General features: G+C 44.5%; 2 protein-coding genes across 2 annotated transcripts; both read left to right on the forward strand.

The window, feature by feature from the left end:
* The first annotated feature begins 20,249 nt into the window (after positions 1–20,249).
* Cyfip (Cytoplasmic FMR1-interacting protein Sra-1) lies at positions 20,250–74,905 on the forward strand. The gene is made up of 27 exons (XM_075887273.1): positions 20,250–20,350; positions 20,950–21,246; positions 22,701–22,778; positions 22,859–22,960; positions 24,840–25,021; positions 25,776–26,001; positions 26,865–26,969; positions 28,998–29,201; positions 32,190–32,363; positions 32,870–32,965; positions 33,383–33,522; positions 33,979–34,126; positions 44,443–44,596; positions 48,508–48,590; positions 49,765–49,838; positions 50,720–50,893; positions 51,516–51,744; positions 54,968–55,167; positions 56,861–56,951; positions 58,274–58,417; positions 59,061–59,151; positions 59,508–59,638; positions 61,296–61,368; positions 63,702–63,796; positions 66,606–66,844; positions 71,338–71,485; positions 74,300–74,905. The coding sequence occupies exons 2-27, from the start codon at positions 21,040–21,042 to the stop codon at positions 74,510–74,512; spliced, it is 3,801 nt and encodes a 1,266-aa protein (XP_075743388.1). The 5' UTR covers positions 20,250–20,350; positions 20,950–21,039; the 3' UTR covers positions 74,513–74,905.
* A 12,777-nt stretch (positions 74,906–87,682) lies between these two features.
* On the forward strand, positions 87,683–198,185 carry LOC119170470 (uncharacterized). The gene is made up of 26 exons (XM_037421645.2): positions 87,683–88,060; positions 88,225–88,311; positions 96,459–96,571; positions 97,446–99,603; positions 122,054–122,142; positions 125,721–125,805; positions 126,981–127,275; positions 134,246–134,594; positions 135,562–135,696; positions 135,772–135,916; positions 138,751–138,866; positions 142,183–142,329; positions 145,693–145,867; positions 148,509–148,646; positions 149,123–149,298; positions 160,776–161,033; positions 164,735–164,859; positions 166,172–166,278; positions 171,175–171,334; positions 175,653–176,067; positions 179,511–179,681; positions 187,049–187,229; positions 188,414–188,499; positions 188,875–188,985; positions 189,076–189,189; positions 197,284–198,185. The coding sequence occupies exons 1-26, from the start codon at positions 88,021–88,023 to the stop codon at positions 197,770–197,772; spliced, it is 6,465 nt and encodes a 2,154-aa protein (XP_037277542.2). The 5' UTR covers positions 87,683–88,020; the 3' UTR covers positions 197,773–198,185.
* The last annotated feature ends 5,370 nt before the right edge of the window (positions 198,186–203,555 follow it).

Raw genomic sequence — 203,555 nt, forward strand, 5'->3', positions numbered from 1 at the left:
CACTAAGTAACAGCATTTATGCTGTGCGTGATGAAGTTCTTGTGATGATAGTCGATACTAAAAATAAAAAATTCATGACCCCTTCTCCATCTGACAATGATGATGACAAATTTTGTGCACAGGCAAAGAAAGCTTCTGTGAACTGCCCAGAAGGGACTTTGCTGATGGTCGGGGTACATATTCCAGGGTTCCACTGGCTCTTGCCATCCGCTCTGCTCTCCGGGACGAGCCTAACTTGGCCTTCGAGGGCCGAGCTGGACAGTAGTTTCTCCCATTGCTCACTGGCGGTGCTCATGTCGTGGTGTTCGAGGTCTTGTAGTGTGCACTCCCACGTAAAGTGGCACCGACTTGGTGTGGCCCCGCGCCATGGGCATTCATTCCTGTAAGATGTGGCGTGCATGCAATGTAGTGTGTGTAGGTTTTTGAAGCTTCCGGTTTAAAGTTTCAGCCAGGCAGTGGCAGCCTCGGTCGTAAACCTCCCTGTAAAGCTTTACTTCATGCGACCCCCCCCCCCTTTAAAATGAGCGGCGTGTTTGGCCCCTGTATACACGTATGGCTCCCGCGAAAGATACACACACGATTACTAAAGCCTGCGGTATCGCGTTACTCCAACGCAATCTCGAAAAAGGTCAATGCCTTGTCGAGCAGCGCGCAGAGGTCGAAGACCTAACTCAATTCGCCGTTTAGCACTTCGATAACTGTCGCGCAGTCTGGGCGGTTTTCCGCGAGCTTGAGGGATGCGACACGCAATCCTCGGCCCAGTCTGCTCGCTCGCTACCGGCTTTAAAGAAACGTGGGGCGAAGTCGCGTTTAAGGAAAAGGCGTTTACGCAACTGCACGCGAGGCGGCTTCGCCAAGTCTCCTCTATGACTCGAGACACTTGAGTCGCGCGTTTTTTTCTCTTCAATTTTTTTTCCTTTCTTTCTGTCTTTCAATCTCACTCCCTTGCGTGTCTCAACGTAACGGCGGCGTAGGTTTCCCATTAGTCCTAAAGGCCGTGAATAAAAGAAAAAGCGTGGGAGGACCTGAAGTAACGGGGCAGTGATGTTTGCGTGCGCAATAATACACACTGCACATTCGTCTAGTTTAAGTGCCCAGATACACTGAATAAAGTGAACGGGTGAACAATGACCACTGTACCTCAGTCATTAGATGATACGACGCGATATCTGAAGGTTATATAGGTTCGCTCCCAACCAGCGGCAATGTGTGGTAACAGGCAAGTTGGTAACGGGCAAGTTTTGGGCAACTTGCCCAGTTGGTAACGATTCGTAGCTAGTCGAGGGACACAAGGCGAGCAGCGCTCGTCTTGTATCTTTACTTTACTCTGACTTCGTTTTTGGCGCTGTTTACCTCGACCAGCGGCAATGTGTTCGTTCACCTAATTTCATTCACATTCGCACCATTGTTACCACGTTACACTTACGAGACTACAAATAATGCGCCTGCTTTTTTTTTTTTTGCTTCGTTGTCTGTTAGTTTCATTATGTTGTGGCTTATGAAGGCGAGTATTTGATCAACTCCTCTGTTGTGAGGAAGGAACAGTAACTTCGTCCTTGTTTTGGTCAAGATCTGGGGATGTACTTACGCACGGATCATTTTGGCTGTGTAGCCTACTACATGTGCGACTTGCATAAAATTGGGACTGCTAAAGCACGCAACTAGCCTGGAGGGCTGGGGCACCCTTTCCCCATCTTCCTCCCTATCTTTGACGTCTCTAACCTAACAGTGCAGGTACAGCCCATGGAAAGTATTGCGATAGAAAAGCCTGAAAGACCACCTCATCAAGTCTTCGTAAAGCTCAGAGGGTTTGCACAATTTTCTATTCCACTGCTATCAACGCAAGCGCGAAGACCTCTCCGAGCAATTTACTCCGAAGCAAAAAAAAAAAAAAAAAAGAGCCACAGACCACACCATTAACCCTGTCTGCCCTCTTTCTCTATTTCTTCCCGTTTCTGCCTCTTCTTGTTGTTCAAACGTACCCCCTTACGCACGAACGCAAGCTGCGACACAATTTCACCGCAGTTTCACTCGATACGTTATTTTCCTAAGCGTCCTCGTTGTCGGCACTTTGCATCCAAAACGCAGTCGCGCCGCTTTCCCTTGCAGTGCGTGTTCATTCTCAGCGGCGTGCGCGTTGTTCCAGAGGTCAAACGGGCTAATACGGTGCCCGCGAGCTTCCCCGCATTGAAGCGGTATAACAAAATTATCAGATGGCACGTACATACGCACGCGTAGGAACGATCCCAGAATCGTGCATTTCTATGTGCCTGCAAGCGTTTTGTGCCAGGGAATGAACGAACAAGCTGAGAGTATCGCTCGAAGAACGGCGTCTCGCTTTTTTTTTTTTGTCTTTTTGTGAAGCCGCAATAAACGGTCGGTTTTGGCTCCATTAAGAGCAAAAGTACACGCTGGGAAAGAAAGAATAAACGCCTACGGCGATGCGACGCGAATTCTTGAGTTTTGTACATACTATCTTGTGCGTTCCACAGATGTCGCGGTTCATTCAGACCATTCCCCAAAACTGCGCGAAAGAAAGAAAGAAAAAGAAAGAAAAAGAAGGAAAGAAAGAAAGAAAAAGAAAGAAAGAAAGAAAGAAAGAAAAAAAGAAAGAAAGAAAGAAAGAAAGAAAGAAAGAAAGAAAGAAAGAAAGAAAGAAAGAAAGAAAGAAAGAAAGAAAGAAAGAAAGAAAGCGATGTGCGTGTATATGGATGGTCAGAGGTGACGGAATAAACAGAATGTCATGACATGGCGCGTAGATATATCTTTTATATACGCAATGCCGCACTAGGAGTGCCCCCTGAGGCCAGCACGCGTTTCATGGGTATTATAAACGCAAAGCGTCAACGAGAGGAATGAGCAAGGCAGTGTGACGTGACATTGACCTACATAGCCGTGAAAATGTGAACAGAGACTGAACGCAGTCACTTTCCAGCGCGCCTTTATCCTGTACAAGCTCTCCTCTAAAATGCTGGCAGTCTGAATGAGACCTGTGCCATGCTTTCGTGCGTGCGCGCGTGTGCGTGCGTGTGTGTGTGTGTGTGTGTGTGTGTGTGTGTGTGTGTGTGTGTGTGTGTGTGTGTGTGTGTGTGTGTGTGTGTGTGTGTGTGTGTGTGTGTGTGTGTGTGTGTGTGTGTGTGTGTGTGTGTGTGTTAAGGGGAGTGCACATTCTGCCTAGAGCAACAGATATTCTGGAAAATAAAATCAATGGCGCAATTTTTTGTCTCATAACGGTGTGGCGAGAAGTATATGCCCCGGGCTAATTTGGCTGCCGTCACAGGGTGCAAATCTGACCTATATAACAACGAGATCAGTACTGTCGTACCAACTACGACGAACAGAAATTAAAGATTCCATGTACGTCGAACTCTTGATAATGCAGCCACGTGCCGAGATGGCCCATGTACTTTGAGAATGCGATGAGGAGGGCTGACCAGCCGCCGTCCTCAGTGAGGCTCCCGAAGACCAGGAGTAGCCCGTGGCCAGGGCCGTCGCCGAAGACGACGGAAGATGTTCCTCGAACGGTGGATCTCTGGTAGCCTAGCCCCGGCCATAGTAATGTAATCATCAGCCTGACTATATACGCCCACTGCTGGACAATGCCCTCTCCCGTGTTTTGCTAGTCAACTCGATACTGTGTTTGCTGCTGCCACTTTATACCCGCAAACTTCTTAATCTCATCTTCCCACCCAACTTACTGTCTCCCCTTACCCGGTTGCCTTCTCTGGGAATCCAGTCAGTTACTTTTAATGACCAGCGATTATTATATACGTGCTACGTGCCCGGACTATGCCCATTTCTTCTTCTTCTTCTTGATTTCTACTATGATATCCTTAACCCCCGTTTGTTTTCTGATCCACTCTGCTCCATTCTTTTCTCTTAAGGTTACCCCTACCATTCTCCTTTCTATCACTCGCTACGTCATCCTCAATTTAAGCTCGATCCTCTTAGTAAGCCTCCAAGTTTCTGCTTCGTAGGTAAGTAACGGCAAGATCCAGCTGTTATTAAAGGCGAAACATTTCTTAGCGAACTTCGGTGACTTTGAGCGCATCTATCTATCTATCTATCTATCTATCTATCTATCTATCTATCTATCTATCTATCTATCTATCTATCTATCTATGTATCTATCTATCTATCTATCTATCTATCTATTTATCTATCTATCTATCTATCCATCTATCTATCTATCTATCCGCTTACGTTTGGGTGCTCTCGTGATCACCCCCCTAACTTGGCGTGAACAGAAATTACTATGGGAGAGTAAGATGGTTTGACGAATATAACGCGCTGGTCAAGACATAAATAACGTCATAATCCCGTCGCGTACACTTGCCGCCAGACTGTGGCACATACCCACAGGCGGCTATGTGCCGCTGGTATGCCGGTATGTGCTACTGGTGATGGACACTTAAAGTGTTTGTATCTTACACCATGGTATCTACCCAGGAACGACGAGAACACACATGGGCAATTTTAACGAGCAAGCGTTAATAAATACCCGACATCGGCAACGTCGACCGGACGAATGCAAAGAATAAATGTCAGGGTCCCAGCTGGAACCAAAACCCAAGCATTCTGCGTCGCAATGAAGCATTTTACCACAGAGCTACGCCAGGTCTCGGAACTACTTCTCAAATAGACGCCAATCTTCGTGAAACGTCAACAGTGGTTGCAGTGCTGCCTACCCAATTTTATAAACATTACATGTTCACTCCTTTGATACAGCCGTCACATCGCGTTAACGTCAATTGTAATTCGTTGTCATGCGCTGAAGTTGATTTATGTATCAGTGTACAGGGTCAGCATGCTCGTGAGCATCAGTGCTTCATATCAGCTTCTGGTGTTGCTAATACGCATGTTCCAGTTGGCATTGTTGCGTAGGTTCAAACAATTGGTTATATAAACATCTGCAACTCTTCAACTTATGTCTGTGCGTGCAACATTTCTACGTATATTTAGCGCTATTTCATCACGTGTCGCTCAATAAAAAATTTCAACACGGTCACCTTCCCTCCGCATGCTTCACATAACGTCGATTGTGAGGTACGTGGGATCTGCCGAATTTTTTTACCTTCCTCTCGAGGGTTATTGGCAGATTACCATTCATGATTTGAGGGTTTGCCGTCGTACACAAGCAATTTACAAAGGTAATTTATAACAAAATTAAGACAACATTAGAATTCAATCAACCGAAGGATCAAGCTGTATTTTGAGCAGGCTATTCAACAATTGACCACATTCATACTATCAATCAGGTGATAAAGAAATGCTAAGAAATGCACCCAACTACTATACATAGCCTTCATAGATTACGAGAAGGCATTTTATTCAGTATAAATATCATCAGTCATGCAGACGCCGTAGAATCAGGACGTCGACGAAGCTTATATAAACATCCTGGAAGAAATCAACAGAGGATCAACCGCCATCATAGTGCTTCATAAAGAAAGCGACAGAATACAGAAGGGTGCAAGACAAGGTAATACAATCTCCCCAATGCCATTTACCACGTGCTTACAAGAGGTTTTCAGAAACCTAGAATGGGAAGAGTTAGGCATAGGAGTTAACGGAGAGTACCTTATTAATCTGCGCTTCACCGATGGCATTGCTGAATAACTCAGACAACGAATTGCAATTGATGATTACTGAATTATCATAAGGAGAACAACAAGGTAGGTCTCAAAATTATTCTGCAGAAAACAAGAGTAACGTAAAACAACTATGCAAGAGAACAGCGCTTCGAGATAGATAGCAGTGCACTTGAAGTTGTAAAATATCATATATATTTAGGACAGTTCTGGTAACCGTGGAGCCAAACCATGTGATTGAAGTAACTGTAGTCGGTTACAGGCTAAGAATAAATGTAAGCCCCGCCCATAGCGGTCACAGTCCCCTTCAGGCAGAATTGGCATATATGTCTTACCAAATTGCAGTCGCCTACTTACGTGACGTCATACAGATTTCAGTCATATCACGCCTCATGTTTCTTTCGTTAACACTGAAAAATTTTCACTTCTCTGCAAATTTCATTAAAAATTTATAATTCACTACTCTGCAAGACGTTTAGCTCTAACAAGGACAGATGAACTTTTAATTTATGATGTGCATAGTACTTGCATTAGCAGCAAAATTGTGGTTAAGATTAGAACGTAAATTGCTTATGATTGCTCTGTTGCACAGATGAATGACATGTGTGCTTCAGTACTGGGGGTGGTTCGTGTATTTTTTCTTAGGTTGTAGCCGACTATAGAGAAATAAGAATGGGGTGGAGCACATTCGGCATAGTAACTACCATTGGCCAAAAAAAGTTTACTCAACTCAGCGCATGTTAATATTTATGCGCCTTTCAAAGTATTTCAATAAGGTAACTAAGTGACATTTAATTAATTGTGAATGGTGTTTTGCATAACATCGTTTTTGCTGACTATCTGCTTTTACATGACAGCTGCTGGTGTACCTGACTTGGGATATATAAGTTGCTATGGTTCCTGTTATAATACTTTTCTGTCAGATGAGGGGAGCTGAGGCGTTTGTCAGACATTTCAGCATTTACCCGCGGCTTCCTGTTTTATAAAAAAAAATCAATAATAGTAAGAATGAAAATAAAAAAGAACGAAAACTTCCTCTCAATCACATATTGCAATCCCCTTCCATCGTAATGAGGTAGCCACGGTGTTGCGTATCAAACCTGAGCACCAGTGTTCAACATCGAAACGTCATAGACACTAATAAGCTACCGCAGTGGATGACGAAATTATAAATGAAATTGATATTTTTTGGGGGGCATTCATAATTGCGGATAAGTATGCAGAAAATAAGCATCATGCGCGACGCAGATTTTGTCTCTCTCATCTCTCCGAGACGTTCTTTCCCTGAACGAAGTGCGTTAATAACAAGGCCGCGTCCAAATGGCCGATGATCACGTGCTCTTTACTGCTTCCGGTTTCATATACATAAAACACGGCTCGCGGCACATAAGGGCACCTTTTTTCTTGTTTTTTCTTTCTTTTCTCTCTTTTTGTCTGTCTAATTAGGTTTGCGCTGGCAGCGCGGGATGTGGTGGCGTCGGTGGGGCCGCCGTGCCAATTACTGCCGATTAGGTCGTCTGATTCTTCAGCGACCTCTATAGTGTAGGCAGCGTGTTGACATTAAGCGTCGCTCCGTATATAGTAACTCATGTGTGCGCCGTCCATATCCGCGTTATATAAAATATATAAGCACGCGCACCTGAACAACAATTATACCATGCCTCTATGATTAAAAGATGTCTTGCTGGGTCTTGTAGTTGCCGTGTTTTCCTTAACGAAGCTAGCAAGTGCCAGCAAAAATGCACTACACACGCAGCCAGAAGAACCGCTAACCAACTCAATTTTCAGAAAACCCATACTTACTTGGTATTGGTCGTATATTGGTCCTCCGCACGTTTGCTATAGACGTGCTGTTGTTATAGTGCTTGCTATAGCAGTGCTTGTTGTATACCGTTGCCGTAGAGGTTGTCCTAAAGAGCAAAACGATGTTTTCGTGTATTAGTAAAGCGCAATTTCACAATTCTGAAAACGCCCCTCTTACAGCTACTATAGACGCTTGGTAAGCCAGAAAACGCGTAAAAACAAAATACGGGTGGAGACGCCACCTTCAAACACCGTGACGTCATAGATTTTGAAAGCGTCTATACTGGGTCCTACGTGGCGTCTATAGTCGGTAAAAATAAGGTACATTGTCATTTGTGGGTTCCATGTACCCTAGATTACGAAGTTTCAGAAAATTTCATCAAGGCACGGTCGTGAAGATATGGAAAAAAAAAAGCATTTTGAAATTTTTGACGTCACGTGTAGATATTTCGGCGCGAAATTTAAATATGAAGCTTCAACCTTGATTTTCTCAGCGAATAATTACCTTTTAATAGGGAAACATGGCATTAGAGCTCTCAGAGTGCAGATTGTCAATCTAAACCAAGTCATTATTTGTCTTTAGTGTCCCCTCAAGTGGCAGTATGTTGAAAAAAAAAAAAAACCTTGTAAACTTAACACATACTGGCAGAGACAGAGAGAGTATGTTGCAATAGCAGCGAATTTGGCCGTCTTGTTCGTAACCACTGGACTCTGTGGGAAGGTGAATGAGATTAGATTTCAAAAAAGAAATAAAATAATAAGCAAAAATGTAAACAAATGTGACATGTGCGAGTGAACCTGATAATGATATTTACAAATTAAGATTCCACGTAAGTTAGACTTGTCTATTGGCAATAGGTGATCATCGATGTTTTCCTGAATGCGTCCTATTCATGACAGGTTATTATATAATAACCCTTAAACCCGTCGCCGTATTGAAGGGCCGGACATCGAACCTAACACGCTGCGTAACACTAACGAATGGTGGCAAATCATGTTCATTTGTCAGTGAAACAATTCGTCCGTGGAGGTACGCGGGGCATTCAAGTGATATGTATTCGCCTGTTTCTGTACGCCGCCATCGTTATCACCTTAAGAGATTAATGGTAGGTCCTTTGCAGAACAATTGAGTCTTCGTTCTTGCCACATTCAGTCGAAGATGATGACACAGGTGGCGAGGTAATGCTCGAGAAAGTTTCACTCTCAATTGTGGGTTATAAAAACACATGTAAGTTATCTTGGAAAAACGCCAGATTCTAGAGGATTTCTTTTTTTTTTTGATAGGCTTTTTTTTTTCGGAAGGTTCGAATCGTCAAATTTGGTCAAATGCATTGGTGTGCATGCACAGGGTTCATTTCAGAGGGAGGGGGGTGAAGGTTCGTCATAGCATCCCCCCTCCGTATTATGCCGATGTATTGGGCTGATTTCGTGCCCTCCCGCCTCTAAGGTGACAGGGGGGGGGGGGGGGGTGTCTGCTCCTCCCTGTGCGTACGCCTATGGTAAAACGTATTCTACCGATATGCATGTGTCCATTTCGGGCAGCTTCATCCCCTTTTTCGTTTCGCGAAACACCAGGATGGTCAGGTGTCCACTGGAACGTGATGCAGTGGCCAGCAATTTTAGCCTTGTGGTGAAGATAAGTAATATCGGATGTAAGGGAAGCTTGAAGGCCTTATGCATATGTTTGGAGGCCTTATGCATAATTACAGAAGAAATAGGAAGTGAAAATGGGCAAAAAAAGCTGACTGCAGCCGGTGCGATACAAGCCGACAAATTCCGTATATGCAGACATACATGCGTGCTAAACCATTGCTTCTCAGTTTGTTACATGTGCGATAAAAGCTATACATACATATAAAATGTCCTCAGAATTTTCTGTTGTGAACGTTTCTCGGGCGATGACTTGTATCCAAAAGGTTCTGGGGAAAAAATGCTTTCAGTATAATCTTGCGAAGGCCGTTATGAGGACGCAATAAGGACATGGCATATACCTTGAGGACATTTCTACCATGTAATGAATACTTCAGGGCATAGGCGTAGAGTACGGGGTGACTGCGGGACCCCTCCGAGCTGCTTGGTGTATAGGGTCACGCTTCATGGAGAGCAGAGCCCCCCGGGCGCTGGCCCAGGTTATTCTTTTTGGAGCTTAGCATAGGCTCTCATCCGTTGCCAACGGACTGTTGGCCATCCTGTCTGGCAGCTATACCAGACGGAACTTTTTAAGCCCTCTCCTTCCCCTTTCAAGCTTTTAAGGTTCGGATCACGGGCAAGTGACAAGCAGGGAGTCTGGCGCCGTGGTCGCATTGAAAATAAATTCGGAGGACGGCTGAAATTTTGGCATTTGCACGCGTCTCTTGTGTGTACGAGATGTACGCATGAAAAAAAAAATCAGTTCTTTCTTTATGCCACAGACGTTTGTTTACTGTCTTTTTAATGCTTTCGATAAGGCGCTCTCCCGCTCACTATATATATATATATATATATATATATATATATATATATATATATATATATATATATATATATATATATATATATATATATATATATATATATATATATATGGACGTCTAGCGACCCAAATACAAACGTCCACATCTTTTCCGACAAATGTCTTCTGGAATATAGAAAAATCAGGTAATCAACGATATGACACCAAATTAACGAAGTTTCACAGCACCTGTCGGTAAGTAACTGAAATCACCTTTCATACCCGTGCTCTCTCTCTCTCTCTCTCATACACACACGCACACTCTTTTTCCTCCTTTTAAAAGCTGTATACAAAATACACTCATAACGTCTCAAGCTTCGTACGTATGGGCTGTATAGAGGTCGTTATGTGCTCAAAGCACTATGCCTTATGGCATGTATACCTTATAAATGCCGATGACGTACGCTGTACTCGTTGCTTTGAGTATCATGCGCGCGCGCTCGCTAGCCATGATGATTAAAAACTAGGCCGTCCGATTGGCCGCGCTTCATCTTTTCTCCCCCAGTTTCGGGATACAAGGCGGAGGAGCAATTAGTCGCGCCTACGCATTATGTATATTTTTTTTATTCTTTCGCGTACGTACGCACACCTCCAGCGACGTCTAGAATATATACGAGCCACCCACCACGTAGGTCGTATTCATTGCTGTTTACGATTGTTTCTGTCTTTATCAGGTTTTCGTTCCTTCACGGTCTGAGCGCGTGAGGTCGCGATTGCACCTTCTTCTTCTTCTTCTTCTTCTTCTTCTTCTTCTTCTTCTTCTTCTTCTTCTTCTTCTTCTTCTTCTTCTTCTTCTTCTTCTTCTTCTTCTTCTTCTTCTTCTTCTTCTTCTTCTTCTTCTTCTTCTTCTTCTTCTTCTTGTGGTCGTCGTCGTCGTCGTCGTCGTTCTTGTTGTTGTTGTTGTTGTTGTCGTCGTCGTCGTCGTCCTCGTCGTCGTCGTCGTCGTCGTCGTCGTCGTTGTTGTTGTTGTTGTTGTTGTTGTTGTTGTTGTTGTTGTTGTTGTTGTTGACGCACGTTCACCGGGCTTACGCTAACGCAATTATATACATCGGCGCGTTACCTCAGCAGTCCTTCGAATCATTATATTCTTTAGATCTTTTTTGGGGATCTCAAAATAATCAACGGGCAACGAAAACAACAAAATGAACCTGTACTATATCTACGAATTGCGCGTATGTGTACATGAGAGGATCGAACGTGGGGTCTTGTTGCTTCTAAAAAGAAAAGAAAAACACAGCTCAGTGAAACTATTCTTTTTCATTTTTTGATGGCACTGCCGGAGGCCTGAATTCGCGTTCACCGCGTTAAATCGGGATAGCCGCACCGCAGTCTGTGAGCGTACAGCGCGCGCGTACGAGTGAGGAAAAAAAATGCGCGGGAAATCGGTCATGCGAAAAGGAATCCACCAACCGACCGTGTCCGATGGTCAACGCCCAGACTTTCGAAGAGGAGAGTGAGATGAGGTGAAACCTCAGAGAAAGAAAGAAAGAAAGAAAGAAAGAAAGAAAGAAAGAAAGAAAGAAAGAAAGAAAGAAAGAAAGAAAGAAAGAAAGAAAGAAAGAAAGAAAGAAAGAAAGAAAGAAAGAAAGAAAGAAAGAAAGAAAGAAAGAAAGAAAGAATGCGGCAGGTTGAGGCGACACCCGCTCGGAGAAAACGGGTATAGATTTCTTTCAATTTTTTTTTTCCCCAGTGAGACTCGATCTCTAGAGCGTACATGCGTGGCTTTTTTCTTCGATCCATATCCATCCATCCACCCACCCACCCATCCATCGAAGTGGAAGGAAAGCGGCGCGCGCCTCTGTACAAAGTGCAATGCCTTTGCACACATGGCGCGGTCGTGTGTGTATAGACGACCTGCTCCGCATGCCACGCGTGGCTAAGTTTCTCTAGCGCTCGGCTTCTGTGGCCCCGCGAAGTCGCCGATTGGCGATATACAGAAATGTACGAGGCCTTGTATTCATGTTCATATTGCCCGTCCGGTGATAAAGCTGTGCAGTGAACGCCGAGAAGCAAAGCGTCTGAAGAAAGAGGTTTTCTCTTTGTTCACTCTCATTCTAATTATTTTGCATGTAGACGTAATACCTTTTTCCAACAAGAGTGTGGTGTGGCAGCTTGGGCTAGTTGGTATGGCATGACGATAGTTATAGCGCGAGAACAAAACGACGACACAGAGACAAGTCTTTCGTGTCCTTCTTGTCTCTGTGTCGTCTTGTTCTCGCGCTATAACTATCGTCAAGAGTGTGGTGTCGCATTTACTACTGTTAAAGACTCATAAGGTGCACGAAACGTACCAATAATCTTTCAGACCAATAATGATCATATTAGACACGCCTGTGTGTGTGTGTGTGTGTGTGTGTGTGTGTGTGTGTGTGTGTGTGTGTGTGTGTGTGTGTGTGTGTGTGTGTGTGTGTGTGTGTGTGTGTGTGTGTGTGTGTGTGTGTGTGTGTGTGTGTGTGTGTGTGTGTGTGTGTGTGTGTGTGTGTGTGTGTGTGTGTGTGTGTGTGTGTGTGTGTGTGTGTGTGTGTGTGTGTGTGTGCACGCGCTCTGGATGGAATCGAATCGGTTTTATCGCCCGTTCGCGCTTTAGACGAAATCGCAGGAAAGTCACGTGGTTTAAACTTGCGTTGTCTTCGTTTCTCAGCCTTGCGTCTCTTCCCCGCCTATATGCGAATGGAAGAGAGAGAGCGCTATAGTTTATGCGGTTGTTGCTTGAACTTGAAATAGGACTGTTAAATCTTTTCCTCAAATAGAAGCTTACTTTTTTTTAAGCCAGAGTCTAAGAATTCTGTTTGGACCGCAAGGACTACGGCTCATATTAATATAACCAAGGGCCAGCATATATATATGTGGGTCGCTTTTCTTTATTTTCTTTTTTTTTTCAGATAAAACGCTGCTGGCACGACTTACGACATGCTGTTGGCGGAATCTTAATATGACCATGTCGACGACCAGTGAAGCTGCAAGGAGCACATAACGGAAGTTTAGATGCGACCAGTGCGTATTAGCCTGGGTATGGCACTTTGAAACTGTCGCCGGCACACTCAGCGTGTGGTTAGAGTGTACTAGAAGTGTTGAGTGGCGTGACCACGCCTCGCCGCCTGATCCCTTCCGCGTTGCCCGAAGTGGCGGCGCTGCAGTCGAATAGTACTGAAATAGCCGCGCGCAGGAACTGCTATGCACTTCGGCTTTTCCGGCATGTTTTTTCGGTGCAGATTTTCTCCTGCCTGCCCATCATTCATGTCTAGCACATGATGGCATAGCCTTTGAAGTACGATACGCCAATCTACTGAATTTGAGCTCCCTAAAAGCCCTTGTGAGAGATCGAAATTAATTCAAAAAGGGTGTGTCTTATACCGATTTCTTCTGTCTTAACTCTTGCTTCGTTGGTAGGTGTCTACAATGGTCAGAATAACTGAGCCCATTTATTGGAAGTAAGCTGCGCTCAGAAAGCCGTGAGATTAAAAAACAAATACCATGTCAAATGCACGCAGAAGCAGGAAAGAGGGGAGAGGAAGGGAATATGAGCCCCCTACACCACGAAATGTTTTCGTAATTTAACTTCTCAGGGTATACTAAAATATTTACACAAATTCACAGCGACCACCTATTGTCAAAGTTAGTCGTTATGCTGCAACCTTCTCCCCCCCCCCCCCCAAAAAAAAAATCTGGGTAGCCTTGCGCCGAAGGTTTACAGTTGGCGAAGCTGAATATAGCGTGTCGCTGTACAAATGCACACTGTAAATTTCACCTTTTCGACAATATGACGTTTTAAAGCTAGTTCAAGTCTAACGTAGTTGGACGAGAAATGCACCGCCTAAAAATGGTAGCAGGGTATTGCATGGTGACATGTTGCGGCCAGGACGGCCGCCCTCATGCGCAGGGAATTAGTGGGTGAAAAGATAACTTGCCGTGAGCAGGAACCGAACATGCGACTTTCTAATAACGCGTTCGATGCTGAGCTACCATGGCGGCTATCCCCCCAGCCAATTTATCGGGTTTATATGTGAATCTAAACGTGGGAGTGTCAGGCAGCGCCACCTGTAGCCATGACGGCGAGTGTGGCACACTCTTTATGAGCCTGTTTGGCGTCACGTAGCACGTGAACCTTTTACGAGATGACGAGATGACAGCTGACCAATAGTCCCTCGTATACAACCTAACGGCACCAAGTCTAACGGCGTTAAAAACGGCGTTATTCGAAGGTCGCAGGCTCGGTTCCTGCTCATGGCAAGTTATCTTTTCATCCGCTTTTTCTATTCACATTTACATTAAATTTGGGTCTAATAACTCCCCTCATACATTCATTGGCATTATTGTCTGTTAGATCTCATTATTATTGTCAAAACATGGAAAAACGTGTGTGTGTGTGTGTGTGTGTGTGTGTGTGTGTGTGTGTGTGTGTGTGTGTGTGTGTGTGTGTGTGTGTGTGAGTGTGTGTGTGTGTGCTTACTGGTTACATATACAAGTTAAATTTCTCAAAACTAGACGCACCACTGCCTGCCTATGCACTCTTGACACTTAATAACAGAACTACGCTTATTATACAAAACATCGTCAAATTTGCTGACTTGCAATAGCGTTGCACCAATAGAATATTTGGAAAGCAGCAAAATTTAAGCTGTCGATACAAAATGAGAACTGGCTACAGTGAACTTAAGCAAATTAACAGACAGGACATATAAACAATTGGCACTTTTATTGTTTGTGTGTTTTAATATGTTTATTATGTAATAAACCTTTCAGAAAGCAATATTTATTAGCCTCCGCAAAACTGGCATGATAAAACTGAGTAGTCACTCATATAAATGTTGTGACAACGTTTCTTACTCTCGGTTTTCTCGTGATACAATCGAGCGCATGTAGACTCATATGAGGAAAACTGTGCTATATCGTAGAGACTGCCGACAAAATGATCGTATGATTTAATCGTGGTTTCGATACTTCTACTCTCTTTGTATAGCTCGCCAGAAGCCACTTATGACGTAGCGCAGCTCAAAGCGGTGCTTGAGTGAGAAGCAAGGATCCCTGCAAATTCCGTCGGACGTTTTTTTTTTTTGTGTGTGTGTGTGTGTGTGGGTCGGCATGTTTTTGAAACAGTGAATGTCTCGACGCAATTTTGGCGTGCCCGTATTTTCACTCGTGCACCGTGGCGCCTAGCAAGTGTTCATACACTAATAAAGGCCTCGGAAACGCATTAAACGCGCTAAAAACGAGAAATTAAGCGCGTTCGCTGACTACGGCGCACGCGCTCCCATTGTAGACGCTCGTGAGATCTTCAGTTATAGTGCCTAGAAAATAATATATTTCTAGACACTGTACTTCAGTACCATGGGGGGACTACAGCGCCACCTCTACTGTCACCCCCGTTAGAATTAGCCGAGATGCAGCGCAGCCACCTGGTTCATTTCACTGCCCTCGTCTAGTACACAGCGTGGTCAAGGCTAGCTGCAGTATCTCAAGACAACGCCTCAGGAATCCCCGCCAACTTCCTCTGAAATAACGCAGCCAACACTCGTACCGGTCCATCTCCCCCTGTCACACAAGTCCCGTTAATTAGGGAGGCGATCCCGGGCTAATTACAAGGGCCGAAGTATTGGCCCCCCGAACCGCACCACGAAAGCGTGGACAATTTAGAAGTGGTCCTTTTTGGCGCGCCAGCGGACGCCGGTTGTGGCCCAAAGAACAAGTCAGAGCCGAGAGTTGATAAACAAAACGAATAATATATTCTCAAAAATGGCAGATCGAAAACAATACACAAGAATGCACACTCCACAATAGTTACATACAATACGTCACCAATCAAACAACGTACTACACAGTACAATCAGCGACACTCAAAACAACAGACACAGACAACGATACGCTCTACAATGCAGTCGCATGCATTGAACAACCAAGACACTTAAAGACTAAACAGATAGAAAACCTATCCAGTCCAAAGTTCTTGGAACAAAAGTCTGGATGATACTCTTCCGAGAATCACTCACTTAAAGTCCACCGGTGCTGTCGTTCCGCGCCCTCGAAGTTTCTCTTCCAGGAAACCTCGCGTCTTCAATTGGCCACTCTCCAAGCTTCAAACTTCTTCGCCCGAACACGTCGGCTTCACACACGCAGCTGTCGCCACGCGTCTTCGCTCGATAGCGGTAAACACACTCTCTTGCCTGTAGCTCGAGCCTTCACCCCTCAGGTGGAAATCCTCTTCTTCTCCTGCTTTGTCCCTACGGACAAAACCTTCGCCGACTACATGGCGGAATCCCTACGCACTCTGGCGCTAACTTCCGTCTTCTCCTTCGAAGTTTCTCTTCCAGGAAACTTCACTTCTCCTGCCTTGTCCCTACGGACAAAACCTTCGCCGACTACACGGCGGGGTACCCTACGCGCTCTTGCGCTAACTTCCGTCTTCTCCTGATCTCTCATCTCCGCTGCTCAGTTAAATACCTTCCGCGCGACCTTCCAGAAGGTTCTCGTCCTTTCGTCGGCGCGATACGCAGCGAAGGCTGGGGAGAGGCGCGACACTGTACGAGGGCCGTCCCCGACCGATGACTCAACCCGGCAGAACACGCCCCTTTCCTTCTAGAACTTTCCAGTGCTTGCCCGGCCGCCACTGTGGGGTGAGGAGGTTCATCGGCGAAGCCACGCTTCCGAGGGGAGAGCGTCGCGTGCCCGGGGAGCCTTTAGATGTTTGTTTTCTTCTTTTTTTTCCGTTGGCCTCGCGGCGTCACTCCGGCGCGTTATCGCAAGAATTTGGCGGCGCGCCCATTTTGAGCGCTCGTTCTGTGACACCCCCCCCCCTTTTTTTTTCTTCTTGTTCTAGGATAAATATATTTAAAATACCACTAGCGCCACCACCTCCGAAAATACTCTGTCAAGGCTATAATAGGCTAGCTTGTACTCAAAGCTTTGTGTACTAATCTCTTTCCACGTGCTTTTATGAACATTTAAGTATATCTAATACGCATGAATAAAAGACCAATTGAAGTTTGTGCTCGTTCTGTCAACAATGTGTCCTGTGCACTGTGATATCTGTCATTTTCGTAATCTTCAACCATAAGCGCATCGACAAGACTTGTACCCCAACGCGCAGCACAGTATGGCTGCATTTCAGGGACTAAGCTTTTTATAACGGCACCCGTTCGTCACTCGTAACCGTTGTAGTATGTAACAAGTATAACATTTTGACCTCTAAGGTGGTGCCGGTGAGAGATTTCTTCTGTGCGTTGTTGAACAATAAAAAAATAATGCTCAATGTACAGGGGCGGTGCCAGGATGTTTTTACTGGGGGGGCAACCACGAAAAGTGAGTTCCTCCGGGGGGGCAAGCTAGCTCTGCTCCTACTAGGTTTTCAATATATGCTTCCGAGCACTTGGGTGGGCATAGGGGGGGCAGGCGAGAATTTTGGGGGGGCTCCAGCCCACCCTTGCCCCCCCCCCTGGCGCCGCCGCTGTCAATGTACATGCCAATGGCTGCTAAAGGGGAATGAAAGACAGGAGCATCCGGCTTTTAGTTAATGCGCACGCTGCGATCCCCATTAGCAGCCATTGGCATGTACGTTGAGCAATATCTGACAAGAAAGGGTTGCTACGTTATACTCGCTGGGTGTAACCTCCTTAGTTTTAGAAAGGTTTAGCGAGCGTTGTGCCGTAGTGCCATGAATACAGTGAACTAGTATATACCATGAACTCGAGGTAATTAAAAGTGGGAAGTAGACCCGAAGCGCAAGCCGTAAGAAAGTGTACGTGTGCCACCTCTCGTTTAGTCCTTGGAATGTCCGCTGGATGGTTGTGCTTCTATATGCGAAACATGTGGTGAAAAGATGCGAGATGGTTGTACTTAGAGTGTTGAATAGATGGACGAACGGATACACAGACAGATGCATGGATGGATGCATGAACGGACGCAGGGGCGGATGCATCCATGGGCGAACGCAGGGACTTACGCACGAACAGACGCACGCACGGACGGACGGACGCATGAACGGTCACACAGATGGACGCATGGACGGACGGAAGCATGAACGAATGGTCGGACGAATGCTTCGCGCGAGCAAACCACAAAAAAAAAAAAAAGCGCGGCGACCCAATTTTTGGTCGCCAGTAACCTGTGCGGATGAGGTAAGTTGCAGCGCCACAGGGCGCATAGCGGCAGGCGCCAATACCTGAAAGGGCGTGCCGGTGCTTCACTCGCTGGTCATTCAGTAAAATACAGTAGACAGTGCAAGCTGTCCAGTAGCACATCAAATGTGTTTCAAGCACTGCGCTGGTGTATACATTTTCTATGAAATAACTCCGCATTATAAAAACGGCGTGGCATGTATAATAATTTGGGCATTACAAGGTTAGATTAGTCTAAAATATCTGGCAGAGACTGCTGCGCCGCGCGAGCCATCCCCACACAGAAACGGCTGCTGCGCTGCACGGAAGTGACGTGTTGCATTTTCCGGTTAGGCGCTTTGTTTGAATAGTCGGGAGTGTCTAGCGGTACGTCTAGACATAACAATAAAAGCCGTTAAAATTACGTCCAAACGAAAAAGTGAACAAAAATATTATTTAGGTTTCGCGTGACAACAATACAAAACAGGCTTGTTTGTCACCTCAAACCGATCGGCAGCTGTGGCGTAGTTGGTTTAACCAACACATAAACTGGTGAGGTCGGTGGTTCAAATCCCATTGCAGTTATCAATACTACTTTTATTTTTTTTTTGTTCACGCATGTATTGTTTTAACATTTGCGCCTCCTCATTAGCCCAACTTGCTGCTGGTGGTGGTCCCGTCCACAGGCCCTTTAATATTGGATCTTCGATGACGCTTGCAGGATTGACTATATTTATTATGATAAAGTGTTTTGCGAATTAGTGCTCTTAATCGGCGAGACGCAAAAAGCCACAAAAAACTCGGATGCAGCTGGCTGCATTGGTTTCTTCAGCACAGGTGTCAGGAATGTTGATTTCCACGGTTTATCAAAGTCTTGATGACAGAAAGGTGTACCGCAACGTAGTCTTGGGCAACTTTTTTTATGTCGCTCAGTGTACCATCACCTGACGAGGTAACCGGCAGGCCGCTTTCTTTAAAAATACTGACGTGTCACCGCAATGTTCTCGGCGATCAGCACTTGATAAACAATGCCCAAGGGCAAGTGCCGACGGCTTTAGCCCATCTACTTGTCTGCGTTGCTCAAAAACACGCGCGGCCTGTGACAGCACGGGAGCATTCACGTAGCAACGAATGAGAACGGCCGTACGTGTTCGCACTTGACAAAACAGACGGCAATGCAGTAGCTCTGGCCTTCGGAGATCACAGGCTTCGTAAGAACATTACAATAAAGTTTTTTCCATCCATCGTATGAACACTTCGCCGACGCACTGGGGTTTCATGCATGTGCGTCCGGTCAGTCACACGTGAACCGTGCGAAAGCATTTATTTCATCGTCGACCTTGTCCTTCGCGACAAGCAAAACTCGGCAGCAAGAACACTTTCACCTTTGACAACACCACGCTTGGCATTGCAATCTAGAAAATGCAGTACGTCCGACGACTGTAATCCGCACATCATACTGAGAAACTTTATGGCGCACACACTCAGATGAAGCTGCGGCGCGGTGGATGGCCGCGCTAGCTCCAACCACCAGGTTCAACTAAGCATTTAGCAATCACATGAAGCAGCGACGATATGGTGGCTAGAATTGCTCGACCAGCACTGCGCGCAACTAATGTAGCCTACGAGTATTTTTCTAACTACTGACGCGATGTACGCTGGCTTAGGTCGCAGCTGGCCTGTGAAATACATATGATATGCAATGATTGAAAAAATAACGCGAGATTCTTAGCCTTCTGTTTATCGCAGCGACGACACTCCAGTCCTCCTTGGGAGTGGCCTAGGCCATGGCCAAGATTTCATCGGAGTTTTCACCATCAACACATCGCAGGCGGCTACTATCTCGCAGTGTTTACCTTTAGCTGCAGCGCCCGTGGCGCCCCCTGTATTCAAAATACTTGTAATTTGTATTTAAATAACAAACCTGAACTAATCGTTAAACACCTTTTTAATAAAAGTTTTGTAGGTTAAACGCAATAAGCACGAATAATTTAGACATTTAATTAGCTTTAGGTAATAATTTTTTTAAGTGACGTCACTTCTTTGCGGTGCAGAAGCCAGTTTTGTGTGGGGATAGCTGCTGCACCGCACAGTGCAGAAGACGCTGCCAAAATATTTCAATGCTGAAAACTATTAGATGAATTAATGTGGGTTGAAATAGCTTGCAAGATTCAATGACACATAATTAGCACAATTAAAAGGTTTCGTGTTGTTTAACCATAGTTGCTTGATGTTTCTTACTACGCGTGAAGTGCTTTGATGCTATCAGATGGCGCTCCTTGTAAAAGCATCAAAATGGCTGCCTTTTTGGCTGTTGGGGAGTGCCGAAAGTTACTGGGACGGTAGTTCAAGGCTGGCGTTTTTCCCTCGCTGAGGTTTGTAGCGGCTTCCGAATCATATTCAGAGCAAACTGTTTTCGGGTTACACACATGTCTTGCTTCCGCGAGCCTTCGCTAAGCGATCTTTAATTAAAAATGACATAGTGGGGCAAGGGAACTCCGGAAACAAGTAGTAACCCCATGTTTCTTCAGCATGTTTCGATCCCGATATGATGAAATTTGTTCTATGTCAGGTAATAAAACAGTACTCAAGTGTAAACATGTCTGCTAAGCGTGGTGATAAGAACCATAAGGCGCCCAAACAAAGTTTGCGTCCACTCTGCGTGTTGCGTGGCCGCCCGTACCCGTGTGGTTTGTCCGTAGTGATCGCGCGAGTGTGATTCGGAAGCTGACTAACGCGTCTTGTATCATCTTCCGGCTGGCTGGAAAGAGATATGTATACGTAAAAGCGATAGCGCTAAGCCCCTCCCATCTGAAGTGCGATGGCCACGCTATCGCACTTGAGACGTAGCGCGATGTGTGTCCAGCTCCAGAATATTCTACCGTCGAGTGCGACATTTCCCAGTGTTTAGAGAAGCTTGGAAAATACGTCGAAAGCGAATTCACTCGCTTGGCGCCGTGCAACTATGTCGCAGGACGCGGGACAACCCGGCGTCGGCAGCGGTGAAGAGTCGGCCGAGCAGAGGACCGAAACTGCTGCTGCCACCGACGCAACAGGCAGGAGCATGGCAGCGGAGGTGACGCTAGCCGACGCCTTGTCCAACGTCGATGTGTTGGACGAGTTGCCGCTACCGGATCAACAGCCCTGCATCGAAGCCCTGCCCTGCAGCATAGTGTATCACGCCAACTTCGACACGAACTTTGAGGACCGAAATGCATTTGTCACAGGAGTCGCCAAGTACATTGAAGAAGCCACCGTCCATGCCGAGCTTGTAAGCTCTTACTCTATTAATATGCTCGAACACAATCTGTCAATATATCATTGTGTTGATAGGATCTAGCAATGTATTTGTAATTGTGAGCATTATGTTCACCAGGGTCCCAGCGCAGTAATTGGATTTGTCTGCAACATTGCTAAATATGTATGCCAAAGTATTCAATGTCATGTGTGCACCGAGGTATCTGTACGAAGTGTATTGTCCTAACTCGGTTGGCTGGACAGCTAGCTTTCTTTCCAATTGCTTTAAATATGTCTACTGAAAGTCTTCTAGCTCTTCTATTGCTCATGTCTCATCTTGTGTGCTGCATGTCACTTAAAACATTGTCTTTACAGACCTCAGTTAACTTGCCATCCTGTTTGGATAAATACTTAACAACAACTTATGTTCTCTCACAATCTGAATTTTTCATGACTTCAGCATGAAAAGCAAAAATTTTAAATGCTGCTTTTCTCTTTCACTGTGTCATTTTGGAACACTCCCGCAGGAGATATTCATGTATTGTTGTCTGATTTCTTGTGTCTTGTGTTCACGGGATATGCGATGTTTTTTTCCACTCTTGGAATGCAGTTTGCAGGAACGCACTGCATATAAATATGCCAGCTTTTATGGTTGTGTCAGCTGCAATTATTCATCTTAATTTCCTCTTGGGGCACTACTTATTTTTGTTTACTGGAAACTTGTTTTCACCACACATCTTGTATTGTCACAGTCAAGAAATATGTGCAACTTCGCAGAAGTTCAAGAAGTTGTTGTGCCTAATTTAGTTCTGCCTACCTTATAAAATGTCATTTCCATCTCTCTACAGGAACACTAATATTAGAACATCATCATGTTCATGCCTTACACAATTAGAAAGCACATACCCAGCCTCTTGAAAAAAATATTTTTGATGTAAAATATAAAGAAAAGATACTGAAAGAAGTAGATCAACCACGCAATCACACGCTGACACGAAGAGCAAGTTAACAACCCAAATTCCCAACTTATTTTTTTAACACCTTATTTATGTTATTCACAGCTTGCCGCAAATGGCTTCAAGACATATGCAAATTGCTTTAGATTGTTTCTGTGGTGTATTTTATGTCATTATTGTGTTTTACCCACCTTGGTAACTTGGTACTTATGGTATGGGCAGTTAAGCATGTGGGCACAGAAACAGTGGTGTGCTTTGATTTGGGTGCTTGTTAAAGAAATCATGGGGTGGTCATAATTATTCAACCCCTCCTCTGCAGCGTTTCCCATCTTCATGGTAAAGTTTCCCGGTCATAAAATTTTAGAAGTTACCTTTTGGTGTTTGATGCACACTGTTAACGTGTACAATTGCATGCGCTGCACTGAAAGTTGATCTGGCTGGCTCTTATGTTTTTTATATGTGCACTTTTTATGTATTACTTTTTTTGTAACACCTCAGCGTAACATAACAAGTCACTCTTGATATGTTGCAGAATGAAATGCTTGAGCAAGGACAAGAGCATGCGGTCATGCTTTATACGTGGAGGTGTTGCTCACGTGCCATTCCACAGGTAAAACCTTTTATCTTTATCTTATTTTTTATTGCTTTGTTGTTTGCATAACTCTAACTATGTTGCATTTTTCTCTTTAGCCCAAGTCAAATGAGCAACCAAATAGGGTAGAGATCTATGAAAAAACGGTTGAAGTACTCGCACCCGAGGTGAACAAGCTGCTCAACTTCATGTACTTTCAGGTATGACATCAAAAGCGGTTTACTTGCATCACATGTGTTGTCTGTGAATTTTCTTTCAATCCCACTGAACAAAATGGCATCAAATTGCATTTTCATAGGCTTGTTCACTTAAGAAAGTGAAGCTTACAACGCAAGGACATTTAGGAAGGACGAGGCAATAATTTCATTCTTCACTATTCTTTACTACAATCTTTAGAGTGTTTCTATGTACAAGCTGTACCTTGGTAAACTAAAGGATGTCACAGTGTTATATTGGGAGAGGAGGCAGGAGGGACAACTTAAGGTTGTTCCTCCTGCCATTTATTTGCAGTTTCTGCTTCCTTTTTTTTTTTTTTTTGATAGCTCTAAACAGAATATTTCTTAAATGTGAGTATATCACTGATGCTTGGGTTGCCAGATTTTTAACTTCAGAAAGACCTTTTTGTAAAGCTAATTGGTTCATATGAATGAATGAGTAGTATACTGCACTAACACAACGAAAAAAAAAAGCAAAAGAAGAAGGGGAGGATCATTTATATTGCATATATATTGGCTTGTTATTCTGAACTAGTAAACAGTTAAAAGTTGGCTCTCATTTCTGTCTTTTTCTGCTTCCTTCCTTCATGCTTGTGCAGTATGCTACCTGTTCAATTTTACCACTGGTTTTGGTTGTCTGAACCAGTGCTGGCTATTTTGATGCTTTTCACGGTCTCCTAATGCTTATCAATGCACATATTGTTTACAAATCTAAGCTATTGTTGTGTTGCCTGACCAAAGGTTCTTGTTCATTCACATTCTTTAAAATGGGACCTTGCAGTGGTTTTTCAGCATGGTCAGGGAAGGCTGCAAATTGGTAATCCAGGCTCCTGAGAGCATGCAAGCGAAATATAGTGCAGCACGTGGCTTGGAATTTCCAATTAATTGCCAAAGTCAATTATAAATTGTACCTTCTTTTCTCGATGAATGATGCCATAAACCAATTCATAGCTACCGTGCGAATGGCACCACGTCGCCGAACATGCACTTGCGATCACACTTAAAGCAAGCGGCACGTTCAAAGAAAAAAAAAGTGCTCAAGGTCCTGACACACGCTAACGAATAAATGTCTTCTGGCCACCTTGTCATGCCCCCACCTCCTCTCATGAAGCTTTTAACATGCTTGCTGATACGAAAAAAAAGAGGAAGTGCCTGACGCATGCAACAGATCACTGTAGCTCTGTTTGTACCTGACAGATTCTGAAATGTCTTGGGCAATAAGTTCTTTATTTGAATTAAGCCATTTGATGATTTCTCGGAAAAGTGTGTTGCAGGGCCCTTGTAAAATTTGTCACAGAAGGGTACTTTTGTATACCTTCTCACTGTGACTGCTTTCAAAGTCAAATTCCACAAGGGTGAAAGGCTGAATGTGTCATATGTGACAGTTTAAATTTGATCCCCTGCATCCTATGCAAGAACTATATATCAGTTTTGACATTCTGGAGTGAAGTGTCAATAGTGCGTAACTGAGCAATCGAATTGTTGATTAGTTGATCACCAAAAAGAATATTGCTTGTATATCACTTAATCATTTATTAGTGTGAATATACTTTTCTAACCAAAAATAAAAATGAAGTTATTTTTCTAGAAGTAAAATAGTGATTCAGCTTTTATGGGTTCACATATTCTTTTTTCTTTTCTAATTATCAATGCTTGGATTTTGTGAACCTTCTCAGTTGGTGTCTAAGCCCACATTCACTCATCTGTTAGCATTCTACAAAAGCTTATGTCTAGTATTCTATTGGCATAGGCATAGTGCTCAGTTATTGCTTCAATGTACTTCTTTGGATGCCGCATTATGGGCCACCCTGCTTAGCTTGAGAGAATGGTTAGCAGTGATTGCAGCATCTAACTGCACTTTCAGAGGAGGGCAATCGACCGGTTCACAGCTGAGGTTAGGAGGTTGTGCCATGCTGAAAAACGGAAAGACTTCGTGTCAGAAGCCTATCTCTTAACCCTTGGCAAGTTCATCAATATGTTTGCTGTGCTGGACGAGCTGAAGAACATGAAATCAAGCGTGAAGAACGACTATGCAACTTACAGGAGGTACGTTTCTTATTATTAGGTGTTTTAAATATGTAAATTGTATAGTATTGCATTTGTGATGGGCGTGTGTAGTCTTAGATGCATGTAAATCCGCCCTGTGGTGCCTTGCAAAGGTACAGGTGGAAATACTGTTATATCTGTTACAATGAGAATCCTGAGTGCCTCACTCTCATTCTTAAATTTTAAATGTCACGCAATCGAATTTTGGCCTTGGCTGGTAAAAATTAAATGCTTGAGGCCCAAGTACTTAAACTTAGCTGCATGTTAAAGAGCCTCAGGTAGTCCAAACTTCCAGTGCCCGCCACTATGGCATCTCATAATCGTATTGTAGTTTTGAGATGCTAAACCCCAGAAATTATTATTATTAGATTGTGAAAGATGATGAAAGTAATGAAATCCCCTTTCACGGATAAAATATATCTTATCGTTGTTATCACATAAAGGTTAGAAATGCATGTTGCACTGTCTTTACTGGCAAAACGCATCAAGTTCTGAGTAGGTACTCTCGAAGTAGGCATGGAGATTAAACTTATATTTAAGTATTTTTGTTTTTGTTTCCTTACAGTAGTAATTTGCAATTGTATGAACATCTTATGGGTTTAATGGTGTACAGGTTAGGTATCGTATCGATCTTATGTCTCAGTTTCTTGCCTATTGTTCTTTTCAAGTCCTCTTGGTTAGACACGAGATTCTGCTCAGTCCAATCATGGAAGCTTCCATTCTATATATTAAGTTTATTTAATATTTGTTCCAGGGCAGCCCAGTTCCTGAAAGTAATGGCTGACTCTCAAGCACTTCAGGAGTCGCAGAACCTGTCCATGTTCCTGGCGACGCAGAACAAAATACGGGATACGCTCAAGGAGACTCTGGAGAAAATTGTTGGCTATGATGACCTCTTAGCAGACATTGTCAACATCTGTGTCCAAATGTACGAGACCAAAATGTACATGCTGCCTGCAGAAAAGCACATGCTGGTTAAAGTGAGTACACCACACAATGGTCATTGAAGTTTTAAAGTAAGGACTGACACTCTAAAGCTTCCGTTTATGAAAAGTTTACATTCACAATTTAGTCTCCCCCTGTTTAGCCACGATATGTGAGATTAATTGCGTTTTTTTTTAAATAAAGCAGTCTAACATAAAAAACATGTGTGATTCTATCTGTAAATCCTGTTCCTTGCCAAAAAGTCGATTACATTTTGTTATGAAGCGCAAGAATTTGCTAGGCACCAAGTCTGAGCAGTACAGGCAGTGGAAGGTCATTGCAGTATTTTGATAGCCCAGAAACAGGCCCATTGTGGTGGGGTTATTGTTAAGCTGCAGTAGTGGCCATCTTATTTTCCACATTTGTAGGTCGCTTTACTGCGTGTGAATGCGAGCCGGTACGTATCTGTAGTTGGGCGCCTCATGTGCAAGATTCACCTTGAAACGATTGCTCGACCAGCACTGCGCGCAACTAATGTAGCCTACGAGTATTTTTCTAACTACTGACGCGATGTGCGCTGGCTTAGGTCGCAGCTGGCCTGTGAAATACATATGATATGCAATGATTGAAAAAATAACGCGAGATTCTTAGCCTTTTGTTTATCGCAGCCGTATCAAGAGACTGCGTGATGTTAGCTTTTTGACATGTCTCTTGCTGTTCAAAAGGATCATGTAGCTTGACGAAACACTTTATTGATATTTCTACTTCTTGTGCTTCCTTATGATATGTGTGATATGAAGAAAACACAGGTTTTTTTTGTTGTTGTTGGCAAAATTATTTTGTGCATTTTGTTGTCAGTGGCCGTTTCGAAAAAGCTGCTTGCTGACTGTTTATGGCTTCCTGATTTCCCTGTTCTTAGGTGATGGGATTTGGTCTCTTTCTAATGGATGGAGAGGTGTGCAACATCAACAAACAAGACCAGAAGAAGCGGATTAACATCAGCAAGATTGACAAGATATTCAAGGTCAGATTGTTTTCTGTTGCCTACGCACATTCTATTGGGCCTGCCCAGACCGTGCAACCCAACACGCTAGATGTATTCCGTAAGAAGCTCTGTAAAGGATGGATCTGAGTACCGTAGTGTTGTCATTCTTCCTGGTAAATTCAAGTGACCAGGTTGATCTGGTTCAAATACGTTACTGCTTTAACTAAATCCACTGGTGTTGACGAAACTTAAGTTGAAACAGTCAGACTTCTCTTGTTTATGTCAGTAGTTTCAGCTTGTGGTCAAAAGAAAGTGAGATGCATAGCTCAATACAGGAATTTTATCGTCCGCATAGTCAGCATGTATTGACTTAATCTCAGTGCAATGCAAACGACTTTAATCGATCACTTTAGTGAACGTGCTATGATGTTGAATGGATCGTTCGACGTGCAGCATATGAGAACCAACGTTAAAAGTGTTACTTTTCTCTTTTTTTTTTTTCAAAAATGAATGCAGCCAAAATTTAATTACGCACATATTTGCAGCCTATGATTTCATTCTTTTTATGTCAAAATGGAACGTAGCTACCTTTAGAATCATGAAGTATATGATTACATGCTAGTTACAATTAATTACTGAAACTCACACAAAACAACATACACATTAGTACTTTCCTTTTTTTCTTGGAGTGCAATACCCAGTGCCTTAGAATTATGGTATGTGAATTTGGCAAATTTGAAGACAGTGTGTCGTAATTCATGTCTGAAGAGGTTAATCTAAAAAGAATGAAAATTATTGTAGCAGTGTTTCATAACTTGATAAATGGGACACTTAGTAGCTGTATTATGGATAGCTATTTTATTCTTTTTTATTTTTTTTCCTCTCTTTTTTTATGTGTGTTAACTTTTCCACCTGCCAGCGCACATTTATTTATTTATTTACAATACTGCTAGCCCTTGCGGGCTGTAGCAGGGGTGGGAGGTGAACAGGTGAACAATACACAAACAATGTTAGGCAAAAAACAAGTCCAGCCGTCGTTGAAAATCCTGGAGGATCTACATCCTGTAAGTACCTCGGGAGGAAGCGCATTCCAGTCAACAATAGATCGCACCAGAAACGAAAACTTAAATACATCCACCCGCGGTACATAAGCTTGGACAGAAAATGAGTGATTGGTACGAGCCGACACTCGTCCTGGGGGGCGCAGGTATACACTGGGATCCAGCTTGTAGTTCTTATGATACAGGTCATAAATAAATTTTAAGCGAGCTATTTTTCTACGTGTAGCTAACGATTTACCCTTTGATGGAACATTAGTCTATGTTTTTTATTTGGCAGCAAACTTTCTTCGCTCTGTGAAATGTTTTTGCATCAGGAAACATACTAACAATAAATAAATTCCCTTACCAAAATTATTGACATGCTGGCTGAAGCTGTTATGCGAGATGAGACACAAGGAGTTGCGTATTGGTATGATTTTGTTCACTGTGCCATACTCATTTATAGAAGGCTATTTTTATGCTCACATGTTTTTGAACTTGTTCAAGATATAGAGGCATGACAGGAAAAAAGACAGTTATGCGGCAACAAACATGCTTTTTTTGCTGTGTTCTGTAAACAAGAATTGCAGTTCCTGTCAGATGATAATGTCAAAGCCCTTTGCTGTATGATTGAAAAAGTACTGCAGTGCTCTATTGCAGTTGCCTCTCTATGAATTTGATTATTAGCGCATTGTTCTTGTCGTTTCTTTTTTCTTTCTGATCATTGCAATTACTGTAATAGGCATACTTCAGATCTGTATGTTAATACTAGAAGTCGCTATGGTGTTCCGCACCAAATTTCAAAAATGCCTATGAGACTTGCATAAGTCAATATGGAGGTCGCGTTACCCTGTTGTAGCTAAATCTTGAATCTTGAAATTGAAGCTAAAAGGTTGAGCTTTTTGCTGCTTCTCTCTTTATCTTTAAGGGGCAGATTAGGTGAACGCAGCTGAACAAATAATTGTAAGTCTTGTACTTCGATTCTGTTCCGCAAACAGTGGTACTCTGTTCATGCCCCTCTATGTAGGCTCTGGAGATGGTGCCACTGTTTGGAGACATGCAGATAGCACCATTCCACTACATTAAGTGCAGTCCACACTACGAGGCATCCCGTTGGCCATTGGCCAGTTCAAGCAGTCCCAGCCCTCAGTCTGACCTCCTGCAGCACCTGCCAGCCATACGTGACGATTACGAACGCTACATCAGCGAACTCGCACGTCACAGCAATGAGGTAGCCTTCTTCTCTACCTTCACTCGGTGCAGTGCTCTTTCTTGCACTGCATCGCTTTATTGAAACTAAAACGTTTGCGTTTGCTGAAGACGAGATATGAGTCTGAATCTAATATCCTTGATGTTGTGAGCAGTGTGAGAGGGGGGGGGGGGGGACAGCGAATTCGTGTTTCATCAATGATTACTTGTAACCTACCTACATAAATGTGATCTATTCATTTGCAAAAGATGCCTTTCCACCATTTAGTATTACAGTTGACGACTGATAATTCGGACTCCACGAGGAATGCAAATAAGTCCGAATTATCGAAAGTCCGAAAAAACGAATGCGTCGAAAAAAAAAAAAAAACTTTTATTGACACTTCAGTCTACCGGTGGCCGAAAAAAGTCGTTGATGCTTTGCTGCATGCACTTCCGCTTACGGGCACGCAAGTCCGCCTGTATCTCCGCCAGTGTGATACGATCGCTGTACAACGACGAAAGAACAGCGAGGGCTCGAGACAGGTCCGCACGCGACGGCTCCAGAGCACACGGCGCGTCATCATCGTCAGAGTCAGAACTGCTGTCTGATGGTTGCAGAACCTGCTCAATTATGTCGTCGTCATTCAATTCGGCACACGACGACACTGCACTGTCGACGTTTGCAAAGTCTTCAAACGTAACAGTGTCGGGAATCGGCACACCGCAGCTTCGCAGGTCGTCGATAACGTCCACACCTGAGCTCGATGCGCTGGGCGGCAGGTCCGGCTCTTCAGTTGCATTGTCGGGTTCTTCAGCTGCAGTGTCGGCGATGTCGGGCTCACTACGCAACGTAAATTCTGCGTGCCGGAAACAGTTGCTGATCGTGCCTGCCGACACTGCCTTCCAGGCATCGGCAAGCATGTTCACGGCTGACATCAAATCAACATTGTATTTTATCTGGTTCTCTAAGCAGAGCAACACGCGCTGCAGCAAGCGTGAATGATACAGCACCTTCAAATTCTCGATAATACCTTGGTCCATAGGTTGCAGAATACTGGTCGTATTCGGCGGCAGGTATTCTAGCTCGATGGCTTTCAGACAGCTGATCAGCGCATGGGCAGAGCAGTTATCTACAAACAAAAGGACCTTGCGCTTTAGCAATTCAAACTTTCGGTCCAATTTTCCGACATACTCTGCGAACAGCTTCTGCGTGACCCACGCCTTCGTATTGGGTTCGTACCAGACAGGCAGATTTTTTTTCCCCTTAAAACATCGAGTGTTTTTCGATTTCCCGATTACCAGCAGCGGGAGTTTTTCCGTGCCAGAAGCGTTGTAGCCGACAACGACAGTGACTCGTTCCTTGCTGAGTTTACCTCTGTGGCAAGGTTCTCCAGAACGGGCGAGTGTCTTCTCCGGTAGTAGCTTATAGAAAAGCCCGGTTTCATCAAGGTTCAAGGTGTCGTCAGCCGAGTAGCGCCGAAGCAGCTCCACCAACTTTCCACCGCGGTAGTTCGCTAGCGACCAGTGTGCTATCCACGGCACCGCTCTCACCGCACATTTTTTTGAAAGCGAAGTCGTACCGCTTTTCAAAGTTCCGGAGCCAGCCATCGCTGAACTTAAATCCATCAATGCCAAGGCGAAGTGCCAATGTCTCAGCCTTTTGCTTCAAGAGGTGGCCGGAAACGGGAACCCGTTGAGCGACGGTAGCGTTAAGCCAAATGCTCAACGCTTCTTCGAACTGCGGATGAACACCTTGGCGCACCCCCTTTTGTTCACTTCCGGATGATGTCTCCGTCGCGCCTAAAAACTTGTCCTTATTCTTCATGTAGTCCGATATGGTTTTCTTCGAAATGTTGAACTCTCGAGCAACTTCGACTTGCGGACGACCACTGAGCACTTGCTGAATGATGGCTGCTTTCTTTGCCATGGTTAGCGTTGTATATCTGCGGCGTTTCGTCGGCGCGGCCTTCGGCGCTGGCTGTGAGGGCACCGTTGGTGCAATTTAACTTCAGATCTTGTGAGACAGCTGGACGTAAAATAAAGCAAGTCTCAAAATAAGTATGAACGCGCGCAGAATTCAGCAAAACACTGTACCGTGCACACATGTGACAGAATGGCGGCGATAGCCGCACAGCGAGGGTATACAGGAACCGGAATGTGGGATGATCGCGATCTCGATACGATCCCCCACAGTTAAGCCGTGCCTCCAAGATCGGCATTTTTAAGTACAAATCTCTGAGGCATAAAGTTGCGATCGAAATAAAGCCTCATAGATTACCAATTATGTAGCTTTCATTTTGATCTCTGAGGCCATACTTTGTATGGTTTGAGTGCCGGAGGAGAAAATGGCTGCTGATTCGGCATGCGCGACAGTCGGGCAGGGTCCGAATTATCGAATGTAGATCTGGCAGCTGTCCGAAATATCGGTCGTCTTTACACATTACTTCTATTGGACCATCGGCAGTGCCACGCGACTGTCCGAATTACCGAGCATGTCCGAATTATCGGTGTCCGATTTATCAGTCGGCGACTGTACAAACCCTTTTGTGCTCACCAACCGGTCTCTATGACATTTAAAAGGCGAGGGCTCCCTCTCATATTGTGCATGACAGTATATAACTGTGTAGTACTGTCCACATTTCGTGGAAGGCTCAATACAGGAAAAAACTGTTATTAATGCACGTCCATACCCTATAAGACACTTTGGCCATGAGACAGTGATTATAAGTATAAAAAATGCAAGCATTATGTAGAATAGTGGCATTAGGGTGGATTAAGCCTGCCTTCATGCCAAGTGGTTGGTTGGCTTTGTTGTTGATAGTGTTCTTAGAAGGAAACTCAAAATATAAATAGTAAAAAAGAACTTTGTGTTCAGAAGTGATTTCTTTCGATGTCGCTGAGATATAACATCTTTATGTTTTTTTCTTTCCCCACATTATTTAATAATATTGTCAAGGTCTAGAGACAAGCATAGTGCTCTCGTTTTTTTTTTTATTATTTTAGACAATTTGAATATTACATATTTTAGGTCACAACAACAGTGAAAGAAACACCACGAACTGACGCAGAGAACAAGGAACTGAACGACCTTGCCCTTAGGGGCCTCCAGCTCCTGTCTGACTGGACAACTCACGTCACAGAACTCTACTCATGGAAGTTGATGCATCCTACTGACCCACATCAGAACAAGGAATGTCCGCAGGTTAGTATTTCTGTTCTTGCTGCATTTGAAGGCCAGCTAAGAAGTACCAAGATGTTTGGTCTTCTGCTATTGAAGTTTCGTGTTGTATTGCTTAGGAGCTTATAACTTTTCAACCCTTTCTCTTTAATCATTGATCAACTTGTGTGTAAAGCTCATCAGCCATCAGTGTCTCAGTAAATGAGCTTGCATCATGATGCTGTGAACGAGTTAATGGAAAAGAACGGCTATTTGGGCTAGTACTTGGGTGCTTGAGTTGTCCCTCTTAGCCTTTTGTTCCTCGCCTTCAGTATGCTTTTCTTCCAGCACTTCCGTGCATGTGCTGCAACCCCTATTAACATGGAGTGAATGGACTTGCTGATTGAATATGCTAGTGTCCTATCACTAACCACTGTTAAGTGCTCACAACAATCAACTTATTTTTCTTGTGTCTTAGTGTTTCCTGTACTTTTGTATGATGTGAATATTAAGCATTCTATACTCACCACTTTTTTTTTTTATGGCCACAGGAGGCTGAAGAGTACGAGCGAGCCACACGCTACAACTATACTGACGAAGAAAAGTTTGGCTTGATCGAAGTGATAGCCATGGTAAAAGGCCTGCAGGTATACCCCGAGACATTTACCTCTTACTGTTGATGTTAAGTGCATGCCTTTGTGTACTGAAGTAACCAGTAGTGCACAGAGCTGCTTATGGGATTTCTTTACATTTGTATTGACATTTTCTTTTGAAGTGCATGAAATTGTAAGTTGCGTTTGTAAGAGAGATCACTGGGCTTAATTTCTACACATCAGTAGTTAAAAGGGCAGTTTTCCTATCGGGTTATTGTAGCTACATTGTTGAATGTGCTGTACTGGGCTAGGTTATTATTCCTATCCTCTTTGATACAATTGGATCAAGTTCTTTTGCCCCAGTTCATATGTTTCCATCCGGACATTCTTCCTTGGACTGGAATTTGTTATACACCTGAACATATGCATGCGGATGCGCTTCACTTACCACTACTCGTTCTTGGCCACCAGGTTCTCATGAGTCGAATGGAAACGGTGTTCACAGATGCCGTCCGGCGACACGTGTATTATGAACTGCAGGGATTTGTGCAGCACACTTTGCGAGAACCACTGCGGAAGGCTGTGAAAAACAAGCGAGACCTCGTCCGCAGGTGTGATAGCATTCAGAGTTTCGTTCTCATATTGCTTTGCACATTAAAGTTAAATTTGCTGTTGTATGGTGTTACGAGATCTAAATAGCAAATTCAAACTTTGCTGCTGCTTTCTTAAATGGCATCTAGTTAATGCAGCAAAGTCGAATGCAAAATGAAACTGCAATGTTTCAGATTTGGTGTCTTATAACGCTTCTTGCCATGTTTCTTCTTTTATCTCATGTCAAAACTACACTTCAAGAAGTTGATTATACAGAGTAATTTTAATTCATAAACAAGACACAGGTATTAATGAAGTCTAGGCTTATGCGACTACTCCAACGCTTTGATTATTCAATATTCAGAGCATTCGAATAAAGGCATGACATTTATCAGAAGATTTGTGTTTGCTACATGGGTGTATTGCTGAGAGAGCCCGCATTACGGTTGCATAAATACGATCTTTTCATTGGGCAGCATCATCATGTCTGTCCGAGAGACGTGTGCTGACTGGAAGCGTGGGACAGAACCTAACGAGGACCCAGCTCTCAGGGGGAAGAAGGACCCTGACAATGGATTTGACATTTCTGCACCGCGGAGAAACGTTGGCCCTTCCAGCACGCAGGTCCGCTCACTTCCTTACTTCCCAACATTCACATTGATTATGCTAATACTGTTGAACCCCTTTATAAAGGACACTAATGTAATCTGCACCGCGGAGAAACGTTGGCCCTTCCAGCACGCAGGTCCGCTCACTTCCTTACTTCCCAACATTCACATTGATTATGCTAATACTGTTGAACCCCTTTATAAAGGACACTAATGTAACATACAACTGGTTGTAAGAGACACCGCTGTGCCCTACGTCAAAATAGGCATTGATCGGAAAATGAGGGTGTGGTACCCTCCTTATAAGAGACACCTTATAAAAGGGAAACGAACTACTCCCAAGTGCTTGTATCTTGTAAGGGGCTGTAGTTGTATAAAATGTCATATTAATGCACTGAGAAGTACAATAATTTGCTAGAGAACATAAAGGGACACTAAAGGCAATTATTAACTCGACGTTGATTGTTGAAATAGCGGTCCAGAAACCTCGTAGTGTTACTTTTGTGCTAAAGAAAGGCCTATTTTGAAATAAAATCATGTTTTAGTGATCCGCATTGAGTTGGCGCTCTTCAAATTACCCGCCTCAAGAAGCGGACCGACCAGACCGACTCACGTCACTGTTGCCGTGCACAACGTTGTCCGGCTTTACTGTGCTAGTAGCAGCAGACTGAAAGCAGTGGGAGCCACAGCAGCAATAACGGCCATGGATCAATTTCCCACCATTGGCTCCGAGATTGGAGGCGTTTTTTGGTTCAACTGTGCCCCGCTAGATGGCACCACCTGTCCAGTGTAACTACATGAAAATTGAATTTTTGAACCACTCACGTCATTCTCCATAGCATCGTCTGGCGGTTCTTTTTTCCATAGATCAAACGGAAATGAAAAAGCAGCATTTTATTGCATCTCTTTATGCATGGAAAATTCTTTATTTAGTGCAGCTAGATCAATTACTAGTGATTAATTGTAGGCGGTCTGTCTGATGTCATAGGGATCTTTTTGAGAATGTCCTACTGCTGTGCATGTGTTCTTGTACATTTACCATAATTTCTAGGTAAGTAGGGCACTGTTTTTGATAACATTGTCGTTTTAGATGTTGTCATACATTGAGCTTTCACTCTGATGTGAATTTTTATTTGACTTTAGTGTCCCTTTAAGTCAGTCAATGTTTTGCTGGAGATATCTTAAAGGTAAAACGGCACTTTGGTGTTCATGCTGAATATACATATGTTGTAAGCTTACTGAAGCCTTAAAGGCTTGAGGGATGTTGGTGTGTTCCCTTTTTGCCCTTGTGATCTGCGGCTTCAAATTTTGTAGAGTATTCAAAATATATTTTCAAACAGAATTTAGAATAAACATCAGAAGGGGCAGTGGGCTATTTGCCTGTTATCTCTAGTTAAATGCTGTCTTGCTTGCATTCTTATGTTGTGCACACGCCCATCCACTTCTATAAACACGTTACTCTTCAAATTGCTAATACTTATAAGTATCTTGCCACCCTTGAAAATGATGTTTTTTACTTTTTCAAAGAAAAGGGAACTTCAATTTTTAATATTTTAAACATCTACGGATGTTCAGAATTGTGCTTTAGAAAAAATGATGTCTGTATGTAGTTTTGTTCAAGAGCTGTGTTGGTATTTGGCACAGAGTTTCCTATATACTATCCACAAAAGGGAACTCTGGCGCTGCTGTCTATGGGAGCTGCAACGTGTGGCACTTCAGCGAGTATATATACAGTAGAGGGAACTCTGGCACTAGTGTCTATGGGAGTTGCTACACACCGCACTTGAGTGAGCATATGTACATTAGAGGGAATTCTGGCACTAGTGTCTATGGGAGTTGCTACGCACCGCACTTGAGTGAGCATATATACACAAGAGGGAACTTTGGCGCTAGTGTCTATGGGAGCTGCAACGTACGAACTCTGGCACTAGTGTCTGTGGGAGTTGCTACGCACCGCACTTCAGTGAGCATATATACAGTAGAGGGAACTCTGGCGCTAGTGTCTAAGGGAGCTGCAACATACGGCACTTCAGCGAGCATATACAGTCGCTGACCGTTTATTCGGACTCGACGGAAACCGCCGAAAAAGTCCGATTAATTCTAAGACGGTTTGCTTGGAAATGGAAAATTCCCAAGCCACTTCAGACTGAGGTCGGCCGCCTTCTACCTGGCGACCAATCTCCGCTTTCTTCGCCATGGTGAGCATCTTGTAGCTCCCACGTTGACCACGTTTCTTAATTCCCGACGGCGCAGCAACGAGGAACGTCGGAGCCATTTCAGCACGCCATGGAACACGCAAGAGAGCGACAACACAGAGAACAAGACGAATCAGGCCTAGCCGCAGAAGCAGCTGACTGACACATGCCAAACGCCACAGCGAACAGACTCCATAGGTGGCTTGGCTTGGCTGCTCGACTGGCTAAAATAAAAAAATGTGTTGCCCCACATAGCCTTCGAGATCGGCAATGGCGATTTCTGCGTGCATTTTGGCACTGGCCTGACGTCCATCCATAGCTAGTGCAGCATATCAGTGCTGGCAACCAAGCAAACGTATTCAGGCCTAGCCGCAGAAGCAGCTGACTGACACATGCCAAACGCCACAGCGAACAGACTCCATAGGTGGCTTGGCTTGGCTGCTCGACTGGCTAAAATAAAAAAATGTGTTGCCCCACATAGCCCTCGAGATCGGCAATGGCGATTTCTGCGTGCATTTTGGCACTGGCCTGACGTCCATCCATAGCTAGTGCAGCATATCAGTGCTGGCAACCAAGCAAACGTATTCAGGCCTAGCCGCAGAAGCAGCTGACTGACACATGCCAAACGCCACAGCGAACAGACTCCATAGGTGGCTTGGCTTGGCTGCTCGACTGGCTAAAATAAAAAAATGTGTTGCCCCACATAGCCTTCGAGATCGGCAATGGCGATTTCTGCGTGCATTTTGGCACTGGCCTGACGTCCATCCATAGCTAGTGCAGCATATCAGTGCTGGCAACCAAGCAAACGTATTGTTAACGTCGCTGTCAGCGTGTAATGGCGTACGGCAACGTATCCGGTCAGTCAAACAGAGTCCGAATAATCGAATGGCGCACAGTGGGGCATCTGAATTTTCAATCGTGAGTTTACATTAGAATCAATGGGGTAAGTGGAGGTGCCATGAAGATGTCCGAATAAACGGGCATGTCCGAATTTTCGGCGTCCGAATAAATGGTCGGCGACTGTATACAGTAGAGGGAACTCTGGCGCTAGTGTCTATGAGAGTTGCTACGCACGGCACTTGAGTGAGCATATATACACTAGAGGGAACTCTGGCGCTGGTGTCTATGGGAGCATCAACGCACAGCACTTCAGTGAGCATATATACAGTAGAGGGAACTCTGGCGCTAGTGTCTATGGTAGCTACAACGCACAGCACTTCAGTGAGCATATATACACTTGAGGGAACACTGGCGCTAGTGTCTATGGGAGCTGCAATGCACGGCACTTTAGCGAGCATGGGAATGATGGGTAGTACGCGAATTTGTCTAATCTTCATACTTTCGGCCCCGTTTGGCATCAAGTGGCTTGGAGCTGCTGAAACGACATTCAGCTAAAGTTCTGCAGTTGCACATCACCGCCTTAAGCATTAAGGCTCAATTCGAATGTGGCCATGAAGTTCACAACTGTGTGTTCTTTAATTCGAAACAAAAGCAAAACACGACAATAAACAAAGCCACAAGTGAGTTCAAAGTCTGCAACCATGAAGACTTGGCAAATCTGTGTATGACCCATCATTCCCATGGTTGCTGAATGATCACTGCGCCAGACTTCCCTCTAGTTAATTTTATGTTTCTTACAACTACCGGTGGACCTCCATGAAACAAAAACTGATAGGTCTTGTGAAAACAAGACCTACATTTTCATTAGTAAAACAAACTTATCTTCACGCTCAAGTTTGCGGGAGACATTTAGATTAGTTGGAAGGAAATATGCTATAGCTAATAATATTTAGCAATGGTAATTACGACCAATTTTTATTCTGAATCGCGCTAATTTCCTTGTGGGGATGCTGCACCGATGTTTCGCACGAAGCTATCTCTTCATCACTTCAGTGTCCCATGTTGTTGTCATACAGAATATAACAAGATATGGCCAAGGGGGGTTCTGAGTGAAAAAAAGGCCCAAATGCAACGTGTGAAAAGTTGGTTCGCCTGCAACCGAGTCAAAGCTGTGGGCACTGCACAGTACAAGCGCAATGGAGGTATTGAAAACTGGGCACGTTGGTAGCGATTCATTGTAAGAGGTAAACAGCATAAAAACGAAGACAGAGAAATAGAAAGATACAAGACGAGCTTGTGTCTTTCTTTCTATTTCTCTGTCTTCGTTTTTTACGCTGTTTACCTCTACACACTTGGCAGCAGCGGCGGCAGTCTTGGAACGTCGCTTATACCTACCTTTCTACTGATCGCAGATACTATCGTCGACACGCACGTGAAGCTTGTCTTGGTGGCAACATCTTTCGCTCTTTTCCGGAAGGGCGGCGTCGGTCACAATCGTCTGTGACGTCACTTCAGGGAGCGACTGTGCCGCCAGGGCTCACAAGTATTTCAAGAGGATCATCGGCCGACGTCCTTCACTTGGCAGCAGCGGCGGCAGTCTTGGAACGTCGCTTATACCTACCTTTCTACTGATCGCAGATACTATCGTCGACACGCACGTGAAGCTTGTCTTGGTGGCAACATCTTTCGCTCTTTTCCGGAAGGGCGGCGTCGGTCACAATCGTCTGTGACGTCACTTCAGGGAGCGACTGTGCCGCCAGGGCTCACAAGTATTTCAAGAGGATCATCGGCCGACGTCCTTCACTTGGCAGCAGCGGCGGCAGTCTTGGAACGTCGCTTATACCTACCTTTCTACTGATCGCAGGTCTGAAATTCTTTTGTAATTTTTTTTTTTTTTTTTTTTTTTTTTTTTTTTTTTTTTTTACTGTCGCTGCTGCTGCCATCCAAGTGTATTGTACTGTCTTTTGCCATGACCTTATCCCGCTCAGAGGTGTACAAACTTGTGAAGGATTTAAGACATGACCTGACTGAGATGCGTCAGTCGCTCGAGAGGGAGCTGCGGAAGGAGCATCGTGAGATCAAAACTTCCCTTGATTTCATGAATAATGCTTTTGAGGATATGGCAAACCAGCTGAAAAAAATTGAAACTGAAAATGCCGAATTGAAGGCAGCCAACAGCTCCCTCACGGATGAATGCGCGCTTCTAAGAAACAAAGTGACTGAGAATGAACTTAGGATCACTCAACTAGAACAGTACTCTAGAAATAGGAACATTGAGATTAAGGGTGTTCCCATGACACAAAACGAAAACCTGAAAAGCGTACTTGCAGCTATTGGAAATTCAGTAAATGAACCTGTTTCCGAAAGTGACATTGAGGCTTGCCACCGTGTACCAACACGGGACGCTTCACGACAAAATATTGTAGTGCAGTTTCATAGCCGCTCAAAACGAAATGCCTTGCTTGAAAAAACACGACAGAAACGTTTGACCACGGCCGACATCGGACACCAGGAACGCCATCCTATCTTCATAAACGAGCACCTGTGTCCCGCATTGAAAGTGCTTCTCGGAAAAACAATTTGCAAGAAAAATGACAAAAACTGGCGTTTCTGCTGGACGAAAGAGGGCAAAATCTTTGCAAGGAAAAATGAGTCGTCACGTGTCCTACGCGTCACGAAGCTCAGCGACCTTGATAAGATAGAGTAAGTCGAGTACGTACATACCGTTTCCGATATGAAATATGGAAAACCGAGTTTTGTCGGTCTCGGAAATTTGCAGGTTGTCACAAAACAAATATTCATTTTCTGCACTGCATATTAACACACAGTCTGCTAGAAATAAAGAGGAAGAAATACAATGTTTGTTATCGCGCATGGATTTTCAGTTCGAGATCGTGATGTTTACCGAGACATGGTATCGCGATGCTACAGAAGTGATCAAAATTCCAGGATATACTTCTTTCTTCGTAAACCGCAGCTTTAAAAAAGGAGGCGGGGTCATGATGTTAGTGAAAAATGGCATGAATTGTGTTATTGTGGAAGAATTTTCAAGAGCCACTGCTGATTTTGAGGTTCTCACTGTCAAAAATGGTGCTAAAGTGTACAGCGTTATGTACCGTCCACCTCATGCGAGTGTGTCAAATTTCTTCACATTTTTAGATAGTTACCTTAGTTATTTTAATGATGATGCCAGCACTGTCATTCTAGGAGGTGACATAAACATAGACTGCTTGCAACAATCAACAAGTCATGATGAACTTTCTAGGATCTTGGACGCGAACAGTTATATTAATGCAATCAGTCTACCTACACGAATACAACCAACTTCTTCGACACTACTAGACGTCTTTATTACAAATATTTCACCCGAGCATCTTAGTTCTGGCGTCATCAGTTCTTCTGTGAGCGACCACCTACCCATTTATCTACTATCGGCGCAAACAAAACCCTCCACTGCGTCACGACACCCGTCCACTAAATCTTACAGACAGATAAACTCTTTCACGCTGAATAACTTTCGCTCTCATTTACGTGTAACAGATTGGGGCAAAGTATTAGAAGTTGATGAACCCGAGACAGCGTACAATGAGTTCATAAATGTTTTTAAGGCAGCGTATGAACAATGTTTTCCACGTAAATTAGCGAAACGAGCTCGGAAAGCCCGTAAGCCATGGGTCACCGGGGAACACCTCAAGAGCATGAAAGAAAAAGACAAACTGTATCAGATCTTTATGAAAACAAGAGCTTTAACAGATTTACACGCTTTTAAGCGCTTCAGGAACCAACTGAACAAACAGCTCCGAGAAGCGAAACAAATTTACTTAAGCAATCTTTTCACCCCAGAAGTCCTTAAAAAGCCACACCTTATGTGGAAACGATTGAACACTGTGCTACACGGTGACCCCCAAGAACAATCCACTTTATCAATTAATAGTAACGGCGAAGAATTAACGAATGCACGCTTGGCGAATTCCTTCAACGACTTTTTCACATCACTTGTGAATAGTAAGCACGATCCGAATTGCATTCAATATTTAACAGCACCGATACAGAAAAGCGCATTCTTGTGTCCGACTACTGTGCATGAAATTATAACATCTGTTTTGTCACTAAAAAACAGTATGTGTACGGATGTTCATGACTTCCAAATCAGACCTATAAAATTTGTAATCGATATTATCGCACCAATTCTGGAACATGTTATTAACCTCATGTTTTCTGTTGGCACATTTCCCAAACAACTACAGATGTCAAAGGTAACTGTAATATTCAAGGGTGGTGACATCAATAATTTCTCCAATTACAGGCCAATTTCAATTATTCCAGTCTTTTCTAAATGCATTGAGAAATTGATATATAAACGCATGTCCAGTTTTTCAACGAAGCATAGCATTATTACGCCTTGCCAGTTTGGCTTCCGGAAGGGATGCTCCACTGAGATGGCTCTATTACGCCAAAAGGAGCTTATCTTACAATCTTTCGAAGATCATCTCTGTACACTAGGCATATTCATTGACTACTCAAAAGCATTTGACTCAATTAACCACGATTCCTTGTTTGAGAAACTGCAGCATTATGGCTTTAGAGGCACTTTCTTAAAACTTATAATTTCTTACTTTAAACATCGCCACCAGCAAGTCACTATTAATGGTTTTGTATCCGAATTCAAACCAATTAAGGCTGGTGTACCTCAGGGTAGCATTTTGGGCCCATTGCTCTTTAATTTATATGTGAATGATATAGTAAATATTTGTGCTAATACTAAATTTATCATTTACGCAGATGATACAAGTGTTTTTATTACAGGACGTGACCCTTCAAACCTCATTGAAAAAGGCAACGTCGTCCTAAATAAAATTCACACTTGGAGTATCGCCAACTCTTTGAACCTAAACGCGGCTAAAACGAAAGCTGTTATATTTCGGCCTCAAAACAAAACACTGGGCATCACAAACAGTCTAAAGTTAGGAACATCAACTATAGAATTATCACGCGTTGCTAAAAGCCTGGGAGTCATTTTTGAAGAGCATATGACGTGGACAGATCAAGTGAATGCCACCTTAAATAAACTTTCAAAAACTGTAGGTATATTGTCAAAGTTTCGTTACGTCCTGCCTCAAAACATAAAATTGTTAATTTATAAATCACTATTTTTGTCTAACTTATCTTATTGTCACTTAGTCTGGGGCACGACCACCAAAACCAACGTTCAGAAATTACACAAACTTCAAAAGAAAGCCATTCGTAACATCGTTAGTGCCGCATACGATGCCCACACGGAACCGATTTTCAAGGCTCTGCACTTATTCCCAGTACATGAGCTATATCACACAATTTTAAACAATCGCTATAAGTCGGCTATAAAAAATAACGACACATTTTTCACAGAATTGTCGGCGCTAACTCGCGCTGAACATGTGCGAATTTTGAGGACTCGTGAAGTCTGGAGATTACCAAGACCACGAACCAATTACGCAACACAGATGTTGAAATATCAGCTACCGCTACTACTTAACATATCCGAAAAACATAAGTAACACTTCCGCGTACTCAATTCGCATGTGTATGATGATAAAATGTACCTGTGAATCTCTCTCTCCCCCTTCATTTTGAACGAGTGCATCTCTGTATACTGTACCAGTGCCTTTTCTCGTATACCAGTGCCTTTTCTCTGTATACTGTACCAGTGCCTTTTCTCTTTATTGTGTACATTTTTCAGTTCCACTAGCTCGCTTATGTTGTTGCAATGAAGATAACTGTTATGTGCCCGTTTTTGCCTTTGTACGTCACGATTGTACGCCACTCTGTACGCCACGTTTGCCAAGCCCGGGGGTACGGACCCTGTCAAGCCTCATCTATGGCTTTTTGTCCGTACCCACCAAGCTCCACTGAATGTCTTTGAAGCTGAAATAAATCATGATTGATTGATTGATTGAGAGAAACATTAAAAAAAAAAAAAAAAAACAAAGGAGGTTTTTACAAAGACACACTGAACAAAGAGAAAGATGTGTATGCAGAGCTCTGTTTGGACAATATGTATATTTTGGGGAAATATGTCTGCTAGAAAACTCAAAGCGCGAATCAATGCTTCAATGGGATGCTTTGGCAGCGTGTCCCTAAAGATGTTCATTGAGGCACTAGAATTTTTTCTATTTGGATTATAAGATTGTACTGGCAGTTGAAATAGTGGCACAATGGATATTTTGAAGCAGGTTGGTGTTGATACTGGCTACAGCAGCAGAGTAGCTTTTCTAGGCAGGAACCAAACTCGCTTGAAGGACGCCAGCCACCGGTCAATGGCTGACAAAAAACAAGCTTCAAAAAAAAAAAAAAAAACTAGGAGTGGCTAAATCACGTAACAGTCAACTCATGGCAATCAAGGAAGGTCCCAGATATGAGCCTGGTGGTTTTTAGTGTCCCGCAACGTTTCCAAACATGTTTTCCCACATGTATATATAACACATTTGGGAAATTTATTTCTTGTTTTTCTCAAAACTTAAATTTCAGTTGTTTTTTATTGCGTGAACGTTAAAGTCAGAACTTTTAAATACACCTGTATATTCAACAAAACTCCACATGCTTCTTTATGGAACAATAATCTGTGCAAAGAAAAAGGATATTTGAAATCCGCCTACAACATTTGATGTTATAAGGTTTCGACTGTAATGCAGCGATCTGAAACTACACACTTTTTTTCTTTTTTGGCTGTACTACACTTACTATTCATGACAGTGCAAAGATCCTATTTCGGTGCACACTTTTATTGCACAGCTACACTCCTGCCAAATGATTTTGGTTTTGTATCGCTGGATCAGTACTTATCTCTCTTGGCTTGATGGTCATATTTTGGGTAATTTCCGTAATTAAATTGTGATTAGTTGCTCAAGACATTCTTGAAGTGTGTTTTTAAACTGCCCCTTCTGAGACAAACACAAAACAATCAGTTAAGGATCAAAATAAAAGATTTCCAAGAAGTTGGCAGCATGCCTTAATTTGTGTTTGGCTTTGTAGAAAATTTCAAGGGGCCAGTATGCCTAATGCAGTTATTTGTCAATGGTAGATTATCTTCCATGTGTTTATCTAAAGTTCAGGCTAGTGAGCGTTTTCGCCTGAGAGTGAACATCTCATAAATGTGTCATCGGCCGTAATTTACTGGTCAAAACCGTAGTCCGTGGGGTCTGCAAGGGCCGTTGGACGTTTGGAAGCACACGCTGTTAAGTGACAAGTGTAAGGAGAAGCTGTGACACATGCCTTGAGCCTTTGGTTTCATTTAATATACATTGTCCATCATTTGCAGTTGTACATGGTGCGCACAATGCTGGAGTCTCTGATTGCCGACAAGAGTGGCGGCAAGCGGACCCTGCGCAAGGACATCGATGGTCCCTCCCTCATGGAGATCGACAGGTTCCACAAGGGATCTTTCTACTGGAACTACTTACTCAACTTTAGCCGTAAGTTCTTTGATAGCTTAAGGGGGGACACGGGTTTTAAAAGCCGAAAAATCGTCAAAAAGTTGATTTTTTGGAAATGGCAGTTTTGCTATTTCCATCCAATATTCTACCATTTCGCCAAGTTTTATGCAGTTTGAAACGATATCTTAGCCGTAATATCAATTTTAGCACCAGTGCCAGCTAAATATGAGCCAAGAATTTGGTAAATAAAGCGCCTTTTCCGTGACACGCGACGGCCGTCATATTTGTCCGACAGCCGCGAATCATATATCGTTTGAAAGCGCAGCCTCTCGTCTTGATTTTCGCGCCATTTTCGGCTCCGAGCGCGCGTTGGCTGTGAAGATATCCCGATTCAAAAAGAAGTCCCAACACGCGCAGTAATTGGCCAGTTACGGCACGTGACCCGCAGCGGGTCACGCCATTGGCCTGACAGGCATCGTCTGCATCACTCCGCGGCGACTGTGCGCACACCGTACGCGTCAACTGGTTTTCGCACGTGAGCAACGATGTCGACGCCGTCGCCGAAGTTCGCTACGAAGTACAAATTCGGAACAAAAAGGAAGAGGAAGACTCCGTACAACTTCCAGAAATGCGCTGCTGTGCCACCACCAGTTCCTGACCATGCGGAGAACGGCGTGCTTCCCGAGTCGAGCGGCGCCGATGCGGGCGTGTTAGGCCTAGTCCCCCAAAGCGCTCTTGACAACCGCCGCGGGTCTTCGTCGTCGTTTCGGCACGACACTGCAATGTTGCAGCCAGAAGATTTGCGGCGTATAGAGAGTGAAGCTCAAGAAAAACTTAATGTACTTGCTTCAACTCCTGCTACTGCCCGAAAATCTGACTTTTTGGATCGTGATGACGCTGCCACACAAGCTAGCAACGATCTCGCTACAAGTTTTTTCATCGCTAGTTACGACTCGATGAACGCGCTGCTGGCGTCTACCAGTTGCAAGTGTACAATTTGTGGTGGTAACCTCACGGTGCGAAAAGGTGAGCGGGATTTTGGCCTTGCTGTGAAGTTTGTTGCCGAATGTGCGATCTGCGGCGATAATGTGCAGGGATGGAGCTCGCCGCGCGTGAGCGGCAAAGCAAAGCTCAGGCCTTTTGTCATAAACATCCTTGCGGAGCGTGCAATGCAGAGCACCGGAAACGGGCAAACCGCAATGAACGACATTTTTGCGGCGATGAACATTTCGGAGAGAGGAATGCACAATAAAACATGGCAGGGACACTTGAAAACGAAACTCGTCCCCGCGGCAACCGATGGGGCAGAAAAGTTGATGGGGACATGTGCACAATTAGTGCGCGATTTGTACCGTGACCTAAATATAAACAGCCCGGACAACATCGCTATATCGTTCGATGGCACATGGATGACGCGCGGCCACTCGTCTCATATCGGCGTCGGCACCGTAATTGAGCTCTACACAGGATTTGTGCTCGATTATGTAGTGCTCAGCAATTTCTGTGCTGGGTGCGCACGGGCACCAAAAGAAGTTGACCCTGCCTACCAGGCTTGGAAGGAGGCACACGCATGCCAGAAAAACACGGACAAAAAAGCTGGGGAGATGGAGGTGGAAGCGGCACTGATCCTCTTCCAAAGATCGCTGCAGAAGCATAAGCTGCGGTACACGACCTTGTTGTCGGATGGTGACAGCCGCGCTTACCTTGCTCTTCAAGATGCGAAAGTCTATGGATACATACCCGTGGACAAGGAAGATTGTGTTAACCACATTCACAAGAGAATGGGCACAGCACTGCGAAATCTAGTTTCCAAGCAGAAGTCCTCTGGTACAGAGAGTCTCGGTGGGAAAGGAAAGCTGACTGGTGAGCTTATCACCAAGCTCAGCAGCTACTATGGCTGGGCCTTGAAATCGCACAAAGGTGATGTCAAGGCCATGCATAAAGCAGTCATGGCCACATACTACCACATCACCTCAAACGATGTCACTTCTAACCACACTCTCTGTCCAGAGGGCCCAGATTCATGGTGCCGCCAAAACGCAGCAAAGGCCAAAGGTGAGCCTGCTCCAAAACACCGCCACAATCTGCCACCCCATGTATGTGAGGCGCTTCTTCCAGTTTACAGACGTTTGTCTGATGAATCGCTTCTTCGGCGATGCCTAAGAGGGAAGACCCAAAATAACAACGAGTGTCTCCACTCAATTATTTGGGCACTGGCGCCGAAGGAGAAACATGCATCATTGTTTGCTGTGCAAGCTGCTGTGGCAGAGGCTGTAATGAAGTTCAATTCTGGGTATGAAAAAGCTTCTACAGCCATACTTCAAGAACTTCAGCTAAACCCTGGCCAACAGTTGACCAAGCGCATGAGTGAAAAAGATCGCCACCGTGCTGAAGCATGCGCACGCAAGCATGCTTCTGCAGAAAACTTGCAGCGTGTGCTACGAAAACAACACCGAAATGACTCTAAACAGACAGACTATGTTCCTGGAGGGTACTGATGCTAGGCCATTTGTGAACATTGTAAATAGTTTGTGATTTTCTGTATTAAATATGAGCCTATTTTGTTTTTTGACGTTTTCTCAGAATGTCATTTTCGATGTTTTTGAAACTTGCCAAAGCGATATCTTGGTCTTGAGGTCACATAGAGCCACAATTCTTGTGGTGGCATGTAGCTACATATGTCTCCTACACAAATGTAGGAACAGATTTTTCAATCTAGTCTTTCTAAATTTTTATTCTTGGTACTAATTTAATCGCTTGATAGAGATATCTGGAGATTAAACTTCAAATTGCTATAAAATTGGTAATACTTGTAATATTAAAAAAGTAATCCTACATTTGTGTTAATTACACTTCATAGTATCTAGCCATATGTCAATATTAATATTCTGGCCAATAATTGCCTTTCCATTGTTCTGATAAACAATATAGGATTAATTTTAATTATCTCTGCAACTGGCCAACCAATTTCAAAAGCAATTATATTTTTGAAATCAGCTTGAAAAACTCTGTCTGGGTTACAATTTTCATTGAATTTGGTCAAGAAATATAAAAAAAAAATTTAAAACCCTCTTCCCCCCTTAAGGCAGATAACAGTGATTTGTGATGTCACAATTGTAACCGTATCTTTAATATCTGATAACACTCACTAAAGTGCATAAATTGAGGCATTCTTGTGTTCACCTAGCTCGTGAGCTTAATTCTCTCTAGGGAATGGTTCATTTCTGGGAAATTGGCTGCTTGAGATAAAGAAAAGATTGGTTTGTCTGTGGAGTTGAGGATGAAAGCTGCATTAGTGCAACTGTAATTAAGATTAAAGTTTGGCGCAAGCAAAAATAGAACTGGTCGGAGAAAAAAAGTGGCAGGACTTATTGTACTGCAGTCCCAACGTTACGGAATTGTGCGAGCAGTTTATAAATGTCGCAATGTCGCAACAAGGTAGAAGACTATCTGTAATGAATCTGTGAATCACATATCATAGTTAATGAATATTTAATGTCCCAGTGTAGGGGCCTGTTATCACCATGCATCATTTGCTAACTGAGCAACTTGGGCAATCTGCGGAAGAGACTGAACCTTATAACTAGTGAGGCACAGTGAAAGGAGCCACATATGCAGCAGTGTCATAGCGACAGGATATCACTGCAGCCTACTTCATATAGCACTTGCTGCAGTATCTGTTAGTGTCTCTTGTAGTTTGCTGTACAAGTTCTACTGAGCTGTAAATTTTCTACAATACTTCCAGTTGCTGCCGTTGTTGTCGCATCACAGAAACTGGGAAGCATTGCCCTCTTACACTAGTCCTTTCCCCCCCCCCCCCCCCAAACAAACAAAGGAAAAGAGGGAGTGATAATACTTGTCAGCCCTGCACAGACCTCACAACTCAGATCCATGTAGAGATGGACACCTCTCCAAATTTTTTTACCCTTTCTTTTTGACCCTGTTTGCAGAGACATTACAAGAGTGTTGTGACCTGTCCCAGTTGTGGTACCGAGAATTTTACTTGGAAATGACAATGGGGAAAAGAATCCAGGTAATTTGCCATTGTAGTAGTTACTTATGTAGGGGTTGCACTAACAGCTATGGTGTTATCGTATATTTATTATGCATACTCTTGTTACGTGTAATTTAATCTATTTTGTCTCTATCTTTCTGTGACTCATTGATGCTGAGCTGCTTTTGAAGATTATGCCAGTAGAAACTCGCTATTTATAGCTAAGCACTTTCTTAGCTTTCCTTATTGCAGCATTTTTGTACAATTCAAAGCTGTATTTGCAAAATTCGGGGCTCAAGTAATCTTACATATCAAATAATTGTGGAATTAAGGCAAATTCAAACATAAGGCTTGATTTCACAGCACAACTTTGATTTGGTGTCTGCTGTATTTACGTGGGCTGGCTAGATGTGTAAGGTTGGATCAGCAGCCGAGCATTTTATGTCGGGCCACTTTACTGCTGATCCTATGAATGATGGAATCATTGGCGCTTAGCACTCAATGTATCTAATAATAATAATAATAATAATAATAATAATAATAATAATAATAATAATAATAATAATAATAATAATGTTTATTTTCAACATGTTGCATCTCAAAATGTTACATGTCAAGGGATGATATGGCTAAAGGCAGATTAACTGCCTGACAATGGCCCTACCACCCAAGCACTGTTCAACAGGGTTTCAAACATATATAAATTACTCAATTCAAGAAAGCGGAAGCACTAAGAGAAAAGAAAAACATGACACTATGCTATCAGGAACAGTTAATAATACACATAAAATAATTTAAACAAATGTACTATTTATTAATACAAATCTCGTATAGCACATAAGGCTTGAGGCCTTGCTCTTACTATGAGGGCACACAGGGCAAGAAATAAGATTATACGACAAGCTTAATCACAGATTCTGACATGGCTTCATTCACATAATTTAGAACTTGTGGATGTTGATTTAGAAAAGAAGGTCTCAGGTATTTAAGTTGATTAGTTTCGTATTTAGTTCTACAATGCGGAAGTTTGAAGTAGCCGTATCTTAAACTATATTGCTCTCGTGTATGTTGGATGTCTGTGGCTGTCATTGATGTTAGTTTAGATGCTTGGCTGTCTTCGACATGCAACCGTTTGCTGTATGCAAGACGTTATTGGATTTATAGTTATGTTGAAAAGCTAACCTCAAAGCGTTTCTCTATCGGCTGGTTTCAGTTCCCGATTGAAATGTCCCTTCCGTGGATCCTGACTGATCACATCCTGACCACTAAGAACCCTTCCATGATGGAGTGAGTGTCTTCACTTCTTGCTTCTCACGAAACTCCTGCTCGTGCCTTCTTTTATTTTTTCCCCTCTCATTCCTTTCTTTCTTTGCAAGCTCTTCTTTTTTTGATTGCATTTCACAGAAGTAAAATGCTGTTGTGGGTTATTACTGGCTCTCTATCACCGGTTCCTTGTTAACTGTTCGTTCGAGCTGCTTTTGCAAAAACATTTCCTCCTAGGATCTAGGACTTTGAATTTACGAGGTTTACTGTCAAGTGTGAAACTCTGAATGTTATGTCCAATACCCAGCTTTTTTTTTTATGATTGTGGCTGCACACACATTTGTCATTGTCACACCCAATATTTAGGAATGTGATTGTTGATTTGGTTACACTTCTACAGAACATACCTTTCTTTAATGTTTTATAAAAGGTGCATCATGATCAGCACTACTATGCAAACGACCTCATTTTATAAACCTCCTAGCAAGTGCTTCATCTAAACGCTTTTCTTCGTATGCTCTAAGTGATTTTCATCTGTATACAACTTTCAGGTATATGTATGTGTAGCACGTACGTGTGCAATTAGCTGCTATTACAAAACATTCCTGATGACACTGTAAATTTCACTAGTAACATGTTGTTCTTTTTTTTTTCCCTGTAGATTTTACAGGGGAGCTGTCCTATTCAATGATACAGTAATTGAAGCGAAAGCAATTCGGCTGGATGCACCCCTATTTATTTTCTTAGTGTGACGTCCTATTGCACTGGCATAAAAATTCTGTTAAGTGTTAATGTTGCCGTTCTTTCAGAAGCCGAGGAAGACATTATGTTGAGTGGTTTCTGTTTCAGATGATGTCATATAATTCGCCGCAGGTTCTTAAAATGGTGCTTTCTTTTTTCTTTAGATGCGTACTCTATCCTTTGGACTTGTACAACGACAGTGCATTCTACGCCCTCACCAAGTTCAAGAAGCAGTTTCTCTACGATGAGGTAGAGGCTGAGGTCAACCTGTGTTTCGACCAGTTTGCATACAAACTAAGCGACCAGATATTTGCCTACTACAAGCACCTGGCCGGCAGGTAAAAAAAACTTTACTTGCATGCCCTTTTTTTATATGCGATCTTTCAACTTGAAAAAAAAAAAAATATCACGAAACTTGCATCATTTGGAGAGCAATTGTATATTCATTTAGCTTCTGTAAAAAAATATTATGTGTGTTCGAAGTCTAGTTCAATATTGGGCTTACATTTAAGCTGCAAAATGCAATCTAAATAAAGGTTCATTACTGTTGCATAAAATGAATTACTGTTGTTAATGTAATATTGATCGTTGCTCATTGTGTTCAAGCAGGGTGACTTAAGCGCCTCTTCTCGTCAAACCTACGACAGTACGGATGTAAACACCTTGTGTGACTAAAATTAGTGTTTTTGTAATGTGGAGTGCTGCTGCAAAACGAGTTGTGTACATTCATTTATGTCACTTACTGGGTTGCACTTCATGTCTCTGACTCGTCTTCAGGGTAAATTTAAATGCTCAGCGAGACGAAAGCTTTGCATTTTATATTGCGTTGAGGGAACTTGTTCATCGAAAGCACTAAGCAGGTATGACATATTCGCTCACTTGAAGTTGTGGCGAATACAACTGGCGGTGGGCGATCTGAGCAGCCCAAGTCTCAGTTTTGCTACCTTTCTTTGACCACAGCATCCTGCTGGACAAGCGCTTCCGCGTGGAGTGTGCAAGCAACTCGACTGTGTTTGCCTACCCCGTGGCCAACCGGTACGAGACTCTGTTGCGGCAGCGACACGTCCAGCTGCTGGGCCGCTCGGTGGACCTGAACCGCCTGATTGCCCAGCGGTTGGGTGCTGCACTGCAACGAAGCCTCGAGCTTGCCGTGGCACGCTTTGAGGCGCAAGACATTACGGGCGTTGTGGTATGTTTACGTGCACTCCAGCTGCAGTTCACAAAGGCTCTTAGTAGTACTAGGGTGGCTAGAATGGGAAGGTGTGAAAAGCGGCCGCCGAAACCGGTCCCCGAAGTGTGCCGATGCCGCTTGGGGCGCTGCATGCACCGGCGCGAGTAGCTTTGCGGAGGATACAAACGAGACGGCACTCGCCACTCTTCACAAAAACTGCTCCCACGCTGTGTGGTGGTGACCCGTTTTCGGTAAAATCGGTTTGATCGAGCAACTGTAGGGCAGTACATGGCACCTAAGCCCTTTGAAGTCTCATCTCTGAAAACCATTATTGAAAAGTCCTACGAGCAAGATTTGACGCCAACTTTCGTGGACTTAAAGGCCAACTCCAGCGATTTTTCGACCATGTCAAGGGAATGGTGTTTCTATGTTCCTCAAATACTCTTGTCACGAGACCAATAGCTGAAATGCCCAGGAAATTTGCAAATTATTTTAATAAGCAGAAACGTACGAAACTAAAACCCGACCAGGCGCCCTTTCTGCGTATGATGTACTATTTGGTAAGAACCGGAGGCCGTATACTTGATACTTCGTCCTTTATTCTGCCATTGAGGACTTTCTATAAATCTATTTAAATATTGCAAGAAACGTCGCTACAATTAGCTGTCTTGCGCATTCTTTATGATTCCTATTTCTGTATTGTATCTTTTACGGTCATGTCTCTGTGTACCAGTGTATAGTTTTGGTCCTGATGATTTGACACTTTATTATAATATTATGTGTAATTAATTCCTTACGATTATTACCCAACTAGGGTGCTGTAGATATATTCAATTTCAAATAATCAAAATTGTCACATTAGATGCTTCACCCAGCTCATTCACGTTCCCAAATAGTATATCTCCCGGAATTTTGGTCACTGTACTTATTGATTTTTGCTTTTCATGTGCATGCCAAGTCATGATACGTATGTATTTTTTTGCTCTCTATTTGCAGATATTTGTTTCATAACTTCTGTATTTTACTTGGTGTCATCTATACTTGTAAAGTTTGTTTTATTGTACATGTGTGAATGTGTGTCGTGTAATGCTGTGTTGCCAACTTGTCACTGGGTTGGTACTTTGTCAATTCCTCGAGCTTTTAGCCCCATGCTTCTCCTACTGAAACAAAAGAAATGAAGTCTGTGAGCAAAACAACTATAGCTAATTTAGGTGAATTAAACTAGCAAATTTTGCACAAGATGCCGGACGTATAAGTAACCTAATGTGCACCGGAGAGTTGCATGTGATGGCTTAAAACGTCGTGGCACATGTTAAATCCATTTCTCATTTTCACAGAAAGCCGAAATAATATTTCACCGGCAACCCTCCCTGAAGAGATATGATAACTGACCTAAAAAAAAAGTTACAATAATCCTGGCAGCCTGCATCTGCTAGCGGACCATAATCGCAGGTAGTGCAGTGTAAAATATTGGCAGTGTAAATAATTTTTCCCCTTTAACCTACACAGGGCCCGCTAGAATTGCAACTGTTTATGGAAACGTGAGCCTTGCTTTTCCAGGTACTGCAAACTTAGCTCTGTGACCTGTACCATCAGCAGAAGCAAATTTTATTTTGGAAACAGAACTGATAAATAGCGCTACCATGTTGCAGGATTGACTTGCTGACAACTACAACTCGCACAATTTAAGCAGCAGCTATATTTATACATGCATAACGAGTGCATCAAATTATAATTGCCAAAGTAACATGCTATACCAATAACGGTGTTACTTATAACGCGTAACCACCAACACTGCAAACAAGGCGGGCGTTCTTGCACTCATCACGATTTTTACGAAGTACCAGATTTCTCACAGCGTAGCTTGCCACATAATATACAGGGGGACCATCCGCCGCTCAGCAGTGTACAATTCATGGGCGACAGATACTGCTAGTGCATCAAATAGAAGTCTTTCGTAGTCTTTCTCTTTTTATTCCATCTCATTTAGCATTTTTTCTACAGACACAGAGACTTCTCCACTAAGTGATCCACGTTGCCACCCTTGGGACTCTTCAAGAGGCTGAACTGAAGCATTAAGTTTTGCGGACAAGCATAATGCAGCGACGCTGAATCTACTCTTTTTTTTTTTTTTTTTTTCGTTGACATCTTCAGGCATTTCAGAGAAACCCAGCGCAATCACCGACTGACGAAGTACTTGTAAAGCAGCTACCATTTACGAAAAAAAAAAAATAGCAGCCCACCCGAGGAAAACTTTGAGAAGTGCGCCGCTCACTACCCGCGCCGCTGACATCAGCGCCGCTGACATCAGCGCCGCTAGCGGCATCGGCGCGCCGAAAGGCCTTCTCCGGCAAGCAAAAAGCGCCGCGCTCATCACACCTCCCAATTCTAGCCACCCTAGTAGTACTGCTGACCCTAAGGCCGTGTGATGGGATCTCGGCTGTGTCGGTCGCATATTGATAAAGGCAAGGTGCCACAGGCCTGTGTACTTATGTTCATGTGAACATTAAAGAATCCCAGGTAGTCAAAATTTCGGGAGCCCTCCATGGTGCCCCTCGTAATTATGTTGTGGTTTTGGGACGTTGAACCCCAACAATTATGTAATACAAGTGCCTCGATGTAGAGGCATGCTTTTGTTAAAACATTTATTGTAGACAAAAGTACAAAGCCAAAGATATCAGTGGGAGACGGGCTCTGGTTCTTGGTTAGCCCACCATAAACACACTTGATGACAGGCGTAAGTGTCGCCATTACACTACTTCACCAAGTGGTGTGTTGTATTCATGGCTGAAGCTTTTGTCTCTGGCACTGAAAGATGTCCAAGATGGTGGCTTTTCTAGCATTCGTTGCTGATTCTGAAGCTTGATTTGACAGCTTTTGTAGCTACCTGGAACAAAATGCTCTCACTGGGAATGCTGATTGTGTAATTTTGTATTCGTTCTGCTTTTTTTGCAGCAAAAGCTTTTTTAAATGTTCAAACTGCTGCATGTTCGACTTGAATTTATGTCTTATTTTCCCTGAAGTTTCTGTGGTGCAGACCCTCTGCTGCTTAATGAGCTTAACGTGCTTATTTTTAGGCATGGGACCACTGTCACTGATTAACAACAAAAATATCAGTCTGTCATATTGCAGTTCCTTCTTAGTTGTTGCTTCATTTACACATACTGAGTACTTTCAGTGATGCAGTGGAGACATTGCTCATACCGTGGGAAACAATACATGCCTTCACTTTGTCATGCAGGAGCTTGAAGGCCTGCTATCAGTGAATCGTATGACACACAAGCTGCTGAGCAAGTTTGTCACTCTGGATGACTTCGATGCCATGCTGAGAGAAGCAAATCACAACGTCCTGGCACCGTATGGCCGCGTGTGTCTACATGTCTTTTGGGAGCTGAACTACGACTTCCTGCCAAACTACTGTTACAATGCTGCTACAAACAGGTAGGTAGCTCTAGGGCCCACTCTTCTACAGAGGGGAGCCAGACTGAAAAGCTTTGCTATTCACGAGTTTCCCGGTGTAGGAGGCAGCCCAAATAAGTATAAAGTTGCATCACATCTGTAACCAGATTTAGTGCTACTTGCCAATGGGCACTGAGGTAGACATAATTTGTGAAGTTGTTTGTTTTCGCAAAAATTTAGATGCACTTTTTTTTCTGGAGATGAAGCAGGGGCGTGGTTGTGTGAGCCCCCACCGCGGTGGTCTAGTGGCTAAGGTACTCGGCTGCTGACCCACAGGTCACGGGATCGAATGTACGGCTGCTGCAGCTGCATTTCCGAGTAGAGACGAAAATGCTATAGGTCCATGTGCTCATATTTGGGTGCACGTTAAAGAACCCCAGGTGGTCAAAATTTTTGGAGCCCTCCACTACGGTGTCTCTCATAATCATATGGTGGTTTTGTGATGTTAAACCCCGCATATCAATCAATTCTGCAGATGGACATTCTGTGAAATAGCTGGCTCGCTTGCTGGTCTGCTTGATTTTGGTTGTGTTTTTCAGTATGCACTTGTCTGGCACACTTATTATCACCGCTATGACTACAAGCTTAGAGGTTTAGCTTTTTCATTTCTTATTTCTGTTAAGAAACAACTTTATCAGTAGCAGTTGTTTACAAGGCCTATCACACATGTTACTAATCAATGCTCTACATACGCTATTGCTTTTTAACAACGAAAAGAAAATGATACACTTAAAGCTTCTTAATCAACCCCATTTATTTGTGAAATAAGATAATTCAGACATGTTATCTGGTCCCGACAAGCATATGTATTGTTTAATGGCATTAAGCTCTCCTCAATTTGGTCATATGTGGCGACAAACTGGGTTGATTCAGACGATCCCTGCAGTGCGCCAAGCACATAGCACCGCAAGCACGTGATGAAAAAGAGGGAAAATGGCATTCCCAGACAACAAAATGGCCACCGGCCTTATGAAAGTCGGAGTCACCATTCAAAGTCTTACCACAATCACATTGTTTGTGACTGAGGCTTCAGTGACTGTGGCCAACTTGTTTAATTTTTGATTTTACTCGGCCAACACGAACTGCATGGGCTCTATGATAGCGTCAACAGCAAGTGGGGTCAAAGCTTCGACATGCAGCAGTTTTATTTTCTTTGCGTGCCTTCAGAATTGTGTAGTCTTTATCCATGATTGTGCATTGGAAAGCCCCGTTTGTTCATCAGAAGATGCAGTGCTCGCCTCTTATACTGTCATGGACGAACGATCACTTGCTCGCCATTTTTCTGGTGAAAAAGTTGGCGTCACATGCGCATGGTGGTGCTGACGGTGGCGGTACGTTATACAGGATGGGTTCAATAGACGTTTCGACTCAATGGTCACATTGTGAACAATGTTGTGAGCAACTGCCGCTTTTCAACTGCTTTGATATGAAACGAGTTCTGAATTTATGTATTCAAGAAAATAAAAATGTATTGATTTAACAGACGTTTGTTTATTATTTTTGTAAAACTTTCAATAATTTAGCCTTCTGTTTAATCTGTCACGTGAAATTTAAATGAACTAGCTTTTACTGCATATTGCCTTGTCTATTTGTGGTGTCAGAGCCGGCGTGTCAGAAAAGTGTGATAATTGTAATAACTTTTTTTTTGTAAAGCACTCATTTTTTTTTTTCGCAGGTTTGTCAAGGTGAAGGACATCACCCTGACGCAACCTGTGACTAGGGAAAAGATGCCCAGTGCCCAGCCTCACTACATCTATGGCACTAAGGTAAGACAAGTGCATCCGCACTTCACTAGCATGCGTTTTTGCGTTTGCATATGATTGTTTTACAAAAAAAAAAAAAAAAAGATTAAGGCACCTGCACTCTGCTGGTGCCCAGCTTAAAGGAAGTGCGGAGCTGGGAAGCTTCTTTGTTTCTCCTTATTTCTTTTCTCACTCTCCACTTTTCTCTCTTTCTTTTTAAATTTTCCTGTCTGTTTTTCTCGGGTTTTTTTTTTCTGTTCATTCTTGTCTTTCTTCATATTTTTTCCCTTTCTATTTCTGGCTTGCTTCCTCTTTCCTCCTATTTTTATGTGTGGTCTTGCCTGTGTTACGACAGCATATGACAGCCAGGGCCCCTCAGAGGCTCCACATTTATTATCGTTGAGGCTTTGAAGAACAAGAAGAAGCCTTCTCCTTGGGGCACTGGACACTTAAAAAGGGAATGGGGGGGGGGGGGGGGGACTGAACAAAACTAAGAGTAGAAGCTTGAGTCTGCCTCAGCCGATCATATACATTTTTTCGGTGTGTGCTCTGTGATGTGAGCTGTCCAAAGTGTTTGTAGACTGTCAGCTCTTACCTGGCCTCTGCCAAAAATGTTCTTTTTTTTTTTAACAGCTGGTGCCATTAACTTAATTAATAAAGGTGGTTAAACTCCTGTTTAGTAAAGCTTACACTTTAAAGCAGCTTGAGTGAAAAAAATGGATGCTCGAGTGAAAAAAATTATTTGCAGTTGTCTAACCGAATGAACTCAACCTGTAAAAAAAATATATATATTAATCATAAAAGCCTTCAATGTCAGAAACATAGAGAAATGCATCAGTACTCCATTGCTTACATTGTGTTGCCAGCATTACGCCAATCTAAAAATCTTCGAGAGCCTGGTGAGGCACATGAATTTTTTTAGAATAATTTTCTTGATGCAACGTGCCTGGCATGCCATTGTTCGCATTTACTTTTTCTCTGTATTCGCTTTGAGATAATGTGCCCATGCACAGGTGATAAAACTGTGCATAAATTATCTTTTTTGCTTAAATAAGTCATTTGGTTCAAAGTGGCCTGCACTGTCTCACACTCTTTTCTTGGGCCTCTTCTTGTGCTCTCCTTGGAGATAAATCCAAAGCCGACTATAGCTCGGCTGTCAGCCTTATTACATTTGCTCCACTTTTCGTGATAATTTTAAAGCGGGTGTACAGTAATGTACAGCGAACTCTCTAATTCACATCTTTTATTTTACATATTGAGACTCGGTGGATAGTATACCAGTGCTTGGAAGTTATCGTTGTGGTGTGTTTTAATACTGCGTCAACCCTGTGCATCTGCGAATGCAGGCGTTGAACTCTGCATACCAGCAAATCTACAGCTTGTACAGTGGCTTCGTGGGTGCGCCCCACTTTCGCGCTATCTGCCGGCTCCTGGGCTACCAGGGCATTGCCGTCGTCATGGAGGAACTGCTCAAAATTGTCAAGAGCCTGGTGAGTCATGCCGTTCTAGCAGAGTTGTCTCAAAGACAGATGAGGCTCTACTTATGCCTATGCATGTTTATTCATCAATGCCTTGACAAGGATTCACACGTCGCTTTAGAGTGGTGTTGACAGAAAGTAACACTTAGCACAATGAAACGCTCATTGTCTGCAAGGCTGTTCCATTTTAAGGATGTAACACATATCAGCGCCCTTCAAACGAACCACGTTCTCCTGCTTATCTCACAAGGAGGGGCATGTGAAATATCTTTAAATGTTGTGTCGCTGATTTCTTTCTGCAACCTTCATCGTCTGAACGCAAAATACGAGCGAAATTGTTTGCCTATTCATGTCGTCCACCTGAAGCACGCTAATATGGCGTGATGCCCTTAAAAAAGAAGAGCATACCGAACAACAGCTAGAGCTCAGCCCACTATGTGGGCATGCTCCTACTCTCGACTTTTACAAGATGGCACGGTCGATTGGTGCTAAAATGCTGAAGAGTCACCACTGACTTGCAATAATTATACATGTAGGTGGCTGTACATTACTGCTGCTTCTGCATGTATTATTTTGAGATTATGCCCAATTTTTTGGCTGTTAACTGCGTGCATCTAAATAGCTTGTGTTTGTTTCTTTCTTTTCTTTATTGCAGATTCAAGGTACCCTGCTGCAGTACACGAAAACCCTCCTAAAAGTAATGCCCAAGCACTGTAGGCTCCCACGCTACGACTATGGTTCCCCTGGCAAGTTTCAGCTTCGAGTTCTTTATTACTGATCAGCCGTATTCACAACATATGCGAAACTTCATAGCTTGATACCTGAATGGTTAAATGCAACTTTTTCCGGTGGAGGCGGAAATGTTGTAGGCCCGTGTGCTCAGATTTGGGTGCACGTTAAAGAACCCTAGGTGGTCGAAATTTCCAGAGCCCTCCACTACGGCGTCTCTCATAATAATATGGTGGTTTTGGGATGTTAAGCCCTACATATCAATCAATCAATCAATTAAATGCAACTTTTATAATAAGCCAAATGACCACTTTTTCGTGACCGCCTGCTGCATTCATAGCACTTGACTGTGCTCGCTCTATCTCACTCGTAGGTATCCTTGGCTACTACCACGCTCAACTGAACGACATTGTGCAGTACCCCGATGTCAAGACTGAAATGTTCCAAAGCTTTCGGGAGGTTGGCAATGCCATACTGTTCTGCCTTCTCATAGAACAAAGCTTGGTGAGCAGGCTATATCTGTTTTCTTTTATTTTTCACTTTCACTTTAATAGAGGCCAAATGCCCCATGTTATTTCATATCGCACCATACTATATGTGCAAAAACATTGCTCTCACTTGCAATGTTGTTGCCTTGGTGGGAAGCCTGTTTGCAAAAATTAATAACCATTTGTTAGAAATTTAGTCTTTGTAGTGTTTTGTATTGATAGAAAGAGTTTAGCTCATTGTACTCAATCTGAACAGGGCTTAAAATAACTAGTAACATGATGGGACCTAATCGACTTGCTTTTCACGAAATGGTATGCAAAATATGCGTTAGAGTCAAGGAAATGTTGTGACTGTGAAGCTTGAAGCTATGCAGTTCCAGTGCGGCGCAGCAGAGGATTGTATGTCTCATAAACTACCTATTCTGTAATTATCGGCACCTAATTCACCGCAAGAGGAAGAAAATGCTTTTTTTTTTTTCGAGGCCACGACGGCGTCCAAAGCGCACGAAAAATGTTGAAATTAAACCGAACTTCGCGCACACAGCATTCCCAGGCCATGTGGTCCGCCTGCGCCATGTTGGTTTTGTTTTGAAAGCGTGAATTTTTTCTTGTTTTCCGTCTTGCAAAATGGCGTCGGCGGTACTGTTGAGACATTATTGGTATTTTTCTACGAAGCAATGCGAAGTGCTGATTGGCTAGTGCAGCGTATTCATATCTTGTGGGAGAAGTCAGTTTCCCAGCAGCTGGGGCGGTCACTTTTTTTTGATGACGCACGCTCACCCCATTGTTGCTCTATGCTCCGTTCGCCTCGACCAATGTCGGCTGAGCCGCTCTTTGCCTTGCACTATCTTTTCTGTTGTTTTCTCTTCATTATTTCTTTTTGCACTAGTTATGTGTTTTTTGTGTCAGTTGTTGCACACGATGCTGGTAACAATGCCTAAGATGTGCGGAGGTCCTGTGCACGGAGGCACGCTATGTAACCAGGTTTGTGCGAGCATCGAGATTCGGCTATTCTGCTGCGAGGGCAGACTGCATAGACGCTTGCAGCAGCGGAACTGTGCTGTAAGCTGTCGTCAGTCAGGAATCCAACTCATGGAGTGTGGTTGGAGCCGCAAATACACAGAGTGTTTCCAAGATCGTCGAACTCTGTAGTACAAGCTCTGAAGCGGCGCTATTGAGCGTGACGCCGAGTGTTTCTGAGTTTGCCGGATTCGGCACTTCAATGCTTTATGTCGAAAAAATAAATTACGAACAATGCCAAAAGAAGATGAAAACGAGGTGACAGAAGAAATTAGTGCGTGAGACACTTCTACTTATTCTTCTGGCGTTTGAAGAAAACACAAGGGAAGAACTTTGTAGGCCCATTTTCTCGGAATAGATTTTTTTTTTATAGTTATCGCTGATGGTTCAGTAAATGCAGTGGCCCTGCTGCAATAGCTGTAACTCTGTTTTTAAGGATCTTCAATTAAGCTTTTCTACTGCAGCAAAAATACTGGTACTAGTTCTCAGATGCGGCTGTGAGTGGCTGGTATTGGGCCATTCCTAATCCAGATTTAAATTATGAACCTCATGGTTGTTTCTGAAACTTTGTTCCAAGTTTGAATGGCATGTTCAAAAAATATTTCTTATTTGAACGAAAATGTGGTAATTAACTTGCGTATTATCTTTTACAGTCACAGGAAGAAGTGTGTGACCTCCAGCATGCTGCACCATTCCAGAACATTCTACCACGACCTTACTGCAAAGGTTGGTGCAGTCTGGTTGTTCATTTGTTTGTTTGCACACTCACAGTGTGAATACAGTCGAACTCCGCTACAACGAACGCTGCTTCAACGAAATTTCTGCTACAACGAAAAATTCACGATTCCCCGTCAGCAGTCCATAAGAGTCAATGCATCAATATTGTGGCCACAACGAACTCTTTCTTCAGAGTGTCCCGCTTCAACAAAATTTTACGATGCAATTTTAGGCTCAGATACTTATTGCTATGCAGTAAACCCAATATTTAACATTTCGATGCATTTTCGAAACCTGAAAATGCGTCAGCAATGTCTAAAAGACGCGCTGGCACCACCAAAAACCGCTGCTATACTGCCGCTGTTCACCAAGCATGGGTGCTGCCATTGCTCGATAGCGATGACAATGAGACTGCCCTGCTTTTGCCACTGGTTGGTGTTTGAGCCTTTTGAGCCGCAGATAATCCGAAGCTGAACCTCAGTCACTCAGTTCATGGTTTCCTTCATGTAGCTGCTGGGTGGAAGGATGCCTTTTCCGATTCCGATGCTTATCATAATGTTCGCGCTTGGCCAGCGTGGTAACTAATCAGAGTGGCTGTTTGTCCGCATTATTAACAAAATCAGCTAGCTGCGAGTGATGGATGATAAGAATGGCATAGAATAATGCAAAAGCCGCCGCTCCACGATACCCTGCCTCCATCTCTGCGTTGTCGGATACTTTTGACGGTGGACAGCTGCTCGTGTTAACGTGTTAATTCAACTGTTTGGTTCGTTCACGAAGGTGATTGTAGGCGTGGGGTTGTTTCGGCCTGCTTTTCACCATGGCCTCGTTATGCATGGGTGAGAATCACGTTGTGACACTGCTGGGAAAGAATAGGAAGCAGCGGACATTTTTTTTAATTTTGAGAATAAATGTTTATTTGTTTTGCTAGCTCAGATCATTTACATTTTTTTCGATTTCACTACAACGAAATTTTCGCTTCAACAAAATTTTTTCTGCGCCCTGTCAGTTTTGTTGTAGCGAGGTTCGACTGTATGTATAAGTAAATATTAGGTTTGTGCGAATATAGAATTTTATGTCCGAAACGTTTTTAAGTTTTGGTTGAATAATTTGGATGGAATTCAAATAGTACATATATCACACGTTATTTTAAATTAAAATGGGCATGTTGGTCATGACCTATTTAACCTGCACAAATTCTTTTTTAATTGAAACTAGGCCTGTGCATATGTTATTCTTATTGCTTCAATGGAAACAACTTCGAATTGTTAAATTTTCTTTACAGGGGTCATATGTGGACTAATATACATCTATTGTTTCTGTTTCGAATACTTGGAAATTTTTGATAATTTCATTTCCACTCACAGCAAATTTGAATACTCTATTCAAATATTCGTTAAAATATTTGAAGTATTTGGACTTTTGCACAATCCTAGTAAATATCATTCTTTAGAAATTTTTTCAGCAATCTTAGCTTTGTAGCTTGGCAAGGAAGGATAATTTAAGGGGCCGGCTATGCAATAAGCAAGTAGGTCTCCATCGCCGTCATGTCTCAGATATGTATATATATGTATATATATGTATATATATCAAAAAGTCTCAAAGAAAAATTAATCTGAAGAAAAGTATTCCGAAGCACCCGACCGGGGATTCGAACCAGCGTCGCTCCACAACGTGCCGCCTTGGAGAACTATACCACGCACCATGTTTTCACTGGCATATTAAAGGCAAGCTATCTATATAACACCATTTACCGCTGGCAGTATGCAGACCTCAGAGGAGCTTGAGCCCATTTGCTATCGTGCAATGCTTCAACATTTTTTTTTTTTTTTTTCAAATTGAAAACTGCCCCTGAGACGCACACAAAAAGTGGCCTCTTTTTGTACCCTCCACTCGTGATGTGGAAAAGAAGGAAAAAAAAAAAAAAAGAATGCCAGGAGCACCTTGCGTCAGACGTTATTACCTGTCAGGAGACGCTGAGGGGCCACTCTACGTGCCGCGTTTGAAAAGAGAAAGAAATACCTAATACCCTCTGGTTTCGCACTGTTGACACTTGCAGTGCATAGCTCAAACACTAAGACGTGACAGCTGTGACAGTTATTATTTCACGTTTGTCTTGCGTACGCCTGGATGTTTTTGTCCAGCATCCATCTTTGAGCTTCAGCAGCGCGCTACAGGTAACAAGCTGCTTGTCGTTTTTTGTGTGACTTTCCATTTTTTTGCTATCGCAATCATTGCTTCGCCCTTGCGGCAAAGTGTGACCGTTTTCTTTTTCCTTTTAATGCTCCTGATGCACTCTGGTAGTTCACATTACTAATCTTAATACTTGCTGATTTTCACAGATGGAGAGAAACCGGAGACCAAGTTGAAGCGTCTTGAAGCCAAGTACGGTCCGCTGCAGGTGGTGCAGACTATCGAACGCCTTGGAACACCAAAGGTATGACTCCTGTTGTCAGTGATAACTGTTCTTCATGAGATCGTAGTTTACGATCAAGGGAATCACAGGTATGCACGAAGTTTCACACTAGCTGGGAAGGGGAGCAGGGGGATCGTGCTTTCGTGACCCACTCCCACTTCTTCCCCCTATTTTGGGGGCAAATCACACTCACGCACTGTGTGGTCTCGAAATGGAGAAAGAGCACCACGCTCTTGGAGTGAACAGAGATAGTAGGCACGGTCGGAACGAACCAAGCAACACGCATTTCTTTAACTGCTTTAAATCAACGATATCGTCAGCCGTATTATTGTAACATCAATTGGGGTCAACATGCTATAGCAGCCTTACACAATATTAAATAATTCTCCAAAACATAACAAACACAATAACACACCCAAGGCGGCATCGCCAATGCTTGACTTACCACGAGGGCCCCTGGCACGCAATCCATGGTGCCGCGCACCGGGGACCCACGCTAGAGACAACCGTTCGCGCTAGCCGGCACCCGCCAAAGAGGACCGCTCATATCTCGGGCGCCGCCACCCAGGCCTGCCGTCAGGCGTCGCTGCCGGCGCTACGCACTAACCATGATGATGGTGGTGGCGATAACAAACGCTCGCGGGCACCACGCCACCTTCCACTCGATAGTTGTGAACCCGCAATGCGGCCTATGCACAAGATGCGTGCCCTATGAAGCGCAAGCAACTTTACAGGGGTGTGTTAGCACCTCCAAAACACATACACGAACACACATTTGGACACGTAGGCACACATGCGCACACCCACATTTTCACACAAAGAGATCTCCTGTCACACACTGTGGGGTTCACTTTCAGTGATAGCTAGAGTTCAACTTTCATATTTTGCTGCAGCTACAACGCTATGCATGGCAACTGCAGCCAATTGAGTGTTTTCTGAAGCTGATATGTGACGAAGTTGGACACATAGTCAAACAGCTTAACAAAAAGCAACCAACAAATCTGTAGCTTGCCTATAATACCATTTGCGCATTTCATTGAGAACATCTTCAGGACTCTTTATGGTGGGTTGATCCGCAACTGCATAGCGTTGCCTACCGGTCAGAACTATTGTTGTTTTTTTCCTACCTCTAAGTTCATAAAAAAGCAAGGTTCTTACTTCTAATTCTAACGGCAGATAGCAGTTCAGATATACTAGTGAACGCCCACCAGTGAGTAGTCATGGATCAACCCTTAATATGGAGAATGTATTTTAAAACATCACCGTGAAGTTCGGGCAGCTGTGGAGGAATCAGTGCATTAGCCAGTGCCAGATTGTCTAAGACCAGATCGGTGGCCATATTCTATATTCTTAGGGAAGAATAGCGCTGCTCTGTACATGCTGAGGAGGTTCACCAGAGAGTTTCGAATGTGAGCTGCGTCAAGACCTTACAGGTGCTTGAAAGGATCTGTTTCTGGCAGAGCCATGAAAGAGGTTCTAGACCTCTGTCAAAGACTTTTGTGAGCCTTAATCTGATCAGTAAATTCTTCTTAGGTTGACCTGTGTGCCATACGTCTGTTTTGTGATGAAAAAAATTCACAAACCAGTTGTGTGCTTGAGCCGACGTTTCACTAGTGGACTTGCTTCTTCAAGACCAGAACTGAAGAAGACACTTGTCTGCTCGTCAAAACATCGACTCGAGCACACAATCCCCATTTCCTGATTATTTTCATCGCAAGCTTTTATCTTCTTCTTGCCATAGTTTTGTGGATCTGTTTTATTAAGTAGCGTAACTTTTTCCCAGTGTTAATCACATGTTCGCTCTATTGGTTTTCCGACTTCTGCATGTTTTTCTGGTCACGTTTCAAAACATGTTGGTTCTGCTGTACCCGATTTACTCGCATAGTCCTTGCACTCGCATGATTTTCCCACCCCCCACACCACTCAACAAAAATACGATTTCTTTTTTTTTTTTCTTGAGTAATTTTTGCACCCCCGAAAACTGCCGCAATAATGTCGTCTGCTCGGTCCAGCCACTGACTATGATAGCGTGCGTCATCTGGCGCCATCTCTTAAGCATCAAGCGTACTATTATTGCACAGAGAGTCAATCTAATCCAAGCCAAGCCAAAGAGGCAAGTGCGCGTTGTGGAATGTTTTGTATGTTGTGTCTGTAGTCTTGTCCTGTTATGGGGCGATACTGAAGCTACACGGCTGCTCTCAAGTTGAAAGTGATAGATCATGCACTAAACAATGGCAACAGGGCCGCGGGTAGGCCCTTTGGAGTCGACGAGTTTTGTGTTCGCTACTCGTGATGGCAGCTAAAAGCCACTAAGACGTGTTGGGCCTGCCGTGTGCCTAAAACTGGAATTGATAGTAAACTTTATTTCTTCAGAAGGAAACTGCAGACTATTCTCTTAAATAGCCATCAACCCAATACTGACGTCCTACGCTTACCTTTTGAGGGCTCCTGTTGACGAACGCTACCGCTATGGCCGCAACGCCCACAGGCTTTGCATATGGTATTCTGATTCTCGACTATTTGCTTGTACTTTTTTGTCTCAAATAAATTTTGCCTTGTGTGGAACCTGTGCATTTATTGTTGAGGTAAGTTTTAATTAGTACTTCTCAAATTTTGCTGTTAGTCGCTGGTGTGAGAATCCCAATTAGCAGCCACTTCGTTTTTTTTTTCACTCTGTACGTTTTCGTGGAAAGTTTTCCCTGCGTAATTCTTGCACCCCCCAACTTTGCATTGGTTTTTCAGCCCAAAAAAGTGTGAGGATTATGCGAATAAATACGGTATTCATATTCATTTTGAAAATGTAGTACGTATTGTGCTTTACCTTGTGCAGCAAGCCAGCATAGCTAAGGAGGGAGACCTCCTGACCAAGGAGCGCCTGTGCTGTGGCCTGTCAGTGTTCGAGGTCATCCTGACACGCATCAAGTCTTACCTGGACGACCCCTTGTGGGTGGGGCCTCCCCCATCCAATGGAGTGATGAATGTGGAGGAGTGCACCGAGTTCCACAGGCTGTGGAGTGCCCTGCAGTTTGTCTACTGCATTCCGGTCGGCGAGAACGAGTTCACTGTCGAGTTAGTCGTTTTCAAAGTATCTTTGGCAGCATTAATACATGCTGAAGCCAGTACAGGTGAAACTTGTTATTACGAACACTGATATAGCATATATGTGGATGGTCATGCTTAATTTCAGTGGCATTTTTTTTTTTCTTTCTATAATGTAGCTGAAAGGTTAAGAGGTGCTAAATACCAGTTGTAATGAAGAACTGTTTGGTTCACGTGAGGCTCAATTTCAAAAGGTAGCATAAAAAGAAAAATAAATATTGAAACACTTTTCACTACCGCTTTTTACTATGTGGCTGTGACTTCAACAGTTTGGTTAGACATTTTGTGAAATGAATTTTTTTAGGGGCGAAGCTCCTTATGGTGTGGCTTGTGCGTCCCACGTAGTACGTAACCACCAGTGGCACATACCCGAAATAGCGGTCCTTACAATGTCTGCTGGATGGGGGCACTTGTATATGATGAATACATGATGAAAAGATGTGAGATGGCTGTGCTTGGAGTTTTCTCTAGACATATGGACAAACGAACGGACTGACACATGCACGGACGGACGGGCAGAGGGGCGCACGGACGGATAGACAGACAGAGGGATGGCCGCAAAAATAGATGGACAGACAGACAGACGAATGAACAAACGGACGGATGCACCAAGGATCACACAGATAGGCGGACGCAAGAACGAATGAACAGACAGACTGACGAACGCTGCGCCCCACCAATCATCGTTCACTTCGTGGATATGCTGTGATTTTTTTTGTTGCAAGTTTGCCTTATTATGATTAGGCCTATTTAGTTTGAAATGTCACAAGGAGATAGGCTAAGATCAATTTGTCTATAGTGGGTTTCAGACCTAAAATGATGTTTTTCTTGCAAAAGATAGATTGGCGAATTATTAGAGCTCATTTTTATCTCTGGAGTTGCAACAAATATCGAACATCACAAACCAACTTGTCATCCTTATGCTAGTTCATTTTATTGAGTTTCGACTATAGTATGCAACAATAGTATTGACATTACCTGCAGGGTACAGGCAGACATGCAAAATCAAACTTTTGGGTTCATGTTGAGATGAGATAAAGGAGCCAATGTTGTGGCTAGAATGTGGTTCAACATCTATGATAGTTACGGTATGTTTATATTTTATTCATTCAGAATGAATGAAAGCTTACGAGAAGATGGCTACCTGTTTGATGTCCTTATGTTCTTTATTGAAAACAGGCTGCAGAAGGCAAAGGACAGAAATTTTGCCTAGCTGTTCGGGTAATTTCACATCGCAGATATGCAAAATACTGCAGTCAATTAGCTTCTACATGCGTATTAGTATTGCATAAAACATCCAATACATATATTCTGGTACAGTCGAAACCCGCAATAGTGAAATCCCAAGGGAACAAAATTCTCACCGCAACGAAATATTTTTGGAGCACTGGCGAACGCTTATAGGAGTCGATGCATTTCGTTACGACTACAAAAGATTTTCATACCGCAGTCTCTCATTAACGAAATCTTTGGAGCACGAGTGCACAAATAATCTACTCTCGCAACATTTACATTCGAAAACTGCTAAAATGCGTTCATGCTACAGTTAAATTGTGTAAAATTATCGCTAAGTGCACTTGATAAGCAGCCGCCATAACTGTTTACAAAAGAAACGTAAAGCTGGCGACAATGATGATGACGATGGCTTGCCGAAACACCTGCTCGTTATCGCGGACTACGTACATAGCCAAATTCACATTCTTCATGGAGTTTCGTTCGTTGGCTTGGCTCTGTGCTTGGCTTTGTCGGCTTTGTGCACACAAGGTCGCGTGTGTAGAGCCATTTGTGGAGAATTGGCTTGGTCGCTTGGTGCAACATGAACCATGTGTTGCAATTGCATCATCCGATTTCGTTGCCTGTGAAGATGCCGCCACCAACGAAAAAGCGGAAGCTCATCACGCTGGAAGATAAGGCTGCAATCATCAGCGAGGTGGAAAAGGGCAGGAAAAAAATGGACATCCCCGAAGAATTCGGCGTTGCTTGCAGCTCGTTCTCCACGATCTCAAGAACAAAACCTCCATTCTTGGTGCACTTGAAAACCGCACGAGCTCAAGAAACAAAACCGTGACGGCTGCAGCGTTTTTGGACGTAGACAAGGCGGTGTTCGCATGGTTTCGGGAACAGTGTGCCAACAAGGTGCCTTTATCTGGCAGGATCCTGCAACAGAAGGCGCTGGACCTCGCTTGTATGCTCGGCCACAACAACTTTAAGGAGAGTCCCGGCTGGCTGAGCCGTTTCAAAGCTCGCCACGACATCGTGGGCAAAGTCATCTCAGGGGAGGCAGCAGCCGTCAACTTGAAGACAATGTCGTTGTGGCTGTTAGCAACAAAGAACTTCTCGTCCGGTACAAGCCCTCGAACATGCCTTCTATAGCCCAGTACAAGCCCTCTATAATGCCGATGAAACGTAGCTGTTTTATGAAATGCTGCCATCCAAGATCTTGGACTTTAAGGCCAGAAGTACCACGGTGGCAAGCACAGCAAGCGGCGCGTGAGGATCTTCTTGTGCGCCAACATGGATGGCACAGATAAACAGCCACTGCTCATTATTGGCAGGAGCAGGAAGCCCCTCTTTTTCAAGGGGAATTGCAGGCTGCCAGTAAGCTATACCGCGAAGTTGAAGTCGTGGATGACGCGGGCTATTTTTAGCAGCTAGCTCCAGTCTTTCGATGCCGACATGCGGAAGGCAAACAGGTCAGTCTGCCTTCTTTTCGACAAGTGTAGCGCTCATCACGTGCAGCTCGAAAACATGCGCCTGGTGTTCTTTCCACCAAACTGCACTTTGGGGCTGCAGCCCCTCGATCAGGGTGTTATTCGCAGCGTGATGTGCGCTTACAGAGAGAGGCTGATTCAACGTTTGCTGCTAAATCTACAGATGAAGCGTCCCACTGACGTGGACATGTTCATGGCACTAGAGATGATCACCGCAGCATGGATTGCGACGAATCCAGTCGTGATAACGAATTGCTTCACACACGCCGGCCTTGTCACTCCACAGTCATCATGCACTGATCCAGCGGAGCCAGAATAAGGTTCGCCTGTAGGCGCACTTGATGACGGTACTGATAACAGCACAGTGCCGCCGTCACTGACCAGTGCATGGGGCGAACTTTGTGCCGTGGCAAACGAGATTCCCTATGGCCTCAGCCTCCATGAGTTCGTTTGCGTGGACAAAGGCGTCGTAGTGTACGAGGAAGTGACTGATGAAGCCATCGTCAGTAGCGTGTGCGAGGCGGCCGATCCCGATGAGCAACGACCGGAGCAGCCAGAGAAAACAACAAGCCCGCAGGATGTGCTGACTGCCTTCGACACAATTCACTCGTTTTTCGGCGAGCACGATGACGATGTGGCGATGAACCATTTCTTACAGTGAGTCGAGTGGTATGAAATTGATGCATGGTAAGGCCCGCCAAAGTAACCTTACTGACTTTTGGAAATAAAATGTGTTTTTCCTAAATTCCATGTCTTTTCTGCTGCATTCTTGAGCCAACGAAATTCCCGCAGGAGCAAAATTTGTGCTTCCCGGCCATTTAGTTATTGCGGTTTTCAACTGTACAAAGAAATAAAAACAATTGGAGACCCTTAAGTTACGGCTCTAAGAGTTGAACGTAATAGCTATATCCTGTTTCTAGTGCATTTTTCAACCGCTTATTGCATGCTTTTTATTGTATGATTTTACTTGGGAAGTTTAAATTGTGGATGACTACAACGTAATCAGTGAAGTTGAAAGTGGCTTGTGTCAGTGGAGCTTTCGCATATGGCTGCATTCTCTGTAAAGGCAGCATGCTTTAAACCACGGGCAATTATGCACATGAAATCTTTTTTGAACTTGTTATGCAACCGCTGCGTGGCCTAAAGGGAATACGCCCTGTAACGTGTGTGCCTTTTATAGTGGGTGGCCAGCTTTAAACCATGAAGTATTTACGATAATCAAACTTTCTGGCAACAAATCGAAATGTATGCTTGTACGATGCATTATTTCTGCGATATTACATGTTGTATTATGAAGCATGTATACAGGACACACGTGTTTGTGAAGCATGAAAGTTACCTTCACGCATATCCAAGCAGAGGAAGTTATTTTTACTGTATTTTCAATTGGACACGTGGCTGTGTGGTAGAATACCTGCTTGCCATGCAAACGAAGTGGGTTCAATCATCACTGAGGCTTGAAATTTTTTTACTACTTATATTATTTGCATCTTTCTAGATTTTTTAATCACGCACACAGATGATGATTTTCCACTGTCAACCAGCGCCAGCATCGGAATGTTTGTGGAACGAGCTCTCTTTAACACTACCATGTTAATATGTATTAAAAAAATGTTGACCCATTAGGTATGGCAGAATAGATATCATTTGGTACTGCACTATAGCTTGTACTATAATTACCGCATAGAGAAACGTAGTGTATTATGGTGGTCAATAAAGAGTGTGCGTGGGTGTTTTTTTCTTTTCCTGCAGGCAACTGTTTGGAGAAGGACTACACTGGGCTGGCTGTGCCATGATTGTGCTGTTGGGCCAACAGCGTCGCTTTGAGGCCCTCGATTTTTGCTATCACATTCTGCGCGTTCAGCGAGTCGATGGCAAGGACGAGCTGGTCAAGGGCATTGTAAGTCCCTGCTTTGGATTTCTCTGGGACGAAATCAAGAACTACATGTCTGCGACTATTTCAGGAATTTCAAAGTGAACAAGTCTGAACTTGTTCACAATATCAGTGTGCAAGAAAACGCAGGCAGAAAAAAAAATGTGTGGGATGCGGTAGTTTTGTAGATTTATTTCCTGTGTCTCGGCTTGCCTGCTCACTGCTACACGCTCCCTGATTAGGTAGTGGCAGCATAAGTTAGCAAACCAGCAATTTAACTCTATGGGGTTATGCTGCAGGATGCCACAATGTTTCCATCAAGTCAGCCCTTGGAATACCTTATTTGTCGAATCGTCTAGCTCACTCATACTCGGACTGGCGTTTGTGCAAATTTTACCCCTCCCCCGTCCCCCGATTATGTTCTGGCCAGCTGCTTGTGTTTGGGGGGGCAGAGATTGTCCGTCTTGGCTTGGTCATCACCTGATATTGTAAAGCTTTGGAGTAAGCATTAATACCCTTTCAGCCATATTTCTTCCGCCATTCATTCTTTGCACTCTTGAAGGTCTGTGCTCTTCTAGTGGGGACTTCACCTTCTGTTGCCACTATGCCTGCTGTTATCCACGGAGCCTGTCTAAAAACCCTTCTAGAAAAGTGCCATATACGGTAGAACCTCATTGATATGTTCCTGCTTAACACGATTTTGCAGCACCTACGCTTGCAAATCGCAAAAACTAAAAACACCAAAGAGCTATGTGCATTACATTCTGTTTACTACTGTTCCAGAAAATGCGATTATTCAGCAGCAACGTTGAGCACTGCGAGAAAATGCGGTCGTATGATACGTTCTGCAGCCATAAACTCTCATTCATGTGTGCAAAAAGGGCCCTCTCGCGTGCCTTGGAAGGGGCAAGTGGCGGACAGCCGCCGCGTAGCAACGGTGGCGGCTGCTGCACATTGTCTAATCTCCTCCCTTGGTGCTGCTTCGCTCACTTGACTGCTCCGCATCTTCTTCAAGTTACTCGATTGTCTCCTCCATGTCTTCTCCAAACAGCTCGTTCAGAGCTCTCTGTCAACAACACACTGACTCGAAGGCAAGTGCCAGCGCTGGCTGTCAAAATCTTCAAACGGCATTAAGAAAAAATGTCCTGGCACTTGGCACGACTTTGCTAAGCATAGAAAAGCCGTCATTCATAGCACGGTACATTGATGCACACTCCTTCCACACACTTTTGTTCAGGCACCATGTCTCCATTAACAGCGGGAGAACATTGTGAATCTGACAATGCGGCACAAAGAATGGATGTCGACTGTCACTCCTCAATACACCAAGACACATAACCATAGTAATGCTGCCTTTGTGCCCAGTGGATATGGCCGATAAGATGTCCTTAACTGCATATTTTTCTGCTGGAGTGCGTTCATTTTAGCCTCCATGAGTTTCAAGATGCTCCACTCATTGCATGGTGCACTTCCAGTCAGTGTTTGTTTTTCTCAGGCTGGATAATTGTGCCTACTATTGTTTTGTCAGAACCTACCGGAACAAACTTTTTCTGGAAGGTATCTGGAAGGTTTATTGCTTTCAGACATGCAGAGAGACTATGCATGCTGGCTGCCAACTTTGTGAGATTTCGACGGATTGCGAAGCGGGCACTTAGGGACTTTACCTTCGGTTGCCATTACCCCTGCCATTATCCTTCAAAGCCCGTCCCACCGTGCGAGAAGACAAAAAAACGCAAACGGGTCACGTGTGTGCGACATAGCACACGATAGTCGTGAGTCTGTGCTGTTCGCTATGTTCAAAACTGTGTTAGCCAGTGCTTTTTTAAGGGCGCTTCAAGAATTTTGGACTACAAAGAAGCTTGATGCTATACAAGGTTCTATCATTTCAGTTGTGAAGTTCTACTGACTTTCGCACTTAGCTGTTAAATACAGTGCTCGCGTGTTTACTAGGCATGTGCAATTATTCGAGCACTTTGAATATTCAGACGGATTTGACAGTGTTTGAATTCACTTGGACATGAATTTAAAATATTTAATATTTTGAAATATTTGAAATGTACAAATAAACATAGACATGTTGTTTCTGTAAAGGTAATTTCACAGCAATAGAGTGCTGTTGTACAGAGATTACACCAGTCTAGGGGAAATCTGCACTGCTGCGAAGCCTCATTTCAAGGTTAAGTGAACATTATTCTCACATTGATTCATCATATTTTGAGTTTGAAAGCTTGTTATACCAGCTAAGCTTCAAGTGTAGTAAACTTTAAAATGCAACATATTTCACATGTCACCACTTGTATTCTACTGGAACTTGAGTACTGCTACCGCTGTATACCTTCGTTAAACTGAGAGTCCAGGAAAGTATGTTTCATTTAACCGGAATTTCGTTCATCGAGAGATGAAGAGAGATGCAGAATACAAGTACTAAGCGAATCATAGCGGAGACAATTGTTCCACTTAAGCAGCAATGCTGTTAACAGATTCCCATTTGCTGAGAGTCAACTATATTCAAAGTTGCTTCCACTTTCTATTCAACCGAAAAGGCTGACATTTGCACATGCCTTGTTTCAATTTTCAAAAGATATCGTGCAGTTGGCTCGTGACAATTTTTCTTTTTAACATTTGATATGTACTATTCAAATTTGGTTTGAAATCATTTGATCAAACCACTACTCGCTTCGAATTCACTTCAAATCTCAGATTTACTATTCGCAGATGCCTAGTGTTAACCTTGGCAGATTGTTTTTTTGTGAAGGAAAAATTGCCGCACATCCTGTCAGTGCACTGGTAGCACTGAATTTCCTTCAAACGAATGCTTATCCCGCCACTTTTATGTTGCAGCCCCTGAAAAGGATGGTGGATCGTATCCGGCGTTTCCAAGTGCTCAACTCGCAGATATTTGCTGTGCTCAACAAATATCTGAAGACGAGCGATGCTGACAGCTTGCCTGTTGAGCATGTGCGCTGCTATCCACCACCTATTCATCAATCACTCGCAGCCTCAAGACCTCCGCCAGGCACCATTTATATGCGCGCTGACGCAGTCCTTAAGTAATGGTCTTACTTGTACCACCATTTTCATCCTACTAATTGTGCCGGGCTGGAGAATCTCGGAACCACGATAATCACCAGCGTTTGCTTGTTGTGAAGTCGCATGTGTGTGGTCCGAGAATAAGTATGAAATATCGAGTGTTGCACTCGGGCAAAACATGTGCATCAGCTGCAGTACTTTAATGACTGTCCAACTTCTCGTTGCAACTCGGCGGCATTCACGATCAATTCTGGTACTGTGCTCACATTTCACGGGAAGTTTTAAAATTCTCATAGTGCGAGACAGTTGTGTGTACACTAGCGTGGACAGGGAAAAACAGCGTGGCCCCAATGCTTGCATGTGTACCGTTGGTTGCGTGTGCGAGGTTTAGGAACCTGTGGCCAATGTTTAACTATCATGTAAATGCATAACGCTCTCCCAGTAATTGATAACGACTAGTTGTGTAAGCCTTTAGTGAGGAGAGGACTACATTCCAAATGTGATTAGATTCTTTCGTGATGGGCTTATCTCGTACCAACATGAGCACTTGCCTGTTACTAGGCCACATGGTAACATCATTGTTTACACTAGTGTGGTAATTTGTAGAATAACAGATCTCGGGGGGGGGGGGGGGGGGGTGTGCAAGAATATGGCATTGCACAGGTAGGTTTAGAAGGGTGTTTATAAAAAATGAAGTTACCTGAACCTTGTAGTAGCATTGTGAATGTCATATGGGCAAAGCATAGTGAGTCAACTTTTTGCGTTTCAGCTGCAATTTAATTGATAATTTTGGTTGCAATATTCGGTGGTTTTCGAGTATCGTTGCCCTTGTATCTCAGTTTGTACTGGGCATACTGCTGCTCATATTTCATTTTGAGGCTGCTGGTGTAATCGACAATAGCACTTTTGTATAACTTTTGTACACTTTACCCTCCTGCACAGTTTTACATCAAGCTTTTTTTAGGGAGAAGTGGGCTGCCATGTACATGTCTTGTGACAAGATGATGTAAAAGTGGGAAATACTACTGCAATTGTTCATGGCTTATGTGCCAAGGCTACATCTTAAGATGGAAGAGACCCTAAGGCTGTTCTGATGAATTTTTGTAAACCATTTGAGCTGGCACTGCATGTGTTTCAAATCTTCAACAGTGCTGTTTAAGCACCGTGGAGAGTGTAATTTACTATTAAGTTGTAAACATGCACATTGCCACAGATCACACTGGTGGACCCTGCATCAACTCCAGCCAGTCCTGCTTTAGGACATGTCATCCTCTTGCAACATTGCTTGTGCGACAGATATGATTGGCTTCTTGGCGTTTGTACCGGAGGAGAAAACATGAACTGCTGGGTTTGTGGTGTCAGCTGGCGGCAAAAATATCAATTAGCTAGGATTTCATGACCTGCCATGCACTGGCAGAAAATTATGTCAGGCAGAGCTTAGTTCTGAACCTTCACCACTCTGTAAAAAAGTCTAGAAAAAAAAAAGCGTTGCTTGGAAAGCGAGCACCCATAATTTGCTGTAACTTTCTTGATGCAAGGTACTTTGTGCTAAATATCACATGAATTACTTACTCTGATTGTCACCTAACCACTTGTAGAATATTGAAAAAAAAACTAAGTATAATGTACAAAAAAAACCCCTTCAAGATTGTCAACCAAACAGTGAGGTTCAGAATTAATATTGCTTTATGCATTCTGCAATTGTAGCTTCCATTGCTTCTTCGTTGATTTCAGTTGATTTCAGTTTGGTTTGCGACAGCACACCTTAATGTCTGCAAGTTCCACACTGCCCTTTGGCATGGCATCATCCATGTAGTTTTTTTCTATCTCATGCGTTACTTTGGGATTTCAACTTTCGTGTGCAAACACTACACTTTGTTTTTAAACCTATTTTTTTAAGTGCAGGTAATGGGCATAGAAGCATGCTATTTCTGTCAGCCATTAAGTAGAAAATATGGCCACACATATTGGTTTTAGGCTAAGCAGAATGGGCAGAAATGCATCCTTGCTAGTTTTTTAGGCTATTATGCAGAATTTGTCTTTGGGGGGGAGGAAGTTGCTTATAATCATTGCGAGTCACACACACCATGCAGCAAAGGCTACTTCAATGCAGCCGTTACAAGTTGTTTAAAAAAAGTGTTTTTTGTAAGCACATAGAGGTGACGCAGTGAAGCCAGTGCTGCTGCTACTGCCCTGTAAGTATATTTGATGAGCCATTTCATTTCTCATCTGTCAAAAAAGGGAGTGTAATAATCCACAATATTATCATTTCACTTTTGTGCTTCCATTCTGTGTAGAGCTACCTGTATGAACTAATATATATGTATTTTTTATTATCATCTCATTCTATGCTTCTATTTCAGTGTATCGGTTTTGTTTAAGTAATTTATTTTTGTAACATTGGATTGCGCGTGTGCAATGGAAAATAAGGATAATTTCTGTCTCGTATCATGCTGATGTTTTGTTCCTCAGTGTGTTGATTGGTGCTGTATTCAATATTTGTGCAGTGAATCGCAACCTTTATTTAGGGCATAATTTTCTGCAAGTATATTTATTTCTGGCCCCCTATGAAAATGCTTGAATGCAGGAATATTGAGGCTCGAGGTATTCTGGCCTCATTAAAATTTAAATTTGTATTCATTTATTGCCCCCTTTTGTACCACTGCACGAGATGCATTGGTGGGATGGATGCTGTGAAAACTTTCGTTTAGAACCGCTCACTGAAAGCCATCCAGTGACTTTATAGTGCCTTTTGGTTTTAGCAAGCTTGCAGTTGTATAGTGCAAAATTGCTGCTTTGTTTTTGTGTGTCATACAGAGTGCATAGTTTGTTGTCTCTGGGCCGCACTTTCACTATATACCTTGAAATTGTTTACCAGCAAGATTTTATGAGACTTCTCTTATTCGGCAACATATTCATGTATAATTTGTGTGTCTTTTCAATAAATTGAGCCTATTATGTGATTATGCAGCTGTTGCATTATAGTATTTTTCTTGTGTGTAAACGAGTCCAAACATGAAATATCTTCTGCTGCAATTTGTTCCTTTTAGCACCACGTGAGTGTGTGTATCCAAATGCTGAAATTGTTGTTTTCTTTTGCTGTTGTTTGTATTGGTGTCCATCCCAGGAAGAATTTTTCGATACAATTCACTATCTTAGGGCTTGGATTTCTTCATTCCTGATATTTATTCTCCGGAAAACCAGAATTTGATGCTGTCACAGAGGTGTTTGATTTCTCCTTTGTATGTTTGTTTTGAGACACTTCTCGCACAGTTTTCATTTTTTTTTAATGTTCTTTGAGTTTTTGCACTTTAGGTAGTAATGTATTTTGCTAATACAAGTTACCTTCTGGCATATTCTCAGTACACTCGGAGTGCAAGGCTTTCTTGAAGAGAATCAAATCAAGTGAGCGCTTCTTGAATCCCCATATATACCAGAACGCCATACCAGAATCCCCATATATGCCATATATCCCGCACCCAGGCTCCCGGAAAATACTTTCGCTCTCGGACACCATTTTGCTGTGGACTGCCAAGGCATGTATAAATTGTGGCGAGTTAACAAGGCAAGTGGTAACTCTGAGACTTTAAAATGTAAAAAAGCGCCTATTCATGCCGCTTACACATACTAGAAGTTGTTTGAACACCACTGCGCCGTCTTAAGATGCGAAAACAACCATGCGAGAGAAAGAGGTTACTCAGCACTGTCTGCGGAAATCACAGCACAACGTGGTAATTGTATCATTATGGTGTTTTAAGCATGCACAGATATCCATCTGCTACAAAAATAACTAGCTTCACTGCCAGTGGATAATTTCAACCAGCAGGAAAAACTACGAGCCCATTACAAGTGCAAAAGTAAGTACAGTTGCTGCACGCATTAAGGTACCAGCCTGTTTCTCAAGGTATTAGTGTTCTTCCTTCAATGTCTTGTCTTTCATTGTGATAGATTGGAGACTTTTCCTTTGTTATATTAAATTTTAAATGTAACGTTATGTAATTTTTCCAATAAGAATGCTGTTGTAGGAAGTGCAAGAATTGGAACAGTGCTTCAATGCAAATTTTGTTAATATCTAAAGCAACATAGAATAGTATCCTCAAGTTACAGCAGGTAGTTGAAGCACGTAGAGAGTAGGATGCATTCAGGCACATTACTTATAACCTTTTTCTGGGTTAGTCGTGAGCTTAGGTTATCTATGAGTGATGATTCATGATTAGCTTTGTCCGTTTTCAGTGCTTATGCATGTAGAGGGGACTTTGCCTTCTTTGTTAGGAGAGAAATTTTGCATAAACTGTAAGCTAAGACTAACAAAGCAGGCAAGCAAATAAGAACTTCTAGAAAGTCATTAAACATATAAACTATATGTTGCTGTAAAGATAGTGTTTCATGTTCAGTAGGGCAATTCGATAGTCCATCTTCAAAATCCTGCAAGCATCTTTTGGAAAAAGGACAAGTAACCCATGGCAGCGTGTGCAGTAGTTATGTGCATTGTATTGCCCATTGAGTTTCGTAGAAAACTGGTATATATTTGACTGCTTCTCTGTTGACATGGTATTTTTTTAATAGCATGCAAGGCCTGGGTCTTTGAAATGATCTGCCATGCAACGTTAAATAAAAACCCTGCTACTATGGCACAGTTTTTTTTTTTTTTTTTGCCTTCACTCACAATTACTCCCATATAGGGTTTGCGAATCTAAACGCTTGACTAACACGAAGTAGGTTAGAGGTATGCCTGTAGCCAGGTTTATTATTTTTTTTTTCAGGGTCGAGGTTAGGCATCCTCCCTGGCTACAGGCCTGTTTAGAGGAGAACATTGCGTCACGCAGCAAACGCAGCCTGCCTCAGCTTGCTCAGTGTCAGCCTGTCACTTGACGTTGAGGACGCAACGTATTGTTGGCTAGCGCAGCCTCCACGATTGGCTCCGACGACGTGCCAACCGGCGCCGATGACGCGCTGATCGCGGAGGCCACGGGTCGAGTCTGTATACTATATGTGCGTCTGTGCTGCCGGCTTGCCTGTAACCGTGACGTGCTATCACGTGTTGTGCCTACGTCAGTCGTGTTGTGCGACGCTGCTTTTCGACGTTTTGCTTCCTCTGTGATCGAGAAATACGCTTTCTACACCGTACAGTACAGCTCCGATGTAGGCATTTTAAGCAACAATTGGCCCTCGTGAGGTAGTGGCCGTGTTCGAACGCGCGGCGCCTCAAAACCACTAATTTTCTCGCGCGGCCGCGTGTTTTCGGCTCAGTATGATGCCGCGTTCGGTGCGGACACTACAACCGCGAAGGGCTGTGCGACCATTCGGGACCATGTTCGACGAAGATGAAGTTATCGTCATCACAGATGGTACGCATACATTTCCGATGAATGTTTTCTAGACCGTTGGCGTGGTGTGCAGTTTGTGTCCATTTAATGTAACGAGTTCAGCGGTTTCTCGTTTGAAGCGGTCTATTCATTGTTTAGTCGGTTAACACCATGCATGCGTTTTGGGAATCGTACGCATTATAATTTACGAAGTCGGGCGATCTTCGCGCAACTCCTTGTGCGCGAACACGCAGCTTAACACGTACGTGTGAATTATAGTTTCGTGTTCTCAATGCAGAAGAGATAGAGGTCAAATATGCAGCAGCACTGCACGTTTATTTTGATTCATGTTAACTGCGTCTCATGCATACGGCAGCTTTTCGCGTCTCATGCACGTGCGCGGCCGCGCTAGTCCGTGTCAGCGCGGCAGTGGTATATGAAGATTTGACATTATTAGTTATGCCGTTGTGGATTAGCTTATCCAATCAAATAGTTAATAATTGTAATAGCCGAGAAAATATATAATGCTTATTTATTAAACCAGTCGTTATTAATCGCATTACGCGAGAAACTAAAGTCACAAGAGTTAATTCCTAATGAAACCGCGTGTGCTTCCTTGTACTTGTGTGTCCTCGGCTCGGGAGGACAATACTGCAATTGTTCCTTTTGCTGCCATACAGATCCAGATAGACCTTGAACCGCAAAAGAGTGGCTACTTGGACTGGTTGGTATTGCATTTTGAAAGAAATTTGGTTTTCTTAGGTGGTGGTGATGGTGAAAACATATTTATTTATTTATTTACATGAAATTTTCTGCGGAGAAGCTCCGAGTAGTCGGACATACTTGGCTCGCGGTGGGGAGGCCCTTAGTCCAGGGCTCCGCTTGCAGCAGCCGCTCTGCGGGCCCGGTTGATCAGACTCAACTGATCTTCCAGGTTCTCGCTGGCCAGCAGCTCCTCCCATCGCTCCGCTGTTGGATTTTGTACTGGTTGTAAGGCTGTCATGGCCTGACACTCCCACGTGACGTGGTACAGAGTGGCTTTAGCTGAACACCATGGGCAGAGAGAAGAGTATGCCGAGGGGTGCATTTTACTCAGGATGTGCAAATTTGGAAACGTGCCGGTTTGAATTTGCCTCCAGCTGACCGATTCCTCTTTATTTAGTGTTCGGTGTGGTAGCGAATAAGCTTTCCTAAGTCCTCTGTAATGGTTTAGGATGGCCGAATAGTCGCAAGGGACCGGAACGAGTTCCTCAGGGGCGGAGTTGGAAGGTGCTCGGCTCGCATACCCTCGAGCTACCCTATCCGCTGCCTGATTCCCCTCCAGTCCCATGTGGCCCGGAGTCCATATAATCCGATGCCAAATTCTGAGTGGATGTGTAACGGAATGCTCGCCAGTGTCTGTAACGCTCATGATGACGCTGAGAGCGGGTTGGCTGATGCGCCCCTGTAGGTAGTTGCGGCAAGCTGCTTGAGAGTCCGTGAGAACTGTCAGCGACCTTCGTTGTCTGTAGCCGAGGGCGAGAGCGAGCGCGATGGCAGTTTCTTCAGCATCGGTGATGTTGCGACACCGCACGGAAGCGCTGGTACGTTCTGTGAGTGTGTGGTCCACGACTGTGGCTACAGCCTTATTGTTTGCATGGTCGTAGTTGGCGGCGTCAACATAGTACGTAGTGTTTTTGTGTGCATAAGTTCGCTCGAGGGCTTCCACTCTGGCTTCCCTCCGGCCCTGATGTAGTCGGGGATCCATATTGCGGGGGATGGGAGCGACCTTATAAGTGGCACGAAGTTGGTCCGGAATGGGCTTGCGACGAGCTGCGTCGTGAAACTGGCTGATGTAGCCGAGGCGTAGGAGCAGGTCACGGCCTGTAGGTGTTTGCTTGAGCCGTTGCAGTTGTGTGGCGAGTTGCGCTTCACAAAGTTCTTCAAAGGTGTTGTGTAGGCCCAATGCGAGGAGCTCGCTAGAAGGAGTACCCGGTGGTAGATTGAGTGCCGCTTTGTAGGCCTTGCGGAGCATTGCGTCTACTTGGCCCTGTTCGCTCTTGGTGAGGCGTTGGTAGGGCAAACTGTATGTCACCCTACTGACCACGAGGCTACGTATGAGTTTCAGGGTGTCCTCCTCGCGCATGCCATGGCGACGAGTGGCTACCCGAGATATCATTCGGGCCACTTGCAGTGTAGTGGTGCGGAGAAGGGAAAGTGTGTGATTCACATGGCGGTTCGATTGTACCCACATGCCTAATATTCGAATGGTGGATTTCTCTGGGATTTGTTTGCCAGCAAGGACAACCTGGAGGCGGGAGCCTTGGTTGTTCTGCGTCGATGGTGGGAGCTTGCGTCGATAAATTCGTAGAACCTCAGATTTTTCTGTTGCACAGGCCAGGCCTCGTGCCTGCGCGTATTGTTCGACGCATGTGGCTGCCTGCTGCAGGTTATATTCTTTTTCTCCAAGGGACCCCCGCGTGGCCCAGACGGTGATATCGTCCGCATACATTGCGTGATGGATGCCATCGATGCGGTGGAGTTCATGTGCCAGGCCAACCATAGCTACATTAAAGAGTAGCGGGGAAATCACTGAGCCCTGCGGGGTGCCCTTGTTCGGAACCTTGATAACATCTGATCGGTTGGAGCCGAGACCGACTGTGGCAGTGCGGTCCGACAAGAAGGCGTGAACATAACTGTGGACGCGCTGCCCACAATGAAGGGCCTCGAGGCCCTCAAGTATGGCCTGGTGGCTAACGTTATCAAATGCGCCTTTAATGTCTAAAGTCAAGATAATGTTTTCTCCTTGCTGGGGGGCGTTATCAATGACTTCTTTTAATTGTAGCAGTACATCTTGCGTTGAAAGATGTGCCCGGAACCCGTACATTGAGTGCGGGAAAAGGTCATTGTCTTCGAGGTAATCTTGCACGCGATTAGTGATGACGCGCTCGAAGAGTTTCCCAAGGCAGGAAGTGAGGGATATTGGTCGGAGGTTTTCGATCTGAAGTTTTTTGCCCGGCTTCGGTATCATTATGACCTCCGCGTGCTTCCATTCAGGAGGAAGCGTGCCACGTTGCCAATGATCATTGAAAAACGCCGTGATTTCTTGTACGGCGCTGTCGTTGAGGTTCCTGATAAGGGAGTACGTGATTCCGTCTGCCCCAGCAGCTGTGTTGCGATTGCTGCTGCGAATGGCTGCGTAAACTTCGTCCACCGTTATTGGTCGGTCGAGAGTGTCATTGGCACGTCCACGATACGCAGCTTGAGATGCGGGTGGGTAGAAATCGCCAAAGCATTTTCGCCGGACTTAATCCAGCAGCTCATCGTCAGTACCCTCAAAGGCGTGTATGAGGCGCATGACTGACTTATTCGTCTCATTTTTTGTGTGAGTGGGGTCCATCAAAGCGCGCAAAATGTGCCACGTGCGGGCCGTGCCCAATGAGCCTCGAAGAGAGTCGCTAAACTGGGCCCAATTGAGTCGCGCCAGTTGTGTAGCGTACTGCTCTGCCTGAGTGGTGAGTGTGGCGATCCTTAGCTTGAGGCGTCGGTTATGTTTTTGCGTCCTCCATCTGCGGATGAGGCTCCTTCTGGCTTCCCACAGATGTAGCAGATGGCCGTCCACTTCCGGCAGTGCAGGTGTTCCGTTAATGGTGGTGGTCCAACGCTCTCGAATTTCTTTAAGTTGGGCGCACCAGTCGGTGAGGCTTGTGAGGCTGTCGAGTGAATATTCGCTCTCACGACGAAAGGCGTCCCAGTTTGTGATGCGTGCTTCTCCAATAGACCGACGCACTGCGCTCGCTGTAACTTTTGTGCGGAGAATGAAGTGGTCGCTGCCCAAGGATTCCTGCAGGTTGTCCCAGTTATAGTTTGCACGGCCACGGGCGAAGGTGAGATCGGGGCAAGTGTCCCTGCACACATTGTTGCCGATCCGGGTAGGGAACGCGGGATCCGTAAGCAGTTCAAGCTGAAATTTTTCAGTGGCAGCCGCAAGCTGTTTGCCTTTGACATCCGAACGGTTGTAACCCCAGCGTTCGTCGAGAGCGTTGAAGTCGCCGAGCAGTAAAATTTCTTTTCCCTGGGCCAATCGGCAGGCACCTTGGACGAGGGCATGGAAATCAGTGGTTTTATGCTTTGGGGCGCTATATACGTTGACAATGATGATACTTCGCTTTTCTCCTTTCTTTTTTTGCCTGAGAACTAGCTCCACAATCACATGTTCTATGTTGGTGTCTGGGATATTGTCTAAGCCAACTGCGGTTAGCGCTTTGTCAATCAGGATGGCCGCTTTGCCCTTTGTTTGGCTATTATAGGACTCATAACCTGAAAATATGGGTGGCGTTCCGGGCTCCTGAAGCGCTATGACATCTGGCCGAGCAAGGTGTGTGTTAATGTACTGTTGGAGGAGGCTCCGCTTTCTGCGGAAGCCGCGGCAGTTCCATTGCCAGACTTCTAAATGTTCGCCAATGAGTGGGGCTGTGCTGCCCATGGTTAATTCGTTGAGTTGAAAGGCGTGGGTATCGGAATCTCGGCTTGCGACGCTGATGTAGGAGTGAGGGTGAGGGCGCTGGGTGTCAATGCGGGGGTAGCGAGGATTTCGGATGCATGTGATTCCAATCCTAGTCTATGGTAACCTTGATCTGTCGTGGCGTGCGAGCTACGAGTGGCCCTCTTCCTGCGTATGTTTTCGCCTGTTTCAGCAATTTGCGCCTCGAAGCGTGTCTCGAGAGAGTCGAGGCGTTCTCCGAACTGCGTGAATACGGCACTGAATTGTTGCGATAGCTGCTGCGCGAGCGTTGAGAACATTTCGCGTAACTCTTCGCGTGTGACTGTGGTGCCCGACGCAGCAGGAATTGATAGCGCCGTTTTAGGGGTCTTCTGTCTCTTGGGGGAGGTTGGGGTTTTTTTTTCGGGGGAGTCGGGCGGCGATCCAAGACGCGCCATTAGGGCATGAAGTTGAGAACTGTCCTTTGCTTGACGTGCCCTGACGGCCGTCAGCTCCTGTTTGAGTTTTATGTTTTCCGCGAGAAGGTGTTCGTATGCGGTGGACAGGGTATTGAGTGGAGCGATGGGAGAATCTACATTTGCTGACCAGCTCACCTTATTGTCGGCACCGGCTGATGGAGTGGGATTGGGCTTCTCATTATGCTTGCTGGAGGCGTGCTGGGACTGTTGACAGGTGGGTTGCTGCTGCTGCCCCTTGGTCATCTGGTTCTTCGGATGCTGTCGCTGCTGTGGCTGCTGCTGTTGGCCAGGTTCTACAGAAGGGAGGGGCGGGAAGGACTGTGACCTCGAGCGTGAGCGGGAGTGGCTGCATGAGGTCTCGTTTTCCTTGCTGAACCACCTACGTTTGGGAGTGGGTGGGTTACGATGGGGGTTGCGGCCCCTGGCTGGTGATGCTGGTTGAGGAGGTGGCCGTGGGCGCGGGGCCTTCAGTCTCTGAGAGCACTCTTTCGCGCCCGTTAAGTGGGCATCTCCACACAAGTGACATTTGGGAGCACAGGGGTGACCGTCAACGGGGTTGAGGATATCACACTGCCGACACACGGGAGTGTTTGGCGTGGGGCATACGTCTGAGCGGTGCCCTGGTTGTAAGCAGACTTGGCAGGCTTGTCGCGTCGGCTTGTACGGATGGCAGGCCACCTCCCCACCGTAATACAGTACATATCGGGGCAGAAGGGGGCCTTCAAAAGTGATCACGGCAGATTTGGTAGCACCAAGCATTCGTGCACTGTGCACTGTCACTCCCTGCGTGCGCACGCGGAGGTTGGCGGTGAGTTCTTCCGGAGTTGTGCCAGGGTCTATCCCATGAATAACTCCCCGCAAGGTGCCCTCAGGGGCCGCCACATAGGTATTGAATTCGTAGGTCTTCCTCTCAAGCGTGAGGGTGGTGATCCGACGAAGAATTTCGGCCGTCTCAACATGTGGCGTGCTGGCAATGATGATGTTCGATCCGGGGCGAGTACGTATAATGAAATGATCACCAGTACAATGTTGTCGAGAATTGCCCGCCAGTGCTACGGCTCGGGAGATTTGATGCGTAGTGAAGTTCCGAATGGCCAGGCCCTTTTTCGGGCGCATGATGATCTTTATGTCCGCGCGTGGAAGCGGCGGCAGCTTCCGTCGTAGCTGGCGCGGCTTCGTTACGGGTGGTGGTGTTCGCGCCGGTGCGACGCCGGCCGCGTCTGCCTGCGCAGCAGGAGCGCTCGCACCCGCAGCTGCCCCGGCGTTGACGTGGCTGGGCGGAGTGCTTGCAGGACCGGCCCGCTACATCAATTCCGCTCGAGCTTTGTCGAATTTTTTCTGGCGTTGACGCTGGCGACGGGAAATCGCCAGTTTCCAGTTGGCGTCGGTGTCGCTCGCCGGTCCCAGCGATGCAGACGATGTAGGATCGTGCACGGCAACTTCATCTTCGCTTGCCGAGGTGAGCTCGTCGAGGTCGAGAGATTCCGTGTTAACATGGGTGTCGTTGGGGCTGAATGAAGGTTGAACGCATCCGGTAGTAGTCACGTCAGCAGTTGGCGTAGTGCTAGCGTCCATATTGTTGTGGAAGGGGTCCCGCCGTTAGGCCTAGTCACCCGTACTCGCACAGGCGAGCTGGGTCGATGCTTAGGCCCAGCGCTCACATGGGTTCTTCTGGAGGCGATAGAGAAAAATGGAGATGCTCTACAGCCTCGGGAAGGGTGTGCGGTTCCCCGGACAGTTAAAACTTGATATCCGACACAGTGCCGGCGACGATATCGAAGTCTGGTTTTCTTAGTGCGCAGGGAGCGTTGAGAAAGAAGATAGAGCCGTGATATAGGACAGAGAGCACACTTACGACCAATTTTATTGCACGAATGGCGAGAATATATATACAGTCAAGAGGGCGAGGAGATCCCACACAGATGAAAATACAAGTGATAACGCATGCGCCAGACCACATTATTCTAATCTTAAAATGACAACTTAACTGAAAAGATGCTTGTATTCATTATACAACAGATTTATGGGCGGCGCACGGACGCACTCAGTTCCTGCTTTACGAATGAAAAAAAAAAAGCCTCATATATTTCACGTGCCCTCTGGTCCTTATATCTTGCCATTACTTGGCATTCATCAAAATTCAAGTGGCTGCCCACTGATCCGCCCATCCAGATTTGCAAGGCGATCGTTAGACAGCGCCCCGTCTGACCGATGTAGTGTCGACCACATGATAAATCAGATACGTACACAACGCCTATAATACATTCTACAAACATCTTAGCGTGCTTCCTATTGCACGTAACACTTAAAGATCCTTCGCTGTTAACTATCTTACAAAGAGAGCTCAGCTGCGGTAATTAAATGTTGTCTTCACGGCAAAAAATAAGCCGTCTCTTCTTTTCTCAAACGTTCCCTGCGCACTAAGAAAAGCAAATTTCTTTCAATAGAGCTTGAAACGTGTCGAATTAGTGGACTGCGATTGGCTCCATTTTGAAACAATCGCCACCAAAAGATCTGATCACGATCGAAAGTGCGATCCCCCAAGAACTCTGTGATCGGCACATTGCAAGCAGCGCACCCAGCGGTCGGTTTCACAACGCTCTTCACATCCACACTTGCTTGGCGCGAGCAGCGATCTCACGGGCATCTGCGTTTAGTTGGGCGTGCCGATACTACGTCATGGCAAGTAGTGGTCGTAAAACGCGAAACGGAACGTGTTCTTGCTGGCGGTGTGCCTGCTCTTGGCTTTAGCTGGTGTCAGCGCGCACTTACAGGCGCTAATTTTTGACATGTTCCTAGCTATCGAAATGATCTTTGCAATGTATGACGCAGTACCGCCGTGAGCAATGACAGTAGCATAAGAAGTGCCGTGTCCCAGTACCCCTCCGCCGTCTAGTCATTTATGAGATTTGGCCGCGCCGTTTCGAAGTTTAGTTCCACCGGCAAATAAGCATTGTAGACCTTTTGGCACAGATATGCGATAGTTCGTCATTTTGACCACTGTGTACACTCGTTTACCTTTTAACGATGTGATACTCGAGCGATCTGCCCGCAGTCGTTAGTAAATGTTTACTTAGAGCGCGGTTACTTCAGTCAGATTGTCGCGATTTGCTCGACTAGCGGGAATCGCTAAACACATTTTGGCGCCGATTCAGCAGGTTAACTTAATACTCCATTCGCCGTTAAAATGTCTTGGAACGCATGTCCGCACACGCTTAAGGAAGACTTGTTCATAGTTTAACATAACGGCGTTTGTTTAGCTCCTGAAGAGACAAGATCGCCACCATGGCCAACCGCGAGGAAGCAAGCTCCAGCAAAATGCCTGGTAACTAAACTGTCTTCGCATTCACTAGTGGGAGCCGCGTATGCGCTGTTTAACAAATGTGTTAGTATAAGTTATACCTGATCTTCACTGAGGCTACGCTCGCAGACGTTAGCCACGTGTCTTTATATCTTCACTGAAGCTTTCTTAATTGCGCTATGTTTCAGATGAAGAACCTGCTCCGGCGAAGGCCGACACAGTCGTTCTATGGATGAGCTCTGAGAACAGCGCAGTGCGGCGTGCCCCTCTTAGTCGTAAGCAACGTATATCGAACTGTCATCGAACTTGGTGACTTACCATTCTTTCTGTGCTCACACATGAAGTTCGCGGCATCGGTCTGCCAGATGCGGCTTTTCGTCGTCAGTAACGTTTGTCTGGCACGTTTGTTTTGTAGAGATGTATGGGACCTTTTAGTGCTTTTTTTTTCTTTGGCTCCTACATTCAACTGTCATTTGTGTCGCGCATAATCTGTATAATGTCACTGTCTCTCCTTGCAGCCAAGAAAAATATGAATGGATGTACTCTGCTGTTGCTTACCGAGCAAAAAGCCTTGTGTGCTTGCTGTGTGATGGTCAGCCATCTAGTTAAACTCGTAAGAATTCACTCTGATCGGGATATTATCGAAGCACGAGTATTATTACGTGCAAAATGGTCAAGTGTTGGTACCTGGTGAGCGACTGCACGATGGGCAGAGTAGCATAAAATGTTTAGCGTAACCAGTGTGAAGGGCCTGGTGTGATCTTTCGTGGGGATGGGACGGGAGGGACTTCATTATATGTAGCTATAAGCAAATTTTACATTGACCAACAGCAAGTCTGTTTCAGTTCAAATATTTTATTTATTCATTAATATATTTCCAACACAAAACGTTTGTGGGTTCCCCGGGCAAAAAAGCTGTTAAAAGCAGCTTGAGGAGACCTGGGGGACCGTATAGGCAGCAGTGAATGGATATTCGTAGAGAAAAAAAAAACGATATAACTTATACAACTTGTTATATTAACAACAAAGGTACGAAAGAAAAAGTAATAAAAAGATACAACATAATGCACTCATACCACGAAATGGATGTTACAAGAAAATGCACATTCACATTCAACACACCAATATAAAGGAAACTGAATAAGATAGGTACATGCAGGAAATGCGAACATTTGAAACATATAATAATGTTTGATAATGCAAGAAAAATGGTATGGCGACATACATGAGCTTATGCTGTGATGGCTGTGTGCTCATTTATTAGTAGTAGTCTTATTTGTTCTTTAAATTGATAGAGTGGAACATCAAAGTTTATTTTAAAGGCACATGGTTTATTAGAGGGGTATCTGATAACTGAGGACTGATCTCCCATAATTTGTACGTGTTCGTGGTATTGGTGTCTGCTTATGGCGTAGAGGATAACGTGCCGTTTCATGTGCAATGTCTAGCAAATTATGTTTATGTATGTGCATGAGGAGTTTACAGTCATATAAATTGCTTGCTTTAAGCAAATTATGCTTAATAAATAAGGGATTTGTTGGTAAGTCTTTTGGCTCACCAGAATAATTCTCATATAGCCTGAGCACTTTCTTTTGCATTGTTTCCAGTTTTTTTGTAATTAGAAGTTGTTGTGGTACCCCAGACAAGTGTGTAATATGATAACCGGGAGTAGAAATGCGCATAATACATCACATTTTTAGATGTAAAGGAATTAAGTCAGAAAGTTTGACAAACATCGACAGCTTTGCTTAGTTCTGAAGTGAGTTTATTGATGTGTGTATTCCAGGACATGCTTTCTTCAAACCATACACCTAAAAATTTGACATTTTAGCCACTCAGAAACAGTGTCCTGAAACGTTAGCGTAATCTGGATATCACATGGTTTATTAGGGTGCCTAAAGAGGACATAATTAGATTTCTTTATATTTAGGGCTAATTTATTTGCATGAAGCCATCCGTCCAGCTGAACAAGATATTCGTTTATCATTTTCTCTAACTGAATAAGTCTGGGCACTGAAAAAAAGACGTTGGTGTCGTCAGCGAACATTACTAACTTTGGGGAGTTTGGAACGTCAAATAGGTCTTTAACATACAATATAAATAACAAGGGTCCCAGGATCGACCCTTGGGACACTCTTTGTTTTATGGTGGTAGTAGGGGGGGGGGTAAAATTATCAATTTTGATACACTGTTTTCTACAGGAAAGGCAACTCATTAAAAGATTTTAGGCGACCCCACGAATGCCATAATCATTGAGCTTCAATAGAAAAATGTCGTGATTAATGCAATCAAATACAGGTCAATGATACAGGTAAATGCATTACTTAGATCAATAAAAAGATCTGCACTCTAAAGTTTTTTTTCAAACTCATGAAATATTTTATCCTTAACATGTAATAAGGCTAGCTCACTGGTTTTATTTTTCTGGAAGCCATACTGTGCGTCATTTATTATGTGTTGCTTATTTATGAAATTGACAGGATGCAAATTTATTACATTTTGAAATACCTTAGATAACACGGGTAGCACAGAAATTGGCCTGTAATTACATATATCATTAACAGCGCCACCCTTATATGCGGGGCATATGCGAGCAAGCTTTAGATCTGAGGGGAAGATGCCAGTTTCAGGCATTCTATTAATATGTGTTAATGGTAAAGATATAAGAGCCAATACATATTTAATGGTTAAGGCACATAATTCATCAATTCCTGCAGAAACGTTGGTTCTAATTTTAGCTACTAATTTTTCCACCTCTTGTTGTCTTGTCGTTCAGCAAGCTTGCGCGTTTATGTATGACATAACAGGCCTCATAACTGAGATTTGTTTGTAGTGCACCGACATTAGTAAAGTATTCATTCATTTTGGTGAGTGCTTCCAATTCTGTTTTAGTGTGGGCAAAAGCTGTAATGCTAATACGACGTTTAACTTTCGAGTTGTTAGATAAATTGTTTACTTTGTTCCACAGCTTTCTAGGTTCATTAAGTATACTAGAAAAAAGGGTTTGATAGTAGCAAGTCCTAGCTTGTTTCAAGTCGGCATTTAACTTATTACGGTATTTTTTAAATGCGCTAAGTAGAGCAGCGCCACGTGTGTGTACAAATGCGTGGTACATTCTGTTTTTATGTTTTATTGGTTTGTACAAACACCCATTAATCCAAGGCTTGCGAATTTTTTTTTTTCTACGGAATGGAACAAGTGGGAAATTTCGGTCATAGATCACCCTAAGTGTTTCATAAAAAAGATGGTATGCTTTATCGGGGTATTTTTCTGCGTAAACAAAGTTCCAGATTGTGGTTTCCAGCGCATGATAAAATTTGTTAAGCTGATGAGAGTTCATTTTACGATAATGTGGCTTTTCATCAGAGTCCTGCCTTACACTGTCAAGTGGCAAAAATGTGAAGATAGGCAGGTGATCGCTGACGTCGAGGGATAATGTACCGCTGGTACAATTATTACTGGGGGCGTTAGTGATACTAATATCGAGCAAAGTTGCGCTGTAGTCGGTAAGACGTGTAGGTTGTGTGGTGACATTGGAACAAGCATAGGAGTTTAGAATAGTTTTCAGCTGCTCGCAAGATCGCTTCCCACTGAGCATGTCGACATTTACATCGCCCATGATAAGGAATGGACAGTGCATCCAATGAAGTTCATGCAATAGCTTTTCTATAAAAGTGAAAAATTCAGACTTATACCCAGTGGGAGGTCGATAAACAGCCGCAACTATTACATTTTGTGCACACATTGTAAGACGCTCGATATGAGGTGTGATACAGGTGAAATTGTCGATAACATCGTAAGAGAGGGTATCTTTAACATACATACTGATGCCACCACCTCGATTTGAAGAACGAACAATGCCATTATGAACATAATTCGCGAACTGTGGTGGGCTATCTTTCAGAGTCAGCCAAGATTCCGTAATATACAAAACATAGAATTTGCTTTCACAATTATTCAGGAACAGGCCGATGTGATCTGTTTTATTTCTAATGCTACGAGCATTAATATGTTATGCAGTGAATTGTTTAGATAGCACTTTGAAGACGTGCAAAAGTTTATCTTAATCATAATATTGGCAATCTGAAGCACTGTCCATTTAGGAGTAATTATAAATCCTAAATTCTCAGGTAATTATTAATGCATCTATCTATACCTCTACGACAGCAGATTGCAAGTCTCTCTGATGTTTTCGATTTCTTCGCAAAGATTTTCCCTGCCTGCGTCCAAACGAATCGCCAGCCAAGTTTACGTTTCTTAGCCACAGCAGCACCAAGAAACTGTTACCTCCTCGACAGGTTAAGTTTTCATTGACAAAGATTGGAGCTGATGTCCTGAAACTGATTTTCTTAGCCGAGGGCTTTACTTTTCTGGCCTTCATGAGAACGGCATTTCGTTTGTCACGTCGCAAGATATGGCCATCCTTATGACAGGTGGTAATGTCAGATTCCGAGATTGGTTCCTGGATTGCGGCACATACTTTTTTCACAATGTCAAGTGGCTCTCCTTCATTTGGCACACCTTTAATTTCAAGGTTGTTGGCATGGGTATATTGTTCTAGCTCTTCCACTTTTGTTTGTAGCTGTCGATTTTCTGTCACAAGTTGCTCGTTTGCCTTCCGTGTTGCTAGTCCATCGCGCAAAGCCTTCAGTTCATGTGAGAGCAAATTGACATTGTCACAAGTCTCACTACAGTGATCGATACTCTGTTTGAAACCATGGAGCTCGGCCCGAATTTCTCTCTTAAAATCTTCAAACGCTTTGCTAATATCCTTTGTCATGTCAGAGAATACAGGCACAGTAGTTTGGCAACAGTGCAAAAATCAACTCTAATCGTTTTAACACAAGTGAAACAACGCACACCTGCGTGAAAAAGTATACAGTATCAGGTGATGTGAAGTTGTTGCGCACTGCCGACAAACTGGAAGATCACCTGGTGGGTGGTCCGTATATAAATGCAGGGTCTAGGAGCTGCGTGACATGTGCACGAGCAGTGTCCTTGCCTCCACCATCAGCAGCTGATGCAGCCGCTGACCGACGAATCCGATCGTTTTTTTGCTTCAAAATGCAGTTTCAAACGGGGGCACTGTACCATAAGGAAAAGTTGCTGTGCTGTAACACTTCATGTATGAGTGGCTTCTCACACCGAAGGATGACTGCCATCGACTGTGCTCAGGCTATTCTAATTAGTTTGCCGAACTATAGACTGTTATCATCATCCACCAATGCACTTTCCTGCACAGCGTTTCCGCCCTCTTAATGGTAGTACCTGTTGTGCTTCACGTGAACTAGAGGTCCTAATTGCGTGTGCTGAGGTTTGCATATTATGCTTGTTTATGTCAAAAAAGCCGATTCTACATTTTCCATGTCTCAGGGCAAGCAAACTATGCTCGATAAAACTTGCATTGGGTCTAGTTGGTACATAGCAAGCTATGCTCGAACGGGCTGTTAGCAGTAAGTGACTAGCCGCCATTATTTGGGCTACCTGCATAGCACGAAAACCAGCTTTACAATCATAAAAAGGGTCTATTACTGATGTAGCTGTGGTCTGACATCACTATAGATTGGTATCGTGCAAGTATATTCGCAACTAGCCAAATGTATCGTCATGAGTTAATCTGTTAGCATATGCCATTCAGACAATTAGTGTCTGAGACCATCTTTGCGAAATCACTGTCTAACGCAATCTTGAGTGCATGAGCTGTTTTAGCACCGACATTTTCGTACGGCAATAGAGGTACCTATTTAAGCAACAAAACATTGTTTTTATTGTTTCATAGCCATGTACAACGTTGATGATGTAATATATTTTTACCTGATCGAAAGGTTCCCAATCAAAACCTCAACTGAAGTACTTGGTCTTTGTTGCGAGAAAAGTTTCTAAATGATGCATCGTGATAACTCAATGCCTTTTGGATTCTTGCTGAACATGTCACGTGTTAAATTTTTCTTGCTTGGCCAGCCATATTTTGATGGGAGCAAGGTGGAAAAGTTACCTTGTTGAATTTTGTTTCCAAATTAATGAATACCTGTGTTGTCAGACCTAGTCCTCATATATTTCCTGTGGCGTTCCCTCTTGCTTAGTGTATAGTTTAATGTATATATGCATCTATAGTGCATATCTCTTAAGTGCATTTGCTGGAAGTGTCTCTCTAATTGTGTCGATAACTTTGCAGACTGTTTGTTGTCTGCAGGCCATGCATTTTATTAACTGTCGACTTCACTACGAGCCAAGCTCAATAATACAATATACATAAATCAGGGAAAAACTCACTTCATCCACAATATTCCAATTTTCGAAGTGGTTTGAACAAACTGAGTATGTCCATTGAAAACGAAGTGTCCACGGTTCAGTGGTCACAGCATTTGACAAAATTTAATGCGATAAATTTTCCTCCTTGCTTCCGTGATAATGTTATGGGGAAGTTTCATACACGTATAAATATGGCTGGCTGAGCAAGAAAAATTTAGTCCACAATATTTTCAGCAAATGAATGCCATTCAAAAGTTGTGTTTGTTGCATTCTTTGTGCACTGCCACAAACAACGGCACCACTTTTTGCAAGCATTCAAAAATCATACTTTCCATATTGTGCGAACATTGGTTCACAAGAATGGTTTATTCTTAGGTACTGTAAAAATAGTTCTGTACTGTTTTCTGTGGTGTTAAATAACATACCTTAGGGTGGCATAACAAACTTTGTAAGCATTAACTATAAATTCAATAAATTTTTTGAAGATGCTTTAGAAGTGTATTGAAAAAAGGAAAGTTTGAAAATATGTTGCAAAAAGCAGCAAGACACAGTCGCTCTCGGTCATAAAAATGAAATGCTCGAGTCAGTTTTTTATTAGTGGTCATGGTGAAAGGCAAGCATGAAGCTTGGAATTGAATTGTCTACTTACTAAGTAAACGCGCACACCTGTGTGAAAGTATGTGACGAAAAGAACTGAACTCATCCGTGCACTGGGCAGTGCGCAACATAAGTTCAGATGTGATCGTCACTTTCATGTTAGATTCATACAATGGCGATAAAAATCTCTCTCGATGCAAACAGCGGTGGTCTGTGTAATTTCACTCAGAAGAGTACAGTCAGCCACAAGTATCTATAGACCATGCAAACACATGGCTCAGGGCCTTTTTATGACATTTTCACTGTGCAGTAAGGGTGTTGGCAGAATTTTTTTTTTAGTACCGGAAAGGTAAAGGAAAGCACACAAGATGAGTGAGTTCCCTCAGGGAAGCTGAAAACTTGGGCACTCTGTTGTTAAAGCATCTTGTCATCTCACTTGCACCAGGGGGCCTCCTTGCACTTTTTAATCCTGAATGGTTTCGTGCTTTTCTACTTCTTCTAAATGTGCTCAAGGAAACTACAATATTGGCTGTCCTTGTACATCACAAAACTCTGGAGGAGAGGGGCAGTCGCTGTGGTGCTTCGTGTGGACTTTCTGTGTTTTTTAGGGGGGTGGGGGTTCGGAGGGAGTGTAAGAAAAGAACAGATGAATGTTTACTAGACTATTTGACTATTTGCCGTTTCTTCATGACTTGATTACACTTTGACACGCCTTCGTTCAAGTTTCATCACTTGCATGTCACGAGAACTTTCTCTCTCATGTAACAGGGTAGCTTTCTGGGAAGAATTAGTTTATATATCTCTACAAAAATTGGACGATGAACATTTCAATGCAGATTTTGTCATTCCTAAGTAATGGGTATGCCATTAAAAAAGTTCATGGACTGCAACCTTCTAGTATGAACAACTGCCCTCAGGCAGTAGTGAATCCAGAGGGAGGGAAGGGCAAGGTGCCAGGGGTTATCGCTCACCCCACAAAGCCTGTGTCAGCACCCCCGACTCCCTTCGGTGCTTGTCATCCACCTCCTATCACCAATTTGAAAAATTGAATGGGATCACTGTGAGCACACATTAACAGTATTTATGCTACCAGTGTGTATTTTTGCTGCTAAAAACAAGGTCCCCCCCCTCCGGTGTTACTTCAAGTGACTGCCCCTCCCCCTCCTAAAATGAGTCACTGGATCTGTAGCATGCTGTAAAACTGAGACATCTGTAAGGGCTGAAGTTAAGCTGTAAACATCCTCATTAAACAAAGGCTTTGTCTTTAGTTTGTCTCACTCATTGAGGTTTGTCTTATCAGTAACGGTCATTTACATACTATGTACATGCTTGATTGAAGCAAAGAAATGTACGCGAGTTTACTTTAAAAGTGGTCAGCAATTTGAATACCGAAATTAGAGTTAGAGCAAGTATTGATTATGAAACGTAACACTTAGCTAAATATTTGAAGATGAAGTGCATTTAGGCAAACCTATCCGCTTCACTTTCAGGCGACAGAATAAGTGGGAATTTTTTAAATGCTTTGTATTCACAGCTACATCAAAACACTCTTCTATGATGTTGTGCCTTGCAGATGAAGAGATTGGTAATCTCAGCGTTGTGTGCACGTCCTGCGGGGAACAGATCAATCACCATGACAAGCGCAAGGTTCATTTGCACAGACTTCTCAATGTTCTTGTCTGTAAGGTGAGTGTTTGATAGCTGTCCTGTATGGTAAAATATGCATACAAAATGGTGATTGCAATGTTGTCATGGAGGCAGCCAGAATTTGTAGATGAACACATATCTTTTCGAAAACTTACTAAAACTGCAAATTGCTCAGTTCAGAAGATCAGAGTTGTCGTACCAAATGTTTCATTTGTGCTCTTGGTCACTGTGCCGGAAAAAAAGAGTAATTAGAAAACTTGAGCGGCTCATGATAGTAGTCTATTATCTCATTTTCGCAAAAATGTAACCAATTTCACAGGCTTTATGCTATTGATTGATAACATGTTGCTGAGTTCTTAAACCTTTGAAATGCAAGTAATGTTTTCAAGTAGTGCTAATTAATGAATTATATGAACTGTTTTCTCAGACAGCATAGGCTTTTTCAGTACTGTAATCACCTTTGCAAAATGCCTCATAATCAAGCTTTAAGTCCCTGAATAAGTGTTGATAAAAATTTTGCTGACTTTGGCATCTCTATATTGAAACGGGGTTTCTTGTGAAAGTTCAGGACATTGGAGCTATGCCACAAATACTGACAGCTTCACTGCACCATCTGCCGTGTAAAAATAACGATTACTAATAATGTTTTCTTCACTCAGGTTCTCACTGAATGGTACTGTTTCACTGTTCACAAAATGGCTGTGGCACAGCCAGGGATGTGCATCAGGGGTCATATGAATGTGCTTGGCCAGGTAGTTAATGGGTCAAGTACCAGTAAATTAAATGGCCAGCCATCTTGGAGTGAAGAGTTTGGTGTTATATAACGTGGGCATCACTGCATTTTTGTGCTTAACTTCGTAAAGAAAGCTTGTCGTACCACAGCTCTCTTATCCTGAGAAATTGTTTTTTTCAGAGATGCCATGGCTACTACGGGGACGGCCAGTTTCAAAAAGATGACAGTGGCACCGATGAGTACTGTTCCTGGTGCGCCGAAGGCGGAAACCTGCTTGTGTGCGACAAGTGCACCCGCGCTTTTTGCAAGAACTGCATTCGCCGCAACCTCTCGCGACGAGAGGTGACCCGGGTCAGTTCTCTGAGTGAGTGGCACTGCTACGTATGCGATCCTGCACCGCTCGTGCCAATGGTCAACTTTGCCGATATGATTGGTGGCTACAGTCGCCAAGTGGCCAACAGCACGTCGGCGGGCACTTCCGACGCTGGTGCATCGATGAAGCTCAGCGAGGCGGAGGTGTATAGACTAGCCTTGGAAAAAGCCATGGAGCTTCAGCAGTTGCTCGCCACTATGGGGACCCCTGGCGGAGCGGAGGAGCTTTTGCCAAGCATGAGCAAGCTGCTCAGGGACCATGCCCGCAGCTTTTCCCGCATTGCCCATAATGCAGAAGAATGCCAGAAGCGCAAAATGAAATCCCAGAAGAAAAGAGCGGGACAGAAGAGAGCCAGTGAGGAATGTCAGGAGTCTTCTGCGTCGGTGGACTCCCAGCCCAGTAATGCCACAAAACAAGCCAAGAACAGAAAGCTGCTTGTGCTGGATGAAGTAAGTGGTCACTTTAGCAGCTCCGACCAAGAGGACCTGAGTGCCAAGCGGGACAAACATATCAAAGGAGACAATGAATTGGATGCAAAGTCTGATGCCCCTTGTGCAATAGTCAACAATGCATCAGAAATGGCTGGTGATCCATTGACTAATGTAGCTGCTGATAGCCCACCACATGAGCAGCACACAAATGCCACTAAACTGGACTCTGAGTCTAATGCTCACTGTGCTAAGGTTACCTCCGATACGGCAAAGTTAAGTACACTGCAGGCTGACAAAGCACACAGTTCAAATGCTGAGGCTACGAAGGATGATGTAAATGGTTGTGATGAGCCTGTTTTGCTGAAATCTGACGGGCAAGTCGCAGGTGAAAAAGCGATTGACCTGGAAGAGTGCACCAGTCTTGACGGTGTGAAAAAGCTGCATTCACTATCAAATGCAGCAAAAGATGTGATTCTTGTTGATGACTTTGAAGATGACGCTGGCTGTTTTGTAAAAGAGGTGTCTGATAACGGAGAGGAGACCTTGGCGCAAAAGCCAGAAAATATCAAGAAACAAGATGCAGCATCTCCTCCCATTGACGTTCCACCAGTTCTAAGCCTGGGTGATGAATTTTCACCGGTTGTTCTAAATGGCGAAAGTGAGAATGATTCTGAAAGCCTCACCGACCTGTTCATTGAGCAAAAGACTGATGCGGATAAATCACAAGTGATACCTGAAACACCTCCTATGGAAGAAGAGTTGAAAGCAGCAGATCAACAGGCAGAACGAGGCCCTGGAGAACTCCGGGCAGACATTAGGCGCCGTGAATCTGTTAGCACTGTTGATATGAGTTCAAGTGACGAAGATGGTGATAACGTTGGTAAAGTAGCAAGAAGATTGAAGAAGAGTGCAAGGAAGGCAAGCCGTGGCGATGCCGCCTCTGTGGACGCAGACAGCCGAGCAACTGAGAGCTTTCCAAGTTCCGGGGAGGGCGAAAACAAGCAGTCAACACCGCAGGAATCAGTTCGACGCAAAAAGCGCACTTCACTGAGTGAAGACGTGAAAGCCCGCCGTGCCTTGATACGAAGCCTGCATTACACTAGCAAGTCATCGAGCGAAGACGAACTTGACGATCCTTTGACGAGCATGCTCCGTACTCCGAAACAAAGGTCTCCAAGAAAGAGGCGGCGCAAGTCCAGCAGTTCGGGTGTGCAGCTGAGCGAATCTGCGAGCAAGTGCCTTGAAAAGGCTTCCGAGAAATATGGTGACCCGAAGCTGGCGATGGCTGTCTCTGTTGAGATACAGCGACTCGACATTGACCCCTCGATAATTGCTGCGGCAAAGATGGAAATTGAAGACAGCATGGATGAGGAAGAAAAAGAAATCGCTAGACTCCTTGCTCCAATAAGGATGCCTCGAAAGGCCCCAAAAAAGGAGGCATCTGACGCTGAAATGGAAGGAGCACCTGAAAGTGAAGCGGGGAAGGTTGAAAATAAAACAAAGAAGCTGAGAGGTCCCAAAAGCAAAAGGAAAGGTAAGTGCTGTTAGCATTGACTTTTGTTGAAGCAGTTGAAATAGAGAAGCTTGTTGTGTTTTTATACTGCTTTTCTGGGTTGCAGATAACGAAATTGTCGATATCCTTACCCCCGTATTCTAGAACGTCCCTTCACTGAACGCTTCACCTTCACTTGAGAAAGCCGATTGGAGTGCCATCTCTAGGCACGGCAAGTCACTGCATATCAGCAATAATCTTCTGCGATTCTCGATTAGCGCAGCGTCATTTTGAGCCGAGCTGTGGTGCAGCGCTCAACCCTGTCAAGTGAAGGGTGAAAGTCGAGTCGAGGAGCGTTTCTGAATACGGGGGTTAGAGTGAGGTCCTTTTGTGAGGTCCTTTATACGATAACTTTATTTGCCTCAGAAATGGACAAGAATAGATTCTGTGCTTCTTTTAGGAAGCCAGCTTGATTGGAAAGCTTTTTTAAAGGGCCTTGCAAAGCCTTTCAATATGGCCAGGAAAACAATACCGATCGGTAATCAAGGCTTCAGAGAATATGCTAGCGCAGCATTAGAGTGCAGCAAAGGACCTGGAATACACAATTAATTCTCAGCGTCAGCTAAAGAATCGCTCCCTCTTCTCTCAAGAAATAAAGAAAAAAAAATCAAGAAAGTTTATTTCCAACAGCAGTTGTTCGGGGTCGCCCCAGGCGAAAAGTGGCGAAAATGCAGCCTGAATGGGCCTGGCGGTCCGAACACAAGGCGGTGTTGACATACATTTTTGTCTACATAACAAACAAATTAAGAAGACAGAAATACTGGTAAAAATGAAGCATACACTTTAAACATGTGAAATCAGAAATGGAATTGTGCTATAAAAAAATAATGATGTTGAATAGTGTATTAAAGCACGGCATATGCCATAAATGATGTCGTGTACCCAAATTCATGACCATGGCTCATTTGAGCATCGTGGGCAGTGTAGTTACTGCGCCCATGTGTACACTTGTGATCACATTGAAGGTAAGCGTGTGTTAAAGAAAAAAAAAAAGGTGCTTAAGGGGAGATGCTACTCGAAGACACTTTCTTTTTAATATTCACCCTAGAGCAATGAAACTTGAGCTGTTTATGGAACTTTTTATGCTGATTTCAAATATATAATCAGTTTTCTTGCAAGTTACACACATTTAGCTTTGTTACATGACAAAGTGAAAACCTTAACCCTTTTGCCCCCCTTTTTTCATCCCTAAACTTCTGTAATTTTTTACCATTCATAGCTCATAATATCTCAAAGTGTAGAGTGCAAATAACTAATTAGAAAGCACATACAAAATATGTAATACACATGAAAAATAATAGAGGTAAAAAGTCCATATTTCCGCTGCCCTAGTAAAGTTATACATACAATTTTTTTATTATACAATAAAATATTGAAATTTAAACTAGATAATTGCATTTGTCATACTTTGGAAAAAAAATTTGGGCAAAATTTTATGCAGATCCGAGCATTATAAGTGCCCGAAAAAGGAGGGGCACATAGGAAAAAATGGCAAAATTTCTGTCTTGAGAAAAACGAGTTTTAAAGTTAAAATTGAGTTTTTAGTTATGAAAGATATCATTAAATCAAATGAAATTTGCACACCAAAAAGAACAATTCTTCTTGTAGTGGCCACTGCGACTAAAGTACGCCAGCACCATGAGTTTGTCCCTCTCAGCTTTTTCGAGCCGACTCCTCACAGACAGGGCCATGAAACGCTTGCCAAACTTCCGCTCCATCTGGTAGAGCCTTGTGGCAACTGCAAGCTAGGAAGAAGTTCGACAGGACTGCGAAATCCAAACTAAGTCCAGTGTCATGCCATTTTGCAGCCATGTTTGTGCCACATACTGTCGTACATAATGACAATGCCATCTCTAAGTTCTCTCACTGCGAGCTCTTTCGACCTCGCAAGATTGGCGCTGACGTCATTCATTGTCGCATCACAAACTTTGCGGCCGATGGGTGTGAATAACTTTTGACGCATTGGCTTTTGCAAGCCAACCAATTAACTGCCGCAAATTGGACCAGCTGCTCGTAGCCTATTCCTACAGAGCACGCTGCACAACGGCTTTCATTTGCGAGTAATGCCTTTTTTCATTCATAACGGAGATAATTACACGAGAGAAGTATTGTTCAGCTGCGCTGCTCGACAAGACATGGACCCCGCAAATAGGTTTCACAGCACATACAGGCGCGCAGCGGCCAATGGCGGCCCCCGATTCGTACATGTGATAAGCCAGTTGCGGCGCTCGAAAAACGCGAAGAATGCTTCTTTTTATTATTTCTTGCACTGCGTCAGCGAGAGAAACTGTTGTTATTTGAAGAATGAGGCTCGACTCTTCGACTCATGCGTTCAACAATGGCGAGCGGCGGTGCATTATCGGCAGCAAGGTGTTCGACGACTGCACACTTTGGACCTTTCAACAGGCACCTTGTGCTCTTTAGATGGAATTTTATGGCATTTCCAGTTAAGTCTCGACCTGTGTTATTTTTTTCATAACAGTAGAGGTACTAATCTTATAAAAACAGGTGAAAATAAAAAAATCGGTAATTTTGAAAAAAAAAACTCGTGTTTTTCAACCCGCATCTCCCCTTAAGGTTGTGACGTGTGCATATTGCAACTATTTTTGCCCTCTGCCACCCCTCGTTGCTTAGCTGCCAGCGCGTTTGCTGGGACGAGAGAAGAGAGGAAACAGTTAGTGTGCTACAAATCTCTGTAACCCCGTTCGTACTTGGCAGATTCTAAGATGATGATTTGATTGATATGTGGGGTTTAACGTCCCAAAACCACTACATGATTATGAGAGACGCCGTAGTGAAGGGCTCCAGAAATTTCGACCACCTGGGGTTCTTTAACATGCACTCAAATCTGAGCCCATGGGCTACAACATTTCAGCCTCCATCAGAAATGAAGCTGCCGCAGCCGGGATTCGATCCCGCGACCTGCGGGTCAGCAGCCCCAGTACCTTAGCCACTAAACACCACAGCGGGGCAGATTTTAAGATAACTTGTGGTGATCGGTTCGCAAAGCCATAAACTTTTTTTGTGAAGTCATTCGATGGTTGCTCGGAAAAGTGTAGCAGGGCCCCTTTAAAATTGCAATTTGATGTATTTATAATCCAAATTAAGTTTCTGGAAAAATATGATATGTCAAAATAGTACTTATTTTTTTGAGCTCAATATTTTAAATTACAAATGTCTTTAAAACTTGAAGCATTATTTTCCTGGCTTTTATTTTTGTGAACTGAACATGCCTTATGGAAGTTTTGAGGATCGTTTGGTTAGCATAGTTAAACAAAGTTGGTACCATTCTTTCCTGCAGCATTTGAGCTACAAGCTAAAGCTTCTTTTTTTCCTCTGAGCCTTGATGGAATTGTAATTGTATAATAAATACCAGCTAATTACATAGGTTTTGCCGCTCAATTTAATCCAAGTGCCAGCCAAATTAATCTAGGCGCCAGTCAATTTCATCCAGGCGCCACTCAAATTAATCCATGTGCCATTCATTTTAAACCAAGTGGCACTGAAAAAAATCCAACCGCCAGCCGATTTGATCCAGACGCCAGCGAATTTAATCCTCATGGCAACGTGACTTAAAGCGACCCATAATTTTCGGGAACTCGTGGAGTGAATAGTTTCGGAGTGAATTTAGGAGGAAATATTATCAAGATGTGTAGAATAAACAATGAATGAGCCACTTGTGACACAATGTGACTCGCGTGACTTCACCACGCCTATCACCCGCGTGCGCACTACTCACACCTTTGACATGCATATCAAATGAAACGCCATCCACCCAGTAATAACTTGCTACCTACTGTCCAGAGGTTGGACGCTAGGAGTCGCAGAGTGCGGACGCACGGTGTGTAGGCTCCGCAGTTTTCAAATGATTTTTGTTAAAAAATTGCAAAACTTGGCTAAAGTCTCTACGCCAATCGACGGAGGAAGTTCAGCCGAACACCTGGATACCAACTATTGCAAGGTGGGCCCGCTTTTTCGGCACTGACACCGATAATTCTGAGTCGCCACGAAGATCAAACATTGCGTCTGCCGCCGCAGCGGCGGGGAGAGCTAGGTCCAACGCGTCGACGAGGACGCCTGGGGCGACCCCGGAACGCCTCGACGGCGCGTCTAGCACCACGATGGAGGTTGTAAGCGTGGAAGGAGAAGATATGCAACCGGAGGACTTTACCAACGACGCCGGATGGTGCGAAGTCCGCAGAAGAAACATCACGAAAACATCTGGAGGGATTTCAGGCCCGAAGAGAACCATGCTAAGAGACGCTGCTGCACCGACGGGCGCGCCTGGGGACAGCAAGTGGAAAGGTGAACGAACCATACGACAAATTGCTAATGCAAGCAGACTTCCTCGTCTACCGGCAGAAGACTACAAAGTGATCGTGCGACCACGAGGAGGACTCAGCGTTTCGGAGCACAGGCAGGCACGCATATACTGCTGCCTGAGAAACGCCGCTGGCGTCGGTCGCGAAGCAGCAGAAGAAGACAGTATATGCATAAACTACAAGCAGAATATCGTGGTCGTCAGCACGCCGTCCGAAGAGCGAGCCAGGCGGTACGGAGCCATCACGAAGATCCGAGTGGGAGAGCAAGAACACGAAGCCAGCGCCTACAGAGCAGCGCCGGAAAACACATCTAAGGGACTCATAAGAGGGATATCCCAAGAGGAAAGTTCCGAAGATATTATAGACAACCTAGTGACAGCAAGAAACCCAAGCATATTACACGCGAAGAGGATGGGCAACACAGACAATGTAATCATGCTCTTCGACGGACTTCACGTGCCGAGATACGTGAAATACGGAGCGCTCATCGTCCGGTGCTCGCTATACAGAAAACACATTGACATTTGCTACGAATGTGGGAGGCTGGGACACAGGGCGGACGTTTGCCCCAACCCAGACGAAAAAATATGCAGAGGATGCGGCGTGGCCAACCCGCCGCAAGAACACCAGTGTGAAGCAAGATGTCAGCTATGCGGGCAAGCTCACTTTACGGGAGACAGACGCTGCAAGGCAAAGTACAAGATACCGTATTTGGTCCGGCGAAGACGCTGGGAGTGACGAAGAAGAGAAGAAGCGGAGGCCGAAACACCATACGGCATCAACGACTACAACAAACGAGCTGGCAAAGCAACGAGCGAGAACACCCAGGGATCAGAAGGCCATCGCACAGAAGGCTCACCCCCGGGACCATACGAGGGGGACAGTCGGAAACAGCCCGGTCGCAGACCAAGGTCGAGGACCCGGTCCAGAACCCGTTCGAGAACCCGATCGAGAACCCGATCGAGATCCAGGACAACGTCAAAATTGCAATCCAGCCGAGGAGCGGTAGAAACTCAGGCACAGGTGAGCTTTGCAGACGCGGTCTCTGGCACTGCTGTTACACCTACACGCGCGGGGTCCGCCTTAGAACAGGAAATAACACAGATCAGACAGTTGTTAGAGCAAATAAAGCGAGAAAACGCGACGCTAAGGGAAGAGGTAAAAATGCTTAAAGTAGAAAACGCTAAGCTTAAGAACCCAAAACACTCAGAGATGACCCATACCACGCCAACACCCATAAGGGCGTCGACACCTCTTCGAGCTCCGGCGACGCCCGTTCCCGCGTCGATGAGTGGAGAAACGCCACCGCATAAACGAAGGGCAAAGGAAAACGCCGATGAGCAAAGCGACTCTACACTCGGAGAAGTAAAAGGCATGTTTCAGGAAATGTTCGTAGGTTTACAGCAGCAATTCATGCAGATGCGCGCGGACCTACAACAGCAGATAACGCAGATGCGAGATGAAATGTCTCAGAGGTTCGACACCCTCGAGGGTAGGGTAGGGCAGCTGGAAAACGTCTCGAAAGACGCCCGACCCGCAGGAGCGAGGCCGGTCAAGAGCAAGCCGTACAGCAGACCACCTGCGGCTGAGAACAGCTGCATAGAAAACTCGAGTAGCCAACATGGCGCCGCCTAATGAATACACGATTTGGCAGTGGAATTGTCGTGGGTTTCGTCGTAAGCGGGGTAACCTGCAGCAATTCGTAAAAACCAAGCAAGCACCAGATGTAATCGCCCTCCAGGAAACTGGGGGGACCGCAAAATTATCAGGATACAAATCATATAGCACTTTAGCTGAAAAAGCAACAGTAACCACACTGATACATCGTAATATAACGGCTGTAGAACACGATACTGGCGTACGCAACATAGACCACGTCCTACTAGAAATTCTCCCGTCTCGAAAAAAGGAGGGAAGCTTGTTTGTGCTGAACGTGTACAGTCCACCACGACAAAAGGTAAAGTTTGGCTCGCTTTTCCGCAAAGTGCTAAACGTAGCGGGCAGACAAGCACTGATCGTCGTGGGCGACTTTAACGCACCACACGCCGCCTGGGGTTACACCATCGAAAACGTTAAAGGCCGCAACCTGTGGAACGACGCGCAGCACGAGGAGCTCACGCTAATAACTAACCCACAAGACCCTACCAGAATGGGGAGCAGCGTCAGTAGAGACACCACGCCGGACCTTACATTCATAAGGAATATATCCAACCCTCATTGGACCAACACTAACGTAAATCTAGGCAGCGATCACTACATTGTATGCACAATTTTACAAGCAGGTCCGCGTAAAAAGAAAGGTAGAAAAATAATGTTAACCGAGTGGGACACCTTTCGTAAGATAAGAGAGGACGATGCTACAGAGACCATCGAAGATATACAGAAGTGGACAGACACACTCCAGCGTAGCGTGCAGAAAGCCACCAAACATGTTCCCGAAGAGGCAGGAATGGAAGAAATGGACAGCAAGCTCTTACACATGTGGGAGGCAAAACGCAGCCTGCAAGAGCGCTGGAAAGGTCAAAAGCACAACCGGCGTCTAAGAAAGAGAATCGTCGCGCTCGACAGAGACATAGAAGACTACGCAAATAGGCTGTCCCAGCAGCAGTGGGCAGGCATGTGCACTTTAATGAACAGGCAGTTCGGAATGTCCAAAACTTGGAACATTCTCCGAGGCCTCCTTGATCCAGAAGGCACGAAAACAACACAAAGACAAAACCTACAACGGATACTACACAGCTACGCAGGTACAGAAGCAGAGCTCTTACGCGAGCTACGCCAGGCATACGTAGGAGATGCCACAAAGGCGCGACTCCCAGAGTACGAAGGGAAGGATAACGTCGACCTCGACGCCTCCATAACAGAGGCAGAGATTCGATACGAACTCGGACGACTCAATCCCAAGTCCGCCCCGGGTCCCGACGGTATAACAAATAAAACACTTCGCAACTTAGATGACGAATCCGTCACTGCTCTCACAAAGTACATAAACGAATGCTGGGAGAAGGGCGCCATACCCCAGCAATGGAAAACCGCCAAAATCATATTAATACCCAAGCCGGGCAAAAAGCCGCTCATCGGAAATCTCAGGCCCATTTCATTGACGTCCTGCATTGGAAAGCTCATGGAAAAAGTAATTTTAACGCGTCTCGTCAGATACATGGACGACAACGAGCTATACCCACACACCATGATCGGCTTTCGACCAAGACTCTCGACGCAAGACATCATGTTGCAGCTAAAGAATCAAATCATAGACGCCGAAACGCACACCCTGGATACAAAAGCCATTCTGGGCCTTGACCTGCAGAAGGCATTTGATAACGTCACCCACGAGGCCATATTGCGCAACTTGCAAAACCTACACGTAGGTCGGAGAGTGTACGATTACATAACAGATTTTCTCACCAACCGTAAAGCTACAATCATGGCCGGGGAAGCGGAATAATTCGTTCTAGGCAACAAGGGAACACCACAAGGTTCGGTGCTTTCCCCTTTCCTATTCAACGTGGCGATGCTTGGTTTACCCTCAGAGCTGGAACGCGTCGAAGGGCTTCAGCACAGTATCTATGCGGATGACATCACCCTATGGGTGACGGGCGGGAGCGACGGTCACATAGAAGAGATTTTACAACAAGCAGTAAATACGGTAGAGCGATACGTGGAGAACAATGGCCTAAAATGCTCTCCTCAAAAATCGGAGTTATTACTCTACAGACCTACAAGCAGAGGTCGCAAGCGCATTCACGAACGACACAACATCACAATCTTAGCAGGAGGTTACCCAATACCTCAGGTACAACACATAAGAGTTCTGGGACTCCGAATATCCGAGAACGGACATAACGGGGAAGCAATAAAGTTCCTGGATAACAACACCCAACAAACCATTCGAATGATTCGAAGAATCGCCAACAAAAACTACGGCGTGAAAGAACACAACTTAGTGCAGCTCATCCAAGCCTTCGTCGTCAGCCGCATAGTGTATGTGACCCCATACCTCAAGTTGCAAGTGGCGGAAAAACAAAAGATAGAATGCATAATTAAAAAAGCATATAAGCAAGCCCTCGGATTACCGATCACCACGTCTAACGAAAAGTTCGAAGCGTTAGGAATGCATAACACGCTAGACGAACTTATTGAGGCTCATATGATAGCGCAATATGAACGACTCGCGCAAAGCAACACGGGAAGACACATCCTGCACAAACTTGCAATAACGTACGCTGGCCAAAGCGGCAATAAATACGATATCCCAAAAGAAACCAGAGAGCGCATCATAATACCTCCGTTACCCAGAAACATGCACCCCGAACATCACCGGGAGCGGAGGAATGCAAGAGCGAGAGCACTGCACAAGAAGTTTCAACATGACGCGGACGTGGTATATGTAGATGCAGCCGAATATACAGACGGTCGACACATGGCAATAGTCGCTTCAAATCAAGCGGGCCACCTGCTTGCTAGCGGCACCATTAAAACAGGAAATTCGGAAATCGCTGAAGAAACGGCCATAGCGCTGACGCTTGCGTCCACAAGGGCCAGCGTCGTAATCAGTGATTCTAAAACCGCGATTCATAACTTCGCTAACGGAAGGGTCTCGAAAGAGGCGTTAAGAATCTTAAATAACTTTCGCGGAGAGCGCGACGTTTATGTTATATGGACGCCCGCCCACTCCTCCCTCCCGGGCAATGAAACCGCACACACCCTAGCTCGAGAGTTAGCGAGCCGAGCAGGGGCAGGAATGACGCGGAGCCCGCGTGCGGAGAGAGACCGCATGTTCAGTTACAACGAAATTACCAAGCACTACAGATTAGGGAGGCAGCATTACCCGCCACCACACTCCTCATTAAATAAGCAGCAGGCGACAGCGTGGCGCCTATTACAAACAAACACGTTCCCAAACCCAATCGCTTATAATCATTGTTACCCGGACCTCTACTCAGAAAGATGTAAACACTGCAATCAGCGGGCGGACCTCAAACACATTATCTGGGCTTGCCCCAACATCGTGAAGGGGCCAAACACATACATGAATACGGAGCAGTGGGAGACCGCGCTGCTAAGCTCAAGCATCGAGGACCAACTACAGGTCATCAGGCAAGCCGAAGATGCCGCTAGGGCCCAAGGACTCCTAGCTGCCATCTAAGGGAGGGGAGTCAACTCCTCTAACACTTGCCGTTTCAATAAAAGTTGTTTCTCTCTCTCTACCTACTGTCCAGGCCAATGATCTGATCACTAGTGGCTCAGGTGACATCATCACACTGAACATGCACGCAAGCCCTCTCCAACATGCCTTCATGCATATCAAACGAAATGTCTTTACGAAAGTAATAACTTGAACGACGTCACGTGGCCTAGTGACCTGATCACTATTGACTCGCGTGACGTTTTCACGCCTTGCACCCACGCAAGCACTGTATAACCTACCTTCATGCATATCAAACGAAATGTCATTGAGAGAGTAATAACTTGAAATCTGTCGCTAGACTTAGTGACATGATCACTAGTGACTCACGTGACGGCATCACGCCTAACACCCACGCAAGCACTCTCTAACCTGCCTTCATGCATATCAAACAAAATGTCTTTGAGAGGGTAATAACTTGAACGACGTCACTCAGCCTAGTGACTTGATCACTAGTGACTCACGTGACGTCATCACGCCTAACACCCCCGCAAGCACTGTATGACCTACCTTCTTGCATATCAAACGAAATGTCGTTAAAAAAGTAATAACTTGAACGACGTCACTTGGCCCAGTGACCTGATGACTAGTGACTCGCATGTTGTCATCATGCCTATCACACACGCAAGCACTCTCTACCTGCCTTCATGCATATCAAGCAAAACGTTTTTGAGAGAGTAATAAATTGAACCCTATCACTCGGTCTAGTGATGTGATCTCTGATGACTCGCGGGATGTCATCACGCTTATCAGACACGCACGCGCTGTCCTAACCTGTCCTCATGCATATCAAAGGAAACGTTTTTAGAGGGTAATAACTTGAACGCTGTCACTCGGCCTAGTGACGTGTACAGTAGTCACTCACGTGACGTCTTCACGCCTTACACTCGCGCATGCGCTGTTCTAACCTGTCTTCATGCATATCAAACGAAACGTCTTTGGGAGGGTAATAACTTGAACACTGTCACTCGGCATAGTGACGGGATCACTAGTGACTCGCGTGACGTCTTCACGCCTTGCACCCACGCAAGCATTGTATGACCTACCTTCATGCATATCAAACGAAATGTTGTTGATAGAGTAATAACTTGAAATCTGTCACTAGGCTTAGTGACGTGATCACTAGTGACTAACGTGACGGCATCACGCCTATCACACATGCACGTGCTGTCCTAACCTGCCTTCATGAATATCAAACGGAAATGTCTTTGAGAGAGTAATGAATTGAAGTTCGTCGCAGGCAGCGTCCGCTAGTAAAAACTGACTGCTTGCGCTGCGCAGCCATTCACCGGCCAACCCGTATATGAAGCAACCGGATCACGCATTTCGAATTTAGTCAAGGGCGTCTTTACATGGCTTTCGCTTGTCTTGACGCTTTTCTTGACTCGAGTAGATGCGATGGAAGCAACAGTACTTTTAACCATTTGTGGGGTACAACTCAACATCAGCGCCCCACCACTCGTTGAAAGCAATGCTTGTCCGTCATTCAATAAATAAGAATAATGAAGGCAAAATAACAATTATGCATTTCTAAACCATACCCAATTACGCCAGGTCCGCCATGCCCATGGCGGATTCGGCGCGACCATGGCACTTGCGTCTATGTTCTGTCTCGTGCAGGTTAGTTACAACGTGGGTTCATTTTGTAGTGATTGTCACTGTATCTTGGACTTGCCGTGCCCTTGGCGTGTTGGAATACAACATATGAGTGTTTTCTTGCTTGTCGGTTGATTTTATGTGGTGATGTGGAAACAATCCCTGGCCCCGCTCAGAAAGAACTATATGAAGAAATGCTAAACGGCCAAGCAAAAATTCATGATGATGTACTTGAACTAAGGAAACAGTTTATTAAATTGAAAAATATAGTACATGATTTCATTACTGCTCAAAAAGACTCCCATGAACGCAGCAAACCCGTTCACAGTAAAAAAGTAGAAAATACGTTACAATCACTGGAACACAATGTAAACTTTCAAAACAAAATCTTACCGACCTCAAAGACCGTTCTAGACGGTCAAATTTGATTATTCATGGGATTCCCGAATGCCTTTATGAAACTTACGTAACCCTGAAGAAAAAAGTGGTCAAGGAAATATTCATAGCAAATTCCTATGAAATGTGATTCTATCGAACGCATTCACCGGCTAGCAAAACAAACTGGTAAAAGGCCCATCATCCTCCACGTTGAAAATTTAAATGAAAAGAAAGTAATATTAGAAAATGCCAAAAAACTGAAAGGATCTATAGTATCTATTCATAACGATTACTCACAGCTGACACTTAAATGGAAATCATTGTGGGACAGTGCAATAAACAAGAAGCGACAAGAATAAAGAGTATTCTTAGTGCATGACAGGCTTATATTTGATAAATATACATTTTATTGGGATGAATTGCAAAACAGGAGAATAAAAGCGGGAGGCCATCAATCTTCCAAACTACACTCGGCACCTATGCCAGCACCATGCAACAAGCAGTTAAGGCTACTTATTAATACCCGATGCATTGTGAACAAAACTGAAGCATTGAAAGTGCTTCTGCTGCAATGCGATTCACATATTACACTTGTTACCGAGACTTGGCTTCACGAGCATTTGCCTGATAATTATGTCTCCCCCCCCCCCCCCCTGTACTACCCTGTTTTCCGTAAAGAGAGACGTGCTAGGAGAGGAGGAGTGCCTATAATGGTAAAACATTGTATCGATGCTGTTTTGTTAGATGATCTTGTTGACATTGAATGCTTATGCATTAGGGCTGCATGCTGGGGTCGTAGTCTTGTTGTAATGGGGTTGTACAGACCCCCAGACGTTACTCTAAAATACCTTGGCGCACTGAAAAATTATATCGCAAAATTTGAAAGTACAGAGGTCTTACTGATTGGTGACTTGAACCTACCTGGAGTTGACTGGGAGTGCCTTTGGGCTGGCATTAACACTTCAAAACATGGTAACATGGTGTGTGACATTATGCTGGTACATGGCCTATTGCAGGTGGTTCACGTACCTACGCACGTACCGGGAGATTCCGCCTCAATAATAGATGTTATGTTTCTGAACCGCAATTTCTCTGAACATACAGTAGAATAACTATGTCTTCGCTTCCTTTCCTCTGGCTCCAGTAACTGGCCATAAAAACCCATTATTTAGCTTCTTTAAAGACTTTTCAAGAGCTAATGATGCAGGCATACATGAAAACACGCCTTATCAATTTTGATGATGCCAAGTTTAGCGTGCTTTGGATACGATTCAAACAAATGTTTCATTTTTGCTTAGATAATTTTGTGCCTTCCAAGCACAGAAAATGAACAAACAAACATCCTGTATCTCGGAACATCATTTATATGAAGCGCAAAGTTAAGCGACTGAAAAAAAAAAAAGCGGGCAGCGCCTGATTTGATACACGATGTGCACAACAGCCTCGCTCGAGCGTTGAACAATTCTAGACACTATTATTTTAAAACCTTATTGCTTAGTTATAGCAAACGACCCCAGTAAATTCTAGAATTTTATCGGTGAAAAGACGAAACCGGTATCGCAAATATCAATTGATGGATCCAGCTTGACCGATCAGCAAGACATTGCGCGGCATTTCAATCAATATTTCCAGAGTGTGTTCAACGCTTCCGATTTCAACTGTATATATAATGCGACAGCCTTTCCTTATGCTGAAACACTCGTTATATTTTATCCTGGTGTGGTGTCTATGCTGCTAAATTTGAAAACTGAGGCATCTTGTGACCCTGATAATATACCGAATGTATTTCTACGACGACATGCTTTATCTCAAGCAAAGTTCTGGTGATTAGTTGTTCTTTGTTGTCTTCCCAACTGCCCAGTGACTGGAGGGCAGCTTGCGTTGTACCTATCTTATGAAAAGGGAGACCGCTCAGCATTAGGAAATTATCGTCCAATGTCACTAACTCCACAAAGTTGCAAAATTATCGAACACATCATATCTACTATACATTGATCAAGTTTCTTGAAGAATGCTCTATATTAAAGGGGTACTAATACAAAAACTTTGGCCTCGCGTTTTTCTGCTGCAATGCGTTGCTGGGGGCCTGTAAGTAATGACCCGACACATCGTTTGCTGTAGCTCGCAACAGATAATTAATTACAGGCCCCTCATTATCAATCAGTTTCTGTTTGAGAGAGTTCCAAAAACTGGGTGCAACTGTCGCCACCTAGCGTGTGCAGCTCTTGAATATTTCAGCACACAGAACTGTGACGCACTTCCGCATGGTCCGCATCGAGAATTACTTTCGAATAGAAAACGGGGCTGGAATGTCGCCACACACAAAACTTTCTAAGTGTGCGCCATGGCCACGTACTCGCTACCAGCCGCCGTGAAATACAGACTTCGGGAAATAATGCGGCAAAAGGAAAATTGCAGATGTGACGTCATCTAACTTGTTTTGTTGACCACAGCATGGTGACGTGAGGGGAGTAGGGGGTCCCCCTCGGGTCCCCTCCGAGGGTGTCTATAGCGCTATGGAGTCGGTCGCTCACGCAAACTTCAAAACTAATTTAAATTCCTTCCAAGCTATAATCGCTGTTGATATCTTGTATATGATATACGAATGTCCACGAGAATTGACCCCGCAGGCTATCTCGGCCTCAAAATTTTGTGTCAGTACACCTTTAACCAAGGACCAACATGGTTTTCGGAATAGATTATCTACCATAACTCACCTCGTCACACTATTTCACTCTCTTGCATTAAGCATCGATAGACACGATAGGATAGATATGCTCTCCTTAGATTTCTGCAAAGCCTTCAATAAAGTTCCTCATAGTAAACTCATTTGCAAACTTAGAACAATAGGTACACTAGAAATATTTGTTAGTTGGATTTTTGTGTATTTAAATAATCGTGAACAGTACGTTGATGTAGGGGGCCAATATTCGGGCTGTCTTCTGGTCACATCGTGCGTACCACAGGGCAGCGTGTTAGGCCCTTTGCATTATCTATTGTATATCAATGATGTTGATGTTATTCACCTTAGTGTAGAAACAAGATTATTTACAGATGATTGTGTTCAAAGAAATATGTTCCACTAATGATTACAAGGATCTTAGCACTACTCTTTGCAATATATATATGAATGGTATAACAAATAGGAAATGTGTCTCAACGTAAAAAAATGTGTGCGCTTTCCAGTGACTCACAAAAAGAATCCACAACCATATACATACATATTTTGATTATCACTGCAGCAAATAAAATAATAAAGTACCTTGGTGTGACACTCACTTCTATCTTATCTTGCAATCTCTATATTGATAATGTTTGTTCATCTGCTTTTCACAAATAATGTAGAAGTGCTCCCACGACTATTAAACTACTTAGTTACACTGCCTTTGTGCGACCGAAACTAGAGTACGCGAGCATAGTATGGGACCCTTACACAAAACACAATATATACACTCTTGAGTGTATTCAGAGAAAAGCTGTTAGATTTATATTGAACAAATACTCCAAGTTAGACTCTCCCTGAGAGCTAATGCTAGCAGACAACATTACCTTACTGCAGACGTGATGACAAAAAGCTGGACTAGAATTTATTGATCAACCTTTGAACGAAAAAATAGCTCTAGATCCATCCCTGTATTTGACACCCCTAAGTAGCCAGCCCACCTGACACCACCACCCAAAAACCTTGATCCAATATTTTGCTCGCACCGACCTACTTAAGGTTTCATACTTCCCAAGAATCATTCGTGAATGGAACTGCCTTACATGTGATGAATGAATTGCCTTACCAGACAGCCTTCTTTGCCCTTTATTGTTTCAGTTCTACAATTGCTATTTTGTTTATATCTGTATTTTATTTTATTTGTATCTGTATTAACCACCCTGCTTGAACCTTCAGTTTGCTTTAGCCCTTGGGAAGGACCTTTTGGAGGAACCATGTAGTTTTGGAAACTAACCCTTTGTGTTTAAACTTGCCATAACAACCTATAAGAAATTACCTAATTATAATGTAAAAATTTGTCATTACTTTCTTAATAAATGAAATATTAGAAATCTGTCCACTGATTTAAAATGTCCATTCATAGATATACATGCATGGTAACGTTAATAAATAAAAAACATTTTTTTAAGGAGCAATGACATAAAATTTCAAAATCGAGATGTGCCCATCATTTGATCGCTTGGTATGCATAGGTATTCTTGGCCAAATTTGAACGGCATTCGTTGCACGGAAGTTACTTTAATTCGATGTCAAACAGCGTGGAAAAGCTAAGAATAAAAAACGAAAAATAGACTGCCCTGCGACATCGACACTAGTGCTACATGTTCGGTGTGATACATTCCATAAATACCATTCTGAGTGACGATGCCCTAGTAGCGACGGCGTGTACGATCAGAGTGTTCTTATCGTGGAGCCGACTGGTGCCGAAGTGCAGAAACGATCTCGCTCGTCAACAGCTGGGTTAGGGCCGGGCTAGCACGCGCAGGTGCAGTGTAGCCTGGCCGTGGCTTGTCGCGTCTGATCTCCATCGCACTGGTTTGAATGATTTCAGGAAATTATCAAGATAAAAACCACCTTTAAAAGGATGGCGAAAGAAAAGAGCATGATTAAATGTGTGCTTGTCGGCCGGCATGTCGGGGATTGTTGTGAGTTGCAGTTGTCTAGTTCGAAGCACGGAAAAAGGGCAATGAGGGTGTCTTTTTATATCACGATATCACGTATGTGTTACACATCAACCCAACCACAAGCTATCAAAAGTGAAAGAGCTTGTAGTCAGATATCAGCGCTAACAAGTAACATGCAGGTATAGTTGGATTTTAGTTCATCTGTAGACTTTGCATCCACGTAAAAGTGGTACTACCGTGTCAACCGTGAGAGGCTGGATAGGTGGGGCCATCTGGAGGCGCAAAAAAGAGCCTGACAAGCAGGAAACGTATTCTATTTCTCTGCTGATGCTCATTCGCGATAGCTATATTGCTTTGACCCCTCTGTGTATACCTGAATGCATTGCACGCCAAAACACACCAATATAGCTAACTGAGACACACGAGCGAACATGGCTGAAGCGTGCATTCTCGAGCATCTTCAGTGCTGCTTGGAACGGTGTCCATTTCGGAATCACTGTTCTGCAAGAGGTCGATCGAAGCAAAAATAATTCGCGACGTTGGGAATCGCGGGGATTCCAAGCTCCAGACTATCGTATTGAACCCAAGTCGACACTTTGTATGGCGACGACAGCAATGCAGGTGACAAGGCATGACTGAATGTGTTCGCCTAGCAGATTGATCGTTTGTGGAGCAGCTGAGCCTGACGTCACTCTTTTCTGTGGAGAAGTGGTCAGCTGTGGCGTGATCTGGAGGTGACCGCGAGGTAGCGCCACTGCTGGTGCTCCCAGCGTCAAAAATGGCAAGATATCCGGCCATTTTTAATAGTGCTTGATCCCAGTAATATAAATCAATAAGAGGGATAGTTAGTCATCGCTCACTTGCATTTTAGGTCGCGAATCGCTGCTACAAGGTCTATAGCTACTCGCTGACGCAAAAATCTTGGCATGAGTAAATTTGATGTCAGTGCTCCTTTAAGACCCTCATCCCCCTTGATGGTGCGCTTGCTTGATTCTATAGCAATACCTTACCCATGAGCGAATGAACCAAGAGTGATTGGCCAAGTACAGAACTGTGCATTTGAAATGAAACAAGGAAGCTGGGATAGTTGGTTGGAAGCATCTGAAAAACATGGTTTACCAGTGCCCAAGTTCAGGGAGCATGGATACTAACGCATTTGGTGCAATGCAGAAAGCATAGATTGCTTTCGGCAATCCTCATACTAGCCCGAGCCAGCTTTTGCTTTCCAGTTTAAAAAATTATAGAACACTTGGAGGTTGTTTGGTCTCATTAAATGATTGATGCCAGAAAGTCATGCCTGTCAACTTCATGTTTTCAGTGATGGGGATGGCAACTCATGCGACAGTTTGATCTACATAGACGTTTCAAAAAATATATTCTGTTCACATCATACCATAATGTGAAGAATCAATTGCTGTTGTTTCTAAATTTCTGCGTGCTTACAAAAAAATTTTTTTTTCACTTCGAAAAAGATTTTAAATCAAGGGCCTCAAACACACGGCACATGCGGCCCGCTAACCTTTCTCAAGCGGCGCACAGCCCGCATATGACAGCTTCATCCCATATTTTTTAGATGACATTTTGACTGTTACATTGCTAAGTGGGGCTCGGATTGTTTTGTGTTAGATTGGACAAGAAGGCTTGTGACACGCGACCCGAGCCGTAATGGGAAATTCCCGAGGATGAGCGGTCTCCTGAGGATGAGCGGTCATTGTGCGTTGGGGCTTCGAACTGCGAAGCTCGGGAAGGTCAGCGTCGGTGCAACAACGGAAGCAGTAGAGCAGCCCAGTTCTGAGGCTGTCAGCAAAGAGGTCCCGGAAGTGGTCGTTGATCAAGACTCGAGTGAGGCTGAACTGGAAGAAGTATAAGTGTGCGAATATCAAAATTCTTGAATACAAATCGAATAAGAATACATAGCTTCGAATATCAATAGAATATCGAATAATGAAGAGGTGCAAGTTTTTTTCGCCAGTAATGTTTTACTCAATCTTATATTTATGTTGGAAACAGTACAATGTTATTACAATCAGTTATTACACACAAAAATTAAAAAAAATGTCACCATCTGTACTTGCCAGAAAGCATAAGACTGTAATAGTTGAGCTTGTGACTGGGATGTTTTGGGTTCAATCCATATGTTGAACAAACCTTTGCATCTTTTTTTTTATTACAAAAGAAAAGAAAAGCTTTCGAACCTGTCATGATGACTAGTGAGCATGAAAGGACTAGTTTGATTGTGTAACAGTTGCCGTCTACTTAAATCATATTAACGATTAGGTCTATGCCTAGGTTGTCACTATTCATCCAGGTTCCCACACTATCCATTTTGGTTCGAAAGATCCTGATTCAATGGTTTTATTTTCTCCCCTGTTCTCATGGGTCAAGCCACTAAGGGAAATAGGGGTACTTAGAGCGTTTTTTAACTGCACAGCAATACTCATTATCTCGCTTGCTTCGGTTGCCTTTCTCGAGGACTGCACGCTCGCCATTTTCCGATCAAGAATGCTGTGGTGTGCTGATAGCAGCGCGATCGTGGCCGAGGTGTATTGGATAGCGCGAGGTAAGCGTGCAAGATGGATTATTACTGATGTGGGATAGGAAGACGCCCCAAATACACCTTTTTATTAACGGAGCCACAACACCTGGTAGCGAGGGAACTATTTTGCTGCATTGCAACCCCCTTCGATGCACTAGCTACCGACGGCAGTAAACCGACATTCGCTAAAGAGCGAGATTGCAGCAACGGAATAACAGAGGGTTGATTGCAAGAGACGTTGCCGTGTGAGCACGATGCACGTACGACAGATTTTCAAAGGTGCTGTCGGGAACCCAGCAGAACTACGCATTAATATGTCCGTCACCTTCCGTGCACCGCCATTAGCAACGGAGAACTATATGTGGTAACGCCTTTGTAACGGTACCAAAAGTACATCGCCTTTTCTATGTTTGCTATTGCATGGAAAAACGCTTCAGCTCATTCGCATGACCATATCCGCTACCATGAAATCATTCCGGAACTATGAAGAGAGTATACATGCAGAAGCAGCGGCACAGCTGACAAACGACTTGTTAGGCTTTGACATGTGGGCGTACGTTTGTACGGTGATCCATTAGCGAAAATTGGTGTGCCTATGCATGAAACGCATTACCATCGTACGTCAAGCTGAGCGCGTCTCTAGCTACTTGTGTGCAGTGCGTCTACTAAGCTCACTCCATCAGCGCCGCACCTTGCAACATATGCACGTGCATTTGCCCTTGCGTAGAGGTATTTTTATTGCGAAAGCAATTATATGGACAGTCTCGGCTGGCTTTCGCCGCTGCCGCCATCATGCACCATGTATGCATACAAATCTAAATATGTGAAGACTCAAGAAAGAAAAAAAGCCACCTGCGCTCGGCACCCAGCTTGTCGTGATGCGCCAACAGGTGCTTATCTCCTACATTTACTTTGCCCCGTGGATGGGGGCAGAGATGCTAAGTGCTTGTGTGCGCGCGCGCTTGTGCTTCCGTGGGGAAAATCGTGTGCCTTGACTTTTCACCGGAACGATTGCGTTAGTTGCCTGGGCCACAAAGGTCACTTCGCTCGCTGCACAGACCCCGTTTGTGAAAAGAGCACATTTTTCAAACACAGTGAAGTAACAACTGGGACACTCGTTAGTTCGCACATATATCTGTACCTGTGATTGTTTCGTGCGCTTTTTTTTTTAAATAGCACGTTAAGCGTCGATCTGTAAACGTTGTTAGTAGCCCTCGTCTTGTGTGTGTTGTTTTCGTGTATAATTTGTGTCATTTCTGAGCAGCGTGCTACAAGTTTCAATCTGCTAGCCGTTCTCAGCGTTACATTCCAAGGTATTCAATTGTTGCTATCGCATTCATTGCTTCGCCCTTGTGGCAAAACATACTTTTTTTTTTTTCCTCTTCGTGCTCATAGCATGGGACCCAGCAACGTTGTGAAGACTATTTTATAGAGTCAATGCGGCAGCGGGTAGTTGCCTTAGTTTCCATGAGCGATACGCTCTTGCGGTCCCGTGCACAAGGGCGCGAAAGCAGATGGCGTGTGCTAAACCGCTAAGCCACACGTACTGCCGTGCAAGCAGTACATGATTTAGATTGATTGAGATGTTTATGGTTGGTAGGTTGGTCGCGATGACATTTTGCTGCATTCATCGGTAGCCGTCATCACACTCCCTGGAATTTCCATGCAGGTATCACCGCACACACGCCGAAGTCAAAGTAATTACTGCATGATCTACTGAGGCTATTATGGCAAATGTGCAAAATCCTAAGTTCTTCACAGTGACATATGCGAACGAATATTCATGAATATTGAATATTAGAGGAATATTTGAGTTTGACTATTTAAAATTTTTGAATATGTGAATTTTGAATTATCAAATCAAATACAAATGCAATGTTTGACGAACATTCGAAATTTGCAGATATTCGCACACCTCTAGCAGGAATTTTTGGTACTGCAACGCCATCTTGTATATCTACCGGCTAGGGCTAGAGTTACTATAACACAGATTGTTGTTAGCTCTGTTTTCAGTCAATTTTAGACTGGTGTGTATATATAGTGTTAGTGAATTTTGACTGCTTTAAAGTGAATTCTGTGTGTTTGCTTCGTCTGTCCTTTGTATATAGAGTCTTTTGCGACGCCCTTCTCCCGTCTCTCCCAATCCAATCCGTTGCAAATGCTCCCAAGATTAATCATGACATATGTCAAACTCGGATGTATAAAATTATTGGCTATATCGAACAGTTTTTTGTGCTGGTAAGTTTATTTATATCAAACAGTCGAGAAATTTCCTTGAATTTTCTATGCAAAAATGACGGACCGGTGCACATGTATATCAAACTTCTGCACTGCGGGACATCCGCTATATCGAACGATGCGTCATGCAGAGGCCCGGAAAGTGCTTTTTTCCTAGCAAATATTGATCAATTTTTGGCTTCATTCTATCAAGTTGCGATCCCTTCGCGTGCGCAGGTAACAAAAAGGCGGTATTATCCCATTATGCCGTTCTCGGTTGCGCAACACTCGCGAGTACACCGGTAGGTTTGATACACGATCTGCAGGTCCTAACGCACGGGCATAGTCACGGGCATGTGACTCGATCTCGTTGCAATGTTCCAATTTCTTTCCTTGTTTGTTAGTGCACAATGACATGCGAGTCTGAGAAGCACGACTTTCAAGATGTGCAGCCTCGTGACATATTTTTGCCGTTCTCGGTTTTAAAACGCATCTCTCAGAGACTGAGAATTTTCTGGCTTTTTGCATCAAAGCAGCTGAAAGCAGCGGCTGCCAACTACAAAGGCACAAGTGACATCAGTACCACCAACATGTCAACTGTGGGAGCTCAATGTTTTCTTTCGCGCCTTCTGTACTTGTGTACTTCTTGCCTCATTTCTGATAAACCCTCATTCAAAGTTGAACTAAATGTTGACCTGCACATAGTGATAAAATATACGACTGGTGCTCGGAGTGACATCAAGTAAAGCACTGTCGTATTTTCCTTGCGGGTCATTCGACGACTTCAGGTGCATCGTGACTGTTGACAACGGCGTACGGTGCCACGCTTAATGTTATCAACGTTTCTGGACACCACGTCAGACAGAGAGTGACTTCATCAGTGTAGATGACGACGTAGCTGTTTCTGACTGCATTGATGCTGAGATCATGGCTGTCGTTGCCGGTGCCGCGGAAGTGTACTCGTGTGGTTATGAATATGCCAACGCCTTTGCTGCCGCTGCTAACCAACCTTTTGCTGTGCTACAAAGCTTGTGTCGGCGTTTTGCGACAATTAACGCTATTCTGACCAAAGGATCTGAATTCGCTTGTTTGAAAAGCTTTAATGATATTGAGTATGACTGGAAGTTGACGGCGTGCAGGAGGCAGGACAAGTTTACGGACCATTTTCTTGCAAAACAAAATGCGGTAACTTCCTGTTCACACCTTGTTCTTTATTATACTGTGATCGATTCGTTATGCTAGTGCCTGTAACGATTTCTGAAGCCTGAAATATTTTAAGTCTTACATACGCATATTTTGTATATTGAATTCGCGATATATCGAGCTATTTCGCAATCCCCTTTGAGTTCGATATATCCGCGATCGACTGTACATTTTTATAACGAATATTTGGATACAACGAACCTATCTTTGTGTAACATTCAACTTTGTTATAATGAGGTTTGAGTGTACATGGAATTGCTTCACGGCTAGTCATAGTTCTGTCATAGTTTGATAAAGCCTCCTTTAGTAAAATTTATGTGTGATTATAAATCATCTGAAACATTGCTCATTACATTAACACTGCAGTGTCGGACTCAAGCGATGACTTTGACGAGGACGACGAGGTGGTGGCCTGTGGGAGTATCATGGATATTCCCGGAGCATCGTTCATGATGGTTATTTGCTTTTTTGTGTATTTTGATAAGGAACCTTATATATTATTAGTTTTTTCATGCTTATCAACATTTTTCGAAATATTTTAGCTAATTGAGATATCTGTTCTTGTATAACAGTCTCTGTCCACAGTTTAAGAAAAATAATTTAGATGTGGACACTCCGCCCAAAGCACATCCTGTTAATGTTCGGCTCTTTCAGTCACTCTGGCCTCTAGGGTAGGCCCCCACGTTTCAGCACCCCCCCACGCAACTGCAGCTGTCATATGCACTATAGACTACAAGTTGTGTACGTAGCATCTGTGACAGTGTGTTGTACGGGAAACACCGTGCAGGCAAGTGCAGCGTTGGCCGAATGTGGCGTTTCTTGGTTGCAAAAAACGGTGCATGTGTTCATGTGCTCCTAGATTTTAATGCTATTGTGCATGGTGCATAAAAAAAGTGGAATGTGCGTCTGCTTTATCACTCTTGGTCCATCAGGCCCCCATGTCGCAGCGCCCTTTTGCTTTTGTGCCAAGATACTGCGGCCGGCGCATGTACTAAAGCAAACTATATTTAGATACGGTCTCCATCCCGGCGGGCAGAGAGTGTCCACACCTAAATTATTTTTTCGCTCTATGTCTCTGCCATTATGTGAATGTCATTGTCTCTTAGGTACCGCATTCTTTTTTCATCTTTTTAATCTTATTGGCATTTACAGGCCTGTTTGCATTTTTCAATCCTACCAAACTCCCTGAAGCTTGATTGAAGAGGCTCTAAAGGCAAATGAAAATTTACGTCAGAGTGAAAGATCACAGTTTGAGGATGTCTAAAATGTCAGTATTATCAATAGCAGTGTTTTACTAGTTGAGAAATTGAGGCAAATGTACAACTATGTATGTTTGTCACGAGTGAGATAATGTTTGCCACGAGTGAGATATTTTGGAATAGGCCCGATAAGATCGAGTTCACAGTACAATTAATTGCTAATATTCAAACTAGTTGAGATTAAAAAAAGAACCTTCAGTGCATTACAACAAGTATGCAGCTTGTCCATTTCTACTCGATTCATGAAAAAAATAACCGCTTGGTGTCACCACGGGGAACAGTGTGGGTGGTTCAAAAGTTCAGTTTCCACTGACCTGCTCGTCTCGGTGGTAGTTTCGGCGTTGCGTACCACTGTGCGTGCTTTGTGTGTTCATGAAAGTTGCTTTGTCAGAAAGTTCAACAAAATGCCGCGTGAATGAATGTGATGTTGCCAGGTGCCGCAGTGGTGTACGCCTCTTGAGCTGCAGCAAGGAAACCGACGTGACTTTCCTCTGGGTGATGCAAAGCGAGCTCCTATGCTTGTAGTGGCCGAGTGCCATGAATCTGTGCCAGCGTTGCGGGCCAATGTCTCAAGTTCACCGACGACAAACCACCGCGGCAAGCTTCAGTGGCCGTTGCTGTTGCTCCCACTACTTTCACTTTGCTGCTGCGTTTTTCAGTGGCCACGCAGTAAAGGCTGGCAACATTGGGCAAGGCAATTCCATGTCAGAATGACAGGCGGTTGATTTGAATAGCGCTAACAGCATTCGAACTATTAAAAGAATGATTTAATGTCAAAATAAGCATTTTCTTCACACAAGTAGTTCTGCGGGTTTTCTGAACCGCTATTTCATCAACGTCAACTCAATATCTGTCTTCAGGGTCCCTTTAATATGTGTTGACCTAGCACAGCAACAACAGCATCAGCAAAAAAAAAAAAAAAAAAGCAACAGAGATTGATACTACCCTGCTTCTTATTCTTGATGGCTTCGAACTTTGGCTCGTAACACGATCTCACCAGTTCTGTGTGAACTTCCTTGAAAAGACATTACTAGAACATAATTTCACCAGTGTTGTGTGAACTTTTTTTGAAAAAAAAAAAACCATGAAAAACATTTTCTTGCTGGTCTCAGATAGTACTACTGGAGGTCCCATGACAATCATAAGACTCTGGTGCACGGTTAGCTTCAGGCAAGTGTTGTGAGTCCCTGTAGCAGGCAAGATTGGTATCAGCAGGGACTCTAAACAAAGTTCACTGAGATAAAAAGGCAATACTTTGCCAAGCAGTCCCAGTTGTCACTGCTGCTTATAAATTACCATTAATAAACTGCAAACGATTTCCCAAAACAGGTTTACATTTGGAGATAGCTTAAAAAAAATCTCTACTATTTCCTGTTTTTCCTACTCTATCTTACAGACTTAGAAAATATCTCAGCTCCTCCAAGCGATGGCACTTGGAGGAGCTTTACCCACAGAGAATTAGAATTTGCATAAATGCTTTGTCTAATAGCGCGTACTAATTTTAGTGATGTTTAGCACTCCTCAAGTGTTTCAGATAGCTGAAATTTGCGGACGAACCCTTTTTTGTGTGACTGGCATAGGTTTGAAACATCAGCAACCTTGTCAATTTCTTCACGGACTTTGACTTTGCTGCTCAGCCAAACGTAATCTTTTAGGTGGCAGCGACTAACCTCAACTCATAATATGCTCAGTATTTACATTAGTTAAGAAAGAATACTTGTAGGTCAGGCAGAAACCAGCTAGGATAACTGTCTTTCATGCGTAAAGGACATGCACGCTGCAGTTCAGTGAAAAGATTTTTTATTAGGCTGTGACCAAGTCTAGTACTGTGTCCATGGAATCTTTGTGAACTTTATTAAAGTTCACAGTTAAAAAGCTGTGCGCTTAATAGTACCAACAGTTGCTTCCTTTCTTGTGGTTTGCTTTTTATTTTGTTGCTGCTTTGATTAATCTTGAGTTACGCAACCTGAGAGTACTTTGTGTATACACCCGATAAATGTACCCTTGTTTTTGTTTTTTAAGCAGTTGTTAAATAGATACATTAGCCCACTGAGGCAGGTAGATTTTTATTTTTTTTCAAAGTTTGTTTTTCTGTTGTTCTCGTTTTTAAGGTTGAATATTAATGAAGAAGATAAAGCATTTTGCTTTTTAAATCACCTCTCTAAACTGCAGACTAGTGTTAAACTGTTTGCTCAGGTCCGATTGGAGAGCTTTACAAAATTTACTATTATTGGTCAATGCTCCCAAAAACAGGTGTAGCTATATTTATTGAGCACTGATTGCTGATTAATAGTATCTCATGGCACACAATCTTCTGTCCCTGCATGAATTTACACCAGCTGTGTTATGTTTTTGTGTCTGCACATGCCGGCTGACGCTAATATGCATGAGCTACATTGTGATTGCGCAGGAACGCTTCTTTGTAATGCTCAGTTGTGTTTTATGATTTATGCTTTAACCTGATCAACTTGACATTAAGTGCAGTTCATCCTAAAATTTTGGCTCAAGATACAACTGTGAAGCCCCATTTCACTAAATGGCAGACTAATTGCTGACATCTCATTTGTGATGCACATGATTGAATGTTACTCTCACCTCTCCAGGAATGTTAACAATTGTTTGCACTACGGAGCCCTCGAAACTACTGCTTTTGGCTTAAAACTAGTTCGGTGACTGAAACTTGGCAGCATGTTTGCGATGGCGTACATGCTCAATCTTGTTCACTCTGCCCAATTGTGTGAGCCCTTCATCCTTCTTGTCATCTGTCATTTCAGTCTAAGAATACTACACGAAAAGACCCACTGCAGGAGGCCTTGCTTGAGAGAATCCTGGAGAGCGCTTCAGAAGAATCCAGCGAAGGTTGTGAATATTTACTCATCTTCACAGTGCAGTTGTGAACACCTCATAGTACTTGCCTATCTCCGAGATTTATAACGGTGCATGCAGTCAGCAAAAGCGTAGCCTTTGAAGTTTGTTTCTGTTACTCGAAGGAAATATTACTCGAAGGCATAGATGTGGACACTATCTGTAACCTGCAAAGTGACACTAAACTGAGGAAGGAAAAGATAATTCATCAGTTTGCTAAGGTTACAAGCTCATTGTTGTCTAAAAGAAAGCTTTTTTGTAATTAAGACATTGACTTGAACATAAGAGAACGGCACATGAGTGTGCTGCTTTTCATGCGGACCTGTGCTTTGAGAATGGGGCAAATGTAGCTGTTGCTGCGCTGAGAACCAGGTTATTAATTTTAACCTCACACTTGGGGAAAGTAAAATCATCTCATGTTGCCGATATGTGCAGTAAGGCACTGAGAGAGTTAGTTGCAACATATGGGCATGCTTAGCTGTTTACACCCTTCTAATAAAAGTGAGATATAAAGGATGCAAAATGCTAAAAGATGCAAGGAGCAAAACACTGCTTTACTGGCTAACCCGACTGGGTCAGATAAAGGGAAAAGCAAGGCTTGTTCACCAACTAAAGCAGTCTCTGTAGGTAGCAAAAGTGATTCTTTGGAAATAAAGCCTCATGTATGGTGTCTAGTTAAAGCACGTTTCATGTTCACATACAATTTAGTAAGTCTGTTACTAGGCTCACAGGATGGGCTATGACACGGCAAATATATCTGTTTTGTGAAAAGAAAGGAAGTGTTATGCCACTGGCCAAGCATATTTACATGTACAGTGCTCACAGATTGATATGAGGCATCAGCTTTTATAGAAGCAACTGGTATTTTCAGTTACTCAAAATTATATTGTCATGCTGCAACGAATTTGGTCGCTAAAGTGAATGTCGGTTCTAACGTAAGTTTTGCGTCAATGTTATGCCGATATGGCACGAACTGAAGACGGTGGAAATGAAAGTAGTTAGCTCTATATTGTAGCATTTCAAGCTGTGAGCACTGTGCATTGCCAGAAGTTTGAAGCAGTTGTCACATTGCCATTGCCTGTTGTTTGATGATGTGCCTTTACTTGCAGTCAAAAGGCGAAAGGATGCCGATGGCTTCAGAAAATTAAAAAAAAAAAAAATCATTGCAGATGAAATCGTGGAACCAGAGGAATGCAAAAAGAAACGTAAGAAAGAAGCAAAGGAAGGCAATACAGAAGAGGCCAAAGCCACCGAAGTACCAGTAGAGGAGATGAAGGAAAAGGTGTCTGAGAAAGAGGGCAGTGGTGGTAGCTCTTCTGAAGAAATTGTGAGGAAAAAGAAACCTGGAAAGTACGAGAAGCTCTTGCGAAAAAATGTGTTTGCCGAGCTTGATGAGCTCGAGCCAAAGAAGGAAACAAGTAAGGAGTCTGACAAGGAAGAAGCCGCTGTGAAGCCTCCGAAAGTGTGAGTAACTGGCTCCTCATGAAGTGTTGGCGTCCAGCTTCATTGATTGCCTCTGCGGTGCCTCTGTGTCTTGCGTCGTTCGGTGCCCGCTATTGCTATTTGCTCTGTCTCATGTTTGTGCCATGCCATAGTACAGTTCTATTAGTTCAAAGCAGCACTGTAAAAGCAGGAGGTCCTTATAGTAGCACCGTGAAAAGGCATTTGGGACAAGTTGCAGATGGCGGTCATCTTCTTCATTCCTTAGGTTATATTCTGTTTGCTCAGTGTTTGCCCATGACACAACAGTTCTTTTATGTCACAATGAGGGAGGCGCTAGATAAAATGGATGCATGGCCCTTGAGTGAATGTCCTCACTACCTGAAAGAGCTGTGCAGTAGCTGCGCAATAGCTGGGCTTTGGGTTCTCTCAGCAAGAATAAACTTAGGGTCCAATGTTTCTTTTGTGTCCTCAGCCTTCAGTAAACTGCTGCTTCTAGAAGAAGATCGTGCTTGCACTAATGAGAATGCTAGTTCATGAGGCAATTAACAAGGTTAGAGCTTGTGGGGAAACACTGGTCTTAAAATGTTTTTTTTTTTTAATTTTGAGTATTTACAGCTGAAAATTTTATGTGATATGTATTTCTCACAGCTAAAAACAAATATGCAATTAGTTTTCAGCTGTCACTTCGAGATTTTAAAATATTGACTGTTCCATAAACTTACATTCTGCCCACTGTTCAGACTGCTTTCTCATAAAAGATTGGTCTCCTGTAAAGAACAGAGTGTGCAAGGAAACTAGAATTTTATTTTTAGCTTCATTGGTTCAAGAAAATAAAGTTTTTTCATTCCATTCCATTGGTTCAAGAGTTATGGCCTTAACAAGTAGACTCGTCAGAAATTTGAAACTGTTGCTTAATTATATTAATAAATAAATCAATGTTCTTAATGAACTTATGTTTTGGTCTTGTTGCACTAATCAATGTATAAACTTTCACACGCTGCAAGAGTTATCAAAATACAACCACCAGATCAAAAGATACTGTGGGCAATGGCCTCGGACTTGATAAAAAATGTTGTTTTGAGAAAACGAGAAAAGAAGTTTGGGGGGGGGGGGGGGACATGGTTAGCATGTATATTCAACAGGTAATGGTGTAAATCAGTGCAGTCATGATGCTAGAAGCCACCAGGAGTGTAGTCATCATTCTTCGAGCGCTTTCTTTTTATTGCCAGATGTTTCCATAGTTCAGATTGGCATACAGCGTTTTGATGTTACTTGCGCAGTCGGCAGTAACGTGCGTGGCAGCCTTTTACGAAACAGGAATCATTCCCACTTTCACGTAATATTTAAATGTCTTTGCATCTCTGTGAAACATTCAGAGTGAAAAAAAAATTTAAATCTATGCAGCTTGTTGATTTGCTGTGCCGCGCCATTGATCTCGAATGGGCTGAGCGCCGCATCCCCCCTTTCCCCCCGCTCTCGGTGAGCTCCGTACGAATTTCAGTTCCCCGCACTCATCAGATATCAGCACAAGTTCTGTGGCGATGCCATATTCCCGATCTTTCTCGGAAATGCTGCCAGGCTCACCACACACACCGCACTTTATACACTAAAGCAGCTTACAACCGCGAACGGCGCTCCAGTAGTCGCAGTCGCTTCCGAGTCTCAAAAAACAAACCCCCTTGCGTCACGAGGCTGATGTCGATGAAAGGTCCCTTTGAATGTCACTTGCACGTCACGCAAGGGCTACTTTTTCAGCGTCGGAAACCAGGGGAGTGCCGACGCGCAGATCTCGCGTGTGATAGTTGTCCCTGGCTATCGCTTCCGTGATTAGCATTGGCACAGCCAGGTTTTTCCGTGTGCTCGGCGGCAGAGAGTGCCGCTGATAAGACACTGCATGCTCTCAGACGTCGTTTTCGCTTCTTTTCAAACCTATGAGCTGTATCGAACTTTTGATGACCGCCTGTCATCGCAACGATCGCGCAACCGTCGCTTAGGCCTCGTCACAAAATGGCAGATTGCATACTGCTGTCTAGCAGACGAATTTCTTGACATCCAATATGGAACCGGGAAATGCCCCACGTGATAAAAACGCACCAATGATGTGCAAGTATTTGGTTTTTCCTTATTCGCGATAGCTGCTTTGTGGCTAGACGAAGAGCATTCTTCTGCTAGGAACAGACAGAAGAATACGGCTTTCAAATGCGACCAAAATGGCCGCGCTATTTGGCGTGGTTCTCAGGTGCCGCGGCGTCGAACATGACCGTTTTTAAGGTGGTTTGACGGGAGAAAATGGTCATGAAACTGACTTTGAGACCGAATTACTCGACAAATACGCATTACATGGCAATATCCTTTTAGGAACACCTTCTTCAGGCCCTATATATTATTAAAAAAAATACTTCAAAGAATCGATTTTTCGGAAATTTTTTAACCTTCAAGTCCCGTGTCTCCCCTTAATTGATGTAGCGATTAAAGTCAATGAAAGGTTGATGGCATGCTTGGTATAAGTTTAGGCAGCTGCAAAGTTTAGCATTGCCGTGTCTAGGTTTCTCAGCTTTCCTATTCCAGTAGCAAGTGCTTGAATCCTCATGTATGTGCCTTGGTTTTGGGCTGTTATTTTGTGTGCCAATAAGCCCAATGCTGCTCACATACAGAGATTTAGGAGCACTGACAAAAAAAGCTTGCATCTTCTTTTTTCTGTTACGATAGGTAGCCAATGACTGACTCATCATTGCTGGAAAGCTCATTTTGCTCGAGCGCGACGGTTAACGATTTGGAGGCTGTTTTATGGCACCCAGTTGCAATTTCAGTTTCAGAGAGTGCTAAGTGTGATGGGAGCTTCAGTGGTTTTCCTGTAAACATAGGCTACATGAGCACGGAAAACAATGTGCCTATGAGGACAGCATTGGTAACTCTTTTCAGCACAGGCTTCTTAAGTGCTGCTATAATCCCCCCTGAAGTGTTGTAGATATGTGTGACCCCCCCAAAAATGCGCCGCCGAGGCAAGCACATAGGGTTTTGTATTCCCGTGCAAGTACCTATGCCCCTCTTTCTGCTGAAAAAGTCTGCAAAGAGAGTACACCCACAAGTTTTGTCGTAGCCAACCCAAACTTGTGATGCAGATTGCAGCTGCTTGTCTACTCAAAAACCAAAGGCATGTTATGCGTGCAGTGGCATGATATGCACTTCAAAACTTATTTTGAATATGTTGGGCTGTATTATTTATTGATATTTCATAGGTGGTGCATGTGTGTACACACAAATATGTCCCGCAAGCTATCACGCCTTCAAAATTTTGTGTCTGTACTCCTTTAAATAAATATTTGGGGCCCTTGTGTTCATTTAAAGCAATGCCATGTCACTCTTGGGAGGCAGTTTCTGAATGCGTAAGAGTTGTCACGGTGGGCCAAGATGGGATCATTCAATTATTTGGAATGTAGTCACGCATAACTTGAGTGCTCCTGTTGACTCTACATCAGAGTAGGGGATCTTTGTTTCTTTCGTACCTCACGAGTGCACCTTTCACGCAGCACATTGCTCTGCTGCTGAGCATGTTGTTGCAAATTTAGTTCATTGCTTTAATTACCTAAAATAGAAGGTTGCGAAATGTAGTGCGTTGTGTATTTGCATTTACATGTACACAAAAGAGTTAAAGTATGCTGTAATCTTGGTACACTCTAAGAAAAAAATGGAGTATTCAGGGAGTAGTTCTGTTTCACAACAGTAATCTTCATCTGACTAGCTCGCGTTTTCTTTCTTGAAAACCTGGCGTTGGCCACTTTCCTGTCGGAAATGCTATGTCACACCGATAGCCAGAGGCCGGATTTCAAGGCACTAAAAAAGTGTGGTTTAGGCCCTCAAAATTTTAGGCACAGTAAAGTTCTACAGAAAGTGAAATATCCCAAAGCAACAATCTCGGTGACCAGCATCTACGGCAAGAAGAAAAAAAAAGTGATATTGTTTAAGATAGCAGAAAAGTACCAACGATTGAACATAGGCGTGCATTTCCCGCACGATTCACAGTATGTGGTCTTTCGTTTTATTGTCCAGCATTGTGCATCAAGTGTCCACCATTCAATTAACACTCTCCTGGGTCTATTTCGTTTCGTTGTGACTGGGAAGGGCAGCGCAGGAGCAAATAACCAGACCACTGATGCCCCAGAAGAGAGGGATGCTAGGTCTAATCGCGTAAGACCAATTTCTTCCCTATTGGTGAACACCTTAAAGGGCCCTTACTAGGTTTGGATATTTCGAGCTGACAAGTGTAACAGTGCACTGGTGTATCATTCCTGTTAACATTTCCAAAATAACATTTCGCAGAAAAACACTCAGTTTCTAACGAATGCCACTTGCCCTTGTCGCGGGCGTGCGCACCAATATCTAGGGAGTGACATACAGCAAGGAACGCCGCTCTTTTAGTTTGAAATTGGTGGGCTGACGTCGCATACCGTAGTGCTCTTCATCAGACCTTCGTTTTATGTTGGCTATATCTAGAAAAACAGACACAAAATGTCCTGTATCCTGACTATATCCTGCATTTTAAACGGTACCTCATTGAGAACGTTGCACGTGACATTACTCTACTTGGCATGTGCAATTTGTGTGTTCTGTTGTGTAGCATGAATGAGGAGTACTTTGGTTTGAACTAGCTGCTTCATATTATTTTAAAAGGAAAGCACTAAGGTAAAGGGAAAAGAATGCGCGCTTTGTCTCTATGTCTTTCTTTTCCCTATGTCTTTACACTGCCCTTTCAAAATCAGCATAATGAACGAAAGCTGAGAAAAATAATAAAACACGCAAATGAAATCTTAGCTTATTATTTTTATTTTTGTTTTGAATAGCCTCGGTGTGCTAATCGCTAATCGGCCCTCGTTTCGCGCCCGCCTCAGTGGACCAATCGCTATAGGGTGCTCCGCTGCTGACCCGAATGCCGCTGATTCGATTGTGGCCGCGGCGGTCACATCTAGATGGAGGCGAAAAAGTGAATGCCCGTGTATTGCGCAATGTCAGTTCACTTAAATAACACCAGAGGGTCAAAATTTGCGGAGACCTCCAGTATGGCATCCCTCATATTCAAATTGTGTTTTTTTTTTTTTACGTAAAACCACACATACTGCCACTGCTACTGTTACTACTACTACTACGACTACTACTAGTACTACTACCCCATTTCGCTTGCGTTCGTCTTCTCGTCGTTCCTGCATTGTGCCTTCGCCAACCCTGACAACGCTTAGCTTGTGTTTGGTGCGTCGTCTCTGACCGCATTTTCAGTGGAGCGACGGGGTCTATCGCGGTCACAATACATGATCCTTGCCAAACTCTCTTAAAGTACACGCACTGACTGATCCATCCCACAGAAATGGGTAATACAAAACAGAGAGCGTCGAAACGACACAACGTCGATGGCGTACGTACACAAGTAGGCTGGGGAATGTCATGCACACGTGACCTTGCTTACGCATGTTTTTCTTGGTGCGTGTGCGTCGTGTGATTGATTGTCTGTCTAGCCCAGATACCGAAGAGAACAGGGAAGGAATGAGGCTCGCGATGGCTACATAGGACGAGAGGCAAGGAATTCAAGCTTGCTTCCTCGCATCATGCTTTGGTAACTCGTAGCGAACCAATTTGAAAAATCACCGTGGTAAAACACTTTTTACTGGGCACCCAATAAACTTCTAGTGTCTAACTACAACTTAATATGTCGCCTAGAGAGGGACGCTTGAAGAGTAAATTACAAACAAAACAAAAGCCGCGTGCACATAAAATTTTTTACCCGAAGGCGCTGCAGCAGATGGGTTACAATGTCGAAGAAAACACGCCTTCATTGACACAACACACTTTGTTCTCTTTATAAACCATTTCATTCTGCCATAAAACTAATAAAAAATGAATTAATAGAAAAATTATGACTGATACTACATTCTGAATTCATAATTACCATTGCGTGAAGAGGACTGTTTAGGTACATTTAGGTACATTAATTTTCAAATGGGAGTGTTACCATGAAAAGCTTGACGTAGAAGCTTTGATCGCAGTTTAATTCGATGCGATGATAGTAATTTGCATCCTTCTTCATTTTTCATATTGTTACAGCTGCCATTTTTGAGTAATGGCTTAGGACAAACCTTGAAGCCCTGTTCTGTATTTTTTCATGTTTGTCACTTAAGGGCATATGACAAAGGATCTCATACGGAACAAGCGTATTCAAGCACGCCGTGAATTTATGCTAAATACACCGTTTATTGTAAACATGCCAGCGCCTGTTTCAGGCTTCGCTGTATAAAGTATAACGATTTTGCAACCTTCGCCACCACTGAATCAACAAGAGCATTTCATGAGTGGCCCTCCATGATTTTTCATTCATTCTCCAGCTACCCGCGGCTGCCCAGAAAAACCTTTCTCTTCCTTTCCCACCTCAACGCTCAGGTTTGTCAGGGCGTTTCTTCAGTTCCTTCAGTGCATTGGACAGCTGTCTGTATAGAAGGTGTTCGGCGCGTCCTAGGTCATAAACGTCACTTTTATTTTCTTTCCCCATCTTTAATTCTCTCTCCTTCTTCCACTGAGATGTTCTTCCACTTAGGGCTGCAGAAATAGCAGCTAATGGAACCGTTGTGATAGCGCGAGGAATGTACTCGAACTAGAAGATGATTATGTTGTGTAGCAGAAGCACTCCCAAAATACTCGATCTTTTTTTAGAATGTAGATGGAATTTCTGCATAAACAGAACAGTTGCCTCCAAATAAAGCTACCAATAAATGAAACATTTTCCTGGTCCCTTCAGGTTAAGTCTAAACATTTCAAGAGATTCTGCTGTAAGTCACAGCAGTTGCATTAGGCAGTCACTCATATTTGCGACATAGCTTTTGGATAGTGAAACCGGTCGATCAGTCTGTATGCAGCAGGGCAATGTGCCCCGAACTGACTGCTCACAGGCCACAGGCTGGACACTCATGGCTTCGATTCATAATCGCTCTTGTCTGTTCTTTTGTAGGAAAGCTTCGAAGAAAAGAAAAATCGTGTACAGCGATGATGACGACGCTGCAGACAAGCAGCCAACAAGCAGCTCACTCGAATCTTCTTCCAGTGACCAGAGTGAATCGGATAGCAGTGTAGGCTTTGCGCCTGCCCGCAAGAGAAAGGGCAAAAATGCAAAAAAGACTGCCAAAGCTTCTTCGGATGGCTCTGACTTTGCAGTAGGCAAGTCTAAGAAAGGGGGGGCCTCATCATCTTCAGATGCGAACAAGCGGAAGAAAAAGCGGAAGCGCATCAGGATGGCTTGTTCTACAGCTGATGAGAATGATGACGACGATGACAGCTGTGTGGAGATAATCCCTGGCCCTGTAAGTGCCTCAATGTTGTCCTCTAGCACTGTAATACCAAAAATTTCACTCAGCTGAAGGGGCCTGGTTGCTTAGTTATATAACAGCAATTGCACAAACAGTCGTGGAGCTTTGTCAGGTAGAGTATAATGTGCCGTATATATACACTCAAAACTCATTGTAACATTTAACAAAGTCACGTTTTATATCAAAATAAGTTTGGAATAAATTTTTACAACAAATTTTCAAATATAACAAACTTATTTTGATATAAAACGTGACTTTGTTAAATGTTACAATGAGTTTTGAGTGTATATATATCTATTGCAACTATATTGCAACACTATATCTATTGCAAGACTATTTTTCATTTACTTTGTTATAAGCGGTATTTCGTTATATGTGGCTTCTTATATTGATCTTTCAGTATAAAGAAAAATTAGGAATAAACTTATTAATTTTTTAAATATACAACCACTTTCACATCATCATCATCAGCCTGGCTATGCCCACTACAGGGCAAAAGCCTCTCCCATGATCTGCGAATCAACCTGGTCTTGTGCTTTCTGCTGCCACAGTATACCTGCGAACTTTTTAATCTCATCGGCCCACCTAACTTTCTGTCTCCCCCTCGTGCGTTTGCCTTCTCTGGAAATCTAGTCTGTGATCATTAATGACTAACGGTTATCTTGCCTTCGTGGTACGCGCCCGGTCCCGGACCATTTCTTCTTCTTCTTGATTTCATTTATGATGTCCTTAACACATGTTTGCTCCCTTGTACACTCCGCTCTCTTCTTGCCTCTTAATGTTGCAGCTCTCATTTTATTTTCCATTGCTCTCTGCATCATCCTCAACTTAAGTTGAATTTTTACATACCCATATGCTTATTACAGTAAATTTTTTTGCTAATTATTTCTGGTTTGTTTACATACTATCCTAGCATCATTTGTATAGTGCCTAAAGTAAATGCTATAATGAATCCTTTCAGAGCCCAGAAGCAGACGGCAAAGGTCGTAAGAACATTCGCAAGCTCATCTCCGACAAGAAGCTTACCGAGGAGACTAAGGCCGCAGCACTGGCAGAAGAGGAGAGGAAGAAACGCATTGCAGAACGGCAGAAGCTGGTAGGCTTTGATGATCCCTGCCTTTGATGAAGTTGGTAACTTTGTCGTCCTTTCTTCCGACGCAATCAATTCCAGTATAATGAAGCCTTGGGCAAAGGACCGACCGAGGCTGACACGAAAGTGAAACAGCTGGTGCTCGAAGTGGATCTGAAGTCCAAAAAACCGCTTGTGGAGGTTGACGAAGCCCTTGTCAGGTCCATGAAACCTCACCAGGTCAAAGGTGAGGGATTATGTCCACTTTCACCACGTCGCTTCCCGACTCATTTTGGTTGTGTAGGGACTCAGGTCAAAACATTGTAAGCGACATTGTGCATTGTGAGTAAAGGCCTCTCGACTTACTACACTGCTGTAAAAAAAAAAAGGGGGGGGGGGGGTAAAGGATTGGTGTGCTTTCCAATAAGAGTATGTACATTTGGCAATACTTGAAGGTTATTGTGTGCATGCCGACCAAAGACTTCAGCAGTGCCACAGTCCAGAATCTGTTTTCCGAGGAGAAGAAGATATCATTCGAGCTTCCCTCCCTCTTTTTGCTGTTTCTTAAAGGGGTATTGACACTTTCTTTCAGAGGCGTGTTTACTCTGCCATGAAAATCTCCTGCATACGGAGATGGCTCTGAGCAGATGTGACGCTCAGCAAATGCTGATAAGATATTTTATTTTGATACATGTGTTAAAGTCAATTTTCTTGCAGCGCACCTCTTACACCACTAATGACTTGACGTCAGGCCGCAGTACTAATCCTGGTGACTTCACAGAGCAGTGTGGCTAGTGTTGATGACGTCGAGCACCAAAACACAAAAAAATGGCAGCTTGCACATCGCCTTCGTGATCGTCTGTTCACACTGTGCAGGTCGTGTGCTTACTGTCATCCAGTGTACCTGTGAAGCGAGCTAGCGGAGTCTAGAATAGTGTACGTTAAATGAGTACAAGTTGTACGTTTATCGGGGGGCAAAGGAATACTTTGATTTCGAAATTGTCATCATGGCGCCAATATATCGTCTAGTGAAGTCTTGCGCCAGTGAAATGGGGTATATAATAAGTTCCAACTGTGTCAGGGGGTAATATTATTGTCGCGATAAGAGACTTGGGGCAGAGGACTATTTAGAGAGAGGCATTTGCGTCTTTTAGTGATCGTAACGCTGACTCGTATTTTAAGCACAGGATAATTGGTGCGTCAGACTGGGACTCGGACGTCATATACAGTAGACTCCTTTTAAATGAAACCTGAAGGGACCAGCAAAATGTGTTTCCTTTAAGGAGTTTGTTTACTGAGAGATAAACAGCAGTATAATATTCAAGTACGAAACCGAACATATTAGTGCCAGTTGTCCCATTTAAGCAGCAATTTCGTTTAAGAGAGTTTCGTTTAATAGGAGTCTACTGTGCCTTCTGGAATGCAGGGTATGTAACATGCAATTATACGTGGGCCAGACAGACACGCCGTTTAGAACTAGATTCAACAACCATTGGACAAAGGTACGTTCCACGCCAGGCCTTCCGCTTTCAAAACACAGCACATTGAAAGATCACACCTTTGATGACATCAGGGTCTCACTATCCGAAAACAAGTTTCGAACAATCAGAGAGCGGGAACAGTGGGGATGTTACTTTATCTACAAATTCAGCTTGATAAAAAAAACGGAATAAATGAACGCCCAGGCACCCTGTCATCGTTGCAATCACTAAAAGACGCAAACGCCTCTCTCTAATCAGTCCTGTACCCCTAGTCTCCCATTGCGACAGTAATACTACCTCCTGACATAGCTGTAAGTGTATGCACCTGACTATATAGAATTGGTTTGCCGCTTCAAGCATAGCCGGCACGCACAGATAAGTGGTCCCGCATGTCGTACAGTCTTTTTCTATCTTTTTTTTTTAAACACACCTTTCCTTTTTCTTCAACGACAGGAGCCAATGCATGTAATGAATATCGATGGCGGTGCCACATTACGGGCCTTTTCATATCTTCTGGCGCCGACGACATGCACTCAAAACACTTAAGTTTCCCCCCACCTATTCGCCGTAAGCTTCAAAGATGGACAGGCCGCCCGCGGATCGCACCAGAAGATGCAATACTAAACGCGGGTCGTCACACTGTCTACTTCGGGAAAGGGTGGATGCGTGGGGTGTATTGTTGTCAATGGTGACATGGCTCGTTTACTACTGCAATGTTCACGTTCGCCTTACTCTCTTGAGATACACTCCTTCCTAATCCTTCTGTGTTTTTCTTCTTTTTTTCCTTAATTCTTTATTTTTTTCCCTTATTACTTTTCTCCCCTTTTCTTTTTTGTTCATCTTTCCCTTCTGTCCCCTACCCTCCTGTTTCAACAAGCTATAAGAAGACATGGAAGATCTGTAAATATTATTAGGCGTTGAAAAAGACGGGGCTGCTGTCCAAACGTCGGCTAAATAAACAGTTATGCGAAAGTGCATCTATTTTTATACTTATACTTTGCGGTAAACAATGTTACTCTTCAACGTATAATCCTTATATATATATATATATATGTGTGTGTGCGTGCGTGTGTGTGTCATAACCTTATAGATAGCAATTTAGGGCTTTTTTTATGGCTGTCACCAAAATGACACGTGGAAAACTTTTATTTCAAAATTTACTATTACAACTGTGGTGGTAAAAAGACATTACTGTCTTACCTGCTAAAATGAAGGTTGCAGATGCGATGGTCGCATATCAGTGAAGGCGAGATGCTACAGGCTATGCGATGCCAGTGCACGTCTAAGAACAGCAGATGGTGGAAATATCCAGAGCCCACCACTACCGTGTCGCTCATTTTCATATTGTGGTTTTGGGATGTAAAACACCAGATATCATCACACCTTACTGTCTTACACTTATCTTCTTTTCTCATCTTACTGTGTTTATGCCACTTCTGAAAAGGCACAAAAGGTTCTTTTGGGTTCGTCACTGAGCCAAGTGAAATAGTATTTGATGCCGTGTATGCATATCTTGAAGTTGTGTGCTGCTGTGTGCTCTTTCTTTACCTTATTCCGAGTTAGTGAGGCATGATATGTAACAGATGGATCTGAAACGCAGGTGTCAAATTTATGTATGATTGTCTGATTGAATCACTGGAGATGCTGAAGAAGGACCCCATAAAAGGATCAGGCTGTATTCTGGCCCATTGCATGGGTCTGGGGAAAACATTTCAGGTACGAAACATCTCTCCTATCCGAGAAGCTGAACTCAAAGAGAAAGTTCTGCGCATGACTGTTTCTTTCTTTTTTAGGTTGTAGACTTTTTGTACAACTTAAGTTAGCAAGGTGTTTTCTTTAGACTAATTTGTATAGAATGTCAGAATTCTAGCATGAGATTGTCAGTTTTACAAACCCCGGTAACCTCAAAGCTTCATCGTCGTACAACTGTGGTAAGAGAGTGCACATGGCATTGTCACGCTGAGCAAACAGCCTTTTGTTTCAACCAACATTTGCACACAGCTTGGGCATTGCCCTCCTGTGAATTAGAGTTCGAATGTGACACCATGTATGCTTTTATTTCCTATTGTCTAAAAAAGTCTACGCGAATTGTGTATGTTTGTGCATGAATTGTGCAATGTTTACTTCTGTGTGGGTTTATGCAAATATTCGAGCACTTTGGAATGAATGTTACAGTAATCGAATTCGCTTTGATTTGAATTTGTTACAAGAAAGTTCGAAGTAATGAATACGTGTATATTAGTCTGCATATAACCCCCTCTGTAAAGGTGGTTTCAATGCAGTGGATGGGTGCTTTATTGTGAGTACACTTATACAGCGAAAATTCACGCTGCCACGAAGCTACTTCAAGGTTAAACATCGGTTCATCATTTCTTAAGTATAAAGGCTTGTTATTCTGGCTTATATGTTTTAAGTATAGGAAACATAACATGTTTTACAGGTTATCACTTGCATTCTACTGAAAGTCAAATCCTGCTACGTATCATTCTAAGTTGCTTCAACTTCTTCTTCTTCAAAAAAAAAAAAAAGGAGACATTTGCTGCTGCTTCTTTTCAATAAAAAAAATATTGTGCTGGTTAGTTACTGCATGACTAATGTTCTCATTCTTATTTATAATATATGATATATGCTACTCAAATTTGATTTAAAGTTATTCAATCATATCACTAGTGTTTGCTTTGAACTTTAGGGGAGATGCTACTGAAGTTTTTTTTCCAAAATTGTGTATTTTTTGCTTTTACTTACTTTCACAAGTTTAGTTTCTCTACTTTCGTCACACACACAAAAAAAAATCTAGATTGTGATTAAGCACGAAGTAGGTTAAAATCAATTTTAAAGAATGCATGGTTGCTTTTAAAAACCAAAAAGAACTCATTGTGTAGTTTTCTCCTGAAAATTGGCGCCTGGGTTCTTGCCATTGCATTTAGCATGAGTCTTTCACCAAAGTCACACGCTAAAAATAACCATTTTTCCCAGGCTATCATGATAAAATAAATCATTAAATGAAAGCATATATTTGCCATGTAGGTAAGCCTTTATTTCTACGTTTGAAGTGTGTTTTTCTCAAGTTGCAATTCAGGGCAAATTCTCGAGTTTGAACGCTTTTGGTACTTCTGATGGGCAGATAGGAATGAAATTTTTCTTACATACACCGTAAAGGGGCCCTACAACACATTTCAAAGTACACGTGGAATGGCTTCACGAAAGGAGCTTATTGCCTCGCGAATTGACCACCGCAAAAATTTTTAGAATCCATCCACTATGAGCAGAGTTGCAGATATTTGTCGCGTGCTGTAATTGCTTTCTTTCTGCTATGCTGTCGTTGCGACGAAAGCGCTGGAAGCTAAGCAAGGAGGGATGGTACTGGGTTAGAATGTACGTCACTTGCGCCTTGTGAACTACAACAGTCTTTTTTTCCCCTTCGAATGCGAGGCTTTTCAGTGTGATTGCGTGCTCGCGGATAGGCACGTGGCGGCCTGCCACAACTGCGGCAGTATCTCCCAGGTGTGCCATGCTCAGAAAAGCCAATGGTGTGATAGATACTTGGCACAACAATTTTGGATTATATGTAGCATATTTGTTTGAGCGTATGTAGGTTGAGAGAAGAGAAAGGGATTTTTAGCTGACCGAGGTTTTATTTTAAATTCCAGGCTGCGATTTGCGCTATAATATTGTCACGCGGTTGTGAAGCTCACGAAGGCAGCAGACTGTATGTCGAAGATAGAACTGTTTATTTGGCCAAACTTGTGGCCGGTGAAAGGAAAGTCAGATTTCAGCAACACACTGTCTCTGATAGCGGCGAACAGAGCGTCGGCTGTCGATCAACTGACAAGCGGTCAAGCGCGTCGGCATTTATACATGTGCCGTCGAATATTGCTGTGCTATTGCTAGCGGCCACGTAGGTTCCAGAATAATCTTTAATGTTCATGTCGTTCATGTAATCTTAACAAAAATATCTATTACAGTCCTAAAGCTTCACGAAAACTGCAGGTGCGGTTTGTGCTTAGAATTATTTACAGTGTAACGGGGCGATAATGAAACTTTTGGCTCGCGTGTTCTTGGGAGTCTCAATCGGTCGCATTTTCTGACCGTGTCAAAAACTGTTGCAAGGGCCTTTTAACATATTGGAGTGCAATTATCTCTTTTAAGACCTTATTCACTTATACAGTTATTATGAACTCAAAGTAAGCATTTAGTATGGGCTGAGCATTTTCTTATATCAAAAGACTTCTCATATCAAAATTTTGCTTGCTCATTAAAATGTCTTATACAGAGCTTCTTGTCAGTTATTTTCATTTTAAAATTAATGTGAAGCAATAAGCCATTAATGACTCACAACTATGTAAGTTTAGTTGTAGAAAAAGTGTCCAAGAAAAGCTTTATTTTTCATTTTGTGATGGTAAAAAACGAAAACTTTTACTTGTAACATACTATAAAACTGATCGCATAAAAACTGTCAACAGCAACAACTAAACTTCATTGCCTTAGGCTACAGATTAAAGAAGCTGTTTTTTTCAGTAGCATCTCCGCTTAAAATGCACTATTTGCACAAGCTTACTCCTTTGTATGCGGTATTAACTAAAAGCGATATTATCAGTAACTGACGATTCCTTTGCGTGTTGATGAGTACACTCATGTGTCAGAATGGACACTTTGCAAAAAGACTGCTAGGCGGCTTTCCTGTAAAGTTGTTTTCCAACCAAAACATCTTGTTCACGGACTACTTTTCTTGCTCATTGTGCTTTTGTCTTTCCCCCTTTTCTCACTAACGACAAATGCCTGAGGCTACGTGCACAGCGGGACAACTCCATAGTAGTTGCTGGGGGGGGGGGGGGGGGGAACGTTTTGTTGTAGTTTAGTGCCTTCACTGGAATCGGGAGAGGTATAAACACAATTGGCGAGACAGGCAGTCTGTGAAAGAGAGTTTTTGGGTGGAAAACAGTTTTACAGGAAAGCCGCCTTGCAGATTTTTGCAAAGTGTTCATTGTAACGAAAAGAGCGAGTCTGTTCACTGATCACTGTTAATGTGCAGGTGATCTCTTTCCTTCACACTGTGATGACGCACAAAGTGTCGGGGCCCTTGCTTCGCACGGCCTTGGTCGTGTGCCCATACAACACTGTGCTGAACTGGGCAAACGAATTTGAGCAGTGGTTGGACGGAAACGATCTTGGCATGAAGGTGAGTGGTTTCGAAGTCTCTTTTTATTGTATTTTAGTGGAGGCTATGCGTGATAAACACTGCTTTTTTTTGTAGCATGTGGCGCCTACTTATATTAAGAGTTGCCCTGTGTTGCTTGCAGCAGGCGCAGTCTTGCGGGGTCTGTTACGTGAACATAATTGAAATCCGAGGTCTGATTTTCGCAGTGCAGTCGAATTCATAATTGTTCAGCGAACTGGGAGCGCGGGAGGAACACACACATCAAGCAAAGAGAAGGCACACAGCACAAGCGCTCACTAACAGCTGGTTTATTCTCACGTTATTAGGGCATATAAGCACACTAGGGTGCGCATGTCAACAAGAATAAAACGATAGTGTGAGCAGCATGCGTGGCGTTCATTCGAAGCACTTGTCTAAGAATTATCTATATACAGCCGAATCTCATTAGTTCGAACACTCTTAATTCAAACTTCCGGTTAATTTGAACTCACGATGAGGTCTCGACAAAGCTATGCGTATTCCAATAGGCGAAAACACCAGGTAATTCGAATGCGCAAGCACTTGCGACGGTTAATTCAAACATACCGCGCTCCGAAAATGCTCTCAGCATCCCGCCCAATCCCGCAGCGGCACCTGCGACATCTCAGCGCTGCGCGTGAAAGAAATGAAAAGAAAAGAAAAGGCTGCGGTGGAATGTTTGCTCTCTCTCTCAAATGCCGATCTGCGACACGCCCGTGTCACGCTTCTTCCTTTTCTGTCCCTGCCACGTAAAGACCCTTCTCTTTCCAATGCCACCCACGAACAGAGAGAGGAAAATAAAGAAAACAAAGAAGCCAGTCTGTGCTGTTACTGAAAGGCCTATTGTGGCATGTTGTGGCATGTTGTGGCAGCAGCGAGTTGAGCGTCGTGGTGAAATTTTATGAGACAAAAAGTTATCGCTTCTTGCATTTACGGCTTCTTGTAGGCATGGTGTTGTTGTATGTCGGCGATCGTTGGTGCAGAGAATGGCGTCAGAAAAGCTGACTGTGTGAAAGCTGACCGCAAGTCTTCATGGTGTCTCCCATTGCTTTTTTTTTTTTTCTGTTACTGCCATTTTGGCAGTGAAGAAACGCCTGGAAAGTGAGCGACCTCGCTCGCAGCCTTTCACAAACTGCTTGGGCTAAACTACAGCTAGGCAGGCGCGTACTTATCTCTCAGATGTTCTAGAATGCCGCTAACTTTTTTTTTACTTCATATGTACCATATTTTTACCGTGATTGTGCCGGAATTGTTCGTTGTATAAGTAGGAGGCCTTTAATATTGTTTGGTATATGTGGAGTTTTGTGGATGCAGTTTCAAGGGGTAGTATAGGGTAGTATATGAAATATAGTAGTTATAACCAATACGTAGATCATTAAAGTGGGTTAAACTGTATAATAGCAAGTTGACATGCACAGACAAGTGGTTTTTGGGCATTTATTATATAACCTAGGATAGTGATTAGTATGTGTTAGGGATTATCAACACATATCATGGGACATGAAAACACATAATCAAGGGATTATGTGTTTTCATGTGCTGATATCAAATATGGACTGTCTTTTGGTGCACAATGCCATTACTTCTGAAATGATTTTTGAGCACTTTATTTGAAAATCTTTGTTAGGCAGGCTACACAGATATTGCTGAATTAAATGTCATTGGATTTTGTTTGTCATTGAATGCAACGGGGGTAATTTTCTGGTTCTAGCATTCTTAGAACAAAAGTTATGAAGTTTAAAAGTTCTCATTTCAATGACATAAAAAAGTAGCTACATTATTTCATTTTTTCTCAATAAGGAAGTTCTCGAAATAACATTTGGTTTCCTATTGCAGTTCCTAAACACTCGTCCTTTCAGCAGGTCAGAAATGATATAATTGATCGTGCCAGTGCTGAGAAGGCTTCTTAGAAACCTTTTAGTTGTAAATTGGAATCTCGATACAGTTCTGCAGAATGCATTTTTCGGCCTAATGTGTTTTTTTTCTTTTTGCTCCCGGATGTTACTCCAGGCCAATCTCTCTGGTTGATACGATTTTCGCATAATGCATTTCATCTTGCAATTACTGTGAAACATTTATCAATGAGATTTCACTGTGTATAACATCGCTGTGTAATTTACATCGTAGTAGATGTTCCGGTGGGAGGCCATTCTAACTAGTGACTTCATGAGAGCGGCTTGTTGGGCTTAAATTTCCGGCACCAACTCATCATAGTTCATAAGTTGTGACAGTGTGTGCTTGGCCACGCAATATGCTTTATTGGTAAGAATAAATTGGTTCCCCCTAAAAAGAAAAAAAAAACAGAGACTACGCACTGCAAGGTACAGGAAATTTTATATTGCCAATGTGGCCTAAATATCAGAAGAGCAGACTTAAGCAAATATTCTAGCACTTCGAATGTTGAAACGGATATCGACGTATTCAAATTCGCTTCAGTTATTATTTAAATTATTGGAAATTTCAAAATACTTGAAATGAACTAATAAGTGTATATTAATCTGCATGTTACACCCTTGTATAGGGGGTTTCACGGCATTGGCAGGATGCCAAATCGGGACTACATCTTTCCAGAAAAAATCTGCACTGCCGCGAAGCCCTATTCAAGGTCAAGTGAACATGTTACCCTCATATTTGGTTCTTCCTATCTTAAGTTGAAAAGCTTGTTATGCTGGCTTATATGCTTCAAAAAGTATAAAACATAACATATGTTGCAGGTTATCACTTGCATTTTACCGAAAGTCAAATCCTGCTGCTGTTCAAAGTTGCTTCCGCTTCCTTTGAACTAATGAGAATGACATTTGCACATGCCTTGTTTCAGTTGAAAAAAAATTATGCAGGTTGGTCATAGCAAATATGCAAGCTTTTCTTTATAACATGTGATATATACTATTCGAATCACATCACTGTTTGCTTTGAACCTAAAATTTACTATTCGCACAAGCCTACAAAAAAGCTTCAAAATTCATGAAGCCACACTGATTTGCAATTGCCTGGGTGTCATCGTGAAAATCAAAAATGAAACTTTGAGCTTCGTTTAGGGAATCTTGATTGTAAAGCTAATGAGAGTAGGTTTTCAAAGAACAATTTGGCAGTCTAAACTGACAGCTTTTCTTTTCGGTGTCCCTTTACACAAAATATCTTTTGCCAATAGTTCTACAGTGTAGTAGTAGTAGTATTAGTAGTAGTAGTAGTAGTAGTAGTAGTAGTAGTAGTAGTAGTAGTAGTAGTAGTTTCAATAGTTGTGGGAGGAGAAAGGACATCTATTCTTTTTTTTTTCTCTTTGTTTATGTAGCCTTCGTAGACAGAAACTGTGAATAGATCCTTGGGAACTCCTTTCCTGGAAAACGCGTGTCTTTGCATCTGCAGATATACGAGACGTCTTCCATCAGAGTTAATAGCGTCAGGTTGGAGGTTCTGGATAGATGGCAGAAGAAAGGTGGTGTGGCCATCATCGGTTACGACATGTTTCGTCGACTTGTAAACATGAGGGGCAAAGGCAAGAAACTTCAGGAGGGCTTCAGAAGGGTGCTGCTTGATCCAGGTGAGTGCTCGTAGTGGTTGCCTTTGTGTTTTTTCTTCATAAATGATGTATACTATTAGGTCGGACGACAGTGGAATGCAGTAACATTGACGCAAATGCATCGTTGCAGTATGCTGGGCAGAGCAGTTGGTAATATTAAAACACGTGTAAGCCCCTCTGTGCTTCTTGTGTGCTTACAAGAGTGCCTTTCTTCCTATCGAGCCTTTCCAAGCTGCCTAAAAGAGCAGCTTTTTTTTTTTAGCTTCTGATCATTTGTATTGCTCATGAAATCAACATCTGTTTATTTTATTTTTTTGAAGTTGATGCGTCATTCTTGGGCATTGTTTGGCATCGGCCTCCACATTTCAGCTGGGTTGATGTTCATTGATTGAGAAATCTCGGCACTTATGTCCTTCACAACGTACTGAGGCTTATTATTAACACCAGTTGGAAAGATCATCACAAGGTGACAGTTAAAAATAAAGCAGGGTTTTTTGGGCATTCGCCCTGAAATGGCTCGGAGAAGCCGTCGTCATCATCATCATTATATCTGGAGAGGTCTTCTGCGTGCTGCATTTTCAAGAGCAGCTTGCTGTGTCTGATTATTATAATGATGAATTCTAGCTCAACCGTTTGAAATGGGCTGCTGGTAGCTTTTGACCAGCCCGTTCATTATGCAGCTCACACAGTGTGACACCTGATGTGATTATGCACATCTATCACACAATGTTTCATCGGTTAACCTGCCGATCCTTGCCTGACGTGAATGTGCAGGGTCTCTTTCCAAAGCATTTTCAAGCACAGGCATGGCTCTGCGGCAAAATACTAGACTGCCTGGCAGGATACTTGGGTTGAATTCCGGATCGGACCCTGATCTTTATGTATGTGATTTTTATTAAGGTCACGTGAATTTTTGTGTGGAACACTGTGTTTTTCACGGCAGCATCTGATGAGGCACTCAAGGCTTTCGTATTATTAATAAATGCAATGTAACATATGACTTGAAACAGTGGCAGTCATAATGGTATGTACCATATTCCGTTTTTTATGGAGTGTTAATAAAACAGTCATGGGCATCCGTTGATGTGCAAGTTTGAGTCAGCAGTGCAGGAACACTAGCTTATGTAGTTAAATGAGAGCAGGGCTGCAAGACTATGGGCAGTCGACTTGTGTCGACTCAACTTTAAAAAGGCTTGCTAAGTTGGCCAAACTAGCGAGCGCGTCAAGTTAAGCTAGAGGCTGTGGAGATAGGTTTGCACTACTATGCGCAATCGTGCAGAGATGCGACGTCCTCCACTGCCGCTGCGTGCGAAGACGTTGCGGCTGGGTTCGTCGTTTCCTCCGGCAGGGTGCAGAAACCACGCACGAGGCAAGATAACAACAATGGGTTTATTAACCCAAGATGCAGAACAGTGCGACACTCACGGGCTTGCAGGCCATATAGGGAACTCTGCAAGACCGAGCAAGTACGCTTGCCTATGGCGCGATGACTCCCGCACAAGGGCCGAAGTCGAACTCACGAACGAGAAGCCGCATGCTAAGCAGCGCGTCAACCTCTCGTGGAGGCCTGAGAGCGTCTGACGTGACGAGCAAATCATCGGGCGCAACACAGCTCGTAGGAGAGGAGGATGTCACACGCGCCCAATAGGAAATGGCGCTGCATTGTGACGTAGGCCCGCGCAGCGCGCCAGCGCAGCCTGCCCGGACATGCCAGCGTGGGAAGGAGGCGACGGTTGACTGGCCCAGACCAAGAGGCGCCCTGGCAGCCATCTTGGCGGATGCCGGCGCTTATGCGCGCCCGGGCTACGCTGTCGGCGCGCGTGCGGCAGCTGGGGAACGAGGCGCCAGGTAGGAGGGCGCTCTCGATTCCCATAAAGTGGAAAGCACGGCACCCCATAATACCTACTTTGTTTGCACATTTGCCACTGTTGTAACATGTAGTCGAATCCAGAGTGTACAAACATCTTACAGGTCCAAGGTGGGAAATCAATAACGTGAAAAGTGACATTGCAGCCCTCCAGCTAAATAGAAATTAAATGTATGTCGGAGTTTTTTCTTTTTTCAAGAAAAGACACAGTATGTCTGTCAAGGAGCATGCAGAAGGCTGGTTCTGTGTTTAATAACGGTAGCCCTGTCACCACGTTTGCGTGAGGCTTTTCATCTTTACTGCTCTCCGGTGTGCTATGGTTTTCCTTCGTGAGAAACTTTTGACAACGCATATAAACATCGTTTTTTTTTTTTCGCATTGCAATGTAGGCACTACAGAACAAAGTGTCTTCATGCAAAGAAAGTGTCATATCAACAAAGGTTTTAGTTTTCTCAATGTCATTCGTGCTGTAGAACAGTTTTCAAGTCAAGTTTGCTTCAGTACATAATTGTCTTGCGGCAAGGCTGTGTGGGAATAGGCCACGAGCTGTCAAGGTACAGTCCTGGTCAAAAGTTTCCAGGCCATGCTTCAATAGTTGTCTGGGAACTTCTGATCCCCCACGTGCATATAGCATGCGCTGTGTATTTAAGAGTACCAGTACAGCCCCTTATGTCTAAAACCTTTACTGGAAATCATTCATTGTTGGCTGTGCCATTGATGCAGCCCTGAAAAACAATCACTAAATAGACAACTGTTTTTTCCCCCCATCCTCGTTTAAAAACAAAACATTTGCAGGACCAAGCGTGGTGATCTGCGATGAAGGACATGTATTGAAGAATGATAGCACTGGCCTGTCTAAGGCGATGGGTGAAATGAAGACTGGTCGGAGGATTGTGCTCACTGGAACCCCCTTGCAGAACAACCTGCAGGAGTGTAAGTTGGATGTCACTAAAGGACAGGGTTTCACTTGCAAAGGCTCCATGGACATCCTTTATAATGGAGATCCTCCATGGTGAAAGTGTCCTCACTTTAGCAGCTTAGCAACAGGTTAAAATTGGTTACATGTTGAGTGATCTGCAAAATAACTGCATGACAGAAGACTCTAAGGATAGTTTGTTCAAGTACCATTTTATAAAGTTACATAAGAAGTTATTTGCCATAAAGAATTTTAATAATGATAAGCCAGAAGCATCATAGAGGCTGTAGGCTGCACTGGCTGTGCTTTTTGGTGCTAGTATGCATTAGGTATCCGTTATGGACAAAATTTAGTTATCTCAAAATCCAATTATTAAATGGCTTTTAATAGTGAATTGTCATTAGCTGGGGTAATAAAACCTTGGAGGCATTGTGATGTCTAGTTCTTTCAGTGTTTAAACACTCTCCCCCCCCCCCCCTTTTTTTAATCGCAGATCACTGCATGGTGAGCTTTGTCAAGCCAGGTCTGTTGGGAACAAAGAGAGAGTTCCTGAACCGATTTGTGAACCCCATTGCCAACGGAGCATGTGCAGACTCAACAGTTCATGACGTAAAGCTGATGAAGAAAAGGGTGCACATCCTCCATCGCCTTCTGGACGGTTGTGTGCAGGTGTGTGTCACGTAGACGATAGACTCGCGTTTGGTTTTGTTACCTGTCTCTCTTTTTTTTTTTAACACTGTAAAGTACCATGATTTTCTATCTTGTTTGTCACTGACTGAAGAAACTTTAGTACACTTCTGCATTTTAAATGTGATGCTTATATGCAGCAAACCTCCTCATTCGACCTTTTATGGGAAGTAACGTCGCTGAAAGATTCAGTTTTACCTAGAAAGTGCTGTAAGAATGTTGGAAAAGTACAGTGCTTTGAAAAAAAAGAATAATTTACTTGATGGAAAAAAAAAAAACTAATTTTGTTGAACCTGTGATAGGGTGACCACAATTCAATGCTGTGCTGGCAAGATCCTCCTTATAGCACGCTATGCCATATATGAAGACTAAAAAATGATAATACCAAAAAAAAAAAACAAAATACAGTGAAATCTCGGTATAACGAACTTCAGTGGACCACGGCAATTATTTTGTTATTGTTAAAGGTCATTGTAGTGAAAGCCCAAAAATGAACCATAAATACTTATTTTCCAACGACCAAAACAACTTACCTTTACAACGGTGGGTCCTTGAACTCGTTTTTCACAAGAAAAAAAACAACAAATGCACAAGTGAACACAAAAAAAAGCACAATTACTTTAAAGAAGTCTAATTTTTTCTTTCTTTGACGCATGCAGCATAAACTTTGCAGTGCGAAGGCCTTCACCTAACCCACATTCCTGTGGTGCGATTCGGTTCTTTGGTCACAAGAGCCTGCTTTTTGCCTTCCCGCTGCCGAAGAATATCCACTTTCTCACTTAGTGAAAACTGCTTCCGCTTCTTCGTCGCAAGCAGAGGCGAACTCATGTGTAGTAGCGCAGTGGCACGAATGCCGATTCTCTTTGCGGATGTGATAAGTATTCATCAAAAAGAGATGAACACGACTGACAAACCAGGCTTCCTAGAGCACATGTAGAAATGACAAAGAAAATCTCGAAGCGTCGCAGCTGTGATTGCCTCTTCCTAAAAAAAAAGATAAAAAAGAAATTTTCTCGCGTTTCGTTTTCTGCTCTCTCGGTGTCTCAGGTTTTCCGCACCCATGCTTCCTGCTCCGCAACTCCCATTGCCTCGCTGACCTTGCCCTCCCGTGTTGTCCTCACCCCTCACCTCGGCGCTTGTAAACCTGCAGTGTCGGCGTTTCAACAGAAAGAAAGAAAAGAAAGTCGCCCTTTCGTGTTTTTTTTCCCCCTCCGCACCATTTTCCCATCCGTTCGCTTGGTCGTGAGCTTGCGTACCGCTCCGGTGGTCGCGAAAGATTTTAAAACATGAGTCGTAGTACTTAGGCGTTAATATAATGCAGAACTGAATCAATGTTCGTTATTCTGAAAATTTCGGTATTCTGAAGCACGTTGTATTAAAATAATTTTACGTTGAAACTATTGGCAGTCGGCACGGGATTTTTTAAAAGTTCGTTAATGTGGGGTTCATTCTACCGAGATTTCACTGTATATGTCGACCCCCCAAGCTTTCAATCTCCGAAAAAGAAATTTAAAAAATCGCAAATTATCGCGGTGCACCCTTACCTTGGTAAATACGGGACACAACCAGCTGCACTGGGGTGAAATTTCTTTTTATTTGGACACTAATCTTATGTAGTTAAACACCAGAAGGCCGCAAAGTGTTTCTCACTCAGACTCGTCCGAACTTGAGTCCGACGACGTCTGTTTTTCACTAGTAACATCCCAGAGTGCACCTTCCTCCGTTTTATTCAATGCGTTAATGATGCAGCATTCGCGGAAAGGTGGATGCACGCTGTGTCAGTGCAAAGCCCTTCCGCTTCATAAATCGTTGCACACATAATAGTGATTTCTTGAATTGCGCTCTTGTGAGCCCAGAATTGCACGCTATATCTAGAGCTTTCACACGGATGCACTCCACTGTTACGGGTAGCGACCTTGCACGCAGCTCCCGGACAAATTCGGCGAGTAGTGTTTCCTGTTCGGAGTGCACTGCAGTACGCCTACAAAATGATTTTTTTTTCTTTTGCTGCAAAATGTGATGTGCAGCTTCTAACTCTTCCAGTATCGGACACTTTTCTCTGATGCATCTAATAGCCGTTGTGTCGCCAGGTTGCTGTACGCTTCGGCATGCTTGATATCGTTTTTTTTTTTTAAGCCCATAGTAAACTGTCGTCGACTACCACTAATTTTTGAAGGAAATTGTAAAAAGAAAACAGCAGACTGACAGCTGATGTCATGCGCTAACCCTAAATCACACACCACACACCGCTACGTCTTGCCACTCCTTCCAACCAGCCCGAACTCCCCCTTCCCCACACACGCAACCCCCACCACTCCAGTCCCCATGATGATGATGACGCCGTCACGTAGTGCCCTCTCTCGGCCAAGTCCCGATGATGATGACGCCGTCACGTAACGCCCTCTCTCGGCCACCCTCACAGGTCTCCCCCCCCCCCTCAAAATGTGAAGCCACCACTACACATCGCCTGCAGCGTCATGGTACAGTGTCAGCTGATCTGCGTGTCTCACACCGTGGCGACGACCCGTTTTGGCGTCCACTAGAACAGTCATTCTGTCTTACACGTCTCACTGCCCGAAAGGGACCGGAACGCCGGGTTGCAAGCTTCGAGGAGAAGCCCTTTGTGGCATCGCTGAGGGAGTGGCTTTCGAGCAGAACAAGATCACCCTCCTGTATTGTCAGTGGCCGCCTGTGCTGGTCGTAGCGAGTCTTCTGGGCGCGCCACATGTGGTTTTGGTGTGTCCTGGAGAAGTCAAGCACCTCCTGCAGACACTTGGAGACCTCAGTAGCAAATGCACGGTATGCTGTCGCAGGAGGCTCCGCGTCGTCTTTAGCCTCAGCCTGTGTCCATGGGGTTCTCAGCTCCCGGCCATAACAGAGGAAGGCAGGCGTGTAGCCCGTGACAACGCTTTCAGCCGTGCGCATGGCCAGGGCAATTTCAGGGATGTGCTGGTCCCAGTCTTTGTGGTTGGAACAATAAGCCCTAAGGCACTGCTTGATAATGCCATTGTGGCACTCCACCATTTGCCCGGCAGGGCGGTACGGAACAGTGTGTCGGTCTTGTATGCCCCAATGCTGAAGGAGGCCCTTCCACAACCTGCTTACAAACGGCTTTCCATTATCACTTGAAATGGAGACAGGTGTGCCATGTCTGCAAAAAACCTGGATCATGCAGGCCACCACACTCTTGCTGTTTGCTGCCCGCAATGGAAAAAGTTCAATGAACTTGGTGAACTTGTCAATCACCACAAGAAGGTACTTGTGGCGTCGAGGCGTCATAGGCAAGGGCCCAATTATGTCCACGCTGAGCTGTTCCATAGGGGCAGTGGCCCATTGGCTGCTCATCAGCCCTTCTGGCTTCTGCCGGTGGGCTTTGGTGCGCTGACAAACCTGGCAGCATCGCACATACTTGGATATGTCCGAGCGCATACCCAGCCACACGAAATTCTGAGAAATGCGTTTGAGGGTCTTAAAAAAGCCGGAGTGCCCGCTAATCGGGTGGTCATGGGACAGTCGCAGGACCAAGTTGCAGAGATGGTTTGGTAGCCAAGGTACTTTCCTGTTCCCTCGGTGCTGTACAAGCAACCCACTCTCTTCCATCTCGGTCGTCTCTGCCAGGTCTTTGATCAAAGGTTGATCACTGTCAGTGGGCGGAAGCTTCCCTCCCTTCATCACAGTTCGTAGTTTTGACAGTATGGGGTCCTGCTCTTGTTCCTGGGCGAGGAGCCCTGCATCATTCAAGACAGTAGTGTCGTCCACTTCAGATGCTACAGCAGCTGCCTCAAAGCTGATTTGTGGGCTGGGCTCTACAGCCATAGGGAACAGCGTCTCGTGTAGACTCGGGCTTGGAACTTCCTGGTGCTGAAGGGGAGCTCTGCTCAAGGCGTCGGCTGGCACATTTGCAAGACCCTGCCTGTGCTTGATTCTGCAGTTGAAACCTTGCAGCCGCAAAACCCAACCCTTTACACGTGGTGAGGCCTTGTCTGTGGTGAACATCCAGGACAGTGAGGAGTGATCACATTGTACCTCAAACTCGGTGAACTCAAGGTATGGTCGGAACTTGTCCACTGCCCACACCACAGCCAGACACTCCCATTCTTGCACTGTATAGCGCTGCTCTGCCTCAGTGAGGACCCTGCTAATGAAGCTTATTGGACGCAGTTGAGCATCACTCTTGGCTGCCTGCAGAAGCACCGCTGCAATGCCGACTCCACTGGCGTCTGTTTCTACCACGAATGGTCTGTTGAGGTCCGGCAAGTTTACAACAACATCGTCGGCCAGGGACTGCTTAAGTGCTCTAAAGGCTTCCTGTTGCTGCAGCTCCCACCACCAACGTTGGTTTTTCTTAAGGAGTTCTGTGAGTGGACGTGCAGTGATAGAAAACTGAGGTATGAACCCTCTGTAATAGCCTGCTAGTCCCAGAAAGGCCTGCAGCTGTTTGAGTGTTGTTGGTTGAGGATAGTCCAGCACCGCTCGCACTTTTTCCTTGTCCGGCCTACACTGCCCGGGCGATATTTCATGGCCAAGGAACTTAAGGTATTGACAGCACACGTGCACCTTCTCTGGGTTAATGGTCAGCTGTGCCGAACTTATCCGCTTCAACACCTCCCGAACATGCTCAAGATGATCCTCTAGGGTCTCCGAATACACCAGGACATCATCGAGAAACGCCATGGCAAACTGGTGATTAATTCCCTCCAGTAGTCGGTCCATCAGGGTCTGAAACGTGGCAGGACCTTCGGCAACTCCAAAGGGCATTCTCATGAACTCGAAGGTTCCCCGATGGCAAATGAACGCTGTCTTTGGAATATCTTGCTCTTGAACAGGGATTTGAAAAAAACCCTGTGAAAGATCAAAACTTGAGAACCACTTGGCTCGTCCCAGCTGTGCCAGCAACCATCAGTCCTCGGCATGGGGTAGACTGGCACCTTAGTGCGTGCATTCAGCTGGCGGTAATCCACGGCCATGCGGTAGCCACCAGACTTCTTCTCAACCAGGACTGGAGCACTGGCATGCTGACTTTGGCTAGGGCGGATGAGGTTCTGTGCCAGCAGGTCTTGAATGCAGTTGTCCATGATGGCCTGCTTCTTGGCATTCACTGGTCGCAGTTTGCATCGAACAGGTGGATTGTCTCCCGTGTCTATGCGATGCTCTGCCAGGGTTGTGCAGCCCGGAGTTGTGGTGAAGATTTCGCTGAACTCTTCTAAAATGTGTTTCATGCGTGGGTCTAGGTCCGACGAGTGGCCGGGAATGATCACATTGCAGGCTGCAGTCGCCTCCGGCACACTGGCACACACACTGGCATCGCCCTCAGCAAAAATGCGGCGCAGACTGTCTCCAAAATCATCCACTGCCTCTGGCTGTTCCTTAACGGCCTTGACTAACGGCACAATTCTTTGTGGTTCTGTGCCGACAGTCCACCCACCAAGTGACACGTGCAGAGAGATGCCACTCACCGTCAGGAGATCCCTACCAAGGACAACATCACGGCACAGGTCAGGAACGCACAAAAACTGCTGTCTGCGGCAGCCGGCAGCCCACTCGATCTGGCACTTCAGAGACATGGTTGACTGCGACCAGCCTGATGCCAAACGCAGCACGCGTACGTCTGCCTTGGGTTTGGCTCCAGAAGCTTGGGCCGCCGCCGCGGCCTGCAGTCCGAAGAAGCTAACACTTGAGCCTGTATCTAGCAGGGCCTTGAGCGTCGACGACCCGATACGGACGTCCATAAGGGGCTCTTTGCCACCGGCTGTGGTCGCTACTTGGTGCGCACTGCCGTAGGTGCCCGCCGGGGCAGCACCTACCGCCATTAGTTTCCCGGGCACTGTGCTTGCAGGTGACCCGATCGCTGGCACCGGAAGCAAATGGGTGGCCCCATTCGTCGACCCGTGGCACAGTTACGAGATATGTGGCCGAATCCACCACAGCGATGGCACTGCACACGCATTGCTCCACTCGCGGGCTCCTGCCGCGGCATCGGTCCCGGCCCGTAGGGTGAGAACGGAGGCGCTGTGTCGCACGAGTACTGTCGGTCCCGGCAGTACGACGGGTCTAGCGCAGCTGGATGCAGTGGCCAGTGATAAGTCGGCGGTGCCGGTGGGGCAGCAGCAAACGAAGTGAACGACGCCGTCGCCATAGTGTTCGGCTGCGGCAGTGAGCGATGGTCAGGGGCCTGGCTAGGGCGGAACGCCAGATCTCTGGCTACTTGGTTGCTCGGAAGTGGCGGTGGTCTGTACTGGAGGCGACGCCAAGCCCGCTCCATTAGGCCGTCGGCTGCCTTCACCAACTCGGCGAGATCGTTGTAGGCATGCCTCTCCGCCAAATCTTGCAACTGAGGGTGCATCTGCCTCAGTACGCGCTGCACCTTCTCGGCTTCGGAGACCTCTTCCCCGATGCGGTCGTAAAACGTAGCGATCGCATATATGAACTCTTTCAAATTTTTTTCCGGGTGCTGCGTGCGCTGTTCGAGCTCCGCCTTCAGGCGACGCTTCGCGTCAATCGACGAGACCTCGGAGCGGAAGGCGGCAGTGAATTGCTCCCACGAGTTGAACCCGCGCACGAACCGCCACCACAACTTCGCGCCACCCTCGAGGGCAGCCGGTACCACGTGTGTCAGTCGCTTATCGGCGGCGACCCCCGTCACGAGGCAGAAGTTTTCCAAACGTTCAAGAAACTCCTCCGGTGACTGCAAGTCTCTAGCACTGGAGTAGCGGGGGAGGTGCGCAGCGGCGAGCCGAGGCGCAGAGTCGTCGGTGGCCCGAGGGACCACGCCAGTGTTAGCGACCCCAGTCCATGTTCCCACGTGCGGAGCCGTGGGCAGCGGCGTCGCCATCACTCGATCGCACACGACCGCCGCGATTCGTTCGCGCTCCATGGCGGAATCGTCGGTGCCCAGCAACAGCTCTTCAACGAGACCCTGGAGCCTAGGCATGTCGTCCGCTGCTGTTGTCGGGTCTGAAGCCATCCCAAACGAGCTCCCACTTGTCACGTGCTAACCCTAAATCGCACACCACACACCGCTACGTCTTGCCACTCCTTCCAACCATCCCGAACTCCCCCTTCCCCACACACGCAGCCCCCACCACTCCAGTCCCCATGATGATGATGACGCCGTCACGTAGTGCCCTCTCTCGGCCAAGTCCCGATGATGATGACGCCGTCACTTAACGCCCTCTCTCGGCCACCCTCACAAACTGACGCAAAATGACGTTGCTAGTACATTGTACTGTAGGCCTTGCTTAGCCTTGCCCAACGGGGCCACTGCTGATGCTCACAATAGCAATGAAGGCTTTCGACTTCACTGCCCATTGTTGCGAGAATTCCATATTTTTTTCCCTCCAATGACTGGTATATAAGACGACGCTCAAACTTTTTATTGCGTTTTATTGGGAAAAAAATCGACCTATATCCCGGTTTTATAGTAAATAAATACAGGCAATGCAGTTGCAATGCTCAGTGGTCATAAATGTTTAGCTTAGCTGTCATGCCATTTGGGCCTCTGCGGCTGGTCATGAAAACATCGGGTGTTGCCTAGAGTGGGACTGATGCCATCATGTTCATCAAACCAAGCCACTTTCTCAACACTTATTCCAGTGAACAAACAACATTGAAAACTGCTGTAAGCCACAGAAACAAATCAATTACAATCTGAAATCGTGTAAAGGATACTGACAGGCTGATATACATTGCCTATATTTATGGTGGCCATTTTTTTTTATCTTGTCACAATAAATATGAGGGCGTTGATCTATAAAAAGTGTAATACTTTTTTTATATTAAGCATTTTGTTATATCGAATTTCGTTATGTGGAGTTTTAAATGTAGATGTAAGAAATGTAATGATTCAGCGTAACGGGGATAAAAAAATTCAAATAATATTTTGTATGCTGGGACTAGCTTTAATGGTTGTGGGGTCTCCGCGCGGCGAACGAGCGCCTCGCCACGCCACGCTCTTGGAGTGAACGGACACAGTTGACGCGGTCGGTACAAAGCACACAACATACATACATTTATTAACTAATTTAGACGACGATATCGTCTGCCGATTGATACACCAATTTCAACTAACACGCTACCATACAAACAACATTACACAGGGACACACTAAACACACAATAACATGATAAACACACACTAACACACCCAACACACTAACACATACCCAAGGCGGCGTCGCCAACGCCTAACTTTCTACGTGGGACCCCGGCGCGGTGCCGAGCACCGGGGAGCCACGCTACAGACAACCGTTCGCGGCAGCCGCCACGCGCAGAAGAGGCTCGCTCAACCCTCGCCCACCACCAAGGCCTGCCTTCCGCCAGGGGCCACCGCCGGCGCTACCACTCTACCAACAGTGGTACCCAAAGCGAACACGACGCCATCTATCGCCCGGCGGTGGTCACCACCGAAATAAAGCCTTAGGGTGAGACACGTGCGCCACGCGGCGCAGACAACTTTACAGGGGGGGTCAGCACCCCCACATTCTCCCAACCTTAAATCAAACCATATCCCGAAATCAGAAATTAGCTACACAAGCTTTAACAAAAAAAAAAATGATATCGCACGACCATAATGTCCTTGCACCACGACACCGCCGCTGGTCGATACTGCTGCACTGTCCGGCTAGACTTCACCTCGGTACCGGACCCGCAACAGCAACGTTGCCGTCGGCGCGACGATTCATCGCTAGCGCCGACACGTCTTCCAGTTGCGACCAGCACTCGTGAGGGTGCCGGACTGCAGGCAGTTGCGCAGGTCCCAGGCATCTCCATCGCCCGACCTCACGACCGCATTCCTGGCCAGCGACGCTGACGATGTGCAGGACAGCCGGCCGTGGATGACATCCCTCCCGCCAAATACATCAATAACAACAACAAAAAAACTTGAAAGAAAACAATCGAGCAGGTCCTCGGGAACGGAGCTTCGAGCTTTTCGTCCACGTGGTACGTTGGTCAGTACTGCTAGCTAATACATCGGTGGCGGCCGAGACGCCCATAAAAATAAAACAAAAATCACTTTTCCTAATTGTGCTCACAAGAAAAAAAAGTGAGGGAAGCAGAGCGCAACACCTCAACGCCACGACCCACCTAGTTGTGCCACGTGCGACAGGCGGCTGCGCAGAGCCTTAGGCCTAATGAGTTGCTCGGCAACAACCGGCATCCACCCAGCACCCAGCCTAGGCGCAGAAGAGGCAGCCGCGAGGAGACGTCCACTCTGTGAGGTGGCCCTATCGCTCGCCGCACACAGCAGCTTACCAAGCGATCGGCGTCCACTGCCCCGGGCGGTGTCACGACGCCTCGGCGTCAAGCCGCAATACCAGACAGCAGCGACGCCCGGCTCCCTGAGCCTAAAGATATAGAAGAAGCTATTTACAGAAAATCGGACCACACACGAGGCTTCCATACTCACTCGCTTCGGGCCTGGCCTACAAACCACGTGCTCTAGGCCTTGCTCACCCCAGGATGCGGAGCGCATGGCTCTCGTCCTAATTCAACAACGTTTTTGAAAACTAACAACAACAAAAAATAACAACACTCGCGAGCAAAAAAAAATAAATAGAAAGTCAACCTGCCGACAAATTCAAACACGTTACAAAACCAATCTCCTCGCTTCTCAACAAAGCACACCACCGACGCTAGCAAAGAAGTCCCCCCTAGGCCTGCTCTACTCCGGCTCTAACAAAATTTCTGTATTGAACCGCAAAACTGTCGTCCGATACTCCAAGAGCTCCACATTGGGCAGCCAGTGTGGGGTCTCTGCGCGGCGAACGAGCGCCTCGCCACGCCACGCTCTTGGAGTGAACGGACACAGTTGACGCGGTCGGTACAAAGCACACAACATACATACATTTATTAACTAATTTATACGACGATATCGTCCGCCGAATGATACACCAATTTCAACTAACACGCTACCATACAAACAACATTACACAGGGACACACTAAACACACAATAACATGATAAACACACACTAACACACCCAACACACTAACACATACCCAAGGTGGCGTCGCCAACGCCTGACTTTCCACGTGGGACCCCGGCGCAAAGCCCGCGGTGCCGAGCACCGGGGACCCACGCTACAGACAACCGTTCGCGGCAGCCGCCACGCGCAGAAGAGGCTCGCTCAACCCTCGCCCACCACCAAGGCCTGCCTTCCGCCAGGGGCCACCGCCGGCGCTACCACACTACCAACAGTGGTACCCAAAGCGAACACGACGCCATCTATCGCCCGGTGGTGGTCACCACCGAAATAAAGCCTTGGGGTGAGACACGTGCGCCACGCGGCGCAGACAACTTTACAGGGGGGGGTGTCAGCACCCCCACATGGTTGAACATTGATAGTGAGAAGAAAGTACGATAGCAATAACTCAGTTTTAACGACAGAGAGGGCAGTTCCTAAGAATTAAGCGACAGGAAATCATCCTGCAGCTCGAGCAGTGGCTCTTGAATGCTGAAAGGGGTACGAAACAGTTTTTCAGCATGGTTGGGAAATGCTGCGAATCGCTAGTCAACGCTGCAGAGAACATGCGAACCAAACATTATAACACAGCATGGGGCCTGGAATTCACAATTAGTTTTCAATATCGGCTCGAAAACATTCCCTCTTCTTTCTCCAAATGATGCCATATATGCAAATCCATGGTAATTGCCTGCCTAGCGTAGTAGTTGAGTCTGGTGGCGGGCCTGTTGGTACATAGCTTGAAAAATCAATGAACCCAGCCTTCAAAGACACGTACTACGCAAGAACAGAAGTATTGACCACCAGACACCAGCACTCCAGTGTGGTCATCAGTACCACTTTTCTTGTGTACGTGTCTTTGAAGGCTGGGTTCATTGATTTTCCAAGCTAGTTGCTGTAGTCGCCGCAAGATGTCGGCCATGTACCCATGCACACGCTCGTGACCACACTGAAATTAAGCCGTGTGTTTGGAAAAGGAAAAAAAAACAAGTGCTCAAGGTAACGCCATGCGCGTATTGTAACTAATTTTAACTGTGCCATCCCTTCGTGCTGTAAGCGTGCTTGTCGAGACGAAAAAAGAGAGACAGTAACTACAGCATGTGACAAAACTTGGCTTGTACGTGACGGATATTAAAAATTTTTTTCGTAGTCTATTGGTGAGGCAATAAACTCTTTTCGTTAAGCTGTTTTATGATTACCTGGAAAATTGTTGCAGAGCTTCTTTAACAGCTTTATCGTAAAGACTTAGAGTATGCACGCATGAAAGCCTTCCTTGTTTATGTTTTAAAAAAAGTGCAAAAAAAGCCATACCTCACAAGGACGAAGGAGGCAGGATGACGCATTAAGTCCTGTCTCTTCGTGCCTGTGTGTTGTGTTCTTTTTTTTTGCACTTTATTTAAACATGAATTCCAACCAACTCGTCCAACTGTCTTAGTTCAGTATCTTCTTTACTTTGTTCCAATAACTGTGTTCTTAATAAAAGTGTGGCCTGCTTGCAGCGCTGCGATTACAGTGCCCTGGCTCCATTCCTGCCGCCGAAGTGCGAGTACGTGATCAGCGTACGGCTGTCTGAGGTGCAGGTGGCGCTGTACAAGCACTTTTTGGAGCACCTTGCTCGTGGCCGCCAGAAACAGGCCGGAGCCGGCACGTCGCTTTTCTGGGACTTCAACATGCTACGCAACATCTGGACACACCCAATGCTGCTCGAGTTGAGCGCCGAGAGGCTCGCCAAAAAGGAGCTCCTCAAGGACGACGAGGTATTTCTTTTTTTGTGCAGCCTGCCCGGGCTATGTCTAAAATAGGAGGAGGTGGTATGGCGAGCGTGCTGTGCTTATAGAATGCAGCTCTCTTTATACATGCCAACTTTCCCAGTTTGCCCGGGAGACTTTCTTGCCTGTATTTCGGACTGTAGGATCGTGGCCACAAATCTCCCGATAAACTGCCTCAACTCATCCTTGAAAATAAGAACTACTGTAAAACAAGAACCAGTTATCAAAACAACACGAACTTATTTATACAACAGGTCCAACAGGTACATCCATGCAGCTTGAAAAGTTCACTGCCCACTGCAGCTTCCTGTCGTCCGCCAGACTCTTTTTTTCTTTCACTAGAAAACCACAAACATTCACACATCCCATCACTGATGCTGGTTGGCACATCTCTCATTTTATGGCCTAGTTTGCTGAGGGTACAGTAACAGAAGAAGAGGCTAAAATGTTTTTTTAATGCAGAAGAATCTTGATGATAAGATTACAGTTGATGCGAATTTAGTGATGATACCAATTTTAAGGTTGCTTCAGATGGACTGCATTATAAGTCAATTCTCGGTAATTCAAACACAAAGGGACCTCTGAATTTCGTTTGAATTATCAAGAAGTATGAATTATCAAAAGTTCTCAGATATATGACTGTGTTTGAGGTGACACCATACTTTATCATCAGGCATTGATTTTATCAGATTTAAAAATTTGTACAGCGTTTTTAAACTCTAACTGCACGCAATGATCAAAAAGCAGAGGTATAAGAGCCACAAGTTTATCAGCCAATTACTGCTGATAAGTCCTTTTAAAGAAATCGTCAATTGCCAACTACTTCTTTGCTATATGTGCCTTCAACACAGAGCTCTCTATACCAGTTAGAAGCATCACGGTTTACCATGCATGTCAAACATTTGTTTACTAGCAAAGCCCTTTTTCTCGAAGACCAAAGGCATTTATTTTTCATTTTTAGACTGTTAGGAATATATAAGAATGCTAGTTTTTAAATAGTAATGAGAAAGTAGAAGATATTTTCTGGTATGAAACCACAAAAAGTATGAATTAACCAAATGATGGAGTTGGAATTAAAGGCTTTTAAATAAATTGAAAGATTAGAGGGCCAACCAAAAAGTTGAATTTTATTTGAAATAAATAAAATTATGAATTATCGGAGCTTGAATTATCGCAAGCCTTCTGTATAAAATATGCTGTGTTTAGGTGTTATACAAACGGTTCTCCCAGCCACCGCAGATGATACGAATGCGCGATTGACCTCTGCACGTGAACGGCGCAATGCGACTTGTCTGAGGGAGGAAGGGCCATCCACACTTGGACTCAAAGAGAGCGAATGAGGCAAAAAACCACTGGAATTTTCGTCGTTCCACCACCTTAGTGGCCAGAAAACCACGCCTCGAAGTCGATGCAAAAACATTGGTCTGAGACCAATTTTTCCGCCACGCTATAGCAAATCACGCTTTTGCTTCACGACTTTGTACACCGGCTGCAGTAGCTCTCAAACCACGTGATGCAAATCAGCCGCAAATTCAACATGGCGGCAAGGGTGCCGGCGGTGGTTAGCGTTGGCGCAAATCGAAGTACCCGCGCAGCGTGACGAAGATCATGGCCTTGATAAGGATGCATTCACCGAAAGCCTGGTTTGGATTACGATCGTTGTGAACATCAGAAGTAGAAAAAGGTGCAGAAGCAGCCAGTTGGCATGCCGTACACATGTCTTGATTTTGCACTGCCGGCTGAATTCATTGCCGCGGCTGCTGGCGCGTCCGTTTGTGACGTTTCTTTTGGCGTATCTACCGAATGAACATTTGTACAGGTGCAAACTGTTCCTGTTCAGTGGTCTGCATGCATAACTAGACCTCGGTATGAATTTTAATGCTCAGGAAATGGGCAAAATGAGGTGAATTCTTAAGCGGCGAAAGCAGCAGCGGCAGGGTGTGTACGAGGGGCAGAACGAATGTGAACATTTTCGACGAGCGCTAACGTGGTTTTGCGGCTGCTCTGGCATTTTCGCTTAAATTCTCCAGTGTGCATTCTGCAGGACGTATTTTTTCTATGTCGGCATTGCGCGGCACGTTTTTTTGCCCGCTTATGCGCAAAGCGAGTGAATTTTCAATAAGTTCTGCCACTTTTCCTCCCTTTGATACCAAATGTGAACGCGCTTTAAGCGCCAGCAGCATGAGCGAGAAAACGGCGGCACTTTATTTAGGGGCGGTGAAAGCAAGAAAGTTCAAAAGAACATAATGATTTTTTTTTTCCAGGAAAAAGTAGTTACGCCAATAAAGTTCTTGTTCATCTTCATTATAAGGTTTAACTTGTTTTTGGTTCATACGAGTTCAGGATAATACGAATATTTTGCGTACTCCTTTCGAATTCATATCATCGAGATTCTGCTGTCACATTGTGTAAGTCAGGCCACGGCCTGCTGAGAATGTTTCAATTCCAAGGACATTAGGGCTGCACGCTGGATGCGTGACTCTTCCGAGGACTTTGAACGATGAAAAATTTTATAAAGACACTTTTGTCCTACATTCAAAAAGTGTTGCAGGAACCCTTTGAAGGGACCACTTGAAGTAAGGGCATTTTTGTTGGCCGATGGCATAAAACAATTTTTTACGGCGAGTGTCTCGATTTCAGAAGTTGTAGGTTGGCAGGTATGTGCTACAATTAGGTGCCCGTACTTTCGTTGGGCAGCAGCATGTCTCGCCTGTTGTCACTGAAAAGACAAACACATCGAAAGATGAAAGCAGATGCAGAGTGCAAAAAGCATGTTATTGATGTTTGACTTGCCATTAGGGGGTCCTTGTTCAGTTAATTTTTTTCTCTCAATACGATTTGGCATTTAATTCAGAAACTACTACAGTAAAAGCTCGTTAATTTGATCTCGAAGGGAACTGTAATATTGTTTGATATAAGCAAAGTTGAATTTAGTGGGCAGGTGCTAAAATGCACATTGCGCCACCCTGCGCGGCCATGAACTCAAAGAAGCCACCTCTGGACTCGTCATCTCGAACTACGCACTGCGGTAGATTATTTCATTGATTAAGTTCATGGAGCCTTTAACAGTGAACAGAATTATTTTATCAGTCAATGATACGCCAGAAACAAACACCAGCATGCAGTCATATAAGGAGTGAGCTAGCCTTAGTGTCGAAATGTATGACTCTATTTATGCTCCAAAACACATTTATTTACAATAGAGATTAAGCAATCAAAATTAAAACAGTCATTTTCATTTGCTTGCTTTCTTTTTATCGTGACCCCATCAACTTAGTTTGTTGCTTGCCCTAGAGCTCCAGTGCAGCATCTGAAATTTCATCTGCTGAGGAATGCTGTTTTGTTGTTTTGCATATACGGTAAATTTAGTTTAGATTGGTTTTGCAACATGTTGTGACTAGTCTGTGCCGACTTCTTCGCGCAACGACGAAAACTGGAGGTTTTCAGTTCGAAATAAGTTCCAGGGACACTGACCTTTTCAAATTATCTGGAGTTATCTCCCATAAAAACGCATAGGGCTGTGTTGGGACCAGGACGTCACTTCAAATTAACGAGCTTTTACTGTATATAATTATTAACCTCATATCTTTGGAATTGTCGTTTGTGCTGTTGTATTTGCACTTTTCTCTGTTCCAGAATTTGTGTATGTTTCAGAAGTTTGTGGTGTGCAAAGTTTGTTATTTTTTCAGAGTGACATGGCCTCCTTCATTGACGATGGGTCAGTGTCAGAAAAGAGCTCTTCAGAATCAGATGGCAATGATGCTGTCATTTGTTTGGATGATGATGAGGGACCCAAGACAAGATCACAGAGGAGGTTCGTGGTTATTTATTTTATTTCATTGTACTGTATTTACTCGCATAATCCTCACACTTTTATTTGGCGGAAAACCGATGCAAAGTTGGGGGGTGCGAGAATTACGCGGGAAAAACTTTCCACGAGAACGTACAGAGAGAAAAAGAAAACGAAGTGGCCACAAATCGTGATTCTTACACCACCAACTAACAGCAAGCTTTGAAAAGTACTAAATAAAACTTACCTTAACGATAAAAGTGCAGGTTCAACACAAGGCAAAACTTATTTGAGACACAAAAAGTGCGAGCAAATAGTCGGGAATGCGTGACGCACCATACACAAAGCTTGTGGGCGTTGCGGGCGTAGCGGTAGCGTTCCTCGCTCAATGGAAGCACTCAAAAGGTAAGCGTAGGACGTCAGTATTGGGCTGATGGCCATTTAACAGAATCTTCCGCAGTTTTCTTCTGAAAAAATAAAGTTTACCATCAATTCCACTTTGGTACGCACATGGCAGGCCCAACTCGTCTTGGTGGCTTTCAGCTGCCGTCACCAGTAGCGAACAGAAAACTCGTAGACTCAGAAGGGCCTTCCGGCGGCCCTGTTGCCGTTGCGTAGTGCATGATCTATCACTTTCGACTTGAAATCAGCCGTGTAGCACCAGCATCGCGTCATAACGTGGCAAGATTACCGTCACAAGGTATAAAACGCCACAACGCACACTTGCCTGTTTGGCCTGGCTTGGATTGGATTTTCGTGTGATAATAGTACGCTTGATGCTTAAGAGACGACGCCAGACGGCGCACGCTATCATCATCAGTGGTTGTAACAAGCAGACGACATTATTGCGGCAGTTTCGGGGGTGTGATAATTACTCGAGGAAAAAAAGAAATCGCATTTTTGTTGGGCGATGTGAGGGTGCGAGAATTATGCGAGTGCGAGGATTACGCGAGTAAATACGGTATTTGTTTATATATTTTTTTTTCATTTCTGCCAGTCTCTTCCAGAGACCATAGCAGGGGATGGGCTTGCAGGTTGAACTTGCAGGTGGAACATGTAGGTACAAGAATACACGAGTGTCACATAGGAATTCAGCTTAGTGTCAGTCACCAAAAAAGGTGTACAATGGAAGTTTGCTAATAATTAGGAATGAAAATGAAATCTAAATTTTATGAACAACACGCCTGGATGCACGAAGCCATGTTCCTTTAAAACTGGAGCAGATTATCACCAAGGTACTACATGGAGGATGTACGTGCGTAAAACAAGGTGGTGCATAGGGCTAAACTTGTACATACACAAATGTGATTTCACAGGGACACAATGTTTTGTGCAGGGCAAAAAAGAAGGACGACAGTGACCGGGATGAGAAAAAGGAAAATGACAAAGGTGACAAAAGCAGTGATGACGAAGTTATATCAACATGGCAGACAAGAAGCCGAGGTTCGTTTTCTCCACGACCACAGTGTTTTCTGTGTAGTACGTCTTAACAGAGTGGTGGTTAATTACTGCCACTATAGGTTGTGTCCTGTGTTTTCAGTTTGCCTCGCAAAGTGTTTCCCCACATTGCAGTGCTGAGCTTTGATTTTCGCTTGACTCTGTCAGCACTTACACGAGGATTAGATTTAGGAGATTGCCCTGGCTTATGAAGAAAAATAAAAACCACTCGCAGCTACGTGAACTAAGTCGAGGGCCCTAGCTATGGCCTTGTATGGTGTTCTGACTAAATGAAAAAAAAAAAAAAAAAACACAGTTTTACTGCAAGGGCGAAGCAATGAATGCAATAGCAACAATTTGGAATGTTATACGAAGAAAGGCTAGCTGCTGACCCTTTTGAATCAATCACATGCAACTCAACCAAACACTGGGAATAAAGCCACTGCAGGGAACGAAGCAATTTTTATCCTGTCTGTTCTGTCAATGTAAAATAAGCAATAGGAGCTGCGCAAGTGTACAAGCAGTCTCCTGATATCTGTCTAGATAGCGCATGTACCACCGCTTACAACCACGCCCTTACGAGCAAAGTTTGCAGTTACTGCTCTAACAGTACCGCCCCCTCCCTCCCTCACCACCCCATGATGCTCCTTCACCCAACACAGGGCGGACGGAGCGTTTCCTTCCTGCTTCACGAGCCATCGACTGCAGGCCTCGCATGCTGAGTGATGTTATTGCGTGCACCCTTCATACAGCTCGGATGGCCGATTTGTTTCATCTCTTCTTCAACCACATCTGTCCCCAGCGCTTGCAAGCTTGTGTTCATATAGAACATACAATCCATGGGGTGATTTTGTCGATTCAAACTTCATACGAAACATGACAGCCAAAACGATAACCTACCAAGAGTGGCCATATGATTGCTGTCACAATAAAATTGCTAGTGCCTGTTGCATTGTGTGTGTTAGACCTTTGCAATGTGTTCAGGAAATGCTAAATGTTCTGTGTCGGACAGGTTCATATTGCTACGTGCCAGTGTATGGAGACGAAGAAGAAAACAGGCGCGAGCTAATCTCTGTGGCTGGCGTTGCTCGCTTAACCGGCTGTAAATACATCTCTGACTACTCCTCCGAGTCGGTCTCCTTCTCGTAACATATTTGGTGGAGATGCTGGGTCCTACATCGACGTTTTTGACCTCAGTGGCCGTCCGTTGGGGAAAGCTGCTGGTACGACTCACCGCATTAACACTGGTAATGAGCATCCTATTCATAGGCGTCCATATCGGGTGTCGGCAGCCGAGCATCACATTATCCAAAGTGAGGTTGACAAAATGCTCGCCAAGGACATCATTGAGCCATCCTGCAGTCCTTCGGCTTCTTCTGTAGTGCTGGTCCGCAAGAAAGACGGTGCATGGCGTTTCTGCGTCGATTATCGACACCTCAACAAAATTACAAAAAAAAGATGTGTACCCTCTGCCACGAATAGATGATGCGCTTGATTACCTCTATGGGTCCCACTATTTTTCCTCCATAGACCTCATAGACCTTTGTTCCGGCTACTGGCAGATAGAGGTAGATGAAATGGACCGTGAATAGACGGCATTCATCACCCCTTATGGCCTATATCAGTTCAAGGTCATGCCTTTCAGCCTTTGTAACGCTCCAGCCACCTTCAAAAGAATGATGGACTCCCTGCTAGGAGGACTCAAATGGTCCGCATGTTTGTGCTACTTGGATGACGTCATCGTCTTTTCACCAACATTTGAAACTCATATAGAGCGCCTCTCAGCCATCTTACGCATCTTCCGTCGTGTTGGCCTGCAGCTCAACTCGTCCAAATGCCACTTTGGACGGCATCAAATCACAGTACTTGGCATTTAGTAGACGCCAACGGTGTATAACCGGACCCGGCAAAAATCAGCGCCGTCAAAAACTTTCCTGTACCACGATCTGCGAAGGATGTACGCAGCTTTATAGGACTATGTTCCTACTTCTGACGCTTCGTGAAAAATTTTGCGCACATAGCGAGGCCGCTTACGCAGCTCCTCAAGAAAGACGTCCCGTTTTCATGGGGCTCCGAAAAAGCTTTTGCGTTCTCGACTCTCATCGCTCTTCTCACTACTCCTCCGATTCTGGCACACTTCAACCCTGCTGCCCCAACGGAAATCTGTACAGATGCAAGTGGACATGGCATTGGTGCAGTGCTGGCTCATACACAACATGTCCATGATTGCGTTATTGCATATGCCAGCCGCCTCCTATCCGCACCTGAACGTAACTATTCGATCACAGAGCGTGAGTGCTTGGCTCTTGTATGGGCGGTGGCGAAATTCCGACCTTATCTATACGGACGCCCACTTTCGGTAGTTATCGACCACCACGCGTTCTGCTGGCTCAACTCTCTGAAAGATCCACCAGGCCGCCTTGGTCGCTGGGCTTTGCGCCTGCAAGAGTTTTCATATTCGGTTGTCTACAAATCGGGCCATCTACACCATGATGCCGATTGCCTCTCCCGGTACCCTGTCGACGATCCTGATGACACTGACGAGCCCACAGAGAACTCTATCTTGTCAGTGTCCGACTTCCTTAACATTGGGGAAGAACAGAAGCGTGATCCAGTGCTGCTTGACATCATCAGCCGCACGGAATCCTCCCCAAATGATGCTTCCGTCTGCTACATTGTCATTCAAAAAGGTTTGCTATACCACCACAATTTCCGACCAGACGGGCCTGACCTTCTAATTGTTTGCCTAAGCATTTGCGCCGCTGTGTTCTCATCGAACTTCACGACGCTCCCACGGCAGGACACCTTGGCATATCCCGCACGTACGAGCGCATCCGGCACCGTTTCTTCTGGCTAGGCCTTGCTCGCTCGGTACGCCGATACGTCGCCACGTGCGACCTATGCCAACGTCGTAAAACACCGTCGCTGCTACCCGCTGGCCATTTTCAACCAATTGACATACCCGCGGAACCATTTTACCGTGTTGGGTTAGACCTGCTTGGTCTTTTTCCCACATCAACATTGGGAAGGAAATGGATAGCCTTGATTACGGACTACGCTACACGCTACGCTGTTACGGGACGTTATATTGATTCACGGTGCTCCGAGACAACTCCTCACAGACCGTGGCCGTACATTTCTATCCCAAGTCATCGCCGACATTCTGCGTTCTTGTTCCACGCTACACACACTGACATCCGCTTACCACCCTCAAACAAACGGCCTCACAGAATGATTTAACCGTACTCGTAACCATAAGAAATATGCTCGCTATGTACGTGTCGTCCGAACACCGCGACTGGGCCTTGCCTTACCCTATGCAACTTTCGCGTATAATTCATTCCGTCACGACACAGCGGGCTTTTCCCCGTTCTACTTATTGTACGGAAGAGAGCCGACTTTACCACTGGACACAGTCATCTCAGCTAACACCTCGTCCACCAGCGAGTATGCCCGCGACTCGATTGCGCGTGCCAATCATGCCCGTCAGCTTGCTCGCGCTCAACTGATGGCGTCGCAAACCAACCAATGCCATTGGTACGATGTGGAACATAGAGATGTACATTTCACTCCCAGTACCGTCGTTTTACTCTGGTCCCCTCTTCGTCGGCTAGGCCTATCAGAAAAACTTTTGTCTCATACGGGACCCTACCGTATATTGCGTCAAGTAACACCTATCACCTACGAGATCAGCCACATCGATCCATCATCATCTTCTGTGTGGTCCATTGATATTGTACCTGTATCGCGGTTCAAGCCCTACAAGAATGTGTCAGATAACGACCTTTAAAACATCGGGACGGCGCCTCCGCCACCGGGGGTCATGCTACGTGCCAGTGCATGGAGACGAAGAAGAAGACGGGCGCGAGCTAATCTCTGTGGCTGGCGCTGCTCGCTTAACCGGCTGTAAATACATATCTGACCACCCCTCCGAGTCAATCTCCTTCTCGTAACAATATATTTGACTGTTTCAAGATTTTAGTAGCGTTCTTGTTCACTTTAATTTTTTGAGCGTTTTTGCCGTTCATGCACAGCAGTGGTTTTCTGTCCCACAGTGTCTTTGCCATATGGGTACATTTTTAAGCCTCCGCGTGAAATTTCGTGTCCTAATGACAATGCATGCTCACCGGGAGATGCTGCCACCTCCTGGAACTTACAGAAAGGATTGGAAATAATAGTGCTACCTTTTTGTGCAGATAATCGGAACTTATTTCTAGCATGAGTGCATTACGTGGTCGGCAGTGACGCCAATGAGCAATGCCCTTTCGTGGTTTCATTGCAACAGGAGCACACAAAGCTTGATTTTATTCTTTATTGGCACTTCCTTGCAGAGGCAGTGGAAGTTAATATCGATCTTTATTCGCTCTGCTTGTCTATCACGGGTACTCACGGTGTATTCTTGCTCTCCTTAATTACCGAGCTCACTCTGCCCAAGGCAGCTGCATGCAAAAAAGGTGCTGCGTGTTTTCCCCAACACAACTCATCAGTGCAAAAGACAAACACATGCATTTTATGTGCACAGACTGCGATAAGGTGCTGTGCACAAACTCGTCTTTCAGAGAATACCATGTTCTGAAATACTGAACATTGTGCAGTGATAAATGATAGAGACAACAAAGTATCGTTCCTGAATTTTTTCCAAACTTTATGAATTTGTGCATTAAAAAACACTATAAAATAATTTGGTGGTTTTACGAAATTTTTTTAGAAAAATTCGACACTGCAGGGCTAAAATGGTGCTTCATCTGCTCAATCACATTATTATTATTATTATTTTATTTTGCAGTACCCCAAACTTGTCCTCTCTTATGACTTTGTAACCATTCCGCAGTGCATTCTGTACTTCCAAAGACGTCGAGCTAGTAAGGTGGAGTTGGACAATTTTGATGTCCTCCTGTACAGGTAATCCAGATGAACGGCCGCCCACACCACCGAAGCAAGAGAAGAAGGAATGGTGGGACCAGTACGTTTCTGAAGAAGACATGGAGAAGCTGCAGATTAGTGGGAAAATGAGTCTGCTGTACAATATCCTCCAGGAATGCGATGCCATTGGTGACAAAGTGTGAGTGTCTCCACTCGTTGTGCTTTGTTGACGCTTGTTTGTGCCAGTTAATCTGAACCGCTGACTGTACCTATTCGTGCAGTAAAAATACTCTGTGGTGTACACGTATTCTGAAGGAGTACGGCCACCAGCGTGGGTCCGGTCTTAGCGAGCCGCAGGGCACGCGTTAACCGTCGCCGTGGCGAGAACACGATACTGCTCAAAGTCGCAACACTTTATTGTGGCAACACCAAACGCAGTACAGCCCATTGCAAAAGGCGCGGCGGGAAAGCAAATAGGCTTATCCACGCCACGGGCACAAAAGTACTACACAGGGTGCCATGAGCACGTCTCCGCAGTAAAAGTGATCCACGGAGACACCGGGACCAAGGCCGGTTGCTCGAGCGAGGGCAAAGGCGCTCGCGTTGGCTTCGGAGGGAGACGGGTCGGCGTAGCCAGGCCACGCACTAGGACACCGTACCGCCCTTCGGCCGTGAGTACGCAGCGGGGCAACAAAAGGTGAGCGTTCGCCTCGGGCGTGAGGCGCCGGCAGCGAGGTCCGACGAGCCCCGAGCGACGGGAGTCGACGGACGGAAAAAATTGCGTGGCTCACCGTTTGCTGTCCCGGAGAGTATCTGTCCGCTCCTGACGCAGCGCGCGAAAACCTCTCGGGAGGCTCCACGCGCAGCGCCACAGTCAACCTCCGCTTCCGGGTGAGGGAGTTAAACGTCACTCCGCTCTCTCAGCGCAGCAGACAGCAAAGGAGGGCAGACATGTCGGGACATGAGAACGGCAGAAAAGGCGGGAAAGCCCGCGCAAAGGCAGTGGGCTAGCCTCGGTTCCCACATCTCGCATAATAAACACGTACCCAGCTCGTTCAGGGAAGGCATTTTGATATTTGGAAAGTCCGCATGTATTGCTTGCCGTGAATCAAAGTTGTCAGGCCTTTGGGGGCTGAAGGCCTGGAAGGTGCTACTTGCTGGGAATGGAGGAAATGCGTATTTACTGGGACGTTCAGTTATCAAATGCACTTTTCAGTCATTACAGTTTTTTTTTGCAATCTGGTTCTTTCGTAACCCACAGCATTTACCCAAGACACTATTAAAGTATCACTCCACTTTTCTATAACTTCTTATTTTATGCCATTGTGATTAATAATAATAGTCAAACCCCTTTATAGGAGGCATGCTCCAGACAGCAATTCTTGTCTCTTACATGAGGTGTCTCTTATAAGCAGGGTACCTCGTGTGCATTTTCCTATCAACCTGTATTTTATTGTAGGTGCATGGGTGTCTCTTATACCCATTTGTCTCTTATATAGGTGTCTCTTATAAAGGGGTACGACTGTAATAATAATAATTGGGGGTTTTACGTGTCGGAACCTAATAAGGTTATGAGACAAGCCATTCCTGGAGAGCTCCAAGATTATGTTAACCACCCAAGGTTCTCTAACATGCACATAAATTGAAGCACACGGGTGTGGCCACCATGGTCGAAAGTCTAACTTCCGCCCATCTTGGGGTGTTAATGCAATTGAATCACTTTATAAGAGACATGTATCTGGGAATATGTTTTGTCCCTTATGCTATGAGGTGACTCTCATAAACAGCTTTTTACTTCTTCAATGTCTAATCAATTGTTACTTCAATGCTGGGCACAGTGGGGTGTTGTATACAGTTGTCCCTTAAACCAGTGTCTCTTAAAGGGCTCCAACAGGCTCCAACTTTTGTTTACACCGCCCAAAGAAGCTCTGCAATTATTCGTAGAGTAGACCGTAGTGATCACGTTTTCTGAATATTACAGCATTGGGCGCCGTGTAGAGCTCCACTTCGAGAAACAATTCTTGCGCTCCTTTCTTGCACCTGACCAATCCTCCTGTCACACGCAGTGATGCAAAGTCACCAATTGGTGATGACTTAGCACGCAGCTCGTCGATTGCTCTAAACCAGTCACGACCTGTGAGAGAGAAGGGTGGCGAGGCCGCATGAAAATTTGAAACCAGCTGGAGCCGATGTTCTGATCCCTGTAACTTCCTTAATGTAGAACGTATTCGCGAAATTCTTGCGGCAGCATGTTCACAAAGCAGAAGTGCAGATATTTCTCTTTATAACAATTTTTGGATCTCGGGGGTTGTTTGCTGGCCCTTTAAAAGAGGTTCAACTGTATGATGAACGATTAAAGGATTAATCGTTGGAAAGTGTCCCACAAAGCAATTTACCATCATTGTTCATTTTTCGTTTGTACTCAGTTTAATTGACTTAACCTTTCTTATTATAATCAACTTTCAGGCAGTGACAAGAGTGAAATCATACTAGATCGTACTGAAATCATACTAAAATCGTACTTGAACACCTTAAGAGCGGCAATCGTGATGCCGTGGCAGTGCCTAGTGGACAAGCTGGAGCAGCTGTTTGGTGTCGAGTGTTTTCTCGAGAACCAAGTGATGACACCACGTCTAAGATGAGCGCTTCCTCTCGCTTCCCCCACATTGCATACACATTACATCATTCAGCTAGCCACAGCAAGTGAACTCTCCGTAAATTCATGTGCTGCGTATTTTTTTCTCATTGTACATGGACAAACTGTATTAGTAAAAAATGATTGCTTGGGGGTTATTTTCATTCGACAAGCACTTGTTCGACGGCGCAGGTTACATTTAGCACCAACGCTTTCATTTTAGTTTAAAATCTTGACAAAATTTTATTCACTATTCCTAAAATGAAGTTATATGTTGTCGATTTAGATTTGTGGGTTTAACGTCCCAAAACCACCATATGATTATGAGAGACGCGGTAGTGGAGGGCTCCGGAAATTTCGACCACCTGGTGTTCTTTAACGTGCACCCAAATCTGTATATGTTGTCGATATGTACGTAATAATGGAACGTCTATACAACTTTGAGACATGTAGTTTGTTATATTCATGGACACGATGGTTTGATTTTATTGAAGAAAGACGCATGACGTGGATATCCGTGGGGATGTTAAGAGGGACTTAAATTACTTTACTTTATGGTTATTTTTATTAAATGGATATTATTATGCGAAACGAGGCTTGACTGTTCATGCACGATGGTGATAATCTTTGGGCTTGTGATGCAGTGCTGCACCAGTGGGAGCAACAATGTCTCTGTTATAAGCTTGAGTTAATACTTGAGCACTACAAATATTTGAATGAATAATAACGTATTCAAATTTGCTTCATTTTGAGTTTAAAATATAGGAAATTTTGAAGTGATCGAAATGAACGTATCGATGCATATAGTTTGCATGCAACCCTTTTGTAAAGGTTGTTTCACTGCCAATAGCCAGAGGTACTGTACCTTGAATATACCTTTCCCGGGAAAATCTGCCACAAAGCCCCACTTCAAGGTCAGTTTAACACATGCCCACACATCAATTCATCTTTTTCCAGGTATACAAACATGTGATACCAGCTTATATGCTCTAAGTATAGTAAATATAAATATGTAGCACATTTTAAGAGCTGGCTTCTTTTAAGCTCGCGCCCAGTCCGGCGGCCGCCGGCGTGTACACCAGTATTGCCATTGCACACTTCTGCGGCCGCGGCTCTGGTCACCTTTCCGGTGATTGCAACAGTGCTCACTAAATGGCGTGCCGCCACCCAAGGCATCAGTTCTCGAAGACCTGCATGCTCGCTTCCTTGCCGCCACATCCACTTCATTCTCGTTGCATCATAAGCACAACCTCATTGCCTGCTCTCAACCTCATTGAAAAACTCCTGATAGCTCCACGTCTGCCATTTATGAGCATCAGGCACTCGACTCACGGTAGCGGGCTGTTGGTTAACGTGCCGATCGACGTGGCCAACACTGCGCAGTGGCAGCGGCAGAACGTGCCCAACAACGCTGCCTTTGTCGTACCCCTCTTGCGCCAGCTTGTCATTGAGCCTTTTTACAGAAATGGTCTATCGCAAGAAACTCCCCGTGCACCCCCAAGCAAGCTCCTCTAGCATTATTCATTTTGTGGATATGCCGGCGATTTTTTTCAGGTTATTACTTTTATTCTACTGTCCGAAACTCAAATTTTGTTATTATTGAAAGTTTCTTCTTTTTCTTTGAACCAAAAAGAATTATATTTGCACATGCCTTGTTTCAATTTAAAAAATATTGTGCAGGTTAATTGGGTCATGATAAGGATGCTCATTTTTTTATAAAATACAATTTATACTGTTCTATTCGAAATGATTCTAACCAAATCGCTATTCACTTCAAACCTAAAACTTACTATTTGCACAAGCTTAGCCTGCAATTCTAAACTCTAAAATAAAGTGCTATTAGTCTTCATTTAGGCAGCATTGCAGGCCATTTCTCATGCAGGTTACTGTTCAGCCAAAGCCTGCTGACTCTCGACATGGTGGAGAGGCTACTGGAACATTGTGATGAACGAGCGGCTGCTGTGGATCCCGATACGGCCCTTGTGGATCCCACAGATCCGTTGCGTGACTGTCACAACACGTGGGTGCGGGGCATCGACTACTTCCGCATGGATGGCTCAACATCAGTGGACTTGCGTGCGCGCTGGATCGAAATGTTCAACGACGAAGACAACCCTCGCGGCCGCCTGTTCCTCATCTCAACAAAGGCGGGCTCACTGGGGACCAACCTCGTCGGTGCCAACCGTGTGGTGCTCATGGATGCCTCATGGAACCCCACACACGACATTCAGGCCATCTTCCGGGTGTATAGATTTGGCCAGAAGAAACCCGTCTTCATCTACCGCATGCTTGCACAGGTGGATACATATTCCTTCCTGCTGCGGGATGAAGAAACAGCTTTAGTCTACTGTTACCACGTGGACAGCAGATATATTGCATTTCTCTATTGTAACACATATTTCTAGTGGAATAAGATAGTTCCGATAGAATAGAGCAACTTCCCGTGGGAATCCAGTACAACGCACAAATGTGCATCTAATTTGTACAGCTTCGACGGGCAGCTTATTGCACTGATTTATTGCGTTCAAGATAAATTAATTGCGACAAAGGCACCTTTAGGCAGCTGTCGACATTACTGTGGTGGGTTGTTGCAGAGCAGTGAATCGTACGTCTGAGAGTAGAGATAATCATCTTCGTAAATCGTCCGGTGGTTTTAAGAGTATGACCAGCGAAACAGTCAATGAGAAGCATGTCTTATGACAATTCAGTTCTGTTTGGCTGCTTCTTGATCTCAGTAGTGCTGCAGGATCACTTGTTTTGGTTTAGTTGATGTCTGCTGACCAGCACAAAGACACGCAGACATGCAATGCAGGTGCTAATAGCGACTTAAATAGCATGCGCATAATTTGAAGGAACACATGAGCATGCATCTTACCGCACATTGCAAAACCTGTACATGTTCCCTCCAAGACGCGAAATCGCGGGTAGGGGTAAAAAAAAAAAAATTGCACGTTCAACGTTTCAAGCGTTTTATGTCAAAGGAAAGAGTCGTGGTCGTGTAAGTCACATGTCTGTTGTTTTGTTTGTCCCAGGTGCTTGTTTTCGTTAATTCGTTCGACTGTTATTTCTAAGTAGCACTCTCTGTAGTATGCAGGATGCGACTGTTGCTGCTTTGGGAGTAAAAAATATACAGTAATACCTCGTTAACACGAAGTTGTAAACACCAGGGAAAATTTTGAGGTAAGTGGATTTTTCAGATAATCAAAGTTGCGCTAATTGCCGGGAAGAACGAGTGTTTTTCAGAAATATCACTGCTACCTACCGACTCTTCAGCGGCAGTTTCAAATCTTTCTTCTCGTGCAGGATTTAAAAGAGAAAAAAAAAACATACAAGAGACTTTAATTGGCTGGGTATTGCTGCACTGCCATTTTATTTAGGAGATAAAAACTGCCTAATGCTCCTCTGCTTTGTGGTCGTACTCGGGCCTAGGGAGGCGTTTTCCAGCGGCTTGACGCATCGCATCAGTCGATCTTCTCCGCCGCTGCTCTCGACCTTATTTCGAAGCAAGTGCAGAAAATTTCTCATCTCGGAAGGTGTCGGCATCTCCCGAGGTGGTTTGTCATCGCCGTTTTTTCCGCCGTCTCCTACGTTAGTGGCTGTTGAAACGGTTTCGGCGTCCATAATTTCTCCGGTCACTGCTACATCCTGATCACACAGCACGTACTCCAGAAAAGTCACGCCATTTTTGGCGGCACTGTTTCCTGTAAGCTTGATAACCTTTTGACAAAGTTCCTCATAGTCTTTGAAGTCACCTGTCTCTGCTTCTGGCAAACTGGCGGCACATGAAAACCCAGCGTTTGCAAAGCAATCAGCGATAGCTGCTGCACGAACTTGCTACCAAGCGCTGCTGAAAAAGTGTACTGCTTCCAGCAAGTCAATTTTGTATCCTTTGCCAGTTTCGTAATGCAACAAAACTTTGTGAAGAAGGCTCTTTCAGTAGATTTTTCGGGCCACTTTAATGACATTTTTGTCTATTGGCTGCAGCACAGACGTCATATTTGCAGGCAGAAACTCTACTGTTACTGCCTCCAAATTCTCTATTTTGCCATGGCCTGGGCGGTTGTCGACGATGAACAGGGATTCTCTGTTTTTCTTGGCCATCTCGTTATAACTAGCGTGAATATACTCTTTGAAAAGAGTAGCAGTCATTTACGCTGCTCTATTTTTCTTATAGATAACGCCATTCGGCAGTCATGCATTTCTAAAGCACCTAGGCTTTAGAGCCTTGCCAATTATGAGTAACGGCAGCTTCTCTTCACCTGCAGCATTTGCCCCGAATAGGACAGTGCCCCTGTTCTTCCATTGTTTCACTCCCGAGCACACTCCACCCTTCGGTTTGAAGGTATGGCTCGGTAACATTCTATAAAAAAAAAAGTGCTGCCTCGGCAAGGTTGAAAATGTCGCTGTCAGAGTAACTCTCACGCTACTCCGTGAGTCGGCTGCTGCGCCAATAACCTGCAGTGCTTGCGTCGACAGTGTCGTTCTCGTCGTGCTCTGACTTGGACACCACACTTTTTTTTTTTGAAGCAGTCAGGCCAGCCGTTGCTGCAACTGAAGTCCATATGCCCCATTTGCAAGGCCAAAGCATCTGCCTTTTCCGTCATTATTGCTGTGGTGACATAGGGAAGGTTGGCCGTTCTGGCATTTCATAGCTATACCATCAACGCCGCTTCAACGTCTGGGTACTTCGACCCTCGAACCCGATACCACTGGCTGGAGAAACTCTACTGAAATCCATCCAGCACCTTCTGCTTGTTTTTAGTACCGTAGAAAGTGTTAACAAAGAGATGCCGAATTCCTGTGCGATGCTCGGTTTTGTTCCGCCTCCTTTCTCCACTTCCTTAATTAGGGCAATCTTTCTTTATAGCGTTAGCAGCTTTCATTGTTTTGACGCCATGCTTCCTGCATTCGTGCCAAGTTGCTGCTGCTCACAGTCAGCGAAAAATTCGTACTGCTCAATTTGCACAGACGGACAGAAATCAAGCCTCAGGGAAAGCCGCAAGCACTGCACTCACAGCCAGCAAAAAATCTGTACCTTGTGGTTTGCGCAGATGAACAAAAATCACACCTCAGGGGAAATCATGTGCACTACACATAGCTAATGAGACAAACCATGCCAAGCGTGGGCTGAGGACTTCCATGCCCAGTGCATGTGTCGCATGACCTGCCACAGGGTTGCTTGACAAAGTTGACATATCGCTGGGACTTTTGCGCACTTCGCGTTCGCGAGTAGCATATGTAGTGACAGGCAGGACTGAATAAGAAAAAAAAAAGACACTTAAGGCATGGCAGCATCACGCGATTCTTGTGGAATGGTCCGATAGCGGAATTTTCGTTCCACACCCAGTCAAAATTCTGAGTTATCCACAATCCGACCCAGAAATACTTTGAGAAAGGGAAGTATATACATGGAACGTGTAGGAAAATGTTCGGTTCTGCGATTTATTTCGACTTAGCTGATTTTTTGAGTTATGTGAGTTAATGAGGTATTACTGTATTTCTTATTGACTTTCCAGTGAAGTTGCTACTTGTTAGTAGAGCTTGAATCTTTGTATTTATGTCTTCTCAGTACACGGTGACAATCAATCACGCCTCTGTGCTTTAGTATATCTGGGCAGCTTGGTGCAATATTGCTTGAAGGCTTTCTTGTTTTATTGTTAATTATTAATGGTGATGTGTCACACAATTTCGTTCAGCACGTGCTCTGACCTTATGGCTACGCTCCTGTCATTTTGTCCAGGGAACAATGGAGGAGAAGATCTACGATCGCCAGGTGACCAAGCAGTCCCTGTCGTGCCGCGTCGTGGATGAGCAGCAGATAGAGCGCCACTTCAATGCGGCCGACCTTCTAGAGCTCTACAATTTTACTCCAGACAGCAAAAGCAATAGACCTACACCCATGGTGCCTAAGGTATGTGCCTAGTTAACACGTGTTAGGAAACGAAAATAAGAGGTGCAGCTCTGCGGGATTACCTTACCATCTTGTGGAAGAATGTAAAAATGTTCTAAAAACCGGGTGAGTTCCTCATTCTAAATGGTTTACTTTGACTTGACTCAGCCAAATATAACAAACTTACACAGACATTTCACCACTTATATAGATGGCGTACTCATTGTACACTGACCCCTAAATGAGTGGGGGCCCCCCAGTCCACTGTTAGCCTCGTAAGTCCCCGTAAACATCTGCTAGGGGGCCAAGGTAGTTGTTGCACATTGATGTGTCGTGACGGATGAACCATGATTTTAGGAATTTCTTTTTGCCGCACTTTTGTTCCCGAGCCAGTGTCACCGCATTGTTGAAGTCAATGGTATGTCCTGTTGTCCAGCAGTGTTCAATGAGCTTCGTCTCATAACGCAAGGCATGGATGGCTTTGGTGACGTCCCCTTTGTGCTCGTCTAGCAAACACTTTTTTGAGTACTGCTAATTGTTTTCTTCATCAGATTCTGGTTCCCGCTACTTTTTGCCCAAGGGATGAATGGGCTGTCTCTAACTTGTCGCTCCACGTGAGGGTGTTATGGTTGCCATTTCTTATCAACGTATCATGCATTGCTAGGAAAATGACAAACACTGCTTGTAGTTCAGTGCTGACTACTGCCAAACAATAGTGTTAACAATCTTTGGGGAGCCTTTCTTTTTTTTCTAGGGGTGCGGTGATATTTGAATTTTTGAATACTTTTTGAATTGTGCTTGCTATTCAATTCGATTGGCACCGGAATATTTCTACTCGAAATATTTGAAATTCCCGAAGACGAATACAGTCATATGTCCGATTGACAGTAGCCCGTTCAGATTTTCAATATGCTTCTCCACATCACACTCTTGTATTATGGCAAAGCTGGCTCTCAGGCTCTGCAGCACTCAATAATATTGACACGAGAAAAAGCTAGTTCCAACGTGAAGTTTATAAATTTGGCAGAGATGGGGGCTCAATTAATGCTGTTTCAAACCTGAAAATTTGGGCCGGAAGTTCGAAAAATCAGATGCTGAAGATTTTTAGCATTTGAAATTTCAGATTTTATATATTGATGTCTACGTGACAGATTAGCAACTCCGGACTCAAAGAAAGCACAGCCCCGTCCACCACTACAGTTAGGCTTCCACAGAAGCGGGAAGAAGAGGAGAAGCTGAGAAAATGGCATCTTTGCCTTTCAGGTGTAAAGTGTTGTCTCCAACACCTTGGTTGCAACAAATTATGTGCATAAATACAATTCAGCGTGTGCATTGCCTCATTCTTGATAAGACAACTATGAAACACCACCCCTCCAGCACTTCGTCAACCTAGCTTAAGGAAACACTTTCATATTGCCATCTTAAAGAATACACTTAGGAATCCTCTTTTTTTTGCGCTTTCACTTTGAAGTATTTGGGAATATTCAAAAAATGTTCTATGCTATTTCATTTGCACTGGCACTTCAATTTTCGAAGTCGCCTCGCATCCAAAATTTTGCTACAGTATAAGCTCGTTACAACGGATCTGCTTACAACAGTCATACAGATACTAAATACCAATTGGCATCGTTACGCCAACCTCCCTATTGATTGTGCTTCAGTAACTACGAATTCTAGTGCAGCAGACATTTGGATATACAGTCGAACCCGGGTATATTGAACTCGCCAAAAAAATGTTTATTAGTTCGATATATGGCATGATTCGATATAGGCCCGGTATAGGTTTTGACACAAAGGCACATAACAAACTAGAATAAAAGTACTTTATTAATATGGTCGCTTACTTGCGTGCCCTACTGTGGAACAAAATAGTCCCGGATTATTTTCTGTGTCAATGACTTCGCTGCCTGCGACAGCACACACGCCTCCACGCTGTCCAACGAGTCGGAGCAGCTGAGGCCGCAACCTTCCACATTCAAGCAATAGCGCCAGACCAACGCAAGTGCACTAATCACTTTGGAGGATGTAGGCAATGGGCCGTCGTCGATTTCCATATTGCTGTCGCTTTGGCTCGTGGTCGGCACGACGTCTGCAATGTAACCCTCATCCTGTAATTGGCCCATGATGGGGACATCATCGTCCGCACTGACGAACTCGTCGAATGTCGATCCATCGATAGCACCCGGGAACTCTGCCAGTTCGTTTCAAACTTCGGCGGAAACACCTGCGGTGTGATCAGTGCTGTCAGAATTTGGGGTGTCATCACCAGGCATGCAAAAGCCGGCATGCCTAAAGCAGTTCTGGATCGTCTCCTCCTTGACATCTGCCCACCATCTACTCAACATAGAAATAGCTCCGAGCAAGTCGATCTTAAGCTCCCTGCTGACACGAAGGTTCTGCAGCAGCCTCTCCACAAGGCGCTTCTGATAGCCGGCTTTCATTGCGCGTATAACGCCTTGATCCAGTGGTTGCAGTACAGGCTTAGTGTTCGAGGGCAAAAAACGCAGCTCGATGTTGGTGAAGGTCGTACTACAGTGGTGCGATGAACAATTGTTCGCGAGCAGGCACACCTTGCGATTTTTGTCTACGAAATCATCATTCCACGACGATAGTCATCTGCTGAAAAGCTCCCCGGTCATCCACGCTTTTGAGCTTTGTTTGCCTTGCCGCTGCTTGTCTTGTCGCCAAGACACGCAAGTGTCTTGTTTGGCAACATTTGCCAAAATAGAGCGGTTTCATCCGCATTGAAGATATCTTGAGCTCTATATCTTGCTGCGATATCTCGCCAGTTTTCCTCGAGCCATTTTTCTACGCTGTCCAGGTCCGCTGCTCTGCTTTCACCTGTAACAGCGTTGCCAACTATGTCATGCCGTTCTTTGAACCACTGAAGCCAGCCTGAAGCGCCTTGGAAATCATTCCTGCCAAGCAGAAAAGCAAAGTCCTTGGCTTTCTGCTCGATCATAGGGCCGGAAATCGGGATGTTTCGCGACCGAACGTCCACAAACCACTTGTAAACGGCCGCTTCAACATCTTCGTACAGAGCAACGCGTACACGTCGGGCGCCACGAGCACCTGGCCTTTTGTCCAACTTGGCCCTGATGTCTGCCTTGTTCTTCAGGATAGTACTCAAGGTGCTTCTTGGAATTTTGTACGCGGCGGCGACGTCTGACTTCTTTTCACCGCGCTCAAACCGATTGATGATTTCGAGTTTCGCGGCGAACGGCAAATTTTGCCTCTTTGCGCAAGCCATGATGACAGCGCGCCAATACAGTTCACAGAGCACCAACAGGCAATACCAGAGACCATGCTGAATCGGCAGCAGCAGGCATACAAGCATAAAGAAAGAAAAAATGGCGCTCACTTCTACCGCCTCCGCACCTCGGAAAAAGCACAACGGCCTCTGATTGGCTGTAAGCGGTGCGAGCGGGCCAGGATAATTTCTTGGAGGGGGGTATTCGCCCGCGCACAACCGGGTCTAACCAACTTTTTCTAGAGTGGCGCCGGCAGTTTTCTCTGCCACCGCGAGGGAAAGCCAACTTGCTGGGGTACTTTTGAGGCTCATGGAGTTTGATATATCAGTTGTTGCTATTTTCGTTCGATAAAACAGTAACTTTTGCTGTATATTCTCAATGTAAACTTACCGTGTTTAGGAATTATTCGATATACGGGATAATTTGATATGAACGGGTTCGATATAGTCGGGCTCGACTGTAATCAGGAGCGTAGCCAGGGGGTGGCACACCGAAGGCACGTGCCCCCCCTCAAAATTTTTGTTGCCGTAGCATAGAGAGCGAAATATGACCATATTAAGAAGGTGCCCCTTCCAAAATCAAGATGTTTCCATCACCCCTCCCCCCCCTAAAAATTCCTCGCTATGCGCCTGTATATAATTGACTAAAATTTAAGGCCAGCAAGGTGGTCGGGACTCTTTTACGGCGAACTTTTCTCCCACGGACATCACAAATTCAATAACTTCCAGACTTCAAAGGTCACTTGGCTTGCTTTCGGTACAGGAACAGCGCGCTGGGGATATTCATGTACCGATTTAAGAACAAAGGCTGCCGATATCCAGTCTGATCAGTTATGCCTATCTATGGCGACAAAAAATCGTTTTGGTACAGTATATCTAGTACACTATAGTTTTGACACACTACGCCACTGCCATCACTCTCCTCAAAATATTCATTCATAGTTCTGAGGAGCCAGTGGGCGATGTTATTCATTGCTTTCGATGGAGCGCATTACGGCTTCTTTGCTGTCGCATGTCCGCTAGCGCGATGGTCTTGCCCACTAAGTTCGGAGCGAGTTAGGTCTAGCCAGAACTTTGAGCAGAAAGCTCGGTTGCAATGTGTGTGACTGCGGTGTCCGATGTTTCAAAGTGTGTCAAACTCGATTGCGAGTGTTAAGAGTTTTTTTGCATTGGTATTTGTCACAAGGTTCCAAATGCTGATAAGCAACACCGTTAACAGCGGATCTAACGAGAACGCTATTACAGTAGGTCCGAGGATGTGCGTCTGCGATATTCGTGACAAGTGTGGCGCGCTTTCGTAATCTGCCAATTGAATGATTGAACTTTTTCTTGCAGCAGCCTTAACTAAATGCGACCTAAGAACACAAAACGAGTGTGGAAATGTCACTAAGTAGTGCGATTTTTGATGGTTGTGCTGTTCAGGAGCTATAACTTTTTTGAAAAAATTGTTTTTGTTTATGTTTGTGCGTCGTCCACAATGATTTTAGTTACCTCGGCAGGCACAACGATTTTTTACAGCACTTATGCGTAATTTCCAGCTTGTAGTTTCATTTATAAGAAACTGGTTTTCAGTGTGAAGATACAGTAGAATCTCGATGATACGATTATGGTTGATGCGAATTTCGTGATGATACAAATTTTAAGGTTGTTTTGGATGGACTACATTATATAAAACACACCGTGATTCATTGCTATACGAATGATTTCCCCAGCCACCGCAGATGATACGAATGTGCGATTGACCGCTGCATGCCAGCGGCACAACGCGGCAGAAATGCCGCGAGGCCGTGGCGAAAAAAATTGGTCTGAGACCAATTTTCCCCCCACACGATAGCATAGTATCACCTTGTCTCTTCACGGTTTTGACTTCATCGGCTGCTGCATTTCTTAAACCACGTGATGTCAACAACCAACTGCAAATCAACATGGTGGCGAAGGCATCGGCAGTCAGTCGCGTCAGCGCTATCGTGAACTACTTGCGCGGCACGTCAAAGCTCATGGCCTTGACAAGGACACGGTCGTCGAGAGGCTGGTTTGGATTACGATCGCTGATAACACCGGAAGTAAAAGGTGCAGCAGCAGTGAGTCGGCTTGCCTGAGCGTGCCTTGCTTTTGCATTGCCGGCTGAATCTGTCGCCGCCGCTGTGCCCGCTCGTGTCATTTCGGCTGGCGTGTCTTCCGAAATAATGTTAGTAAAGGTGTAAACTGTTTCTTTTCAGTGCCTTATATGCATAATTATAACTCCGTACGAACTTCAGTGCTCAGGAAAAGGGAAAAATGGTTTGAATTCTCAAGCGGCGGCGGCGAGGGTGGCGGAACGAATGTGAACGTTTTCAGTGGGTGCGAACGTGGTTTTCCTGTGGCGCTGGCATTTTTGCTTGAATTTTTCTATGCGAATTCTCCAGGACTTTTTTTTTCGTCGACTTCGCGGCGCGGTTTTCCGGCTGCTTAAGCAAGGAAGCGAGTGCATTTCCAATGAGTTTGGCCGTGTTCACTTGCTCTGATGTCAACTGCGAATGCGCTGCGCCAGCAGCATGAGTGAGGAAACTGTAGCACTTAATTAGGAGACTGTGAAAGCAGGAAAGTTCAAAAGAACATCTCAGACTTTTTTTCGGCAAGGTGTAGTAGCCAATGAATTTCTTGTTCATCATATTTATCAGCTTTAAGTTGTTTTTAGTTCCTACGAATTCAGGCTGATACGAATTTTTCGCGCGCTTCTTTCGAACTCGTATCTTTGAAATTCCACTGTATTTTGAAATCAGATAGAAAAATGGCTACTCAAACTGAAAATGTGATGTTCCAAAAATCAATCAAAATCCGTTTATCACTTGTAAATCTCCGGTTATAACAGATTGAGCCTGTGTTTACACAGAAGTCTGTTGCAACAGTGCTTTGATTTTACATGCTCCTTTTACAACGTTCCGAAATCGGCTTGTGGGAATTGAGGCCGGCCCGCTGCCTTTGCGCGGGTTTTGCCGCCTCGTTTCTCCGTTCTCATGTCCCGACATGTCTCCCCTCCTCCGCTGTCTGCTGCGCTGGGAGAGCGGAGTGACGTTTAATCCCCTCACCCGGTAGCGGATGTTGTCCGTGGCGCCGCGCGCGGAGTCTCCCGAGAGGCTTTGCGCGCGCGCCTCGGAAGGAGAGAGAGGTCTCTCCGAGGACGACATGGGGGTATGCACGCTTTTCTTTTTCGTCCGTCAGCTCCCTGTGGGGCTTGTTGGGACTTCGCCAACAGTGTCTTGCGCCCGCGGCGAACGCTTACCTTATGTCACCCCCCCCCCCTCCCCTTCTGAACGCTAGGCCAAAGAGTGGTGCGGATTCCTAGTGCATGGCCTGGCTACGCCGACCCGTATCTCTTTGAAGCCAACGCGAGCGCCTTTGCCCTCACTCGAGCAACCGGGCCTTGGTCCCGGTGTCTCCGTGGATCACCTTTACCGTGGAGACGTGCTCGTGGCACCCTGTGTAGTACTTGTATGCCCGTGGCGTAGATAAGCCTATTTGCTTTCCCGCCGCGCCTTTGCAACGGGCTGTACAGCATTTGGTGTTGCCACAGACAATAAAGTGTTGCGACTATGAGCAGTATCGTGTTCTCGCCACGGTGATGGTCAAGGCGTGCCCTGCGGCTCGCTAAGACCGGGCCCACGCTAGTGGCCGTACTCCTTCGGAATACGTGTTACTACAGTCTTCACTATGTAGGTCTGTTCTAATGAGGTTATAGTGTATTTGCACAGCTCTACTTTTCTCCTACAAGATTCAACTGCACAGATCAGTAGAAAACTTTAGAGGAAGGTCTCACCTACAAAGTAAGGAGTTTTATTCTTCGTCCTCAAACTTCTCGTTTACGATTAAATTTCTCGTTTACGATCACATTCACAAAAGTTTATTTAACTAAATGCACTCGACATTTCGTGGTTTGTGTCCAGCACTGCAGGACATGAACCCCAGAAAAAAAAAAAAAAAAATGCCACTGGGATGCCTGCCCCACAAATCAGTATCATTTATTCTCAAAAATGTTCTCTATACATATAGCCCTATTCTGTGCCCAGTAAAGTGTTTACAGTTACACTTTCCATGTGGCTTTGTGTTTAATATATTTAATTTCTTCACTTTTCTCTCTCTCTTTCTCTCAATTTTAAAGGACCGGCTCCTGGCGGAGCTGCTGATTCGCAACAAGGACTGGATTGTATCCTACCACGAGCACGACTCCTTACTCCAGAACATCACTTCTGAAGAACTCACGGAAGAGGAGCGCATGCTTGCGTGGGAAGAGTACAGGGTTGAGCGCGAGGGACGAATCAACCCCAACATTTCCGACTTGCGTAAGTTTGCAGCTATGTGACGCGAGGCATTTCGAATCTTGTCGCTTCGAAGCATTAGGTTTTATTTTATAATTTTTTAAGGGAATCCCATCTCCGCAAATAGTAGACTAACAAAACCTTATTATGTCGATCCTCATAAACTGAAAAGATTTGGTAAGTTAGGTTTGTTCTCTGGATCTGAGAAACATGTATTATTTTAAGTGTCTCTTAACAGAAAGGGAAAAAGAAAAAGCCTTTCTTTTAATTTCATTGGCTAATGCTATTTTTTCATTGAGCGAAAACCATACAGAACTTTATGCAATACACAAGTATGAAATGGAGTAAACGGTTAAAAAATGGAGGGTTTTGCATAGCAACACCTTTTAATGAGGGAAAGAAGTGTAAATTTAACAGTTCATTTTTTTTGTTAGGCACTACGTTAAGAAGAACTAATGGACAATGATGCCAAGAAAAGCATAGGGGACGTTATTAGAAGTAATTGTGATGTAAATGTGAAAAAAAAAAAGTGGACGAAAAGATAACTTGCCACGGGCAGGAATCGAATAAAGCGTCCGATGCTCCACCACTGAGCTACACTGGCGGTCATCCCCCTGTCCACTTTATAGGGTATACATGTGCATTTAAATGTGAGAGCATCGGTCAGGGCCGCCTGTTCCCATTCGGCAAGTGTTTATTGCTTGTTGGTGCAAACAGTCATAAGAGTTTTCCACACTTGCTATCATGGCAACAGGCTGTGGGGTCACCTGGAGTCATTCAGCTTCCATAAAGCTTGCGCTTAGTACGTGATTATGTGTTTTTTATCTTTGTATGCCTTGTAGTTCCATTTACTGTGTTTCATCAATTTTTATTGGCCTAAAATTTAATAAGCAATAGTTTTCTTTTAAAAACACAAAAGGCTTTTATGATCCCCCAGAATGTACAAACAGTGAGACGTCACAATTGTAACAGTGTTTTGTTGAAACTGCTTGGTTTGATATGTCGCAAAGCCATGTAAGTTTGTACAGTTGGAGATAAGACAGATCAATATGCTAATCGTCAATCCTTTGCTTGTTTCACAACCATTCTTGCAACTCCCATAGACACTGATTGCTTTCTTTTTATGAAGCTCTGTGGTAAAAGAAATACTTCTTGTCATATTTTTTTTTTGCCTTTCTGAAACTGATGATCAAATGTTGTTTTTGTAGCAACGTCTATCACTTCAGAGGGTACCGGGCAGACCTTCGTGCTCTCACTGGACCTCAATAGGATGATAGCTGACATTAAAACCAAGGTATGTAAACCAGCTCATTGCATATATCTCACTGGACCTCAATAATGATGATAGCTGATGTTAAAGTCAAGGTATGTAGACTAGCTCATTGCACATATCTCCATTTGCAGGCCTGTTTTCAAATGGGCCACTGTGTCACATTTACTTATCTAGCAGTGTGGAATTTAGCAAGTGCTTTTTTTTTCGATGTAACCTAGGATTGAAGGCTACATGAAAGGTTGGGTGTGGGGTGGCGTGTCTGCACACCCGCAACGCAAGTGTGTAGGCTCGTTATGGTTGCAGGTGTTTTTCGTTTTGCCTGTGAGCACGCACATGTTGTGCATGCTTTCTGTGTTTGTCCTTGCTAAAGACAGAGCCTATTTTTTAATCATGCAGTACCCATACTTGACACCTAATCAACTGGTTGATCAGCTAAGGAAGGTTCTGCTTGCATACCGTCAAGAGTTCCAGAAGCGACAAATGAGTGCATTTGAGAAAAGAAACATGGTGAGCTCTTCAGAGGTCATTTTTCTAAGAATTATTGACTTGTTAATTTATCCTCATAGACAATCACTTTATTCCTGGATTGCATTTCAGTTCCTCCAGGCAAAGCAACCAGTACCAAATGAAATCGCAACTCAACTTACGGAATCGAGCCTGGCCATTCAACAATTGAATAAGGTCCTTGCTAAACTTCAAGGACTTGGAGCGGTAAGTAAGATATGTCGAGTGTCAGCGACTAGTCTAGCAAAACGCCTGCCACTGTGGGTGAGCACGCTGATATGCTACATACAGTAAAACTTTATATGCAAGTCTTAGTGGATAATGTGAAATGGCAGTTTGCATCAGTTTAGTTAATTCAAGAACTTTAAGTGCCATATGCCAATTCCCGATCCCGATTTTGCCGCAAATCTGCAGGAACGACTGCCCTCTAAAGCCACAACACAATGCAGCATAGTGATACTCATGAGTGGCACCTGAATTACCCCAGCCCCGCTACTTCCAGCGAAAAATAAAATAAAGAAAAACTGGTAGATCTCACATACAATGAAAATCGATATGGGAAGCACAAATGAGAAGGGTTGAATTGTCATATCAGCACTATGTTACGAAGCAAATGTAAATTATGCGTACATGGTTTCCATGTCATGGTTATCATGTTTGCGCCTGGCATTTGTGCTCAGTCGTCCATTCACGTCACGTAATACCAAATTCGGTATATGTGCACCTAGCAAAACGACCACGAACGTATTATGAGCATGGCGTGTAGTCATGTTCTTACATGACACTTGAGCACGCTGAAGTAATGTCTGCTCGGCTCGCTTTCTTTTCGCAGTGGAATTCCCGAAGCACTTTTTGAGTTGGATAGCGAAGTGGTCCCATGTTGGTGGTGGCTCCGTCATGTTGGGCAATTGAATTACCCAGCACCTCCACCACAAAACGTTTCGAAGGGTGTTTGTTTATTAGCAGGGCGGGGTTGATTGTCGGGTAATAATGGGGTCCAATGGGGTCGGTATCTGCACCAGTTCACGTCTTATATATATATATATATATATATATTATGACGATCGGTTGGAACGAGGTTCATTGGCTACGAACTTGGGAACGAACAAGCGCAACTGAGCCGAAGATGTTGATGATGACTGTCAGCCAGAACAGGTAATGGTGATTGAAGAAGATGTCAATGATGACTGTCAGCCAGAACAGGTAATGGTGATTGACTGCTGTTGAGAGGAGGATGAAGCGCATGACAGATGCCTACACTAATCCCCCCCTGTGGAAGCGGCCAGCCTGGCCGCTGCAGGCGGGTAGTCAAAGTGACGAGGAACGTCGTGTGAAAAGCTTCATGCGGGAAATGTGTACAATTTCGGTGCTGCGATAACGGCGGTCAGTTGGCACGACAAGATGCGCCACACAATAGTTGACAGGTGAAGTCTACTCTAAAACAACTATGGGCCAATGAATTGAGGCTGTAACGTGTCGCACAGACCAGGTGTGCGAATTGGTGTCAATAGCAGCACCTCTTCACCCGGTCTGAATGATACCGCATGATGAGAGGTGATGAGCCTTCCTTGCTTGTTGCATAGCTTCCGTGTTCATACGAGCGCACTGGCGGCACTGGGCAAGGTGAGAAATATATTCTTCGCAAGAAGAAGGGGATGTAGGACCATTGCTAGTGAAGAAGGAAACGGTGATAAAGAAAGTAGGTGAACATCCGTAAACGAGATAAAACGGTGAGTAGCTGGTTGTGCGCTGAACAACGGTGTTGTAAGTGAAAGTGAAGAACGGTAGAAGTTTATCCCAGTTTCTGTTATCCGGTTGAATGTATACGGCGATCATGTCGGCAAGGGTTCGATGAAATCTCTCGGTCAGACCGTTTGTTTGAGGATGGTAGCTAGACGCCATTTTGTGTGTAGTACCAGAAACGCGAAGAACTTCACCTAAAAGCTGTGATAAAAAGACCTTTCCACTGCCATTTAGAAGTTCACGAGGAGCACCATGATGTAGAATTATGGCCTGAAGGACGAAGTCAGCAACTTCCGATGCTGAACCAGCAGCTACTGAAGTTGTCTCTGCGTAGCATGTCAGATGGTCTACAGCGGTGACTATCCATCTATTTCCTGCACCAGTAACAGGAAGGGGCCCATAAAGATTGACACCGATGACCTCGAAAGGTGTTGCAGGGTACGTCATTGGCTGTAATTGACCAGCAGGAGGAGATGTCGGAAGCTTGCGAAGTTGGCACGGAGAGCAGGAACCCACATACTTTGCTACGCTGGTAGAAAGGCCAGGCCAATAAAAGCGGCTTCGAATGCGGTCGTAGGTTTTGTGAAAGCCGTGGTGGCCAGGAGACAAATCATCATGAAAGGCGTTAAGTACATGATGTCAAAGCGTGGCAGAACAGGTACCCAGCGTTGCAAGTCAGGATGATAAATGTGACGATACAGCACACAGTCCTGAAGCTTCAAGTGCTCGAGTTGTCGACAAAGCTGTGCATTGGGTGGACGCGTAGCTCCTGAGAGGTGGTCTATAATGCACTGACAGTACGGGTCAGCCTGCTGGCGAAAACTGAAGGGTTGGTCATCGTCGATTGCCCACTGGTACAGCGGCCAGGCAACAGAACAAGGCAACAGAACTGGGACTCACGTCTGCACTGGGGTCGTTGGGGATGGCAGTTAGAGTGTCGAACGAAGCCGTAGGTAGTGGGCAACCAGAAAAAGCGTCAGCGTCTTGATGTTTTTTGCCAGATTTATAAATCTCAAACTGATACTCCTGTAAGCGTAAAATCCAACGACCCAAGCGTCTGGACAAGTTCTTCATTGTAGAAAGCCAGCACAAGGCGTGGTGGTCAGTTACGATGGTGAATTGACGGCCATACAGATAAGCACGGAACTTTTGTATGGACCAAACCACAGCGAGGCACTGCAGCTCAGTGATGGTATAGTTCTTTTCGGTGAAAGTAGGCACTCGACTAGCGTATGCGACGACCCTCTCCCGTCCAGAGTTATCGCGTTGGAGGAAAACAGCACCTATACCGCAACCGCTGGCATCGGTATGCAAGAGTGTCGGGGCAGTGTAATCAAAATGGCAGAGTACAGGCTCTGACGTGAGAGCTTCCTTCAATAGGTCAAACGCCGACTGACATTCTTCGGACCACACAAAGGGTGCATTAGAAGCAAGTTGTTTGTGAAGTGGCGCAGCTATTGAAGGGAAATTTTGTATGATATAATGAAAATAGGATGCGAGGCCAAGACAACTTCGTAAATCCTTAGGTCTTGTGGGGCATGGAAATCGAAGGACGGCAGCGATCTTTTCGGGGTCAGGGCGAATACCGTCCTTGCTCACGACATAAACGAGAACCTTGATGGATTTGGTGTCTAAACGGCATTTCTTGGTGTTGAGCTGCAGACCCGCACCGGCGAGCCATGTTAGGACGTCATCCAAGTGCCTCAGGGGCTGAGAAAACGTTGATGAAAAGATGATAATGTCATCAAGGTAGCACAGACACGTCTCCCATTTCAGACCACGCATGACGGTGTTGATCATGCGTTCAAATGTCGCGGGCACATTGCAGAGCCTAAAAGGCATCACGCTAAATTCGTATAGGCCATCGGGGGTTGCAAATGCCTTTTTTTTTTGTTGTTGTTGTCGTTGTGCATGGAAATTTGCCAATATCCCAAAAGCAAATCAAGGCTTGAAAAGTATTTGGCACCTTGCAGTGAATCAAGGGCGTTGACGATGCGTGGCATGGGGTATACTCCTTGCGTGTGATGTTGTTAAGTGCCCGGCAATCAACGCAAAAGCGCACGGAGCCATCTTTTTTTTTCGTACCAAAACAAGAGGGGATGACCAAGGGCTAGTTTATGGACGAATTATTTCTCGTTGGACCATGTCAGCGACGTTTTCCTCAATGATTTTTCGCTCAGCGAGAGACGCACGGTACGGGCGGCGATGTACAATAGATGTTCCCTCGGTCTGAATGCGATGCGCTGCAGTGGTAGTTCGGCCCAATGTCGAGGAGCAGGTGTAAAAAAAATCGGCGTGTTTCGTTAACAAAACAAGCAACTGCTGCGCCTGCATAGTTGTTAAGTCATCACTGATAAGTGCTGTGAAGGGAGAGAGGAAGAACCAGGCTTACTCATGAAAGGGTCGTTGGTAGAGGCAGGTTTAAGTGGCGTGGCGCTGACAGGCTCAGCATCCACAACACAAGCTACTGCAGTGCCCTCTGGCAGAACTTTCTCCGGTGTTACATTCGTAGCAATGACGAGTGCGGAGCCATGGTAAAAGCGTACGACACCTGTCGCAAGGGCTATGCCTTTAGCGACGCAAGTCGACGAAGGGGACACCAAAACGTCATCGTGGTCGACGTCCTTAGAGGTCAAGGTCACAATTCGCTCTTGGTGTGGCGGTAGTTTCAGATCTTCGCGAGCGAACAGGCGTAGTGGCTTGTAGACGCCTTCGTCGAACATGGAATTCGTATTAGTTAGGTGCAGAATCCGTTCACCACAACATAAAGCGGCTGAAGAAGAAGATAAGAAGTCCCACCCTAGAATTAGCTGGTGAGTGCACCGGGTAACCACAGTGAACTGGATGTAATGCAGAATGTCACTGATAAAAACACGGGTCGTACAAAGACAAAAAGGGCGGATAGTGTTCCCCTGGGCTTCGACTGAAGTGGGCCCATTATAAGGTGTCATTACTTTTTTTTAGGAGTTTGCGCAAATCATATCTAATCACAGAAACTGTAGCACCGGTTTCCACCAAAACGTCCACGAGAACTCCTTCTACCATAACAGAAACAATGTTGAACGAGCGTGCTGGAGGAATATCAGTCCTACTGTTACATGCCGTTTCTCCTCCGAAAACTGCATCATTTAGTTTTTTGACCGGTTGTTAGTTGTAAACGAGGCTGGCCAAAGAGGAGAGGAGGAGCGACGAAAGGGCAAAGGTGATCGGCGTCGGCTTGAACGGTAAGTGTTCTGCGTCTCAGTCAATGCGGGCGGAGATGGAGACAGCTGCTGTCCAGGGGAATAACGCCTGGCGTGAGAATCCCCACTGGAAAAGTCCCGTTCGTGCATGCCATACCCGCGACGCTCATCCTACTGGCGCTTGCAGCAGAAGCGCCATATATGGCCACGATATCCACGGTAAAAACATGTTGGGCGAGACGGGCGCCAAGGCAGGTAGTAGAGGGCGCTCGACGCACCAGGAGATAGCGCACTCAAGCGGGCAGACCGAGGGTCAGGTGGCATTAGCCGGAAGTGGGTCGGTGATGCAGCAGCAACCGACGTGAACGATGGCAGCGGCAACGTATAGTTTACGATGCGAGGAGGCACGGCCGCAAATGCGCGTATGTTGGAGGGCTGGCGGAGGTGGCTTTATGTAGGCTGGACCGGTGAATGATGTTAGTTTCTCCCTTACGATGTCGCGCAAAGCCACACCTGAAGGCTGTATGACAGATGGAGAAGGTGGTGAAGAGCTCATTGATTGGAGTTCTTCGCGTATGTTCTCCCGTATCATGTCACGCAGGTCCCGGTCTGCTGCACGGTGCTCGCTATTGCCCGACTACAGGCAAACAGAATCAAGTTCGTCGAGATGCTGACACGTAGAGACGACGTCAGCGACAGTAGAAGGATTCTGGGCAACAAGAGCATTGAAGGCAATGCTTCCGATGCCCTTTACGGTGTGGCGCAGTTTGTCTGACTCGGACATCGAAGAATTGACGCGCCGGCAGAGCGCAAGGACATCCTCGATGTACGATGTGTACGACTCGCCGGGATGATGTTGGCGAGCATCTACGGTTCTCTTCGCTAGAGTGGATATAACAGCAGGTGTGCCGAATACTTGGCGAAGCTGCTGCTTGAATGAAGGCAGGCCAGTCGGTGAAGTCAATATCATTGTTCAAGAACCATGTCTTGGCAACACCCGTGAGATAAAGCGATACTCGGCGGAGCTTGCTTACAGTCGTCCCAGTGATTAGTTGCGCTTACTCGCTCGTAGTTATCGAGCCAGTACTCCACATCTTCGCCACGGAGACCAGCGAAGATCTGAGGGTCGCGCTAGTGGTTTACGATGTAAAGAGGAGGGGCTTGCGGCGCAGGGTTGGGAACAGAAAGGTCGTCCGCCCACTCACTCTGAGATATGTTGGCGGACTGAGGGTCCAAGCGGCAACCTGAACGGAGTTTCAGCGCGTAAACGTTGTGAGGAGAGGTCTGGGGTCGTCAATACACCTCCACCACGTATGACGACTCGGTTGTAACGAGGTTTATTGGCCGTGAACTCTGGAACGAACAAGCGCAACGGACCCGAAGATGAAGCGCACGTTCAAAGACAATGATGACTGTCAGCCAGAACAGATGATGATGATTGACTGCTGTCCAGATGAGGGTGAAGTGCATAATAGATGCCTACAATATATATATATATATATATATATATATATATATATATGTGTGTGTGTGTGTGTGTGTGTGTGTGTGTGTGTGTGTGTGTGTGTGTGTGTGTGTGTGAAAAAAAAACAAGAAATAAAAATAATTCAGAAAAAAAAACTCCGGCGCGTGGAATCGAACTTGGGACCTCTGAAACGTTAGTCTGCGGCGTTAACCACTGAGCCACGGTGAGGCACGTCCTCCAACATTCAAACGGCAAGCTATTTATATCTACCACTTATGATGCGACGGCGTGCACTTATCTCCTACGCGTACTTTGCCCTGCGAAGAGGAGGGGGGTGGACGCTCGTGCGCCCTTATCTTGCGGTGGGGAGGATCGTACGTCTTGGCTGGCCTCGGGATTCAACCGAAATGATTCTGTTGTACTTACCGCATGCACAAAGGACACTGCAATCGTTGCAGTCTCCGTTTGGGAAAAAGGTGCACTTTTCAGACACAGCGAAGTAACAACTGAAACGCTTATTCACATTCATCTGTACATGTGAGCATATTTCGGGCATCATTTTTGCGTGAGAAACGTGGGGCATGATTCGATCTGCTTGCCGTTTTGCACGTGACCTTTCAATTTGTTGCTTTGGCGTTCATTGCTTCGCCTTTGCGGCAAAGCTGTGACTTTTTTTATGGTTCCCTTGCGATGTCGAAGGAATTGGGAACCACGCCGCCGCCAAGCACTTCAAGGTGAAGTACTTCAGCATGTCACAATCGATGCAATCGGTACGTGAGAAAGCAGATGATGTGCTCATTTGCATATGCTGCCATTGAAGAAGGCCTTTTTGATTATGTTTGGATGCTTAGGTCTCCCGGTTTGTCGTGTCATGGGACCTAGTTTTTCCCAGCATTGTTGAGAAGAGCTTCAAGGAAATAGGGCTATCCGAAGGCGCTTGACGAAACCGAGGGCGACGCGCTTTGAGAGGGTGGTGGCAGCGACCGTGACAATAATTAATTCCCAAATCGAACTTCATGATAAGTGATTCTCAGTGCACCGCGCCGACCGGATCTGCCTGGTTAAAATACGTGCTAATTCTTTTAAATTAAGAGGGTACGCTTGGTTTGTGTTCAAATTTACTTTTTCTTTATGTACATACTGCACGCGTTAGGACTGTGCCACAATATTTCGTACATGCGCTTGCGAAACCTCGGGGCCCCTAAATAGCAAAAAAGTGCGCAAATTGTGCGAGTAAATACGGTAGTATCATTGAAAACAAGTTCTGAGGGCTTCCAAACCAATAGGTTAACTTTTCTTGGAATCGGTGACAGAATAAGATATAATAATTATGAAATTTCCTGAAAGAGCTTAATGGGGGAGGTCAAGGCCCTACGGAACCAAGCCTTTGATTAATAATTATCGAAACTGTGTATGAACGACACTGCTTTGAAATAGATGTGAGTATAAAGATGACTCAAGGTAAGGCTGATAGTAATGCTGAAGATGACTATATGGGAATTTAGGTCGGCAAAAGTTAATGTAATTCACTCAGACTCACTGGACAGAACATATTTTGTGCTTTGGACTCACTTGGACTCAGACTCACCAAAACTTTCTTCAGCCAGGCTCAGACTTACGGAAATATCACTCACCGTGATTCCCTCTGACTTTGGCTTCACGACTCGATCTGAGTCTGAGTGAGTCCGAGTGAATCGGTCTGAGTGTGTCCGAGTGAGTCGACTCATGAGTGAGTTCGCCGATCTATGCTCTTGGCTCATATATCATATTGAGCCAACTCCTAAAATAAAAGATTGTGTGGCTCTGCAGAAACCTGGATTGGATTACAAAGTGGCAAATTTAGATGCCTTAAATGCGGAAATAGTATTGCTATAAATTCTAAAACCTGCGCCTTATATTTTATTCGAACAGCAGCAACAAGAGACATCGCAACAACAGTACTATCAACAGCAGGCTTACCTGCAGCAGGCTCGGGCACAAGCGCAAGCAGCTCAGGCACAGGCCCAGGCAGCTCAGGCACAGGCCCAGGCACGTGCTCAATTTTCACAGCAGCAGGCCCGCTACCAGTTCCAGCAGAGGCAGCAACAACACAGAATGCCACAAGCAGGGGCACGCCTATCACAGGCACAGCAGATCTATACCAATGCGTACAATTACTGCATCAGTCAAGGGGTCACCCATGCTGCAGCGAGTAGATATGCCTTGAACCAGCAGCGAGTAGCCTTCCAACAGCTGCTCATGCAGCAGCAAATGCAGCAGCAAATGCGTAACCGCCCTGCACCACAGAGCGTGGTCATCTCCGAAGTAGAGGACGACGCGGAAGTTGCCGGCTCGTCGTCATCTTCCGGCACGCGACAGCCACCGTCGTCATCAGTTGTGATCACGGAGGTCATCGATTGAGACTCCTACTGTGTCCTTGTCACAGACCCCATGCTGAGCTTCGAATTTGTCACCAGCACAGGCTCCAAGGAGGCCAGTGAGGTTACCACTGCTGTGCAGTGACACTGGTGGTTTTCTAAACTGAAAATATTTCATGTATAATATTCCTTGTTCATTTATGGGGTTGACATTCAAAACTACGGGCAGGTGGGCTTTCATGTCTGATGTAACGGCCAAATCAAATCTTAATGTTGGTCCTTTTGCTGATACAAACATCGGAAGGTGTAATTCAGTAAGTTACTGTAGTCATCTGTTGCTTGGTCAGTTGTACGAGTGTTAATTCATCAAGTGGACTTCGTTTATGGTCTTGTTCGTACAGTAAATAACAGTTCCATTGTTGTAACTTTTGATATACTAAAGGTATTGTTTGGAAATACTGTAGCAGGTTTAAAAATGCATGCTTTTTCTTCTGAAAAGTAGAGCTGAAAAAAAAAAATAGCAGCAATGACAACATTTATTGTGCTTTTTTTTTTTCCTAACTGTACAAGTGTTTCCCATTGCATAGTTGCCAACGCCAGCACACGTACCATATTCCTGGAAATGGCAAGTTTATGCATACAGGCTGTCTTGTAATGCCCGAGACCAATTTTGCTATAGTATGCTCATGACCTCTTGCAGTGATGTGCTGGGGCACTGAGTGCCATTCTTTATTGCATGCACTTAGCATAATTTTAATACTTCATTGATTCTTTTTTTTGTGAGGAGACATTAGTTGCACCAGTCAAACCAACTCCAAATTTCCACTCACTTGTGTTCCTTGCATTGGGTTCACCACTTTTGTCATTGTATTGTTCTTGTTTTATCTGGTTATGTGGCCAAGACCTAATGTTAGAGTGCTCTATTTAATGTTAAAGTGCACCCAATCGCTGCATTTGTTTTTGTTTTCTTTCTTGTGTGTTTTTGCACATCATTGAGTGGCCCAAAAAGCATAAGAAAGTATAAGCACAACTTTCTCTTATATATTTGGATATATTGTATTTATGAAATATATTGAATTAGCTTTGTCCTCATTGAGTGAAGTGTGGCTGCAAAACCATGAAGCTATATTGTCATTGCGATTTTGGCTACCGTAACACCACAAGCTACAGTCGTTGTATAAAAACGCCTTGTGAAGTTGAGCTTGCTGCCAGTTTTATTTTCATTGGTTGCTCATGGTTATACAAAGCTTTATCTTTTCTTTATAATTATAGTTTGCATAGGCTTATGCACTGTGCACTCGTTTTAATTTAAGTTATGCTATGGGTGTATCCTGGACAGATAGATGCATCAGAAGCACAGTTTAACACACTAAAGCAAGGAAAATTATCGCTCGTGACCTTATTAGGTCTGCTGATAGGTATACTGTACATTTTTAGTCATTTTTATTGCTAACGTGTTCCTTGGTCAGTTACTCAGTGACTACTGTATCTCATTTGTACAGCTAGTGTATGTTTGTATGAAAGTAAAAAAAAGAAGTGTGATGGTGACCTAATGTATAGAAAATTCTATGCTTCTTTTTAGATGCTTCTACTTTTCTTCCACTTCAATTGCATGTGCAGAGTCCGACAGTCACGCCTCATATGCATATGTGGGCACAACTCTGCATATCTCTGTTCAATTGCTTTTTCCACCCCATAAAAGTGTTTTTACAATTTTATGCTCTGCCAGTTGCTTGCGCTGGGTATTTACATCAGCATAAAAATTTATTTCATGGTGCTAGGGGTCACTGTGTATACTTGTTCGCGCATGCCTTTTGCAATTAAGGATATTGAGACAAGTATTTTTGCACAAAATTAGTATCGTCTGACTAAAATGTGTTGTCAAAGTTGTCGGGGCTGTCTACATGAGAGAATAATGCGGCTAGTTTGATTTGATATGCGTTTTGAGGCTCCGCATGTGCAGGAAACTTATCCGGCTAATGAGAAAATGCAATCATCTGACACACTAAGTCTTATGAGCTCGAAGATTATTTGGTTTGCTGGAGTGGTTTGGACAACCGTGACATTAATGATGCGTCTATTCGGCCTAGTTTTTGCCGTGGATAATCTCATGCAGTCAATAATGTCACAGCAGGCTCGTTGACTGCCACTTACAGCATGGAATTGATGATAATGATCACATTTAGAAACAGAACTCCAAGAGCCCTAATATTTGGCCAGAATCTTTAAGCTACAGAGACAAAGGCCCCGCCGCGGTGGTCTAGTGGCTAAGGCACTCGGCTGCTGACCCGCAGGTCGCGGGTTCGAATCCCGGCTGCGGCGGCTGCATTTTCAATGGAGGCGGAAATGTTTTAGGCCCGTGTGCTCAGATTTTGGTGCACGTTAAAGAACCCCAGGTGGTCAAAATTTCCGGAGCCCTCCACTACGGCGTCTCTCATAATCATATGGTGGTTTTGGGACGTTAAACCCCACATATCAATCAATCAGAGACAAAGTATTGCAGCTAAGTGGCACATGCTGCCTCTCGCACGAGTAGTTGCTACTCTAAGTTTGCAAGTGTGGTAGAGCACTATGCTTGCCATTCTAGTACAGTTATAGCAGTTAGTATTCTGTCTAAAAGACAGTTTTCCAGTGCACAGTACAGTTAGTAATATGAAGTTAAGGGATGCTTTGTGGAGCAGAGTTCTGAGAGTGAATAGGGAGTACGAGCACTAAGCGGCACTGTTGCTCAAACGAAACAGACGTCGTTGGGACGTTGATAAGGTAAATGCTGTAGACAACAATACATTGATACAATCATTTGTAAACTGTGCCTGCAGACTCGGAGCATTGATCAAGGTGGAAGAGATCTCAATGAAACCTTTTTTGTTTTTTAAGTGCGCAGCACTTAAGGGGTATGGCCTGTTGTCCCGCCATTGATCCTGTGTGGCTTCGGCATGCTCAAAATCAAGTGATACAGGCCTAAAACAAGGCTAACTATGCTTAAAACCAGGTTAACATAAATGAATGAGGTCGAAAATAATTTATTAAAAGAAATAACCAAATGATTGCAAAAATTGATTTAATATCTCAAAAAACACCTTGGAAACATGCGGCTGACACTTGTGACGCACAAGAAAGGGTGCCACCGCCTCGCCTTGTGCATGATTGCTCCTTCCACTGCCGCTTCTCTGGCGCTACACGCGAAGAAGAAAAGAACCTGATGGAACTCCTGCAGACAGCATGCATCTTGGCTAGCGTAACAAGCGATTAAGCATTATAGAAAGTAGCATGCATTTTGCACACAGAGTTTGCGAATTTCCCCCACCCCCCCCAAAAAAAATCTACTCGTGCTGGGCAAACTCTACATGCTTACATGAATCATTAAAATCATCGATTACTTGGTAAATGGAGCAGTGGGTACTCTACATACGGGAATTGCTGGGTACCCGTGCTAGGCACTTCAAGTTGCACAGTGGTGGAGCTGTATTTACTGCAGGATTTGGAAGTATATCAATCGCTACACAAGACAGGCGCTCAACGAAATAATGCATCCAGAGGAGTTGCTAACAAGACCCTGTGATGGTAAGCCATTGTAGCTGGTGGCCGCGCCAACCATCTAGAGGTTGCTCTGCCCTATTTCTCCCTGGATAGCCTGGACTTGGTTGTGTAGTACAGGTGCTGTTTCTTTTTTTTTTGCTATTGCTATTTCAGACTTATTCGAAGCAGGTCAACATGCTCTTGCCATCATATGAGTCCGAATGGAAAAAGCGCTGGCAGGTGCATCAGATAGGTCATCAGAAAGAGTGTGGTAGGACTTGAAGCTTGTTGTGTGAATGACGGGCTATCAAATGTCAATGTCGAACAATGAGTGGTGGACTACAAAGAGCAGGCCGTTTGACAAGATTCATTGGTCGCTTTGTGTGGCGCACATTAAGGTGACTTGTAGCGTGGGAGAAATATATTGAAGAGCCCCGTGCTATGTTCAAGGGACCGAAGCAGCCCAGGTGAATAACCTAAAGAAAACAAAGAAATGAAAGGTAGGGAAATATTCCTACAAGATGCCTGATTAAATTTATTGGTGTGTGTTAAGGTGCTGGTTAATTTTCTGAGCATGGTCAGAAAACGCTGCCGACCGATAGTAGAGGGTCCCGAAACACGCGAGCCTAATATTATAGTGCAGCACGTGGCCTGGAATTCAGTTAAAAATTGTTTTCTCTCGACAAGTGACGAAAAACGCTAAAAAATCACTTGTAGAAAGCCCATCTATCAGCCATTGGCTGGTTTGAAAACGTCGCGCATTAGAAGAAGAGAAAAAAGTGCTCAAGGTCACAAGGCGCAAGTGACGTATTTTCTTTGCCCCTGCCATCCCGCTCTGCTTAGCTTCCAGCGCTTTCGTCGGGACGAGAGAAGAGAGAAATCTTTGTAATTCCACTTGCACTGGACAGAATCTTGAAATTTTTGCGGCGATGGATTCGTGAGGCAATGAGCTTTTCCAGTGGTTACTTTCCATTAATTCCATGGTCACTTGAAAAAGTGTTTCATGGCACTTTTGATGCGCTTTTGATTTTGTTGGGACTCGAACAAATTAGCCCAATCAAATTGCTGCCTGTCATTGGTGTTGGCGATGTAACCATTCATATTCTTGGTTCTCGAGTCATTAGCAAACTGTGTATAAAGATTCATGGTGGATGTTGAGTCGGACAACATGTATAAAACATACTGCTTTGATTTTGAAGTTTTTATCACTAATCATTAGCGATTACTCACTGCAATGGTCATTATCCCAACTAGTCCATACAGTTCCACTGAGTTTACAAACTGTGTCTTGCGTGCAGCCTAAATTGCAGAAGTAACTGTTGGTGTCAGTAGTAATCATTCACTCGTTTACATGCACCAAGAGCACATGACGTATCTTCCACTGGTACGTCGCAAGTTGCTTAAGTTTTCATACTGGTGACGTTACACTGCGATAACACGTCAATGAGAAGCCGCTCTCTTGCTATGAAAACTGAAACTTTTCTTAAGCTTGTTGTGTTAAAAATAGATATTCTGTGCAATTGCAGGCACCACAAGACTTATCTTTTACGCTCTTGACAATAACACTTTTGCTTGGAACAACAATCCGAACATATTGAAATTTGTGTTGGTCCATCACGGCGACGACGCTATCTACAAATCTGCATGGTTGTAGGGGAGGGGGGGGGGGGGGGCTTTTTCGCAGGCAATCCCGTCGACTGAGTCAAAGTAAAAAGCGCACCCCCCACCCCCCCACGGTTCGATTCAGCACTACCAGAGTCCTTCAAAGGACTCTGGCACTACCTAAGCTACGGGGGCTAGGAAAGCCATACGCTTGCGAAGCGAAACGTAGTCCTTTGAAGGGAACAAAATAGTGAGAAAATGAGCGTTGCTGTGGGTAGCGCGAAGGAACGCGTCGATGGAGAAACAGACATACGATCGGGAGCCAGGAACAGCGTCGGAAATGAACAGCCTAAAAGTGAAGTTGTCCGCCGACATGAGATTCTACCGATCTTCAGCAGAGTAGTAACAAATTCACGCTTCTTCGCAAGTTCTCGGTGTAGTTGCTTGTTTTGCTCTACCGTATTTTTAAGTGAATAAACTAGCCATAATAAGTACAATTCGTTAAGCACACACAATGAATACGGTGGGCAGACGACACGGCGCGAATGAATACATGTGGTGCAGCGCCAGAACGCAATGCCTAGCGGAGAAAAAACAGTCAAAATTGAACGTGGTGCCCGCGTCTCCCTGTCCGCGTCAGTGAGCGCATTGCAGTAGGGATACACGGGGACGCGTGCGCGCGTCTGTTTTCTGCGTGCCCCTGAT

This window comes from Rhipicephalus microplus, chromosome 2, assembly GCF_043290135.1.
Source record: "Rhipicephalus microplus isolate Deutch F79 chromosome 2, USDA_Rmic, whole genome shotgun sequence".
NCBI classification, from domain to species: Eukaryota; Metazoa; Arthropoda; class Arachnida; order Ixodida; family Ixodidae; genus Rhipicephalus; species Rhipicephalus microplus.

Coding starts and splice junctions, on each gene's coding strand:
- LOC119170470 (XM_037421645.2), top strand. CDS start 88,021: ATGGCCAACCGCGAGGAAGCAAGCTCCAGCAAAATGCCTG. Junction 148,647..149,122: donor GCAGAACAACCTGCAGGAGT/GTAAGTTGGATG, acceptor TTTTAATCGCAG/ATCACTGCATGGTGAGCTTT. Junction 188,986..189,075: donor CATTTGAGAAAAGAAACATG/GTGAGCTCTTCA, acceptor ATTGCATTTCAG/TTCCTCCAGGCAAAGCAACC.
- Cyfip (XM_075887273.1), top strand. CDS start 21,040: ATGGCAGCGGAGGTGACGCTAGCCGACGCCTTGTCCAACGTCGATGTG. Junction 22,961..24,839: donor TCAACTTCATGTACTTTCAG/GTATGACATCAA, acceptor CTGCACTTTCAG/AGGAGGGCAATCGACCGGTT. Junction 55,168..56,860: donor TACAATGCTGCTACAAACAG/GTAGGTAGCTCT, acceptor TTTTTTTCGCAG/GTTTGTCAAGGTGAAGGACA.